The following is a 288,358-nucleotide window of genomic DNA, read 5'->3' as shown; positions in this document are numbered from 1 at the left end:
GATACGGGCCCATCCCCTGGAGAAGGGATCCCCCCTAGGGGATTGTTTCCCTCCTCTCCAGGATGACGTCCTCCAGTCCCGAGACTTCCCACCCGGGCAGCCGAGGAGCTGCACGCCTGAGGTTGGGACGAAGCCTGATCGTCCCCAGAAGTCTCCCCACGGTCCTCCTCTGGCTGCCTGCGCTTCTCCAGGTCGGCCACCAAGGCTTCAAGGGAGCGGACGCGTTCCCTGAGAGCCTGGAGCTCCTTGCACCTAGGACACACCCATGACTTATGCCCCAGAGGCATATAATCATACATGTGGCACTCGATGCAGAACACTGGATAGCCCCCACCCTGCTGCTGGCTGTCTGACTGCATAGCTTTTTTGTTGTTGTTGTCGTTGTTGCTTTATTTAGGGGTCCTTTTAAAAACCGTACACTGGATAGCAGCCCTTTTCTCTAGGGAAGAGGAAGGGCAGTGTATGGGGCCCTGGCCTCCTCGCCCTGCTGCTGAACTCGCCCAGATGCTAAACTCTTGTGCCTTACCTGGCACTTAGTTCCCGAGGCACTGGGTTCCCAGAGGCCACACGCGTCTGCAGAGAGCCTCACGCGATGGCCTGCCTAGCTTTATACTCCTGGCTGGCTCCTCCCCCCTCCTTCCTTCCTGATTGAAAGGGGGCTGGCCTTCCCAGGTGAGTTTACAAAAGCTCAGGAAGACAACAAGGCTGCTGATGGGTGTGACCTACTCTGCAGGCTCCTGAATGGACTATAAAGAAAATAAATCAAGGAGAGATAAATCAGGATCGAAGTTTGCGGCAGTACTGAGCAACGGCTCTGAATTTCCAAGCCTGGCGTTGAAATCCCCACCAATAAGCCAATGGCATGAAGGAAATTCCATGTCTAACTCCTTGACAATTTTAGAGAAGGTGCTCCAATTCTGGGATAATAATTGGCTGTTCAAGCCAGGAGGAAGATAAACCTTTCCAATTATTAATTGGAGATGGTTAAGAATAAGCTTGACTGCATGACATAATTTGCTAGTTGTCTTGGTGACCACCAGTTCTGAATTGAGCTGGGAAGAGACAAAAATTGTCATCCCCGCTTGCAAACGCCCCTTGGAGCTTATTCTATAAGCTGGAATGTTGTAGGAATTAAAACCTTGAAGGTGTAAAGGAATTTGAGACCAGGTTTCCTGCCAAAGGATTATGTGAAAATCACATAAATATCTCTGGAAAGTCTCATGGTTAACCTTGCTACGCCATCCCGCAATATTCCAAGAAAGAAGTTTTGAATATGTCCTTGATGTGAGATCATGTATTGCAGATGTAAGTCAATCTCCCATCAGATTGACTTACATCTGCAATACCTATTCAAAAATCAAATAGCTGCTAATTGACCTGCAAAGAGCTCAGCTTCTGCAGTCTGCAAGGTAGCTGCTAACTCTTTTTTTCTGGGCATTATTGCTTGTAAATAAATAAATATTTTTTTCTAGATCGCCTTTCATTTAAAGTCTGTTAAAGCTAGGTGGGTCCCAATAGAGTGTTGTATTAAGAAGTGGTTCATGGTGCTGAAATGTTTGGGAATCTTCTGGATTTGATTTTGTTTATCATTGTTGTACATTGGACTGTTTATGTTTTACGTTCGGTTGCATGTTCTGAACTTGTAAGCTGCTTTGGACATTTTCTTTCACTAAAAGCCCAAGACCATTTTCCATGGAAAAGTGGAGTATAAATAGTTGAATAAACCAAGCAAGATTTGACGCTCAGAGATGTTGCATTGTTTCAGGTCTTTGGTGCATTCCTGACTCCTGAAGAACTTCCAAGCCGTGGCCTTCCTATCCGGAGCTGCCCAGAACTCCTTTGAGGTGTTTGATATATATTGCTTGCTCCGTCAACTCCTCAAGCAGTTTGGCGGCAAGGTAGTGAAGGTAAGGAACTGCAAAGATATTATTATTATAGAAATTTATACCCCACCTTTCCCATGCTGAAGCAATTACCCAAGAGGACTTAACAAAGCTCCATAATAAAATACAAAGTATCATAACAGGTCAGAAGGAAAAACATCAAACAAAGCATTAAAAACATGTTAACAGTAAGCAGTGAAACACAAAACGAAGAAACAAAGTAAGACCTGACACATATTATTGAGCCACTGGGAGAACAAATAAATCCAGAGAGACAGTCTGGATAGCAAAGAAGGATCTTGGTTTTGAACTGGATCTCTTGGAGTTGTAAATCAATCCCATGCCATTGGGATCCTTGCGCCAGATCCTTAGCATGTTTTGAAGGATATATTTATATAGTTTAAAAGGAATTTTATATGCTAGCCTTTCTGCTTTATCATCCTTGCACTGGTAGAATGAGGTACTGTAGTATTTTTCTGCAAGTGCATTGTCACTAAGCACTGAACATTTGCATTACCTTTGAGCGCCTGCATTTGCATTACAATTTGCATTTGCATTACCATTGCATTTGCATTACCATTGAGCGCAGGCAGAACCCTGGTCAGGGGCAGAAGCACCTGCCAAGGAGGCTCTGCTGCCCTGAGAACGCCTGCAGCTTTGCAGTATTCGCTCCATAAGACGCACACACTCCCCCCCACACTTTGGGGGGGGGGGAGTGCGTCTTATGGAGCGAAAAATACGGTAATAAATTATAAGTAATAGAGTTTTGAATTTAAGAAGTAATATTGTTTTATGATTGTGGCCTAAGTGTTTAAATTAACCACATGAAATCAATACATGAATGTTCATAGCTTTTATTGTGTCATGTCCTACATTTTTCTTGGAATTCCTACATTTGGGGGTGCCTGATCCTCTTTTTGCCGTTATGACATCTGGTCACCCTCCCCCGTCCACCAGTCTGCTACCTGAGGAATTCATCTCACCTGGCCTCATGGATGTTGCCCTGCCTAGGACGGCAACAGCCTCTGAGACATTTTGCTTCTGGGTACCTTAGCAGTGGTCCTTTGCTTTCCTGGCAGGTTGAGACATTGCTGGAACACTTCTTTGAAAAGTGTAAAACGGAAAGGAGGGGTGAAAGCAACATTCCTTTCGTAGGTTTTGGCGTGCTTGCGAGTGAGTACATTGTGAAAGTGGTGCACTTTCTCCTCCAGCATCCTTTCAGGTATCTATTTATTTAAAGCATTTCTCCCTCTCTGTTAGTATTTATAAAAAACAACCCAAAGCAGCTATAGGGGATTTCAGCTTGTACTGCCTTGGATGGCCCATTGGGGATCTATGGGGCTTACAGTAGTGCCTAAGGGCCCAATCCTATCCAACTTTCCAGCACTGGTGTAGCCACAATGCAGCCCCAAGGTAAGGGAACAAATGTTCCCATACCTTGAGGAGGCCTTTGTGACTGCGTCCCCACCACAGCATGCAGCGCATGCCCTGCTTGCACAGCTGCACCAGTACTGGAAAATTGGATAGGATTGGGCCCTAAGTATCATGTCTCTGCACCCAGGACAAACTTAAAGCAGGGTTCCCCACCACCCTCTCTGCCTGCCTACCAGAATGAAGAATACTCTCTGTTCTGGAGCATCTCTACGGGTGTCCGGTCACATCTAGTTCATGGTTTAGCTTCCTAATATTTCAAACTTGATTTGTATTAGGAGCCAGAAATTGTAGCCTTGTATGCACATAGACCAGCGTTTCTCAATGTTCATCCCACACTGTACCACTTTGCATGATCCACCTATTGGAAGTACCAGCAGAAGTGATTGCCAGTTACTTCTGGGTTGAGAGGCCAGATGCCACATGACAAACACCAATCAGGAAGAGGCTCAGCGTGAACAGGAGGGCTTTTTAGAGTAGGTGAAAAGCCTGCTGCTCACTGAGCCAAGCCTCCTACTGAAGTTGGTCACATCAGTTCATTTGTCTTGCTGCCAGAAGCAGATGCCTGGGGGTCCCACAAGTACCATCAGACACAACCTCAAGTATCGCTGGTGGTGCACATACCGTTGGTTGAGAAACACGGACATAGGGCGCAATCCTCACCTCTTATGTCAGTACTTTCCAGCACTAGCATAGCGGTGCCAATGGAACATGTGCTGCAACCTGCAGTTGGGTGTCACTCATGGAGGCCTCCTCAAAGTAAGGGAATGTTTGTTCCCTTACCTCGGAGCTGCATGGCCCTTAGTGCTGGAAAGCACTGACATAAGGGGTTAGGATTGCACCCATAGGCTCATTATGTATGCGCATGCTTCTGTGCCTGGCTGAGATTTAGTGGCAGTTCTGTGGGCACTGGAGACCTGTACAGCCATTTTATTTTATTTTTATTGCTTAAACAGAACCCCCCAAAAATAGCATTACATGGATACATGCTTATGAGTTCCATACTTTAAAAAAAGGGGGGGGGGAGGAAATGTATATTTATACACACACACATATACAAAGTATATGCATATCAACACTTCGTTTAGCTTATGTTTTTATAGCAAGTAATGGCCTCCAGATCCTCAAATACATACAGTGGCGTAGCTAGGTCACTTGACACCTGGGGCCCATAATTTTTTGTCTCCTCATGCAACATAATTATTTAATTATTAATTAATCATATTAATTCATTCACATTTATATACCACCCTTCCTCTAAGCAGCTCAGGATGGTGTGTGTGGTTCCTCCCTTTATTTTGTCCTCACAACAACCCTGTGAGGTAGGTGAGATTGAGAGAAAGTAATAATCATGACATGAAGTGAATAATAATAATGGCCAGAAAATTAATGCAGTGAATATTTCCCCACAAGCAATGGATGAAATTCTGCATCAAATGGTCTCATGATGGTATTATTCCTAACATGATGGCATTATTCCTAAAAGCCACGCTTTCCAGAATTTTGGTCACTAGGGTGTCAACCCCCCCCCCCAGATGTCTTATTGGCCTGTTTTGAATTAAGGCAGTGGTTCTCTCATGTTTAACACTGGGACCCACTTTTTAGAATGACAATGTCCGGGACCCACCGGAAGTGATGTCAGGAAAAATTCCTGGTCCTGATCAGTAAGTTGATGTAAAAATTGCCCTATCAGTCCAGCTACTCCATCAAAAAGATTCCCTATTGTCCCCAAAATGCCCAGCTCACAATATTGAAATACCCACAAGGCCCAAATGCTCTGACTAAAAGCCCCTCTCTGACCCTTGTCCAAGAATGATACCAGCCAGCATCTAATATCCCTCTCAGAAAACAAGCTGGCTGCAGTATGGGCCCCAAGGATGAACAGAAAGCCATAAACAATGGCAAGAAACACATAAGGATGAAAGGGTTAGGGTAAAAGGGATGTTGATAGAGCACCAGATCCTCTGCAATGGATAGGTCTGTAAACAAAGTGTCTATGCGCGTCAAACTGCCCTTCTCAAATCAACATCCTGAACTGATAAGAAATGCCAAATGTTGTTCTTTTGCCTGTTGGTCTGTTAATTTTCCCATAGATGTTCTCCTCTCTTTGTGTGCTCTTGTACCCCTCCCCTATCTAGAATACCCTATAAAACCTGCATCATTGTAGTTTTTTGGGGTCCTCCACCTGTGTGTGTGGGGGTCCCGTTTGCAAACGAGTAAAGGTTTACTTTTGTCAGAAGTCCTCTGAATTCTCCTGTCTGTTGTTTGCCGCTCCAAAAATCCGAACTAACAGTGTGCCCATTTGGCATCACTATTAATCTGTAAAGTTGGATTCACTGTGCAGGCATAACTCATTGACTGCCATATGTTCTGCATCATGTATGGGAAAGACCCTAGCTCAGTGATAGGGCACGCGCTTTGTACATAGAATGACTTGGGTTCAATCCCTGGCATCTGCTGGTAGGGCTAGAAAGTGGGTTTGACCCCCCTCGGAAATGCTGAAGAACCATCGCCAGTCAGAATAGGCAATGCTAAGTGAGATGGTATCGGGCAGTTTGCACTCTCTCTGGGATTCCAGTGTTCATGATTATTACAGTTCTTCTTGTTCAGTTACTGCTCCCTGTGGGTACATCTGACATGTAGGAATGCCAGAAGAACGGAATCCTGGGGCTTGTAGTTTGCCAAAGAGCATGCTACATAGGGCGGCACCAAGGCTGACTCCAGTTTGGAGGGGGCCATCAGTAAGGTAGGCAGATGTTGCCACGCCTGGTCCAAGGGACCTAACTGTCTGTTTTTCAATTCACAGCGCTTGTCAGGAGCATTGGCCTGTGGTGTTTGCCTTTGCAGATACAATCCTGCTCCTTGAAGCCCTGCTGTATGAGATGCGGGGAAAGCCAGAAGAGCAGACAAGTGTGGTAAGAGCTGTGCTGTGGAACTGTGTCACGATTCCCTTCTCCCGGTAGCGTATGAGTATATCTTGCAGTTCCACGCAAGGAGAGAGAAGCCACGGGAGTTGGAACTGAGGGCAAAATCTACATACCAAAATTCACCCTGAAGAATATCAACAATATCAATGAATGTTAATATCAACCACAATCAAGGATATTATTTCAGGGTTTGATCCACAAGTGTGAATGAATGTCCCTCGTGCATGATGTGCTCTCCTTTTGTCAGAAAGGAAGGAGAGAATTGATTTCTGTTGGAGGGACTGAGAGGCTTAGTCAGCTCCTTGTGCTCTTGATCTGGTATACTCTAGCACAGGGATTTTCAACCAGTGTGCCATGGCACATTGGTGTGCTGCCAGTGGTTCAAAGGGGTGCTGCAGGAGTTTGGGAGAGGGTCATTTATCAGTAGGGCCATTGGGGTGTGCAAGCCCCGCACCTGTAGTACAATGTGCCTTGTTAATTGTCCAAAAACTGATGGTGCGCCTTGACAATTTGAGCACCTTGTCAGTGTACCATGAAATGAAAAGGGTTGAAAATCTCTGCTGTTGCTGACTTCTTTGCAATGTAGCTCTCCATCCAATGCTGGGTTGTTGGCAGAGACAAAACCCCAAAAGATGCATTTTGCAGGAAAGCCAAGATAGGCAGCTTTGTATGAGACTTGAGTTCAAGACTCAGACATCAGTTAATTTAAGAAACATGCATGTGAGTTTGAGAGAATCCCATAGCTAGTCTATCTAGCTCCATGGCCTTTTGAGGGGAAGGGGGAGAGAGAGCAGGAAGGAAGTAAAGCCTGAGGATTGTCCTCCAGGTATGCTATACCGGAGGACAGAAAAGATAGAGAGAACACCTTATCCCACTACCATTATCCGCCTAGCCTTATGACCTCCCCGCTGGTACAGCTACAAGAGTACCACTTTGCTGCAAACTCCAATATGGGAGACTTGCCAAGAGACAATATGAAGTGCTCACTGGAAGTGAGAGATTTTTGAACTGTGGCTGAGTGAGAGACAAACCCATCTGACCCCATGGGGATGCCCTTTTCTTCAAGTCCTAGTGAAATGAATGGAGGCTGTGAAAGAAAAAGATGCAGGATCCATTCCTATCACTGGGGACTGTGCAGGAAACCTTCTGCCCAGCTGAGTTCATTAACAGGAAGGGGGTCATTTGCATTTTGCACCCTTGGTTAGGATTGGGCCAACCCTGCCTTAGCTGGAGTTCAGGTTGGTGAGTAAGTAAGGTGAAGGGGTGGAGGACGAGTCCCCAGTCCCCAGTAGGTACCAGGCAGATTGCAGTGGAGGGCTCCCCCTGCCGAGGAGAGAGATGAGCAGGTGCATACACACAGGATCTCACCCTCTGCTGCATGGCATTCTGGTCCAGGACAAAGAAGAAGCTGTAAGAGCACCGGGCATCTCTTTTTCCTTTTCTCCTAGCAACATGCCACCCAAGCCATGAGGAGCTTTCTCTGTGCTGCTGCCAACAAAAGAAGGGTGAGAGAGCAGTTTCCCAAGTTGCTTCTGACATTGCTGGGGCAAATCTCGGTCTCCTTGAAGGACGGCAACAATGTGAGGTAAGTTGTCTCTGCAAGAGATCTTTTGGGTTTTGGTGCTAGCTTTTGGATTGACCATGCCAGGTATTGAATCTGGAACACGGTGCTTGCAAGGCATGGAGGCTACAACTCAGCCATGGCCACTTGCCCAGCGTGTGGCCCTTTTTTCCTCTTGGACCACAGTGGCCAAACTCACTACCGGCACACACAGGAAAAGCAGTTCCTGTTCGGACTACATCTTTCCGTTCCACCCAGGCGCCATGTGTAATCCTCCATGACTGGGGGACGCTCTGGGCAGTCCCATCTGCTGCCTGGCGTCCCAGAAGGCCACGTGACAGGACATTCAGGCACATGTGACTGCCCAGAGCATCTCTGTCTCCTGACCATGGAGGACCACATGCAGCGCCCAGGCTGAACGGTAAGGTCTGCTCACCGGGCGGACAGATTTGTTGAAATCCCGGATTTGGCACCCAGGCCGGGGTTCCCTTGGACATGCGCTCATCTGGGAAATTGACCTTACAATCTCACACTCTCAAAATAAGAAGAATATTACTCCTGAGACAGCAACTTGTTCCATTTCTGACTTAAATGAAACTCTTGGATTCTATAGAAGTGGGACCCTTAGTCACACTCCTGGTGTATCTGTGACAGTGAACCTCCTGGTCATACTTGTTTTATCTTGCTTGCAGAGAGCCCCTGAAAACACTCCAGCTTCTCTGTAACTTCATGAGAACCGTGACAGAGGAAACCGAGTGTTGGGATCAGCTGAGCAGTCCTCAATGTTTTAGTGAGGGATTGTCCAGCTTAGTAAGGTAGGAGGAAGACTGCTGGGTTTCTCAAGGAGTGTCAGATAGCTGAAGTTGTGGGATGTGAATGTGCATCCATTTGTCTTCCAGTGACATCTTTAGTGCCTCTTTTCCTTTTTCTTTCTTATTTTTGCATGGTCCTGTTACCTATTCCAGGATTCTCCTCTCCAGCTCACACTCCTTGGTCCCTGGCATCGTTCAGTTCCTTCTGCTTATCTTTGGGGCTGAAGAGCATGCATGGCTCTATGAAACAGCAGTGATGCTCTACCAGAAGGTGAGGGGTACTGCAGTAGTCGAGAGGCTTCATTAGTGGCGATGCACCCTGCAGCCTTTCCCTGGATAGGATTACGCCAGTGGTTCCCAAACTGTGAGTTGTGGCTTCCCAGGGAGCCATGAAAACCAGCTAGGGAAGCCACAGAATCCTTGTGAAAAACCTGCCTGCATAGGATTGTAGCCCTAATGGAGAGCCACGGCCAATGGCAAAGTAGATCAAGAGAGCCACCAGTCGAAAAAGTTTGGGAACCACTGGATTAGGCCATGTAACTGCTATGGAAACCAATGGTCCTAAAGATTGGTTGGCATGTGAATGGCAAATTATGGGCACCATTACAGGGCATCAAATGATCAGTTAGAGTCTACTTGTGTTTACAGAGGGGTGTGTGAATTTTATACCCTCTGGGCTGGCTTTGCCCTGAATTTCTGACCGCAAGGTCAGGGAAACAAGGCATGTGAATGACTTGGAATTCAATCTTTGAGTCTTTACTTCAGCTTGCAGAAGAGACTGTGATAGATGTTTCTGGGTGTGTCCAGGCAACTCTATGCTATAAACTTCTATCCATTTACTGTTCATTTCAACTGATACAGTTCCTTCCAGCAAATCTTGGGAATTGTGATGGCACTGCCAATGCAAGAGTTTTCTGGCTCCACTCACAGAAATAAAGTTCCCAGGATGCTCTGAGGAGAGGAAATGGCTTTTCACCAAATTTAAACCAGTGATATAGCTGTGCCCTCTGCATCTGTATGTGGTGGATAAAGCCATGAACGCTCATCTGCAAAGAGCTCAACAAAGTGAACCAAAGTGTTCATCCCAATTAATGTGCTTCTGTTGTCCTTCTTGGGCATTCAGTTGCTCCTGAACTGTTTGAAGGAGCTTGGAAACATCATGACAAAAGACTCTCTCCTTCAGTGGCTGGATCATGATAAACTCGGGGTTCGGAAGCTCAGCCTCAGAGGACTTTCTTCCCTGATATTTGAATCTGATTTGGTAAGTCATACTCGAAAGACGGGGATAATAAAAATGTAACTCCTCAGATAGTTGGCCGGCACATGCACAGATTCCATTCTTGCATATCCACAGGGACTTTGACAGAAGATTGCTGGGATGGGTGTACTCCTCTCTGCACCTATCAAGTGGTGGGAACTCTGTAATAAAAGAAGCTGCACCCATGATAGTTCAGTTCAGTTCCTCTTTATATGTGCATTTGGTGATGTTCGAGGGGCAGAATTGCTACCTACTTCTAGTTATCTGACTCTGTTCTCATTACCTGTGAATATCGTGCTGGTGCACTGGGATGGGGAGCAGTGCAGCTAAGAGCAGGCAGGCAGGTGGGGGCAAGAGAGGTTGCATGAGGAGGAGGAGAAGAGACAGTGGCCTCCTCGCGAGCAGAAGGCAGTGTTGGTGCTCTGCAGGGCTGAGAGGAAGAGACAGTATACAGTATATGGCCAACAGTATATGGAAGGAATGGGCGTAATTGCATCCAGTCAGTTTTTTAGAAAGTTGTCTACTTTAGGTCAGTTTTGGATACCAAAGGGACTTTGGGATTGGCCCATGGAGAATGGTTGGGCACACTTGTGTCCACTTCCTGACTTGCCCTGCCATCTTGGGCACCATCTTGGGGACTTGCCACTGAACCTTCAGAATGGCGATGATGAGAGGCCAATGGAAGGGTGCCTGAGGGCTGCTCTGGGGCAAGCCTAGGTAAGGAGCCAAGAGTCAGGTTGAGGACGAGGACAGGTGAAGCTACCCCCTTCCCACTGCTGAACTAGGAGGCTTGTTGTTGGGTCAGCAACCTTGAACTAGTCAAGGGACAGCCAGCACAGAGGCGGAAGCATCAGATGTTGATGAGCCTTCGCTATCACCTAACCCCATAGACATCAGGTTCATAAAGTGCATAGAGTATATGTTGAAGAGGTTTCCCTGGAACCGAACCCCATGTTTCCCACAGGCTCAATGATTCAGTATCTGCTAACACGGTATCCACTCGATTTTCCAGGAACCTACCCTAGAGGATAACAAGAACTGACTGTATATATTTAAATGAGCCACCTCTTTTGTTTTAGATGAAGAGCCCCTGGTGCATACAGCTGGCTCTCTTCAATCAGCTGGGTGTGAGCGAGCCAGAAGCCCTCCCCAAAATTTTGGATGTGTTAGAGAGCACCTTGTCCTCTATCACAGGGGAGGAAGAAACCAGCTACATCAGAATGTTGTCTGCAACCTACTCTGCTCTTGTTGACCATGTGAGTGTTTTAGATTGTCATGTCAGACACTGTACAGGTGACCCATGGAGTTCCTTGGTACTGGGCACGCTATCAAGAGTGTGTGTGCTAAATTCAGGAGAAGAGACATGGGCTCCTCATCCTTGTAGCCACAGACAATGAAGGGCTAAAACCAGAAACAACATCTCTGTTGCACATTGTCACCAGTAATTTAGTGTTGGGAGAATTAGAACAGATATAAGAAAGTATTTATTTATTTATCTACCCACCCACTCAGTAACTGTAATTATTCTTTGTAACTCCTTACCACAGGATGTGGTGATGGCATCTGGCTTAGATACCTTGAAAAAGGGATTGGACAAATGTAAGGAGGAAGAGCCCATCACAGGTTACAAACCATGATTGGTGTGTGCAACCTCCTGCTTTTAGAAGCAGGCTACCTCAGAATGCCAAGGGCAAGGGAGTGGCACCAGCATGCAGTCTTGTGTGCTTCCTGAGGTATCTGGTGGGCCTGTGAAATACAGGAAATTGGACTAGATGGGCCTCTGGCCTGATCCAGCAGGGCTCTTCTTATGCTCTTATGAGAATAGAAACCTGGCAAGTATCAATCTCTGGTGACTCTTCCTATTTGTTTCCTATTTGCAGGAGGAAGCAAGCGTCCGTGCCCTAGTGATAAAGCACTTGTGGTTGCTTCGGAGCCGGAAGGGGAAACAGTGGCTCCCACATACAACAGAAGCAGCCATTTCTGAAATGGTGAACATTCTTGTTCATCTCCAGGATAAGAGTGAGGTGGTGGAGGTGAGTGGCCACCTGCGTGACTTACATTAGCAGGAGAGAGGAATCACCTCCAAGAGCAGGGACCAAGACTCTTGTTGCCGGGGGTGACCTGCCATTGACTGTTCTGGGAAATTCTCCCATGTTGTAGCTCAACTCTTGCTTGCTGTGCCCGTGGGGGAAGGATGATGCTAAGGATAGGCAGGGCAGGCCCAAGACCTCCTAAGGCAGCATGCCAAATATTGTCCCCCTTTAACTGATGATGTGCCAGTCTCTGTTCCTCCCCTTCCCCATGTTCTTGTTCAACTCTCTCCTGCCCTCCAGCTTTCTCTTCCTCTGCTCTTCTCTATCCCTTCTTCCCTTTCCAATGCAGGGAGTGGAAGGAGGAGGAGGAGGAGCAGTGGAGGTAGGCAGGCAGGCAGAGATGGGCAGCCCCACCAATCTGCGTTAGCTGGCCTCATGAATGGGCTGGCCCTGCTCAAGGGTTTCTTGTACATGTTGGCTTCGCAAGACTGACCACCGTCTTCGGCTTCATTCCCCCTGCAGGTCCTGTCTTGACTAATTTGCTTCCCTCTCTGCAGTGGCGTCACCAGGGTTTGTGTCACCCGGTGCGGGACGCCAGCGCATCACCCCTGTGATGGATCTCCTCCCATGCGACGGGGGGGCAATGCTTTGAGTGGCATTGTACCATCACCCCACCCCCGCTGTTTTTTTTATAACTTTTGATGGAAAAGAGCTAGTTTAAGGTTTGTTTCATTGAAGTTACATGAACTTCATACATGAAATTATGCTTTGATTGATAAATAACATGATTGTATTATTTGGAAATACAAAGATTTTAAAAATTTGGGTGAGTAGTGGTATCACTCCCCGTGCACGTCACGCAGTGTGGCCCGCACCCATCTAGCAATGCCATTGCCATTGTTATATCTTGGCTTTCTGACATCAGAAAATATACAGGTCCAGTCTTGTTATACACGGATTTGACTCAGCATGAATGGCCACTGCAAATGAGAAGGAATGTGCTGATCCCTGGAGAAGGGGGAAAATGCATCCCTTTAAAATCAGTTTAAAAATCGGAACAGTTCTTTAACAATAGCCTCCTTAATGAGAGGGGAGGCAGCTGGCTGACAATCCATCAATCCTTCTCTCTCCAGGTGACCCCTCCCTTCCCCCTGAGCACATGAAAGAAAGGTGATCACTTTGCATTGGTGAAGGGAGGGGCGGAGTGAATTGGAGGGCTGATTGATGGATTGTCTTCTTAATGATCTTACATCACAAAGATCAGCAAGGCTGTTTTTAAATCACCTGAGCCAAAAAACTTTTTTTAATTTTTTTTAAAAATTGATTTGCTATAGTACGTTTTTTTGCCATCCACTTAAGTGCTTGGAATGGAACTCACGCGAATAATGAGGCTTCACCTGTAGATCTAGCGCATGTTTTCCAGCTCAAAGCTGACATGAAACAAACCTGTTTCCAGTCCACTCAAAGTACCTGAGAAATAACCAGTTTCCACTGTATTACTCTTTTCTTGCAAGCTAGCTAGCTGAATGCTTGAATATTTTAGTTTTCCTATGTACGTACATTTGTACTCTGACCTTTCTCTAAGGATCACACAATGGTAGACGGAGATCTAGACATTTGCCCAGCATACTTCAGTCCTAAATAGCTCTTTGATTAACCTCTCCAGGCCTTGTGTCTTGCTGGCACATCAGGGAGAAGGTGCCCCAACTCGGGGTGATAGGGTCCTGCTGCAAACGTAGACATAGGGTACCTTACAGCCTGATGCTATGCGGCCGCTGTGCTGATTGCTCAGGGCTGAGTGCGCTTTGTCTGCTGATTCCAATGTGCCATCATGTTGGAGAGGTTAACTGTGTGTGTGGGGGGGGGGGTGAGATGGTTGGCCACCTTCAGTCTCGAAAGACTATGGTATAAGCTTACAGCAGCCGGAATTCCCAGGCGGTCTCCCATCCAAGTACTAACCAGGCCTGAGCCTGCTTAGCTTCCGAGATCAGACAAGATCGGGCATGTGCAGGGTAACAGACCTCTGAAAGACTTACCCGCATGGCATGACTCCTGTGCAGGGCTATACCAGCTATTCCATGGGACACCTATGAGCTACACAAGCTACGTTGCCAGCTTTGGAGCCACTGGGGATTTTGGGATCTAACTTTATCTATCCCACCTTGCTTCCCTCCCCCCTTTTTCAACCTCTCTGCTGGTGAGCTTGTGGCCAGGGACTTTCTTCAACCTGTTGGTGGTGGGGCATGGCTTTCTGGTGTACTGCTGTGCTTGTGTCAGTGCAGCACCTGTCAGGCTTCTGCACTGGTGGGGCTGCCTGTGTGCTGGTGTGTGTGACAGTATGCTGGTGTTTCCCCTGGCTAGGATTGTTTCCTGAGGTTTCCATAAGAAGCCTTCCATAGGAGAAAAATTCTTCTCCAGTGCAAAGGACGCCTTAGGACAGAGTTCTCCAAACTTTTTGGCCAGAGGGCCACATCAAATATCTGGCACGGTATTGAGGGCTGGGAAAAAAATTTAAATGTAACATTTATATAAATAAATCAGAGATGGAACTTAGATGAGTGAATAAATAATGAATGGGCTCATTCATTCAACCTCTCCGGCCCTTCAGACCAGAAGCCACCCTCCAGACGCAACCAGAGCACTGTTCCAGTCATGTTCCGCCAAGTGGGCCAGAGGCTTTCAGGGATCAAGAGGCTGGTCGTGTGCCAGATAGAGGCTCTACATGGGCCACATATGGCCCCCGGGCCAGGGTTTGGAGGCCCCTGCCTTAGGATATGAACTTTTTTGACTCCATGTGCTGCAGGAAGCAATGGCCTATCTCAGAGTGCTGGTCCCAAGAGTGAGGAGGTACGTGAAATCCCAAAGCCACGACCTTCACTTCGTGCTCTACCATGTTGCCAAACATTTGGTAAGTCTTTGTTGCTGCCTTCCCAGGGTACCACTTTAAATCCCACCTGTTCGTCAAGAATAGAGTAGAACTACTTACAAAGCTTTATCTTACTGAGCTTTATCTCAACAAAACTCATACAGGTATAATATCATTAGCTGAGGATATTTCACCTTCAATTTTATTTCAGTGTGATGAGAATGGTCCTTTAAATTAAAGGAAAAACATCCTTTAACAATAGCCTCACTTACCATTGTAATCTCTCTCCAAGGGCTTAGAGAGGCTTCACTCCCAGGCAAGCAACCCCTGCCTTCCCCCTGGAGCACTGAAAAGAATACAAAGGGAAGTGATTATTGCCTCCCTCTTTGCATTCTTTCCCTGTGCTTCAGGTGAAGGGAAGTGTCACTGCCTAGGAGTGAGGCCTTTCTAAGCACCTGGAGAGAGAGAGAGAGAGAGAGAGAGAGAGAGAGAGAGAGAGAGAGAGAGATTGTCTGCTTTCTGCTTCTGCTCTCCCTCACAATGTTAAGTGAAGCTGTTTTTAAACCACTGAGAAAAGGGACATTGTTTTTTAAATGGATTTCATTTAGCATGATTTTTGGCATCCGCAGGGGTTCTCAGAACGGAACCCTCATGGATGCCAAGACTCAACCTGTATAAATTTTCTCATATACCATGGGGAATTTCCACATCACACTATAAGGTAGTATGATGTTCGTTGTCCCATAGTCCTCTAGTGAAATTCATAGATGAGCATGGATTTGAACCCAGGTCTGCTTAGTCTACATCCAACTTCATGGGTTTCACTAGTTTATTTGTGATAGAAGGGTGGTAGGATCAGTACAGAGTGTTCCCTTTGCACAAATATGCCTGATGCCAGTTCTCATTGTTATTTTCTGCAAGACCAAGACCTACAGCCCAGATCTCATTAGGGGTGCTGCTCTGAGCTGTGTGTTCCATCCTTGTGTGAAGGAGGCAGCAATATTCAAGGTGGCAGCTTGCTTTGTGGGTAAGTCAAGGAGCATCCCTCACTTCAGTGCTGAACATCAGCCCCCACCCGTTTCTCTAATCCAATAAGCAGTGTGACTGTTTCAAAGACACCCCCTCTTTTTCACCTGGCAGATCCTCCCAAACTGCAGAGCACCCCTGAAAACCATCCTAATTGTTGGAGACTATTTTTGCTTGTTTGTATTTTGGCAAAAGTGTATTTTGGCTTAAAAAACATTAGGTCAGCATTTGGCTGTGCGAGAACTTGTGATATCTGGGTGACTGAACAGAGAAGTCTCTTTGATTCAACAGGTCTCTTGGTGCAGAAACTAGAACCCAGTGCCAGGAACAGGGGACCACTGGCTTCTCTACAAGAATAGTTTATACAAGTGGTTCCCAAACTGTGGGTCAGGACCCACTGGTTGGTTGTGACCTGAATTTTGGTGGGTTTTATGTAGGAACATAAAACGGGTCATTTCCCCTTAAGGGGCGTGACCTAGTAATGGATGCCCCGGCAGTGCCACAGTAAACCAAAATTCAGTCCAATCTTCAGATCGGAGTGAAATGAAGCTTGGGGGAGACCCGCAGAGCAAGCTGCAGGCCTCTCGGACCCTCTCCAAGGCTGGCAGACCCACTCAGGTACGCAAGCCTCTGGGTGCCGCGGCACCACTACCACTGCGGCGCCACTGAGGCACATCCCCTCTCTCAGTCCCTGCCACTTACAAGCAGTTCTTGGACTCCCAGTGAGTTTGAGAACCGCTGAGCTATTTCCTCAAGCCCTGAGGCTATTCAAAAATCAGATACTGTAGTTACATATTACCCTACAAAGAGCCCAACTGCTGCAGTTTGCAAGCACGTGTAAATATAGGGAGATAAATGTTTCAGGGTCTTTTTCTGGTTATTATCCCTTATAAATAAATAGATTTTTCTTTCTAGACCTCTTTTTTTAAAGTCTGGTAAACCTAAGTGGGTCCTGATAGAGTATCGTTTAAAAAAGTGGGTCCTAATGCTTAAAAGATGCCCCTTGTTTATTGCCTCTCGGTACAGTACATGTGCCCCACAGGGAGAACACTGGTCTCAGCTCACAACCTCCTAAGGCAGTGACTCTCAAACTACTAGCACCAGGACCTCCTTTTTAGAATGAGAATCTATCAGGACCCACCGGAAATGATGTTCTGAAGTGACATCATCAAGCAGGATAATCTTTCTTTCTTTCTTTATTTTAATAAATGCAAATACAAACAAATTAAAAAGAATAAAGATATTACAAGTTGTGTGGCAAGTGTGGAGATCTCAAACTACATTTTTTTGTTCTATTACTACAAATCATACAAAAAAGTTAGTCATCACATCTTAAACAATCTACACTTATTTAAAATGTACATTTTCAAAAGAAAAAGAAAAATGAGAAAAACATAAAAGTTAAATCCCCTATCTACTCATCAAAGCCATAGATTATTTGACCCACTCTCCCTTCAATGCGCAGGAAGTCCATGAATGGTTTCCAATTGTCCATAAAAGTTTTTACTGGCTTATCTTTAAGAAGTATTGTAAGTTTATCCATTTCTGTCAAATTCAATACCTTTAGCCAGTGTTCTTCCACTACAGGTATCTCTGGAACTTTCCAGTATTTGGCATACAATATTCTTGCAGCAGTTGTCATCTATAAAAACATAGTTTCATAGTCTTTCTGAATTGAATCATCCAATATTCCCAACAAAATAGTGTCTTGTTTCATCTGTAAATTTACCTTAAATGTCAACTGCATTTGCTGGTCTATCAAAGTCCAATATATTTTTGCTTTTGTACAAGTCCACCACATATGGTAGAACATTCCTTCTTGTCTTGTACACTTCCAACATCTATTTGGTATATTAATACATTTTTGCCAGTTTACCTGGAGTCAGACACCATCTATACATCATTTTATAAAAGTTCTCTAAGATTTGCATTCAATAAGCAGGAAACGTTTTCACAGTCATAGGCTGCAATCCTACCCGTGCTTATCCAGGAGTAAGTCCCATTTACTGTGTTACATTCTAGCCTGTAAAAAGTACAAGTTTGTCACATTTCCCCAAATGGTAGCATCAAGTCTAATATAGTAAAAACAAAATATTGAAATGATATGGGGAGCCACCTGAAATTGGCTCTCGGTTCACCTAGTGGGTCCTGACCCACAGTTTGAGAAACACTGACCTAGGGAGATCTCTGGCAGTCCTAGGTGCTGTCTTGACAGTCCAAGAATCAACATTCCGTCCATTGTCGATGGCAACACCATGAAGGAAGTCCCAAAAGGCATCCCCTGAGCACTGAAGCTGTCCTTCAAGATGGGTCTCTCCAGAGGTCTCATGGCACTTTACAACCACTTCAGAGCACTCCCTCATAAGCTAATACTGATTCAGGTTGGTTTTCCAAGAGTAACTTCCTATTTATTCCACTGTCTCTCTAGGACACCTGGCTCATATTAATGGGAGCTTCCTAAGAGCAGAAGATTTTCCTGCCTACTTCATGTGTAAGTGAGGAGTGCAGCTTTGCCCTTTCATAAACTCCCTATATTTTTTAAGGATTTTGTGGTCCAAGTTCATCCAGGAGGGAGCAGGTTCATCACTGGTCTCTGATAATCTCATTACATGACTGTTTTAACTTCCAGAAGAAAAGGAACCCACTAGATTTTGGGGCTCTCTGTTCACCAAGGAGGGAGGGTCCCCAAGGTAGCCTCCTTCTGACTCAGCTCCCTAGGTGGCAGAGAAAGCTATCATTTTTTCCCAGTTAATCCCAAACGGACCAATAGGAAGAATAGAGTGGACAGCAAGAGATCAAGGGCCGTCACTAACTGCTAGGCTTTGAGTCCTTTTAACCCTTCTCTTTCATCACAATTTACATTCAAATACACATTTTTTAGGGGGAGGGGAACAAAAACAGTGCACAATTATTGTGTACCTTGGTATCTGTTGATTTTGTTTTGCTTTTCTATTGACCTTATTGGGGGGGGGGGGTTGTTTAAACTTCATGATTTATTTATTGTATTTTGATATATTTTTAAGTTCATTGTAATTTGTTTTTTTCTGGAATTTTAATTTGTGATTGTGACCCACCCTGGACTTCCTGTTGTTCTGGAGAAGGGCAGGATATAAATCTATTGAAAAAATAAATAAAAATTACGTGAAGCTGTCTTTTTCTGCCCACTCATAAGGCACAGTTAGATAGAGAGGTCAAAAAACAGAGAGGGCAGTGGTGGCTTGGGATGGACTGAGGAAGTTGGAAAGAAAAGGGGATTTCCCGTGCATGGAGATAGGCACAAACAAATAAGAGAACAAAACAGACTTTGTAGTTAAAAGAAGAAAAAGGTCCAGCAGGCATCTCTGATTGATTGGCCTTCTCTCTCACCCATTCAGGTCTTGAAAGCAGGGATGTCAATGAGGAAGGCAAAGTGGTTGGTGCTGCCACCAAGGCCATTTTACAGCGGGTCTTCATCAAGCACAGCAAAAAAGGCATCCAGGGCTTTATGTGCCACTGTGCCAGGCTGTGTTTGCCAACTGGAAAGCACCCCCCAGAATACTACAGGGAAGATCTGGTGAGTACAGTATGTGCTTTGAATTCGCAATCAGTCAAATACCTGCAGAATCATGACCATGGCTGATGTGGAAGTATAAACCAGATTTAGGCCCTGGAATTCAGCAGTGTCGGAATGAGTGTTCTGGTGTCACTAGGTGCTTTCTGTCTGTCACAGAAGGGAGCATATCACATATTAGCATAATACTTCATTAGCTCCTAAAGTCTTGACTGGAATTCAGACTCCTGAGAGTCTAAATAAAAAATGCCCATCTAAACACCTGGCAGAGTGCGAAAATTGACATATTAATTAATTAAAAAATACAATTTTCAGTTGAGCCCTGAAGCTAAATACTCTCTTAACAAAAGACAGAAGAAAAGAGGGAAGACCCTTTGATTCAGCAGCACAAGGAAGATTTTGACACAAATGATTTCGTGCAAGGAATGGTTGGCCTTGTTCTCCTCTGCTCACCCTTTTCCTTCTTCTCTTTATTTCTTTGCCTCTCTTTTGCACTGTCTCTCTGTCTGCCTCTGCCAAATTCCCTCCTGTTTCCCTTACTCTTTGCAAGATCATCCGCTCCCTAGTCTGATCATGGAAGAGGGTCACCTTGGGCAGTCATTCTCTGAACACCTTGGGTGCCATCTGTGCTGAGGTGGGGTGGGCTACTTCTGCTGAGAGGATCTCCTTGGCTGTGGTGCCCTACCTGTCAAATGCCCTCCCAATGGAAGCTCATCTGGTTTCTACCTTGTCTGATTGGGTACCAGGCAATAACCATTTTTATTTTGCAAGGTGCTTAACTGGGTTAGAATAGATGGTTTTAGTGCTGCCACTTTATCTGCTGTTTTTATCTTTGTGTTGCCTCACTCTTATGAGGTAATTTGTTTTCTTATTAAATTTACTTTTAAACATTTCTATCCTGCCTTCCTTGCCTCTAAAAAGCAAACCAACAAAGAAAAAAATGAATTAAAAAGCAAAACAATATAGACAGTGTTGGTTGCCATTACTGAGTTAGGTGATCAGTGGCCGTGCACTGAGCAGGGGTTTGAAATAAGAGCCCAATCCTAAACCCTCCGAGCAATGGCACTGGGTGTCACCAACGTACTATAAGGCACATCTACATCACCCAGTGAGGAATGTCCATGAGCCCTGGGCCTCAGCGCCAAGTAGAGATGCCAGGGGTGTTGGCAACCTACAGTCTCGAAAGACTCTGGTATCGCGCTCTGAATGGTGGTTCTGGAACAGCGTCTAGTGTGGCTGAAAAGGCCGATTCGGGAGTGACAATCCCTTCCACACTGGGAGCAAGTGCAGTCTGTCCCTGGTCTGTCTCCCTGGCTGTGGGCCTTCCTTCTTTGCCTCTTTGCCTCAGTCTGTTGGCCAAGTGTCTCTTCAAACTGGGAAAGGCTTTGCTGTACAGCCTGCCTCCAAGCGGGCCGCTCAGAGGCCAGGGTTTCCCACCTGTTGAGGTCCACTCCTAAGGCCTTCAGATCCCTCTTGCAGATGTCCTTGTATCGCAGCTGTGGTCTACCTGTAGGGCGCTTTCCCTGCAGGAGTTCTCCATAGAGGAGATCCTTTGGGATCCGGCCATCATCCATTCTCACGACATGACCGAGCCAATGCAGGCATCTCTCAGGACTGTGTTGTTTGGAACTTTGTCCTGCCAGGTGATGCCGAGGGTGCGCCGGAGTCAGCGCATGTGGAAAGCGTTCAGCTGCCTCTCCTGTTGTGAGCGAAGAGTGCACCCAAAGGTAAGTCACGACCCCAGGTGGTGGTGCAGGTTTTTGGGGAGGGGGAAGGCATTCCGGGGCGGGGTGCAGGAGTGACAGGCCCAGGGAGGGGTGGGACTGGTGAAGATTCTTTCCTCCATGTCAGGCTGCAAAGTGGCGGTTCAGCCAGCGCAGACTTGAGTAGCCCCATTGCGGGGCCTGTGCCCTGGCTTGCCCCTGCTCTTCAAGTTCCCTTCCAACTCTAACAGCATATGCTTCTTCCATTCTTCAAATGAATAAAATCATTCCTCATCTTTTCAGGAGCTCCCTGCTGGATCTCAATTGGATCCCTGCAAATGACACACGGAAGCTGACTCCTGTGCCCAGCGGCAGTCTTCCGTCCGTTCTCTCCCTCCTGTAGTTCACCAGGTGAGCCGGCAGATTTTTCAAAGCACACTTGGAGCTTGATTGGCTCTTCTTGTTTCACAGACTGCTAAGCAGCACTGCTGCCACCTTTTTCTCTGGCTGTGCTCCTGGGCTTGTCTTAGGAGCACAAAGATCTCCCATTTCCTTTCTGATGGTCAGAGCAGAGCCCTTGACGAAGGCTGGGAAGGTCCGTGGATGTTCAGAAGCAAGAGTTGGCTAAACCCCTAAAAGAGACAAAGGGCACAATCCTAACCGTGCCTTGGGCCACAAGTTTATTGCGCCGGCCCGGGAGGGTCGCTAACGTGCCAGAAGCCACAAGGAGATGCGCCAACACATGGAGGCTGAATCCAGCCTCTGTGGCGGCTTCCCTGCTGAGTCTTGCGATGGCCTGGATGGGCCGATGCAAGAGTGAAAGGTAGGCGTGGGGGAGGCAGGGGGCGGCAGGGAGGAGGCAGGACAGAGGCATTCCTGGGTGGGGTGTGGGTGAGCAGTGGGCAGCCCCGGGGGTGGGTGGGGGTGGGCGGGCAGAGAGAGATAGTTGGGCTGGGATCCGGCAGTTATGCCAGATCCCAATCCCTGTTCCCAGGGAGAACGGAGCAGTTTGAAGCCACTGCGCTCTCCTTGGATTTGTGCCACCTCCAGAGGTGGTACAAATTCAAGGAGACCCATACTGGCCAGCAGCTGTTACCCAGGGGTAAAGGGAAAAATTTTCCCTTGCCTCTGGCTAAGCTGCTTCTGGCCAGAATCCTGCACTGGATGCAGCATAAGCCTCCTGGCTTGCCTGTACCAGCGCAGGATAGGATTGCACCCCAAAACTTGGATGAGAGGACCTCCCCCTGCCTCAGGCCATTCACAAAGGTATAGGGAGGAAAGTCTTGGCCCAGACATTCACCGTTGAGCGTCCTTCTCATACACCAGTATAAACACCCCTGGGATGACTGGCAGGGCAGTCGTGAAGCAGGTGCTTCCTCCTTTCCCCAATTCTGCCTTTCTGTCCAAGTCCAAATTGGTGACTCCACAATCACAAGAAGTGGGTTGCAATCAACCTGGGCTCTGTTCCTGCCTCTTGTACAAGAACGTACCTTGGGAATTTTACTCCTGAGAAGTCTGAGAACCCCTGCCATAGAGCGTTGTGCAAAGAAAAGCTTTGAAAATTGCTGCACTACAGAGGAGACTCTCTTCCGTGATTGTGCATACGATTCAATTTTTACTTCTGGGGACAGATACATAATACGACATTTCTTGCCATCGTTCCTCCAAGGAGCTCAGCGAAGTGTACAATGGTCTTGTCTCCCCAGGTGCGGGCACATGTGCTTATATGCCTCTTGGTAGCAAGAAAGCAAATCCATGCGCATAGAAAAGTGGCTTGGTTCTAGCTATGCTAGACCCCTTTGCCCTGACATGCTTATTCTGTATGTGAAATTTATCCTGTCTGGAAGAATTCACGCAAGCCCCTTCCTGCATGTAGCCTGCCTCAGTGCAAATAATTGGGGGAGGATCAATTGGGAATTTCAGGGGTCTGGAGGTGACGCTTCAATGCCCTTGTCTCTCCCCGAGGTGATCAGCAGCAGCCGCCAGATAAACCTTGCCCAAGTCAGCAAATATATTTGCATAAATGAGACCGTGTTTGTGTTTGTTCTTGGTGCGGAATGTGGGTTACCTTCCATTATTATTCATAACTCAACATCTGATCCCCTGGCACCTTGCTGAGTTGCGTCTTAGACAAGTCCTCTGCCCCAAAGAGCTTACAGTGCAAGATGATAGGGAAGGCAAAAAAGAGGGAGAGACAAGGGCAAGAATGGGTTAGTGGAGGCAAATGTAGGGGTAGGAGCTAATACATAGGCCAGGCCTGAGTAGATCTGGGATGGGATGGGCACATTGGTGTGGGTTCCGTCCCCCTTCTTGAGTTTTCAGCCTCTCTGCTCCTCTTTCTTGCAGATCCCCCTGTCGTCATGCTGTCGGTGCAGCCGCAAACGGTCGCCGAGGGTGGCAAAGTGAGCTTTCTCTGCACGGCCACCTCCAACCCGGAGCTGACAGGCGACAGGTAAAAAGGCCAACAGACTCCAACCTCCCAGAGATCACACAGCAATAGTGATGTTGCTGCGATGCCCTCTACTGGCAGCTTTGGGGATTGCAATGAGCCGGGCTCGTCTGATGCCAGTGCATGCCTTCGCAGGTGGGCCAAAGGAGGTGTGCCCATTCCGGAGGCCAATGGGGACAGCTATGAGGCGATAGTCAATCAATCATTTTTCATGGAGCCCGTGTCGTGCGAGGGCTCGAATGCCGTCGGCAGCACACTGGTGGATGTGCATTGTAAGTGAAGGAGGCAGGTTGGGTCTGTGTATCCTGGGATAGGTGGGAACACTTTGGAAGAGGAGGATGGACAAGGAGATGATGAGGGTGACCTTGGTGCCAGATTGGTGCCAGATACTGAGTGTGGGCAGGTCAGATGTGGGGCTCCCCCCGCCAGGATCTTCTCTCCTGTAACCCCACTTGCCGTTCCAGCAGGTAGACCTCAAAGGCCTCCAACCTGCGACCATCATCGTGGTAAAATTAGGCATTTGTGCCATATTTTTGACACATTCACAGCTGGGTTTGCACCCAATTAGAGCGAGGTGACTAATATATCCATTACCTTTGCATCAATTTGCATATGAGTAAAAATAACCATTTCTGAAGCAAGAAAGCATGCTTAATTTGTTTTTTTATATTATGCACATGGATCAAGACCCTTAATTGACTATAAAGCTACCCCCAATTAATTTTATAAGTACTTGTATGAAGCAGCACAGGCAGATGTGTATCTACATACAAAGTTTTTGAAAACAAACTATTTAATACATGCATAAACACACGTTCATTCACACTATTGAAGACAACAGTGTATAAAACTGCAGATTTTAAGAAGAATGTTTAATGAACTGCTTGTCAACCAAAAAGCCATTCACAAAGAAGGCAAGCGCTGTCTTTAAAAGAAAAAAAAAGAAAATCCATTCCAGGGACCTTCTGCATGGAAAGCAGGTCTCTACTACTGAGCGATGGGCCCCCCTAACCCATGTTTTCCTCTTTTTTCCTGCAGTTGGAGCCCGCCTTATCTCCCAGCCCAAGCCCCTGACTGTAGGTGTTGGTTCTGATGCCTCTTTCACCTGTACCTGGGCGGGGAGTCCACCTCTCACCCTAGCCTGGACCAAGAAGGGATCTAGTGTGGTCAGTGACTTAAACCAGGAGTTCAGGTTCCCAAGTTGTGTGTAATTTACCAAACACAAATCTGGGAACACCAACCTCTACCCCCTCCTGTTGTCTCGTAGCACAGTGGGCCAGGTGGAAGACCATGGTGGTAGTAAGAGAGATATAGAACCTTTGCTTTATTCTGACTGTCTGCCAAGGTCAACGGGGGGCACCCCTTTCTGCCTTCCTCCCCACCTGAACTGAGCCTGTGAACACACAGGACACAGTTTTGGTTGTGGCACCAGGAGACCCACCCACTTTGAATCCTCAGAAAAATTGTGAAGCCCTTCTGTCCAAACAGGCCTTCGGTTTAGGATGTTCTGTTCCCTGGTTAGATAACTGAGGCCGGGTATCCTTTTTTGGGCTGGAAAAAGAGCACTGATCCCTTCATTTCAGTAAATAAATCTGAATTCACTTGTACCCACAGGTGTCGAGCAATGGAAACGCGCTACACCTCAAGGCTGTGACGCAGGAAGATGCCGGCATGTACGTCTGCAAAGCCATCGTGCCACGCATTGGAGTGGCTGAGAAGGCAGTAGCTGTGAATGGTGAGGGGTCTTGGAACCAGGTCATGCACAGCAACCTATTGCAGTGAGCCTGGCGGAAATCTGACCAGACCTGATTGCATCCGTCATTTTTGTCTTTTCCTCAGGGCCGCCCATTATCGGCGCGGAACCAAGCCTGCAGACTGCAGTGGGGGCCAAGGCACGGCTGGAGTGTTTGGTGGGGAGCGTCCCACCCCCCGACAGGATTGTAAGTGCTTGACTCGCCTTTGCCCTCCACCCTCATGCCTTAACCAGACCTGAATGTACCAGATGGTCCTCCTTATCCATGGAGTTGTCTCAACATGGATTGCAAGCCCACACTGGAGCAGCAACTGTTGCCCTGCACATGCCTGATCTCATCTGATCTCGGAAGCTAAGCAGGGTCAGGCCTGGTTAGTACTTGGACGGGAGACCGCTTGGGAATACCGGGTGCTGTATGCTTCTACCATAGTCTTTCGAGACTGAAGGTTGCCAACCACTGGAGGACCTCAGAGGACCTCCCAGGCATGACTGGAAGTCGTGTCTGAGTTCAGCCGGAGCCTTTGGAGAGGCACTTCCAGGTTTTCACAAAATGTCTTTCTGAAGACTCTGGCTGACCTTCTGAGGTGCGAGGAGGTAGCCTGCAGTGTTCCTGCACCTCATAAAGCCTCCTGGAGACCTTCTGGAGTCCTGAAGGCACCCCTGGTTTTCAACCAAAGCTGGAAGTGCATTTCAAAGACCTTCTGAGGCCTGGGCAGGCTGTGTACAACCTCCCCTCACCTCAGAAGGCCAGCCCCAGTCTTTGGAAAGGCAGTAGGGTATGTCATATGCAAAAGAAACCAGATATTATTTGTGAAGTTGGATGAAAAGGTGGAATGCATGTGTGCCAAAGTAGTTAGAATGTACAGATATTGAACCCATGATTTTAAACCCACACTGCTTAGTTCAGGGTTCTTAACCCTTTTACTATTACAGACCCCCCACCCCCCATAGATTGCCCAGTGTGTCCCCATACCTTCTTCACTAGTCTGTAGGAATCAGCATCATCACCAGTCCTATTAGGTACCACTATTTTGTCAGCAGCGGGGTTCTACTTTACATATGGATAGCAAGGATCAGAATGCCTCAATCTGCATTGACAGTGGTGATACTTAATAATCTTATCCATATAAATAATGGTAATAGTTAATCACCTAATCTAACAACAATTTTTTTAAATTGTTCAGAGATTGAGAGCACAATTCTAACCAGGTCTACTCAGAAGTAAGTCCTATTTTGTTCACTGGGGCTTACTCTCAGGAAAGTGTGGTTAGCATTGCAGCCATCATCTTCTACCTGTCCAGGCTTCTGATGTGCCCTCCTGTCTCTTTGCAACAGGCCTGGTCGTGGGGTGAATGGGTGCTGGATGCTGGCTCGCTAGATCGGTTCACGGTGGACACCATGGTGACCGACCAAGGGGTGCTCTCTGCTTTGCTGATCGACCCAACGCATGACAGCGACTTCACCTTGGCCTACAACTGTACCGCATGGAATCGCTTTGGCGCACGTTCCGCTACCGTCAGCTTGTGCCGCCAAGGTAAGATTCCCCATCCCCCTCTACTAATTTCACCAGGAACAAGCTTCATGGTGAACTCACTGGGGCCCCGCCAGATCTCCTGTTTTCAAAGCAGAGAGATCCAAGTGCAGAGCCCAGCAGAGCAGTGAAACTCACCTTAGCAAGCCACTGTCTCTCTGTACAGCATACTTTGGCAGGGATTGTTGGGAGAATAAAAGGGGATAATCTCCAGCTTGAGACTGAGGTCCTGGAGGAGGAGGGCAGAATACTGATGTGACACAACATGACCTTGACTTTCATCCCCCCTTGGGCAGTGGTTCCCAAACCTTTCCAACTAGCAGTTCCCTTGACCTACTGGGCCATTGGCCACAGCTCCCCATTAGGGCTACAATCCTATAGTGTATAGGGTGGCAGATTTTCACCAGGATTCTGCATCTCCCCTGGCTGGATTCCATGGCTTCCCAGGGAGCCTCAGTTTGGGAATCACTGCACTTGACGTTCATCACTTTGCTCTTTCAGCTGTGTTCAGCCTGGGCTGATGCAAGCCTCTGGGGTGGGCGGGAAGGAAGGTGGGGAGGGAGGCATTCCTGGGTGGGGGGAGGGCGGGCGGTGGGCAGGTGGGGAGCGGGAGGCGGGGCTGGGATCCAGCGCTTATGCTGGATCCCAACCCCCGTTCCCGGGGAGCTTGGAGCAGCTCCAAGCCACTCCGCTGTCCTTGGACTTGTGCCACCTCAGGAGGTGGCACAAGTCCAAGGAGACCCATAGGGGAAAAGTCACGTTTCCTCTTGCCTCTGGCTGGGCCGCCTTGGGCCCCTGTCCTGTGCTGGATACAACGCAAGCCTCTTGGCTTGCCTGTTCCAGCGCAGGGTAGGATTGCAACCAAAAAAGTTATGTTTTTTTTGCTGGCCAAAATAAATTTTCAAGCTAAGTCTGTGCTTTGACACCCGTCCATTTTTGACTTGCATTCGTGCTCTGGTCCCCAATCAGAAGAAAGCACAAGGTATCATTTAAGATGGCATGAAATCAAATGCCAGTAATTAAAGGCATGAATTCTCCCCGCAGAGGTCTCGTCCGTCCTGATCATGGGGGGCTTAGCTGCCTCCGGGGTTGCTGTTCTCCTGCTCCTGGTGGTTGTCATCTCTTTCTGCTACCGACGGAAGCGCTGTGGGAAAGGTGAGGTGTCATTCTCAGAAGCTAAGCAGGGTCAGGCCTGGCTAATCCTTGGATGGGAGACCGCTTGGGAATACTGGGTGCTGCAGGCTTCTACAATAGTCTTTCGAGACTGAAGGTTGCCAAGCAACCGTTCTCAGCCCTCCCAGGAATTACGTGGGGCCTTGTGCCCCTGAGCTGCAGCCCACGTCACCAATCCTTGAGTGACCTTTGGGGAGAAAGTTGGGGTACAAAATCAAATGATCTGTTTGCTGCCAGCCTATAGTTAAGGCTGCATTGTCAGAATGCTGGATAGAGGCAGGGTTATTCCCTCTTCCTCTGAGCTCCTCTGGTCTGTGGACTTGGTTAGGCCCACTGAATATCCCCACCTGGTCTTCAAAGCCTCTCCCCCTCCTTTTCCATTGGCCTGACATCTCCCTGCTACGGACGGCGGCTCCAGACACAACCATTTGAGCAGTTTTCCTGGGGTCCCGCAGACACTTGCCCCTGCACGGTTTCTTGGGAAAACCAGTGGGTGGAATGGTGGCACCAGTGGAGCTTGCGAACAGCAGATATATGGGCCTGCTCTTCTCCCAGCTAGCTGCCCAAGGGGATAGGGATCCACCCATGCCTCCGTTGAATAATGCTACCCAATCTACATAGGGATAGATTAAAGAAGGGCTTCAGTGCATCTTGCCACTTCCTGGTGTTTTACATGCCCATCCCAGAGCTTTCCAAGATCTGGAATGTGCGCAGATGTCATTGTTTAAATCCCCTGGAGTGAAATCCTGTAGAAGACCAAGTTTTCAGCTCACACCTCTGTCTGTCCATAAATCCTGCAGCCAAGCGGGGGGCGCAGCTCTCCAAAGCAGATATCCTTGTGCAGATCACCACGAGCGATAGCAGCCCAAGCTGGCCGAGTGAGACAGAGGGTGATGGCAAGGAGCCCATGGTGACGGGGAGCCAAGAACTGAAGGTGAGCTCAACTGGGAGTGTGGGAGACTCACAGTAGATCCACCCAAACTGAGGCTCTAAGTCAGTGTGGTCCTGCAAAGATGTGTACAGTAATGTACACTTTGAACCCCCAGAGATGTGTGGCCTTACTGGGTGATGCCAAAAGGTCCTTCTCTTTCCACAAGTGCCAACAAGATGAATCGACATGCTCAAAAGCAGGGTGTGATGGTGACATTTATTCATTGATTTAAGACATGTATACCCTGCCTTCCCAGTGTTTTTAGAACACGAACATCATCCCTGGCATCTTTTCCTCAGCAGGTGGTACCTGCTGGCATCCTGCCTTTGAAACAGAAAAGTTCTGTTCTCCACTAATAGTTAGGATAGCAGATTTGTGGGCAGTGGGTCTAATGCTCTCTTAATGCTGTCTAACCTAGTGCCCACCACACCTGACGGCAAAGAGGCCTACCTGTGAACTTCTCCATAACTGGTCCATTCTTTTCATTCTTTCCTAAAGCAGCTATGGGAGGTGAACCTGGGGTTCCCTTGTTGTAGTCCAATGCTCTAACCATTGCACCACACTGTGAATCGGCCCTCCAAATAATTTGGTGGTACCTTAACCTTGCTTCATTGGCATTTCTGTCTTTGTCCTCCCCAGGATCCCACCAATGGCTACTACAAGGTCCGCGCCCATGAGGAGCAATGTTTAGGAAGCAGCTTCTCTGAGTACACGCCAACCACCCGACCTTTGTTTGGGGCATCTTCTCTCTACCCTTCCGCTGGGCCGGTCCAGCCCAAGTTGTATGAGTATGCCCACCGGTACACCCTGGGTACACCAGGCTCTCGTGCAGCCTATGACCCACACGAGCGACCTTTCCCTCAGGAAAGCATGTACAGCGGGACGGCCTACCTCACAGCCCCCTACAGCCGGGCTTTCACCAGCTACGTCAAGCCCAGCAGCTACGAGAAGGCCGAGAGCGGGTATGAGCAGTCGGACCAGGCCAGTAAGACCTTGGGCTGCTCCAGCTTCTCTTATACCTCCCTGTCCCAGCAGTCCGACTATGGGCGCCCTGCCCGCCAACGCATGCAGACCCACGTATGACTCATGCCTGACCCCTGCCAACCTCCGGTCGTCTTCAGAAGGGAGAGAACAGGGAGCGGACACTTCATGTAGATAATGAACTCCAAAACAGCCAGATAGACTCGGTGCCGAAGACCTGGGCTGGGACATGCCATTCTCATCCTCCGGGGAAGATGGCTGCCAGGCTAGCTTAGCAACGCAGAGTTGCTGTCAAGATGGCCAATAGCCTGCTTGTAACTCATCTTCATCTGTAGCCAGGTCCATCTCTCTTGGGGAGCATGAGAGGAAACTGTTTTTAGCCACCTCCACGTCAGGACGTGAAAGTGGATTTTGGACAGCCAAAGGCACATCTCTGCTGAAACTGGAAACAAGTTTTCATGGCTTATTAAGAAGTCTTGGTCTAGGTCTGACTTCAAAATGGTGGACGTGGCTGCCAGGCCAAGAGTGCTAGTGGAAGCAGCCAGCAGCTCAGCACTTTCAAAATGGTGCTAGGACACGGAGTCGGCAATGGGACTACAGGACTCTCTCGCTCTTTGCTCACTGATAGACTTGCCCAGGAAGGAAAGACTCCAGACTCTGCTCCAGACGCATGATCTTGGGAAATCTCTAAGCATGGGTGCTAGGCTTTCCTGATACCCACAAACCCCTCTCTTCCCCCTCCCCCCTCCATCCCATTTGTCTCACCACTGCTCCCTCTCCAATTTCCTGATATCCACAAACCCCTCTCTTGCCCCTTCCCCCTGCATCCCGTTTGTCTCTCCACTGCTCCCTCTCCAATTTCCTGATACCCACAAACCCTTCTCTTCCCCCTCCCCACTGCATCCCGTTTGTCAAAATTTATTAATCAATCAATCAATCAATCAATCAATCAATCAATCAAACAATCAATCAATCAATCAATCAAATCCTTTATTGCTTAACCATAGGTCATTACATTTGGAAAGAAAAATAAAATATATAAAATGTATATATACTTTAGTATAATAGTGCCATACAGTAAAACTCAGTTATTAACAAATTGAATAAAACACGATCTTATCTTTTTAGCCGCAAGGGCAAAATGTGCCACAGCAAAAGTAACATTTGATTGTAAATCCTCAAGTAGATAATAAACTAATTGTTCAGGGGAATAACCACACAGGGATTTTACTATTGGTTCCAAAAAACGGCTTCTCGGATTCCCATATAAGGGGCAAATCAGTAAATAATGTAACACATCTTCAACTTGCCCACATCCATAAACACAAAGGCGCTTTGCTATAGGAATTTTTTTATATCTACCCTCTAAATATGCTGAAGGCATTTGTTGAAATCTCAGTTCAGTAAAAGCTCTTCTTAACTGTGGGTAAGTCAGAGTCTCAAAATAAATGGACATCATATGCTGGATGTTAATATGGGGATACCAGCTCGAATATCGAGATTCCCATAAAGAAACTTTGTCTTGGTAAGTTTCCCAGTCATAAATCCATTCCCTGAGCTCTTTAGGACTCAGGCACAGAAACTTGTCATACTCCAGGTTAAAATACTTTAACTTAAAAAAAACCTGATTGACCCATCCTCCAATAAGCATCTGTTCGTTCCAGCATTCTTTTGCTAGAGCTGACTCTTCCATAGCATTGATCCTTCTCCAAAATCGGAAGTAAGCAAGGTCCATTCTAATGGCTAAAGATGGCAGTCCTAGCTCTGCTCTAATATGAACCGCAGGAGTGCCTGGAGACAGTCCTAATATTTGTCTCAAAAATTTATTTTGTAAGACTTCTAAGTTTCCCTTAAATGAGTCTCCCCACAACTCTGCCCCATATAACATATGAGGTAAGATCTTTGCTTCATGAACTTTAATCAGTGGGGGAATTAACTGTCCGCCTCTAGCATAAAAATTTTTTTTAACAAACCCATCTGTCTGGCACTGGAGATTAAAATCATCTCACTATGTTGTTTCCAGGTCAGACTCTTTGAAAATTGTATGCCAAGATATTTAAATGAATTTACCTGTTCTATAACATGCCCATCAAGCTTCCATTTATGATTGACAGAGCCCTTCCCAAAAATCATGATCTTACTTTTAGAGTAATTTATTTTTAAATGCTCTTCCTTGCAAAGTTGACCAAATCTATACAACATCCTCTTAAGTCCAATTTGATTCTGAGACATCATAACTAAATCATCTGCATACAGCAGAATAGAAATCTTCCTATCTCCTATAGAAGGAGGAAAAAAAGATAGAGAGGACATTTGTGGGATCAAATTATTTACATAAAAGTTAAATAAAAAAGGAGCTAATATACAGCCCTGTTTAACCCCCCTATTGACCTGGATCTTTTTGGTCAAATAACCTAAATTGCCTAATCGCACTTGAAGTGTATTTTGGCTGTGTAATATCTCAATAAGCCACAATAGGCGTTTATCTATATTGGTCATGGATAATTTGGTCCACAGCCTCTCTCTATCAATTAAATCAAAAGCTGATGTAAAATCCACAAAGGCCAAATAAAGAGATCTTTTAGCATGCTTGGTGTATTTACATATAATATGATGTAATATAAATGCTTGATCAATAGTACTCCTGCCTTTTCTAAATCCAGCCTGTTCATGATGAATAATAGCCTGGGTGTTATCCCACTCTATAAGTTTATTCAATAAAAATCTGGCATATAATTTCGCTGCCACATTGATTAAACTGATAGGCCTATAGTTTGAGGGTTCCTTAGGATCACCCTTTTTATATCTAGGTATCACTATGCTATTTAACCATTCGGAAGGCACTCTACCGGAGTGATTAATCCACGTGAAAAGATTGGCAAAAATTGCGGACCACCAATGCAGGTCCAACTTAAAGATCTCCGCTGGTATCATATCATCACCTGGCGCCTTACCCGTCCTCATAATCTCAATCAATTGTACAATTTCATTACATGAGACCGGAGGCCATTCAGAGCAGTTAGGTATATCTACTGATGGTTAGGGAAAGTCTATCTCACTCCCAAAGATATAACTAAAGTGAGAAATCCAGGTTACAGGTGAGATAGAATTTACAATTCCTCTGGTTTGATGTAAAAAACCTCTATTAATTAAACTCCAGAATTGAATTTGATTTTTTTCTTTCGTTGCAGCTTCCAGGGCCTTCCAGTTTGCTACATAAAAGCCTTTCTTTTTTATTTTGGAGAAGTCGTTTATACGCCTTGCGAGTAGTCAAATAACATTCCATAGCTTCTTTATTGGCAGCGACTTTTGCATATCTCAGTGTTCTAGTTAACTGCTTTTTATGCATAATACATTCTTTATCATACCATGAATCATTGCCCTTCTTCGACTTCTTTTGAAAGGGAGCCGATACTACGGGTCTAAGAGCCATAATAATTTGCTGGTAAGTCCCACCTATTTCAGAGTGGGACTGTATCACCTGCCTTCTTTTCACTAGTAATTGTTCAGAGTACAACAAGGCTCTAGCACTTGTATAAATCTCCAATGACCATTTTAATCTTCTAACTCCTTGTTCCAAACCTTGCAATGTAGTATTCGTCAACACCCTTGTATGAACTGAATTACAGTTAAAGGACATCATAAGTGGAAGATGATCACTGTCCGCTCTATCTCCTATTGCCATACAGTTTATCCATCCAAACAGAACATTTGAACAAAAAATATAGTCTATTACACTTGCCCCTTTCTCCCTAAGGAATATATAGTATCCTTTGGAGCTATCCAGATTGGAAGCATTTAAACAAATGAGCTGGAATTGGAATATTAACTTCATTAGAGAGCGAACATAATTATTGATCATTTTATCACAAGACACTCTAAATGGGCAATGATTCACTTCTGACTCAATACCAAAAGCCAACTCCATTTTGAGACTGTCACCGATTCTGGCGTTGAAATCCCCACAGATCATAAAGGGGATATTAGGATATTCAACAGTTAATGTGTCAAGTAAACCCCCAAAAGGATCCCAAATGACAATTGCTGAGTTCACAATTCTTGGGGGAATATATACATTTATACAAATCCAAGAACTCCTTCTGCATCCCTTAATCAGTATAACTTGCCAATAATTAGAAGACAAACAGGTGAGTTCTGTGCCTTCCAGGCCTGTGGTAGCTGCAATAAAAAGGGCCAAATCTCCACTCCCTCTTCTTTGAAAAGAAACTTTGACCGCAGGCATATGCCATACATTACAACCCTGCAAAAAAGGGCTTTCAGAATCTGTAAGCCATGTTTCTTGGAGACATATAATTTCAAAGGATAACAGATACTGAGTAATATCTGGGTCAATTAACTTATTTTGCCAAGCAGCAATGTTCCAGGATAAAAGATTTATAGACTGAGTATGAGGCCTTCACCATTCAGGTCAATCCCTATCATAAAATGGGGCGCGCTGAACCGTTTGATAGTTATAATAACCCAAGGGTTTAAAATTCTCAGGCAATGGTTCCTCAATTCTGCATGATTTACTTTTGCAGAATAACTTATCCGAGACCTGTTTAAGGGCTATATTATTCGGAAAGGTCACAAAGGAGGGACAAGGCTCCGGTCCCCTAATTCGTCTGATTAAGTCCTTAGCTGTCCCGCTATGTTTTCCAAAGTCATTTCTGGACTTAAACTGGGAAGTTGATTTATTTTTCCCTTGCCGTGAGGCATATTTAGCTACAAACCTTCCCTTTTTTTCCCTTCTAGGGGGCTGAAAATTTATATCAAATTTATCATTCAGACCCCATTTAAAAGATATTTGCATAAACTCAAATTTATAGAGTAGTCCCCAGAAATGGTGTGCATGTTCCAGATTGCTAAAAATTAACAGAATTCTTCCCCATTTTATATCAGGATTATTTGGATATCGACAAATACCAAAAAAAAAACACACAAAAAAAGACTCTTTTGCATTCCAATCCTCACCCAGGATCTTCTTTATGGTCTGTTCAACTTCTCTGGCAGACCTCCATGTATTAGTTGGACGACCCAGGGGCCAATTATTTATAGTAATGTAATAACCATTAGAATTTGGATCAGCCTCCAAGGTAGAGGAATATTCCATTGCTCTACAAGGAAGGATCAAACCTTTAGAATAAAGTTGAGAAGACGGTGCAGGAATCCTATCTGTAGCAGAAGCAATGGGACTAATATTATTTTCTTCATCATGCCAATCATCGATAACTATGAGGTCATTATTAGAAAAGGTCAAATTTGATCTTAATTCTTCTATACTTGAGTCCTGATTATACTTGAGTCCAACCTGACAAGGTTGGAAATCAAAGGAAGGTTGCAAATTATCTTGTGCATCATTCAGCTGACAATCGTGACTACTTGGGATCATAACTTGTTTCTCCATTCGGCTAGATCTTTCATTGACATCTCTAACTCCAATTGTTGTTACATCCACTGTCTGCTGATCTCCAATGGGTTTAAGAGGATCAATAGTTGGAGCTGCTCTTAAAATTCCATCACTTATTAAATTTACATTGAGTTGTAATAAAGCTTTCATTCCCATAATTTCTTGATGCATCATACTTAACTTCTCAAATATTGCCTTAGTCGTTATAGCCATATGGAAACATCGATCACGCATCTGAGAGCAGAAAAAACTAGAGTGTCCATCATTAGCACCAGTAAGATTACGGGAAAAAACTTTGTCCGGAGTATCTTGTATAGTCATTTTGGGGTCTTCTGAAATATTATAAGATCCCACAACAGGCCACGTAAGCTTCTGAAATAAATTAGGATCCAAAGACCAATTTCCAGTATCAAGTGAAATATCAAGTGAAGTATCAAGCCCCTCATTTACTAAGTCCATGTCATAGTTTTCCCTAACACATAGGGTTTGTAAAACAGGCTATTATCTGCAGGGTCACTATGCACATTCCTAATTGGAGAAGTGGCTGTATCGACATTTAGAGTTTCATTTAAAAAAGACTTTTCATGAGTAGAACCTACTTTAGAAGAAACACAAAAACCATCCATTAGCCTTTGAATACACTTGGACTTACTCCCTTGTGTGGGAGAACGAGCACTCTGTGCCCTAGTAACCACCATCTTGAAAGTTGGAATTAAAGCACTTGTGTAAATAAAACGGAAACTGTAAAAACAGAACCGGCTACTCTTGTTTGGAGAGCTGTTTTCCTTTCACTTCAAGTTAATTTTAAACATACAATTCTGCATTCCAGTAAAATCAGTTTTTATATGTAGCAATGTTGTTAAAAGCTACTAGCAACGGCTTTCCCTTCAAGATGGCTGCTGTAGCAAATCTTTATCTTGTTTGACAAATTAGGGCTGATAGTGTCTAATTAAATGCAATTGATGTGCATTCCAAAGAGCCGACTCTCCGCCAAAATATAAAATATCTTTTCTTATCAAATCCTAGGACAGAAGGCACTAAAAACTTGAAAAATAACCTTGTGGAGACGGAGCTCTCCCAAAGGCAGCTACTTCCTCCAGCCACCTGGTCCCCCTACCAACCCGTTTGTCTCACCACTGCTCTCTCTTCAATTTCCTGATAACCACAAACCCCTCTCTTTCTTCTCCACTCTCTTACCCCTCCACTTCCCCTCTCTTCCCCTCTCTTCCCCCTCCACTGGAGAGGATACTCCAACTTCGCCATATGGTGTCGGCACAACACGGGAAGCAGCAGTTACCAGTTATAAGTCTTCCCTTGATTGCCGTAGAGCGTGACGCCAGGGGCTGTTTCCGACGGTGGGAGTGATAATTGCATCTCGCTGGGCAGTCCCCAGCCAGTAAGGTGTTGCCTCGCCACGGTCCGTTAACCTCACGTGGTGCGTGGGGTTTAGGGTGAAAACCGACAAGCGGATCGACAACTCTGCACCATGCAACAGAAAACAGAAAACTCCTGCCCTAAAGCTGGGCACCTGGAATGTAAGGACAATGACACCTGGCTTCTCTGATGACCTGCAAGTAATAGACGATGCATGCAAAACAGCTGTCATCGACATGGAGCTGAGCAGACTGCAGATGGACATCGTCGCCCTTCAAGAGACTAGGCTGCCAGATTCCGAATCTGTCAAGGAGAGAAATTTCTCATTTTTCTGGCAGGGAAAACCACCAAACAAAACCAGGGAACATGGTGTTGGCTTTGCGGTCAGAAATACCCTGCTGAAATCCATCATCCCACCTACTGTGGGAAGTGAAAGAATTTTGTCCCTGCAGCTCCAGTCATCAGCAGGACCTGTCACTCTCACTGACTGTTGTCTCCAGCAGAAGCCAAAGACAAATTCTATGTTGATCTGGCCACCACTATCAAGAAGATCCCCGTAAAAGAGCCATTGTTCATCCTCAGCGATTTCAATGCTAGCGTTGGTGCTGATAACAGTTCGTGGCCCACTTGCTTAGGTCAGTTTGGCACTGGGAAGATGAACAAAAATGGCCAACGCCTGCTAGAGTTTTGCTGTCATCACGGTCTCTGTGTCAGCAACACGTTCTTCAACACGAAGCCCCAACATGGAGTCTCTTGGAGACACCCAAGATCAAAGCACTGGCACCAGCTCGACCTGATTCTCACCAGACGCTCCAGCCTTCCCAGCATCAAGATCACACGCAGCTATCAGGGTGCTGCCTGCAACACCGACCACTCCCTGGTGTGCAGCAGAGTGAAACTGCAAACAAAGTGACTGTACCACATGAAAAAGGAAGGAAGACCTCGCATTGATTCCAGCAAGACCCGGGATCAGAGAAAAGTGGAGGAATTTGCACGAGCGCTTGATGAATCTCTTCCAGGCCCGGTCGATGCAAACGCATCCAACAGATGGGAACATTTCAAGAATGCCATTTACAACAACGCCTTGTCCATATTTGGCAAGAAGACCAACAAGACGGCAGACTGGTTTGAAGCCCACTCTGAGGAGTGGACACCAGTCATTGAGGAAAAGAGGAGAGCTCAAGCAGCATACAAGGCCTGTCCCAGTGAGCACAACCTGCAGGTCCTCCGAGTTGCTCGCAGCAAAGTCCAGCAGATTGCCAGGAGATGTGCTAACGACTACTGGCACCAGCTCTGCTCCCAGATACAGATAGCAGCTGACATGGGCAACATCAAGGGGATGTATGATAGTATCAAGCAGGCCCTGGGTCCAACGCAGAAGAAAATTGCCCCTCTGAAGTCTGCTACAGGCGAGGTCATCCAGGATCGGACGCAGCAGATGGAACGCTGGGTGCAGCACTACTCTGAGCTATATTCCAGAGAAAATGTAGTCACCGAAGAAGCACTGAACAACATTGAGTGCCTGCCTGTGCTGGAGGAGCTTGACAGTGAACCAACCCTAGAAGAACTTCACGTGGCCCTGGACTCCCTTGCCTTTGGCAAGGCACCTGGAAAAGACAGCATCCCTGCTGAAGTCCTCAAGTGCTGCAAAGAGATCATCGTCACTGAGCTGCATGAAATCCTCTGTCTCTGCTGGAGAGAAGGTGGAGTACCTCAAGACATGAGGGATGCAAACATCATCACGCTGTACAAGAACAAAGGCGACAGGGGTGACTGCAACAACTACCGTGGCATCTCTCTCCTTAGCATTGTAGGAAAGCTGTTTGCCCGAGTTGCACTAAAGAGGCTCCAGGTACTTGCAGAGAGCGTCTATCCAGAATCACAGTGCGGATTCCGATCCAACAGGTCCACCACTGATATGGTATTCTCCCTTAGACAACTGCTGGAGAAATGCAGGGAACAATGACAGCCACTCTTTATAGCCTTCAGAGATCTCACGAAGGCCTTCGACCTGGTCAGCAGGGATGGCCGCTTCAAGATTCTCCCCAAGACTGGATGTCCACCCAGGCTCCTCAACATCATCAGATCCTTCCACGAGGAAGTGAAGGGCACTGTTGTCTTCGATGGCTCCTCATCAGACCCCTTTGACATCCGAAGCGGCATGAAGCAGGGCTGTGTTCTTGCACCAACCTTGTTTGGGATTTTCTTCGCTGTTTTGCTGAAGCATGCCTTTGGAACTGCAACAGAAGGCATCTATCTCTGGATCAGATCAGATGGAAAGCTCTTCAACCTCTCCAGGCTAAGAGCAAAGTCCAAAGTCCAGCTGAAATGTCTGTGTGACTTCCTCTTTGCCAGCGATGCAGCTGTCACTACCCACTCTGCCAAAGATCTCCAGCAGCTCATGGATCGTTTTAGCAAGGCCTGCCAAGATTTTGGACTGACAATCAGCCTGAAGAAAACACAGGCCATGGTTCAGGATGTGGACTCACCTCCCTGCATTACAATCTCTGCGCATGAACTGGAGGTTGTCCATGACTTTGTGTACCTTGGCTCAACGATCTCCGACACTCTTTCTCTCGATACCGAGCTAAACAAACGCATCGGTAAAGCAGCTACCACGTTTTCCAGACTCACAAAGAGAGTCTGGTCCAACAAGAAGCTGACGGAACATACCAAGATCCAGGTCTACAGAGCTTGCATCCTGAGTACACTTCTGTACTGCAGCGAGTCATGGACTCTTCGCTCACAACAGGAGAGGAAACTGAACGCTTTCCACATGTGCTGCCTCCAACGCTTTCTCGGCATCACCTGGCAGGACAAAGTTGAAACAACACAGTCCTGGAACGTGCTGGAATCCCTAGCATGTATGCACTGCTGAAACAGAGACGCCTGTGTTGGCTCGGTCATGTCGTGAGAATGGATAATGGCCGGATCCCAAAGGATCTCCTCTATGGAGAACTCGTGCAAGGAAAGCACCCTACAGGTAGACCACAGCTGCGATATAAGGACATCTGCAAGAGGGATCTGAAGGCCTTAGGAGTGGACCTCAGCAAGTGGGAAACCCTGGCCTCTGAGCGGCCCGCTTGGAGGCAGGCTGTGCAGCATGGCTTTTCCCAGTTTGAAGAGACACTTGGCCAACAGTCTGAGGCTAAGAGGCAAAGAAGGAAGGCTCATAGCCAGGGAAACAGACCAGGGACAGACTGCACTTGCTCTCGGTGTGGAAGGGATTGTCACTCCCGAATCGGCCTTTTCAGCCACACTAGACGCTGTTCCAGAACCACCATTCAGAGCATGATACCAGAGTCTTTCGAGACTGAAGGTTGCCAACAGTGGAGAGGCACTTGCACTGAGCCAAGTGGACCAGGAGGTGGCGATAGTGTTCAACATTTTTCTGCCATTGAAGCTCTGAAAGATTTGGGGGATTTAATTTTTGTATACGAAAAATAAGTTATTCCTTGTTGTTACTTTTGCCTTACCAGCCGTGGATGTTTTATTTTTTGTTTGTTTGTTTCAGTTTTCCAGAGTCACTAGGGGAAGGGGGTTGTTTTTATTTTTCATTTTTTTTTAATGAATGGGATTCCACATTGGCATTCTATGATCATGCCTGTTTTCAGTCTGCATTTTTATATACAGAGGGGAGATTGCAAATGTATTGTCTACTGCAGAACTCAAAAATATTTATATTTAATTTAAAAAGTGGGAATGGAGTGACGATCCTTTATTATTTCTGGGATGTGTACTGGAAAACCCAAAGTCTGGAATAGAAGGAGAGAGAAAGGGAAGCACACACTAAGTTTCCTGGGTGACCTTGGGCCAGTCGGTCACTCACTCTCAGTCTCACCTACCTCACAGGGTTGGTGTGAGGACCAAAGATGGGGAGGAAAAATGTTCATCACCCTGAGTTCCTTGGAGGAAGGGCAGTAGAAAAATATGAAATTTGAAAGTGCACAGGTATGCCCAGAAAAGCTCGATCCTCTGTGCCATCTGAATTTTTTTATTTCTCACCTATGCAAACTAGTTTGACTCCGGTTATTAAAAATTCATGGTTCCTATCTGCAGATATATCTACCCACCACTCCGGCATAGCTTCTCTATAGTTTATTGAAGCCAGCTACCCAAGACGTTCATATGTTGGGTAGTATGAATGCCATATTGTAACATAAGCGTCTGCACTCCTAGCAATTGACATTTTGAACATAAGAACATAAGAGCAGCCCCACTGGCTCAGGCCATAGGCCCATCTAGTCCAGCTTCCTGTATCTCACAGCGGCCCACCAAATGCCCCAGGGAGCACACCGGATAACAAGATACCTCATCCTGGTGCCCTCCCTTGCATCTGGCATTCTGACATAACCCATTTCTAAAATCAGGAGGTTGCGCATACACATCATGGCTTGTACCCCGTAATGGATTTTTCCTCCAGAAACTTATCCAATCCCCTTTTAAAGGTGTCTAGGCTAGACCCCAGCACCACATCCTGTGGCAAGGAGTTCCACAGACCGACCACACGCTGAGTAAAGAAATATATTCTTTTGTCTGTCCTAACCCACCCAACACTCAATTTTAGTGGATGTCCCCTGGTTCTGGTGTTATGTGAGAGTGTTAAGAGCATCTCCCTATCCATAATTTTGTATGTCTCAATCATGTCCCCCCTCAGGCATCTCTTTTCTAGGCTAAAGACGCCCAAACACTTGTACTGTGACACTACTGGTAGTTGCTCTGGAATGTGCGCCTGGGAACGAGTCCTGAGTTCACACAGCCCCTTACTGCAGCGGTGATTGTGCAGGTTGACCAACGGATCAGAAAACAGGGGCTTGGGCTTCTCTTGTGCCTTTTATCATCAGGTTAAGGCAGGGGTGTCCAAAGTTTTTGGCAGCAGGGCCACATCGTCTCTCTGACACTGTATCGGGGGCCAGGGAAAAAAAGAATTAATTTACATTTAGAATTTGAATAAATATACATAAGTTTACATAAATGAATATATTAAAGATGAACTTCTATGAATGAATGAAGGTCTTGCAATAGCTCAAGACCCATAAAAGGCCTTGCACAAAGCAAGGCTGGCCTTCCCTTTGCTGCTGCTACTGCTTCACAGACATGAAACAGCAAGCAGTGGAGGAAGCCCTCATTCCACAGCTCACGCAAGAGGTCAAACAGTTGCTCTCATGCTGAGAGCAGTTGCGTCAGGCCAGTGTGGGCTCCAACAAATCTCCGGAGGGCCAGAGGCTCATTGGAGACTGGGGGCTCCCTGAGGGCCGCACTGGGTGGCCTCCAGGGCCGCAAGAGGCCCCAGGGCCAGGGTTTGGGCACCCCTGGGTTAAGGCACAGAAAACAGCAGATAAAAATGTTCACTGCACTGGTAAGCATTGTCACTTGCGGATTGAACACAGAAAGCTGTCTAATACGCACAGGGCCAAATCCAATCTAACATTGCAGCACCACTGCAGCCATGCCAAGGAGATGTGTGCTGCATCTTGGGGTGGGGGGGGCAGTCATTGAGGTCTCCTCAAAGGAAGGGAACATTTGTGCAGTGCTTCATTGTGGCTGCATCAGCACCGGAAAGTTGGAGAGCATCAGTGGCGTCACTAGGGTTTGCGTCACCCCATATGGGAGGCCAGCACGTCACCCCATGATGGACCTCCTCCCATTCAGTGGCCCAGGCAATGCCTTGGGCAGGGGGTATGGTGATGTACCCAGGGCTTCTGAGAGGAATTTTATCAGGGGGTACAAAGTTTCTTTTGGGCCCCTTTGCAAAGGGGGGCGAGTGAAACAGCGCGGTGGAGCGTGGTGATAGGCAAGCAGAATAGGGATAGGGAGGGGAGAAACAGGGTACAAGGAAGGTAGAGACAGCTGGAAAAGTCTTTGACACCCAGGTCTACCAACCCATGTGGCATCAGTAGTGTCCCCAGCAGACAGCAAGTCTGAGTAAATAGGAAAACGTAAGATCCCAGGAAATTTCACCCCCCTCGTCCCGTGCGTGTCACCCTAGCATGCGGGCTGCACCGAGTGACGCGCACAGGGGGATGACACATTCCTGGCCAAAATTTGGGGCCCTAAGGCTGCAATTCTATAACACTTTCCTAGGAGTAAGCCTCATTGAACTTACAATGGGACTTACTAGTAGACATATATCAGATTGTACAGAAAGGGCCCAATGCTAACCAGCTTTCCAGCACCGATGAGGCCACAATACAGCCCCAAAGAAAGGAAGGACATGTTCCTTTACCTCGAGGAGGCCTCCATGACTGGCCCCCCACCGCAGGATGCAGTGCATGCCCCATTGGCATGACTGCATCAGTGCTGGAATGTTGGATAGGAGGGGACTCTAAGTCTGCAAGTTACATGCTGGCTCTGTTCCGGAGGTTCCCTGCTTTTCTACAGAGGTCCCAGGTTCAATCTGTGGTATGTCCATGTATGGTGGGGGAAAAATGCCACCCTGAAACCCTGGGGCAGCTTTCAAAAGACACGGAATTTCTTCTGGGGGAGGAACCAACTGGCACTCTTCAATTTCCTCTCTCTCCATTCCTCTCTGCTCCATTAATGAGGCCTAGATTGTGCGACACCCTTTGGCACAAACGTCACACGGAGAGTGAAATGCAGCATTTATTATCTAGAAAAACCCTCCCCCTCCCCCGAGGGCTTCTTCCACAGCAGCTGGCAGACGGTGACTTCATTCGGCCTACCGAAGCGCATCATGCTACACCAGGGGTCGGCAACCTTAAACACTCAAAGAGCCATTTGGACCCATTTTCCGGAGAAAAAAAACTTCAGGAGCCACAAACCCTTTTGACATCTAAAATGAAAATATGTAGTTCTTTTTTAACCTTTATGCTCTTATAGGTCCCATTTTTATAATGTAGCCCCCTCTTGTAGCTTTTAGTTAGTTTTGTCACACATTCTTGTCCTGTGTTTTCAGACACCTGGTCCCCTATGGTGTTTTGCCTGATTCCAAGGCCATTCTCTGCCTGGAGAATTAGGCCCACTTTAAGCAAATTAGCTCCCCTTCTTTCCCCCAACAAATGACCCTGGTTCTGCCCTGCAGCCCTGCTGGACCCCACCTCCAGGGTAGCTCGCCTGTTCAACCTGCAGAGGTCCTCTCTCCTGCCAACAGCCTCCCACCACTACAGCAGACCCTGTGTCCTCTGCAGGTCTTGGGCACAGCAGCCACACTTCAAACTCCAGTGTCTCCAGCAGTCCATTAGTCACAAAGTCAGTCAGAGCATCCAGGGCAGAGTCCAAAGTCAATAAGCCAAGTCACAGTCCAAGGTCAGATTCCAAAGTGAGTCATTCAAATCAGTCAGAGTATCCAAGTCAGCATCAATAAGCCAAGTCAGTCAGTTTCCCCTCCAACCTGCACTCCTTCTCCAACCCACACCCCCTTCCTGCCGCAGGTGCTCCTTATATCCCTGAGGGCCCTATTGCCTTCAAGTGGCTGCAGCTGTGCAGCACACTCTGCTGGATGCCCAGGGCTTACCCTTAAAGGGGCCACTGCTGACACCACATCTACCTCCTCACCAGATCTACCTTGATTCCAATACATATGGCGGTTATGACATCTGCTTATCTTACATGGATAATAAAGAACTCCCCCCACCTTCCAGAGGCACGCTGCTGGAAGGAAAAAGGACACAGACTCCAGAGGTGGGGAAGAGAAGAAGCCAGAGCTGGGGGGGAGGTGGGGGGGCAGCCACAGGCCAGCTTCTGCCCTGCCTGCCTGTCCTCCCTCACTCAGGCTGCAACTCTCTCCACACTATCCTGGGAGTAAGCCCCATTGACTACAATGGGACTTCTGAGCAGTTGGTTGGAGCTCTCAGGTTGCAGTCCTCTGCACATCTTCCTGGGAGGAAGCCCCACTGACTACAGTGGGGCTTACTTGGGAGTAGACCTGCACAGGAGGGAGCTGAGGCTACAGCCCTCCACACCTTCCTGGGAGTAGCCCAGGGGCTACAGCGGGGCTTGCTCGCGAACAGACCTGGTGGGCGCAGGCTCCCACTCACCCGTCCTTGTGCTTGGCCTTGAGCAGGCTCCAAGGCTGCCATCCCAGGCACCCTTTCCTGGGAGTAAGCTTCATCCGCTGTAATGGGACTTACTACTGAGTAGACACATAGGATGTCTCCTCTGCTGTGGAGGAAAAGCCTCTCCTTGCACTGAGTGGGGACCTGCTCAGGGAAAGGCGGTCTGCAAGGGCTCGCAATGACTGAGGAGGAGGGCGTCCTGCTGGAGAGTTGGGGAAGGGAAAAACAGGGAGCTTAAGCCTGCAGAGCGGGCAAAATTGAAAAGGGAAACCAATGCGGGGCAGGTGGGGGTGAAGGGAGAGGAAGGCAGGGGGCGGAGGGAAGCAGCCTGCCCTCCCAACACAGGTGCCTCCTGTCACCCCCTTTGCCACTTTCACCCAGAGGAGCCGCAGCAGATGGCTGAAAGAGCCACATGCGGCTCCAGAGCCATGGGTTGCCGACCCCTGACCTAACCTCATAGACATCAGGTTCATAAAGTGCATAGAGTATATGTTGAAGGTGTTCCCCTGGAACCGAACCCCATGTGTCCCATAGGCTCAATGATTCAGTATCTGCTAACACGGTATCCACTCGATTTTCCAGGAACCTACCCTAGAGGATATCAAGAACTGACTGTATCAATCAATCAATCAATCAATCAATCAATCAATCAATCAATCAATCAATCAACAGTATTTATATACCGCTTTTCAACTAAAAGTTCACAAAGCGGTTTACAGAGAAAAATCAAGTAACTAAATGGCTCCCTGTCCTCTATCACAGGGGAGGAAGAAACCAGCTACATCAGAATGTTGTCTGCAACCTACTCTGCTCTTGTTGACCATGTGAGTGTTTTAGATGGTCATGTCAGACACTGGAGCCTTCTCTGTGGGCACGCACGTGCGCTGAGCCAGGCAGCCTGGAGGGGGCGCTGAATCCGCTGCCTCCTCTCCCTTCACTCCGTTGCCCCGAGTTTGCTTCCCTCCCTGTCTTTCCCTTCCCTTCCCCAACTCTCCAGCAGGCTCAGCCAATCAGCATCCAGCAGACTCCTGGCTTTTTCGGTAAGAATGGCTCAGGGCCCTTCACTGGCTGCAGACCAGCCAATCCGGAGCTGCTCTCCTCCTCAGCCATTTGAGCCTTTGCAGCCCGCCTTTCCAACTGCCCACTCAGCGCCAGGAGAGGCTTTTCCTCCGCAGCACAGGCGCAGCTGGGAGGGAGCAGCGCAGCCAGAGACAAATCCTGCCTGTCTACTCAGAAGGAAGTCCCATTAGAGTCAGTGGGGCTTGCTCCCAGGAAAGCGTGGCTGGGATTGCAGCCTGAGAGCCCACTCCTCTGCAGGTCTACTCAGAAGGAAGTCCATTGCAGTCAGTGGGGCTACTCCCAAGAATGTGAGGGAAGGATTGCAGCCTGAGGGTGCAGCGCGGACATTCCCGTGGTGGGCTTGGAGAGGAGCTGGGCTGGAGGGGAGCAGAGCTCACCGCCTGGCATCGCTGGAGGGGAGCAGAGCGCTTGGGCTTTGTGGCGCCAGCCCTGCACCTGCTGCTGGCCCTGCCTTATCGCCTTATGGCACATGCTGGAGGCTTATCTGTAAGAATGTCACACAAAACTAATTTTTATATGATCTTAAAGGTAAACCACAGAATTGCTTCTCCAAACCTATTGGAAAAGAAGTGCATGCACAATTTCACATAGCTGTGAGCATGAAATACAGCATGATGCAGCCATCCAACCAGCCCCATTAGAGTTGATGAGACTTACTCCCAGGAAAGAGTGGCTGGGATTGCAGCCTTGGAGCCTGCTCCTGTGCATGCCTACTCAGAAGTAAGCCTCATTAGAGTCAATGAGGCTTACTCCTAGGAAAGGGTGGCTGGGATTGCAGCCTTAGAGCCCACTTCTGTGGGTGGGGCTTTAATTTTTTTTTTCTTGTTTGAGAAAATGAGCATCGGTAAGGTCTTGCAGCCACCTCTTCCCTGCCAATATTTCCTTACCCAGCATGTAATTAGTCTGTGGAACTCTTTGCCACAGGAAGCAGTGATGACAACTTGCCTAGATGCCTTTAAGAAGGGATTGGACAAATTTCTAGAGGAGAAGTTCATTACGGGTTACAAGTAATAGTAGGTAAAAGATGTTAATGTATGAGTTGTTTTTTCTAAACGAAAACCTCAGTATTCAGGTTAAATTGCTGTGTTGGCACTTTGCGATAAATAAGTGGGTTTTGGGTTGCAGTTTGGGCACTCGGTCTCTAAAAGGTTCACCATCATTGCCCTAAGTGACTCACGTATTTCTGGATCTCTGTCAGCAGATCTGAACACTTTTCCAGAGCCTGTGCCCGGATCGGATGGTTTAGGCTGATCATCTGATTCAGGATAGTGGCCAGATCACACGTCAGCCTCTCTTTCTCAAATTTGTCTGGGACTTCAGCACAATCGGGACCCCCGTCAGAATATTCCAGGTTTCTGGGAGAAGGAGACAGATGGAGAAGAAAAAACACACACATGTGGACTAACAATATCCGCGTAACCTCCACGGATTCCCTCAAGGAATAGTGTAGCATGTTGAGGAGCTGAGACTGACAGCAGGTCTGCACTTCAAGTGACACAGACTCAAAATTTGCAAAATTTGTCAGCAGATCTGAACACTTTTCCAGAGCCTGTGACCGGATCAGATTGTTTGGGCTGATCATTTGATTCAGGATAGTGGCCAGATCACACGTCAGCCTCTGTTTCTCAAATTTGTCTGGGACTTCAGCACAATCGGGAGCCCCGTCAGAATATTCCAGGTTTCTGGGAGAAGGAGACAGATGGAGAAGAAAAAACACACACAACAAACTGATGTGGGCTAACAATATCCACGTAACCTCCATGGATTCCCTCAAGGAATAGTGTAGCATGTTGAGGAGCTGAGACTGACAGCAGGTCTGCACTTCAAGTGACACAGACTCAAAATTTGCAAAATTTGTCAGCAGATCTGAACACTTTTCCAGAGCCTGTGACCGGATCAGATTGTTTGGGCTGATCATTTGATTCAGGATAGGTCAGAGTCACAAGCTTTGGGGCTGCCGAAGCAAAGAGCCAGAGGCCAAGTACACACAACAGTGCTTTCCAGATCTCCTGCTGGAACAGGCAGGTTGGTGGCAGGGGCAGTTCAGGGGAGAATCATGGGCAGTTTGGGGCAGGCAGTAGGCTGGGCAGGGGGCTGTTCAGGGGCACTACCTCACCGCCTAATCCTAATCCCCTTTCCCTGCCCTGAACCAATCCAGAAGTCTCCTTGGACTTATGCAAGCAGAATAGCTACTATAGGTTTGATGAAACCCATTGGGGGCCAGGTGGCCTATGGGGAAGTAAGTAGGAAAACATTTTACTTATCTCCTGGGCTGTCTGATACACACACACACACACACACACACACACACACACACACACACACACACCATAGCATGCAACATGTGCTCTGTCTGCAGCACTGTGCACTATGGGCTGGCAGGGTGGATAGGGTTGGGCCGCATGTTTCTGGCTTTGAGCCACTAAAGATGACAGGAAATTCACAATGCTTTACCTTAAAGAATCATCCACCTCTTCTCCCAGGCTAAGGGAGGTGCTGGTGTCACTGCTGAACTCACTAACCTGTGAATGAGAAAGCAAGAAGAACCAGGGAGGTGAGATGTGAGAAGCACACCTGCAGTTGGGTCCTTTCTAGTTGTCCTTCGAGGACCCTGGCGGCTGCGGTTTCTGCTACGTTCCTGACCAAATAAGGAATAAATGGTCCCTCCCAACATCAGTGCTTCCAATCCCTTACTTGCCAGTATCTTGCTGTGGTAGGTGCCCCCACCCTCAGAGAAGCTACCTTTCTAGCTCAATGGAGCACCTCTTGGCTGCATTTTTCTCTCCAGAAACCAGGACTCCTGCAACCCTGCCCAGATGGTAAAGATGTAGGAATAAGACTGGGCTCACTCACAAAAGACCAGGTGCGGTTGTGGGACACTTGGGAATCTCTGCAACACCCTCAAATCATCACTACCCTAAAGTGCTCTCCCTACCTGGGGTTTGGAGCAGACAGTTTCTGGATCTGAATGGTCTTAACTAGACACATTAGATTTTGCCCATGGAATGTGAAATACATCGTCTTTTAATGGCTTTCAGTACAGAAAATCTACCATACAGAAACCCTTCCTCCAGCACAAACCTGCAATGTGGAACAAACAGTATTTATTATTATTATTTTGCTCTTCCTCCAAAGAGTCAGGCTGGCATACATTCGATCCTCTGCCATTTTATCCTAATGACCTTACACCAGGGGTGTCCAAAGTTTTTGGCAGGAGGGCCACATCATCTCTCTGATGTTGTGTCAGGGGCCGGGGGGGGAGGGAGGAGGAATTAATTTACATTTAAAATTTGAATAAATTTGCATAGATTTACATAAATGAATATATTAAAGATGAACTTATATGATTGAATGAAGGTTTTGCAATAGCTCAAGGCCTATAAAAGGCCTTGCACAAAGCAAGGCTGGCCTTTCCTTTGCTGCCGCTACTGCATTACTGACATGGAACAGCAAGCAGTGGAGGGAGCCCTCAATCCACAGCTCACAAAAGAGGTCAAACAGTCGCCCTCACGCTGAGAGCAGTTGCATCTGGCCAGTGTGGGTTCCAACAAATCTCCGGACGGCCAGAGGCTCATTGGAGACTTGGGGCTCCCTGAGGGCTGCATTGAGAGGCCTTGAGGGCCGCAAGTGGCCCCAGGGCCGGGGTTTGGGCACCCCTGCCTTCCACAGTAGGTAAGGCTGAGATATTGTGACTGGCTCAAAGTCACCAAGCAAGCTTCAGGACCAAATGCAGATTTAAACCCAAGCCTCCCTGAGTCTCATCCTACACGCTAATCACTATACCTCTCTCTCTTCTCATTGTGGAGCTACACAAATATTGTTGTGGTACTGTTGTGCCCCTCCTTAGGTTGGACCGAGTTGCAGCCCAGCAACCCCACATTTATTTATTTATTGATTTATACAAGTATTTATATACCACCTTTCTTTTGGTCGTCAGATTTCTCCTCAGACTTTAATCCAAGGCGGTTTACGTAGGCAGGCTGTTCTAAACCCCCATAGGGATTTTTACAATTGAATATTTCTAGTCTTTCCTAGAACTCCTCGTTCCAACTGGATTCCTTCCCGGTCTGGTCTCTTTCTGGCCCTTCGCCTCCCATGCTCCACTTGATGGCAACTCCTCTCTGCCACTGAGGGTCAGCTCATCTGTATATCAGCGTGTGGTCAGTTCTCTGGTACTTCCGGTTGTTTCGAACTGGCAGCCTCAGATCTTCAGGCATACAAGGCGGCAACTCTACCAACTGAACCAGACCTCCACATCTAGAACCACATCTAGAAGGCACCTTGGGAGAATCAAAAATCCACTTACCTCATCGGGTTCTGGAGACGCCATGTTTCAAGCACACAAAGGAGGCTCACCCCAACAAACCTTATGAAAAAACTGATGCAACAAACTAGGGCTACAAAAAAAGAAAGAAAGAAAATGGCCTGGAATGCTACAGCCTAACATATGAGCTTCCAGAGCAATAAACAAACACAACAAAGATGGATGTATCCAGTGTATGATGAATGCAGCAAAAAAAAAAAAAAAGAGAAAAACAGTGTATGCAGCAAAACTAAAGCTATTCAGAAATGTTAATGGCCAAGAGCTTCCACAAAAGAAACTCTATGTACATAGATAACCAGTGCCAAAAAGTCTCCTCCTGCCTAGGAGCCCAAAGCCCCAAGCTCATTGGACTTGATAAGTCAACCACCAGCCCTTTGCGACATCAAGAGACTGCAGTGCCTGGCAGCCATGACCTAGGATCATTCAGCTTGGTGAGTGTCATAATGTTTCTCCAGGAGGTGTGAGAAGTTTGTCTTTGGTTCCCCTTCAAAACATCCCTCCCACACTGGCTACCAAAACCTGCCATTTATGTAGTCATAGTCTGCTTTTCCTTGGTCCTTCCTTTCTTCACCTCCATGATTCCACTATGGTGTTTCCTAAAGTGTGTTCCTAGGCACACTGGTTCTCCCTGTGATCCCTTCATGAGCTCCGAAATCACACCATTAAGTGGCTGCCATTTGCCCCCAGCTGGTTTACTCATCTGCCTTCCTGCCTTCCATTGTAGCTCTCCTTCCTCATTCTCCTCCTGTTCTAGCTCTTCACCAATAGTCAGTGTTGGGCTCTGTACTTTGCCACTCTGTGCATATCCCAGAGCTCTGGGGCTCTCAAAGACTCCACGCATGTGCTGGAAGACCATCTTGAGACACCTTTTGGGAACGCAACGGACTCCGGCGTCACCAAAGTTTCAGAACTTCAAGATGTCAGAGGGGGGGTGAGCATAAACAGAATGCTAGACACAGGGAAGTGGCAGCAAGATGCAATCTTGTGGTCTTGTGTGATCCCCGAGGTATCTGGTGGGCCGCTGTGAGATACAAGAAGCTAGATCGGATTGGCCCTGGGCCTGATCCAGCAGGGCTGTTCCTATGTTCTAATGAGAAGTGCTGCCCCAGTGGCGTACCTATGCCATCTGTCACCCAGGGCAACCTAAACGTTTAGTGCCCCCCCCCACTGTGAGTTGGGACCCATTAGGTGTGTTATTGGCCAATATCAGGTGGGTCTCCATTCATTTAAAAGTGTTAAATTTAAAATTTTAATAAAACACCCACCTCCTTGCAGGACAGTTAGCAGTTACCTTGCAAACTGCGGGACCTTCGCTCTTTGCAGGGCAGTTAGCAGCTACCTTGCAAACTGCGGGACCTTCGCTCTTTGCAGGGCAGTTAGCAGCTACCTTGCAAACTGCGGGACCTTCGCTCTTTGCAGAGCAGTTAGCAGCTACCTTGCAAACTGTGGGACCTTCGCTCTTTGCAGGGCAGTTAGCAGCTTCCTTGCAAAGCTGCAGGAGCTCCACTCTTTGCAGGGCAGTTGGCAGCTACCTTGCAAACTGCAAGAGCTCCGTTCTTTGCAGGGCAGTTGGCAGCTACCTTGCAAACTGCTGGAGCTTTGCTCTTTGCAGGGCAATCCCAAACTACTTTAGACAGCAACTGCATTACTATCACAACAACAGCTATGCGACAAGAAGATAAAAAACAGCAAGACATCTGCCAAGTTGAACTCAAGTTTTGAGAACCAGTGTCTCCCAATGGCTTCTATTCTTTTTCCTCCTATCAAAAAATCTTACAGAGAGCTTTTCTGAGTTAATGAACAAAACACGCTGCAAAAGATTTGCAGTGAGCAGAGTTCAGATGGACACCCCAAATTCTTGGCATGAAGAGCAGAGACCCAAGAGCGCAGGAGAATCCAAAGAGTGGCAAGACCAATCTGTATGGGATATGTGAAACAACAATGACATGTATCCATTCCGTTCCACTCAAAGTATGCTTTTTGAAATGTTCTAACTCACTGCTTGAAGAATGCAAAGCAAAGATGGGATTGAGGAGGTTCTTGAAGGACAGCTGCGTTTCTGTTTGGATCCAGTGACACGGAAGATCTGAAAAGGGTTGTGATAGAGCAACAAAAAGATACACACACAGGTGTTACTGCAAGCATAATCACAATCTAAACAAAAGTTAAACACCTGGGGAAATTTAAACGAGTAGTTACCTAGTGCTGCAAGGTCAACAATGTGGATTCCAGGTGACCTTCCCTGGGAGGAACTGCATCACAGCGTAGATGGCTTCCCAATAGTAGCCTAGCAGCCCAATCCTTTCAAACTCCCTGTGCAGCAATGCAGCTGCACCAATGTGGTGCCTCCTGGGGAGTAAGAGAACACAGATTCCCTTGCCCCAGGCAACAAGCCCGTGCCCTGGCAAGGAGTCTACTCAGACCTGCGCCAGCTCCATAGCTGGCATAAGTCTGCATGAACCTGGGTTGGGGGATCGAGGCTGGGAAGGGGGGTAGGATTTGGCTGACACCTCCACTGTCAGACCTGCCCCCCTTCCTGGTCCCAATCCACCCTCCTTCCTGCCTTGTTGCTGCCTCATTCCACCCACCTGCCACCCATCACTTGAACAAGTGCCCGTAGGTGACTGGTGGAGGCAGTGGCGTAGCTGGAGGGGGATGGTGCAGCCAGTCTGGCGGGGGGCAAGTAGTCGATCCCTTCGGAGCCATTCCCGGCAGGGGGAGCAAAACGGAACCATTTGGGAATGGCTCCGAAGGGAGGGGCCACTTGCCCTCCACGCTGAGGCTCCCTGCCAGCTGAGTGCTCTGCCCCCCCTCCAGCTACGCCACTGGGTGCAGGCAGGTGTGCGGAGCCAGCTGCTTGCAGGGACCAGGGCGTGCCACCTTCTGTGACAGCCAGAAAGCACCTAGTGACACCAGAACACTCATTCCGACACTGCTGAATTCCAGGGCCTAAATCTGGTTTCTACTTCCACATCAGCCATGGTCACGATTCTGCAGGTATTTGACTGATTGCGAGTTCAAAGCACATACTGTACTCACCAGTTCTTCCCCGCAGTATTCCGGTGGGTGCTTTCCTGTTGGCGAACACAGCCTGGCACAGTGGGACATAAGTCCCTGGAAGCCTTTTTTGCTGTGCTCGCTGAAGACCCGGTGTAAGAGGGTCTTGGTGGCACCACCAACCAATTTGCCTTCCTCAGTTCTGCCTTCCTCACTGGTTTCATTTTGAAGCCCTGAATGGGTGAGAGAGAAAGCCAATCAATCAGAGATGCCTGCTGGACCTTTTTCTTCTTTTAACTACAAAGTCTGTTTTGTTCTCTTATTTGTTTGTGCCTATCTCCATGCACGGGAAATTTCCTTTTCTTTCCAACTTCCTCAGTCCATCCCAAGCCACCACTGCCCTCTCTGCTTTTTGTCCTTTCTATCTAACTGTGCCTTATGAGTGGGCAGAAAAAGACAGCTTCACGCAATTTTTATTTATTTTTTCAATAGATTTCTATCCTGCCCTTCTCCAGAACAACAGGAAGTCCAGGGTGGGTCACAATCACAAATTAAAATTCCAGAAAAAAACAAATTACAATGAACTTAAAAATATATCAAAATACAATAAATAAAACATGAAGTTTAAACACCCCCCCCCCCAAGGTAGGGGAACATTTGTTCCCCTACCTTGGGGCTGCATTGTGGCTACACCAGTGCTGGAAAGTTGGATAGGATTGGGCCCTTAGGCACTACTGTAAGCCGCATAGATCCCCAATGGGCCATCCAAGGCAGTACAAGCTGAAATCCCCTATAGCTGCTTTGGGTACTTTTTTTATAAATATTAACAGTGAGGGAGAAATGCTTTAAATAAATAGATACCTGAAAGGATTCTGGAGGAGAAAGTTCACCACTTTGACAACGTTCTCACTCGTGAGCACGCCAAAACCTAAGAACGGCATGTTGCTTTCACCCATCCTTTGCGTTTTACTCTTTTCAAAGAAGTGTTACTTCCACATCAGCCATGGTCATGATGCTGTAGGTATTTGACTGATTGCGAGTTCAAAGCACATACTGTACTCACCAGTTCTTCCCTGCAGTATTCCGGTGGGTACTTTCCTGTTGCCAAACATTTTCTGACACAGTGGGACATAAAGCCCTGGATGCCTTTTTTGCTGTGTTCCCTGAAGAACCGGTGTAAGAGGGTCTTGGTGGCAGCACCAACCAATCTGCCTTCCTCAGTTACATCACGGGTTTCATTTTGAAGCCCTGAATGGGTGAGAGAGAAAGCCAGTCAATCAGAGATGCCTGCTGGACCTTTTTCTTCTTTTAACTACAAAGTCTGTTTTGTTCTCTTATTTGTTTGTGCCTATCTCCATGCACGGGAAATTTCCTTTTCTTTCCAACTTCCTCAGTCCATCCCAAGCCACCACTGCCCTCTCTGCTTTTTGTCCTCTCTATCTAACTGTGCCTTATGAGTGGGCAGAAAAAGACAGCTTCACGCAATTTTTATTTATTTTTTCAATAGATTTATATCCTGCCCTTCTCCAGAACAACAGGAAGTCCAGGGTGGGTCACAATCACAAATTAAAATTCCAGAAAAAACAAATTACAATGAACTTAAAAATATATCAAAATACAATAAATAAAACATGAAGTTTAAACAACCCCCCCAAGAAGGTTCAACAGAAAGGCAAAACAAAATCAACAGGTACCAAGGTACACAGTAATTGTGCACTGTTTTTGTTCCCCTCCTCCTAAAAAAATGTGTATTTAAATGTAAATTTTGATGAAAGAGAAGAGTTAAAAGGACTCAAAGCCTAGCAGTTAGTGATGGCCTTTGATCTCCCTTGAAACTGGTTATTTCTCAGATACTTCACAACATCCTGTGGTAAGGAGTTACAAAGAACATAAGAACATAAGAACAGCCCCACTGGATCAGGCCATAGGCCCATCTAGTCCAGCTTCCTGTATCTCATAGCGGCCCACCAAATGCCCCAGGGAGCACACCAAATAACAAGAGTCCTCATCCTGGTGCCCTCCCTTGCATCTGGCCTTCTGACATAACCCATTTCTAAAATCAGGAGGTTGCGCATACTCATCATGGCTTGTATCCCATAATGGATTTTTCCTCCAGAAACTTGTCCAATCCCCTTTTAAAGGCGTCTAGGCTAGACGCCAGCACCACATCCTGTGGCAAGGAGTTCCACAGACCGACCACGCACTGAGTAAAGAAATATTTTCTTTTGTCTGTCCTAACCCGCCCAACACTCAATTTTAGTGGATGTCCCCTGGTTCTGGTATTATGTGAGAGCGTAAAGAGCATCTCCCTATCCACTCTGTCCATCCCCTGCATAATTTTGTATGTCTCAATCATGCCCCCCTCAAGCGTCTCTTTTCTAGGCTGAAGAGGCCCAAACGCCGTAGCCTTTCCTCATAAGGAAGGTGCCCCAGCCCCGTAATCATCTTAGTCGCTCTCTTTTGCACCTTTTCCATTTCCACTATGTCTTTTTTGAGATGCGGCGACCAGAACTGGACACAATACTCCAGGTGTGGCCTTACCATAGATTTGTACAACGGCATTATAATACTAGCCGTTTTGTTCTCAATACCCTTCCTAATGATCCCAAGCATAGAATTGGCCTTCTTCACTGCCGCCGCACATTGGGTCGACACTTTCATCGACCTGTCCGCCACCACCCCAAGATCTCTCTCCTGATCTGTCACAGACAGCTCAGAACCCATCAGCCTATATCTAAAGTTTTGATTTTTTGCCCCAATGTGCATGACTTTACACTTACTGACATTGAAGCGCATCTGCCATTTTGCTGCCCATTCTGCCAGTCTGGAGAGATCCCAGTGCACCAGCACAATATTCACAGGTAATGAGAACAGAGTCAGATAACTAGAAGTAGGTAGCAATTCTGCCCCTCGAACATAAGCAAATGCACATATAAAGAGGAACTGAGCTGTCATGGGTGCAGCTTCTCGTATTACAGAGTTCCCACCACCTGATAGGTGCAGAGAGGAGTACACTCATCCCAGCAATCTTCTGTCAAAGTCCCTGTGGGTATGCATTAATGGAATCTGTGCATGTGCCGGTCAACTATCTGAGGAGTTACATTTTTATTATCCCTGTCTTTCGAGGATGACTTACCAAATCAGATTCAAAGATCAGGGAAGAAAGTCCTCTGAGGCTGAGCTACCGAACCCCAAGTTTCCCATGATCCAGCCACTGAAGGAGAGAGTCTTTTGACATGATGTTTCCAAGCTCCTTCACACGGTTCAGGAGCAACTGAAAGCCCAAGAAGGACAACAGAAGCAAATTAATTGGGATGAACACTTTGGTTCACTTTGTTGAGCTCTTTGCAGATGAGTGTTCATGGCTTTATCCACCACATACAGATGCAGAGGGCACAGCTATATCACTGGTTTAAATTTGGTGAAAAGCCATTTCCTCTCCTCAGAGCATCCTGGGAACTTTATTTCTGTGAGCGGAGCCAGAAAACTCTTGCATTGGCAGTGCCATCACAATTCCCAAGATTTGCTGGAAGGAACTGCATCAGTTGAACTGAACAGGCAATGGATAGAAGTTTAGAGCATAGAGTTGCCTGGACACACCCAGAAACATCTATCACAGTCTCTTCTGCAAGCTGAAGCAAAGACTCAAAGAGTGAATTCCAAGTCATTCACATGCCTTGTCTCCCTGACCTTGAGGTCATAGATTCAGGGCAAAGCCAGCCCAGAGGGTATAAAATTCACACACTCCTCTGTAAACACAAGTAGACTCTAACTGATCATTTGATGCCCTGTAATGGTGCCCATAATTTGCCATCCACATGCCAACCAATCTTTAGGACCATTGGTTTCCATAGCAGTTACATGGCCTAATCCAGTGGTTCCCAAACTTTTTCGACTGGTGGCTCTCTTGATCTACTGGGCCATTGGCCGTGGCTCTCCATTAGGGCTACAATCCTATGCAGGCAGGTTTTTCACAAGGATTCTGTGGCTCCCCTAGCTGATTTCCATGGCTCTCTGGGAAGCCACAACTCACAGTTTGGGAACCACTGGCGTAATCCTATCCAGGGAAAGGCTGCGGAGTGCATCGCCACTAATGAAGCCTCTCAACTACTGCAGTACCCCTCACCTTCTGGTAGAACATCACTGCTGTTTCATAGAGCCATGCATGCTCTTCAGCCCCAAAGATATCAGGAAGGAACTCAACTATGCCAACCAAGGAGTGTGAGCTGGAGAGGAGAATCCTGGAATAGGTAACAGGACCATGCAAAAAAAAGAAAGAAAAAGGAAAAGAGGCACTAAAGATGTCAGTGGAAGACAAATGGATGCACATTCACATCCCACAACTTCAGCTATCTGACACTCCTTGAGAAACCCAGCAGTCTTCCTCCTACCTTACTAAGCTGGACAATCCCTCACTAAAACATTGAGGACTGCTCAGCTGATCCCAGCACTCGGTTTCCTCTGTCACAGTTCTCATGATCTTACAGAGAAGCTGGAGTGTTTTCAGGGGCTCTCTGAAAGCAAGATAAAAGAAGTAAGAGCAGGAGGGTCACTGCCACAGATACACCAGGAGTGTGACTAAGGGTCCCACTTCTATAGAATCCAAGAGTTTCATTTAAGTCAGAAATGGAACAAGTTGCTGGCTCAGGAGTAATCTTCTTCTTATTTTGAGAGTGTGAGATTGTAAGGTCAATTTCCCAGATGAGCGCATGTCCAAGGGAACCCCGGCCTGGGTGCCAAATCTGGGATTCCAACAAATCTGTGCGCCCGGTGAGCAGACCTTACCGTTCAGCCTGGGCGCTGCATGTGGTCCTCCACGATCAGGAGACAGAGATGCTCTGGGCAGTCGCATGTGCCTGAATGTCCTGTCACGTGGCCTTCTGGGACGCCAGGCAGCAGATGTGACTGCCCAGAGTGCCCCCCAATCATGGAGGATTACACATGGCGCCTGGGTGGAATGGAAAGATGTAGTCCAAACAGGAACTGCTTTTCCTGTGTGTGCCGGTAGTGAGTTTGGCCACTGTGGTCCAAGAGGAAAAAAGGGCCACATGCTGGGCAAGTGGCCATGGCTGAGTTGTATCCTCCATGCCTTGCAAGCACCGTGTTCCAGATTCAATACCTGGCATGGTCAATCCAAAAGCTAGCACCAAAACCCAAAAGATCTCTTGCAGAGACAACTTACCTCACATTGTTGCCGTCCTTCAAGGAGACCGAGATTTGCCCCAGCAATGTCAGAAGCAACTTCGGAAACTGCTCTCTCACCCTTCTTTTGTTGGCAGCAGCACAGAGAAAGCTCCTCATGGCTTGGGTGGCATGTTGCTAGGAGAAAAGGAAAAAGAGATGCCCGGTGCTTTTACCGCTTCTTCTTTGTCCCGGACCAGAATGCCATGCAGCAGAGGGTGAGATCCTGTGTGTATGCACCTGCTCATCTCTCTCATCGGCAGGGGGAGTCCTCCACTACAATCTGCCTGGTACCTGCCGGGGACTGGGCTCGTCCTCCACCCCCTTCCCCTCACTTCCTCACCAACCCGAACTCCAGCTGAGGCAGGGTTGGCCCAATCCTGACCGAGGGTGAAAAATACAAATGACCCCCTTCCTGTTCATGAACTCAGCTGGGCAGAAGGTTTCCTGCACAATCCCCAGTGATAGGAATGGATCCTGCATCTTTTTCTTTCACAGTCTCCACTCATTTCACTAGGACTTGAAGAAAAGGGCATCCCCATGGGGTCAGATGGGTTTGTCTCTCACTCAGCCACAGTTCAAAAATCTCTCACTTCCAGTGAGCACTTCATATTGTCTCTTGGCAGGTCTCCCATATTGGAGTTTGCAACAAAGTGGTACTCTTGTAACTGTACCAGCGGGGAGGTCATAAGGCTAGGCGGATAATGGTAGTGGGATAAGGTGTTCTCTCTATCTTTTCTGTCCTCCGGTAAAGCATACCTAGAGGACAATCCTCAGGCTTTACTTCCTTCCTGCTCCCTCTTCCCCTGAAAAGAAGCCATGGAGCTAGACAGACTAGCTATGGGATTCACTTCCATCCTCTCAAACTCACATGCATGTTCCTTAAATTAACTGATGTCTGAGTCTTGAACTCAAGTCTCATACAAAGCTGCCGATCTCGGCTTTCCTGCAAAATGCATCTTTTGGGATTTGGTCTCTGCCAACAACCCAGCATTGGATGGAGAGCTACATTGCAAAGATGTCAGCAACAGCAGAGATTTTCAACCCTTTTCATTTCATGGTACACTGACAAGGTGCTCAAATTGTCAAGGCGCACCATCAGTTTTGGACAATTAACAAGGCACATTGCACTACAGGTGCGGGGCTTGCACACCCCAACGGCCCTACTGATAAATGACCCTCTCCCAAACTCCTGCAGCACCCCTGTGAACCACTGGCAGCACACCAATGTGCCATGGCACACTGGTTGAAAATCCCTGTGCTAGAGTATACCACATCAAGAGCAGTCCCTCCAACAGAAATCAATTCTCTCCTTCCTTCCTGACAAAAGGAGAGCACATCATGCATGAGGGACAGTCATTCACACTTGTGGTTCAAACCCTGAAATAATATTCTGGATTGTTGTGGATATTAACATTCATTGATATTGAAGAAGTTGATATTCTCCAGGGTGAATTTTGGTGTGTAGATTTTGCCCTCAGTACCAACTCCCGTGGCTTCTCTCTCCTTGCATGGAGCTGCAGGATATACTCATACGCTACCGGGAGAAGGGAATCGTGACACAGTTCCACAGCACAACTCTTACCACACTTGTCTGCTCTTCTGGCTTTCCCCGCATCTCATACAGCAAGGCTTCAAGGAGCAGGGTTGTATCTGCACAGGCAAACACCACCGGCCAGTGCTCCTGACAAGCGCTGTGAATTGAAAAACAGACAGTTAGGTCCCTTGGGCCAGGCGTGGCAACATCTGCCTACCTTACTGATGGCCCCCTCCAACCTGGAGTCAGCCTTGGTGCCGCCATATGTAGCATGCTCTTTGGCAAACTACAAGCCCCAGGATTCCTTACTTTCTTCTGGCATTCCTACATGTCAGATGTACCCACAGGGAGCAGTAACTCAGCAAGAAGAACTGTAATAATCATGAACACTGGAATCCCAGAGAGTGCCAAACTGCCCGATACCATCTCACTTAGCATTGCCTATTCTGACTGGCGATGGTTCTTCAGCATTTCCGAGACGGGTCAATTGCAGTTTCCAGCCCTACCAGCAGATGCCAGGGATTGAACCCAAGTCATTCTATGTACAAAGCGCGTGCCTTATCACTGAGCTAGGGGCTTTCCCATACATGACGCAGAACATACGGCAGTCAATGAGTTATGCCTGCACAGTGAATCCAACTTTAAAGATTAACAGGGAATCTTTTTGATGGAGTAGCTGGACTGATAGGGCAATTTTTACATCAACTTACTGATCAGGACCAGGAATTTTTCCTGACATCACTTCTGGTGGGTCCCAGACATTGTCATTCTAAAAAGTGGGTCACAGTGTTAAACATGAGAGAACCACTGCCTTAATTCAAAACAGGCCAATGAGACATCTGGGGGGGGGGGGTTGACACCCTAGTGACCAAAATTCTGGAAAGCGTGGCTTTTAGGAATAATGCCATCATGTTACGAATAATACCATCATGAGATCATTTGATGCAGAATTTCATCCATTGATTGCGGGGAAATATTCACTGCATTAATTTTCTGGCCATTATTACTACTCACTTCATGTCATGACTATTACTATCTCTCAGTCTCACCTACCTCACAGGGATGTTGTGAGGACAAAATAAAGGGAGGAACCACACACACCATCCTGAGCTGCTTAGAGGAAGGGTGGTATAAAAATGTGAATGAATTAATATGATTAATTAATAATTAAATAATTATGTTGCATGAGGAGACAAAAAATTATGGGCCCCAGGTGTCAAGTGACCTAGCTACTCCACTGTATATATTTGAGGATATCTGGAGGCCATTACTTGCTATAATAACATAAGCTGCATGAAGTGTTGATATGCAGATACTTTGTATATGTATGTTTGTATAAATATACATTCCCCCCCTTTTTTTTTAAGTATGTAACTCATAAGCATGTATCCATGTAATGCTATCTTTGGGGGGGTTCTGTTTAAGCAATAAAAATAAAATAAAATAAAATGTCTGTACAGGTCTCCAGTGCCCACAGAACTGCCACTAAATCTCAGCCAGGCACTGAAGCATGCACATACATAATGAGCCTATGGGTGCAATCCTAACCCCTTATGTCAGTGCTTTCCAGCACTAAGGGCCATGCAGCTCCAAGGTAAGGGAACAAACATTCCCTTACTTTGAGGAGGCCTCCATGAGTGACACCCAACTGCAGGTTGCAGCACATGTTCCATTGGCACCGCTATGCCAGTGCTGGAAAGTACTGACATAAGAGGTGAGGATTGCGCCCTATGTCCGTGTTTCTCAACCAATGCTATGTGTACCACCAGCGATACTTGAGGTTGTGTCTGATGGTACTTGTGGGACCCCCAGGCATCTGCTTCTGGCAGCAAGACAAATGAACTGATGTGACCAACTTCAGTAGTAGGCTTGGCTCAGTGAACAGCAGGCTTTTCACCTACTCTAAAAAGCCCTCCTGTTCACCCTGAGCCTCTTCCTGATTGGTGTTTGTCATGTGGCATCTGGCCTCTCAACCCAGAAGTAACTGGCAATCACTTCTGCTGGTACTTCCAATAGGTGGGTCATGCAAAGTGGTACAGTGTGGGATGAACATTGAGAAACGCTGGTCTATGCATACAAGGCTACAATTTCTGGCTCCTAATACAAATCAAGTTTGAAATATTAGGAAACTAAACCATGAACTAGATGTGACCGGACACCCGTAGAGATGCTCCAGAAGAGAGTATTCTTCATTCTGGTAGGCAGGCAGAGAGGGTGGTGGGGAACCCTGCTTTAAGTTTGTCCTGGGTGCAGAGACATGATACTTAGGGCCCAATCGTATCCAACTTTCCAGTACTGGTGCAGCCATGCAAACAGGGCATGCGCTGCATGCTGTGGTGGGGAGGCAGTCACAAAGGCCTCCTCAAGGTATGGGAACATTTGTTCCCTTACCTTGGGGCTGCATTGTGGCTACACCAGTGCTGGAAAGTTGGATAGGATTGGGCCCTTAGGCACTACTGTAAGCCCCATAGATCCCCAATGGGCCATCCAAGGCAGTACAAGCTGAAATCCCCTATAGCTGCTTTGGGTGGCTTTTTATAAAAACTAACAGAGAGGGAGAAATGCTTTAAATAAATAGATACCCCAAAGGATTCTGGAGGAGAAAGTTCACCACTTTGACAACGTTCTCACCAGCGAGCATGGCAAAAGCTAATAACGCCATGTTGCTTTCACCCCTCCTTTCCGTTTTACACTTTTCAATGAAGTGTTCCAGCAATGTCTCAACCTGTCAGGAAAGCAAAGGGCCACTGCTAAGGTACCCAGAAGAAAAATGTCTCAAAGGCTGATGCCGTCCTAGGCAGGGCAACATCCTTGAGGCCAGGTGAGATGAATTCCTCAGGTAGCCGACTGGTGGACGGGGGAGGGTGACCAGATGTCATAACAGCAAAAAGAGGATCAGGCACCCCCAAATGTAGGAATTCCAAGAAAAATGTAGGACATGACACAATAAAAGCTATGAACATTCATGTATTGATTTCATGTGGTTAATTTAAACACTTAGGGCACAATCATAAAACAATAGTATTGTATTGGCAACCTTCAGTCTCGAAAGACTATGGTATCGCGCTCTGAAAGGTGGTTCTGGCACAGCGTCTAGTGTGGCTGAAAAGGCCAATCCGGGAGTGACAATCCCTTCCACACCGGGAGCAAGTGCAGTCTGTCCCTGGTCTGTCTCCCTGGCTATGGGCCTTCCTTCTTTGCCTCTTAGCCTCAGACTGTTGGCAAAGTGTCTCTTCAAACTGGGAAAGGCCATGCTGCACAGCCTGCCTCCAAGCGGGCCGCTCAGAGGCCAGGGTTTCCCACTTGTTGAGGTCCATCCCTAAGGCCTTCAGATCCCTCTTGCAGATGTCCTTGTATCGCAGCTGTGGTCTACCTGTAGGGCGCTTTCCTTGCACGAGTTCTCCATAGAGGAGATCCTTTGGGATCCGGCCATCATCCATTCTCACGACATGACCAAGCCAACGCAGGCGTCTCTGTTTCAGCAGTGAATACATGCTAGGGATTCCAGCACGTTCCAGGACTGTGTTGTTTGGAACTTTGTCCTGCCAGGTGATGCCGAGGATGCGTCGGAGGCAGCGCATGTGGAAAGCGCTCAGTTTCCTCTCCTGTTGTGAGCGAAGAGTCCATGACTCGCTGCAGTACAGAAGTGTACTCAGGACGCAAGCTCTGTAGACCTGGATCTTGGTATGTTCCGTCAGCTTCTTGTTGGACCAGACTCTCTTTGTGAGTCTGGAAAACGTGGTAGCTGCTTTACCGATGCGCTTGTTTAGCTCGGTATCGAGAGAATGTGTGTCGGAGATCGTTGAGCCAAGGTACACAAAGTCATGGACAACCTCCAGTTCATGTTCAGAGATTGTAATGCATAAAACAATATTACTTCTTAAATTCAACTCTATTACTTTTAATTTATTACATTTAACATTAATTACAAGACAGTTCTGTGCTGCCTGCAGGGGCCCACTCACAGGGAAAAGGAGGACATTAAAGTTCTTTTCCAGGACACGAGGTTAAAAAGAGGATATGTCCTGGAAAAAGAAGATACCTGGTCACCCTGTGGGGGGGACGGGGACCCAACTCCATTTGTTGGTTTCTGCCCACCGATTTGCTGCCCAAGGCAATTGCTAAAAATCCTTTACTAAACCTTTTTTCTCCTCCCACTGCCTGGATTTGAAAACAAAGAAGGAGACGGAGTGAGAAGAGGAACAAGAAGAGCAGTCCTCTCTCCTTCATGCCAAACTCCCTCTCCATCTCTCTCTTCCCTATGAGAGAAGAGTGTGTGACTGCATTTAGGGAAATAAATAATTTAGGAAAATATTTTGGGAAATGATATAGACAATCCATCAATCCTTCTCTCTCCAGGTGACCCTTTCCTTCCCCCTGAGCACATGAAAGTAAGGTGATCACTTTGCATCGGTGAAGGGAGGGGCTGAGTGAATTGGAGGACTGATTGATGGATTGTCTTCTTAATGATCTTACATCACAAAGGTCAGCAAGGCTGTTTTTAAATCACTTGAACAAAAAGTTTTTTTAATTTTTTTAAAAATTGATTTGCTATAGTGCATTTTTTTGCCATCCACTTAAGTGCTTGGAATGGAACCCACGCGAATAATGAGGCTCTACCTGTAGATCTAGGGCATGTTTTCCAGCTCAAAGCTGACATGAAACAAACCTGTTTCCAGTCCACTCAAAGTACCTGAGAAATAACCAGTTTCCACTGTATTACTCTTTTCTTGCAAGCTAGCTAGCTGAATGCTTGAATATTTTAGTATTCCTATGTACGTACATTTGTACTCCGACCTTCCTCTTAGAATCACACAATGGTAGACGGAGATCTAGACATTTGCCCAGCATGCTTCAGTCCTAAATAGCTCTTTGATTAACCTCGCCAGGCCTTGTGTCTTGCTGGCACATCAGGGAGAAGGCGCCCCAACTAGGGGTGATAGGGTCCTGCTGCAAACATAGGCATAGGGTACCTTACAGCCTGATGCTATGCGGCCGCTGTGCTGATTGCCCAGGGCTGAGTGCGCTTTGTCTGCTGATTCCAACGTGCCATCATGTTGGAGAGGTTAACTGTGGGGGGAGGGGGTGAGATGGTTGGCAACCTTCAGTCTCAAAAGACTATGGTATAAGCTTACAGCAGCCGGAATTCCCAGGCGGTCTCCCATCCAAGTACTAACCAGGCCTGAGCCTGCTTAGCTTCCGAGATCAGACAAGATCGGGCATGTGCAGGGTAACAGACCTCTGAAAGACTTACCCGCATGGCATGACTCCTGTGCAGGGCTATACCAGCTATTCCATGGGACTCCTATGAGCTACACAAGCTACGTTGCCAGCTTTGGAGCCACTGGGGGCATGTACAGCTCAGGAAGGGATTTTGGGATCTGGTGTCTCCTGACTTTATCTATCCCACCTTGCTTCCCTCCCCCCTTTTTCAACCTCTCTGCTGGTGAGGTTGTGGCCAGGGACTTTCTTCAACCTGCTGGTGGTGGGGCATGGCTTTCTGGTGTACTGCTGTGCTTGTGTCAGTGCAGCACCTGTCAGGCTTCTGCACTGGTGGGGCTGCCTGTGTGCTGGTGTGTTTGGCAGTATGCTGGTGTTTCCCCTGGCTAGGATTGTTTCCTGAGGTTTCCATAAGAAGCCTTCCATAGGAGAAAGACGTCTCCAGTGCAAAGGACGCCTTAGGACAGGGGTCTCCAAACTTTTTGGCCAGAAGGCCACATCAAATATCTGGCACGGTATTGAGGGCCGGAAAATTTTTTTTTAAATACATCATTTATATAAATAAATCAGAGATGGAATTTAAATGAGTGAATAAATAATGAATGGGCTCATTCATTCAACCTCTCCGGCCCTTCAGACCAGACGCAACCCTCCAGACGCAACCAGAGCACTGTTCCAGTCATGTTCCGCCAAGTGGGCCAGAGGCTTTCAGGGAACAAGAGGCTGGTCACGTGCTGGATAGAGGCTCGCCATGAGTCGGATATGGCCCCCGGGCCAGGGTTTGGAGACCCCTGCCTTAGGATATGATCTTTTTTGACTCCATGTGCTGCATGATGTAATGGCCTATCTCAGAGTGCTGGTCCCAAGAGTGAGGAGGTACGTGAAGCCCCAAAGCCATGACCTTCACTTGGTGCTCTACCATGTTGCCAAACATTTGGTAAGTCTCTGTTGCTGCCTTCCCAGGGTACCACTTTAAATCCCATCTGTTCATCAAGAATAGTGTAGAACTACTTACAAAGCTTTATTTTAATGAGCTTTATCTCAACAGAACTCATACAGGAATTATGTCATTATCTGAGGATATTTCACCTTCAATTTTATCTCAATGTGATGAGAAAGGTCCTTTAAATTAAAGGAAAAACATCCTTTAACAATAGCCTCACTTACCATTATAATCTCTCTCCAAGGGCTTAGAGAGGCTTCACTCCAAGGCAAGCAACCCCTCCCTTCCCCCTGGAGCACTGAAAAGAATGCAAAGGGAAGTGATTATTACCTCCTTCTTTGCATTCTTTCCCTGTGCTTCAGGTGAATGGAAGTGTCACTGCTTAGGAGTGAGGCCTTTCTAAGCACCTGGAGAGAGAGAGAGAGAGAGAGAGAGAGAGAGAGAGATTGTCTGCTTTCTGCTTCTGCTCTCCCTCACAATGTTAAGTGAAGCTGTTTTTAAACCACTGAGAAAAGGGACATTGTTTTTTAAATGGATTTCATTTAGCATGATTTTTGGCATCTGTAGGGGTTCTCAGAACGGAACCCTCATGGATGCCAAGACTCAACCTGTATAAATTTTCTCATATACCGTGGGGAATTTCCACATCACACTATATAGTAGTATGATGTTCGTTGTCCCATAGTCCTCTAGTGAAATTCATAGATGAGCATGGATTTGAACCCAGGTCTGCTTAGTCTACATCCAACTTCGTGGGTTTCACTAGTTTATTTGTGATAGAAGGGTGGTAGGATCAGTACAGAGTGTTCCCTTTGCACAAATATGCCTGATGCCAGTTCTCATTGTTATTTTCTGCAAGACCAAGACCTACAGCCCAGATCTCATTAGGGGTGCTGCCCTGAGCTGTGTGTTCCATCCTTGTGTGAAGGAGGCAGCAATATTCAAGGTGGCAGATCATCCCAAACTGCAGAGCACCCCTGAAAACCATCCTAATTGTTGGAGACTATTTTTGCTTGTTTGTATTTTGGCAAAAGTGTATTTTGGCTTAAAAAACATTAGGTCAGCATTTGACTGTGTGAGAAGTTGTGATATCTGGGTGACTGAACAGAGAAGTCCCTTTGATTCAACAGGTCTCTTGGTGCAGAAACTAGAACCCAGTGCCAGGAACAGGGGACCACTGGCTTCTCTACAAGAATAGTTTATACAAGTGGTTTCCAAACTGTGGGTCACGACCCACTGCTTGGTTGTGACCTGATGTTTGGTGGGTTTTATGTAGGAACATAAAACGGGTCATTTCCCCTTAAGGGGAGTGACCTAGTAATGGATGCCCCGGCAGTGCCACAGTAAACCAAAAGTCACTCCTATCTGAAGATTGGAGTGAAATGAAGCTTGGGGGAGACCCGCAGAGGGAGCTGCAGGCCTCTCGGACCCTCTCCAAGGCTGGCAGACCCCCTCAGGTACGCAAGCCTCTGGGTGCCTGCGGCGCCACTATTACTGCAGCGCCACTGGAGCACATCCCCTCTCTCAGTCCCTGACACTTACAAGCAGTTCTTGGACTCCCAGCGAGTTTGAGAACTGCTGAGCTATTTCCTCAAGCCCTGAGGCTATTCAAAAATCAGATACTGTAGTTACATATTACCCTACAAAGAGCCCAACTGCTGCAGTTTGCAAGCACGTGTAAATATAGGGAGATAAATGTTTCAGGGTCTTTTTCTGGTTATTATCCCTTATAAATAAATAGATTTTTCTTTCTAGACCTCTTTTTTTAAAGTCAGGTAAACCTAAGTGGGTCCTGATAGAGTATCGTTTAAAAAAGTGGGTCCTGATACTTAAAAGATGCCCCTTGTTTATTGCCTCTCGGTACAGTACATGTGCCACACAGGGAGAACTCTGTTCTCAGCTCACAACCTCCTAAGGCAGTGGCTCTCAAACTACTAGCACCAGGACCTCCTTTTTAGAATGAGAATCTGTCAGGACCCACCGGAAATGATGTTATGAAGTGACATCATCAAGCAGGAAAATCTTTCTTTCTTTCTTTGTTTTAATAAATGCAAATACAAAAAAATTAAAAAGAATAAAGATATTACAAGCTGTGTGGCAAGTGTGGAGATCTCAAACTACATTTCTTTGTTCTACTACTACAAATCATACAAAAAAGTTAGTCATCAAATCTTAAACAATCTACACTTATTTAAAAAGTACATTTTCAACACAAAAAGAAAAATGAGAAAAACATAAAAGTTAAATCCCCTATCTACTCATCAAATCCATAGATTATTTGACCCATTCTCCCTTCAATGCGCAGGAAGTCCATGAATGGCTTCCAATTGTCCATAAAAGTTTTTACTGACTTATCTTTAAGAAGGATTGTAAGTTTATCCATTTCTGTCAAATCCAATACCTTTAGCCAGCGTTCTTCCACTACAGGTATCTCTGGAACTTTCCAGTATTTGGCGTACGATATTCTTGCAGCAGTTGTCATCTATAAAAACATAGTTTCATAGTCTTTCTGAATTGAATCATCCAATATTCCCAACAAAAAAGTTGTTTCATTTGTAAATTTACCTTAAATGTCAACTGCATTTGCTGGTGTATCAAAGTCCAATATTTTTTTGCTTTTGTACAAGTCCACCACATATGGTAGAACATTCCTTCTTGTCATTTACACTTCCAACATCTATTTGGTATATTAATACATTTTTGCCAGTTTACCTGGAGTCAGACACCATCTATATATCATTTTATAAAAGTTCTCTAAGATTTGCATTCAATAAGCAGGAAATGTTTTCACAGTCATAGGCTGCACCCCAAAACTTGGATGAGAGGACCTCCCCCTGCCTCAGGCCATTCACAAAGGTATAGGGAGGAAATTCTTGGCCCAGACATTCACCGTTGAGAGCCCTTCTCATACACCAGTATAAACACCCTTGGGATGACTGGCAGGGCAGTCGTGAAGCAGGTGCTTCCTCCTTTCCCCAATTCTGCCTTTCTGTCCAAGTCCAAATTGGTGGACTCCACAATCACCATGAAGACAAATCCAGGCAGAGAGGGGTCATCTTTGGAAGCCTCCAATTTACAAGAAGAAGAACATTCAATAAGCAGGGCATTCAATAAGCAGGAAACGTTTTCACAGTCATAGGCTGCAATCCTACCCGTGCTTATCCAGGAGTAAGTCCCATTTACTGTGTTACATTCTAGCCTGTAAAAAGTACAAGTTTGTCACATTTCCCCAAATGATAGCATCAAGTCTAATATAGTAAAAATAAAATATTGAAATGATATGGGGAGCCACCTGAAATTGGGTCCTAGTGGGTCCTGACCCGCTGTTTGAGAAACACTGACCTAGGGAGATATTTGGCAGTCCTAGGTGCTGTCTTGACAGTCCAAGAATCAACATTCCGTCCATTGTCGATGGCAACACCATGAAAGAAGTCGCAAAAGGCATCCCCTGAGCACTGAAGCTGTCCTTCAAGATGGGTCTCTCCATCTTGCACTCCAGAGGTGGTACAAATTCAAGGAGACCCATAGTGGCCAGCAGCTGTTACCCAGGGGTAAGAGGAAAAGTTTTCCCTTGCCTCTGGCTAAGCTGCTTCTGGCCAGAATCCTTCGCTGCATGCAGCACAAGCCTCCTGGCTTGCCTGTACCAGCGCAGGATAGGATTGCACCCCAAAACTTGGATGAGAGGACCTCCCCCTGCCTCAGGCCATTCACAAAGGTATAGGGAGGAAATTCTTGGCCCAGACATTCACCGTTGAGAGCCCTTCTCATACACCAGTATAAACACCCTTGGGATGACTGGCAGGGCAGTCGTGAAGCAGGTGCTTCCTCCTTTCCCCAATTCTGCCTTTCTGTCCAAGTCCAAATTGGTGGACTCCACAATCACCATGAAGACAAATCCAGGCAGAGAGGGGTCATCTTTGGAAGCCTCCAATTTACAAGAAGAAGAACCCCCAAAACCTAACCAATTGCAAATAGGCAAGCCTCAAAGAGGTCTGAGGCAAGGCTATGGATAATTCCAGAATAAAACAAGAAAGGAAGCTCAATCATTTCATGTCCCTTCCTCCTGAACTGATTGTATATATGAACTATACAGCAGGGATGTGAAAATCCCCAGCGGTTAGACTCGACTTGGGCCCCAAGTCCCCGTCCTCTTTGATTCGACTCGTGCATAATTGTGTCCTGGAGTATTGTGTCCAGTTCTGGTCGCCGCATCGCAAAAAAGACATAGTGGAAATGGAAAAGGTGCAAAAGAGAGCGACTAAGATGATTACGGGGCTGGGGCACCTTCCTTATGAGGAAAGGCTACAGCGTTTAGGCCTCTTCAGCCTAGAAAAGAGACGCCTCAGGGGGGAAATGAATGAGACATACAAAATTATGCAGGGGATGGACAGAGTGGATAGGGAGATGCTCTTAAGACTCTCACATAACACCAGAACCAGGGGACATCCACTAAAATTGAGTGTTGGGCGGGTTAGGACAGACAAAAGAAAATATTTCTTTACTCAGCGTGTGGTCGGTCTGTGGAACTCCTTGCCACAGGATGTGGTGCTGGCGTCTAGCCTAGACGCCTTTAAAAGGGGATTGGACAAGTTTCTGGAGTCCAAAAATCCATTACGGGGTACAAGCCATGATGTGTATGCGCAACCTCCTGATTTTAGAAATGGGTTATGTCAGAATGCCAGATGCAAGGGAGGGCACCAGGATGAGGTCTCTTGTTATCTGGTGTGCTCCCTGGGGCATTTGGTAGGCCGCTGTGAGATACAGGAAGCTGGACTAGATGGGCCTGTGTCCTGATCCAGTGGGGCTGTTCTTATGTTCTTAACTACAATTCCCAGGAGGCCTTGCAGGTCCCTTGTTATCTGGTGTGCTCCCTGGGGCATTTGGTGGGCTGCTGTGAGATACAGGAAGCTGGACTAGATGGGCCTGTGTCCTGATCCAGTGGGGCTGTTCTTATGTTCTTAACTACAATTCCCAGGAGGCCTTGCAGGTCCCTTGTTATCTGGTGTGCTCCCTGGGGCATTTGGTGGGCTGCTGTGAGATACAGGAAGCTGGACTAGATGGGCCTATGGCCTGAGCCAGTGGGGCTGTTCTTATGTTCTTAACTACAATTCCCAGGAGGCCTTGCAGGTCTCTTGTTATCTGGTGTGCTCCCTGGGGCATTTGGTGGGCAGCTGTTTGATGCAGGAAGCTGGACTAGATGGGCCTGTGGCCTGAGCCAGTGGGGCTGTTCTTATGTTCTTAACTACAATTCCCAGGAATGCTTGCAGGTCTCTTGTTATCTGGTGTGCTCCCTGGGGCATTTGGTGGGCTGCTGTGAGATACAGGAAGCTGGACTAGATGGGACTATGGCCTGAGCCAGTGGGGCTGTTCTTCTGTTCTTATAATGCGTGGCCGTGGGGACTGCAGTGTTGGCATCCTTCAGTCTCAGAAGACTATGGTATCGCGCTCTGAATAGTGGTTCTGGAACAGAGTGCCCTCTCCAGTGCGCAAGGTCTGGGTAAAGGAGGTATGGAGGATAGACTGTTACCCATGCAGCAAATCCCCCCTCTCCATGTCGCTGAAATGGTCCAATGGAAAGGCAGAAGCCAATTCGGTTGGTTCCAGCGGCGTTGCAGGAGTTGCCAGAACGTGACTGTGTTCAGCCATGAACTGCCTCAGGGACTCCGGCTCCGGATTTTGCCTCGAGGTTGACTCCTGAAGCCTTTTCCATAACTGGATGTAGCCACAAGGCAGTGGAGGTTTGGGATCAGAGCTTTCCTTCTCTCAGATGAGCTGCCTTCCCAGGCTAACGAGTCCCATCTACCCGGTGGCTGTTTAGTGGCCTCTTATGACAAGTGCAGCCAAACCGAGGGCCTATTCTTATCGCCAGCCCCCAGGGGAGACCGTGGGGACTAGTCCAAAGCATTTTTGGAACTGAGTTTGACTTGAGTCATGTCTTTCCCATACACGTGTCAGCAAGGCTGAAGGGGGATGGGACGGACTGCGTGAGAGTGGAGACAGAAGGGGCAAGTGGGAGGGGGTCAGGTGCACCAGCTGACCCCAGTAGGATTACCAGTAGGATCCAATCCTTTGCGGCTCTACTCAGTAGTCCCATTGTGGCCAGGAATTTAGTGAGCCTGCTGAAGCCATGAGTTTCTCTTCCATTGCTAAAACCACCTCCCACACACCTCCCCCCCCCGCCCCGGCTTCCCAAGTCACTCCCCAGGCAAGAACCCCACCCCCATCCCTTGGGCTCCTCCTTCTACTCATCCTTTGTCCAATTACACAGGCCTACAAAATTGAGGGTCAGAAAAGTTTTTCCCAAACTTTATGGTGATTTGATATGAATTTGGGGTGCCTATTCCAAAAATGGCATCCGTTTTGCCCTATCATGTCTAGTTTTGGAGACTACACCATGGCTTCCTCATGAGGAAGCTGCTTGAACTATTCACTAATGAAGCATATCTCCCAAACTAGACGTGATAGGGCAAAACAGATGCCGTTTTTGGAATCAGCACCCCAAATATACCCAGGAATTGGTGTAACGTTTAAGGAAGCAAAGTGTGTGTTGGCCTGTGTTATCATTGGTTCCTTCAGAGATGGACAAAAGAGCCTGCTGCTGCCTCCCATCCCCCACCTCTTGTTCAATGCAAAGCCAAAACATTAACCCTTCCCTGCCTCCTGGCTGGAATTGCCCTGCTGCTCACCCGGTCTGAATGATGGCCCCACAAGGTCTTTCACGCCATGAAAAAAGTAAGCAAGCACACCCAGACTTATGCACTTAAGTTGTTTACATTCATGACTCTCAGTCAGGGGTCTCAGACTCCATGAAAAAGGTTGAAAATCACTGCCCTAGAGGCTGCTACCTGATTGATGAGTGCCAAGAGATATGGCTATAATGGTGATTGGACAGCAGTGCTCTCCCTCTCCTCCCCCCACAAGACACAGCTTGTTTAACCCTTGATGCACATCGCCTAATCTGCCCCATCAGCTTTATGAACCACCAAAACTTGGGTCACGACCCCCCACGGAGAACCACTGCATTAAATTGATTTGTAGGGCCTCTTTTCCAACGCAAGCATCTCATCTGTATGGTTCGTGATCAAAATTGCAGAGGTGACTCCTAGAAGGGAGGGGGGTGTCCTTAAACCACAGCCTGTAAGCCACGTTCCAACCAACACATTTTGGCCAGGCCACCGAGTCCAACAGAATTATAGGAACTTATGCTCGCTTCCCAGCTAATTATAAATAATCATTCTAAATGAATACACATACTTGCAAATATTTTTCTTCTACTGTGAAAATGGTTACAGTCATGCCTAGCGTTTATATCTCCTTTCCTACCATGAACCAGCATTGGCCCGGCATAGCAGCAAGGCTGAGCTATACTGTCCTGGTAGTTGACAGTTTGGGGAACCCTGGCCAAACCCCACACTCTCTACCCTACCCTATTTTTATTTGGCCTGCCCATGATCCACACCAGTTGAAGTTTAAATTTACATGGTTAGACTCTTGCCAGACACCTGTTGTCTACATACCACTCCCCCCCCCCAATCCTCATAGGGACTGACCACTCTCAGGACAGGGGGAAGGGAGGGCTATGCCTTGAAAAACTAAGGTTGCCGGATACAAAGAGGGACAGAGTTCCTATACCTTTAACCATTGTATAGAAGAGGGAATTTTGGCAGGTGAAGCTCAACAGGGAAAGGTTCAAAAACCCTCTTCTATATCGGGGTATCAAACTGGTTTCATACAGAGGGCGGAAGGGAGGGGGGTGTCCTTAAATTCGTGGTGCCTGCTGAGGGATGGAAGTGACATCATTAAGCAGAAAGTGACATCGTTAAGCAGATGATGGCCAGAAATGAGCAACTGGTTCTCAGAAACTCATGAGCTGCAAATCACAAAAGAGAAAATGTGCAAATCTGGTCCATATTTTCAAGAGAGCCCAATAATCTCACTGGGAGAACCCAATTATAACGTGGGGCGGATCAATTGCTTCCAGGGGCTACATTTGGCCCTCAATGATTAAGGTATAGGCCAGCCATTTTCAACCACTGTGCCATGGCACACTGGTGTGCCACGAGAGGTTCACAGATGTTCCCCAGGAATTTGGGGGAAGGTCATTTATTAGTAGAGCCAATGGGGGATGTGAGCCCCCCACCGGCAGCATGGTGTGCCTTGTTGATTGTCAAAAACCTGATGGTGCGCCTTGACCATTTTAGTTCCTTGTCAGTGTGCCCTGAGCTGAAAAAGGTTGAAAATAGCTGGTATAGGCACTCTGTCCCCATTAGCATCTGGCAACCCTAGGAAAAACAGAATCAGGTATGATTTGGGGAAAGAAAAGAAAGAAACAAAACTTCATCGTCACGAAGCGGAACCCAACTGGATTTCAGAGGAAACAAGTGCACATCCTCAATGCATCCATTTTGACTGGGAGAGCATAAACTTGCCCAGTTCCAGATTCCCAGCCTCATGAATATTCAGCTTCCCCTTTTTGGAACTGGCTTTATTTCCTGGGCTGTGCTCCTCCATCCAGTGGCGTAGCTAAGGGGGTGCAAAGCACTAAGTTTGGCAGGGAGTCTCACCGCTGGGTGCAAGCGGACCCTCTCCTTCGAAGCCATTCTGGGCGGGAGGGGGGCAACACAGAGGGAGGGGGAGAGCCTGCTTGCTTACTGTGTGGCGAGGCTCCCTGCAAAACTTAGCACTTTGCATCCCCCCGTTATGTCATTACCTCCATCTTAGCAGCCCCACGGTTTGCAAAAGCCTTCTGAGGCTGCCACACTTATCTGGGAGCAAGCCCCACTGACTTTAATGGGACTTACTTCTGAGTAGACATGCAGAGGATTGGGCTGACGGAAGACCAGGAAGAAGTCCAGGGGTGGGACAGGGTAATAACAGCGGTGGGTTCCTCCAACCCAAAATTGGGACATCTCTGTCGATCCCCCCAAATCAAAAGAATCGGGGCCAGATCCACCCAGTGGCGCTTACCCTGTGCTTCCTGGCTGAGACAAGGCCATAGAGGCAGCCAAGATTATTCTAAGAGACCAGAATGTATACCTGCTCAGTGAAGACAATGAAATGTCATGATGTTTTGTTCAAATGTATGTTTGAAAAGCAATCCAAATCTATGCCAACCAAATGTTATGTTATGTTAGGGGAAAAAATATGTCTTTATCATGACCAAAGCAATATGTTTGTGCTTAGGACAGTTCAAAAAGCATTTCACAAACAAGACTTCAGCATATATGTTATGTTTAGCAAGCATTTGCTTAGTAGATATAGGGAAAATGTACTATATTTGAGTTGGAATCCATTTTGCCCAGAAGCCTCAGAGAGAAAGACAGCTGTTGTCTGCAAGCTGGGTGTCATCAAAAGGAAATGCAGAGTCTGTTAGTAGAGACATTCCTTGGAAAGGAATCAAAGATACATCCCCAATTGCTCTTTTATAAGAACAAAATGAAAGGAGAGCACCTAATTTATTTATAAGCAATAAGTTTAATAATGTAAATGCAAAAAGTGAATCAGTATAAAACAAATGTTTAATAATGCGAAGAGTAAATAAGTTTGGAAATAGGGAATAAGGTAAGAATCAGATGAACTCTGTGTCACCCCTCTGAGTCCAAAGCTGGGTGAAGGCAGAGGTCATAAGCTAGGATGGCACGGGAGGCCCCAGTAATAAAACCATTTGACATAAGGATTAGATAAGAGGTTTCAAAGAAACTGTCAAGCTAATTAAGTTGATATCTAGAGTCAAGCAACAGCTTCAAAGAGTTAAGAATGTAAACCCCCCTCCAACCTATGGGCTGCTTTTGGACAGAGAAAATAGGATTTAAACAAAAGGAAAACACAGAGAGAGAGGAAGAACAAATATGTTGAATTTTAAGGGAAGCTTACTTTGAGAATTAGATATGAATGAGTGATCATAGTTAGGTCAGTTATTTTTCTTACGCTTAGCAGAGCTTCAGAACAAAAGGGAGCATTTTAAAGTTTCTGAAGCCGCAATAAAAGGGGATAGGGTTACAAGATCCTGCTACCAGCACTAATAAAACTAATAAAATCTAATGAGAATTACCAAAGGTCATAAAATCATTAGCAAGGAGGTAAACAGAAGCTACATGAAGATGGATTCGAGTAGACTAAAACAGAAGCAAGATCATTCTAATCTAAAGGGACACTTCATACCTGCAACTGAATAGAGAGCCAATGGTTTGCATTCAAATACACAGAAAGTCAAAAGGGATTTTTGACTTTCAAGTTTGCTTGTGATAAGTAGAAATACATAGGATGTTTGCAGATATTCTTAATCAATATAAGTCAAGCGTAAAAGTTTAATTGCTAATGTTATTCGAAGCCAGAATATAAAATCCACAAGAAAGAGAAAAGCTAAGTTTACTTAGCCAGCTAATAAGCAGATCTGTCTCAGCCTAAGTTTCCAGAATTTATGGCATGCCACAGATAAAGAGACTCTGTAGGTACAGACTTATAATTAGATCACAGAAGTTAGCAAGTAAATTGAATTCTTCACTGCTCTAATCAATTAGAAAATACAATGAAAGGGTGAATTCTAGTTTTGTTAATATGAGTTAGATTAATAAGAGAAACTAAATTGAAAGGATTTAAGTTTCAAATGTGACTCAAATCAAACGAGTAGAAGAAATCTGGAATGTGTTAAATGGGTAACCCCTCACAGTTGAAATTCTTATCTAGCAAAAATATTATATCATGCCAGCTAACTAATAAGCAACTCAGTTTAAGGAGTGAAACCCAGGCGCCAGAGAAAGTTTTAAGAATAGTTAATCAAACTGGCAGGACCTGATATCTAAGGAATGTTAGAAGGGGCCCAGTTGAAGAGATTCCAGAGAAAAACACAGCTTGTCTTCTGAAATCATCAGAGCAAAGCTGAGATTTTACAGAGAGAAGAAAACCCTTAAAAACTCAGTTTTTAAGCAAAATATGAAATGTTTGAAATCAGAATCAAAAGAGGAATAAATTGAGAATTATAAAAAGTCTAAACACTAGTTTATCAGAGGCATAATTAAAGAAATAAAGAAAATATAAAAGTTAAGCTCTGAATAGGATAGAAGCACAGTGCCCCCTACAGGCTTTTTAGAACAGTGCTAGCATTACAGGAAGGGGAAGAGCTTTCCAAATATGGCACAAGCGGTAACCTGAGATATTCAAATGCACTCTCCTTAGATGGCACAGCCAATCAATGCTAGAGGCCTGTGGCCAATCAAAGGAAAGTTCCATTTCTGATATCATCAACTCTTAATGAATAGCAGTAAGATTTTTAGAACAAAGAACCTAGGGGTACTTAAAATGAAACATGCATTGGAAAGTTGCTTTTTCTCTGGAGACACTGAGAGAACACAGATCTCTGTGTTTCCCATTTTGAACACCAAGAGAAGCCCATTGCTGGCAATGAATAAGTGCTTGGAAATCACCACGATTTAAGTCTGCTGAGTTTGCTTTTGAACCCTGAAGACACCTTGCAACATGGCTACCATCTTCTCCAGCTTCTTGGCTATTCGGATCAGCTCCTCCCCTGGCCCCATGCTTTCTGCTCTCCCAAGTCTAGGGGGTGGGGGGAGCGTCTCCTTGACTTTCATCCGAGGGGGGCTGTTTGGTTTGCTTGTGCGTGGGGGAGGGGAAAATGTTTGTGTGCTTCCTGCACGTTTGACAAGGAAGGTGGGGGCAGGCAGGAGGGAGAGGGAAAGGAAAGCAAAGGGGAAGGTGGGGAGGGAAAAAAGGAGGTGGAGCCATCCAAGCACTTCAGTGCAGAGCAGTCATAGCAGGGGGTGGCCGGGCTAAATAGAGCAGGCCAGGATTAAGCGCTGGAAAGCTTTCCAAGGTGGAGGCAGGCAGGGCAGTGGTTGTGCAGGTGGCTGATCTGTGGCTACTGTGGGGCTAAGGCAAGGTTTCTTAAACTGTGGATCAGGACCCTCTAGCTCAGTGGTTCCCAAACTGTGGATCCGGACCCGATTTGGGTGGGTCCCCTAAGGGGGAGTGGAAAGATCAGATAGCTAATAGCCTCAAGCGCTGAAGCTGTTCAAAAATCAGATCGCTGCTAACTGCCCTGCAAAGAGTGGAGCTCCTGCAGTTTGCAGCTGCTAACTGCCCTGCAAAGAGTGGAGCTCCTTCAGTTTGTAAAGAAGCTGCTAACTGCCCTGCAAAGAGTGGAGCTCCTGCAGCTTTGCAAAGAACCTGCCAACTGCCCTGCAATGAGCGGAGCTCCTGCAGCTTTGCAAGGTATCTGCCAACTGCCCTGCAAAGAGTGGAGCTCCTGCAGCTTTGCAAAGAAGCTGCCAACTGCCCTGCAAAGAGCGGAGCTCCTGCAGCTTTGCAAAGAAGCTGCCAACTGCCCTGCAAAGAGTGGAGCTCCTGCAGCTTTGCAAAGAAGCTGCCAACTGCCCTGCAAAGAGCGGAGCTCCTGCAGCTTTGCAAGGTATCTGCCAACTGCCCTGCAAAGAGCGGAGCTCCTGCAGCTTTGCAAAGAAGCTGCCAACTGCCCTGCAAAGAGCGGAGCTCCTGCAGCTTTGCAAAGAAGCTGCCAACTGCCCTGCAAAGAACGGAGCTCCTGCAGCTTTGCAAAGAAGCTGCCAACTGCCCTGCAAAGAGTGGAGCTCCTGCAGCTTTGCAAGGTATCTGCCAACTGCCCTGCAAAGAGCGGAGCTCCTGCAGCTTTGCAAAGAAGCTGCCAACTGCCCTGCAAAGAGCGGAGCTCCTGCAGCTTTGCAAAGAAGCTGCCAACTGCCCTGCAAAGAGCGGAGCTCCTGCAGCTTTGCGAAGAAGCTGCCAACTGCCCTGCAAAGAGTGGAGCTCCTGCAGCTTTGCAAAGAAGCTGCCCACTGCCCTGCAAAGAGTGGAGCTCCTGCAGCTTTGCAAAGAAGCTGCCAACTGCCCTGCAAAGAGTGGAGCTCCTGCAGCTTTGCAAGGAAGTTGCTAACTGCCCTGCAAAGAGCAGAGCTCCTGCAGTTTGCAAGGTAGCTGCTAACTGCTTTGCAAAGAATGGAGCTCCTGCAGTTTTGCAAGGTAGCTGCTAACTGTCCTGCAAAGAGGTGGGTGTTTTATTAAAAATTTAAATTTAACACATTTAAATGAATGGGGACCCACCTGATATTGGCCAATAACACACCTAATGGGTCCCAACTCACAGTGGAGGGGGCACTAAAATTTTAGGTTGCCCTGGGTGACAGATGCCATAGGTATGCCACTGGGGCAGCACTTCTCATTAGAACATAAGAACAGCCCTGCTGGATCAGGCCCAGGGCCAATCCGATCTAGCTTCTTGTATCTCACAGCGGCCCACCAGATACCTCGGGGATCACACAAGACCACAAGATTGCATCTTGCTGCCACTTCCCTGTGTCTAGCATTCTGTTTATGCTCACCCCCCCCCCCGACATCTTGAAGTTCTCAAGTCTGTTTCGTTCCCAAAAGGTGTCTCAAGATGGTCTTCCAGCACATGCGCGGAATCTTGGAGAGCCCCAGACCTCTGGCATATGCACAGAGTGGCAAAGCACAGAGCCCAACACTGACTATTGGTGAAGAGCTAGAACTGGAGGAGAATGAGGAAGGAGAGCTACAATGGAAGGCAGGAAGGCAGATGAGTAAACCAGCTGGGGGCAGATGGCAGCCACTTAATGGTGTGATTGCGGAGCTCCTGAAGGGATCACAGGGAGAACCAGTGTGCCTAGGAACACACTTTGGGAAACACCACGGTGGAATCATGAAAGTGAAGAAAGGAAGGACCAAGGAAAAGCAGACTATGACTACATAAATGGCAGGTTTTGGTAGCCAGTGTGGGAGGGATGTTTTGAAGGGGAACCAAAGACAAACTTCTCACACCTCCTGGAGAAACATTATGACACTCACCAAGCTGAATGTTGCTAGGTCATGGCTGCCAGGCACTGCAGTCTCTTGATGTCACAAAGGGCTGGTGGTTGACTTATCAAGTACTATGGGCTTTGGGCTTTTGTCTTTGGCCTCCTAGGCAAGAGAAGACTTTGGGCTTTGGGCTCCTAGGCAAGAGACTTTTTGGCACTGGTTATCTATGTTCATAGAGTTTGATTTGTAGAAGCCCTTGGCTACTAACATTTCTGAATAGCTTTAGTTTTGCTGCAATCTTTATTCGTCATACACTGGATACATCCATCTTTGTTGTGTTTGTTTATTGCTCTGGAAGCTCATAAATTAGGCTGTAGCATTAAAGGGCATTTTCTTTATTTCTTTCTTTCTTTTTTTGTAACCCTAGTTTGTTTCATCAGTTTTTTCATAGGGTTTGTTGCGGTGAGCCTCCTTTGTGTGAGTCAAACATGGCGTCTCAACAACCCGATGAGGTAAGTGGATTTTTGATTCTCCCAAGGTACCTTCCAGATGTGGGGTTGATGGGCTGCAACTCGGCCCATCCTATGGCAGGGCACAACAGTACCACAATATTTGTGTAGCTCCACAATGAGAACAGAGAGAGGCAAAAAAAAAAAAAAAAGGTGCAGGAACTCACAACTTGTTAATCTTTTATTTATTTATTTATTTATTTATTTTTCTTTCTCATTCACAGCTTACTGAGTTCACCAGTGACACCAGCACCTCCCTTAGCCAGGTGGATGATCCCTTAAGGTAAAGCATTGTGCGTTTCCTGTCACCTTTAGTGGCTCAAAGCCAGAAACATGGGGCCCAACCCTATCCCCCCTGCCAGCCCATAGTGCACAGTGCTGCAGACAGAGCACATGCTGCATTCTATGGTGTGTGTATGTGTGTGTGTGTACCAGACAGCCCAGGAGATAAGTCAAATGTTTTCCTACTTACTTCCCCATAGGCCACCTGCCCCCCAATGGGTTTCATCCAACCTATAGTAGCTATTCTGCTTGCATAAGTCCAAGGAGACTTCTGGATTGGTTCGGGGCAGGGAAAGGGGATTAGGATTAGGCGGTGAGGTGGTGCCCCTGCCCAGCCCCCTGCCCAGCCTACTGCCTGCCCCAAACTGCCCATGATTCTCCCCTGAACTGCCCCTGCCACCAACCTGCCTGTTCCAGCAGGAGATCTGGAAAGCACTGTTGTGTGTACTTGGCCTCTGGCTCTTTGCTTCGGCAGCCCCAAAGCTTGTGACTCTGATCTTCGCCACCTAAAGAGGTGTTGTAGATCTGAGCAGCCCGGAGCTGCGCTATGCTGCCCAGGAACGGGGTCAGGATCCGGCACAAGTGACGGATCCTGGCCCCACCCCCCACTCTCTTGCCACCTGCCTGCCTGCAGCCTGCTTTCCCTCTGCCCCAAAACTCCTCCTCCCCACACCCCCCAGACCCACACGCCAGCTGAGTTTGGCTGGCATGAACTTACCCATCGTCGGGGCAACAGAAGCTGGATGCAGCCCCTGCGGGCCGGCGCACATTCTTGCGCCAGCCCAGCTGTCTCCACACATGCTTTATGGCACATTTACAACCCTCCTAGGCTGGCGCAAGGGACTTGTGCCGGCCAAGCGCACCATTTGGATTGCGCTCTAATTTGATTTGATTTTTTTGTATGGGGGTGTTAAAAATTTTCCTGCTTGATGATGTCACTTCCAACCATGTCGTCACTTCAAGGTTAATATCTTCACCCAGTGGGTACTGACAGATTGTCATTCTAAAAGTGGGTCCTGATATGAAAGAGTTTGAGAACTACTGATCGAACCCCATGGAATCCAGGCCAAGGAGAGGAACAGCATTCCTCACTTCAGAGCCTTTTTGCAGATCCAACAACTCTCACTATCCGGCAGTCCATTTTTGCTTAAATCTCTACCATCTCTGGTGACAAGGGAAGGCAATCCTGGGGTGCAAATTTTGAATCTGTGTCACTTGAAGTGCAGACCTGCTACACATGCTCAACATGCTACACTGAGCAGGATTCCTTGAGGGAATCCATGGAGGTGACGCAGATATGGTTAGCCCACATCAGTTTGTTACTAATTGTGTGTGTTTTTTCTTCTCCATCTGTCTCCTTCTCCCAGAAACCTGGGATATTCTGACGGGGAGGAAGTGAGGCTGATGTGGGATCTGGCCACTCTCCAGAATCAGATGATCAGCCCAAACCATCTGATCCGGGCACAGGCTCTGGAGAAGTGTGCAGATCTGCTGGGAGAGATCCAGAGATACGTGAGTCACTGAGGGGAGTAGTTTGGACAAACCTTGTTTTGAACACCAAAGGCTGCCCCTTCCAGGATTGCTGTGCAAGCCGGCTACATGCAATCAATATTCATTTCTTAAGCACTTCAGAGTATTCAATCTGCTTCACAGATTATATTACTCATCCTTTCAACAACCCTGCAGGGTAGGCCAGTCGTAGAACTACAACATCCCTGACAAAGGGCCAACCAGCTTCTGCGTAAAGATCTCCAATGATGAAGAGTCTACTACCGTCTGAGACATAGTGTTCTACTGCACAATTCTTTGGACCATTAGGAAGTTTTTCCTAATGTTTAATTGAAATCCCCTTTGTAGTCCAAGCCCACTTGTCCCGGTACCATCCTCCAGAGAAACTGGGAACAAGGCTGCTCCATCTTCCATGCAACAGCCCCTTAGATATTGACAGATAGTTCCCAAATCACCCGGTAAACATCTCTTCTCTCAACTCCTTCATGCGAATCCCTTTCAACCTGTCCACATAGGATGCAGTCTCTGGACTCCTCACCCATCCTAGACTCCCTCCTCTGGACCTGCTCCAGTCTTCCAGTAAGAACCTTGCCATAGGTTTCATCATTATTTCATGGCCCAGGAGAGATTTGAATGGGGTTTTCCCAACCTACAGGCAAAACGAGGGAAAGTAGCTCCAATTCAACCAAAGAAAAAAGTGACAGACCAAGACTGGGGTTCTATTTCATCACCTGATTGATTGATTTAGCGTAAGGCATATAATACATGGACATATATATCAGTTAGTCTAGATCAAATGTCAGTGTCCAGTTCATGCAGCCATTCAAAGACAGAGTGACCTTCAAAGGAAAAGTCAGACCATGGGCCATTATACGCCCTCAGTTTGCAGCCAGACACAATGTGGTACATGGTTTGGTGGGAGAACCCACAATCACACTGAGGGGTAGAGACTAGCCCCCATTTAAACACCTGACAAACACCATGTAGGGTACTGATCACCTGATGCTATAACCACACACAGTGTTCTTTGTTTTTATATTATTACTATTATTGTATTTATTACAGTATTTATATACAAGCATGCCCCCGTATCTGCGGGGGTTCCATTCCAGAACCTCCTACAGTTACCTGAAACTGTGGATGCTGGCAAACACCTGCCCCCCACCCTCTGGAGGTGAGGGAAGCAGACCTCCCCGTCCGTGGCCTCTGCTGGGCTCAGGCTGAGCTTGGCAGCTCAAATAACATAACTTCCGGTTTCACGGAGAAACCAGAAGTGGCTTTTTAAAGCCTTATAAGGCATGAGGAGGTTTGGGGAAGCCCTCTGGGCGAAGTGGAGCTCCCCTCGCCTCCGGAGGGGGCAAGCGCCCAGGGGGTCCTGCGGACTCAATCCACGGATAACTGAATCTGTGGATATGGGATCCGTGCATACCGGGTTCCCCGGGTTCCTATGCCTTTCTCAAAGACTCCTGTTGTTCTCATGATGCATTTTTGTCATTTGCCGCTTGTAATATTGCACTGTTCTGATTGTTTTATTGAATCTTTGGGAATTTCAGCCAGAAGCCATCATAGGTGTTTGATAAATAGTCAGTGTGCCTGGGTTGTGAGATGTAAAGATGCACAATATCCCTGCAATAGGACGTCTCCTTCCTGCCATCAGGGTGAGCTGCTTAACCCAGCATTGGCTAATCCTCATTTCTCTCCAGCCTTCCGTAGAGTTGCCTTTGCTTCCCCGCCTGGTCACGATCCTCGGTCTCTGCTCGTTGGATACAGATGCCAGGTGCGATGAGAATGCGGTAGAGGTTCTCTGGGAGCTGCTGCCCATCCTGCGCCATCGGGCGGGTAAGTCTGGAAGGAGCTTGAGCTGTTGCCTGCAAAGGTCGCTGAACCTTTTGCCAAGTCGAACAGAATACATCCAGGGACAGATAGAGTGTTTGTGTTTGTTGGGCTGGTCACAAGCACTACCTTAACTCCAGAGCCCAGGTCAGCCAGGGGGATAGACTTGGGCTCCTGTTGTGCTTTGACCTCTGTGGCTGAGGTTTGCTGAGCAGGTAGACCTGGGCTCTCCAACCAGACTTGGAGCCCAGGTTTACCGGCCTCACTGGATGAGGTTAGCTGAGTGGATAGACCTGAGCTTCTGCCTGGACTTGGAACCCAAATCTACTGGCTTACATGGATGAGGTTTGTTGAGCAGGTAGACCTGGGCTCCCACCCAGACTTGGAGCCCAGATCTACCTGCTGGGTAGACCTGTGTTCTTGGCTGTGCTTGGGCTGCTTCCCGTGGACAATTTGAGGCTTGCCATGGATCCTTGTTCCCCCCTTGAATCTGCCCCGGAATGCATCACATTTGAAGACTGCCAGTTGAAAGCCTTTTCGTTGTCTGGCCCCTTGGCAAGGCTAATGAAGGCTGGCAGTTTTCTTTTTCAGGCAGCATCTCTCTCTCTTTTCTAGGTGTAGAATCAGTTGCAAGGGGAGCTGGAAGAAACCCAGGGGCCTCCCTCTTGCCCTCCATGCAGTAGCCCTTGCTGCAGCGTTGGAGCATCCAGTGCTCAGTGTGGGTTGCTCCTACTCTGTTGGCTGCCTTGAGCTGAGGGCACTTGGAGTCTAGACAGCATGAGGGTGTCACCCAAAGAGGATGGGGCGAAACAGAGTGAGGGGAGGGTGGCGACGGGAGCAGGCAGAATGGGGGCAGGGAGGGGGTGAAACAGAGTGGGAGGAGAGTGGTAGCAGCCAGAATAGTCTTTGGAGCCTGGGTCTACCAGGCTTCCCCATGTGGAGAAAATGTAGAAAATCATTGCAGAAAGTTAGCAACATTGTCTTTAGGCTCCCAGGAGCATGGGAAATGTCCTGCCTGCAGAAAATGTACTTCTGCAGTAGCTGTAATCGCACCGCTGTGTCCCTGAGCTCTTATACACTCCTTCCTGGAAAGTGGATCCACAAACTAAAGAGCTACTGCAGCAGGCCGGTTGCCTCCTGGATTTGACACCAGGAGTTAAGTGTTAAGGAGTGTCATGTATGCATTCCCTGGCCCGGTGCATATGGCTTGCAGCAGCCAATGCCGCAGCAACCCCAGCATCCCAAGTCCAGGTGAGAAATTTCTGCGGCCCCTCCTTTGGCTGCTGGGCCCCCTTTTTCACTCTGTGCCTGGGTACAAATTACCCCCTCTCATGGGCACTGTTGCCTTGACAGGCACCCGCTAGTCATTGCCACAGGACTGCCTCCTCCTCCCTGCCACCCTCTTGCAGTGGCTGCAGTGGCTGTCCTAACTCTGTCGCTGTTTCACCATGTTCCTCTGAGCTTCACCAAGATCTTTCCAGACTAGAGGACCACATATTTTGGCAGTCAATAGCAAGCAACCTTCAACTGATCTAATGGAGGGTCAAGCAACTGTTCAATACGGGATTCTCTGATCTCATTCCGATGGAGGCCAGGGAGGAGTTGCAATGAAGGGGCATCCGTTGTATGGTGGAATGAGTCGAAGCTGTTTCTTTCCCTTGCAGACATGCTGATAAATTCCTCCTTGAACCAAGACTCTATCAAGAATGCACTCCGCATCCTGAATGCAACTGATGTAGCACTACCAACCATCTTCAGGAACAACAGCTTCATCCTGGTCAGAGTAAGTTAGCATCACAAGGGACAGAGTACTCCTGACCCCATATGAGAGTGAGTGACAGCACAATCCTATCCTTGGGCTGCTCTGCTGGAACTTGTGTTCCAGCAGCACAACCTGACTTATCACACTGCGAAATATAACACTTGAGCACACTGCTGGGTGGCTGCCAGAAACAGTTAGTGGTGCTGACCAGGCATCAGTGAGTTTCCTATATCCCCCAACAACAGGTCAGCGGGGAAGGCAGGTGTGTGCACGGAAGGGGAGGACTGGGGCATTCCGTGGGAGGGACAGAGGCAGGAGGGGGTGGATCCAGCAGCAATGGTGCATGCTGAATCTAATCCCCCCTTTCAGAAACCTCCCTGCCCCTTTTCCCACCTTGGACATACACCACCAACACAGCTGGTGTATGTCCAAAGAGACCCATCGCTAGCCCCAGGGCTTATGTGGGGTTAGTTAAAAAAATGCTTTTTACTTGCCTCCCATAAGAAGATAAGAACAGCCCCACTGAATCAGGCCATAGGCCCATCTAGCGCAGCTCCCTGCAGTGGTGTAGCTAATGAACGTGTAGCCCAGTGCGGAGCTCAAAATGATGCCCTGGAAGTGATTTCACAGCAGGAAGTGATATCAAGCCCAGGCTTTTTTAAAAGTGCAAATTGGGGGGAAACTTGCCTCCTCCCCCAAGGAGCTCATCACCCACTTGATCTGCCATCTCCCCCCAGCCAGTGGCATAGCTAAGGCATCTGTCTGCTACCTGGAATCAAAGATTTTGTGGCCACCCCCATGACAAAATCAAACTTAATTAAGTAAATACATAAAAAGTTTGCCCCTTATTGGTTCAAGACACTGTGCTGGGGTGATGAGGGACGGTTGTTCTTCCCCTGCTAAATAGAAGAGGAGCACCACGTGAAAAAGTGCCTCTTTACCAGTTAGCAGGAGTAGCTGTATTATGATACATGGAAATGAGAGCTGACTCATATTCACATCTTACTGGTTCTCTGCTGTATCATAAGAACATCTCTTTGGCTCTCAGAAAAATCAGTCTCATAAGTCAGCTTTGAGTTAAAGTCGGTTTTTGTTCTTTAAGGCAGTTGTATTTTCGTTTTCTGGTTAATTGGCCATAACTTTTGATAAAATACAGTTATTGTAATGTGGTTTGTTTCATTGAATTCTGCATTAAATAACCTTTCTAATGATATATAACGTGATGGTATTATTTGTATATACCAAGATTTGCTCAATTTTGGCCACTAGTGTCAAGCTCAGCTTGTTGCCCCCCTAAAGCTTGTTGCCCGGTGTGACTGCTACCCCCTGCACTGCTACCCCACTGGCTTCCTGTATGTCACAGTGGCCCACCAAATGTCTCAGGGAGTACACAAGACAACAAGAGACCTGCATCCCGGTGCCATCCCTTGCATATGGTGTTCTAAGGTAACCCACTTCTAAAATCAGGAGGTTGCACATACACTTCATGGCTTGTAACCCGTGATGGACTTTTCCTCCAGAAATTTGTCCAATCTCCTTTTAAAGGCACCTAGGCCAGATGCCATCACCACATCCCATTTGTCTTCAGGTAGTCCCCACCTACCATAGGATGCAGTGTGAGGAGCACCTGCATTGCTGCTGCTGGTGGGTGAAAGGATTGGGGCCTGAGTGTGTGTGTATATGGGGGACATCTAATTCATTCCTAATTCATTCCTCCCTTTGACTCACCATTCATTTTTTTGGCTTTCTGCCCCTTTGTTTCTTGTGTCTGGCTCTATAGTTTCTGTCTATTAACCTTTCCACCCCTCCCTGGCTATGCAACATTTTACTAGTAATAATTTAGACCCGTCTCTTGGCCCAAAGGAAAACATATGAGAAAAGCAAGGAGGAAAGGGTGTGAAGCCTTCCATGGTCTGAGGCCTCACTGTGTCCTAAACTTCAGGGTTCTTCCAACCTGGAAAGGAAGAGGAATGGGGCTGAAAGACTGGGGGAAAATGTAGGTGCTTGGAGGTTAAGCCAGTAGTTCTCAACCATTTTAGCCCCATGACCCACCTTCAGCATGGAGCTCAGCAACCCAGATGTTTTGGCGGTGGCGTAATGATGCCATCACATCGCTGCCCAAACATCTGGGTTGCTGAGCTTTTGCATTTTTTTAAACACAAAAAGCTCACCTGTGGAACATGTTTTTGTCAGCAACAACACAATGCATCTCAGCCCAGAGGGGGCCAAGCATTCTGCTTTCCGGTCTACAGCCCACTCTGGTCCTTGTCGCGTTGTGTTCTTGTTCATGAAAACATGTTCAATGAGAAAAACACACTCCAGAAGGTGTGCTTTACAAGTAATAAAAAAAAAACCCGCAACAGCTCAGCAAGCTCATGCCATGTTATGCAACCTGCCAAAAATCAGTTTGTGACCCACTTGTAGTTGTGACCCACAGTTTGAGAGCCACTGGTTAAGCCTGGCGCAAACACAAGATGTTCAGTTGTGTTCAATACAAGATGTTCAATACAATAATGTGTATTATTGCTAACATGGCAATAATGAAGTGAAGGCAAATAACCTTAACTAACCATTTCGGTGCTTTTTTTGGTGCACATAAGCACCTTCATTGTTGGCTTAAACCAGTAGTGCGCAATCTTTAGGAGCCTGCAGACCACTGAGGCAAAAATTAGAATTGTCGTGGACAATGTGGAACCCCCCCTCGTTCCCACCTCACCCCCTACACACAAAAAATGCACAGCCTATCAGAGAGAATGGACCACCCACAACCACAGCCAACACTTCAGTGCTGGCTGTGGGCGGTCTGATCTCCACCCTCTATGGTGGTCCATGTGGAAATGCTCACTTGGCAACATGGAAGTGATTAAAGGCATGTTGTTGTTTTTTTCCTGAGACTGTGTGGACCACTTCCCAGGGTCTCACGGACCACCTGTGGACCACAGGTTGGGAACCAGAGGTTTAAACTAAAGGTGGTGGTGTTTTATTTTCATCTTAATCATTGTTAAATATTTACAGTCACATGAAAGCGTAAGACCCAGTAGTTGAGAGACAGGTTGGAAATAAGAATAAGGGCCCAATCCTCTCCAACTTTCCAGTGCTGATGGAGGCACAATGCAGCCCTGAGGTATGGGAACAAATGTTCCCTTACCTTGAGGTGGCTTCCTTGACTGCTTCCCCACTGCAGGATGCGGCACACACCCCTTTGGTATGCTGCATCAGCACTGGAAAGTTGGATAGGATTGGGCCCTAAGGCAAATTCATGGCTCCTGACAAATGTGACTCAAATGGAACCTTCTCAGATGATGAAAAGGCTTTTGAACTGATTAACACAGTGGTCCCCAAAATGTGGTTTGGGACCCACTGGTGGGTCATGCCCTGATTTTTGGTGGGTAGCATAAGGATGATGGAAAGATCAGATAACTAATTGCCTCAAGCCCTGAAGCTATTCAAAAATGAATGAGTGAATGAATAAACCTTGATTGGGCATAGATAGAGAAATCATAAAAGCAAACATAATTAGTCCTAATCCCGTTGATCAAAAACGGAGTTAAGATACTAAATTACTAATAAAACATTTACAGTTCAACATAAAATATCAACATTTTTGACAAATTACATTAAGAATGCTTAGAAATCACCATAAGTAAAAATTTAGAAACTCCCTCTAGCACATCTGGTGAGCAGTCATTAGGAGACACTTCAGTTTTGCCTCATCCGAAAGCCCATTCATTTTGCCAAGAAGTGATATAAGTGTGGCGGGATCTAGTGTGCCGAGGACAATAAAAAAGAACGTGTATGATTGAGTCAACATTTCCCAAATTTCAAGGGCAGAGGCGTTCTTTATAGGGTATTTGCCTATATCTGCCTTCTGTGACCTTGGATGGAAACACATTGAATCTTGCCAAGGAGATTGCACGACGTTCAGAAGGGTTGATCAGAATACTCAGATAAGGAGCCATTTGCCCATACTTTAGCGGGATAGAGAAATTAAGAGGGGAGCAAATTCTAGAAGCAAGTTCAAAGAGGTTTTGTGCCTCAATGTCTAGCATTCTTTGCTTCACGCTTTGATAAACTGCAGGGAATGGATAGAAACTTAAAAAATCCAAAGAAAAACCAATGGATTCGATTTTTGATTTAATTGGGCTCTACTCAGATAGCATTCTGGATAGGAGACTGCCTGGTTTCATGTTATAATGGAATTGGAACCAATAGCGTATGGTTAAAAGCCATGCTCTTGATACTAAGAGCGATTGTCTGGTCTCCAAACATAATGCAGAGTATGGTACAGATTTAGGTAAACCCAGGATAGCCCTCAAAAATTTAGCTTGGATACTCTCAAGGGTGTGATTTATAGCACTAATCCAGATAGGGCACCTGTACAGGAGCTGTGCCGCTACTTTGGCATTAAATACCTTGAGAGCAGCTGGTATATAACGATTGCCCTGACTAAAAAAGAATCGATTGGTGCTCTGCAAAGTGACACGGGCCAAGTTGGTAAGCAATTTTCGATGAGTACCCCAGCAAAGATTGTAGTGGAAGTGAATTCCAAGATATTGAAAGCTTTTGACCTGTTCCAGTTTCTCCCCTCCAATAGACCAAGTGCCTGGGCTCCATGATTTTGAAAAAACCATAACTTTGGTTTTCTGAGAGTTCAATTCGAGTTTGTTGCACTTCAGATAGTCAGAAGTTCTATTTAAAAGTCGCTTAAGTCCACTAGGTGTACAGGAAACTAGCACTGCATCATCTGCCTAAAGCAATGCTGGAATATGCATTGAACCTAGTTTGGAAAAATGTCCATCTATCTGAAGCAAAAAGGGGGTAAAATCGTGTAGAAAAAGATGAAAAAGAGTGGGTGCTAAAATGCACCCCTGTTTCACTCCCCTTTTGACCTGAATTTGGGGAGTCAATTTCCCCAGATGTCAATTTAATTTGGCAGGTGGTGCCTGTATAAAGTTTCTGAATAAGAGATAGAAGTCCAGGGTCTATATTGAGTTTAACTAGTTTGTCCCATAGCAGCGATCTATTAACAGAGTCAACATATAAGTTTTGATTTTTTAAGCCTTGTGTACTTGTCAATCAAATGAGCTAAAACAGCACAGTGATCAATTGGTGAAGATCCTTTTCCAAATCCTATCTGATCCCACCCTGGAAGGCCCAGATCTTCCATCCAGGATAGCAGCTTGTTTAAAAGATGTTTTGCATCAAGTTTTGCCCCCACTGCTAAAAGGCTTATAGGTCTAAAATGGGAGGGATCAGGATGGTCGCCTTTTTTGTAAATAGGCACTATAACAGCATTTGTCCATTCAGCTGGTATTATACCTGTTTGGTCCACCACTGTGAATAATGAGGATAGAATAGGGGCCCACCATTCGGGGTCCACTTTCAGGATCTCTGACAATACCAAATCTGGCCCAGGAGCTTTCCCTTGTTTACTTTGAGAGACTAGCTCTATCATTTCTTCAGGGGATACAGGAGGCCATGGGGTGGTTGCTGAAGGATTTAAAGTCAAAGATGCTCAGCCACTTTCACCCTCTTGGCAATAGAAGGTGGAGAACAAGCGGCACCACTCGTGTGGGGAGATGACCATCTGAGAGCGAGGTGCAGTTTTCTGAGCAGAATTGGTGATTTTACCCCAAAATGGCTTAGAATTTTTATGTTCTATGGCGGCTAGTAGTTTATACCACAAGCGGGAAGCATCATTATGTGGCTTTTCTTGGATCAGTTGTTGCAGCTGCTTCTTTAGAATAAAAGATGTATCGGGAATTTGAATATCCCCTGAATAGCGGTACTGCTGGTAAACGGATCTAATCTGATTTTGGAGATCCATACAATCCCTATCAAACCAAGGGGATATTGTTTGGGATCCCTCCCCTGTAGCACCTTTAGCAGAGGGTATACTAGTGTAGGAGACTAAAGTGGATGAAACCCTAGAGATTAATAACTCATATATCTGAATTAGTTCTATCGGATCTGACTCGTTTAAAAGTGGGATTCTATAGCTCTTGTATGGCTCCGTGTAGAGCAGTTTGCTCATTTTCTGATTAATTGTAGTATTCCACATGATTTTAGGCCTAATTTCATATTCATTTTCAAGCTCTACATCAGGGGTAGAGTACTGGAAAGAACCTCAATCTAGCTTGAGTATGAAAGGAAAATGGTCACTCATTGCTAGATCATCAAGCAAAAAATCAATAACATTGACCTTGAGGTGAAGTGGAACCAAGAAATAATCTATAACACTGGAACCAATGGCTGAAGCAGAAGTGAATTCACTTGAATTGGGGAAATCTACAAGGCCATTTAACCATATTGTATTAAAATTGAGACAGAATCTGGCCAAATAGAGGCCAGCTGCATTCGTTTTATTATCTTTGGAAAATCTCTCTAAAGAAAATAAATCAAGGAGAGATGAATCAGGATCTAAGTTTGCGGCAGTACTGAGCAACGGCTCTGAATTTCCAAGCCTGGCGTTGAAATCCTCACCAATAAGCCAATGGCATGAAGGAAATTCCATGTCTAACTCCTTGACAATTTTAGAGAAGGTGCTCCAATTCTGGGATAATAATTGGCTGTTCAAGCCAGGAGGAAGATAAACCTTTCCAATTATTAATTGGAGATGGTTAAGAATAAGCTTGACTGCATGACATAATTTGCTAGTTGTCTTGGTGACCACCAGTTCTGAATTGAGCTGAGAAGAGACAAAAATTGTCATCCCCGCTTGCAAACGTCCCTTGGAGCTTATTCTATAAACTGGAATGTTGTAGGAATTAAAACCTTGAAGGTGTAAAGGAATTTGAGACCAGGTTTCCTGCAAAAGGATTATGTGAAAATCACATAAATATCTCTGGAAAGTCTCATCGTTAACCTTGCTACGCCATCCCGCAATATTCCAAGAAAGAAGTTTTAAATATGTCCTTGATGTGAGATCATGTATTGCAGATGTAAGTCAATCTCCCATCAGATTGACTTACATCTGCAATACCTATTCAAAAATCAAATAGCTGCTAATTGACCTGCAAAGAGCTCAGCTTCTGCAGTCTGCAAGGTAGCTGCTAACTCTTTTTTTCTGGGCATTATTGCTTGTAAATAAATCAATATTTTTTTCTAGATGGCCTTTCATTAAAGTCTGTTAAAGCTAGGTGGGTCCCAATAGAGTGTTGTATTAAGAAGTGGGTCATGGTGCTGAAATGTTTGAGAATCTTCTGGATTTGATTTTGTTTATCATTGTTGTACATTGGACTGTTTATGTTTTACGTTCGGTTGTATGTTCTGAACTTGTAAGCTGCTTTGGACATTTTCTTTCACTAAAAGCCCAAGACCATTTTCCATGGAAAAGTGGAGTATAAATAGTTGAATAAACCAAGCAAGATTTGACGCTCAGAGATGTTGCATTGTTTCAGGTCTTTGGTGCATTCCTGACTCCTGAAGAACTCTTGGAAGCCGTGGCCTTCCTATCCGGAGCTGCCCAGAACTCCTTTGAGGTGTTTGATATATATTGCTTGCTCCGTCAACTCCTCAAGCAGTTTGGCGGCAAGGTAGTGAAGGTAAGGAACTGCAAAGATATTATTAGTATAGAAATTTATACCCCACCTTTCCCATGCTGAAGCAATTACCCAAGAGGACTTACAAAGCTCCATAATAAAATACAAAGTATCATAACAGGTCAGAAGGAAAAACATCCAACAAAGCATTAAAAACATGTTAACAGTAAGCAGTGAAACACAAAACGAAGAAACAAAGTAAGACCTGACACATATTATTGAGCCGTTGGGAGAACAAATAAATCCAGAGAGACAGTCTGGATAGCAAAGAAGGATCTTGGTTTTGAACTGGATCTCTTGGAGTTGTAAATCAATCCCATGCCATTGGGATCCTTGCGCCAGATCCTTAGCATGTTTTGAAGGATATATTTTTGAGCATATCATGCCAGTACTAACCAAAGGACTTTGAAAGACCATATGTCAGGTAAGTGGCCTTAGAGGTGAAAATATAAACCCCCCTCCCCCCCTCAAGTTTAGCTCGGTGTTCCTGAATTCTAAGTTCTGCAATAACCCCAAGTTTCAGCATGGAACAGATGTCAGGTACCAATCCTAATATATCTGTCATCTCCCAAAAGATACGTATGCAAGAGAGGCAAACCATAAGATGCTAAGGGTTTGTGTGAAATCCATGGCTGAAATCAGTGGTTCTCAGACTTTTTTAGAACTGGGATCTGCTTCTTAGAATGGCAATCTGTCAGGGCTCACCAGAATTGATGTCATTGACCAGGAAGTAATGTCATGGCTGGAAGTGAGATCATCAGACAGGACAATTTAACACCCCTCACATGACAAAGTCAAATCAAATGAATTAAGGGTGCAATCCTAAGCCACTTTCCAGCAGTGACATAAGGGCAATGCAGCTGTGAGGTAAGGGAACAAACATTGCCTTACTTTGAGGAGGCCTCAGTGATTGCCACCCAACTGCAGGATGCAGCACTTGACCTGTTGGCAAAGCTATGCCAGTGCTGGACAGTTGGTTAGGATTTGAGCCTAAGTATATTAAAATGTTACAATAAGTATAAGTTTAAAAAGTTATTTGAACTAAAGAAGAACCCTCCTAACTTTCCCAAGCAATTGATGATCTGTTTCAAGAAAATTCCCCAAATATCCCAAAGGCTGCAATTCTGTCTGCGCTTACCCAGGAGTAAGCCCTAATGACTATCAGTGTGAAAAGCATTTACATAGTATCCTGTTGAAAGTACAGATCCATAACATTTCCCTAAATGTTTCCCTAAATGCAGTCACACACTCTTCTCTCATAGGGAAGAGAGAGATGGAGAGGGAGTTTGGCATGAAGGAGAGAGGACTGCTCTTCTTGTTCCTCTTCTCACTCCATCTCCTTCTTTGTTTTCAAATCCAGGCAGTGGGAGGAGAAAAAAGGTTTAGTAAAGGTTTTTTTAGCAATTGCCTTGGGCAGCAAATCGGTGGGCAGAAACCAACAAATGGAGTTGGGTTCCCCCCCCCCCACAGGGTGACCAGGTATCTTCTTTTTCCAGGACATATCCTCTTTTTAACCTCGTGTCCTGGAAAAGAACTTTAATGTCCTCCTTTTCCCTGTGAGTGGGCACCTACAGGCAGCACAGAACTGTCTTGTAATTAATGTTATATATAATAAATTATAAGTATTATAGTTTTGAATTTAAGAAGTAATATTGTTTTATGATTGTGCCCTAAGTGTTTAAATTAACCACATGAAATCAATACATGAATGTTCATAGCTTTTATTGTGTCATGTCCTACATTTTTCTTGGAATTCCTACATTTGGGGGTGCCTGATCCTCTTTTTGCCGTTATGACATCTGGTCACCCTCCCCCGTCCACCAGTCTGCTACCTGAGGAATTCATCTCACCTGGCCTCATGGATGTTGCCCTGCCTAGGACGGCAACAGCCTCTGAGACATTTTGCTTCTGGGTACCTTAGCAGTGGCCCTTTGCTTTCCTGACAGGTTGAGACATTGCTGGAACACTTCTTTGAAAAGTGTAAAACGGAAAGGAGGGGTGAAAGCAACATGCCCTTCTTAGGTTTTGGCGTGCTTGCAAGTGAGAACGTGGTCCAAGTGGTGAACTTTCTCCTCCAGCATCCTTTCAGGTATCTATTTATTTAAAGCATTTCTCCCTCTCTGTTAGTATTTATAAAAAACCACCCATAGCAGCTATAGGGGATTTCAGCTTGTACTGCCTTGGATGGCCCATTGGGGATCTATGGGGCTTACAGTAGTGCCTAAGGGCCCAATCCTATTCAACTTTCCAGCACTGGTGTAGCCACAATGCAGCCCCAAGGTAAGGGAACAAATGTTCCCATACCTTGAGGAGGCCTTTGTGACTGCGTCCCCACCACAGCATGCAGCGCATGCCCTGTTTGCACGGCTGCACCAGTACTGGAAAGTTGGATAGGATTGGGCCCTAAGTATCATGTCTCTGCACCCAGGACAAACTTAAAGCAGGGTTCCCCACCACCCTCTCTGCCTGCCTACCAGAATGAAGAATACTCTGCTCTGGAGCATCTCTACGGGTGTCCGGTCACATCTAGTTCATGGTTTAGCTTCCTAATATTTCAAACTTGATTTGTATTAGGAGCCAGGAATTGTAGCCTTGTATGCACATAGACCAGCGTTTCTCAATGTTCATCCCACACTGTACCACTTTGCATGATCCACCTATTGGAAGTACCAGCAGAAGTGATTGCCAGTTACTTCTGGGTTGAGAGGCCAGATGCCACATGACAAACACCAATCAGGAAGAGGCTCAGGGTGAACAGGAGGGCTTTTTAGAGTAGGTGAAAAGCCTGCTGCTCACAGAGCCAACCTCCTACTGAAGTTGGTCACATCAGTTCATTTGTCTTGCTGCCAGAAGCAGATGCCTGGGGGTCCCACAAGTACCATCAGACACAACCTCAAGTATCGCTGGTGGTACACATAGCATTGGTTGAGAAACACAGACATAGGGCGCAATCCTCACCTCTTATGTCAGTACTTTCCAGCACTGGCATAGCGGTGCCAATGGAACATGTGCTGCAACCTGCAGTTGGGTGTCACTCATGGAGGCCTCCTCAAAGTAAGGGAATGTTTGTTCCCTTACCTTGGAGCTACATGGCCCTTAGTGCTGGAAAGCACTGACATAAGGGGTTAGGATTGCACCCATAGGCTCATTATGTATGTGCATGCTTCTGTGCCTGGCTGAGATTTAGTGGCAGTTCTGTGGGCACTGGAGACCTGTACAGGCATTTTATTTTATTTTATTTTTATTGCTTAAACAGAACCCCCCAAAAATAGCATTACATGGATACATGCTTATGAGTTACATACTTAAAAAAAGGGGGTGCGGAATTTATATTTATACACACACACATATACAAAGTATCTGCATATCAACACTTCATGCAGCTTAGGTTATTATAGCAAGTAATGGCCTCCAGATCCTCAAATATATACAGTGGCGTAGCTAGGTCACTTGACAACTGGGGCCCATAATTTTTTGTCTCCTCATGCAACATAATTATTTAATTATTAATTAATCATATTAATTCTTTCACATTTTTATACCACCCTTCCTCTAAGCAGCTCAGGATGGTGTTTGTGGTTCCTCCCTTTATTTTGTCCTCACAACAACCCTGTGAGGTAGGTGAGACTGAGAGATAGTAATAGTCATGACATGAAGTGAGTAGTAATAATGGCCAGAAAATTAATGCAGTGAATATTTCCCCACAAGCAACAGATGAAATTCTGCATCAAATGGTCTCATGATGGTATTATTCCTAACATGATGGCATTATTCCTAAAAGCCACGCTTTCCAGAATTTTGGTCACTAGGGTGTCAACCCCCCCCCCAGATGTCTCATTGGCCTGTTTTGAATTAAGGCAGTGGTTCTCTCATGTTTAACACTGGGACCCACTTTTTAGAATGACAATGTCTGGGACCCACCGGAAGTGATGTCAGGAAAAATTCCTGGTCCTGATCAGTAAGTTGATGTAAAAATTGCCCTATCAGTCCAGCTACTCCATCAAAAAGATTCCCTATTGTCCCCAAAATGCCCAGCTCACAATATTGAAATACCCACAAGGCCCAAATGCTCTGACTAAAAGCCCCTCTCTGACCCTTGTCCAAGAATGATACCAGCCAGCATCTAATATCCTTCTCAGAAAACAAGCTGGCTGCAGTATGGCCCCAAGGATGAACAGAAAGCCATAAACAATGGCAAGAAACAAATAAGGATGAAAGGGTTAGGGTAAAAGGGATGTTGATAGAGCACCAGATCCTCTGCAATGGATAGGTCTGTAAACAAAGTGTCTATGCGCGTCAAACTGCCCTTCTCAAATCAACATCCTGAACTGATAAGAAATGCCAAATGTTGTTCTTTTGCCTGTTGGTCTGTTAATTTTCCCATGGATGTTCTCCTCTCTTTGTGTGCTCTTGTACCCCTCCCCTATCTAGAATACCCTATAAAACCTGCATCATTGTAGTTTTTTGGGATCCTCCACCTGTGTGTGTGGGGGTCCCGTTTGCAAACGAGTAAAGGTTTACTTTTGTCAGAAGTCCTCTGAATTCTCCTGTCTGTTGTTTGCCGCTCCAAAAATCCGAACTAACAGTGTGCCCATTTGGCATCACTATTAATCTGTAAAGTTGGATTCACTGTGCAGGCATAACTCATTGACTGCCATATGTTCTGCATCATGTATGGGAAAGCCCCTAGCTCAGTGATAGGGCACGCGCTTTGTACATAGAATGACTTGGGTTCAATCCCTGGCATCTGCTGGTAGGGCTGGAAAGTGGATTTGACCCCTCTCGGAAATGCTGAAGAACCATCGCCAGTCAGAATAGGCAATGCTAAGTGAGATGGTATCAGGCAGTTTTGCACTCTCTCTGGGATTCCAGTGTTCATGATTATTACAGTTCTTCTTGCTGAGTTACTGCTCCCTGTGGGTACATCTGACATGTAGGAATGCCAGAAGAAAGTAAGGAATCCTGGGGCTTGTAGTTTGCCAAAGAGCATGCTACATAGGGCGGCAACAAGGCTGACTCCAGGTTGGAGGGGGCCATCAGTAAGGTAGGCAGATGTTGCCACGCCTGGTCCAAGGGACCTGTCTGTTTTTCAATTCACAGCGCTTGTCAGGAGCACTGGCCGGTGGTGTTTGCCTGTGCCGATACAACCCTGCTCCTTGAAGCCCTGCTGTATGAGATGCGGGGAAAGCCAGAAGAGCAGACAAGTGTGGTAAGAGCTGTGCTGTGGAACTGTGTCACGATTCCCTTCTCCCGGTAGCGTATGAGTATATCCTGCAGCTGCATGCAAGGAGAGAGAAGCCACGGGAGTTGGTACTGAGGGCAAAATCTACACACCAAAATTCACCCTGGAGAATATCAACTTCTTCAATATCAATGAATGTTAATATCCACAACAATCCAGAATATTATTTCAGGGTTTGAACCACAAGTGTGAATGACTGTCCCTCGTGCATGATGTGCTCTCCTTTTGTCAGGAAGGAAAGAGAGAACTGATTTCTGTTGGAGGGACTGCTCTTGATGTGGTATACTCTAGCACAGGGATTTTCAACCAGTGTGCCATGGCACATTGGTGTGCTGCCAGTGGTTCACAGGGGTGCTGCAGGAGTTTGGGAGAGGGTCATTTATCAGTAGGGCCGTTGGGGTGTGCAAGCCCCGCACCTGTAGTGCAATGTGCCTTGTTAATTGTCCAAAAACTGATGGTACGCCTTGACAATTTGAGCACCTTGTCAGTGTACCGTGAAATGAAAAGGGTTGAAAATCTCTGCTGTTGCTGACATCTGCAGCTGAGAGAGATGAGCAGGTGCATACACACAGGATCTCACCCTCTGCTGCATGACATTCTGGTCCAGGACAAAGAAGAAGCTGTAAGAGCACCGGGCATCTCTTTTTCCTTTTCTCCTAGCAACATGCCACCCAAGCCATGAGGAGCTTTCTCTATGCTGCTGCCAACAAAAGAAGGGTGAGAGAGCAGTTTCCCAAGTTGCTTCTGACATTGCTGGGGCAAATCTCGGTCTCCTTGAAGGACGGCAGCAATGTGAGGTAAGTTGTCTCTGCAAGAGATCTTTTGGGTTTTGGTGCTAGCTTTTGGATTGACCATGCCAGGTATTGAATCTGGAACACGGTGCTTGCAAGGCATGGAGGCTACAACTCAGCCATGGCCACTTGCCCAGCATGTTGCCCTTTTTTCCGCTTGGACCACAGTGGCCAAACTCACTACTGGCACACACAGGAAAAGCAGTTCCTGTTTGGACTACATCTTTCCATTCCACCCAGGCGCCATGTGTAATCCTCCATGATTGGGGGATGCTCTGGGCAGTCACATCTGCTGCCTGGCGTCCCAGAAGGCCACGTGACAGGACATTCAGGCACATGCGACTGCCCAGAGCATCTCTGTCTCCTGATCGTGGAGGACCACATGCAGCGCCCAGGCTGAATGGTAAGGTCTGCTCACCGGGCGCACAGATTTGTTGGAATCCCGGATTTGGCACCCAGGCCGGGGTTCCCCTGGACATGCGCTCATCTGGGAAATTGACCTTACAATCTCACACTCTCAAAATAAGAAGAATATTACTCCTGAGCCAGCAACTTGTTCCATTTCTGACTTAAATGAAACTCTTGGATTCTATAGAAGTGGGACCCTTAGTCACACTCCTGGTGTATCTGTGGCAGTGACCCTCCTGGTCTTACTTCTTTTATCTTGCTTGCAGAGAGCCGCTGAAAACACTCCAGCTTCTCTGTAACATCGTGAGAATCGTGACAGAGGAAACCGAGTGCTGGGATCAGCTGAGCAGTCCTCAATCTTTTAGTGAGGGATTGTCCAGCTTAGTAAGGTAGGAGGAAGACTGCTGGGTTTCTCAAAGAGTGTCAGATAGCTGAAGTTGTGGGATGTGAATGTGCATCATTTGTCTTCCACTGACATCTTTAGTGCCTCTTTTCCTTTTTCTTTCTTTTTTTTGCATGGTCCTGTTACCTATTCCAGGATTCTCCTCTCCAGCTCACACTCCTTGGTCCCTGGCATCATTCAGTTCCTTCTGCTTATCTTTGGGGCTGAAGAGCATGCATGGCTCTATGAAACAGCAGTGATGCTCTACCACAAGGTGAGGGGTACTGCAGTAGTTGAGAGGCTTCATTAGTGGCGATGCACTCCGCAGCCTTTCCCTGGATAGGATTACGCCAGTGGTTCCCAAACTGTGAGTTGTGGCTTCCCAGGGAGCCATGAAAACCAGCTAGGGAAGCCACAGAATCTTTGTGAAAAACCTGCCTCTATAGAATTGTAGCCTTAATGGAGAGCCACGGCCAATGGCCCAGTAGATCAAGAGAGCCATCAGTCAAAAAAGTTTGGGAACCACTGGATTAGGCCATGTAACTGCTATGGAAACCAATGGTCCTAAAGATTGGTTGGCATGTGGATGACAAATTATGGGCACCATTACAGGGCATCAAATGATCAGTTAGAGTCTACTTGTGTTTACAGAGGGGTGTGTGAATTTTATACCCTCTGGGCTGGCTTTGCCCTGAATCTCTGACCTCAAGGTCAGGGAAACAAGGCATGTGAATGACTTGGAATTCACTCTTTGAGTCTTTGCTTCAGCTTGCAGAAGAGACTGTGATAGATGTTTCTGGGTGTGTCCAGGCAACTCTATGCTCTAAACTTCTATCCATTTCCTGTTCAGTTCAACTGATGCAGTTCCTTCCAGCAAATCTTGAGAATTGTGATGGCACTGCCAATGCAAGAGTTTTCTGGCTCCGCTCACAGAAATAAAGTTCCCAGGATGCTCTGAGGAGAGGAAATGGCTTTTCACCAAATTTAAACCAGTGATATAGCTGTGCCCTCTGCATCTGTATGTGGTGGATAAAGCCATGATCACTCATCTGCAAAGAGCTCAACAAGGTGAACCAAAGTGTTCACCCCAATTAATTTGCTTCTGTTGTCCTTCTTGGGCTTTCAGTTGCTCCTGAACCGTGTGAAGGAGCTTGGAAACATCGTGACGAAAGACTCTCTCCTTCAGTGGCTGGATCATGGGAAACTTGGCGTTCGGAAGCTGAGCCTCAGAGGACTTTCTTCCCTGATCTTTGAATCTGATTTGGTAAGTCATCCTCGAAAGACAGGGATAATAAAAATGTAACTCCTCAGATAGTTGGCCGGCACATGCACAGATTCCATTACTGCATATCCACAGGGACTTTGACAGAAGATTGCTGGGATGGGTGTACTCCTCTCTGCACCTATCAGGTGGTGGGAGCTTTGTAATAAAAGAAGCTGCACCCATGATAGTTCAGTTCCTCTTTATATGTGCATTTGCTAATGTTCGAGGGGCAGAATTGCTACCTACTTCTAGTTATCTGACTCTGTTCTCATTACCTGTGAATATCGTGCTGGTGCACTGGGATGGGGAGCAGTGCAGCTAAGAGCAGGCAGGCAGGTGGGGGCAAGAGAGGTTGCATGAGAAGGAGGAGAAGAGACAGTGGCCTCCTCGTGAGCAGAAGGCAGTGTTGGTGCTCTTCAGGGGTGAGAGGAAGAGACAGTATACAGTATATGGCCAACAGTATATGGAAGGAATGGGCGTAATTGCATCCAGTCAGTTTTTTAGAAAGTTGTCTACTTTAGGTCAGTTTTGGATACCAAAGGGACTTTGGGATTGGCCCATGGAGAATGGTTGGGCACACTTGTGTCCACTTCCTGACTTGCCCTGCCATCTTGGGCACCATCTTGGGGACTTGCCGCTGAACCTTCAGAATGGCGATGATGAGAGGCCAATGGAAGGGTACCTGAGGGCTGCTCTGGGGCAAGCCTAGGTAAGGAGCCAAGAGTCAGGTTGAGGACGAGGACAGGTGAAGCTACCCCCTTCCCACTGCTGAACTATGAGGCTTGTTGGGTCAGCAACCTTGAACTAGTCAAGGGACAGCCAGCACAGAGGCGGAAGCATCAGATGTTGATGAGCCTTCGCTATCACCTAACCCTATAGACATCAGGTTCATAAAGTGCATAGAGTATATGTTGAAGAGGTTTCCCTGGAACCGAACCCCATGTTTCCCACAGGCTCAATGATTCAGTATCTGCTAACACAGTATCCACTCGATTTTCCAGGAACCTACCCTAGAGGATAACAAGAACTGACTGTATATATTTAAATGAGCCACCTCTTTTGTTTTAGATGAAGAGCCCCTGGTGCATACAGCTGGCTCTCTTCAATCAGCTGGGTGTGAGCGAGCCAGAAGCCCTCCCCAAAATTTTGGATGTGTTAGAGAGCACCTTGTCCTCTATCACAGGGGAGGAAGAAACCAGCTACATCAGAATGTTGTCTGCAACCTACTCTGCTCTTGTTGACCATGTGAGTGTTTTAGATTGTCATGTCAGACACTGTACAGGTGACCCATGGAGTTCCTTGGTACTGGGCACGCTATCAAGAGTGTGTGTGCTAAATTCAGGAGAAGAGACATGGGCTCCTCATCCTTGTAGCCACAGACAATGAAGGGCTAAAACCAGAAACAACATCTCTGTTGCACATTGTCACCAGTAATTTAGTGTTGGGAGAATTAGAACAGATATAAGAAAGTATTTATTTATTTATCTACCCACCCACTCAGTAACTGTAATTATTCTTTGTAACTCCTTACCACAGGATGTGGTGATGGCATCTGGCTTAGATACCTTGAAAAAGGGATTGGACAAATGTAAGGAGGAAGAGTCCATCACAGGTTACAAACCATGATTGGTGTGTGCAACCTCCTGCTTTTAGAAGCAGGCTACCTCAGAATGCCAAGTGCAAGGGAGTGGCACCAGCATGCAGTCTTGTGTGCTTCCTGAGGTATCTGGTGGGCCTGTGAAATACAGGAAATTGGACTAGATGGGCCTTTGGCCTGATCCAGCAGGGCTCTTCTTATGCTCTTATGAGAATAGAAACCTGGCAAGTATCAATCTCTGGTGACTCTTCCTATTTGTTTCCTATTTGCAGGAGGAAGCAAGCGTCCGTGCCCTAGTGATAAAGCACTTGTGGTTGCTTCGGAGCCGGAAGGGGAAACAGTGGCTCCCACATACAACAGAAGCAGCCATTTCTGAAATGGTGAACATTCTTGTTCATCTCCAGGATAAGAGTGAGGTGGTGGAGGTGAGTGGCCACCTGCGTGACTTACATTAGCAGGAGAGAGGAATCACCTCCAAGAGCAGGGACCAAGACTCTTGTTGCCGGGGGTGACCTGCCATTGACTGTTCTGGGAAATTCTCCCATGTTGTAGCTCAACTCTTGCTTGCTGTGCCCGTGGGGGAAGGATGATGCTAAGGATAGGCAGGGCAGGCCCAAGACCTCCTAAGGCAGCATGCCAAATATTGTCCCCCTTTAACTGATGATGTGCCAGTCTCTGTTCCTCCCCTTCCCCATGTTCTTGTTCAACTCTCTCCTGCCCTCCAGCTTTCTCTTCCTCTGCTCTTCTCTATCCCTTCTTCCCTTTCCAATGCAGGGAGTGGGAGGAGGAGGAGGAGGAGCAGTGGAGGTAGGCAGGCAGGCAGAGATGGGCAGCCCCACCAATCTGCGTTAGCTGGCCTCATGAATGGGCTGGCCCTGCTCAAGGGTTTCTTGTACATGTTGGCTTCGCAAGACTGACCACCGTCTTCGGCTTCATTCCCCCTGCAGGTCCTGTCTTGACTAATTTGCTTCCCTCTCTGCAGTGGCGTCACCAGGGTTTGTGTCACCCGGTGCGGGACGCCAGCGCATCACCCCTGTGATGGATCTCCTCCCATGCGACGGGGGGGGGGGCAATGCTTTGAGTGGCATTGTACCATCACCCCACCCCCGCTGTTTTTTTTATAACTTTTGATGGAAAAGAGCTAGTTTAAGGTTTGTTTCATTGAAGTTACATGAACTTCATACATGAAATTATGCTTTGATTGATATATAACATGATTGTATTATTTGGAAATACAAGGATTTTAAAAATTTGGGTGAGTAGTGGTATCACTCCCCGTGCACGTCACGCAGTGTGGCCCGCACCCATCTAGCAATGCCATTGCCATTGTTATATCTTGGCTTTCTGACATCAGAAAATATACAGGTCCAGTCTTGTTATACACGGATTTGACTCAGCATGAATGGCCACTGCAAATGAGAAGGAATGTGCTGATCCCTGGAGAAGGGGGAAAATGCATGCCTTTAAAATCAGTTTAAAAATCTGAACAGTTCTTTAACAATAGCCTCCTTAATGAGAGGGGAGGCAGCTGGCTGACAATCCATCAATCCTTCTCTCTCCAGGTGACCCCTCCCTTCCCCCTGAGCACATGAAAGAAAGGTGATCACTTTGCATTGGTGAAGGGAGTGGCGGAGTGAATTGGAGGACTGATTGATTGATTGTCTTCTTAATGATCTTACATCACAAAGATCAGCAAGGCTGTGTTTAAATCACCTGAGCCAAAAAACTTTTTTTAATTTTTTTTAAAAATTGATTTGCTATAGTACGTTTTTTTGCCATCCACTTAAGTGCTTGGAATGGAACTCACGCGAATAATGAGGCTTCACCTGTAGATCTAGCGCATGTTTTCCAGCTCAAAGCGGACATGAAACAAACCTGTTTCCAGTCCACTCGAAGTACCTGAGAAATAACCAGTTTCCACTGTATTACTCTTTTCTTGCAAGCTAGCTAGCTGAATGCTTGAATAGTTTAGTTTTCCTATGTACGTACATTTGTACTCCGACCTTTCTCTAAGGATCACACAATGGTAGACGGAGATCTAGACATTTGCCCAGCATGCTTCAGTCCTAAATAGCTCTTTGATTAACCTCTCCAGGCCTTGTGTCTTGCTGGCACATCAGGGAGAAGGCGCCCCAACTCGGGGTGATAGGGTCCTGCTGCAAACGTAGACATAGGGTACCTTACAGCCTGATGCTATGCGGCCGCTGTGCTGATTGCCCAGGGCTGAGTGCGCTTTGTCTGCTGATTCCAATGTGCCATCATGTTGGAGAGGTTAACTGTGTGTGTGTGGGGGGGGTGAGATGGTTGGCCACCTTCAGTCTCGAAAGACTATGGTATAAGCTTACAGCAGGCGGTATTCCCAGGCGGTCTCCCATCCAAGTACTAACCAGGCCTGAGCCTGCTTAGCTTCCGAGATCAGACAAGATCGGGCATGTGCAGGGTAACAGACCTCTGAAAGACTTACCCGCATGGCATGACTCCTGTGCAGGGCTATACCAGCTACTTCATGGGACTCCTATGAGCTACACAAGCTACGTTGCCAGCTTTGGAGCCACTGGGGGCATGTACAGCTCAGAAAGGGATTTTGGGATCTAACTTTATCTATCCCACCTTGCTTCCCTCCCCCCTTTTTCAACCTCTCTGCTGGTGAGCTTGTGGCCAGGGACTTTCTTCAACCTGTTGGTGGTGGGGCATGGCTTTCTGGTGTACTGCTGTGCTTGTGTCAGTGCAGCACCTGTCAGGCTTCTGCACTGGTGGGGCTGCCTGTGTGCTGGTGCGTGTGACAGTATGCTGGTGTTTCCCCTGGCTAGGATTGTTTCCTGAGGTTTCCATAAGAAGCCTTCCATAGGAGAAAAATTCTTCTCCAGTGCAAAGGACGCCTTAGGACAGAGTTCTCCAAACTTTTTGGCCAGAGGGCCACATCAAATATCTGGCACGGTATTGAGGGCCGGGAAAAAAAATTAAATATAACATTTATATAAATAAATCAGAGATGGAACTTAGATGAGTGAATAAATAATGAATGGGCTCATTCATTCAACCTCTCCGGCCCTTCAGACCAGAAGCAACCCTCCAGACGCAACCAGAGCACTGCTCCAGTCATGTTCCGCCAAGTGGGCCAGAGGCTTTCAGGGAACAAGAGGCTGGTCGTGTGCCAGATAGAGGCTCTCCATGGGCCACATATGGCACCCGGGCCAGGGTTTGGAGGCCCCTGCCTTAGGATATGAACTTTTTTGACTCCATGTGCTGCAGGAAGCAATGGCCTATCTCAGGGTGCTGGTCCCAAGAGTGAGGAGGTACGTGAAATCCCAAAGCCACGACCTTCACTTCGTGCTCTACCATGTTGCCAAACATTTGGTAAGTCTTTGTTGCTGCCTTCCCAGGGTACCACTTTAAATCCCACCTGTTCGTCAAGAATAGAGTAGAACTACTTACAAAGCTTTATCTTACTGAGCTTTATCTCAACAAAACTCTTACAGGTATAATATCATTAGCTGAGGATTTTTCACCTTCAATTTTATTTCAGTGTGATGAGAATGGTCCTTTAAATTAAAGGAAAAACATCCTTTAACAATAGCCTCACTTACCATTGTAATCTCTCTCCAAGGGCTTAGAGAGGCTTCACTCCCAGGCAAGCAACCCCTGCCTTCCCCCTGGAGCACTGAAAAGAATACAAAGGGAAGTGATTATTGCCTCCCTCTTTGCATTCTTTCCCTGTGCTTCAGGTGAAGGGAAGTGTCACTGCCTAGGAGTGAGGCCTTTCTAAGCACCTGGAGAGAGAGAGAGAGAGAGAGAGAGAGAGAGAGAGAGAGAGAGAGAGAGAGAGAGATTGTCTGCTTTCTGCTTCTGCTCTCCCTCACAATGTTAAGTGAAGCTGTTTTTAAACCACTGAGAAAAGGGACATTGTTTTTTAAATGGATTTCATTTAGCATGATTTTTGGCATCCGCAGGGGTTCTCAGAACGGAACCCTCATGGATGCCAAGACTCAACCTGTATAAATTTTCTCATATACCATGGGGAATTTCCACATCACACTATAAGGTAGTATGATGTTCGTTGTCCCATAGTCCTCTAGTGAAATTCATAGATGAGCATGGATTTGAACCCAGGTCTGCTTAGTCTACATCCAACTTCATGGGTTTCACTACTTTATTTGTGATAGAAGGGTGGTAGGATCAGTACAGAGTGTTCCCTTTGCACAAACATGCCTGATGCCAGTTCTCATTGTTATTTTCTGCAAGACCAAGACCTACAGCCCAGATCTCATTAGGGGTGCTGCCCTGAGCTGTGTGTTCCATCCTTGTGTGAAGGAGGCAGCAATATTCAAGGTGGCAGCTTGCTTTGTGGGTAAGTCAAGGAGCATCCCTCACTTCAATGCTGAACATCAGCCCCCACCCGTTTCTCTAATCCAATAAACAGTGTGACTGTTTCAAAGACACCCCCTCTTTTTTACCTGGCAGATCCTCCCAAACTGCAGAGCACCCCTGAAAATCATCCTAATTGTTGGAGACTATTTTTGCTTGTTTGTATTTTGGCAAAAGTGTATTTTGGCTTAAAAAACATTAGGTCAGCATTTGGCTGTGCGAGAACTTGTGATATCTGGGTGACTGAACAGAGAAGTCCCTTTGATTCAACAGGTCTCTTGGTGCAGAAACTAGAACCCAGTGCCAGGAACAGGGGACCACTGGCTTCTCTACAAGAATAGTTTCTACAAGTGGTTCCCAAACTGTGGGTCAGGACCCACTGCTTGGTTGTGACCTGATGTTTGGTGGGTTTTATGTAGGAACATAAAACGGGTCTTTTCCCCTTAAGGGGAGTGACCTAGTAATGGATGCCCCGGCAGTGCCACAGTAAACCAAAAGTCACTCCAATCTTCAGATTGGAGTGAAATGAAGCTTGGGGGAGACCCGCAGAGGGAGCTGCAGGCCTCTCGGACCCTCTCCAAGGCTGGCAGACCCCCTCAGGTACGCAAGCCTCTGGGTGCCTGCGGCACCACTACCACTGCGGCGCCACTGGGGCACATCCCCTCTCTCAGTCCCTGCCACTTACAAGCAGTTCTTGGACTCCCAGTGAGTTTGAGAACCGCTGAGCTATTTTCTCAAGCCCTGAGGCTATTCAAAAATCAGATACTGTAGTTACATATTACCCTACAAAGAGCCCAACTGCTGCAGTTTGCAAGCACGTGTAAATATAGGGAGATAAATGTTTCAGGGTCTTTTTCTGGTTATTATCCCTTATAAATAAATAGATTTTTCTTTCTAGACCTCTTTTTTTAAAGTCTGGTAAACCTAAGTGGGTCCTGATAGAGTATCGTTTAAAAAAGTGGGTCCTAATGCTTAAAAGATGCCCCTTGTTTATTGCCTCTCGGTACAGTACATGTGCCCCACAGGGAGAACACTGGTCTCAGCTCACAACCTCCTAAGGCAGTGACTCTCAAACTACTAGCACCAGGACCTCCTTTTTAGAATGAGAATCTATCAGGACCCACCGGAAATGATGTTCTGAAGTGACATCATCAAGCAGGAAAATCTTTCTTTCTTTCTTTATTTTAATAAATGCAAATACAAACAAATTAAAAAGAATAAAGATATTACAAGTTGTGTGGCAAGTGTGGAGATCTCAAACTACATATTTTTGTTCTATTACTACAAATCATACAAAAAAGTTAGTCATCACATCTTAAACAATCTACACTTATTTAAAATGTACATTTTCAAAAGAAAAAGAAAAATGAGAAAAACATAAAAGTTAAATCCCCTATCTACTCATCAAAGCCATAGATTATTTGACCCACTCTCCCTTCAATGCGCAGGAAGTCCATGAATGGTTTCCAATTGTCCATAAAAGTTTTTACTGGCTTATCTTTAAGAAGTATTGTAAGTTTATCCATTTCTGTCAAATTCAATACCTTTAGCCAGTGTTCTTCCACTACAGGTATCTCTGGAACTTTCCAGTATTTGGCATACAATATTCTTGCAGCAGTTGTCATCTATAAAAACATAGTTTCATAGTCTTTCTGAATTGAATCATCCAATATTCCCAACAAAATAGTGTCTTGTTTCATCTGTAAATTTACCTTAAATGTCAACTGCATTTGCTGGTCTATCAAAGTCCAATATATTTTTGCTTTTGTACAAGTCCACCACATATGGTAGAACATTCCTTCTTGTCTTGTACACTTCCAACATCTATTTGGTATATTAATACATTTTTGCCAGTTTACCTGGAGTCAGACACCATCTATACATCATTTTATAAAAGTTCTCTAAGATTTGCATTCAATAAGCAGGAAACGTTTTCACAGTCATAGGCTGCAGTCCTACCCGTGCTTATCCAGGAGTAAGTCCCATTTACTGTGTTACATTCTAGCCTGTAAAAAGTACAAGTTTGTCACATTTCCCCAAATGGTAGCATCAAGTCTAATATAGTAAAAATAAAATATTGAAATGATATGGGGAGCCATCTGAAATTGGCTCTCGGTTCACCTAGTGGGTCCTGACCCACAGTTTGAGAAACACTGACCTAGGGAGATCTCTGGCAGTCCTAGGTGCTGTCTTGACAGTCCAAGAATCAACATTCCGTCCATTGTCGATGGCAACACCATGAAGGAAGTCCCAAAAGGCATCCCCTGAGCACTGAAGCTGTCCTTCAAGATGGGTCTCTCCAGAGGTCTCATGGCAATTTACAACCACTTCAGAGCACTCCCTCATAAGCTAATACTGATTCAGGTTGGTTTTCCAAGAGTAACTTCCTATTTATTCCACTGTCTCTCTAGGACACCTGGCTCATATTAATGGGAGCTTCCTAAGAGGAGAAGATTTGCCTGCCTACATCATGTGTAAGTGAGGAGTGCAGCTTTGCCCTTTCATAAACTCCCTATATTTTTTAAGGATTTTGTGGTCTAAGTTCATCCAGGAGGGAGCAGGTTCATCACTGGTCTCTGATAATCTCATTACATGACTGTTTTAACTTCCAGAAGAAAAGGAACCCACTAGATTTTGGGGCTCTCTGTTCACCAAGGAGGGAGGGTCCCCAAGGTAGCCTCCTTCTGACTCAGCTCCCTAGGTGGCAGAGAAAGCTATCATTTTTTCCCAGTTAATCCCAAACGGACCAATAGGAAGAATAGAGTGGACAGCAAGAGATCAAGGGCCGTCACTAACTGCTAGGCTTTGAGTCCTTTTAACCCTTCTCTTTCATCACAATTTACATTCAAATACACATTTTTTAGGGGGAGGGGAACAAAAACAGTGCACAATTATTGTGTACCTTGGTATCTGTTGATTTTGTTTTGCTTTTCTATTGACCTTTTCTTTGGGGGGGGGGGGTTGTTTAAACTTCATGATTTATTTATTGTATTTTGATATATTTTTAAGTTCATTGTAATTTGTTTTTTTCTGGAATTTTAATTTGTGATTGTGACCCACCCTGGACTTCCTGTTGCTCTGGAGAAGGGCAGGATATAAATCTATTGAAAAAATAAATAAAAATTACGTGAAGCTGTCTTTTTCTGCCCACTCATAAGGCACAGTTAGATAGAGAGGTCAAAAAGCAGAGAGGGCAGTGGTGGCTTGGGATGGACTGAGGAAGTTGGAAAGAAAAGGGGATTTCCCGTGCATGGAGATAGGCACAAACAAATAAGAGAACAAAACAGACTTTGTAGTTAAAAGAAGAAAAAGGTCCAGCAGGCATCTCTGATTGATTGGCCTTCTCTCTCACCCATTCAGGTCTTGAAAGCAGGGATGTCAATGAGGAAGGCAAAGTGGTTGGTGCTGCCACCAAGGCCATTTTACAGCGGGTCTTCATCAAGCACAGCAAAAAAGGCATCCAGGGCTTTATGTGCCACTGTGCCAGGCTGTGTTTGCCAACTGGAAAGCACCCACCAGAATACTACAGGGAAGATCTGGTGAGTACAGTATGTGCTTTGAATTCGCAATCAGTCAAATACCTGCAGAATCATGACCATGGCTGATGTGGAAGTATAAACCAGATTTAGGCCCTGGAATTCAGCAGTGTCGGAATGAGTGTTCTGGTGTCACTAGGTGCTTTCTGTCTGTCACAGAAGGGAGCATATCACATATTAGCATAATACTTCATTAGCTCCTAAAGTCTTGACTGGAATTCAGACTCCTGAGACTCTAAATAAAAAATGCCCATCTAAACACCTGGCAGAGTGCGAAAATTGACATATTAATTAATTAAAAAATACAATTTTCAGTTGAGCCCTGAAGCTAAATACTCTCTTAACAAAAGACAGAAGAAAAGAGGGAAGACCCTTTGATTCAGCAGCACAAGGAAGATTTTGACACAAATGATTTCGTGCAAGGAATTGTTGGCCTTGGTCTCCTCTGCTCACCCTTTTCCTTCTTCTCTTTATTTCTTTGCCTCTCTTTTGCACTGTCTCTCTGTCTGCCTCTGCCAAATTCCCTCCTGTTTCCCTTATTCTTTGCAAGATCATCCGCTCCCTAGTCTGATCATGGAAGAGGGTCACCTTGGGCAGTCATTCTCTGAACACCTTGGGTGCCATCTGTGCTGAGGTGGGGTGGGCTACTTCTGCTGAGAGGATCTCTTTGGCTGTGGTGCCCTACCTGTCAAATGCTCTCCCAATGGAAGCTCATCTGGTTTCTACCTTGTCTGATTGGGTACCAGGCAATAACCATTTTTATTTTGCAAGGTGCTTAACTGGGTTAGAATAGATGGTTTTAGTGCTGCCACTTTATCTGCTGTTTTTATCTTTGTGTTGCCTCACTCTTATGAGGTAATTTGTTTTCTTATTAAATTTACTTTTAAACATTTCTATCCTGCCTTCCTTGCCTCTAAAAAGCAAACCAACAAAGAAAAAAATGAATTAAAAAGCAAAACAATATAGACAGTGTCGGTTGCCATTACTGAGTTAGGTGATCAGTGGCCGTGCACTGAGCAGGGGTTTGAAATAAGAGCCCAATCCTAAACCCTCCGAGCAATGGCACTGGGTGTCACCAATGTACTATAAGGCACATCTACATCACCCAGTGAAGAATGTCCATGAGCCCTGGGCCTCAGCGCCAAGTAGAGATGCCAGGGGTGTTGGCAACCTACAGTCTCGAAAGGCTATGGTATCGCGCACTGAATGGTGGTTCTGGAACACCGTCTAGTGTGGCTGAAAAGGACGATTCGGGAGTGACAATCCCTTCCACACTGGGAGCAAGTGCAGTCTGTCCCTGGTCTGTCTCCCTGGCTGTGGGCCTTCCTTCTTTGCCTCTTTGCCTCAGTCTGTTGGCCAAGTGTCTCTTCAAACTGGGAAAGGCCATGCTGCACAGCCTGCCTCCAAGCGGGCTGCTCAGAGGCCAGGGTTTCCCACCTGTTGAGGTCCACTCCTAAGGCCTTCAGATCCCTCTTGCAGATGTCCTTGTATCGCAGCTGTGGTCTACCTGTAGGGCGCTTTCCCTGCAGGAGTTCTCCATAGAGGAGATCCTTTGGGATCCGGCCATCATCCATTCTCACGACATGACCGAGCCAATGCAGGCATCTCTCAGGACTGTGTTGTTTGGAACTTTGTCCTGCCAGGTGATGCCGAGGGTGCGCCGGAGTCAGCGCATGTGGAAAGCGTTCAGCTGCCTCTCCTGTTGTGAGCGAAGAGTGCACCCAAAGGTAAGTCACGACCCCAGGTGGTGGTGCAGGTTTTTGGGGAGGGGGAAGGCATTCCGGGGCGGGGTGCAGGAGTGACAGGCCCAGGGAGGGGTGGGACTGGTGAAGATTCTTTCCTCCATGTCAGGCTGCAAAGTGGCGGTTCAGCCAGCGCAGACTTGAGTAGCCCCATTGCGGGGCCTGTGCCCTGGCTTGCCCCTGCTCTTCAAGTTCCCTTCCAACTCTAACAGCATATGCTTCTTCCATTCTTCAAATGAATAAAATCATTCCTCATCTTTCCAGGAGCTCCCTGCTGGATCTCAATTGGATCCCTGCAAATGACACACGGAAGCTGACACCTGTGCCCAGCGGCAGTCTTCCGTCCCTTCTCTCCCTCCTGTAGTTCACCAGGTGAGCCGGTAGATTTTTCAAAGCACGCTTGGAGCTTGATTGGCTCTTCTTGTTTCACAGACTGCTAAGCAGCACTGCTGCCACCTTTTTCTCTGGCTGTGCTCCTGGGCTTGTCTTAGGAGCACAAAGATCTCCCATTTCCTTTCTGATGGTCAGAGCAGAGCCCTTGACGAAGGCTGGGAAGGTCCGTGGATGTTCAGAAGCAAGAGTTGGCTAAACCCCTAAAAGAGACAAAGGGCACAATCCTAACCGTGCCTTGGGCCACAAGTTTATTGCGCCGGCCCGGGAGGGTCGCTAACGTGCCAGAAGCCACAAGGAGATGTGCCAACACATGGAGGCTGAATCCAGCCTCTGTGGCGGCTTCCCTGCTGAGTCTTGCGATGGCCTGGGTGGGCTGATGCAAGAGTGAAAGGTAGGCGTGGGGGAGGCAGTGGGCGTCAGGGAGGAGGCAGGACAGAGGCATTCCTGGGTGGGGTGTGGGTGAGCAGTGGACAGCCCCGGGGGTGGGTGGGGGTTGGCGGGCAGAGAGAGATAGTTGGGCTGGGATCCGGCAGTTATGCCAGATCCCAACCCCTGTTCCCAGGGAGAACGGAGCAGTTTGAAGCCACTGCGCTCTCCTTGGATTTGTGCCACCTCCAGAGGTGGTACAAATTCAAGGAGACCCATACTGGCCAGCAGCTGTTACCCAGGGGTAAAGCGAGAGACAAGGGCAAGGATGGGAGAGTGGAGGCAAATGTAGGGGTAGGAGCTAATAAATAGGCCAGGCCTGAGTAGATCTGGGATGGGATGGGATGGGCACATTGGTGTGGGTTCTGTCCCCCTTCTTGAGTTTTCAGCCTCTCTGCTCCTCTTTCTTGCAGATCCCCCTGTCGTCATGCTGTCGGTGCGGCCGCAAACGGTCGCCGAGGGTGGCAAAGTGAGCTTTCTCTGCACGGCCACCTCCAACCCGGAGCTGACAGGCGACAGGTAAAAAGGCCAACAGACTCCAACCTCCCAGAGATCACACAGCAATAGTGATGTTGCTGCGATGCCCTCTACTGGCAGCTTTGGGGATTACAATGAGCCGGGCTCGTCTGATGCCAGTGCATGCCTTCGCAGGTGGGCCAAAGGAGGTGTGCCCATTCCGGAGGCCAACGGGGACAGCGATGAGGCGATAGTCAATCAATCGTTTTTCATGGAGCCCGTGTCGTGCGAGGGCTCGAATGCCGTCGGCAGCACACTGGTGGATGTGCATTGTAAGTGAAGGAGGCAGGTTGGGTCTGTGTATCCTGGGATAGGTGGGAACACTTTGGAAGAGGAGGATGGACAAGGAGATGACGAGGGTGACCTTGGTGCCAGATTGGTGCCAGATACTGAGTGTGGGCAGGTCAGATGTGGGGCTCCCCCCGCCAGGATCTTCTCTCCTGTAACCCCACTTGCCATTCCAGCAGGTAGACCTCAAAGGCCTCCCACCTGCGACCATCATCGTGGTAAAAATTAGGCATTTGTGCCATATTTTTGACACATTCACAGCTGAGTTTGCACCCAATTAGAGCGAGGTGACTAATATATCCATTACCTTTGCATCAATTTGCATATGAGTAAAAATAACCATTTCTGAAGCAAGAAAGCATGCTTAATTTGTTTTTTTATATTATGCACACGGATCAAGACCCTTAATTGACTATAAAGCTCCCCCAATTAATTTTATAAGTACTTGTATGAAGCAGCACAGGCAGATGTGTATCTACATACAAATTTTTTGAAAACAAACTATTTAATACATGCATAAACACACGTTCATTCACACTATTGAAGACAACAGTGTATAAAACTGCAGATTTTAAGAAGAATGTTTAATGAACTGCTTGTCAACCAAAAAGCCATTCACAAAGAAGGCAAGCGCTGTCTTTAAAAGAAAAAAAAGAAAATCCACTCCTGGGACCTTCTGCATGGAAAGCAGGTCTCTACTACTGAGCGATGGGCCCCCCTAACCCCTGTTTTCCTCTTTTTTCCTGCAGTTGGAGCCCGCCTTATCTCCCAGCCCAAGCCCCTGACTGTAGGTGTTGGTTCTGATGCCTCTTTCACCTGTACCTGGGCGGGGAGTCCACCTCTCACCCTAGCCTGGACCAAGAAGGAGTTCAGGTTCCCAAGTTGTGTGTAATTTACCAAACACAAATCTGGGAACACCAACCTCTACCCCCTCCTGTTGTCTCGTAGCACAGTGGGCCAGGTGGAAGACCATGGTGGTAGTAAGAGAGATATAGAACCTTTGCTTTATTCTGACTGTCTGCCAAGGTCAACGGGGGGCACCCCTTTCTGCCTTCCTCCCCACCTGAACTGAGCCTGTGAACACACAGGACACAGTTTTGGTTGTGGCACCAGGAGACCCACCCACTTTGAATCCTCAGAAAAATTGTGAAGCCCTTCTGTCCAAACAGGCCTTCAGTTTAGGATGTTCTGTTCCCTGGTTAGATAACTGAGGCCGGGTATCCTTTTTTGGGCTGGAAAAAGAGCACTGATCCCTTCATTTCAGTAAATAAATCTGAATTCACTTGTACCCACAGGTGTCGAGCAATGGAAACGCGCTACACCTCAAGGCTGTGACGCAGGAAGATGCCGGCATGTACGTCTGCAAAGCCATCGTGCCACGCATTGGAGTGGCTGAGAAGGCACTAGCTGTGAATGGTGAGGGGTCTTGGAACCAGGTCATGCACAGCAACCTATTGCAGTGAGCCTGGCGGAAATCTGACCAGACCTGATTGCATCCGTCATTTTTGTCTTTTCCTCAGGGCCGCCCATTATCGGCGCGGAACCAAGCCTGCAGACTGCAGTGGGGGCCAAGGCACGGCTGGAGTGTTTGGTGGGGAGCGTCCCACCCCCTGACAGGATTGTAAGTGCTTGACTCGCCTTTGCCCTCCACCCTCATGCCTTAACCAGGCCTGAATGTACCAGATGGTCCTCCTTATCCATGGAGTTGTGATCCATGGAGTTGACTCAACATGGATTGCAAGCCCACACTGGAGCAGCAACTGTTGCCCTGCACATGCCTGATCTCATCTGATCTCGGAAGCTAAGCAGGGTCAGGCCTGGTTAGTACTTGGACGGGAGACCGCTTGGGAATACCGGGTGCTGTAGGCTTCTACCATAGTCTTTCGAGACTGAAGGTTGCCAACCACTGGAGGACCTCAGAGGACCTCCCAGGCATGACTGGAAGTCGTGTCTAGGAGGTCTTCTGAGTTCAGCCAGAGCCTTTGGAGAGGCACTTCCAGGTTTTCACAAAATGTCTTTCTGAAGACTCTGGCTGACCTTCTGAGGTGCGAGGAGGTAGCCTGCAGTGTCCCTGCACCTCATAAAGCCTCCTGGAGACCTTCTGGAGTCCTGAAGGCACCCCTGGTTTTCAACCAAAGCTGGAAGTGCTTTTCAAAGACCTTCTGAGGCCTGGGCAGGCTGTGTACAACCTCCCCTCACCTCAGAAGGCCAGCCCCAGTCTTTGGAAAGGCAGTAGGGTATGTCATATGCCAAAGAAACCAGATATTATTTGTGAAGTTGGATGAAAAGGTGGAATGCATGTGTGCCAAAGTAGTTAGAATGTAGAGTTATTGAACCCATGATTTTAAACCCACACTGCTTAGTTCAGGGTTCTTAACCCTTTTACTATTACAGACCCCCCACCCCCCATAGATTGCCCAGTGTGTCCCCATACCTTCTTCACTAGTCTGTAGGAATCAGCATCATCACCAGTCCTATTAGGTACCACTATTTTGTCAGCAGCGGGGTTCTACTTTACATATGGATAGCAAGGATCAGAATGCCTCAATCTGCATTGACAGTGGTGATACTTAATAATCTGATCCATATAAATAATGGTAATAGTTAATCACCTAATCTAACAACAATTTTTTTAAATTGTTCAGAGATTGAGAGCACAATCCTAACCAGGTCTACTCAGAAGTAAGTCCTATTTTGTTCAATGGGGCTTACTCTCAGGAAAGTGTGGTTAGGATTGCAGCCTGAGTCCCATTCCTCCCTCATTGGGTTCTGGTACCTCCAAAGGGTATGGATAACCCTGGTTAAGAATCCCTAGTTTAGATTTTCCCACAAAACCTTGGAAGGTTCTGAATGGCCAATCGTCCCCGTAGCGTCTTGAGTCGATCCTTGGGCTTGGTACCCATCGGGCACGAGGCTAACCAGGTGTACTCAGAAGTAAGTCCTATTTTGTTCACTGGGGCTTACTCTCAGGAAAGTGTGGTTAGCATTGCAGCCATCATCTTCTACCTGTCCAGGCTTCTGATTTGCCCCCCTGTCTCTTTGCAACAGGCCTGGTCGTGGGGTGAATGGGTGCTGGATGCTGGCTCGCTAGATCGGTTCACGGTGGACACCATGGTGACCGACCAAGGGGTGCTGTCTGCTTTGCTGATCGACCCAACGCATGACAGCGACTTCACCTTGGCCTACAACTGTACCGCATGGAATCGCTTTGGCGCACGTTCCGCTACCGTCAGCTTATGCCGCCAAGGTAAGATTCCCCATCCCCCTCTACTAATTTCACCAGGAACAAGCTTCATGGTGAACTCACTGGGGCCCCGCCAGATCTCCTGTTTTCAAAGCAGAGAGATCCAAGTGCAGAGCCCAGCAGAGCAGTGAAACTCACCTTAGCAAGCCACTGTCTCTCTGTACAGCATACTTTGGCAGGGATTGTTGGGAGAATAAAAGGGGATAATCTCCAGCTTGAGACTGAGGTCCTGGAGGGGGAGGGCAGAATACTGATGTGACACAACATGACCTTGACTTTCATCCCCCCTTGGGCAGTGGTTCCCAAACCTTTCCAACTAGCAGTTCCCTTGACCTACTGGGCCATTGGCCACAGCTCCCCATTAGGGCTACAATCCTATAGTGTATAGGGTGGCAGATTTTCACCAGGATTCTGCATCTCCCCTGGCTGGATTCCATGGCTTCCCAGGGAGCCTCAGTTTGGGAATCACTGCACTTGACGTTCATCACTTTGCTCTTCCAGCTGTGTTCAGCCTGGGCTGATGCAAGCCTCTGGGGTGGGCGGGAAGGAAGGTGGGGAGGGAGGCATTCCTGGGTGGGAGGAGGGCAGGCGGTGGGCAGGTGGGGAGCGGGAGGCGGGGCTGGGATCCAGCGCTTATGCTGGATCCCAACCCCCGTTCCCGGGGAGCTTGGAGCAGCTCCAAGCCACTCCGCTGTCCTTGGACTTGTGCCACCTCAGGAGGTGGCACAAGTCCAAGGAGACCCATAGGGGAAAAGTCACCTTAACCGGAGGTAAGGGGAAAAGTTTCCTCTTGCCTCTGGCTGGGCCGCCTTGGGCCCCTGTCCTGTGCTGGATACAACACAAGCCTCTTGGCTTGCCTGTTCCAGCGCAGGGTAGGATTGCAACCAAAAAAGTTATGTTTTTTTGCTGGCCAAAATAAATTTTCAAGCTAAGTCTGCTTTGACACCCGTCCATTTTTGACTTGCATTCGTGCTCTGGTCCCCAACCAGAAGAAAGCACAAGGTATCATTTAAGATGGCATGAAATCAAATGCCAGTAATTAAAGGCATGAATTCTCCCCGCAGAGGTCTTGTCCGTCCTGATCATGGGGGGCTTAGCTGCCTCCGGGGTTGCTGTTCTCCTGCTCCTGGTGGTTGTCATCTCTTTCTGCTACCGACGGAAGCGCTGTGGGAAAGGTGAGGTGTCATTCTCAGAAGCTAAGCAGGGTCAGGCCTGGCTAATCCTTGGATGGGAGACCGCTTGGGAATACTGGGTGCTGCAGGCTTCTACCATAGTCTTTTGAGACTGAAGGTTGCCAACCAACGGTTCTCAGCCCTCCCAGGAATTACGTGGGGCCTTGTGCCCCTGAGCTGCAGCCCACGTCACCAATCCTTGAGTCACCAATCCTTGGGGAGAAAGTTGGGGTACAAAATCAAATGATCTGTTTGCTGCCAGCCTATAGTTAAGGCTGCATTGTCAGAATGCTGGATAGAGGCAGGGTTATTCCCTCTTCCTCTGAGCTCCTCTGGTCTGTGGACTTGGTTAGGCCCACTGAATATCCCCACCTGGTCTTCAAAGCCTCTCCCCCTCCTTTTCCATTGGCCTGACATCTCCCTGCTACGGACTGCGGCTCCAGACGCAACCATTTGAGCAGTTTTCCTGGGGTCCCGCAGACACTTGCCCCTGCACGGTTTCTTGGGAAAACCAGTGGGTGGAATGGTGGCACCAGTGGAGCTTGCGAACAGCAGATATATGGGCCTGCTCTTCTCCCAGCTAGCTGCCCAAGGGGATATGGATCCACCCATGCCTCCATTGAATAATGCTACCCAATCTACATAGGGATAGATCAGAGAAGGGCTTCAGTGCATCTTGCCACTTCCTGGTGTTTTCTCATGCCCATCCCAGAGCTCTCCAAGATCTGGAATGTGCGCAGATGTCATTGTTTAAATCCCCTGGAGTGAAATCCTGTAGAAGACCAAGTTTTCAGCTCACACCTCTGTCTGTCCATAAATCCTGCAGCCAAGCGGGGCGCGCAGCTCTCCAAAGCAGATATCCTTGTGCAGATCACCACGAGCGATAGCAGCCCAAGCCGGCCGAGTGAGACAGAGGGTGATGGCAAGGAGCCCATGGTGACGGGGAGCCAAGAACTGAAGGTGAGCTCAACTGGGAGTGTGGGAGACTCACAGTAGATCCACCCAAACTGAGGCTCTAAGTCAGTGTGGTCCAGCAAAGATGTGTACAGTAATGTACACTTTGAACCCCCAGAGATGTGTGGCCTTACTGGGTGATGCCAAAAGGTCCTTCTCTTTCCACAAGTGCCAACCAGATGAATCGACATGCTCAAAAGCAGGGTGTGATGGTGACATTTATTCATTGATTTAAGACATGTATACCCTGCCTTCCCAGTGTTTTTAGAACACGAACATCATCCCTGGCATCTTTTCCTCAGCAGGTGGTACCTGCTGGCATCCTGCCTTTGAAACAGAAAAGTTCTGTTCTCCACTAATAGTTAGGATAGCAGATTTGTGGGCAGTGGGTCTAATGCTCTCTTAATGCTGTCTAACCTAGTGCCCACCACACCTGACGGCAAAGAGGCCTACCTGTGAACTTCTCCATAACTGGTCCATTCTTTTCATTCTTTCCTAAAGCAGCTATGGGAGGTGAACCTGGGGTTCCCTTGTTGTAGTCCAATGCTCTAACCATTGCACCACACTGTGAATCGGCCCTCCAAATAATTTGGTGGTACCTTAACCTTGCTTCATTGGCATTTCTGTCTTTGTCCTCCCCAGGATCCCACCAATGGCTACTACAAGGTCCGCGCCCTTGAGGAGCAATGTTTAGGAAGCAGCTTCTCTGAGTACACGCCAACCACCCGACCTTTGTTTGGGGCATCTTCTCTCTACCCTTCCGCTGGGCCGGTCCAGCCCAAGTTGTATGAGTATGCCCACCGGTACACCCTGGGTACACCAGGCTCTCGTGCAGCCTATGACCCACACGAGCGACCTTTCCCTCAGGAAAGCATGTACAGCGGGACGGCCTACCTCACAGCCCCCTACAGCCGGGCTTTCACCAGCTACGTCAAGCCCAGCAGCTACGAGAAGGCCGAGAGCGGGTATGAGCAGTCGGACCAGGCCAGTAAGACCTTGGGCTGCTCCCGCTTCTCTTATACCTCCCTGTCCCAGCAGTCCGACTATGGGCGCCCTGCCCACCAACGCATGCAGACCCACGTATGACTCGTGCCTGACCCCTGCCAACCTCCGGTCGTCTTCAGAAGGGAGAGAACAGGGAGCGGACACTTCATGTGGCTAATGGACTCCAAAACAGCCAGATAGACTCGGTGCCGAAGACCTGGGCTGAGACATGCCATTCTCATCCTCCGGGGAAGATGGCTGCCAGGCTAGCTTAGCAACGCAGAGTTGCTGTCAAGATGGCCAATAGCCTGCTTGTAAGTCATCTTCATCTGTAGCCAGGTCCATCTCTCTTGGGGAGCGTGAGAGGAAACTGTTTTTAGCCACCTCCACGTCAGGACGTGAAAGTGGATTTTGGACAGCCAAAGGCACATCTCTGCTGAAACTGGAAACAAGTTTTCATGGCTTATTAAGAAGTCTTGGTCTAGGTCTGACTTCAAAATGGTGGACGTGGCTGGCTGCCAGGCCAAGAGCGCTAGTGGAAGCAGCCAGCAGCTCAGCACTTTCAAAATGGTGCTAGGACACGGAGTCGGCAATGGGACTACAGGACTCTCTCGCTCTTTGCTCACTGATAGACTTGCCCAGGAAGGAAAGACTCCAGACTCTGCTCCAGACGCATGATCTTGGGAAATCTCTAAGCATGGGTGCTAGGCTTTCCTGATACCCACAAAACCCTCTCTTCCCCCTCCCCCCTCCATCCCATTTGTCTCACCACTGCTCCCTCTCCAATTTCCTGATACCCACAAACCCCTCTCTTCCCCCTCCCCACTGCATCCCGTTTGTCAAAATTTATCAATCAATCAATCAATCAATCAATCAATCAATCAATCAATCAATCAATCAATCAATCAAATCCTTCATTGCTTAACCATAGGTCATTACATTTGGAAAGAAAAATAAAATATATAAAATGTATATATACTTTAGTATAATAGTGCCATACAGTAAAACTCAGTTATTAACAAATTGAATAAAACACGATCTTATCTTTTTAGCCGCAAGGGCAAAATGTGCCACAGCAAAAGTAACATTTGATTGTAAATCCTCAAGTAGATAATAAACTAATTGTTCAGGGGAATAACCACACAGGGATTTTACTATTGGTTCCAAAAAACGGCTTCTCGGATTCCCATATAAGGGGCAAATCAGTAAATAATGTAACACATCTTCAACCTGCCCACATCCATAAACACAAAGGCGCTTTGCTATAGAAATTTTTTTATATCTACCCTCTAAATATGCTGAAGGCATTTGTTGAAATCTCAGTTCAGTAAAAGCTCTTCTTAACTGTGGGTAAGTCAGAGTCTCAAAATAAATGGACATCATATGCTGGATGTTAATATGGGGATACCAGCTCGAATATCGAGATTCCCATAAAGAAACTTTGTCTTGGTAAGTTTCCCAGTCATAAATCCATTCCCTGAGCTCTTTAGGACTCAGGCACAGAAACTTGTCATACTCCAGGTTAAAATACTTTAACTTAAAAAAATCCTGATTGACCCATCCTCCAATAAGCATCTGTTCGTTCTAGCATTCTTTTGCTGGAGCTGACTCTTCCATAGCATTGATCCTTCTCCAAAATCGGAAGTAAGCAAGGTCCATTCTAATGGCTAAAGATGGCAGTCCTAGCTCTGCTCTAATATGAACCGCAGGAGTGCCTGGAGACAGTCCTAATATTTGTCTCAAAAATTTATTTTGTAAGACTTCTAAGTTTCCCTTAAATGAGTCTCCCCACAACTCTGCCCCATATAACATATGAGGTAAGATCTTTGCTTCATGAAATTTAATCAGTGGGGGAATTAACTGTCTGCCTCTAGCATAAAAAATTTTTTTTAACAAACCCATCTGTCTGGCACTGGAGATTAAAATCATCTCACTATGTTGTTTCCAGGTCAGACTCTTTGAAAATTGTATGCCAAGATATTTAAATGAATTTACCTGTTCTATAACATGCCCATCAAGCTTCCATTTATGATTGACAGAGCCCTTCCCAAAAATCATGATCTTAGTTTTACAGTAATTTATTTTTAAATGCTCTTCCTTGCAAAGTTCACCAAATCTATACAACATCCTCTTAAGTCCAATTTGATTCTGAGACATCATAACTAAATCATCTGCATACAGCAGAATAGAAATCTTCCTATCTCCTATAGAAGGAGGAAAAAAAGATAGAGAGGACATTTGTGGGATCAAATTATTTACATAAAAGTTAAATAAAAAAGGAGCTAATATACAGCCCTGTTTAACCCCCCTATTGACCTGGATCTTTTTGGTCAAATAACCTAAATTGCCTAATCGCACTTGAAGTGTATTTTGGCTGTGTAATATCTCAATAAGCCACAATAGGCGTTTATCTATATTGGTCATGGATAATTTGGTCCACAGCCTCTCTCTATCAATTAAATCAAAAGCTGATGTAAAATCCACAAAGGCCAAATAAAGAGATCTTTTAGCATGCTTGGTGTATTTACATATATAATGATGTAATATAAATGCTTGATCAATAGTACTCCTGCCTTTTCTAAATCCAGCCTGTTCATCATGAATAATAGCCTGGCTGTTATCCCACTCTATAAGTTTATTCAATAAAAATCTGGCATATAATTTTGCTGCCACATTGATTAAACTGATAGGCCTATAGTTTGAGGGTTCCTTAGGATCACCCTTTTTATATCTAGGTATCACTATGCTATTTAACCATTCGGAAGGCACTCTACCGGAGTGATTAATCCACGTGAAAAGATTGGCAAAAATAGGGGACCACCAATGCAGGTCCAACTTAAAGATCTCCGCTGGTATCATATCATCACCTGGCGCCTTACCTGTCCTCATAATCTCAATCAATTGTACAGTTTCATTACATGAGACCGGAGGCCATTCAGAGCAGTTAGGTATATCTACTGATGGTAAGGGAAAGTCTATCTCACTCCCAAAGATATAACTAAAGTGAGAAATCCAGGTTACAGGTGAGATAGAATTTACAATTCCTCTGGTTTGATGTAAGAAACCTCTATTAATTAAACTTCAGAATTGAATTTGATTTTTTTCTTTCGTTGCAGCTTCCAGGGCCTTCCAATTTGCTACATAAAAGCCTTTCTTTTTTATTTTGGAGAAGTCGTTTATACGCCTTGCGAGTAGTCAAATAACATTCCATAGCTTCTTTATTGGCAGCGACTTTTGCATATCTCAGTGTTCTAGTTAACTGCTTTTTATGCATAATACATTCTTTATCATACCATGAATCATTGCCCTTCTTCGACTTCTTTTGAAAGGGAGCCGATACTACGGGTCTAAGAGCCATAATAATTTGCTGGTAAGTCCCACCTATATCAGAGTGGGACTGTATCACCTGCCTTCTTTTCTCTAGTAATTGTTCAGAGTACAACAAGGCTCTAGCACTTGTATCAATCTCCAATGACCATTTTAATCTTCTAACTCCTTGTTCCAAACCTTGCAATGTAGTATTCGTCAACACCCTTGTATGAATTGAATTACAGTTAAAGGACATCATAAGTGGAAGATGATCACTGTCCGCTCTATCTCCTATTGCCATACAGTTTATCCATCCAAACAGAACATTTGAACAAAAAATATAGTCTATTACACTTGCCCCTTTATCCCTAAGGAATGTATAGTATCCTCTGGAGCTATCCAGATTGGAACCATTTAAACAAATGAGCTGGAATTGGAATATTAACTTCATTAGAGAGCGACCATAATTATTGATCATTTTATCACAAGACACTCTAAATGGACAATGACTCACTTCTGACTCAATACCAAAAGCCAACTCCATTTTGAGACTGTCACCGATTCTGGCGTTGAAATCCCCACAGATCATAAAGGGGATATTAGGATATTCAACAGTTAATGTGTCAAGTAAACCCCCAAAAGGATCCCAAATGACAATTGCTGAGTTCACAATTCTCGGGGGAATATATACATTTATACAAATCCAAGAACTCCTTCTGCATCCCTTAATCAGTATAACTTGCCAATAATTAGAAGACAAACAGGTGAGTTCTGTGCCTTCCAGGCCTGTGGTAGCTGCAATAAAAAGGGCCAAACCTCCACTCCCTCTTCTTTGAAAAGAAACTTTGACCGCAGACATATGCCATACATTACAACCCTGCAAAAAAGGGCTTTCAGAATCTGTAAGCCATGTTTCTTGGAGACATATAATTTCAAAGGATAACAGATACTGAGTAATATCTGGGTCAATTAACTTATTTTGCCAGCCAGCAATGTTCCAGGATAAAAGATTTATAGACTGAGTATGAGGCCTTCACCATTCTGGTCAATCCCTATCATAAAATGGGGCTCGCTGAACCGTTTGATAGTTATAATAACCCAAGGGTTTAAAATTCTCAGGCAATGGTTCCTCAATTCTGCATGATTTACTTTTGCAGAATAACTTATCTGAGACCTGTTTAAGGGCTATATTATTCGGAAAGGTCACAAAGGAGGGACAAGGCTCCGGTCCCCTAATTCGTCTGATTAAGTCCTTAGCTGTCCCGCTATGTTTTCCAAAGTCATTTCTGGACTTAAACTGGGAAGTTGATTTATTTTTCCCTTGCCATGAGGCATATTTAGCTACAAACCTTCCCTTTTTTTCCCTTCTAGGGGGCTGAAAATTTTTATCAAATTTATCATTCAGACCCCATTTAAAAGATATTTGCATAAACTCAAATTTATAGTCCCCAGAAATGGTGTGCATGTTCCAGATTGCTAAAAATTAACAGAATTCTTCCCCATTTTATATCAGGATTATTTGGATATCGACAAATACCAAAAAAAAAAAAAAAAAAAAAAAGACTCTTTTGCATTCCAATCCTCACCCAGGATCTTCTTTATGGTCTGTTCAACTTCTCTGGCAGACCTCCATGTATTAGTTGGACGACCCAGGGGCCAATTATTTATAGTAATGTAATAACCATTAGAATTTGGATCAGCCTCCAAGGTAGAGGAATATTCCATTGCTCTACAAGGAAGGATCAAACCTTTAGAATAAAGTTGAGAAGACGGTGCAGGAATCCTATCTGTAGCAGAAGCAATGGGACTAATATTATTTTCTTCATCATGCCAATCATCGATAACTATGAGGTCATTATTAAAAAAGGTCAAATTTGATCTTAATTCTTCTATACTTGAGTCCTGATTATACTTGAGTCCAACCTGACAAGGTTGGAAATCAAAGGAAGGTTGCAAATTATCTTGTGCATCATTCAGCTGACAATCGTGACTTCTTGGGATCATAACTTGTTTCTCCATTCGGCTAGATCTTTCATTGACATCTCTAACTCCAATTGTTGTTACATCCACTGTCTGCTGATCTCCAATGGGTTTAAGAGGATCAATAGTTGGAGCTGCTCTTAAAATTCCATCACTTATTAAATTTACATTGAGTTGTAATAAAGCTTTCATTCCCATAATTTCTTGATGCATCATACTTAACTTCTCAAATATTGCCTTAGTCGATATAGCCATATGGAAACATCGATCACGCATCTGAGAGCAGAAAAAGCTAGAGTGTCCATCATTAGCACCAGTAAGATTACGGGAAAAAACTTCGTCCGGAGTATCTTGTATAGTCATTTTGGGGTCTTCTGAAATATTATAAGATCCCACAACAGGCCACGTAAGCTTCTGAAATAAATTAGGATCCAAAGACCAATTTCCAGTATCAAGTGAAATATCAAGTGAAGTATCAAGCCCCTCATTTACTAAGTCCATGTCATAGTTTTCCCTAACACATAGGGTTTGTAAAACAGGCTATTATCTGCAGGGTCACTATGCACATTCCTAATTGGAGAAGCGGCTGTATCGACATTTAGAGTTTCATTTAAAAAAGACTTTTCATGAGTAGAACCTACTTTAGAAGAAACACAAAAATCATCCGTTAGCCTTTGAATACACTTGGACTTATTCCCTTGTGTGGGAGAACGAGCACTCTGTGCCCTAGTAACCACCATCTTGAAAGTTGGAATTAAAGCACTTGTGTAAATAAAACTGAAACTGTAAAAACAGAACCGGCTACTCTTGTTTGGAGAGCTGTTTTCCTTTCACTTCAAGTTAATTTTAAACATACAATTCTGCATTCCAGCAAAATCAGTTTTTATACATAGCAATGTTGTTAAAAGCTACTAGCAACGGCTTTCCCTTCAAGATGGCTGCTGTAGCAAATCTTTATCTTGTTTGACAAATTAGGGCTGATAGTGTCTAATTAAATGCAATTGATGTGCATTCCAAAGAGCCGACTCTCCGCCAAAATATAAAATATCTTTTCTTATCAAATCCTAGGACAGAAGGCACTAAAAACTTGAAAAATAACCTTGTGGAGACGGAGCTCTCCCAAAGGCAGCTACTTCCTCCAGCCACCTGGTCCCCCTACCAACCCGTTTGTCTCACCACTGCTCCCTCTTCAATTTCCTGATAACCACAAACCCCTCTCTTTCTTCTCCACTCTCTTCCCCCTCCACTGGAGAGGATACTCCAACTTCGCCATATGGTGTCAGCACAACACGGGAAGCAGCAGTTACCAGTTATAAGTTTTCCCTTGATTGCCGTAGAGCGTGACGCCAGGGGCTGTTTCCGACGGTGGGAGAGATAATTGCATCTCGCTGGGCAGTCCCCAGCCAGTAAGGTGTTGCCTCGCCACGGTCCGTTAACCTCACGGGGTGCGTGGGGTTTAGGGTGAAAACCGACAAGCGGATCGACAACTCTGCACCATGCAACAGAAAACAGAAAACTCCTGCCCTAAAGCTGGGCACCTGGAATGTAAGGACAATGACACCTGGCTTCTCTGATGACCTGCAAGTAATAGACGATGCATGCAAAACAGCTGTCATCGACATGGAGCTGAGCAGACTGCAGATGGACATCGTCGCCCTTCAAGAGACTAGGCTGCCAGATTCCGAATCTGTCAAGGAGAGAAATTTCTCATTTTTCTGGCAGGGAAAACCACCAAACAAAACCAGGGAACATGGTGTTGGCTTTGCGGTCAGAAATACCCTGCTGAAATCCATCATCCCACCTACTGTGGGAAGTGAAAGAATTTTGTCCCTGCAGCTCCAGTTATCAGCAGGACCTGTCACTCTCACCGACTGTTGTCTCCAGCAGAAGCCAAAGACAAATTCTATGTTGATCTGGCCACCACTATCAAGAAGATCCCCGTAAAAGAGCCATTGTTCATCCTCGGCGATTTCAATGCTAGCGTTGGTGCTGATAACAGTTCGTGGCCCACTTGCTTAGGTCAGTTCGGCACTGGGAAGATGAACAAAAATGGCCAACGCCTGCTAGAGTTTTGCTGTCATCACGGTCTCTGTGTCAGCAACACGTTCTTCAACACGAAGCCCCAACATGGAGTCTCTTGGAGACACCCTAGATCAAAGCACTGGCACCAGCTCGACCTGATTCTCACCAGACGCTCCAGCCTTCCCAGCATCAAGATCACACGCAGCTATCAGGGTGCTGCCTGCGACACCGACCACTCCCTGGTGTGCAGCAGAGTGAAACTGCAAACAAAGTGACTGTACCACACGAAAAAGGAAGGAAGACCTCGCATTGATTCCAGCAAGACCCGGGATCAGAGAAAAGTGGAGGAATTTGTACGAGCGCTTGAGGAATCTCTTCCAGGCCCGGTCGATGCAATCGCATCCAACAGATGGGAACATTTCAAGAATGCCGTTTACAACAATGCCTTGTGCATATTTGGCAAGAAGACCAACAAGACGGCAGACTGGTTTGAAGCCCACTCTGAGGAGTGGACACCAGTCATTGAGGAAAAGAGGAGAGCTCAAGCAGCATACAAGGCCTGTCCCAGTGAGCACAACCTGCAGGTCCTCCGAGTTGCTCGCAGCAAAGACCAGCAGATTGCCAGGAGATGTGCTAACGACTACTGGCTCCAGCTCTGCTCCCAGATACAGATAGCAGCTGACACGGGCAACATCAAGGGGATGTATGACAGTATCAAGAAGGCCCTGGGTCCAACGCAGAAGAAAATTGCCCCTCTGAAGTCTGCTACAGGCGAGGTCATCCAGGATCGGACGCAGCAGATGGAACGCTGGGTGCAGCACTACTCTGAGCTATATTCCAGAGAAAATGTAGTCACCGAAGAAGCACTGAACAACATTGAGTGCCTGCCTGTGCTGGAGGAGCTTGACAGTGAACCAACCCTAGAAGAACTTCACGTGGCCCTGGACTCCCTTGCCTTTGGCAAGGCACCTGGAAAAGACAGCATCCCTGCTGAAGTCCTCAAGTGCTGCAAAGAGATCATCGTCACTGAGCTGCATGAAATCCTCTGTCTCTGCTGGAGAGAAGGTGGAGTACCTCAAGACATGAGGGATGCAAACATCATCACGCTGTACAAGAACAAAGGCGACAGGGGTGACTGCAACAACTACCGTGGCATCTCTCTCCTTAGCATTGTAGGAAAGCTGTTTGCCCGAGTTGCACTAAAGAGGCTCCAGGTACTTGCAGAGAGCGTCTATCCAGAATCACAGTGCGGATTCCGATCCAACAGGTCCATCACTGATATGGTATTCTCCCTTAGACAACTGCTGGAGAAATGCAGGGAACAATGACAGCCACTCTTTATAGCCTTCAGAGATCTCACGAAGGCCTTCGACCTGGTCAGCAGGGATGGCCGCTTCAAGATTCTCCCCAAGATTGGATGTCCACCCAGGCTCCTCAGCATCATCAGATCCTTCCACAAGGAAGTGAAGGGCACTGTTGTCTTCGATGGCTCCTCATCAGACCCCTTTGACATCCGAAGCGGCGTGAAGCAGGGCTGTGTTCTTGCACCAACCTTGTTTGGGATTTTCTTCGCTGTTTTGCTGAAGCATGCCTTTGGAACTGCAACAGAAGGCATCTATCTCTGGATCAGATCAGATGGAAAGCTCTTCAACCTCTCCAGGCTAAGAGCAAAGTCCAAAGTCCAGCTGAAATGTCTGTGTGACTTCCTCTTTGCCAACGATGCAGCTGTCACTACCCACTCTGCCAAAGATCTCCAGCAGCTCATGGATCGTTTTAGCAAGGCCTGCCAAGATTTTGGACTGACAATCAGCCTGAAGAAAACACAGGCCATGGTTCAGGATGTGGACTCACCTCCCTGCATTACAATCTCTGCGCATGAACTGGAGGTTGTCCATGACTTTGTGTACCTTGGCTCAACGATCTCCGACACTCTTACTCTTGATACCGAGCTAAACAAACGCATCGGTAAAGCAGCTACCACGTTTTCCAGACTCACAAAGAGAGTCTGGTCCAACAAGAAGCTGACGGAACATACCAAGATCCAGGTCTACAGAGCTTGCATCCTGAGTACACTTCTGTACTGCAGCAAGTCATGGACTCTTCGCTCACAACAGGAGAGGAAACTGAACGCTTTCCACATGTGCTGCCTCCAACGCTTTCTCGGCATCACCTGGCAGGACAAAGTTGAAACAACACAGTCCTGGAACGTGCTGGAATCCCTAGCATGTATGCACTGCTGAAACAGAGACGCCTGCGTTGGCTCGGTCATGTCGTGAGAATGGATAATGGCCGGATCCCAAAGGATCTCCTCTATGGAGAACTCGTGCAAGGAAAGCACCCTACAGGTAGACCACAGCTGCGATATAAGGACATCTGCAAGAGGGATCTGAAGGCCTTAGGAGTGGACCTCAACAAGTGGGAAACCCTGGCCTCTGAGCGGCCCGCTTGGAGGCAGGCTGTGCAGCATGGCTTTTCCCAGTTTGAAGAGACACTTGGCCAACAGTCTGAGGATAAGAGGCAAAGAAGGAAGGCTCATAGCCAGGGAAACAGACCAGGGACAGACTGCACTTGCTCTCGGTGTGGAAGGGATTGTCACTCCCGAATCGGCCTTTTCAGCCACACTAGACGCTGTTCCAGAACCACCATTCAGAGCACCATACCAGAGTCTTTCAAGACTTAGGTTGCCAACAGTGGAGAGGCACTTGCACTGAGCCAAGTCGACCAGGAGGTGGCGATAGTGTTCAACATTTTTCTGCCATTGAAGCTCTGAAAGATTTGGGGGATTTAATTTTTGTATACGAAAAATAAGTTATTCCTTGTTGTTACTTTTGCCTTACCAGCCGTGGATGTTTTATTTTTTGTTTGTTTGTTTCAGTTTTCCAGAGTCACTAGGGGAAGGGGGTTGTTTTTATTTTTCATTTTTTTTAAATGAATGGGATTCCACATTGGCATTCTATGATCATGCCTGTTTTGAGTCTGCATTTTTATATACAGAGGGGAGATTGCAAATGTATTGTCTACTGCAGAACTCAAAAATATTTATATTTAATTTAAAAAGTGGGAATGGAGTGACGATCCTTTATTATTTCTGGGATGTGTACTGGAAAACCCAAAGTCTGGAATAGAAGGAGAGAGAAAGGGAAGCACACACTAAGTTTCCTGGGTGACCTTGGGCCAGTCGGTCACTCACTCTCAGTCTCACCTACCTCACAGGGTTGGTGTGAGGACCAAAGATGGGGAGGAAACATGTTCATCACCCTGAGTTCCTTGGAGGAAGGGCAGTAGAAAAATATGAAATTTGAAAGTGCACAGGTATGCCCAGAAAAGCTCGATCCTCTGTGCCATCTGAATTTTTTTATTTCTCACCTATGCAAACTAGTTTGACTCCAGTTATTAAAAATTCATGGTTCCTATCTGCAGATATATCTACCCACCACTCCGGCATAGCTTCTCTATAGTTTATTGAAGCCAGCTACCCAAGACGTTCATATGTTGGGTAGTATGAATGCCATATTGTAACATAAGCGTCTGCACTCCTAGCAATTGACATTTTGAACATAAGAACATAAGAACAGCCCCACTGGATCAGGCCATAGGCCCATCTAGTCCAGCTTCCTGTATCTAACAGCGGCCCACCAAATGCCCCAGGGAGCACACCAGATAACAAGATACCTCATCCTGGTGCCCTCCCTTGCATCTGGCATTCTGACATAACCCATTTCTAAAATCAGGAGGTTGCGCATACACATCAAGGCTTGTACCCCGTAATGGATTTTTCCTCCAGAAACTTATCCAATCCCCTTTTAAAGGTGTCTAGGCTAGACCCCAGCACCACATCCTGTGGCAAGGAGTTCCACAGACCGACCACACGCTGAGTAAAGAAATATATTCTTTTGTCTGTCCTAACCCACCCAACACTCAATTTTAGTGGATGTCCCCTGGTTCTGGTGTTATGTGAGAGTGTTAAGAGCATCTCCCTATCCATAATTTTGTATGTCTCAATCATGTCCCCCCTCAGGCGTCTCTTTTCTAGGCTAAAGACGCCCAAACGCCGTAGCCTTTCCTCATAAGGAAGGTGCCCCAGCCCCGTAATCATCTTAGTCGCTCTCTTTTGCACCTTTTTCATTTCCACTATGTCTTTTTTGAGATGCGGTGACCAGAACTGGACACAATACTCCAGGTGTGGCCTTACCATAGATTTGTACAACGGCATTATAATATTAGCCGTTTTGTTCTCAATACCCTTCCTAATGATCCCAAGCATAGAATTGGCCTTCTTCACTGCCGCCGCACATTGGGTCGACACTTTCATCGACCTGTCCACCACCACCCCAAATTATGCAAGTTCTCATTTTTCTCCCAAATTTATTCTGAAATTTCTATTGCAGTAACCAAATTTGCCATTGAGAAACGAGCTCAAGCTGAAGCTCCACCCCACGTACTGGCAATCTTCAGCCACACCTCTGACTTTGACAAGCCACATCCCTAGCTTTGGCAGGGATTTCCCATGTGCTTTTGACTATGGAACTATAAGGGCTAGCACATCACATCACCTTTGAAAACTGACCACTTTACAGACTAAGGCCTTGCTAGGCTAGGAAGTTGCCTTTTTGCTATTCCCATTACTGAAAGCCTTTCATTGCAGCCATAAGGACTAGAACCCTGTTTATTTTTTTTTTTTTAATTGAAAGCTGAGATGCGCAGGAATTTGACTGTGGCTCCTTGCCTTATTATGTATGCCTGTGGCATATAGACATGAACACGGCCCTGGTGGTATAGATCAGAAGACGACAGCTCCCAGTTAAATTCTGGGTTCGCCTCTAATGTTAGAAGCACGTGACCCCTTTCCTCCTTTTGGACCCTCCCTGGCCACAGGATATAGCTGTGTGAAAACCACCAGCCCACCCACATATCCCTGTTGTAGCCTAGGCTCCAGATTCCCCATGAGAAGCATTTCACAGCTTTTTCCCAAAGTGTCTTCTGAAAACAGATGGGTTGGTGTCACGCCGCCTTTGCAAAAAGAGACTTGGAAATCTCAGGATACGCCTGCTTCTCTTTAGTGTGGGCAGCCCCTCCCCCTTGATAACATTGAAGTGATTTCGCTCCCACCCATTCTTTTTTCCCCCACATGCCCAAAATATTCAGTGTCATCACTGTGACAAGTAACATTTCAGGCCTAGTGCCTGAAATGTCTGCATTGGAAGTCAAAAACTGATGCCTGCCACGCTATGACTTTCCTGCAACACAAAATCAAAAGGAGAACGTATATGTGGGTTCGGCTGTGCCCGTCAACCTGGAACATTTATACATAAGAAATGTGTTTTTCCAGCTGTAGGAGTCACTTGAGGTGCCCTGAGTGTGACACCTGGGGCGGCCTGTACTCCCCTTCCCCCCCCCCACACAAACACTTGTACTGTGACACTACTGGTAGTTGCTCTGGAATGTGCGCCTGGGAACGAGTCCTGAGTTCACACAGCCCCTTACTGCAGCGGTGATTGTGCAGGTTGACCAACGGATCAGAAAACAGGGGCTTGGGCTTCTCTTGTGCCTTTTATCATCAGGTTAAGGCAGGGGTGTCCAAAGTTTTTGGCAGCAGGGCCACATCGTCTCTCTGACACTGTATCGGGGGCCAGGGAAAAAAAGAATTAATTTACATTTAGAATTTGAATAAATGTACATAAGTTTACATAAATGAATATATTAAAGATGAACTTCTATGAATGAATGAAGGTCTTGCAATAGCTCAAGACCCATAAAAGGCCTTGCACAAAGCAAGGCTGGCCTTCCCTTTGCTGCTGCTACTGCATCACAGACATGAAACAGCAAGCAGTGGAGGAAGCCCTCATTCCACAGCTCACGCAAGAGGTCAAACAGTTGCTCTCATGCTGAGAGCAGTTGCGTCAGGCCAGTGTGGGCTCCAACAAATCTCCGGAGGGCCAGAGGCTCATTGGAGACTGGGGGCTCCCTGAGGGCCGCACTGGGTGGCCTCCAGGGCCGCAAGAGGCCCCAGGGCCAGGGTTTGGGCACCCCTGGGTTAAGGCACAGAAAACAGCAGATAAAAATGTTCACTGCACTGGTAAGCATTGTCACTTGCGGATTGAACACAGAAAGCTGTCTAATACACACAGGGCCCAATCCAATCTAACATTGCAGCACCACTGCAGCCATGCCAAGGAGATGTGCGCTGCATCCTGGGGTGGGGGGGCAGTCATTGAGGTCTCCTCAAAGGAAGGGAACATTTGTTCAGTGCTTCATTGTGGCTGCATCAGCACCGGAAAGTTGGAGAGCATCAGTGGCGTCACTAGGGTTTGCGTCACCCCATATGGGAGGCCAGCACGTCACCCCATGATGGACCTCCTCCCATTCAGTGGCCCAGGCAATGCCTTGGGCAGGGGGTGTGGTGATGTACCCAGGGCTTCTGAGAGGAATTTTATCAGGGGGTACAAAGTTTCTTTTGGGCCCCTTTGCAAAGGGGGGCGAGTGAAACAGCGCGGTGGAGGGTGGTGATAGGCAAGCAGAATAGGGATAGGGAGGGGAGAAACAGGGTACAAGGAAGGTAGAGACAGCTGGAAAAGTCTTTGACGCCCAGGTCTACCAACCCATGTGGCATCAGTAGTGTCCCCAGCAGACAGCAAGTCTGAGTAAATAGGAAAACGTAAGATCCCAGGCAATTTCACCCCCCTCCTCCCGTGCGTGTCACCCTAGCATGCGGGCTGCACCGAGTGACGCGCACAGGGGGATGACACATTCCTGGCCAAAATTTGGGGCCCTAAGGCTGCAATCCTATAACACTTTCCTAGGAGTAAGCCTCATTGAACTTACAATGGGACTTACTAGTAGACATATATCAGATTGTACAGAAAGGGCCCAATGCTAACCAGCTTTCCAGCACCGATGAGGCCACAATACAGCCCCAAAGAAAGGGAGGACATGTTCCTTTACCTCGAGGAGGCCTCCATGACTGGTCCCCCACCGCAGGATGCAGTGCATGCCCCATTGGCATGACTGCATCAGTGCTGGAATGTTGGATAGGATGGGACTCTAAGTCTGCAAGTTACATGCTGGCTCTGTTCCGGAGGTTCCCTGCTTTTCTACAGAGGTCCCAGGTTCAATCTGTGGTATGTCCATGTATGGTGGGGAAAAAATGCCACCCTGAAACCCTGGGGCAGCTTTCAAAAGACACGGAATTTCTTCTGGGGGAGGAACCAACTGGCACTCTTCAATTTCCTCCCTCTCCGTTCCTCTCTGCTCCATTAATGAGGCCTAGATTGTGTGACACCCTTTGGCACAAACGTAACATGGAGAGTGACATGCAGCATTATCTGGAAAAACCCTCCCCCTCCCCCGAGGGCTTCTTCCACAGCAGCTGGCAGACGGTGACTTCATTCAGCCTACCGAAGCGCATCATGCTACACTGTCAGCACCAGTAGTAGCAGATCAAGCGACTGGTCCCTCCTTGGAAGGCCTTCAGCCACCTCTGAATGAGGGCAGTGGTTCTCATTGGCTCTCGGCAGTCCTATCCCATTTAGGGTGCAATCCTATTCACACTTACCTGGGAATAAGCCCTATTGACTATAATGGGACTTACTTCTGAGTAATACATAGGGTTGGGCTCTCAAAAGTCTTTGTGGAGAGGCAGTGGTGTAATTAAGGTATTTGGCATCTGGAGGCACAAAAATATGAACAGCCCCCCATAGTAGTGGAGCTAAGGGGAGTAAGGGGGTACATTAGTCCAGGTACCACACCTCGACGGGGTGTCTTAGAGCAGTGGTTCTCAATCGTCTTTGCACCCACTTTTTAGAATGATAATCTGTCAGGGTCCACCAGAAGTGATGTCATTAATCTGGAAGTGATGTCATGGCCAAAAGTGACATCATCCAGGAGGAAAATTTATGACACCTCCATATGACAAAATCAAATCAATTAAGGAAATTAAAAGCTTACAGTAAGTATAAGCTTAAAAATTTATTTAAAATAAAGAAGAACCCTCCAAACTCTCCCAAGCAGTTGCTGATCTGTTTTTTGTTTTTTTTTTAAAGTCCCCAAACATCCCAAAGGATGCAATTCTATCCACACTTAACCTGGGAGTTAAGCCCCACTGACTACCATTGTTAAAAATATATACATAGCAGCCCATGAAAAGTACAGATCTGTAACATTTCCCCAAATGCAGTCACATACCATGGCAGCAACAAGTCTAATATATTACATTGAAATGAATGGGAACCCACCTGAAATTGACTTGTAACCCACCTAGTGGGTCCCAGTCCACAGTTTGAGAAACACTGTAGAGCACTTCTGGTTTTCACCAAAAAATCATAAGTGGTTTTTGGAGGCCTATAACACACATCCTCGAGGCATGGAACCCAGGGCAATAGACCCACCTGCCCCCTCTTACCTATGCCACTGTGGGGATGGGAGATGTGTGTGATCACCCAGCACAAAACTAGTGTGAGACACCATGTCTCATACGCATTTTATTGTACTGTGATCTCATATGAGGGATACAGTCAGCCAGTCTTGTGGAATCAATGGAAAAAGCACATGGCGATCTCACTCGGTGATCCTCCTCAGTGATCTCACACGCCACCTGGGGCTGCAGGTTTGGGAAGCAGGGAAGCAATTGGTAACTTTGCCAGCAACAAAAAAAAAGTTAGGGGTGCCAAGATTTGGAGCCTGCCTTGTCAGCCACCTGCAGTTTGAGCTGTAGGGAGGACATCGGAGATGACAAGTTGGCAAGACAAGACGGAGTAGGAAAGGATAGGATGGAAGAGTCACCAGCCTAAAACCGCAAATCGAACTCCACAAATACACACTCCCCACTGGCAAGCTGTATAGTATCCTACAATCAGGTGAACACCAAGTCAGAGGCGGGGGGAGGGCAACATTTCAAAGGTACCCACAATGAAGTCCAAAGTGACTGTAGGCATAACCCCAAGCAGAACTGAGAGCCAGGGTGATGTCGTGGTTCGGGCTGAGACTTGGAAGATCCAGGTTCAAATCCCCGTTTGGCCATGAAGCTTCCCGGGTGACCTTGGGCTGATCACGCTCTCTCTCAGCCTCACCTACTCACAGGGTTGCTGTGAGGACAAAAGGAAGAGAGGGACTATATAACTCACCCTGAGCTTCTTGGAGAAGAATAGAATGGGAAAAGTAAATAAATGCCCTTCTGCCGGGGTCAGGAGAGATGACTGCAGGTGTAGGAGGCCATCAGCAAATTGCCCACCATGGCCCCCCTCTCTGAGAGAGTTTGGAGATCACTCACTAGTCTTTGCTGTAGGCCCCCGACTACTGCCCAGTGACGATGCCCTCTTAGCTCCAGCCTCAGTGAGAAGAATAGACCATTCCATCTTCACAGCCATGCTCGGCGGGGAAGCAACCACACTTCTCATCATTGAGGCTCTGTACTTTTCCCACATCCAGGTTGACGGCAGGGCCTGCAGTACGAAATGCTACTCGGGGTCGGTCCAACCCTGAGGTCGACTGAAGAGGTTGCCTCAGGCTGCAGGTGGGGGACACTCCTGTAGCCTGTGTGCCCATTGCTGTTGTCGATCCCCACTCCTTGGATTCATAAAGATGGGTACAGAGCAGAAGAGGAAGTATGGACACTCTAGCCCAACACTCTCTCTCCTCCGCACTTCCTCTTCCTGTCTGAGAGTGAAGGGATAGGCATAAAGGCAGCATCTGGTACACCAGCGCTTCTTGGGCTAGCCTTGATATCAGTCCCCTCCCTGGTACTCTCTTGTACCCAATCTGCACATCTGCCAGCAATGCTCAAATTACAAGGAGGCCAGAGGGGGCCTGACCTCTGAGCTGCAGTTTTTAGAAGGCTTCTGGGATTATTTGGCTAAAATTGACAGGAAGGCACTAAGAAGACTTGTGGATATTGCTGGCACTCGTCTCTCACCCCCCCTTCCAGCCCCGTCCTGGAAACTCAATACCTATTTGCACATTATGCTCTACAGACATGCGCATGGGTTTTCTTGTTATTTTGCGCCATCACCTGTGCATGTGTGATGAGCTCACTTTAAAAGTGAACTAGGATATTGGAGCCCTTGAACATAGGGTACAGACTGCCCGTGAATGGGCATCCTGGATCACTTTGGGTGCCACATTTCCGAGTGGTCCTGCTTTTAAAGATGTGCACCAAGTCGTGGGGGGGGGTGGTACTGGTGGAGCAGACTGGTTCCTCCACCCATCCTGCTCAATGGGAGTGATAAGGGCTTGCTAACGAGGCACCTTTTTAAGCAGGGGAGAGCAACTATACCTCTGCACCCCAGCATGGCATCTTTTCCGGTGGCTTTTCTTGGTGTCTCTTCTGTATTTTTTTTTATTTTTTTTAAGATTGTAAGCCCTTTGCGGCAGGGACCAAAGATTGATTGATTTCACTATGTAAACCGCTTTGAGAACTGTTCCTGTTGAAAAGCGGTATATAAATACCGTACTGACAACAACAAAGAAGAAGAAGAAACTGCTCACTTCATAAAATCCCCACTTCATAAAGTCCCAAGAGGCACCTGAGAGGGAACACGACTGAGATGTACAAAATTACGCAGGGGATGGACAGAATGGATAGAGAGACGCTCCTTTCCCTCACACACAACATCAGAACCAGGGGACATTCACTAAAGCTGAATGTTGGGAGAGTTAGGACAGACAAAAGTAAATACTTCTGTTCCCAGCATGAAATTCGTCTGTGGAACTCCTTGCCACTGGACGCGGTGATGGCATCTGACCTCAATGTCTTCGAGAGGGGATTGGACAGATTTCTGGAGGAAAACTCCATCAGTTTACAAGCCAGGATGGGTATGTGCAACCTCCTGGTTTTATAGGTAGGCCGCCTCAGAATGCCAGGTGCAAGAGAGTGGCACCAGGATGCAAGTCTCTTGTTGTCTGGTGTGCTCCCCGAGGCATATTTTGGGCCTCCATGAGATCCAGGAATACTAGATGGGCCTTTGGCCTGATCCAGCAGGGCTCTTCTTATAAGAGGGTGTGTGAGGAGTGCCTCTGAGCATGGTCAGAAAAGAGGGTGTGTGAAGAGTACCTCTGAGCATGGACAGAAAAGAGGGTGTGTGTGAAGAGTGCCTCTGAACATGGACAGAAAAGGGGGTGTGAAGAGTGCCTCTGAGCATGGACAGAGAGACGGACCCCGAAGCCTTCCCAAGTGGATGGGAAGAGGGGCTGGAGGGGCAGCCGGCGAAGGTGCTGGGGCGCCCCCCACCCGCCGCACCAGCCTCCGCCCTCCCCGCCGCTCCGGCCGGGCTCCTCCCTGTTGTGGCTGCGGGCAGAGCGGAGGGCGGAGCGAGGCGGGCGGAGGAGGGGCCGGCGGGCGGGCGGGCCGGCGGGCTGGTGGCGGCGGGCAGCGGCTCCCGTCAAAGCGCTCGCTCGGAGCCGGTGCCGCAGCCGCGTCCCTCCGACGGTGCGATCGCGCCCGCGGCCCCTTCCTCCCCCACCCCCGCGGCCAGCAGCGGAGCGGAGCGGGCGAGCCGTGGCCATGGCGCGAGGCTGCCTCTCTTGCTCCTCGGGCGCCCGGACCCAGGCGAGCCTTCCCTTCGCGGAGGAGGGGGTCGCCTGCAACAGCCTCTGCGGAGCCCGGCTGGGGAGGGGCTGCCAGGGGGACCTGCTTCTCACCCTCCGCCCACCCCTAGTATGGAGAAGGGGAGGGGGCGTCCTGCAGCCCCGCCAGGCAAGGTGGAGAGAGCGAGCCCACCTCCCCACCCGCCCACCTCCTCGGGCAGCCATCTATTATTATTATTATTATTAACAGTATTTATATACCGCTTTTCAACTAAAAGTTCACAAAGCGGTTTACAGAGAAAAATCAAAGAACTAAATGGCTCCCTGTCCCAAAAGGGCTCACCGTCTAAAAGATGCAAAGGAATCCCAGCAGACAGCCACTAGAACAGGCACTGCTGGGGGGAGGTGGGCCAGTTACTCTCCTCCTGCTAAAAAAGGAGCACCCACTTGAAAAGTGCCTCTTACCCAATTAGCAGGATCTTCAGCATCCTCCCATCCTGCAGCCAAGTCTGGACAGTAGCAGGCATCTTTTTTTTTTTTTGCAGCGCTGTAAGGCTGCCATCCTAGCCACACTTTCCTGGGAGTAAGCCCATTGACTCTAATGGGACTGACTTCTGAGTAGACATGCCTAGGATTGGGCTGTAAGGCTGGCAGAGGCAGGCACGGATCTGCTCTGCTGGGCGGTGGGGCAGCTCCAAGGTGATGCGAGAGGGGGGGTCTCCTCTGGACCCCAGACGTTGCCAGCTGTAGTTCTGCAGGGGCCAAGATGCCCCATGCTCTCTGAGCAGACTGGCCTGTGTCCATGCATCAGCTCACTTCTAGTCCCAAGGGAGTCTGGTACTTATTGCATCTGTAGAGTGGTGAGGGCCTCCAGGGCAGATGTCTTTGGAAAAACAAATTTAGATTGCTTCAGATAGGCCTTTGGATGAGCATTCGTCATGAGAAGCTTGATGGAGCCTCCCTGTTTAGAGGCAGTGTACCTCAGTGGCAGAAGCCAGGCACAAACAACAGAGCATGTCAATTACATCATGCGCTCCGAAGCACAGCTGGCTATGGTCAGAAAGAGAGAGAGAGAGAGAGAATGCTGCACTAGAGGGCCCCTTGGTCTGATCCAGCAAAACCCATGCTCTGTTCTTATTAGAGGGGAAGGAAACCAGATGGGTCTCTTGCCTTTCCCCCCCTATCCTGGGAGAATCAGGGGAGATTAACAGGCAGGATCAGCAGGGGCTTTGCCTAACCCCATAGACATCAGGTTCATAAAGTGCATAGAGTATATGCTGAAGAGGTTCCCCTGGAACCGAACCCCATATTTCCCATAGGCTCAATGATTCAGTATCTGCTAAAACGGTATCCACTCGATTTTCCAGGAACCTACCCTAGAGGATAACAAGAACTGACTGTATATATTTAAATGAGCCACCTCTTTTGTTTTAGATGAGGAGCCCCTGGTGCCTACAGCTGGCTCTCTTCAATCAGCCGGGCATGAGAAAGCCAGAAGCCCTCCCCAAAATTTTGGATGTGTTAGAAAGCAGCTTGTCCTCTATCACAGGGGAGGAAGAAACCGCCTACATCCAAGTGTTGTCTGCAACCTACTCTGCTCTTGTTGACCATGTGAGTGTTTTAGATGGTCATGTCAGACACTGGAGCCTTCTCTGTGGGCACGCGCGTGCGCTGAGCCAGGCAGCCTGGAGGGGGCGCTGAAGCCGCTGCCTCCTCTCCCTTCACTCCATTGCCCCCAGTTTGCTTCCCTCCCTGTCTTTCCCTTCCCTTCCCCAACTCTCCAGCAGGCTCAGCCAATCAGCATCCAGCAGACTCCTGGCTTTTTCGGTTAGAATGGCTCAGGGCCCTTCACTGGCTGCAGACCAGCCAATCCGGAGCTGCTCTCCTCCTCAGCCATTTGAGCCTTTGCAGCCCGCCTTTCCAACTGCCCACTCAGCGCCAGGAGAGGCTTTTCCTCCGCAGCACAGGCGCAGCTGGGGGGAGCAGCGCAGCCAGAGACAAATCCTGCCTGTCTACTCAGAAGGAAGTCCCATTAGAGTCAGTGGGGCTTGCTCCCAGGAAAGCGTGGCTGGGATTGCAGCCTGAGAGCCCACTCCTCTGCAGGTCTACTCAGAAGGAAGTCCATTGCAGTCAGTGGGGCTACTCCCAAGAATGTGAGGGAAGGATTGCAGCCTGAGGGTGCAGCGCGGACATTCCCGTGGTGGGCTTGGAGAGGAGCTGGGCTGGAGGGGAGCAGAGCTCACAGCCTGGCATCGCTGGAGGGGAGCAGAGCGCTTGGGCTTTGTGGCGCCAGCCCTGCACCTGCTGCTGGCCCTGCCTTATCGCCTTATGGCACATGCTGGAGGCTTATCTGTAAGAATGTCACACAAAACTAATTTTTATATGATCTTAAAGGTAAACCACAGAATTGCTTCTCCAAACCTATTGGAAAAGAAGTGCATGCACAATTTCACATAGCTGTGAGCATGAAATACAGCATGATGCAGCCATCCAACCAGCCCCATTAGAGTTGATGAGACTTACTCCCAGGAAAGAGTGGCTGGGATTGCAGCCTTGGAGCCTGCTCCTGTGCATGCCTACTCAGAAGTAAGCCTCATTAGAGTCAATGACGCTTACTCCTAGGAAAGAGTGGCTGGGATTGCAGCCTTAGAGCCCACTTCTGTGGGTGGGGCTTTAATTTTTTTTTTCTTGTTTGAGAAAATGAGCAGCGGTAAGGTCTTGCAGCCACCCCTTCCCTGCCAATATTTCCTTACCCAGCATGTAATTAGTCTGTGGAACTCTTTGCCACAGGAAGCAGTGATGACAACTTGCCTAGATGCCTTTAAGAAGGGATTGGACAAATTTCTAGAGGAAAAGTTCATTACGGGTTACAAGTAATAGTAGGTAAAAGATGTTAATGTATGAGTTGTTTTTTCTAAACGAAAACCTCAGTATTCAGGTTAAATTGCTGTGTTGGCACTTTGCGATCAATAAGTGGGTTTTGGGTTGCAGTTTGGGCACTCGGTCTCTAAAAGGTTCACCATCATTGCCCTAAGTGACTCACGTATTTCTGGATCTCTGTCAGCAGATCTGAACACTTTTCCAGAGCCTGTGCCCGGATCGGATGGTTTAGGCTGATCATCTGATTCAGGATAGTGGCCAGATCACACGTCAGCCTCTCTTTCTCAAATTTGTCTGGGACTTCAGCACAATCGGGAACCCCGTCAGAATATTCCAGGTTTCTGGGAGAGGAGACAGATGGAGAAGAAAAAACACACACAACAAACTGATGTGGACTAACAATATCCGCGTAACCTCCATGGATTCCCTCAAGGAATAGTGTAGCATGTTGAGGAGCTGAGACTGACAGCAGGTCTGCACTTCAAGTGACACAGACTCAAAATTTGCAAAATTTGTCAGCAGATCTGAACACTTTTCCAGAGCCTGTGACCGGATCAGATTGTTTGGGCTTGTCATTTGATTCAGGATAGGTCAGAGTCACAAGCTTTGGGGCTGCTGAAGCAAAGAGCCAGAGGCCAAGTACACACAACAGTGCTTTCCAGATCTCCTGCTGGAACAGGCAGGTTGGTGGCAGGGGCAGTTCAGGGGAGAAACATGGGCAGTTTGGGGCAGGCAGTAGGCTGGGCAGGGGGCTGTTCAGGGGCACTACCTCACCGCCTAATCCTAATCCCCTTTCCCTGCCCTGAACCAATCCAGAAGTCTCCTTGGACTTATGCAAGCAGAATAGCTACTATAGGTTTGATGAAACCCATTGGGGGCCAGGTGGCCTATGGGGAAGTAAGTAGGAAAACATTTTACTTATCTCCTGGGCTGTCTGATACACACACACACACACACACACACCCATAGCATGCAACATGTGCTCTGTCTGCAGCACTGTGCACTGTGGGCTGGCAGGGGGGATAGGGTTGGGCCCCATGTTTCTGGCTTTGAGCCACTAAAGATGACAGGAAATTCACAATGCTTTACCTTAAAGAATCATCCACCTCTTCTCCCAGGCTAAGGGAGGTGCTGGTGTCACTGCTGAACTCACTAACCTGTGAATGAGAAAGCAAGAAGAACCAGGGAGGTGAGATGTGAGAAGCACATCTGCAGTTGGGTCCTTTCTAGTTGTCCTTCGAGGACCCTGGCGGCTGCGGTTTCTGCTACGTTCCTGACCAAATAAGGAGTAAATGGTCCCTCCCAACATCAGTGCTTCCAATCCCTTACTTGCCAGTATCTTGCTGTGGTAGGTGCCCCCACCCTCAGAGAAGCTACCGTTCTAGCTCAATGAATTCTTTGAAAAGGTCAACAGGCATGTGGATGCGGGAGAACCCGTGGACATTATATATCTGGACTTTCAGAAGGCATTTGACATGGTCCCTCACCAAAGGCTACTGAAAAAACTCCACAGTCAGGGAATTAGAGGACAGGTCCTCTCGTGGATTGAGAACTGGTTGGAGGCCAGGAAGCAGAGAGTGGGTGTCAATGGGCAATTTTCACAATGGAGAGAGGTGAAAAGCGGTGTGCCCCAAGGATCTGTCCTGGGACCGGTGCTTTTCAACCTCTTCATAAATGACCTGGAGACAGGGTTGAGCAGTGAAGTGGCTAAGTTTGCAGACGACACCAAACTTTTCCGAGTGGTAAAGACCAGAAGTGATTGTGAGGAGCTCCAGAAGGATCTCTCCAGACTGGCAGAATGGGCAGCAAAATGGCAGATGCGCTTCAATGTCAGTAAGTGTAAAGTCATGCACATTGGGGCAAAAAATCAAAACTTTAGATATAGGCTGATGGGTTCTGAGCTGTCTGTGACAGATCAGGAGAGAGATCTTGGGGTGGTGGTGGACAGGTCGATGAAAGTGTCGACCCAATGTGCGGCGGCAGTGAAGAAGGCCAATTCTATGCTTGGGATCATTAGGAAGGGTATTGAGAACAAAACGGCTAGTATTATAATGCCGTTGTACAAATCTATGGTAAGGCCACACCTGGAGTATTGTGTCCAGTTCTGGTCGCCGCATCTCAAAAAAGACATAGTGGAAATGGAAAAGGTGCAAAAGAGAGCGACTAAGCTGATTACGGGGCTGGGGCACCTTCCTTATGAGGAAAGGCTACGGCGTTTGGGCCTCTTCAGCCTAGAAAAGAGACGCTTGAGGGGGGACATGATTGAGACATACAAAATTATGCAGGGGATGGACAGAGTGGATAGGGAGATGCTCTTTACACTCTCACATAATACCAGAACCAGGGGACATCCACTAAAATTGAGTGTTGGGCGGGTTAGGACAGACAAAAGAAAATATTTCTTTACTCAGCGCGTGGTCAGTCTGTGGAACTCCTTGCCACAGGATGTGGTGCTGGCGTCTAGCCTAGACGCCTTTAAAAGGGGATTGGACGAGTTTCTGGAGGAAAAATCCATTATGGGGTACAAGCCATGATGTGTATGCGCAACCTCCTGATTTTAGGAATGGGTTAAGTCAGAATGCCAGATGTAGGGGAGAGCACCAGGACGAGGTCTCTTGTTATCTGGTGTGCTCCCTGGGGCATTTGGTGGGCCGCTGTGAGATACAGGAAGCTGGACTAGATGGGCCTATGGCCTGATCCAGTGGGGCTGTTCTTATGTTCTTATGTTCTTATGTTAATGGAGCACCTCTTTGCTGCATTTTTCTCTCCAGAAACCAGGACTCCTGCAACCCTGCCCAGATGGTAAAGATGTAGGAATAAGACTGGACTCACTCACAAAAGACCAGGTGCGGTTGTGGGACACTTGGGAATCTCTGCAACACCCTCAAATCATCACTACCCTAAAGTGCTCTCCCTACCTTGGGTTTGGAGCAGACAGTTTCTGGATCTGAATGGTCTTAACTAGACACATTAGATTTTGCCCATGGAATGTGAAATACATCGTCTTTTAATGGCTTTCACTACAGAAAATCTATCATACAGAAACCCTTCCTCCAGCACAAACCTGCAATGTGGAACAAACAGTATTTATTATTATTATTTTGCTCTTCCTCCAAAGAGTCAGGCTGGCATACATTCGATCCTCTGCCATTTTATCCTAATGACCTTACACCAGGGGTGTCCAAAGTTTTTGGCAGGAGGGCCACATCATCTCTCTGATGTTGTGTCAGGGGCCGGGGGGGGGAGGAGGAATTAATTTACATTTAAAATTTGAATAAATTTGCATAGATTTACATAAATGAATATATTAAAGATGAACTTATATGATTGAATGAAGGTCTTGCAATAGCTCAAGGCCTATAAAAGGCCTTGCACAAAGCAAGGCTGGCCTTTCCTTTGCTGCCGCTACTGCATTACTGACATGGAACAGCAAGCAGTGGAGGGAGCCCTCAATCCACAGCTCACAAAAGAGGTCAAACAGTCGCCCTCACGCTGAGAGCAGTTGCATCTGGCCAGTGTGGGTTCCAACAAATCTCCGGACGGCCAGAGGCTCATTGGAGACTTGGGGCTCCCTGAGGGCTGCATTGAGAGGCCTTGAGGGCCGCAAGTGGCCCCAGGGCCGGGGTTTGGGCACCCCTGCCTTACACAGTAGGTAAGGCTGAGATATTGTGACTGGCTCAAAGTCACCAAGCAAGCTTCAGGACCAAATGCAGATTTAAACCCAAGCCTCCCTGAGACTCATCCTACACGCTAATCACTATACCTCTCTCTCTTCTCATTGTGGAGCTACACAAATATTGTTGTGGTACTGTTGTGCCCCTCCTTAGGTTGGACCGAGTTGCAGCCCAGCAACCCCACATTTATTTATTTATTGATTGATACAAGTATTTATATACCGCCTTTCTTTTGGTCGTCAGATTTCTCCTCAGACTTTAATCCAAGGCGGTTTACGTAGGCAGGCTGTTCTAAACCCCCATAGGGATTTTTACAATTGAATATTTCTAGTCTTTCCTAGAACTCCTCGTTCCAACTGGATTCCTTCCCGGTCTGGTCTCTCTCTGGCCCTTCGCCTCCCACGCTCCACTTGATGGCAACTCCTCTCTGCCACTGAGGGTCAGCTCATCTGTATATCAGCGTGTGGTCAGTTCTCTGGTACTTCCGGTTGTTTCGAACTGGCAGCCTCAGATCTTCAGGCATACAAGGCGGCAACTCTACCAACTGAACCAGACCTCCACATCTAGAACCACATCTAGAAGGCACCTTGGGAGAATCAAAAATCCACTTACCTCATCGGGTTCTGGAGACGCCATGTTTCAAGCACACAAAGGAGGCTCACCCCAACAAACCCTATGAAAAAACTGATGCAACAAACTAGGGCTACAAAAAAAGAAAGAAAGAAAATGCCCTGGAATGCTACAGCCTAACACAAGAGCTTCCAGAGCAATAAACAAACACAACAAAGATGGATGTATCCAGTGTATGATGAATGCAGCAAAAAAAAACAAAAAAAAACAAAAACAGTGTATGCAGCAAAACTAAAGCTATTCAGAAATGTTAATGGCCAAGAGCTTCCACAAAAGAAACTCTATGTACATAGATAACCAGTGCCAAAATGTCTCCTCCTGCCTAGGAGCCCAAAGCCCCAAGCTCATAGGACTTGATAAGTCAACCACCAGCCCTTTGCGACATCAAGAGACTGCAGTGCCTGGCAGCCATGACCTAGGACCATTCAGCTTGGTGAGTGTCATAATGTTTCTCCAGGAGGTGTGAGAAGTTTGTCTTTGGTTCCCCTTCAAAACATCCCTCCCACACTGGCTACCAAAACCTGCCATTTATGTAGTCATAGTCTGCTTTTCCTTGGTCCTTCCTTTCTTCACCTCCATGATTCCACTATGGTGTTTCCTAAAGTGTGTTCCTAGGCACACTGGTTCTCCCTGTGATCCCTTCGTGAGCTCCGTAATCACACCATTAAGTGGCTGCCATCTGCCCCCAGCTGGTTTACTCATCTGCCTTCCTGCCTTCCATTGTAGCTCTCCTTCCTCATTCTCCTCCTGTTCTAGCTCTTCACCAATAGTCAGTGTTGGGCTCTGTACTTTGCCACTCTGTGCATATCCCAGAGCTCTGGGGCTCTCAAAGACTCCACGCATGTGCTGGAAGACCATCTTGAGACACCTTTTGGGAACGCAACGGACTCCGGCGTCACCAAAGTTTCAGAACTTCAAGATGTCAGAGGGGGGGTGAGCATAAACAGAATGCTAGACACAGGGAAGTGGCAGCAAGATGCAATCTTGTGGTCTTGTGTGATCCCCGAGGTATCTGGTGGGCCGCTGTGAGATACAAGAAGCTAGATCGGATTGGCCCTGGGCCTGATCCAGCAGCGCTGTTCCTATGTTCTAATGAGAAGTGCTGCCCCAGTGGCGTACCTATGCCATCTGTCACCCAGGGCATCCTAAACGTTTAGTGCCCCCCCCCCACTGTGAGTTGGGACCCATTAGGTTTGTTATTGGCCAATATCAGGTGGGTCTCCATTCATTTAAAAGTGTTAAATTTAAATTTTTAATAAAACACCCACCTCCTTGCAGGACAGTTAGCAGTTACTTTGCAAACTGCGGGACCTTCGCTCTTTGCAGGGCAGTTAGCAGCTACCTTGCAAACTGCGGGACCTTCGCTCTTTGCAGGGCAGTTAGCAGCTACCTTGCAAACTGCGGGACCTTCGCTCTTTGCAGGGCAGTTAGCAGCTTCCTTGCAAAGCTGCAGGAGCTCCACTCTTTGCAGGGCAGTTGGCAGCTACCTTGCAAACTGCAAGAGCTCCGTTCTTTGCAGGGCAGTTGGCAGCTACCTTGCAAACTGCTGGAGCTTTGCTCTTTGCAGGGCAATCCCAAACTGTTTTAGACAGCAACTGCATTACTATCACAACAACAGCTATGCGACAAGAAGATAAAAAACAGCAAGACATCTTTGCCACGTTGAACTCAAGTTTTGAGAACCAGTGTCTCCCAATGGCTTCTATTCTTTTTCCTCCTATCAGAAAAATCTTACAGAGAGCTTTTCTGAGTTAATGAACAAAACACGCTGCAAAAGATTTGCAGTGAGCAGAGTTCAGATGGACACCCCAAATTCTTGGCATGATGAGCAGAGACCCAAGAGCGCAGGAGAATCCAAAGAGTGGCAAGACCAATCTGTATGGGATATGTGAAACAACAATGACATGTATCCATTCCGTTCCACTCAAAGTATGCTTTTTGAAATGTTCTAACTCACTGCTTGAAGAATGCAAAGCAAAGATGGGACTGAGGAGTTTCTTGAAGGACAGCTGCGTTTCTGTTTGGATCCAGTGACAGGGAAGATCTGAAAAGAGTTGTAATAGAGCAACAAAAAGATACACACACAGGTGTTACTGCAAGCATAATCACAATCTAAACAAAAGTTAAACACCTGAGGAAATTTAAACAAGAGTAGTTACCTAGTCACTGCAAGGTCAACAATGTGGATTCCAGGTGACCTTCCCTGGGAGGAACTGCATCACAGCGTAGATGGCTTCCCAATAGTAGCCTAGCAGCCCAATCCTTTCAAACCCCCTGTGCAGCAATGCAGCTGCCCCAATGTGGTGCCTCCTGGGGAGTAAGAGAACACAGATTCCCTTGCCCCAGGCAACAAGCCCGTGCCCTGGCAAGGAGTCTACTCAGACCTGCGCCAGCTCCATAGCTGGCATAAGTCTGCATGAACCTGGGTTGGGGGATCGAGGCTGGGAAGGGGGGTAGGATTCGGCAGAAACCTCCACTGCCAAACCTGCCCACCTTCCTGGTCCCAATCCACCCTCCTTCCTGCCTTGTTGCTGCCTCATTCCACCCACCTGCCACCCACCACTTGAACAAATGCCCGTGGGTGACTGGGGGAGGCAGTGGCGTAGCTGGAGGGGGATGGCGCAGCCAGTCTGGCGGGGGGCAAGTGGTCCCTCCCTTTGGAGCCATTCCCGGTAGGGGGAGCAAAACGGAACCATATGGGAATGGCTCCGAAGGGAGGGGCCACTTGCCCTCCACGCTGAGGCTCCCTGCCAGCTGAGTGCTCTGCCCCCCCTCCAGCTACGCCACTGGGTGCAGGCAGGTGTGCGGAGCCAGCTGCTTGCAGGGACCAGGGCGTGCCACCTTCTGTGACAGACAGAAAGCACCTAGTGACACCAGAACACTCATTCCGACACTGCTGAATTCCAGGGCCTAAATCTGGTTTCTACTTCCACATCAGCCATGGTCATGATTCTGCAGGTATTTGACTGATTGCAAGTTCAAAGCACATACTGTACTCACCAGTTCTTCCCTGCAGTATTCCGGTGGGTGCTTTCCTGTTGGCGAACACAGCCTGGCACAGTGGGACATAAGTCCCTGGAAGCCTTTTTTGCTGTGCTCGCTGAAGACCCGGTGTAAGAGGGTCTTGGTGGCACCACCAACCAATTTGCCTTCCTCAGTTCTGCCTTCCTCACCGGTTTCATTTTGAAGCCCTGAATGGGTGAGAGAGAAAGCCAATCAATCAGAGATGCCTGCTGGACCTTTTTCTTCTTTTAACTACAAAGTCTGTTTTGTTCTCTTATTTGTTTGTGCCTATCTCCATGCACGGGAAATCCCCTTTTCTTTCCAACTTCCTCAGTCCATCCCAAGCCACCACTGCCCTCTCTGCTTTTTGACCTCTTTATCTAACTGTGCCTTATGAGTGGGCAGAAAAAGACAGCTTCACGCAATTTTTATTTATTTTTTCAATAGATTTCTATCCTGCCCTTCTCCAGAACAACAGGAAGTCCAGGGTGGGTCACAATCACAAATTAAAATTCCAGAAAAAAACAAATTACAATGAACTTAAAAATATATCAAAATACAATAAATAAAACATGAAGTTTAAACACACACACCCCCCCCCCCTCCAAGGTAGGGGAACATTTGTTCCCCTACCTTGGGGCTGCATTGTGGCTACACCAGTGCTGGAAAGTTGGATAGGATTGGGCCCTTAGGCACTACTGTAAGCCCCATAGATCCCCAATGGGCCATCCAAGGCAGTACAAGCTGAAATCCCCTATAGCTGCTTTGGGTACTTTTTTTATAAATATTAACAGTGAGGGAGAAATGCTTTAAATAAATAGATACCTGAAAGGATTCTGGAGGAGAAAGTTCACCACTTTGACAACGTTCTCACTCGCGAGCACGCCAAAACCTAAGAACGGCATGTTGCTTTCACCCATCCTTTGCGTTTTACTCTTTTCAAAGAAGTGTTACTTCCACATCAGCCATGGTCATGATGCTGTAGGTATTTGACTGATTGCGAGTTCAAAGCACATACTGTACTCACCAGTTCTTCCCTGCAGTATTCCGGTGGGTACTTTCCTGTTGCCAAACATTTCCTGACACAGTGGGACATAAAGCCCTGGATGCCTTTTTTGCTGTGCTCCCTGAAGACCCGGTGTAAGAGGGTCTTGGTGGCAGCACCAACCAATCTGCCTTCCTCAGTTACATCACGGGTTTCATTTTGAAGCCGTGAATGGGTGAGAGAGAAAGCCAGTCAATCAGAGATGCCTGCTGGACCTTTTTCTTCTTTTAACTACAAAGTCTGTTTTGTTCTCTTATTTGTTTGTGCCTATCTCCATGCACGGGAAATCCGCTTTTCTTTCCAACTTCCTCAGTCCATCCCAAGCTACCACTGCCCTCTCTGCTTTTTGTCCTCTCTATCTAACTGTGCCTTATGAGTGGGCAGAAAAAGACAGCTTCACGCAATTTTTATTTATTTTTTCAATAGATTTATATCCTGCCCTTCTCCAGAACAACAGGAAGTCCAGGGTGGGTCACAATCACAAATTAAAATTCCAGAAAAAACAAATTACAATGAACTTAAAAATATATCAAAATACAATAAATAAAACATGAAGTTTAAACAACCCCCCCAAGAAGGTTCAACAGAAAGGCAAAACAAAATCAACAGGTACCAAGGTACACAGTAATTGTGCACTGTTTTTGTTCCCCTCCTCCTAAAAAAATGTGTATTTAAATGTAAATTTTGATGAAAGAGAAGAGTTAAAAGGACTCAAAGCCTAGCAGTTAGTGATGGCCTTTGATCTCCCTTGAAACTGGTTATTTCTCAGATACTTCACAACATCCTGTGGTAAGGAGTTACAAAGAACATAAGAACAGCCCCACTGGATCAGGCCATAGGCCCATCTAGTCCAGCTTCCTGTATCTCACAGCGGCCCACCAAATGCCCCAGGGAGCACACCAAATAACAAGAGTCCTCATCCTGGTGCCCTCCCTTGCATCTGGCCTTCTGACATAACCCATTTCTAAAATCAGGAGGTTGCGCATACTCATCATGGCTTGTATACCATAATGGATTTTTCCTCCAGAAACTTGTCCAATCCCCTTTTAAAGGCGTCTAGGCTAGATGCCAGCACCACATCCTGTGGCAAGGAGTTCCACAGACCGACCACACACTGAGTAAAGAAATATTTTCTTTTGTCTGTCCTAACCCGCCCAACACTCAATTTTAGTGGATGTCCCCTGGTTCTGGTATTATGTGAGAGCGTAAAGAGCATCTCCCTATCCACTCTGTCCATCCCCTGCATAATTTTGTATGTCTCAATCATGCCCCCCTCAAGCATCTCTTTTCTAGGCTGAAGAGGCCCAAACGCCGTAGCCTTTCCTCATAAGGAAGGTGCCCCAGCCCCGTAATCTTCTTAGTCGCTCTCTTTTGCACCTTTTCCATTTCCACTATGTCTTTTTTGAGATGCGGCGACCAGAACTGGACACAATACTCCAGGTGTGGCCTTACCATAGATTTGTACAACGGCATTATAATACTAGCCGTTTTGTACTCAATACCCTTCCTAATGATCCCAAGCATAGAATTGGCCTTCTTCACTGCCGCCGCACATTGGGTCGACACTTTCATCGACCTGTCCGCCACCACCCCAAGATCTCTCTCCTGATCTGTCACAGACAGCTCAGAACCCATCAGCCTATATCTAAAGTTTTGATTTTTTGCCCCAATGTGCATGACTTTACACTTACTGACATTGAAGCGCATCTGCCATTTTGCTGCCCATTCTGCCAGCATGGAGAGATCTCAGTGCACCAGCACAATATTCACAGGTAATGAGAACAGAGTCAGATAACTAGAAGTAGGTAGCAATTCTGCCCCTCGAACATAAGCAAATGCACATATAAAGAGAAACTGAGCTGTCATGGGTGCAGCTTCTCGTATTACAGAGTTCCCACCACCTCATAGGTGCAGAGAGGAGTACACCCATCGCAGCAATCTTCTGTCAAAGTCCCTGTGGGTATGCATTAATGGAATCTGTGCATGTGCCGGTCAACTATCTGAGGAGTTACATTTTTATTATCCCTGTCATTCGAGGATGACTTACCAAATCAGATTCAAATATCAGGGAAGAAAGTCCTCTGAGGCTGAGCTTCCGAACCCCAAGTTTCCCATGATCCAGCCACTGAAGGAGAGAGTCTTTTGACATGATGTTTCCAAGCTCCTTCACACGGTTCAGGAGCAACTGAAAGCCCAAGAAGGACAACAGAAACAAATTAATTGGGATGAACACTTTGGTTCACTTTGTTGAGCTCTTTGCAGATGAGTGTTCATGACTTTATCTACCACATACAGATGCAGAGGGCACAGCTATATCACTGGTTTAAATTTGGTGAAAAGCCATTTCCTCTCCTCAGAGCATCCTGTGAACTTTATTTCTGTGAGCAGAGCCAGAAAACTCTTGCATTGGCAGTGCCATCACAATTCCCAAGATTTGCTGGAAGGAACTGCATCAGTTGAACTGAACAGGCAATGGATAGAAGTTTAGAGCATAGAGTTGCCTGGACACACCCAGAAACATCTATCACAGTCTCTTCTGCAAGCTGAAGCAAAGACTCAAAGATTGAATTCCAAGTCATTCACATGCCTTGTCTCCCTGACCTTGAGGTCATAGATTCAGGGCAAAGCCAGCCCAGAGGGTATAAAATTCACACACTCCTCTGTAAACACAAGTAGACTCTAACTGATCATTTGATGCCCTGTAATGGTGCCCATAATTTGCCATTCACATGCCAACCAATCTTTAGGACAATTGGTTTCCATAGCAGTTACATGGCCTAATCCAGTGGTTCCCAAACTTTTTCGACTGGTGGCTCTCTTGATCTACTGGTGGCTCTCCATTAGGGCTACAATCCTATGCAGGCAGGTTTTTCACAAGGATTCTGTGGCTCCCCTAGCTGATTTCCATGGCTCTCTGGGAAGCCACAACTCACAGTTTGGGAACCACTGGCGTAATCCTATCCAGGGAAAGGCTGCGGAGTGCATCGCCACTAATGAAGCCTCTCAACTACTGCAGTACCCCTCACCTTCTGGTAGAACATCACTGCTGTTTCATAGAGCCATGCATGCTCTTCAGCCCCAAAGATATCCAGAAGGAACTCAACTATGCCAACCAAGGAGTGTGAGCTGGAGAGGAGAATCCTGGAATAGGTAACAGGACCATGCAAAAAAAAGAAAGAAAAAGGAAAAGAGGCACTAAAGATGTCAGTGGAAGACAAATGATGCACATTCACATCCCACAACTTCAGCTATCTGACACTCCTTGAGAAACCCAGCAGTCTTCCTCCTACCTTACTAAGCTGGACAATCCCTCACTAAAACATTGAGGACTGCTCAGCTGATCCCAGCACTCGGTTTCCTCTGTCACGGTTCTCATGATCTTACAGAGAAGCTGGAGTGTTTTCAGGGGCTCTCTGCAAGCAAGATAAAAGAAGTAAGACCAGGAGGGTCACCGCCACAGATACACCTGGAGTGTGACTAAGGGTCCCACTTCTATAGAATCCAAGAGTTTCATTTAAGTCAGAAATGGAACAAGTTGCTGGCTCAGGAGTAATCTTCTTTTTATTTTGAGAGTGTGAGATTGTAAGGTCAATATCCCAGATGAGCGCATGTCCAAGGGAACCCTGGCCTGGGTGCCAAATCTGGGATTCCAACAAATCAGTGCGCCCGGTGAGCAGATCTTACCGTTCAGCCTGGGCGCTGCATGTGGTCCTCCACGATCAGGAGACAGAGATGCTCTGGGCAGTCGCATGTGCCTGAATGTCCTGTCACGTGGCCTTCTGGGACGCCAGGCAGCAGATGTGACTGCCCAGAGCGTCCCCCAATCATGGAGGATTACACATGGCGCCTGGGTGGAACGGAATGATGTAGTCCAAACAGGAACTGCTTTTCCTGTGTGTGGTGGTAGTGAGTTTGGCCACTGTGGTCCAAGAGGAAAAAAGGGCCACAGCCTGGCCAAGTGGCCATGGCTGAGTTGTATCCTCCATGCCTTGCAAGCACCGTGTTCCAGATTCAGTACCTGGCATGGTCAATCCAAAAGCTAGCACCAAAACCCAAAAAATCTCTTGCAGAGACAACTTACCTCACATTGTTGCCGTCCTTCAAGGAGACCGAGATTTGCCCCAGCAAAGTCATAAGCAACTTCGGAAACTGCTCTCTCACCCTTTTTTTGTTGGCAGCAGCACAGAGAAAGCTCCTCATGGCTTGGGTGGCATGTTGCTAGGAGACAAGGAAAAAGAGATGCCCGGTGCTTTTACCACTTCTTCTTTGTCCCGGACCAGAATGCCATGCAGCAGAGGGTGAGATCCTGTGTGTATGCACCTGCTCATCTCTCTCAGCTGCAGGGGGAGTCCTCCACTGCAATCTGCCTGGTACCTGCCGGGGACTGGGCTCGTCCTCCACCCCCTTCCCCTCACTTCCTCACCAACCCGAACTCCAGCTGAGGCAGGGTTGGCCCAATCCTGACCGAGGGTGAAAAATACAAATGACCCCCTTCCTGTTCATGAACTCAGCTGGGCAGAAGGTTTCCTGCACAATCCCCAGTGATAGGAATGGATCCTGCATCTTTTTCTTTCACAGTCTCCACTCATTTCACTAGGACTTGAAGAAAAGGGCATCCCCATGGGGTCAGATGGGTTTGTCTCTCACTCAGCCACAGTTCAAAAATCTCTCACCTGCAGTGAGCACTTCATATTGTCTCTTGGCAGGTCTCCCATATTGGAGTTTGCAACAAAGTGGTACTCTTGTAACTGTACCAGCGGGGAGGTCATAAGGCTAGGCGGATAATGGTAGTGGGATAAGGTGTTCTCTCTATCTTTTCTATCCTCCGGTAAAGCATACCTAGAGGACAATCCTCAGGCTTTACTTCCTTCCTGCTCCCTCTTCCCCTGAAAAGAAGCCATGGAGCTAGACAGACTAGCTATGGGATTCACTTCCATCCTCTCAAACTCACATGCATGTTCCTTAAATTAACTGATGTCTGAGTCTTGAACTCAAGTCTCATACAAAGCTGCCGATCTCGGCTTTCCTGCAAAATGCATCTTTTGGGGTTTGGTCTCTGCCAACAACCCAGCATTGGATGGAGAGCTACATTGCAAAGATGTCAGCAACAGCAGAGATTTTCAACCCTTTTCATTTCATGGTACACTGACAAGGTGCTCAAATTGTCAAGGCGCACCATCAGTTTTGGACAATTAACAAGGCACATTGCACTACAAGTGCGGGGCTTGCACACCCCAACGGCCCTACTGATAAATGACCCTCTCCCAAACTCCTGCAGCACCCCTGTGAACCACTGGCAGCACACCAATGTGCCATGGCGCACTGGTTGAAAATCCCTGTGCTAGAGTATACCACATCAAGAGCAGTCCCTCCAACAGAAATCAGTTCTCTCCTTCCTTCCTGACAAAAGGAGAGCACATCATGCACGAGGGACAGTCATTCACACTTGTGGTTCAAACCCTGAAATCATATTCTGGATTGTTGTGGATATTAACATTCATTGATATTGAAGAAGTTGATATTCTCCAGGGTAAATTTTGGTGTGTAGATTTTGCCCTCAGTACCAACTCCCGTGGCTTCTCTCTCCTTGCATGCAGCTGCAGGATATACTCATACACTACTGGGAGAAGGGAATCGTGACACAGTTCCACAGCACAACTCTTACCACACTTGTCTGCTCTTCTGGCTTTCCCCGCATCTCATACAGCAAGGCTTCAAGGAGCAGGGTTGTATCTGCACAGGCAAACACCACCGGCCAGTGCTCCTGACAAGCGCTGTGAATTGAAAAACAGACAGTTAGGTCCCTTGGGCCAGGCGTGGCAACATCTGCCTACCTTACTGATGGCCCCCTCCAACCTGGAGTCAGCCTTGGTGCCGCCCTATGTAGCATGCTCTTTGGCAAACTACAAGCCCCAGGATTCCTTACTTTCTTCTGGCATTCCTACATGTCAGATGTACCCACAGGGAGCAGTAACTGAGCAAGAAGAACTGTAAGAATCATGAACACTGGAATCCCAGAGAGAGTGCAAAACTGTCCGATACCATCTCACTTAGCATTGCCTATTCTGACTGGCGATGGTTCTTCAGCATTTCCGAGAGGGGTCAAATCCACTGTTAATTCAAAACAGGCCAATGAGACATCTGGGGGGGGGGGTTGACACCCTAGTGACCAAAATTCTGGAAAGCATGGCTTTTAGGAATAATGCCATCATGTTACGAATAATACCATCATGAGATCATTTGATGCAGAATTTCATCCATTGATTGCGGGGAAATATTCACTGCATTTATTTTCTGGCCATTATTATTATTCACTTCATGTCATGACTATTACTATCTCTCAGTCTCACCTACCTCACAGGGATGTTGTGAGGACAAAATAAAGGGAGGAACCACACACACCATCCTGAGCTGCTTAGAGGAAGGGTGGTATAAAAATGTGAATGAATTAATATGATTAATTAATAATTAAATAATTATGTTGCATGAGGAGACAAAAAATTATGGGCCCCAGTTGTCAAGTGACCTAGCTACGCCACTGTATATATTTCAGGATATCTGGAGGCCATTATTTGCTATAATAACCTAAGCTGCATGAAGTGTTGATTTGCAGATACTTTGTATATGTGTGTCTGTTTAAATATACATTCCCCCCCCCTTTTTTTAAGTATGTAACTCATAAGCATGTATCCATGTAATGCTATTTTTGGGGGGTTTCTGTTTAAGCAATAAAATTAAAATAAAATGTCTGTACAGGTCTCCAGTGCCCACAGAACTGCCACTACATCTCAGCCAGGCACAGAAGCATGCACATACATAATGAGCCTATGGGTGCAATCCTAACCCCTTATGTCAGTGCCTTCCAGCACTAAGGGCCATGCAGCTCCGAGGTAAGGGAACAAACATTCCCTTACTTTGAGGAGGCCTCCATGAGTGACACCCAACTGCAGGTTGCAGCACATGTTCCATTGGCACCGCTATGCCAGTGCTGGAAAGTACTGACATAAGAGGTGAGGATTGCGCCCTATGTCCGTGTTTCTCAACCAATGCTATGTGCACCACCAGCGATACTTGAGGTTGTGTCTGATGGTACTTGTGGGACCCCCAGGCATCTGCTTCTGGCAGCAAGACAAATGAACTGATGTGACCAACTTCAGTAGGAGGCTTGGCTCAGTGAGCAGCAGGCTTTTCACCTACTCTAAAAAGCCCTCCTGTTCACCCTGAGCCTCTTCCTGATTGGTGTTTGTCATGTGGCATCTGGCCTCTCAACCCAGAAGTAACTGGCAATCACTTCTGCTGGTACTTCCAATAGGTGGATCATGCAAAGTGGTACAGTGTGGGATGAACATTGAGGAACGCTGGTCTATGTGCATACAAGGCTACAATTTCTGGCTCCTAATACAAATCAAGTTTGAAATATTAGGAAACTAAACCATGAACTAGATGTGACCGGACACCCGTAGAGATGCTCCAGAACAGAGAGTATTCTTCATTCTGGTAGGCAGGCAGAGAGGGTAGTGGGGAACCCTGCTTTAAGTTTGTCCTGGGTGCAGAGACATGATACTTAGGGTCCAATCCTATCCAACTTTCCAGTACTGGTGCCGCCATGCAAACAGGGCATGCGCTGCATGCTGTGGTGGGGAGGCAGTCACAAAGGCCTCCTCAAGGTATGGGAACATTTGTTCCCTTACCTTGGGGCTGCATTGTGGCTACACCAGTGCTGGAAAGTTGGATAGGATTGGGCCCTTAGGCACTACTGTAAGCCCCATAGATCCCCAATGGGCCATCCAAGGCAGTACAAGCTGAAATCCCCTATAGCTGCTTTGGGTGGTTTTTTATAAATACTAACAGTGAGGGAGAAATGCTTTAAATAAATAGATACCACAAAGGATTCTGGAGGAGAAAGTTTACCACTTTGACAACGTTCTCACCAGCGAGCACAGCAAAAGCTAATAACGCCATGTTGCTTTCACCCTTCCTTTGTGTTTTACTCTTTTCAATGAAGTGTTCCAGCAATGTCTCAACCTGTCAGGAAAGCAAAGGGCCACTGCTAAGGTACCCAGAAGCAAAATGTCTCAGAGGCTGATGCCGTCCTAGGCAGGGCAACATCCATGAGGCCAGGTGAGATGAATTCCTCAGGTAGCAGACTGGTGGACGGGGGAGGGTGACCAGATGTCATAACGGCAAAAAGAGGATCAGGCACCCCCAAATGTAGGAATTCCAAGAAAAATGTAGGACATGACACAATAAAAGCTATGAATCATATATTGATTTCATGTGGTTAATTTAAACACTTAGGGCACAATCATAAAAGAATATTACTTCTTAAATTCAAAACTCTATTACTTATAATTTATTACATTTAACATTAATTACAAGACAGTTCTGTGCTGCCTGCAGGGGCCCACTCACAGGGAAAAGGAGGACATTAAAGTTCTTTTCCAGGACACGAGGTTAAAAAGAGGATATGTCCTGGAAAAAGAAGATACCTGGTCACCCTGTGGGGGGGACGGGGACCCAACTCCATTTGTTGGTTTCTGCCCACCGATTTGCTGCCCAAGGCAATTGCTAAAAAACCTTTACTAAACCTTTTTCTCCTCCCACTGCCTGGATTTGAAAACAAAGAAGGAGATGGAGTGAGAAGAGGAACAAGAAGAGCAGTTCTCTCTCCTTCACGCCAAACTCCCTCTCCATCTCTCCCTTCCCTATGAGAGAAGAGTGTATGACTGCATTTAGGAAAATAAATAATTTAGGAAAATATTTAGGGAAATGATATAGACAATCCATCAATCCTTCTCTCTCCAAGTGACCCCTCCCTTCCCCCTGAGCACATGAAAGAAAGGTGATCACTTTGCATCGGTGAAGGGAGGGGCTGAGTGAATTGGAGGACTGATTGATGGATTGTCTTCTTAATGATCTTACATCACAAAGGTCAACAAGGCTGTTTTTAAATCACCTGAACAAAAAGTTTTTTTAATTTTTTTAAAAATTGATTTGCTATAGTGCGTTTTTTTGCCATCCACTTAAGTGCTTGGAATGGAACCCACACGAATAATGAGGCTCTACCTGTAGATCTAGCGCATGTTTTCCAGCTGAAAGCTGACATGAAACAAACCTGTTTCCAGTCCACTCAAAGTACCTGAGAAATAACTAGTTTCCACTGTATTACTCTTTTCTTGCAAGCTAGCTAGCTGAATGCTTGAATATTTTAGTATTCCTATGTACGTACATTTGTACTCTGACCTTCCTCTAAGGATCACACAATGGTAGACGGAGATCTAGACATTTGCCCAGCATGCTTCAGTCCTAAATATCTCTTTGATTAACCTCACCAGGCCTTGTGTCTTGCTGGCACATCAGGGAGAAGGCGCCCCAACTCGGGGTGATAGGGTCCTGCTGCAAACGTAGACATAGGGTACCTTACAGCCTGATGCTATGCGGCCGCTGTGCTGATTGCCCAGGGCTGAGTGCGCTTTGTCTGCTGATTCCAATGTGCCATCATGTTGGAGAGGTTAACTGTGGGGGGAGGGGGTGAAATGGTTGGCAACCTTCAGTCTCAAAAGACTATGGTATAAGCTTACAGCAGCCGGAATTCCCAGGCGGTCTCCCATCCAAGTACTAACCAGGCCTGAGCCTGCTTAGCTTCCGAGATCAGACAAGATCGGGCATGTGCAGGGTAACAGACCTCTGAAAGACTTACCCGCATGGCATGACTCCTGTGCAGGGCTATACCAGCTATTCCATGGGACTCCTATGAGCTACACAAGCTACGTTGCCAGCTTTGGAGCCACTGGGGGCATGTACAGCTCAGGAAGGGATTTTGGGATCTAACTTTATCTTTCCCACCTTGCTTCCCTCCCCCCTTTTTCAACCTCTCTGCTGGTGAGCTTGTGGCCAGGGACTTTCTTCAACCTGCTGGTGGTGGGGCATGGCTTTCTGGTGTACTGCTGTGCTTGTGTGAGTGCAGCACCTGTCAGGCTTCTGCACTGGTGGGGCTGCCTGTGTGCTGGTGTGTGTGGCAGTATGCTGGTGTTTCCCCTGGCTAGGATTGTTTCCTGAGGTTTCCATAAGAAGCCTTCCATAGGAGAAAAACGTCTCCAGTGCAAAGGACGCCTTAGGACAGGGGTCTCCAAACTTTTTGGCCAGAAGGCTGCATCAAATATCTGGCACGGTATTGAGGGCCGGAAATTTTTTTTTAAAATACATCATTTATATAAATAAATCAGAGATGGAATTTAAATGAGTGAATAAATAATGAATGGGCTCGTTCATTCAACCTCTCCGGCCCTTCAGACCAGACGCAACCCTCCAGACGCAACCAGAGCACTGTTCCAGTCATGTTCCGCCAAGTGGTCCAGAGGCTTTCAGGGAACAAGAGGCTGGTCGCGTGCTGGATAGAGGCTCGCCATGGGCTGGATATGGCCCCCGGGCCAGGGTTTGGAGACCCCTGCCTTAGGATATGATCTTTTTTGACTCCATGTGCTGCAGGAAGCAATGGCCTATCTCAGAGTGCTGGTCCCAAGAGTGAGGAGTTACGTGAAGCCCCACAGCCATGACCTTCACTTGGTGCTCTACCATGTTGCCAAACATTTGGTAAGTCTTTGTTGCTGCCTTCCCAGGGTACCACTTTAAATCGCACCTGTTCGTCAAGAATAGAGTAGAACTACTTACAAAGCTTTATTTTACTGAGCTTTATCTCTACAGAACTCATACAGGAATAATGTCATTATCTGAGGATATTTCACCTTCAATTTTATCTCAATGTGATGAGAAAGGTCCTTTAAATTAAAGGAAAAACATCCTTTAACAATAGCCTCACTTACCATTTTAATCTCTCTCCAAGGGCTTAGAGAGGCTTCACTCCCAGGCAAGCAACCCCTCCCTTCCCCCTGGAGCACTGAAAAGAATGCAAAGGGAAGTGATTATTGCCTCCCTCTTTGCATTCTTTCCCTGTGCTTCAGGTGAAGGGAAGTGTCACTGCCTAGGAGTGAGTCCTTTCTAACCACCTGGAGAGAGAGAGAGAGATTGTCTGCTTTCTGCTTCTGCTCTCCCTCACAATGTTAAGTGAAGCTGTTTTTAAACCACTGAGAAAAGGGACATTGTTTTTTAAATGGATTTCATTTAGCATGATTTTTGGCAACTGCAGGGGTTCTTGGAACGGATCCCTCATGGATGCCAGGACTCAACCTGTATAAATTTTCTCATGGGGAATTTCCACATCACACTATAAGGTAGTATGACGTTAGTTGTCCCATAGTCCTCTAGTGAAATTCATAGATGAGCATGGATTTGAACCCAGGTCTGCTTAGTCTACATCCAACTTCATGGGTTTCACTAGTTTATTTGTGATAGAAGGGTGGTAGGATCAGTACAGAGTGTTCCCTTTGCACAAACATGCCTGATGCCAGTTCTCATTGTTATTTTCTGCAAGACCAAGACCTACAGCCCAGATCTCATTAGGGGTGCTGCCCTGAGCTGTGTGTTCCATCCTTGTGTGAAGGAGGCAGCAATATTCAAGGTGGCAGCTTGCTTTGTGGGTAAGTCAAGGAGCATCCCTCACTTCAGTGATGAACATCAGCCCCCACCCGTTTCTCTAATCCAATAAGCAGTGTGACTGTTTCAAAGACACCCCCTCTTTTTTACCTGGCAGATCCTCCCAAACTGCAGAGCACCCCTGAAAACCATCCTAATTGTTGGAGACGATTTTTGCTTGTTTGTATTTTGGCAAAAGTGTATTTTGGCTTAAAAAACATTAGGTCAGCATTTGGCTGTGCGAGAAGTTGTGATATCTGGGTGACTGAACAGAGAAGTCCCTTTGATTCAACAGGTCTCTTGGTGCAGAAACTAGAACCCAGTGCCAGGAACAGGGGACCACTGGCTTCTCTACAAGAATAGTTTATACAAGTGGTTCCCAAACTGTGGGTCAGGACCCACTGCTTGGTTGTGACCTGATTTTTGGTGGGTTTTATGTAGGAACACTCTCCCTTAAGGGGAGTGACCTAGTAATGGATGCCCCGGCAGTGCCACAGTAAACCAAAAGTCACTCCAGTCTTCAGATCGGAGTGAAATGAAGCTTGGGGGAGACCCGCAGAGGGAGCTGCAGGCCTCTCGGACCCTCTCCAAGGCTGGCAGACCCCCCTCAGGTAGGCAGGACTCTGGGTGCCTGCGGCGCCACTATCACGGTGGTGCCACTGGGGCACATCCCCTCTCTCAGTCCCTGCCACTTACAAGCAGTTCTTGGACTCCCAGCGAGTTTGAGAACTGCTGAGCTATTCCCTCAAGCCCTGAGGCTATTCAAAAATCAGATACTGTAGTTACATATTACCCTACAAAGAGCCCAACTGCTGCAGTTTGCAAGCACGTGTAAATATAGGGAGATAAATGTTTCAGGGTCTTTTTCTGGTTATTATCCCTTATAAATAAATAGATTTTTCTTTCTAGACCTCTTTTTTTAAAGTCAGGTAAACCTAAGTGGGTCCTGATAGAGTATCGTTTAAAAAAGTGGGTCCTGATGCAGCAAATCCCCCCTCTCCATGTTGCTGAAATGGTCCAATGGAAAGGCAGAAGCCAATTCGGTTGGTTCCAGCGGCGTCGCAGGAGTTGCCAGAACGTGACTGTGTTCAACCATGAACTGCCTCAGGGACTCCAGCTCCGGATTTTGCCTCGAGGTTGACTCCTGAAGCCTTTTCCATAACTGGATGTAGCCACAAGGCAGTGGAGGTTTGGGATCAGAGCTTTCCTTCTCTCAGATGAGCTGCCTTCCCAGGCTAACGAGTCCCATCTAGCCGGTGGCTGTTTAGTGGCCTCTTATGACAAGTGCAGCCAAACTGAGGGCCTATTCTTATCGCCAGCCCCCAGGGGAGACCGTGGGGACTAGTCCAAAGCATTTTTGGAACTGAGTTTGACTTGAGTCATGTCTTTCCCATACACGTGTCAGCAAGGCTGGAGGGGGGTGGGACGGACTGCGTGAGAGTGGAGACAGAAGGGGCAAGTGGGAGGGGGGTCAGGTGCACCAGCTGGGCGGCTTACCAGTAGGATCCAATCCTTTGCGGCTCTACTCAGTGGTCCCATTGTGGCCAGGAATTTAGTGAGCCTGCTGAAGCCATGAGTTTCTCTTCCATTGCTAAAACCACCTCCCACACACCTCCCCCCCCGCCCCGGCTTCCCAAGTCACTCCCCAGGCAAGAACCCTCCCCCCATCCCTTGGGCTCCTCCTTCTACTCATCCTTTGTCCAATTACACAGGCCTACAAAATTGAGGGTCAGAAAAGTTTTTCCCAAACTTTATGGTGAGTTGATATGAATTTGGGGTGCCTATTCCAAAAATGGCATCCGTTTTGCCCTATCATGTCTAGTTTTGGAGACTACACCATGGCTTCCTCATGAGGAAGCTGCTTGAACTATTCACTAATGAAGCATATCTCCCAAACTAGAGGTGATAGGACAAAAGAGATGCTGTTTTTGGAGTCAGCACCCCAAATATACCCAGGAATTGGTGTAACGTTTAAGGAAGCAAAGTGTGTGTTGGCCTGTGTTATCATTGGTTCCTTCAAAGATGGACAAAAGAGCCTGCTGCTGCCTCCCATCCCCCACCTCTTGTTCAATGCAAAGCCAAAACATTAACCCTTCCCTGCCTCCTGGCTGGAATTTCCCTGCTGCTCACCCGGTCTGAATGATGGCCCCACAAGGTCTTTCACGCCATGAAAAAAGTAAGCAAGCACACCCAGACTTATGCACTTAAGTTGTTTACATTCATGACTCTCAGTCAGGGGTCTCAGACTCCATGAAAAAGGTTGAAAATCACTGCCCTAGAGGCTGCTACCTGATTGATGAGTGCCAAGAGATATGGCTATAATGGTGATTGGACAGCAGTGCTCTCCCTCTCCTCCCCCCACAAGACACAGCTTGTTTAACCCTTGATGCACATCGCCTAATCTGCCCCATCAGCTTTATGAACCACCAAAACTTGAGTCACGACCCCCCACGGAGAACCACTGCATTAAATTGATTTGTAGGGCCTCTTTTCCAACGCAAGCATCTCATCTGTATGGTTCGTGATCAAAATTGCAGAGGTGACTCCTAGAAGGGAGGGGGGTGTCCTTAAACCACAGCCTGTAAGCCACGTTCCAACCAACACATTTTGGCCAGGCCACTGAGTCCAACAGAATTATAGGAACTTATGCTCCCTTCCCAGCTAATTATAAATAATCATTCTAAATGAATACACATACTTGCAAATATTTTTCTTCTACTGTGAAAATGGTTACAGTCATGCCTAGCGTTTATATCTCCTTTCCTACCATGAACCAGCATTGGCCCGGCATAGCAGCAAGGCTGAGCTATACTGTCCTGGTAGTTGACAGTTTGGGGAACCCTGGCCAAACCCCACACTCTCTACCCTACCCTATTTTTATTTGGCCTCCCCATGATCCACACCAGTTGAAGTTTAAATTTACATGGTTAGACTCTTGCCAGACACCTGTTGTCTACATACCACTCCCCCCCCCCCCAATCCTCATAGGGACTGACCACTCTCAGGACAGGGGGAAGGGAGGGCTATGCTTTGAAAAACTAAGGTTGCCGGATACAAAGAGGGACAGAGTTCCTATACCTTTAACCATTGTATAGAAGAGGGAATTTTGGCAGGTGACGCTCAACAGGGAAAGGTTCAAAAACCCTCTTCTATATCGGGGTATCAAACTGGTTTCATGCAGAGGGCGGAAGGGAGGGGGGTGTCCTTAAATTCGTGGTGCCTGCTGAGGGATGGAAGTGACATCATTAAGCAGAAAGTGACATAGTTAAGCAGATGATGGCCATAAATGAGCAACTGGTTCTCAGAAACTCATGAGCTGCAAATGACAAAAGAGAAAATGTGCAAATCTGGTCCATATTTTCAAGAGAGCCCAATAATCTCGCTGGGAGAACCCAATGATAACGTGGGGCGGATCAATTGCTTCCAGGGGCTACATTTGGCCCTCAATGATTAAGGTATAGGCCAGCCATTTTCAACCACTGTGCCATGGCACACTGGTGTGCCGCGAGAGGTTCACAGATGCTCCCCAGGAATTTGGGGGAAGGTCATTTATTAGTAGAGCCAATGGGGGATGTGAGCCCCCCACCGGCAGCATGGTGTGCCTTGTTGATTGTCAAAAACCTGATGGTGCGCCTTGACCATTTTAGTTCCTTGTCAGTGTGCCGTGAAATGAAAAAGGTTGAAAATAGCTGGTATAGGCACTCTGTCCCCGTTAGCATCTGGCAACCCTAGGAAAAACAGAATCAGGTATGATTTGGGGAAAGAAAAGAAAGAAACCAAACTTCATCGTCACCAAGCGGAACCCAACTGGATTTCAGAGGAAACAAGTGCACATCCTCAATGCATCCATTTTGACTGGGAGAGCATAAACTTGCCCTGTTCCAGATTCCCAGCCTCAGGAATATTCAGCTTCCCCTTTTTGGAACTGGCTTTATTTCCTGGGCTGTGCTCCTCCATCCAGTGGCGTAGCTAGGGGGGTGCAAAGCACTAAGTTTGGCAAGGAGTCTCACCGCTGGGTGCAAGCGGACCCTCTCCTTCGAAGCCATTCTGGGTGGGAGGGGGGCAACACAGAGGGAGGGGGAGAGCCTGCTTGCTTACTGTGTGGCGAGGCTCCCTGCAAAACTTAGCACTTTGCATTCCCCCGTTATGTCATTACCTCCATCTAGCAGCCCCACGGTTTGCAAAAGCCTTCTGAGGCTGCCACACTTACCTGGGAGCAAGCCCCACTGACTTTAATGGGACTTACTTCTGAGTAGACATGCAGAGGATTGGGCTGACGGAAGACCAGGAAGAAGTCCAGGGGTGGGACAGGGTAATAACAGCGGTGGGTTCCTCCAACCCAAAATTGGGACATCTCTGTCGATCCCCCCAAATCAAAAGAATCGGGGCCAGATCCACCCAGTGGCGCTTACCCTGTGCTTCCTGGCTGAGACAAGGCCATAGAGGCAGCCAAGATTATTCTAAGAGACCAGAATGTATACCTGCTCAGTGAAGACAATGAAATGTCATGATGTTTTGTTCAAATGTATGTTTGAAAAGCAATCCAAACCTATGCCAACCAAATGTTATGTTATGTTAGGGGAAAAAATATGTCTTTATCATGACCAAAGCAATATGTTTGTGCTTAGGACAGTTCAAAAAGCATTTCACAAACAAGACTTCAGCATATATGCTATGTTTAGCAAGCATTTGCTTAGTAGATATAGGGAAAATGTACTATATTTGAGTTGGAATCCATTTTGCCCAGAAGCCTCAGAGAGAAAGACAGCTGTTGTCTGCAAGCTGGGTGTCATCAAAAGGAAATGCATAGTCTGTTAGTAGAGACATTCCTTGGAAAGGAATCAAAGATACATCCCCAATTGCTCTTTTATAAGAACAAAATTAAAGGAGAGCACCTAATTTATTTATAAGCAATAAGTTTAATAATGTAAATGCAAAAAGTGAATCAGTATAAAACAAATGTTTAATAATGCAAAGAGTAAATAAGTTTGGAAATAGGGAATAAGGTAAGAACCAGATGAACTCTGTGTCACCCCTCTGAGTCCAAAGCTGGGTGAAGGCAGAGGTCATAAGCTAGGATGGCACGGGAGGCCCCAGTAATAAAACCATTTGACATAACGATTAGATAAGAGGCTTCAAAGAAACTGTCAAGCTAATTAAGTTGATATCTAGAGTCAAGCAACAGCTTCAAAGAGTTAAGAATGTAAACCCCCCTCCAACCTATGGGCTGCTTTTGGACAGAGAAAATAGGATTTAAACAAAAGGAAAACACAGAGAGAGAGGAAGAACAAATATGTTGAATTTTAAGGGAAGGTTACTTTGAGAATTAGATATGAATGAGTGATCATAGTTAGGTCAGTTATTTTTCTTACGCTTAGCAGAGCTTCAGAACAAAAGGGAGCATTTTAAAGTTTCTGAAGCCGCAATAAAAGGGGATAGGGTTACAAGATCCTGCTACCAGCACTAATAAAACTAATAAAATCTAATGAGAATTACCAAAGGTCATAAAATCATTAGCAAGGAGGTAAACAGAAGCTACATGAAGATGGATTCGAGTAGACTAAAACAGAAGCAAGATCATTCTAATCTAAAGGGACACTTCATACCTGCAACTGAATAGAGAGCCAGTGGTTTGCATTCAAATACACAGAAAGTCAAAAGGGATTTTTGACTTTCAAGTTTGCCTGTGATAAGTAGAAATACATAGGATGTTTGCAGATATTCTTAATCAATATAAGTCAAGAGTAAAAGTTTAATTGCTAATGTTATTCGAAGCCAGAATATAAAATCCACAAGAAAGGAGAAAAGCTAAGTTTACTTAGCCAGCTAATAAGCAGATCTGTCTCAGCCTAAGTTTCCAGAATTTATGGCATGCCACAGATAAAGAGACTCTGTAGGTACAGACTTATAATTAGATCATAGAAGTTAGCAAGTAAATTGAATTCTTCACTGCTCGAATCAGTTAGAAAATACAATGAAAGGGTGAATTCTAGTTTTGTTAATATGAGTTAGATTAATAAGAGAAACTAAATTGAAAGGATTTAAGTTTCAAATGTGACTCAAATCAAACAAGTAGAACAAATCTGGAATGTGTTAAATGGGTAACTCCTCACAGTTGAAATTCTTATCTAGCAAAAATATTATATCATGTCAGCTAACTAATAAGCAACTCAGTTTAAGGAGTGAAACCCAGGCGCCAGAGAAAGTTTTAAGTATAAGAATAGTTAATCAAACTGGCAGGACCCGATATCTAAGGAATGTTAGAAGGGGCCCAGTTGAAGAGATTCCAGAGAAAAACACAGCTTGTCTTCTGAAATCATCAGAGCAAAGCTGAGATTTTACAGAGAGAAGAAAACCCTTAAAAACTCAGTTTTTAAGCAAAATATGAAATGTTTGAAATCAGAATCAAAAGAGGAATAAATTGAGAATTATAAAAAGTCTAAACACTAGTTTATCAGAGGCATAATTAAAGAAATAAAGAAAATATAAAAGTTAAGCTCTGAATAGGATAGAAGCACAGTGCCCCCTACAGGCTTTTTAGAACAGTGCTAGCATTACAGGAAGGGGAGGAGCTTTCCAAATATGGCACAAGCGGTAACCTGAGAGATTCCAATGCACTCTCCTTAGATGGCACAGCCAATCAATGCTAGAGGCCTGTGGCCAATCAAAGGAAAGTTCCATTTCTGATATCATCAGCTCTTAATGAATAGCAGTAAGATTTTTAGGACAAAGAACCTAGGGGTACTTAAAATGAAGCATGCATTGGAAAGTTGCTTTTTCTCTGGAGACACTGAGAGAACACAGATCTCTGTGTTTCCCATTTTGAACACCAAGAGAAGCCCATTGCTGGCAATGAATAAGTGCTTGGAAATCACCACGATTTAAGTCTGCTGAGTTTGCTTTTGAACCCTGAAGACACCGTCCAACATGGCTACCATCTTCTCCAGCTTCTTGGCTATTCGGATCAGCTCCTCCGCTGGCCCCATGCTTTCTGCTCTCCCAAGTCTAGGGGGTGGGGGGAGCGTCTCCTTGACTGTCATCCGAGGGGGGCTGTTTGGTTTGCTTGTGTGTGGGGGAGGGGAAAAAGTTTGTGCGCTTCCTGCACGTTTGACAAGGAAGGTGGGGGCAGGCAGGAGGGAGAGGGAAAGGAAAGCAAAGGGGAAGGTGGGGAGGGAAAAAAGGAGGTGGAGCCATCCAAGCACTTCAGTGCAGAGCAGTCATAGCAGGGGGTGGCTGGGCTAAATAGAGCAGGCCAGGATTAAGCGCTGGAAAGCTTTCCAAGGTGGAAGCAGGCAGGGCAGTGGTTGTGCAGGTGGCTGATCTGTGGCTACTGTGGGGCTAAGGCGAGGTTTCTTAAACTGTGGATCAGGACCTTCTAGCTCAGTGGTTCCCAAACTGTGGATCCGGACCCGATTTGGGTGGGTCCCCTAAGGGGGAGTGGAAAGATCGGATAGCTAATAGCCTCAAGCGCTGAAGCTGTTCAAAAATCAGATCGCTGCTAACTGCCCTGCAAAGAGTGGAGCTCCTGCAGCTTTGCAAGGTATCTGCCAACTGCCCTGCAAAGAGCGGAGCTCCTGCAGTTTGCAAAGAAGCTGGTAACTGCCCTGCAAAGAGTGGAGCTCCTGCAGCTTTGCAAAGAAGCTGCCAACTGCCCTGAAAAGAGCGGAGCTCCTGCAGCTTTGCAAAGAAGCTGCCAACTGCCCTGCAAAGAGCGGAGCTCCTGCAGCTTTGCAAAGAAGCTGCCAACTGCCCTGCAAAGAGTGGAGCTCCTGCAGCTTTGCAAGGACGTTGCCAACTGCCCTGCAAAGAGTGGAGCTCCTGCAGATTTGCAAAGAGGCTGCCAACTGCCCTGCAAAGAGTGGAGCTCCTGCAGCTTTGCAAGGACGTTGCCAACTGCCCTGCAAAGAGTGGAGCTCCTGCAGCTTTGCAAAGAAGCTGGTAACTGCCCTGCAAAGAGTGGAGCTCCTGCAGCTTTGCAAGGTATCTGCCAACTGCCCTGCAAAGAGCGGAGCTCCTGCAGCTTTGCAAAGAAGCTGCCAACTGCCCTGCAAAGAGCGGAGCTCCTGCAGCTTTGCAAAGAAGCTGCCAACTGCCCTGCAAAGAGCGGAGCTCCTGCAGCTTTGCAAAGAAGCTGTCAACTGCCCTGCAAAGAGCGAAGCTCCTGCAGCTTTGCAAAGAAGCTGCCAACTGCCCTGCAAAGAGCGGAGCTCCTGCAGCTTTGCAAAGAAGCTGCCAACTGCCCTGCAAAGAGCGGAGCTCCTGCAGCTTTGCGAAGAAGCTGCCAACTGCCCTGCAAAGAGCGGAGCTCCTGCAGCTTTGCAAAGAAGCTGCCAACTGCCCTGCAAAGAGCGGAGCTCCTGCAGCTTTGCAAGGTATCTGCCAACTGCCCTGCAAAGAGCGGAGCTCCTGCAGCTTTGCAAGGTATCTGCCAACTGCCCTGCAAAGAACGGAGCTCCTGCAGCTTTGCAAAGAAGCTGCCAACTGCCCTGCAAAGAGCGGAGCTCCTGCAGCTTTGCAAAGAAGCTGCCAACTGCCCTGCAAAGAGCGGAGCTCCTGCAGCTTTGCAAAGAAGCTGCCAACTGCCCTGCAAAGAGCGGAGCTCCTGCAGCTTTGCAAAGAAGCTGCCAACTGCCCTGCAAAGAGCGGAGCTCCTGCAGCTTTGCAAAGAAGCTGTCAACTGCCCTGCAAAGAACGAAGCTCCTGCAGCTTTGCAAAGAAGCTGCCAACTGCCCTGCAAAGAGCGGAGCTCCTGCAGCTTTGCAAAGAAGCTGCCAACTGCCCTGCAAAGAGCGGAGCTCCTGCAGCTTTGCAAAGAAGCTGCCAACTGCCCTGCAAAGAGCGGAGCTCCTGCAGCTTTGCGAAGAAGCTGCCAACTGCCCTGCAAAGAGCGGAGCTCCTGCAGCTTTGCAAAGAAGCTGTCAACTGCCCTGCAAAGAGCGAAGCTCCTGCAGCTTTGCAAACAAGCTGCCAACTGCCCTGCAAAGAGCGGAGCTCCTGCAGCTTTGCAAAGAAGCTGCCAACTGCCCTGCAAAGAGCGGAGCTCCTGCAGCTTTGCAAAGAAGCTGCCAACTGCCCTGCAAAGAGCGGAGCTCCTGCAGCTTTGCAAAGAAGCTGCCAACTGCCCTGCAAAGAGCGGAGCTCCTGCAGCTTTGCAAGGTATCTGCCAACTGCCCTGCAAAGAGCGGAGCTCCTGCAGCTTTGCAAGGTATCTGCCAACTGCCCTGCAAAGAACGGAGCTCCTGCAGCTTTGCAAAGAAGCTGCCAACTGCCCTGCAAAGAGCGGAGCTCCTGCAGCTTTGCAAAGAAGCTGCCAACTGCCCTGCAAAGAGCGGAGCTCCTGCAGCTTTGCAAAGAAGCTGCCAACTGCCCTGCAAAGAGCGGAGCTCCTGCAGCTTTGCAAAGAAGCTGTCAACTGCCCTGCAAAGAGCGAAGCTCCTGCAGCTTTGCAAAGAAGCTGCCAACTGCCCTGCAAAGAGCGGAGCTCCTGCAGCTTTGCAAAGAAACTGCCAACTGCCCTGCAAAGAGCGGAGCTCCTGCAGCTTTGCAAAGAAGCTGCCAACTGCCCTGCAAAGAGCGGAGCTCCTGCAGCTTTGCAAAGAAGCTGCCAACTGCCCTGCAAAGAGCGGAGCTCCTGCAGCTTTGCAAGGTATCTGCCAACTGCTCTGCAAAGAGCGGAGCTCCTGCAGCTTTGCAAGGTATCTGCCAACTGCCCTGCAAAGAACGGAGCTCCTGCAGCTTTGCAAAGAAGCTGCCAACTGCCCTGCAAAGAGCGGAGCTCCTGCAGCTTTGCAAAGAAGCTGCCAACTGCCCTGCAAAGAGCGGAGCTCCTGCAGCTTTGCAAAGAAGCTGCCAACTGCCCTGCAAAGAGTGGAGCTCCTGCAGCTTTGCAAGGAAGTTGCTAACTGCCCTGCAAAGAGCGGAGCTCCTGCAGTTTGCAAGGTCGCTGCGAACTGCCCTGCAAAGAATGGAGCTCCCGCAGTTTGCATGGTAGCTGCTAACTGCTCTGCAAAGTGGTGGGTGTTTTATTAAAAATTTAAATTTAACACATTTAAATGAATGGGGACCCACCTGATATTGGCAATAACACACCTAATGGGTCCCAACCCACAGTGGAGGGGGCACTAAAATTTTAGGTTACCCTGGGTGACAGATGCCATAGGTATGCCACTGGGGCAGCACTTCTCATTAGAACATAAGAACAGCCCTGCTGGATCAGGCCCAGGGCCAATCCAATCTAGCTTCTTGTATCTCACAGCGGCCCACCAGATACCTTGGGGATCACACAAGGCCACAAGATTGCATCTTGCTGCCACTTCCCTGTGTCTAGCATTCTGTTTATGCTCACCCCCCCCCCCCGACATCTTGAAGTTCTCAAGTCTGTTTCGTTCCCAAAAGGTGTCTCAAGATGGTCTTCCAGCACATGCGCGGAATCTTGGAGAGCCCCAGACCTCTGGCATAAGCACAGAGTGGCAAAGCACAGAGCCCAACACTGACTATTGGTGAAGAGCTAGAACTGGAGGAGAATGAGGAAGGAGAGCTACAATGGAAGGCAGGAAGGCAGATGAGTAAACCAGCTGGGGGCAGATGGCAGCCACTTAATGGTGTGATTGCGGAGCTCCTGAAGGGATCACAGGGAGAACCAGTGTGCCTAGGAACACACTTTGGGAAACACCATAGTGGAATCATGAAAGTGAAGAAAGGAAGGACCAAGGAAAAGCAGACTATGACTACATAAATGGCAGGTTTTGGTAGCCAGTGTGGGAGGGATGTTTTGAAGGGGAACCAAAGACAAACTTCTCACACCTCCTGGAGAAACATTATGACACTCACCAAGCTGAATGTTCCTAGGTCATGGCTGCCAGGCACTGCAGTCTCTTGATGTCACAAAGGGCTGGTGGTTGACTTATCAAGTACTGTGGGCTTTGGGCTTTTGTCTTTGGCCTCCTAGGCAAGAGAAGACTTTGGACTTTGGGCTCCTAGGCAAGAGACTTTTTGGCACTGGTTATCTATGTTCATAGAGTTTGATTTGTAGAAGCTCTTGGCCACTAACATTTCTGAATAGCTTTAGTTTTGCTGCAATCTTTATTCGTCATACACTGGATACATCCATCTTTGTTGTGTTTGTTTATTGCTCTGGAAGCTCATAAATTAGGCTGTAGCATTAAAGGGCATTTTCTTTCTTTCTTTCTTTCTTTCTTTCTTTCTTTCTTTCTTTCTTTCTTTCTTTCTTTCTTTCTTTCTTTCTTTCTTTCTTTCTTTCTTTCTTTCTTTCTTTCTTTCTTTCTTTCTTTCTTTCTTTCTTTCTTTCTTTCTTTCTTTCTTTCTTTCTTTCTTTCTTTCTTTCTTTCTTTCTTTCTTTCTTTCTTTCTTTCTTTCTTTGTAACCCTAGTTTGTTTCATCAGTTTTTTCATAGGGTTTGTTGCGGTGAGCCTCCTTTGTGTGAGTCAAACATGGCGTCTCAACAACCCGATGAGGTAAGTGGATTTTTGATTCTCCCAAGGTACCTTCCAGATGTGGGGTTGATGGGCTGCAACTTGGCCCAACCTATGGCAGGGCACAACAGTACCACACTATTTGTGTAGCTCCACAATGAGAACAGAGAGAGGCATAGTCAGTGCTTTTTCTGTAAAAAAAAAAAAAAAAAAAAAAAAAGGTGCAGGAGCTCACAACTTGTTAATCTTTTATTTATTTATTTATTTATTTATTTATTTATTTATTTTTCTTTCTCATTCACAGCTTACTGAGTTCACCAGTGACACCAGCACCTCCCTTAGCCAAGTGGATGATCCCTTAAGGTAAAGCATTGTGCGTTTCCTGTCACCTTTAGTGGCTCAAAGCCAGAAACATGGGGCCCAACCCTATCCCCCCTGCCAGCCCATAGTGCACAGTGCTGCAGACAGAGCACATGCTGCATTCTATGGTGTGTGTATGTGTGTGTGTGTACCAGACAGCCCAGGAGATAAGTCAAATGTTTTCCTACTTACTTCCCCATAGGCCACCTGCCCCCCAATGGGTTTCATCAAACCTATAGTAGCTATTCTGCTTGCATAAGTCCAAGGAGACTTCTGGATTGGTTCAGGGCAGGGAAAGGGGATTAGGATTAGGCGGTGAGGTGGTGCCCCTGCCCAGCCCCCTGCCCAGCCTACTGCCTGCCCCAAACTGCCCATGATTCTCCCCTGAACTGCCCCTGCCACCAACCTGCCTGTTCCAGCAGGAGATCTGGAAAGCACTGTTGTGTGTACTTGGCCTCTGGCTCTTTGCTTCGGCAGCCCCAAAGCTTGTGACTCTGATCTTCGCCACCTAAAGAGGTGTTGTAGATCTGAGCAGCCCGGAGCTGCGCTATGCTGCCCAGGAACGGGGTCAGGATCCGGCACAAGTGACGGATCCTGGCCCCACCCCCCACTCTCTTGCCACCTGCCTGCCTGCAGCCTGCCTTCCCTCTGCCCCAAAACCCCTCCTCCCCACACCCCCCAGACCCACACGCCAGCTGAGTTTGGCTGTCATGAACTTACCCATCGTCAGGGCAACAGAAGCTGGATGCAGCCCCTGCGGGCCAGCGCACATTCTTGCGCCAGCCCAGCTGTCTCCACACATGCTTTATGGCACATTTACAACCCTCCTAGGCTGGCGCAAGGGACTTGTGCCGGCCAAGCGCACCATTTGGATTGCGCTCTAATTTGATTTGATTTTTTTGTATGGGGGTGTTAAAAATTTTCCTGCTTGATGATGTCACTTCCAACCATGTCGTCACTTCCAGGTTAATATCTTCACCCAGTGGGTACTGACAGATTGTCATTCTAAAAGTGGGTCCTGATATGAAAGAGTTTGAGAACTACTGATCGAACCCCATGGAATCCAGGCCAAGGAGAGGAACAGCATTCCTCACTTCAGAGCCTTTTTGCAGGTCCAACAACTCTCACTATCCGGCAGTCCATTTTTGCTGAAATCTCTACCATCTCTGGTGACAAGGGAAGGCAACCCTGGGGTGCAAATTTTGAATCTGTGTCACTTGAAGTGCAGACCTGCTACACATGCTCAACATGCTACACTGAGCAGGATTCCTTGAGGGAATCCATGGAGGTGACGCAGATATGGTTAGCCCACATCAGTTTGTTACTAATTGTGTGTGTTTTTTCTTCTCTATCTGTCTCCTTCTCCCAGAAACCTGGGATATTCTGACGGGGAGGAAGTGAGGCTGATGTGGGATCTGGCCACTCTCCAGAATCAGATGATCAGCCCAAACCATCTGATCCGGGCACAGGCTCTGGAGAAGTGTGCAGATCTGCTGGGAGAGATCCAGAGATACGTGAGTCACTGAGGGGAGTAGTTTGGACAAACCTTATTTTGAACACCAAAGGCTGCCCCTTCCAGGATTGCTGTGCAAGCCGGCTACATGCAATCAATATTCATTTCTGAAGCACTTCAGAGTATTCAATCTGCTTCACAGATTATATTACTCATCCTTTCAACAACCCTGCAGGGTAGGCTAGTCATAGAACTACAACATCCCTGACAAAGGGCCAACCAGCTTCTGCGTAAAGATCTCCAATGATGAAGAGTCTACTACCTTCTGAGACACAGTGTTCTACTGCACAATTCTTTGGACCATTAGGAAGTTCTTCCTAATGTTTAATCGAAATCCCCTTTGTAGTCCAAGCCCACTTGTCCCGGTACCATCCTCCAGAGAAACTGGGAACAAGGCTGCTCCATCTTCCATGCAACAGCCCCTTAGATATTGACAGATAGTTCCCAAATCACCCGGTCAACATCTCTTCTCTCAACTCCTTCATGCGAATCCCTTTCAACCTGTCCACATAGGATGCAGTCTCTGGACTCCTCACCCATCCTAGACTCCCTCCTCTGGACCTGCTCCAGTCTTCCAGTAAGAACCTTGCCATAGGTTTCATCATGATTTCATGGCCCAGGAGAGATTGGAATGGGGTTTTCCCAACCTACAGGCAAAACGAGGGAAAGTAGCTCCAATTCAACCAAAGAAAAAAGTGACAGACCAAGACTGGGGTTCTATTTCATCACCTGATTGATTGATTTAGCGTAAGGCATATAATACATGGACTTCTATATCAGTTAGACTAGATCAAATGTCAGTGTCCAGTTCATGCAGCCATTCAAAGACAGAGTGACCTTCAAAGGAAAAGTCAGACCATGGGCAATTATACGCCCTCAGTTTGCAGCCAGACACAATGTGGTACATGGTTTGGTGGGAGAACCCGCAATCACACTGAGGGGTAGAGACTAGCCCCCATTTAAACACCTGACAAACACCATGTAGGGTACGGATCACCTGATGCTTTAACCACACACAGAGTTCTTTGTTTTTATATTATTACTATTATTGTATTTATTACAGTATTTATATACAAGCATGCCCCTGTATCTGCGGGGGTTCCATTCCAGAACCTCCTACAGTTACCTGAAACTGTGGATGCTGGCAAACAGCTGCCCCCCACCCTCTGGAGGTGAGGGAAGCAGACCTCCCCGTCCTTGGCTTCTGCCGGGCTCAGGCTGAGCTTGGCAGCTCAAATAACATAACTTCCGGTTTCACGGAGAAACCAGAAGTGGCTTTTTAAAGCCTTATAAGGCATGAGGAGGTTTGGGGAAGCCCTCTGGGCGAAGCAGAGCTCCCCTCGCCTCCGGAGGGAGCAAGCGCCCAGGGGGTCCTGCGGACTCAATCCACGGATAACTGAATCTGTGGATATGGGATCCGTGCATACCGGGTTCCCCGGGTTCCTATGCCTTTCTCATAGACTCCTGTTGTTCTCATGATGCATTTTTGTCATTTGCCGCTTGTAATATTGCACTGTTCTGATTGTTTTATTGAATCTTTGGGAATTTCAGCCAGAAGCCATCATAGGTGTTTGGTAAATAGTCAGTGTGCCTGGGTTGTGAGATGTAAAGATGCACAATATCCCTGCAATAGGACGTCTCCTTCCTGCCATCAGGGTGAGCTGCTTAACCCAGTATTGGCTAATCCTCATTTCTCTCCAGCCTTCCGTAGGGTTGCCTTTGCTTCCCCGCCTGGTCACGATCCTCGGTCTCTGCTCGTTGGATACAGATGCCAGGTGCGATGAGAATGCGGTAGAGGTTCTCTGGGAGCTGCTGCCCATCCTGCGCCATCGGGCGGGTAAGTCTGGAAGGAGCTTGAGCTGTTGCCTGCAAAGGTCGCTGAACCTTTTGCCAAGTCGAACAGAATACATCCAGGGACAGATAGAGTGTTTGTGTTTGTTGGGCGGGTCATAAGCACCACCTTAACTCCAGAGCCCAGGTCAGCCAGGGGGATAGACTTGGGCTCCTGTTGTGCTTTGCCCTCTGTGGCTGAGGTTTGCTGAGTAGGTAGACCTGGGCTCCCCACCCAGACTTGGAGCCCAGGTCTACCGGCCTCCCTGGATGAGGTTAGCTGAGTGGATAGACCTGAGCTTCTGCCTGGACTTGGAACCCAAATCTACTGGCCTACATGGATGAGGTTTGCTGAGCAGGTAGACCTGGGCTCCCACCCAGACTTGGAGCCCAGATCTACCTGCTAGGTAGACCTGTGTTCTTGGCTGTGCTTGGGCTGCTTCCCGTGGACAATTTGAGGCTTGCCATGGATCCTTGTTCCCCCCTTGAATCTGCCCCGGAATGCATCACATTTGAAGACTGCCAGTTGAAAGCCTTTTCGTTGTCTGGCCCCTTGGCAAGGCTAATGAAGGCTGGCAGCTTTCTTTTTCAGGCAGCATCTCTCTCTCTTTTCTAGGTGTAGAATCAGTTGCAAGGGGAGCTGGAAGAAACCCAGGGGCCTCCCTCTTGCCCTCCATGCAGTAGCCCTTGCTGCAGCGTTGGAGCATCCAGTGCTCAGTGTGGGTTGCTCCTACTCTGTTGGCTGCCTTGAGCTGAGGGCACTTGGAGTCTAGACAGCATGAGGGTGTTCAAATGGCGCATGGAGGAATTTTCCCAGGGATGACTAAGTTTCTTTTGGGCCCCTTCCCAAAGAGGATGGGCGAAACAGAGTGAGGGGAGGGTGGCGACGGGAGCAGGCAGAATGGGGGCAGGGAGGGGGTGAAACAGGGTGGGAGGAGAGTGGTAGCAGCCAGAATAGTCTTTGGAGCCTGGGTCTACCAGGCTTCCCCATGTGGAGAAAATGTAGAAAATCATTGCAGAAAGTTAGCAACATTGTCTTTAGGCTCCCAGGAGCATGGGAAATGTCCTGCCTGCACAAAATGTACTTCTGCAGTAGCTGTAATCGCACCGCTGTGTCCCTGAGCTCTTACACACTCCTTCCTGGAAAGTGGATCCACAAACTAAAGAGCTACTGCAGCAGGCCGGTTGCCTCCTGGATTTGACACCAGGAGTTAAGTGTTAAGGAGTGTCATGTATGCATTCCCTGGCCCGGTGCATATGGCTTGCAGCAGCCAATGCCGCAGCAACCTCAGCATCCCAAGTCCAGGTGAGAAATTTCTGCGGCCCCTCCTTTGGCTGCTGGGCCCCCTTTTTCACTCTGTGCCTGGGTACCAATTACCCCCTCTCATGGGCACTGTTGCCTTGACAGGCACCCGCTAGTCATCGCCACAGGACTGCCTCCTCCTCCCTGCCACCCTCTTGCAGTGGATGCAGTGGCTGTCCTAACTCTGTCGCTGTTTCACCATGTTGCTCTGAGCTTCACCAAGATCTTTCCAGACTAGAGGACCACATATTTTGGCAGTCAATAGCAAGCAACCTTCAGCTGATCTAATGGAGGGTCAAGCAACTGTTCAATACGGGATTCTCTGATCTCATTCCGATGGAGGCCAGGGAGGAGTTGCAATGAAGGGGCATCCGTTGTATGATGGAATGAGTCAAAGCTGTTTCTTTCCCTTGCAGACATGCTGATAAATTCCTCCTTGAACCAAGACTCTATCAAGAATGCACTCCGCATCCTGAATGCAACTGATGTAGCACTACCAACCATCTTCAGGAACAACAGCTTCATCCTGGTCAGAGTAAGTTAGCATCACAAGGGACAGAGTACTCCTGACCCCATATGAGAGTGAGTGACAGCATAATCCTATCCTTGGGCTGCTCTGCTGGAACTTGTGTTCCAGCAGCACAACCTGACTTATCACACTGCGAAATATAACACTTGAGCACACTGCTGGGTGGCTGCCAGAAACAGTTAGTGGTGCTGACCAGGCAGCAGTGGGTTTCCTATATCCCCCAACAACAGGTCAGCGGGGAGGGCAGGTGTGTGCACGGAAGGGGAGGACTGGGGCATTCCATGGGAGGGACTGGGGCAGGAGGGGGTGGATCCAGCAGCAATGGTGCATGCTGAATCTAATCCCCCCTTTCAGAAACCTCCCTGCCCCTTTTCCCACCTTGGACATACACCACCAACACAGGTGGTGTATGTCCAAAGAGACCCATTGCTAGACCTAGGGCTTATGTGGGGTTAGTTAAAAAAATAAGTAAATGCTTTTTACTTGCCTCCCATAAGAAGATAAGAACAGCCCCACTGAATCAGGCCATAGGCCCATCTAGCGCAGCTTCCTGCAGTGGTGTAGCTAATGAACGTGTAGCCCAGTGCGGAGCTCAAAATGATGCCCTGGAAGTGATTTCACAGCAGGAAGTGATATCAAGCCCAGGCTTTTTTAAAAGTGCAAATTGGGGGGAAACTTGCCTCCTCCCCAAGGAGCTCATCACCCACTTGATCTGCCATCTCCCCCCAGCCAGTGGCATAGCTAAGGCATCTATCTGCTACCTGGAATCAAAGATTTTGTGGCCACCCCCATGACAAAATCAAACTTAATTAAGTAAATACATAAAAAGTTTTCCCCTTATTGGTTCAAGACACTGTGCTGGGGTGATGAGGGACGGTTGTTCTCCCCCTGCTAAATAGAAGAGGAGCACCACGTGAAAAAGTGCCTCTTTACCAGTTAGCAGGAGTAGCTGTATTATGATACATGGAAATGAGAGCTGACTCATATTCACATCTTACTGGTTCTCTGCTGTATCATAAGAACATCTCATTGTCTCTCAGAAAAATCAGTCTCGTAAGTCAGCTTTGAGTTAAAGTCGGTTTTTGTTCTTTAAGGCAGTTGTATTTTCATTTTCTGGTTAATTGGCCATAACTTTTGATAAAATACAGTTATTCTAATGTGGTTTGTTTCATTGAATTCTGCATTAAATAACCTTTCTAATGATATATAACGTGATGGTATTATTTGTATATACCAAGATTTGCTCAATTTTGGCCACTAGTGTCAAGCTCAGCTTGTTGCCCCCCTAAAGCTTGTTGCCCGGTGTGACTGCTACCCCCTGCACTGCTACCCCACTGGCTTCCTGTATGTCACAGTGGCCCACCAAATGTCTCAGGGAGCACACAAGACAACAAGAGACCTGCATCCCGGTGCCATCCCTTGCATATGGTGTTCTAAGGTAACCCACTTCTAAAATCAGGAGGTTGCACATACACTTCATGGCTTGTAACCCGTGATGGACTTTTCCTCCAGAAATTTGTCCAATCTCCTTTTAAAGGCACCTAGGCCAGATGCCATCACCACATCCCATTTGTCTTCAGGTAGTCCCCACCTACCATAGGATGCAGTGTGAGGAGCACCTGCATTGCTGCTGCTGGTGGGTGAAAGGATTGGGGCCTGAGTGTGTGTGTATATGGGGGATATCTAATTCATTCCTAATTCATTCCTCCCTTTGACTCACCATTCATTTTTTTGGCTTTCTGCCCCTTTGTTTCTTGTGTCTGGCTCTATAGTTTCTGTCTATTAACCTTTCCACCCCTCCCTGGCTATGCAACATTTTACTAGTAATAATTTAGACCCGTCTCTTGGTCCAAAGGAAAACATATGAGAAAAGCAAGGAGGAAAGGGTGTGAAGCCTTCCATGGTCTGAGGCCTCACTGCGTCCTAAACTTCAGGGTTCTTCCAACCTGGAAAGGAAGAGGAATGGGGCTGAAAGACTGGGGGAAAATGTAGGTGCTTGGAGGTTAAGCCAGTAGTTCTCAACCATTTTAGCCCCATGACCCACCTTCAGCATGGAGCTCAGCAACCCAGATGTTTTGGCGTTGGCGTAATGATGCCATCACATCGCTGCCCAAACATCTGGGTTGCTGAGCTTTTGCATTTTTTTAAACACAAAAAGCTCACCTGTGGAACATGTTTTTGTCAGCAACAACACAATGCATCTCAGCCCAGAGGGGGCCAAGCATTCTGCTTTCTGGTCTACAGCCCACTCTGGTCCTTGTCGCGTTGTGTTCTTGTTCATGAAAACATGTTCAATGAGAAAAACACACTCCAGAAGGTGTGCTTTACAAGTAATTAAAAAAAAAACCCGCAACAGCTCAGCAAGCTCATGCCATGTTATGCAACCTGCCAAAAATCAGTTTGTGACCCACTTGTAGTTGTGACCCACAGTTTGAGAGCCACTGGTTAAGCCTGGCGCAAACACAAGATGTTCAGTTGTGTTCAATACAAGATGTTCAATACTATAATGTGTATTATTGCTAACATGGCAATAATGAAGTGAAGGCAAATAACCTTAACTAACCATTTCGGTGCTTTTTTTGGTGCACATAAGCACCTTCATTGTTGGCTTAAACCAGTAGTGCGCAATCTTTAGGAGCCTGCAGACCACTGAGGCAAAAATTAGAATTGTCGTGGACAATGTGGAACCCCCCCTCGTTCCCACCTCACCCCCTACACACAAAAAATGCACAGCCTATCAGAGAGAATGGACCAACCACAACCACAGCCAACACTTCAGTGCTGGCTGTGGGCGGTCTGATCTCCACCCTCTATGGTGGTCCATGTGGAAATGCTCACTTGGCAACATGGAAGTGATTAAAGGCATGTTGTTGTTTTTTTCCTGAGACTGTGTGGACCACTTCTCAGGGTCTCACGGACCACCTGTGGACCACAGGTTGGGAACCAGATGTTTAAACTAAAGGTGGTGGTGTTTTATTTTCATCTTAATCATTGTTAAATATTTACAGTCACATGAAAGCGTCAGACCCAGTAGTTGAGAGACAGGTTGGAAATAAGAATAAGGGCCCAATCCTCTCCAACTTTCCAGTGCTGATGGAGGCACAATGCAGCCCTGAGGTATGGGAACAAATGTTCCCTTACCTTGAGGTGGCTTCCTTGACTGCTTCCCCACTGCAGGATGCGGCACACACCCCTTTGGTATGCTGCATCAGCACTGGAAAGTTGGAGAGGATTGCGCCCTAAGGCAAATTCATGGCTCCTGACAAATGTGACTCAAATGGAACCTTCTCAGATGATGAAAAGGCTTTTGAACTGATTAACACAGTGGTCCCCAAAATGTGGTTTGGGACCCACTGGTGGGTCACGCCCTGATTTTTGGTGGGTAGCATAAGGATGATGGAAAGATCAGATAACTAATTGCCTCAAGCCCTGAAGCTATTCAAAAATGAATGAGTGAATGAATAAACCTTGATTGGGCATAGATAGAGAAATCATAAAAGCAAACATAATTAGTCCTAATCCCGTTGATCAAAAACGGAGTTAAGATACTAAATTACTAATAAAACATTTACAGTTCAACATAAAATATCAACATTTTTGACAAATTACATTAAGAAAGCTTAGAAATCACCATAAGTAAAAATTTAGAAACTCCCTCTAGCACATCTGGTGAGCAGTCATTAGGAGACACTTCAGTTTTGCCTCATCCGAAAGCCCATTCATTTTGCCAAGAAGTGATATAAGTGTGGCGGGATCTAGTGTGCCGAGGACAATAAAAAAGAATGTGTATGATTGAGTCAACATTTCCCAAATTTCAAGGGCAGAGGCGTTCTTTATAGGGTATTTGCGTATATCTGCCTTCTGTGACCTTGGATGAAAACACATTGAATCTTGCCAAGGAGATTGCACGACGTTCAGAAGGGTTGATCAGAATACTCAGATAAGGAGCCATTTGCCCATACTTTAGCGGGATAGAGAAATTAAGAGGGGAGTAAATTCTAGAAGCAAGTTCAAAGAGGTTTTGTGCCTCAATGTCTAGCATTCTTTGCTTCACGCTTTGATAAACTTCAGGGAATGGATAGAAACTTAAAAAATCCAAAGAAAAACCAATGGATTCGATTTTTGATTTAATTGGGCTCTACTCAGATAGCATTCTGGATAGGAGACTGCCTGGTTTCATGTTATAATGGAATTGGAACCAATAGCGTATGGTTAAAAGCCATGCTCTTGATACTAAGAGCGATTGTCTGGTCTCCAAACATAATGCAGAGTATGGTACAGATTTAGGTAAACCCAGGATAGCCCTCAAAAATTTAGCTTGGATACTCTCAAGGGTGTGATTTATAGCACTAATCCAGATAGGGCACCTGTACAGGAGCTGTGCCGCTACTTTGGCATTAAATACCTTGAGAGCAGCTGGTATATAACGATTGCCCTGTTTAAAAAAGAATCGATTGGTGCTCTGCAAAGTGACACGGGCCAAGTTGGTAAGCAATTTTCGATGAGTACCCCAGCAAAGATTGTAGTGGAAGTGAATTCCAAGATATTGAAAGCTTTTGACCTGTTCCAGTTTCTCCCCTCCAATAGACCAAGTGCCTGGGCTCCATGATTTTGAAAAAACCATAACTTTGGTTTTCTGAGAGTTCAATTCAAGTTTGTTGCACTTCAGATAGTCAGAAGTTCTATTTAAAAGTCGCTTAAGTCCACTAGGTGTACAGGAAACTAGCACTGCATCATCTGCCTAAAGCAATGCTGGAATATGCATTGAACCTAGTTTGGAAAAATGTCCATCTATCTGAAGCAAAAAGGGGGTAAAATTGTGTAGAAAAAGATGAAAAAGAGTGGGTGCTAAAATGCACCCCTGTTTCACTCCCCTTTTGACCTGAATTTGGGGAGTCAATTTCCCCAGATGTCAATTTAATTTGGCAGGTGGTGCCTGTATAAAGTTTCTGAATAAGAGATAGAAGTCCAGGGTCTATATTGAGTTGAACTAGTTTGTCCCATAGCAGCGATCTATTAACAGAGTCAACATATAAGTTTTGATTTTTTAAGCCTTGTGTACTTGTCAATCAAATGAGCTAAAACAGCACAGTGATCAATTGGTGAAGATCCTTTTCCAAATCCTATCTGATCCCACCCTGGAAGGCCCAGATCTTCCATCCAGGATAGCAGCTTGTTTAAAAGATGTTTTGCATCAAGTTTTGCCCCCACTGCTAAAAGGCTTATAGGTCTAAAATGGGAGGGATCAGGATGGTCGCCTTTTTTGTAAATAGGCACTATAATAGCATTTGTCCATTCAGCTGGTATTATACCTGTTTGGTCCACCACTGTGAATAATGAGGATAGAATAGGGGCCCACCATTCGGGGTCCACTTTCAGGATCTCTGACAATACCAAATCTGGCCCAGGAGCTTTCCCTTGTTTACTTTGAGAGACTAGCTCTCTCATTTCTTCAGGGGATACAGGAGGCCATGGGGTGGTTGCTGAAGGATTTAAAGTCAAAGATGCTAAGCCACTTTCACCCTCTTGGCAATAGAAGGTGGGGAACAAGCGGCACCACTCGTGTGGGGAGATGACCATCTGAGAGCGAGGTGCAGTTTTCTGAGCAGAATTGGTGATTATACCCCAAAATGGCTTAGAATTTTTATGTTCTATGGCGGCTAGTAGTTTATACCACAAGCGGGAAGCATCATTATGTGGCTTTTCTTGGATCAGTTGTTGCAGCTGCTTCTGTAGAATAAAAGATGTATCGGGAATTTGAATATCCCCTGAATAGCGGTACTGCTGGTAAACGGATCTAATCTGATTTTGGAGATCCATACAATCCCTATCAAACCAAGGGGATATTGTTTGGGTTCCCTCCCCTGTAGCACCTTTAGCAGAGGGTATACTAGTGTAGGAGACTAAAGTGGATGAAACCCTAGAGATTAATAACTCATCTATCTGAATTAGTTCTATCGGATCTGACTCGTTTAAAAGTGGGATTCTATAGCTCTTGTATGGCTCCGTGTAGAGCAGTTTGCTCATTTTCTGATTAATTGTAGTATTCCACATGATTTTAGGCCTAATTTCATATTCATTTTCAAGCTCTACATCAGGGGTAGAGTACTGGAAAGAACCTCAATCTAGCTTGAGTATGAAAGGAAAATGGTCACTCATTGCTAGATCATCAAGCAAAAAATCAATAACATTGACCTTGAGGTGAAGTGGAACCAAGAAATAATCTATAACACTGGAACCAATGGCTGAAGCAGAAGTGAATTCACTTGAATTGGGGAAATCTACAAGGCCATTTAACCATATTGTATTAAAATTGAGACAGAATCTGGCCAAATAGAGGCCAGCTGCATTCGTTTTATTATCTTTGGAAAATCTCTCTAAAGAAAATAAATCAAGGAGAGATGAATCAGGATCGAAGTTTGCGGCAGTACTGAGCAACGGCTCTGAATTTCCAAGCCTGGCGTTGAAATCCCCACCAATAAGCCAATGGCATGAAGGAAATTCCATGTCTAACTCCTTGACAATTTTAGAGAAGGTGCTCCAATTCTGGGATAATAATTGGCTGTTCAAGCCAGGAGGAAGATAAACCTTTCCAATTATTAATTGGAGATGGTTAAGAATAAGCTTGACTGCATGACATAATTTGCTAGTTGTCTTGGTGACCACCAGTTCTGAATTGAGCTGGGAAGAGACAAAAATTGTCATCCCCGCTTGCAAACGTCCCTTGGAGCTTATTCTATAAACTGGAATGTTGTAGGAATTAAAACCTTGAAGGTGTAAAGGAATTTGAGACCAGGTTTCCTGCAAAAGGATTATGTGAAAATCACATAAATATCTCTGGAAAGTCTCATCGTTAACCTTGCTACGCCATCCCGCAATATTCCAAGAAAGAAGTTTTAAATATGTCCTTGATGTGAGATCATGTATTGCAGATGTGAGTCAATCTCCCATCAGATTGACTTACATCTGCAATACCTATTCAAAAATCAAATAGCTGCTAATTGACCTGCAAAGAGCTCAGCTTCTGCAGTCTGCAAGGTAGCTGCTAGCTCTTTTTTTCTGGGCATTATTGCTTGTAAATAAATCAATATTTTTTTCTAGATGGCCTTTCATTTAAAGTCTGTTAAAGCTAGGTGGGTCCCAATAGAGTGTTGTATTAAGAAGTGGGTCATGGTGCTGAAATGTTTGGGAATCTTCTGGATTTGATCATTGTTGTACATTGGACTGTTTATGTTTTACGTTCGGTTGTATGTTCTGAACTTGTAAGCTGCTTTGGACATTTTCTTTCACTAAAAGCCCAAGACCATTTTCCATGGAAAAGTGGAGTATAAATAGTTGAATAAACCAAGCAAGATTTGACGCTCAGAGATGTTGCATTGTTTCAGGTCTTTGGTGCATTCCTGACTCCTGAAGAACTCTTGGAAGCCGTGGCCTTCCTATCCGGAGCTGCCCAGAACTCCTTTGAGGTGTTTGATATATATTGCTTGCTCCGTCAACTCCTCAAGCAGTTTGGCGGCAAGGTAGTGAAGGTAAGGAACTGCAAAGATATTATTATTATAGAAATGTATACCCCACCTTTCCCATGCTGAAGCAATTACCCAAGAGGACTTACAAAGCTCCATAATAAAATACAAAGTATCATAACAGGTCAGAAGGAAAAACATCCAACAAAGCATTAAAAACATGTTAACAGTAAGCAGTGAAACACAAAACGAAGAAACAAAGTAAGACCTGACACATATGATTGAGCCGTTGGGAGAACAAATAAATCCAGAGAGACAGTCTGGATAGCAAAGAAGGATCTTGGTTTTGAACTGGATCTCTTGGAGTTGTAAATCAATCCCATGCCATTGGGATCCTTGCGCCAGATCCTTAGCATGTTTTGAAGGATATATTTTTGAGCATATCATGCCAGTACTAACCAAAGGACTTTGAAAGACCATATGTCAGGTGAGTGGCCTTAGAGGTGAAAATATAAAACCCCCTCCCCCCCTCAAGTTTAGCTCGGTGTTCCTGAATTCTAAGTTCTGCAATAACCCCAAGTTTCAGCATGGAACAGATGTCAGGTACCAATCCTAATATATCTGTCATCTCCCAAAAGATACGTATGCAAGAGAGGCAAACCATAAGATGCTAAGGGTTTGTGTGAAATCCATGGCTGAAATCAGTGGTTCTCAGACTTTTTTAGAACTGGGATCTGCTTTTTAGAATGGCAATCTGTCAGGGCTCATCAGAATTGATGTCATTGACCAGGAAGTAATGTCATGGCTGGAAGTGAGATCATCAGACAGGACAATTTAACACCCCTCACATGACAAAGTCATATCAAATTAATTAAGGGTGCAATCCTAAGCCACTTTCCAGCAGTGACATAAGGGCAATGCAGCTGCGAGGTAAGGGAACAAACATTGCCTTACTTTGAGGAGGCCTCAGTGATTGCCACCCAACTGCAGGATGCAGCACTTGACCTGTTGGCAAAGCTATGCCAGTGCTGGACAGTTGGTTAGGATTTGAGCCTAAGTATATTAAAATGTTACAATAAGTATAAGTTTAAAAAGTTATTTAAACTAAAGAAGAACCCTCCTAACTTTCCCAAGCAATTGATGATCTGTTTCAAGAAAATTCCCCAAATATCCCAAAGGCTGCAATTCTGTCTGCGCTTACCCAGGAGTAAGCCCTATTGACTATCAGTGTGAAAAGCATTTACATAGTATCCTGTTGAAAGTACAGATCCATAACATTTCCCTAAATGTTTCCCTAAATGCAGTCACACACTCTTCTCTCATAGGGAAGAGAGAGATGGAGAGGGAGTTTGGCATGAAGGAGAGAGGACTGTTCTTCTTGTTCCTCTTCTCACTCCATCTCCTTCTTTGTTTTCAAATCCAGGCAGTGGGAGGAGAAAAAAGGTTTAGTAAAGGTTTTTTTAGCAATTGCCTTGGGCAGCAAATCGGTGGGCAGAAACCAACAAATGGAGTTGGGTCCCCGTCCCCCCCACAGGGTGACCAGGTATCTTCTTTTTCCAGGACATATCCTCTTTTTAACCTCGTGTCCTGGAAAAGAACTTTAATGTCCTCCTTTTCCCTGTGAGTGGGCCCCTGCAGGCAGCACAGAACTGTCTTGTAATTAATGTTAAATGTAATAAATTATAAGTAATAGAGTTTTGAATTTAAGAAGTAATATTCTTTTATGATTGTGCCCTAAGTGTTTAAATTAACCACATGAAATCAATATATGATTCATAGCTTTTATTGTGTCATGTCCTACATTTTTCTTGGAATTCCTACATTTGGGGGTGCCTGATCCTCTTTTTGCCGTTATGACATCTGGTCACCCTCCCCCGTCCACCAGTCTGCTACCTGAGGAATTCATCTCACCTGGCCTCATGGATGTTGCCCTGCCTAGGACGGCAACAGCCTCTGAGACATTTTGCTTCTGGGTACCTTAGCAGTGGCCCTTTGCTTTCCTGACAGGTTGAGACATTGCTGGAACACTTCTTTGAAAAGTGTAAAACGGAAAGGAGGGGTGAAAGCAACATGCCCTTCTTAGGTTTTGGCGTGCTTGCAAGTGAGAACGTGGTCCAAGTGGTGAACTTTCTCCTCCAGCATCCTTTCAGGTATCTATTTATTTAAAGCATTTCTCCCTCTCTGTTAGTATTTATAAAAAACCACCCATAGCAGCTATAGGAGATTTCAGCTTGTACTGCCTTGGATGGCCCATTGGGGATCTATGGGGCTTACAGTAGTGCCTAAGGGCCCAATCCTATTCAACTTTCCAGCACTGGTGTAGCCACAATGCAGCCCCAAGGTAAGGGAACAAATGTTCCCATACCTTGAGGAGGCCTTTGTGACTGCCTCCCCACCACAGTATGCAGCGCATGCCCTGGTTGCACGGCTGCACCAGTACTGGAAAGTTGGATAGGATTGGGCCCTAAGTATCATGTCTCTGCACCCAGGACAAACTTAAAGCAGGGTTCCCCACCACCCTCTCTGCCTGCCTACCAGAATGAAGAATACTCTGCTCTGGAGCATCTCTACGGGTGTCCGGTCACATCTAGTTCATGGTTTAGTTTCCTAATATTTCAAACTTGATTTGTATTAGGAGCCAGGAATTGTAGCCTTGTATGCACATAGACCAGCGTTTCTCAATGTTCATCCCACACTGTACCACTTTGCATGATCCACCTATTGGAAGTACCAGCAGAAGTGATTGCCAGTTACTTCTGGGTTGAGAGGCCAGATGCCACATGACAAACACCAATCAGGAAGAGGTGAACAGGAGGGCTTTTTAGAGTAGGTGAAAAGCCTGCTGCTCACTGAGCCAAGCCTCCTACTGAAGTTGGTCACATCAGTTCATTTGTCTTGCTGCCAGAAGCAGATGCCTGGGGGTCCCACAAGTACCATCAGACACAACCTCAAGTATTGCTGGTGGTACACATAGCATTGGTTGAGAAACACGGACATAGGGCGCAATCCTCACCTCTTATGTCAGTACTTTCCAGCACTGGCATAGCGGTGCCAGTGGAACATGTGCTGCAACCTGCAGTTGGGTGTCACTCATGGAGGCCTCCTCAAAGTAAGGGAATGTTTGTTCCCTTACCTTGGAGCTACATGGCCCTTAGTGCTGGAAAGCACTGACATAAGGGGTTAGGATTGCACCCATAGGCTCATTATGTATGTGCATGCTTCTGTGCCTGGCTGAGATGTAGTGGCAGTTCTGTGGGCACTGGAGACCTGTACAGGCATTTCATTTTATTTTATTTTTATTGCTTAAACAGAACCCCCCAAAAATAGCATTACATGGATACATGCTTATGAGTTACATACTTAAAAAAAGGGGGTGCGGAATTTATATTTATACACACACACATATACAAAGTATCTGCATATCAACACTTCATGCAGCTTAGGTTATTATAGCAAGTAATGGCCTCCAGATCCTCAAATATATACAGTGGCGTAGCTAGGTCACTTGACAACTGGGGCCCATAAATTTTTGTCTCCTCATGCAACATAATTATTTAATTATTAATTAATCATATTAATTCTTTCACATTTTTATACCACCCTTCCTCTAAGCAGCTCAGGATGGTGTGTGTGGTTCCTCCCTTTATTTTGTCCTCACAACAACCCTGTGAGGTAGGTGAGACTGAGAGATAGTAATAGTCATGACATGAAGTGAGTAGTAATAATGGCCAGAAAATTAATGCAGTGAATATTTCCCCACAAGCAAGAGATGAAATTCTGCATCAAATGGTCTCATGATGGTATTATTCCTAACATGATGGCATTATTCCTAAAAGCCACGCTTTCCAGAATTTTGGTCACTAGGGTGTCAACCCCCCCCCCCCAGATGTCTCATTGGCCTGTTTTGAATTAAGGCAGTGGTTCTCTCATGTTTACACTGGGACCCACTTTTTAGAATGACAATGTCTGGGACCCACCGGAAGTGATGTCAGGAAAAATTCCTGGTCCTGATCAGTAAGTTGATGTAAAAATTGCCCTATCAGTCCAGCTACTCCATCAAAAAGATTCCCTATTGTCCCCAAAATGCCCAGCTCACAATATTGAAATACCCACAAGGCCCAAATGCTCTGACTAAAAGCCCCTGTCTGACCCTTGTCCAAGAATGATACCAGCCAGCATCTAATATCCTTAGAAAACAAGCTGGCTGCAGTATGGGCCCCAAGGATGAACAGAAAGCCATAAACAATGGCAAGAAACAAATCAGGATGAAAGGGTTAGGGTAAAAGGGATGTTGATAGAGCACCAGATCCTCTGCAATGGATAGGTCTGTAAACAAAGTGTCTATGCGCGTCAAACTGCCCTTCTCAAATCAACATCCTGAACTGATAACAAATGCCAAATGTTGTTCTTTTGCCTGTTGGTCTGTTAATTTTCCCATGGATGTTCTCCTCTCTTTGTGTGCTCTTGTACCCCTCCCCTATCTAGAATACCCTATAAAACCTGCATCATTGTAGTTTTTTGGGATCCTCCACCTGTGTGTGTGGGGGTCCCGTTTGCAAACGAGTAAAGGTTTACTTTTGTCAGAAGTCCTCTGAATTCTCCTGTCTGTTGTTTGCCGCTCCAAAAATCCGAACTAACAGTGTGCCCATTTGGCATCACTATTAATCTGTAAAGTTGGATTCACTGTGCAGGCATAACTCATTGACTGCCATATGTTCTGCATCATGTATGGGAAAGCCCCTAGCTCAGTGATAGGGCACGCGCTTTGTACATAGAATGACTTGGGTTCAATCCCTGGCATCTGCTGGTAGGGCTGGAAAGTGGATTTGACCCCTCTCGGAAATGCTGAAGAACCATCGCCAGTCAGAATAGGCAATGCTAAGTGAGATGGTATCAGGCAGTTTTGCACTCTCTCTGGGATTCCAGTGTTCATGATTATTACAGTTCTTCTTGCTGAGTTACTGCTCCCTGTGGGTACATCTGACATGTAGGAATGCCAGAAGAAAGTAAGGAATCCTGGGGCTTGTAGTTTGCCAAAGAGCATGCTACATAGGGCGGCACCAAGGCTGACTCCAGGTTGGAGGGGGCCATCAGTAAGGTAGGCAGATGTTGCCACGCCTGGTCCAAGGGACCTAACTGTCTGTTTTTCAATTCACAGCGCTTGTCAGGAGCACTGGCCGGTGGTGTTTGCCTGTGCCGATACAACCCTGCTCCTTGAAGCCCTGCTGTATGAGATGCGGGGAAAGCCAGAAGAGCAGACAAGTGTGGTAAGAGTTGTGCTGTGGAACTGTGACACTATTCCCTTCTCCCGGTAGCGTATGAGTATATCCTGCAGCTGCATGCAAGGAGAGAGAAGCCACGGGAGTTGGTACTGAGGGCAAAATCTACACACCAAAATTTACCCTGGAGAATATCAACTTCTTCAATATCAATGAATGTTAATATCCACAACAATCCAGAATATGATTTCAGGGTTTGAACCACAAGTGTGAATGACTGTCCCTCGTGCATGATGTGCTCTCCTTTTGTCAGGAAGGAAAGAGAGAACTGATTTCTGTTGGAGGGACTGCTCTTGATGTGGTATACTCTAGCACAGGGATTTTCAACCAGTGTGCCATGGCACATTGGTGTGCTGCCAGTGGTTCACAGGGGTGCTGCAGGTGTTTGGGAGAGGGTCATTTATCAGTAGGGCCGTTGGGGTGTGCAAGCCCCGCACCTGTAGTGCAATCTGCCTTGTTAATTGTCCAAAAACTGATGGTACGCCTTGACAATTTGAGCACCTTGTCAGTGTACCGTGAAATGAAAAGGGTTGAAAATCTCTGCTGTTGCTGACATCTTTGCAATGTAGCTCTCCATCCAATGCTGGGTTGTTGGCAGAGACAAAACCCTAAAAGATGCATTTTGCAGGAAAGCCGAGATCGGCAGCTTTGTATGAGACTTGAGTTCAAGACTCAGACATCAGTTAATTTAAGAAACATGCATGTGAGTTTGAGAGAATCCCATAGCTAGTCTGTCTAGCTCCATGGCCTTTTGAGGGGAAGGGGGAGAGAGAGCAGGAAGTAAAGCCTGAGGATTGTCCTCTAGGTATGCTTTACCAGAAGATAGAAAAGATAGAGAGAACACCTTATCCCACTACCATTATCTGCCTAGCCTTATGACCTCCCCGCTGGTACAGCTACAAGAGTACCACTTTGTTGTAAACTCCAATATGGGAGACCTGCCAAGAGACAATATGAAGTGCTCACTGCAGGTGAGAGATTTTTGAACTGTGGCTGAGTGAGAGACAAACCCATCTGACCCCATGGGGATGCCCTTTTCTTCAAGTCCTAGTGAAATGAGTGGAGGCTGTGAAAGAAAAAGAGGCAGGATCCATTCCTATCACTGGGGATTGTGCAGGAAACCTTCTGCCCAGCTTTCATGAACAGGAAGGTGTATTTTTCTCCCTCGGTCAGGTTTGGGCCAACCCTGCCTCAGCTGGAGTTTGGGTTGGTGAGGAAGTGAGGGGAAGGGGGTGGAGGACGAGCCCAGTCCCCGGCAGGTACCAGGCAGATTGCAGTGGAGGACTCCCCCTGCAGCTGAGAGAGATGAGCAGGTGCATACACACAGGATCTCACCCTCTGCTGCATGACATTCTGGTCCAGGACAAAGAAGAAGCTGTAAGAGCACCGGGCATCTCTTTTTCCTTTTCTCCTAGCAACATGCCACCCAAGCCATGAGGAGCTTTCTCTGTGCTGCTGCCAACAAAAGAAGGGTGAGAGAGCAGTTTCCCAAGTTGCTTCTGACATTGCTGGGGCAAATCTCGGTCTCCTTGAAGGACGGCAGCAATGTGAGGTAAGTTGTCTCTGCAAGAGATCTTTTGGGTTTTGGTGCTAGCTTTGGGATTGACCATGCCAGGTATTGAATCTGGAACACGGTGCTTGCAAGGCATGGAGGCTACAACTCAGCCATGGCCACTTGCCCAGCATGTGGCCCTTTTTTCCTCTTGGACCGCAGTGGCCAAACTCACTACCGCCACACACAGGAAAAGCAGTTCCTGTTTGGACTACATCTTTCCATTCCACCCAGGCGCCATGTGTAATCCTCCATGATTGGGGGACGCTCTGGGCAGTCACATCTGCTGCCTGGCGTCCCAGAAGGCCACGTGACAGGACATTCAGGCACATGCGACTGCCCAGAGCATCTCTGTCTCCTAATCGTGGAGGACCACATGCAGCGCCCAGGCTGAACGGTAAGGTCTGCTCACCGGGCGCACAGATTTGTTGGAATCCCGGATTTGGCACCCAGGCCGGGGTTCCCTTGGACATTCGCTCATCTGAGAAATTGACCTTACAATCTCACACTCTCAAAATAAGAAGAAGATTACTCCTGAGCCAGCAACTTGTTCCATTTCTGACTTAAATGAAACTCTTGGATTCTATAGAAGTGGGACCCTTAGTCACACTCCTGGTGTATCTGTGGCAGTGACCCTCCTGGTCTTACTTCTTTTATCTTGCTTGCAGAGAGCCGCTGAAAACACTCCAGCTTCTCTGTAACATCGTGAGAATCGTGACAGAGGAAACCGAGTGCTGGGATCAGCTGAGCAGTCCTCAATCTTTTAGTGAGGGATTGTCCAGCTTAGTAAGGTAGGAGGAAGACTGCTGGGTTTCTCAAAGAGTGTCAGATAGCTGAAGTTGTGGGATGTGAATGTGCATCATTTGTCTTCCACTGACATCTTTAGTGCCTCTTTTTCTTTTCCTTTCTTTTTTTTGCATGGTCCTGTTACCTATTCCAGGATTCTCCTCTCCAGCTCACACTCCTTGGTCCCTGGCATCATTCAGTTCCTTCTGCTTATCTTTGGGGCTGAAGAGCATGCATGGCTCTATGAAACAGCAGTGATGCTCTACCACAAGGTGAGGGGTACTGCAGTAGTTGAGAGGCTTCATTAGTGGCGATGCACCCTGCAGCCTTTCCCTGGATAGGATTACGCCAGTGGTTCCCAAACTGTGAGTTGTGGCTTCCCAGGGAGCCATGAAAACCAGCTAGGGAAGCCACAGAATCTTTGTGAAAAACCTGCCTCTATAGAATTGTAGCCTTAATGGAGAGCCACGGCCAATGGCCCAGTAGATCAAGAGAGCCATCAGTCAAAAAAGTTTGGGAACCACTGGATTAGGCCATGTAACTGCTATGGAAACCAATGGTCCTAAAGATTGGTTGGCATGTGGATGGCAAATTATGGGCACCATTACAGGGCATCAAATGATCAGTTAGAGTCTACTTGTGTTTACAGAGTGGTGTGTGAATTTTATACCCTCTGGGCTGGCTTTGCCCTGAATCTCTGACCTCAAGGTCAGGGAGACAAGGCATGTGAATGACTTGGAATTCACTCTTTGAGTCTTTGCTTCAGCTTGCAGAAGAGACTGTGATAGATGTTTCTGGGTGTGTCCAGGCAACTCTATGCTCTAAACTTCTATCCATTTCCTGTTCAGTTCAACTGATGCAGTTCCTTCCAGCAAATCTTGAGAATTGTGATGGCACTGCCAATGCAAGAGTTTTCTGGCTCCGCTCACAGAAATAAAGTTCCCAGGATGCTCTGAGGAGAGGAAATGGCTTTTCACCAAATTTAAACCAGTGATATAGCTGTGCCCTCTGCATCTGTATGTGGTGGATAAAGCCATGAACACTCATCTGCAAATAGCTCAACAAGGTGAACCAAAGTGTTCACCCCAATTAATTTGCTTCTGTTGTCCTTCTTGGGTTTTCAGTTGCTCCTGAACCGTGTGAAGGAGCTTGGAAACATCATGTCAAAAGACTCTCTCCTTCAGTGGCTGGATCATGGGAAACTTGGGGTTCGGAAGCTGAGCCTCAGAGGACTTTCTTCCCTGATCTTTGAATCTGATTTGGTAAGTCATCCTCGAAAGACAGGGATAATAAAAATGTAACTCCTCAGATAGTTGGCCGGCACATGCACAGATTCCATTCTTGCATATCCACAGGGACTTTGACAGAAGATTGCTGGGATGGGTATACTCCTCTCTGCACCTATCAGGTGGTGGGAACTCTGTAATAAAAGAAGCTGCACCCATGATAGTTCAGTTCAGTTCCTCTTTATATGTGCATTTGCTTATGTTCGAGGGGCAGAATTGCTACCTACTTCTAGTTATCTGACTCTGTTCTCATTACCTGTGAATATAGTGCTGGTGCACTGGGATGGGGAGCAGTGCAGCTAAGAGCAGGCAGGCAGGTGGGGGCAAGAGAGGTTGCATGAGGAGGAGGAGAAGAGACAGTGGCCTCCTCGTGAGCAGAAGGCAGTGTTGGTGCTCTGCAGGGCTGAGAGGAAGAGACAGTATACAGTATATGGCCAACAGTATATGGAAGGAATGGGCGTAATTGCATCCAGTCAGTTTTTTAGAAAGTTGTCTACTTTAGGTCAGTTTTGGATACCAAAGGGACTTTGGGATTGGCCCATGGAGAATGGTTGGGCACACTTGTGTCCACTTCCTGACTTGCCCTGCCATCTTGGGCACCATCTTGGGGACTTGCCGCTGAACCTTCAGAATGGCGATGATGAGAGGCCAATGGAAGGGTACCTGAGGGCTGCTCTGGGGCAAGCCTAGGTAAGGAGCCAAGAGTCAGGTTGAGGACGAGGACAGGTGAAGCTACCCCCTTCCCACTGCTGAACTATGAGGCTTGTTGTTGGGTCAGCAACCTTGAACTAGTCAAGGGACAGCCAGCACAGAGGCGGAAGCATCAGATGTTGATGAGCCTTCGCTATCACCTAACCCTATAGACATCAGGTTCATAAAGTGCATAGAGTATATGTTGAAGAGGTTTCCCTGGAACCGAACCCCATGTTTCCCATAGGCTCAATGATTCAGTATCTGCTAGCACGGTATCCACTCGATTTTCCAGGAACCTACCCTAGAGGATAACAAGAACTGACTGTATATATTTAAATGAGCCACCTCTTTTGTTTTAGATGAAGAGCCCCTGGTGCATACAGCTGGCTCTCTTCAATCAGCTGGGTGTGAGCGAGCCAGAAGCCCTCCCCAAAATTTTGGATGTGTTAGAGAGCACCTTGTCCTCTATCACAGGGGAGGAAGAAACCAGCTACATCAGAATGTTGTCTGCAACCTACTCTGCTCTTGTTGACCATGTGAGTGTTTTAGATTGTCATGTCAGACACTGTACAGGTGACCCATGGAGTTCCTTGGTACTGGGCACGCTATCAAGAGTGCGTGTGCTAAATTCAGGAGAAGAGACATGGGCTCCTCATCCTTGTAGCCACAGACAATGAAGGGCTAAAACCAGAAACAACATCTCTGTTGCACATTGTCACCAGTAATTTAGTGTTGGGAGAATTAGAACAGATATAAGAAAGTATTTATTTATTTATCTACCCACCCACTCAGTAACTGTAATTATTCTTTGTAACTCCTTACCACAGGATGTGGTGATGGCATCTGGCTTAGATACCTTGAAAAAGGGATTGGACAAATGTAAGGAGGAAGAGTCCATCACAGGTTACAAACCATGATTGGTGTGTGCAACCTCCTGCTTTTAGAAGCAGGCTACCTCACAATGCCAAGTGCAAGGGAGTGGCACCAGCATGCAGTCTTGTGTGCTTCCTGAGTTATCTGGTGGGCCTGTGAAATACAGGAAATTGGACTAGATGGGCCTTTGGCCTGATCCAGCAGGGCTCTTCTTATGCTCTTATGAGATTAGAAACCTGGCAAGTATCAATCTCTGGTGACTCTTCCTATTTGTTTCCTATTTGCAGGAGGAAGCAAGCGTCCGTGCCCTAGTGATAAAGCACTTGTGGTTGCTTCGGAGCCGGAAGGGGAAACAGTGGCTCCCACATACAACAGAAGCAGCCATTTCTGAAATGGTGAACATTCTTGTTCATCTCCAGGATAAGAGTGAGGTGGTGGAGGTGAGTGGCCACCTGCGTGACTTACATTAGCAGGAGAGAGGAATCACCTCCAAGAGCAGGGACCAAGACTCTTGTTGCCGGGGGTGACCTGCCATTGACTGTTCTGGGAAATTCTCCCATGTTGTAGCTCAACTCTTGCTTGCTGTGCCCGTGGGGGAAGGATGATGCTAAGGATAGGCAGGGCAGGCCCAAGACCTCCTAAGGCAGCATGCCAAATATTGTCCCCCTTTAACTGATGACGTGCCAGTCTCTGTTCCTCCCCTTCCCCATGTTCTTGTTCAGCTCTCTCCTGCCCTCCAGCTTTCTCTTCCTCTGCTCTTCTCTATCCCTTCTTCCCTTTCCAATGCAGGGAGTGGAAGGAGGAGGAGGAGGAGCAGTGGAGGTAGGCAGGCAGGCAGAGATGGGCAGCCCCACCAATCTGCGTTAGCTGGCCTCATGAATGGGCTGGCCCTGCTCAAGGGTTTCTTGTACATGTTGGCTTCGCAAGACTGACCACCGTCTTCGGCTTCATTCCCCCTGCAGGTCCTGTCTTGACTAATTTGCTTCCCTCTCTGCAGTGGCGTCACCAGGGTTTGTGTCACCCGGTGCGGGACGCCAGCGCATCACCCCTGTGATGGATCTCCTCCCATGCGACGGGGGGGGGGGCAATGCATTGAGTGGCATTGTACCATCACCCCACCCCCGCTGTTTTTTTTATAACTTTTGATGGAAAAGAGCTAGTTTAAGGTTTGTTTCATTGAAGTTACATGAACTTCATACATGAAATTATGCTTTGATTGATATATAACATGATTGTATTATTTGGAAATACAAGGATTTTAAAAATTTGGGTGAGTAGTGGTATCACTCCCCGTGCACGTCACGCAGTGTGGCCCGCACCCATCTAGCAATGCCATTGCCATTGTTATATCTTGGCTTTCTGACATCAGAAAATATACAGGTCCAGTCTTGTTATACACGGATTTGACTCAGCATGAATGGCCACTGCAAATGAGAAGGAATGTGCTGATCCCTGGAGAAGGGGGAAAATGCATGCCTTTAAAATCAGTTTAAAAATCTGAACAGTTCTTTAACAATAGCCTCCTTAATGAGAGGGGAGGCAGCTGGCTGACAATCCATCCATCCTTCTCTCTCCAGGTGACCCCTCCCTTCCCCCTGAGCACATGAAAGAAAGGTGATCACTTTGCATTGGTGAAGGGAGTGGCGGAGTGAATTGGAGGACTGATTGATGGATTGTCTTCTTAATGATCTTACATCACAATGATCAGCAAGGCTGTTTTTAAATCACCTGAGCCAAAAAACCTTTTTTAATTTTTTGTAAAAATTGATTTGCTATAGTACGTTTTTTTGCCATCCACTTAAGTGCTTGGAATGGAACTCACGCGAATAATGAGGCTTCACCTGTAGATCTAGCGCATGTTTTCCAGCTCAAAGCTGACATGAAACAAACCTGTTTCCAGTCCACTCAAAGTACCTGAGAAATAACCAGTTTCCACTGTATTACTCTTTTCTTGCAAGCTAGCTAGCTGAATGCTTGAATATTTTAGTATTCCTATGTACGTACATTTGTACTCCGACCTTTCTCTAAGGATCACACAATGGTAGACGGAGATCTAGACATTTGCCCAGCATGCTTCAGTCCTAAATAGCTCTTTGATTAACCTCTCCAGGCCTTGTGTCTTGCTGGCACATCAGGGAGAAGGCGCCCCAACTCGGGGTGATAGGGTCCTGCTGCAAACGTAGACATAGGGTACCTTACAGCCTGATGCTATGCGGCCGCTGTGCTGATTGCTCAGGGCTGAGTGCGCTTTGTCTGCTGATTCCAATGTGCCATCATGTTGGAGAGGTTAACTGTGTGTGTGTGTGGGGGGTGAGATGGTTGGCCACCTTCAGTCTCGAAAGACTATGGTATAAGCTTACAGCAGGCGGTATTCCCAGGCGGTCTCCCATCCAAGTACTAACCAGGCCTGAGCCTGCTTAGCTTCCGAGATCAGACAAGATCGGGCATGTGCAGGGTAACAGACCTCTGAAAGACTTACCCGCATGGCATGACTCCTGTGCAGGGCTATACCAGCTACTTCATGGGACTCCTATGAGCTACACAAGCTACGTTGCCAGCTTTGGAGCCACTGGGGGCATGTACAGCTCAGAAAGGGATTTTGGGATCTAACTTTATCTATCCCACCTTGCTTCCCTCCCCCCTTTTTCAACCTCTCTGCTGGTGAGCTTGTGGCCAGGGACTTTCTTCAACCTGTTGGTGGTGGGGCATGGCTTTCTGGTGTACTGCTGTGCTTGTGTGAGTGCAGCACCTGTCAGGCTTCTGCACTGGTGGGGCTGCCTGTGTGCTGGTGTGTGTGGCAGTATGCTGGTGTTTCCCCTGGCTAGGATTGTTTCCTGAGGTTTCCATAAGAAGCCTTCCATAGGAGAAAAATTCTTCTCCAGTGCAAAGGACGCCTTAGGACAGAGTTCTCCAAACTTTTTGGCCACAGGGCCACATCAAATATCTGGCTCGGTATTGGGGAAAAAATTTAAATATAACATTTATATAAATAAATCAGAGATGGAACTTAGATGAGTGAATAAATAATGAATGGGCTCATTCATTCAACCTCTCCGGCCCTTCAGACCAGAAGCCACCCTCCAGACGCAACCAGAGCACTGTTCCAGTCATGTTCCGCCAAGTGGGCCAGAGGCTTTCAGGGAACAAGAGGCTGGTCGTGTGCCAGATAGAGGCTCTCCATGGGCCACATATGGCCCCCGGGCCAGGGTTTGGAGGCCCCTGCCTTAGGATATGAACTTTTTTGACTCCATGCGCTGCAGGAAGCAATTGCCTATCTCAGAGTGCTGGTCCCAAGAGTGAGGAGGTACGTGAAATCCCAAAGCCACGACCTTCACTTCGTGCTCTACCATGTTGCCAAACATTTGGTAAGTCTCTGTTGCTGCCTTCCCAGGGTATCACTTTAAATCCCACCTGTTCGTCAAGAATAGAGTAGAACTACTTACAAAGCTTTATCTTACTGAGCTTTATCTCAACAAAACTCATACAGGTATAATATCATTAGCTGAGGATTTTTCACCTTCAATTTTATCTCAATGTGATGAGAAAGGTCCTTTAAATTAAAGGAAAAACATCCTTTAACAATAGCCTCACTTACCATTGTAATCTCTCTCCAAGGGCTTAGAGAGGCTTCACTCCCAGGCAAGCAACCCCTGCCTTCCCCCTGGAGCACTGAAAAGAATACAAAGGGAAGTGATTATTGCCTCCCTCTTTGCATTCTTTCCCTGTGCTTCAGGTGAAGGGAAGTGTCACTGCCTAGGAGTGAGGCCTTTCTAAGCACCTGGAGAGAGAGAGAGAGAGAGAGAGAGAGAGAGAGATTGTCTGCTTTCTGCTTCTGCTCTCCCTCACAATGTTAAGTGAAGCTGTTTTTAAACCACTGAGAAAAGGGACATTGTTTTTTAAATGGATTTCATTTAGCATGATTTTTGGCATCCGCAGGGGTTCTCAGAACGGAACCCTCATGGATGCCAAGACTCAACCTGTATAAATTTTCTCATATACCATGGGGAATTTCCACATCACACTATAAGGTAGTATGATGTTCGTTGTCCTATAGTCCTCTAGTGAAATTCATAGATGAGCATGGATTTGAACCCAGGTCTGCTTAGTCTACATCCAACTTCATGGGTTTCACTACTTTATTTGTGATCCAAGGGTGGTAGGATCAGTACAGAGTGTTCCCTTTGCACAAATATGCCTGATGCCAGTTCTCATTGTTATTTTCTGCAAGACCAAGACCTACAGCCCAGATCTCATTAGGGGTGCTGCCCTGAGCTGTGTGTTCCATCCTTGTGTGAAGGAGGCAGCAATATTCAAGGTGGCAGCTTGCTTTGTGGGTAAGTCAAGGAGCATCCCTCACTTCAGTGCTGAACATCAGCCCCCACCCGTTTCTCTAATCCAATAAGCAGTGTGACTGTTTCAAAGACACCCCCTCTTTTTCACCTGGCAGATCCTCCCAAACTGCAGAGCACCCCTGAAAACCATCCTAATTGTTGGAGACTATTTTTGCTTGTTTGTATTTTGGCAAAAGTGTATTTTGGCTTAAAAAACATTAGGTCAGCATTTGGCTGTGCGAGAACTTGTGATATCTGGGTGACTGAACAGAGAAGTCCCTTTGATTCAACAGGTCTCTTGGTGCAGAAACTAGAACCCAGTGCCAGGAACAGGGGACCACTGGCTTCTCTACAAGAATAGTTTCTACAAGTGGTTCCCAAACTGTGGGTCAGGACCCACTGCTTGGTTGTGACCTGATGTTTGGTGGGTTTTATTTAGGAACATAAAACAGGTCATTTCCCCTTAAGGGGAGTGACCTAGTAATGGATGCCCCGGCAGTGCCACAGTAAACCAAAAGTCACTCCAATCTTCAGATCGGAGTGAAATGAAGCTTGGGGGAGACCCGCAGAGCGAGCTGCAGGCCTCTCGGACCCTCTCCAAGGCTGGCAGACCCCCTCAGGTACGCAAGCCTCTGGGTGCCTGCGGCACCACTACCACTGCGGCGCCACTGGGGCACATCCCCTCTCTCAGTCCCTGCCACTTACAAGCAGTTTTTGGACTCCCAGCGAGTTTGAGAACCGCTGAGCTATTTCCTCAAGCCCTGAGGCTATTCAAAAATCAGATACTGTAGTTACATATTACCCTACAAAGAGCCCAACTGCTGCAGTTTGCAAGCACGTGTAAATATAGGGAGATAAATGTTTCAGGGTCTTTTTCTGGTTATTATCCCTTATAAATAAATAGATTTTTCTTTCTAGACCTCTTTTTTTAAAGTCTGGTAAACCTAAGTGGGTCCTGATAGAGTATCGTTTAAAAAAGTGGGTCCTAATGCTTAAAAGATGCCCCTTGTTTATTGCCTCTCGGTACAGTACATGTGCCCCACAGGGAGAATACTGGTCTCAGCTCACAACCTACTAAGGAAGTGACTCTCAAACTACTCGCACCAGGACCTCCTTTTTAGAATGAGAATCTATCAGGACCCACCGGAAATGATGTTCTGAAGTGACATCATCAAGTAGGAAAATCTTTCTTTCTTTCTTTATTTTAATAAATGCAAATACAAACAAATTAAAAAGAATAAAGATATTACAAGTTGTGTGGCAAGTGTGGAGATCTCAAACTACATTTTTTTGTTCTATTACTACAAATCATACAAAAAAGTTAGTCATCACATCTTAAACAATCTACACTTATTTAAAATGTACATTTTCAAAAGAAAAAGAAAAATGAGAAAAACATAAAAGTTAAATCCCCTATCTACTCATCAAAGCCATAGATTATTTGACCCATTCTCCCTTCAATGCGCAGGAAGTCCATGAATGGTTTCCAATTGTCCATAAAAGTTTTTACTGGCTTATCTTTAAGAAGTATTGTAAGTTTATTCATTTCTGTCAAATTCAATACCTTTAGCCAGCGTTCTTCCACTACAGGTATCTCTGGAACTTTCCAGTATTTGGCATACGATATTCTTGCAGCAGTTGTCATCTATAAAAACATAGTTTCATAGTCTTTCTGAATTGAATCATCCAATATTCCCAACAAAATAGTGTCTTGTTTCATCTGTAAATTTACCTTAAATGTCAACTGCATTTGCTGGTGTATCAAAGTCCAATATATTTTTGCTTTTGTACAAGTCCACTACATATGGTAGAACATTCCTTCTTGTCTTGTACACTTCCAACATCTATTTGGTATATTAATACATTTTTGCCAGTTTACCTGGAGTCAGACACCATCTATACATCATTTTATAAAAGTTCTCTAAGATTTGCATTCAATAAGCAGGAAACGTTTTCACAGTCATAGGCTGCAATCCTACCCGTGCTTATCCAGGAGTAAGTCCCATTTACTGTGTTACATTCTAGCCTGTAAAAAGTACAAGTTTGTCACATTTCCCCAAATGGTAGCATCAAGTCTAATATAGTAAAAACAAAATATTGAAATGATATGGGGAGCCACCTGAAATTGGCTCTCGGTTCACCTAGTGGGTCCTGACCCACAGTTTGAGAAACACTGACCTAGGGAGATCTCTGGCAGTCCTAGGTGCTGTCTTGACAGTCCAAGAATCAACATTCCGTCCATTGTCGATGGCAACACCATGAAGGAAGTCCCAAAAGGCATCCCCTGGGCACTGAAGCTGTCCTTCAAGATGGGTCTCTCCAGAGGTCTCATGGCAATTTACAACCACTTCAGAGCACTCCTTCATAAGCTAATACTGATTCAGGTTGGTTTTCCAAGAGTAACTTCCTATTTATTCCACTGTCTCTCTAGGACACCTGGCTCATATTAATGGGAGCTTCCTAAGAGGAGAAGATTTTCCTGCCTACATCATGTGTAAGTGAGGAGTGCAGCTTTGCCCTTTCATAAACTCCCTATATTTTTTAAGGATTTTGTGGTCCAAGTTCATCCAGGAAGGAGCAGGTTCATCACTGGTCTCTGATAATCTCATTACATGACTGTTTTAACTTCCAGAAGAAAAGGAACCCACTAGATTTTGGGGCTCTCTGTTCACCAAGGAGGGAGGGTCCCCAAGGTAGCCTCCTTCTGACTCAGCTCCCTAGGTGGCAGAGAAAGCTATCATTTTTTCCCAGTTAATCCCAAACGGACCAATAGGAAGAATAGAGTGGACAGCAAGAGATCAAGGGCCGTCACTAACTGCTAGGCTTTGAGTCCTTTTAACCCTTCTCTTTCATCACAATTTACATTCAAATACACATTTTTTAGGGGGAGGGGAACAAAAACAGTGCACAATTATTGTGTACCTTGGTATCTGTTGATTTTGTTTTGCTTTTCTATTGACCTTATTGGGGGGGGGGGGTTGTTTAAACTTCATGATTTATTTATTGTATTTTGATATATTTTTAAGTTCATTGTAATTTGTTTTTTTCTGGAATTTTAATTTGTGATTGTGACCCACCCTGGACTTCCTGTTGTTCTGGAGAAGGGCAGGATAGAAATCTATTGAAAAAATAAATAAAAATTACGTGAAGCTGTCTTTTTCTGCCCACTCATAAGGCACAGTTAGATAGAGAGGACAAAAAGCAGAGAGGGCAGTGGTGGCTTGGGATGGACTGAGGAAGTTGGAAAGAAAAGGGGATTTCCCGTGCATGGAGATAGGCACAAACAAATAAGAGAACAAAACAGACTTTGTATTTAAAAGAAGAAAAAGGTCCAGCAGGCATCTCTGATTGATTGGCCTTCTCTCTCACCCATTCAGGTCTTGAAAGCAGGGATGTCAATGAGGAAGGCAAAGTGGTTGGTGCTGCCACCAAGGCCATTTTACAGCGGGTCTTCATCAAGCACAGCAAAAAAGGCATCCAGGGCTTTATGTGCCACTGTGCCAGGCTGTGTTTGCCAACAGGAAAGCACCCACCAGAATACTACAAGGAAGATCTGGTGAGTACAATATGTGCTTTGAATTCGCAATCAGTCAAATACCTGCAGAATCATGACCATGGCTGATGTGGAAGTATAAACCAGATTTAGGCCCTGGAATTCAGCAGTGTCGGAATGAGTGTTCTGGTGTCACTAGGTGCTTTCTGTCTGTCACAGAAGGGAGCATATCACATATTAGCATAATACTTCATTAGCTCCTAAAGTCTTGACTGGAATTCAGACTCCTGAGACTCTAAATAAAAAATGCCCATCTAAACACCTGGCAGAGTGTGAAAATTGACATATTAATTAATTAAAAAATACAATTTTCAGATGAGCCCTGAAGCTAAATACTCTCTTAACAAAAGACAGAAGAAAAGAGGGAAGACCCTTTGATTCAGCAGCACAAGGAAGATTTTGACACAAATGATTTCGTGCAAGGAATTGTTGGCCTTGGTCTCCTCTGCTCACCCTTTTCCTTCTTCTCTTTATTTCTTTGCCTCTCTTTTGCACTGTCTCTCTGTCTGCCTCTGCCAAATTCCCTCCTGTTTCCCTTATTCTTTGCAAGATCATCCGCTCCCTAGTCTGATCATGTAAGAGGGTCACCTTGGGCAGTCATTCTCTGAACACCTTGGGTGCCATCTGTGCTGAGGTGGGGTGAGCTACTTCTGCTGAGAGGATCTCCTTGGCTGTGGTGCCCTACCTGTCAAATGCTCTCCCAATGGAAGCTCATCTGGTTTCTACCTTGTCTGATTGGGTACCAGGCAATAACCATTTTTATTTTCCAAGGTGCTTAACTGGGTTAGAATAGATGGTTTTAGTGCTGCCACTTTATCTGCTGTTTTTATCTTTGTGTTGCCTCACTGTTATGAGGTAATTTGTTTTCTTATTAAATTTACTTTTAAACATTTCTATCCTGCCTTCCTTGCCTCTAAAAAGCAAACCAACAAAGAAAAAAATAAATTAAAAAGCAAAACAATATAGACAGTGTCGGTTGCCATTACTGAGTTAGGTGATCAGTGGCCGTGCACTGAGCAGGGGTTTGAAATAAGAGCCCAATCCTAAACCCTCCGAGCAATGGCACTGGGTGTCACAAACGTACTATAAGGCACATCTACATCACCCAGTGAGGAATGTCCATGAGCCCTGGGCCTCAGCGCCAAGTAGAGATGCCAGGGGTGTTGGCAACCTACAGTCTCGAAAGGCTATGGTATCGCGCTCTGAATGGTGGTTCTGGAACAGCGTCTAGTGTGGCTGAAAAGGCCGATTCGGGAGTGACAATCCCTTCCACACCGGGAGCAAGTGCAGTCTGTCCCTGGTCTGTCTCCCTGGCTGTGGGCCTTCCTTCTTTGCCTCTTTGCCTCAGTCTGTTGGCCAAGTGTCTCTTCAAACTGGGAAAGGCCATGCTGCACAGCCTGCCTCCAAGCGGGCCGCTCAGAGGCCAGGGTTTCCCACCTGTTGAGGTCCACTCCTAAGGCCTTCAGATCCCTCTTGCAGATGTCCTTGTATCGCAGCTGTGGTCTACCTGTAGGGCGCTTTCCCTGCACGAGTTCTCCATAGAGGAGATCCTTTGGGATCCGGCCATCATCCATTCTCACGACATGACCGAGCCAATGCAGGCATCTCTCAGGACTGTGTTGTTTGGAACTTTGTCCTGCCAGGTGATGCCGAGGGTGCGCCGGAGTCAGCGCATGTGGAAAGCGTTCAGCTGCCTCTCCTGTTGTGAGCCAAGAGTGCACCCAAAGGTAAGTCACGACCCCAGGTGGTGGTGCAGGTTTTTGGGGAGGGGGAAGGCATTCCGGGGCGGGGTGCAGGAGTGACAGGCCCAGGGAGGGGTGGGACTGGTGAAGATTCTTTCCTCCATGTCAGGCTGCAAAGTGGCGGTTCAGCCAGCGCAGACTTGAGTAGCCCGATTGCGGGGCCTGTGCCCTGGCTTGCCCTTGCTCTTCAAGTTCCCTTCCAACTCTAACAGCATATGCTTCTTCCATTCTTCAAATGAATAAAATCATTCCTCATCTTTCCAGGAGCTCCCTGCTGGATCTGAATTGGATCCCTGCAAATGACACACGGAAGCTGACACCTGTGCCCAGCGGCAGTCTTCCGTCCCTTCTCTCCCTCCTGTAGTTCACCAGGTGAGCCGGCAGATTTTTCAAAGCACACTTGGAGCTTGATTGGCTCTTCTTGTTTCACAGACTGCTAAGCAGCACTGCTGCCACCTTTTTCTCTGGCTGTGCTCCTGGGCTTGTCTTAGGAGCACAAAGATCTCCCATTTCCTTTCTGATGGTCAGAGCAGAGCCCTTGACGAAGGCTGGGAAGGTCCGTGGATGTTCAGAAGCAAGAGTTGGCTAAACCCCTAAAAGAGACAAAGGGCACAATCCTAACCGTGCCTTGGGCCACAAGTTTATTGCGCCGGCCCGGGAGGGTCGCTAACGTGCCAGAAGCCACAAGGAGATGCGCCAACACATGGAGGCTGAATCCAGCCTCTGTGGCGGCTTCCCTGCTGAGTCTTGCGATGGCCTGGGTGGGCCGATGCAAGAGTGAAAGGTAGGCGTGGGGGAGGCAGTGGGCGTCAGGGAGGAGGCAGGACAGAGGCATTCCTGGGTGGGGTGTGGGTGAGCAGTGGACAGCCCCGGGGGTGGGTGGGGGTGGGCGGGCAGAGAGAGATAGTTGGGCTGGGATCCGGCAGTTATGCCAGATCCCAACCCCTGTTCCCAGGGAGAACGGAGCAGTTTGAAGCCACTGCGCTCTCCTTGGATTTGTGCCACCTCCAGAGGTGGTACAAATTCAAGGAGACCCATACTGGCCAGCAGCTGTTACCCAGGGGTAAAGCGTGAGGCAAGGGCAAGGATGGGAGAGTGGAGGCAAATGTAGGGGTAGGAGCTAATACATAGGCCAGGCCTGAGTAGATCTGGGATGGGATGGGCACATTGGTGTGGGTTCCGTCCCCCTTCTTGAGTTTTCAGCCTCTCTGCTCCTCTTTCTTGCAGATCCCCCTGTCGTCATGCTGTCGGTGCAGCCGCAAACGGTCGCCGAGGGTGGCAAAGTGAGCTTTCTCTGCACGGCCACCTCCAACCCGGAGCTGACAGGCGACAGGTAAAAAGGCCAACAGACTCCAACCTCCCAGAGATCACACAGCAATAGTGATGTTGCTGCGATGCCCTCTACTGGCAGCTTTGGGGATTGCAATGAGCCGGGCTCGTCTGATGCCAGTGCATGCCTTCGCAGGTGGGCCAAAGGAGGTGTGCCCATTCCGGAGGCCAACGGGGACAGCGATGAGGCGATAGTCAATCAATCGTTTTTCATGGAGCCCGTGTCGTGCGAGGGCTCGAATGCCATCGGCAGCACACTGGTGGATGTGCATTGTAAGTGAAGGAGGCAGGTTGGGTCTGTGTATCCTGGGATAGGTGGGAACACTTTGGAAGAGGAGGATGGACAAGGAGATGACGAGGATGACCTTGGTGCCAGATTGGTGCCAGATACTGAGTGTGGGCAGGTCAGATGTGGGGCTCCCCCCACCAGGATCTTCTCTCCTGTAACCCCACTTGCCGTTCCAGCAGGTAGACCTCAAAGGCCTCCCACCTGCGACCATCATCGTGGTAAAACTTAGGCATTTGTGCCATATTTTTGACACATTCACAGCTGGGTTTGCACCCAATTAGAGCGAGGTGACTAATATATCCATTACCTTTGCATCAATTTGCATATGAGTAAAAATAACCATTTCTGATGCAAGAAAGCATGCTTAATTTGTTTTTTTTATATTATGCACACGGATCAAGACCCTTAATTGACTATAAAGCTCCCCCCAATTAATTTTATAAGTACTTGTATGAAGCAGCACAGGCAGATGTGTATCTACATACAAATTTTTTGAAAACAATCTATTTAATACATGCATAAACACACGTTCATTCACACTATTGAAGACAACAGTGTATAAAACTGCAGATTTTAAGAAGAATGTTTAATGAACTGCTTGTCAACCAAAAAGCCATTCACAAAGAAGGCAAGCGCTGTCTTTAAAAGAAAAAAAAGAAAATCCACTCCTGGGACCTTCTGCATGGAAAGCAGGTCTCTACTACTGAGCGATGGGCCCCCCTAACCCCTGTTTTCCTCTTTTTTCCTGCAGTTGGAGCCCGCCTTATCTCCCAGCCCAAGCCCCTGACTGTAGGTGTTGGTTCTGATGCCTCTTTCACCTGTACCTGGGCAGGGAGTCCACCTCTCACCCTAGCCTGGACCAAGAAGGAGTTCAGGTTCCCAAGTTGTGTGTAATTTACCAAACACAAATCTGGGAACACCAACCTCTACCCCCTCCTGTTGTCTTGTAGCACAGTGGCCCAGGTGGAAGACCATGGTGGTAGTAAGAGAGATATAGAACCTTTGCTTTATTCTGACTGTCTGCCAAGGACAACGGGGGGCACCCCTTTCTGCCTTCCTCCCCACCTGAACTGAGCCTGTGAACACACAGGACACAGTTTTGGTTGTGGCACCAGGAGACCCACCCACTTTGAATCCTCAGAAAAATTGTGAAGCCCTTCTGTCCAAACAGGCCTTCATTTTAGGATGTTCTGTTCCCTGGTTAGATAACTGAGGCCGGGTATCCTTTTTTGGGCTGGAAAAAGAGCACTGATCCCTTAATTTCAGTAAATAAATCTGAATTCACTTGTACCCACAGGTGTTGAGCAATGGAAACGCGCTACACCTCAAGGCTGTGACGCAGGAAGATGCCGGCATGTACGTCTGCAAAACCATCGTGCCACGCACTGGAGTGGCTGAGAAGGCAGTAGCTGTGAATGGTGAGGGGTCTTGGAACCAGGTCATGCACAGCAACCTATTGCAGTGAGCCTGGCGGAAATCTGACCAGACCTGATTGCATCCGTCATTTTTGTCTTTTCCTCAGGGCCGCCCATTATCGGCGCGGAACCAAGCCTGCAGACTGCAGTGGGGGCCAAGGCACGGCTGGAGTGTTTGGTGGGGAGCGTCCCACCCCCCGACAGGATTGTAAGTGCTTGACTCGCCTTTGCCCTCCACCCTCATGCCTTAACCAGACCTGAATGTACCAGATGGTCCTCCTTATCCATGGAGTTGTCTCAACATGGACTGCAAGCACACACTGGAGCAGCAACTGTTGCCCTGCACATGCCTGATCTCATCTGGTCTCGGAAGCTAAGCAGGGTCAGGCCTGGTTAGTACTTGGACGGGAGACCGCTTGGGAATACCGGGTGCTGTAGGCTTCTACCATAGTCTTTCGAGACTGAAGGTTGCCAACCACTGGAGGACCTCAGAGGACCTCCCAGGCATGACTGGAAGTCGTGTCTAGGAGGTCTTCTGAGTTCAGCCAGAGCCTTTGGAGAGGCACTTCCAGGTTTTCACAAAATGTCTTTCTGAAGACTCTGGCTGACCTTCTGAGGTGCGAGGAGGTAGCCTGCAGTGTCCCTGCACCTCATAAAGCCTCCTGGAGACCTTCTGGAGTCCTGAAGGCACCCCTGGTTTTCAACCAAAGCTGGAAGTGCTTTTCAAAGACCTTCTGAGGCCTGGGCAGGCTGTGTACAACCTCCCCTCACCTCAGAAGGCCAGCCCCAGTCTTTGGAAAGGCAGTAGGGTATGTCATATGCCAAAGAAACCAGATATTATTTGTGAAGTTGGATGAAAAGGTGGAATGCATGTGTGCCAAAGTAGTTAGAATGTAGAGTTATTGAACCCATGATTTTAAACCCACACTGCTTAGTTCAGGGTTCTTAACCCTTTTACTATTACAGACCCCCCACCCCCCATAGATTGCCCAGTGTGTCCCCATACCTTCTTCACTAGTCTGTAGGAATCAGCATCATCACCAGTCCTATTAGGTACTACTATTTTGTCAGCAGCGGGGTTCTACTTTACATATGGATAGCAAGGATCAGAATGCCTCAATCTGCATTGACAGTGGTGATACTTAATAATCTTATCCATATAAATAATGGTAATAGTTAATCACCTAATCTAACAACAATTTTTTTAAATTGTTCAGAGATTGAGAGCACAATCCTAACCAGGTCTACTCAGAAGTAAGTCCTATTTTGTTCAATGGGGCTTACTCTCAGGAAAGTGTGGTTAGGATTGCAGCCTGAGTCCCATACCTCCCTCATTGTGTTCTGGTAACTCCAAAGGGTATGGATAACCCTGGTTAAGAATCCCTAGTTTAGATTTTCCCACAAAACCTTGGAAGGTTCTGAATGGCCAATCGTCCCCGTAGCGTCTAGAGTCGATCCTTGGGCTTGGTACCCATCGGGCACGAGGCTAACCAGGTGTACTCAGAAGTAAGTCCTATTTTGTTCACTGGGGCTTACTCTCAGGAAAGTGTGGTTAGCATTGCAGCCATCATCTTCTACCTGTCCAGGCTTCTGATTTGCCCTCCTGTCTCTTTGCAACAGGCCTGGTCGTGGGGTGAATGGGTGCTGGATGCTGGCTCGCTAGATCGGTTCACGGTGGACACCATGGTGACCGACCAAGGGGTGCTCTCTGCTTTGCTGATCGACCCAACGCATGACAGCGACTTCACCTTGGCCTACAACTGTACCGCATGGAATCGCTTTGGCGCACGTTCCGCTACCGTCAGCTTGTGCCGCCAAGGTAAGATTCCCCATCCCCCTCTACTAATTTCACCAGGAACAAGCTTCATGGTGAACTCACTGGGGCCCCGCCAGATCTCCTGTTTTCAAAGCAGAGAGATCCAAGTGCAGAGCCCAGCAGAGCAGTGAAACTCACCTTAGCAAGCCAATGTCTCTCTGTACAGCATACTTTGGCAGGGATTGTTGGGAGAAGAAAAGGGGATAATCTCCAGCTTGAGACTGAGGTCCTGGAGGGGGAGGGCAGAATACTGATGTGACACAACATGACCTTGACTTTCATCCCCCCTTGGGCAGCGGTTCCCAAACCTTTCCAACTAGCAGTTCCCTTGTCCTACTGGGCCATTGGCCACAGCTCCCCATTAGGGCTACAATCCTAGAGTGTATAGGGTGGCAGATTTTCACCAGGATTCTGCATCTCCCCTGGCTGGATTCCATGGCTTCCCAGGGAGCCTCAGTTTGGGAATCACTGCACTTGACGTTCATCACTTTGCTCTTTCAGCTGTGTTCAGCCTGGGCTGATGCAAGCCTCTGGGGTGGGCGGGAAGGAAGGTGGGGAGGGAGGCATTCCTGGGTGGGGGGAGGGCGGGCGGTGGGCAGGTGGGGAGCGGGAGGCGGGGCTGGGAAGTTTCCTCTTGCCTCTGGCTGGGCCGCCTTGGGCCCCTGTCCTGTGCTGGATACAACGCAAGCCTCTTGGCTTGCCTGTTCCAGCGCAGGGTAGGATTGCAACCAAAAAAGTTATGTTTTTTTGCTGGCCAAAATAAATTTTCAAGCTAAGTCTGTGCTTTGACACCCGTCCATTTTTGACTTGCATTCGTGCTCTGGTCCCCAATCAGAAGAAAGCACAAGGTATCATTTAAGATGGCATGAAATCAAATGCCAGTAATTAAAGGCATGAATTCTCCCCGCAGAGGTCTTGTCCGTCCTGATCATGGGGGGCTTAGCTGCCTCCGGGGTTGGTGTTCTCCTGCTCCTGGTGGTTGTCATCTCTTTCTGCTACCGACGGAAGCGCTGTGGGAAAGGTGAGGTGTCATTCTCAGAAGCTAAGCAGGGTCAGGCCTGGTTAATCCTTGGATGGGAGACCGCTTGGGAATACTGGGTGCTGCAGGCTTCTACCATAGTCTTTCGAGACTGAAGGTTGCCAACCAACCGTTCTCAGCCCTCCCAGGAATTACGTGGGGCCTTGTGCCCCTGAGCTGCAGCCCCCGTCACCAATCCTTGAGTGACCTTTGGGGAGAAAGTTGGGGTACAAAATCAAATGATCTGTTTGCTGCCAGCCTATAGTTAAGGCTGCATTGTCAGAATGCTGGATAGAGGCAGGGTTATTCCCTCTTCCTCTGAGCTCCTCTGGTCTGTGGACTTGGTTAGGCCCACTGAATATCCCCACCTGGTCTTCAAAGCCTCTCCCCCTACTTTTCCATTGGCCTGACATCTCCCTGCTACTGACGGTGGCTCCAGACGCAACCATTTGAGCTGTTTTCCTGGGGTCCCGCAGACACCTGCCCCTGCACAGTTTCTTGGGAAAACCAGTGGGTGGAATGGTGCCACCAGTGGAGCTTGCGAACAGCAGATATATGGGCCTGCTCTTCTCCCAGCTAGCTGCCCAAGGGGATAGGGATCCACCCATGCCTCCGTTGAATAATGCTACCCAATCTACATAGGGATAGATCAGAGAAGGGCTTCAGTGCATCTTGCCACTTCCTGGTGTTTTCACATGCCCATCCCAGAGCTCTCCAAGATCTGGAATGTGCGCAGATGTCATTGTTTAAATCCCCTGGAGTGAAATCCTGTAGAAGACCAAGTTTTCAGCTCACACCTCTGTCTGTCCATAAATCCTGCAGCCAAGCGGGGGGCGCAGCTCTCCAAAGCAGATATCCTTGTGCAGATCACCACGAGCGAGAGCAGCCCAAGCCGGCCGAGTGAGACAGAGGGTGATGGCAAGGAGCCCATGGTGACAGGGAGCCAAGAACTGAAGGTGAGCTCAACTGGGAGACTCACAGTAGATCCACCCAAACTGAGGCTCTAAGTCAGTGTGGTCCAGCAAAGATGTGTACAGTAATGTACACTTTGAACCCCCAGAGATGTGTGGCCTTACTGGGTGATGCCAAAAGGTCCTTCTCTTTCCACAAGTGCCAACCAGATGAATCGACATGCTCAAAAGCAGGGTGTGATGGTGACATTTATTCATTGATTTAAGACATGTATACCCTGCCTTCCCAGTGTTTTTAGAACACGAACATCATCCCTGGCATCTTTTCCTCAGCAGGTGGTACCTGCTGGCATCCTGCCTTTGAAACAGAAAAGTTCTGTTCTCCACTAATAGTTAGGATAGCAGATTTGTGGGCAGTGGGTCTAATGCTCTCTTAATGCTGTCTAACCTAGTGCCCACCACACCTGACGGCAAAGAGGCCTACCTGTGAACTTCTCCATAATTGGTCCATTCTTTTCATTCTTTCCTAAAGCAGCTATGGGAGGTGAACCTGGGGTTCCCTTGTTGTAGTCCAATGCTCTAACCATTGCACCACACTGTGAATCGGCCCTCCAAATAATTTGGTGGTACCTTAACCTTGCTTCATTGGCATTTCTGTCTTTGTCCTCCCCAGGATCCCACCAATGGCTACTACAAGGTCCGCGCCCTTGAGGAGCAATGTTTAGGAAGCAGCTTCTCTGAGTACACGCCAACCACCCGACCTTTGTTTGGGGCATCTTCTCTCTACCCTTCCGCTGGGCCGGTCCAGCCCAAGTTGAATGAGTATGCCCACCGGTACACCCTGGGTACACCAGGCTCTCGTGCAGCCTATGACCCACACGAGCGACCTTTCCCTCAGGAAAGCATGTACAGCGGGACGGCCTACCTCACAGCTCCCTACAGCCGGGCTTTCACCAGCTACGTCAAGCCCAGCAGCTACGAGAAGGCCGAGAGCGGGTATGAGCAGTCGGACCAGGCCAGTAAGACCTTGGGCTGCTCCCGCTTCTCTTATACCTCCCTGTCCCAGCAGTCCGACTATGGGCGCCCTGCCCACCAACGCATGCAGACCCACGTATGACTCGTGCCTGACCCCTGCCAACCTCCGGTCGTCTTCAGAAGGGAGAGAACAGGGAGCGGACACTTCATGTAGCTAATGAACTCCAAAACAGCCAGATAGACTCGGTGCCGAAGACCTGGGCTGAGACATGCCATTCTCATCCTCCGGGGAAGATGGCTGCCAGGCTAGCTTAGCAATGCAGAGTTGCTGTCAAGATGGCCAATAGCCTGCTTGTAAGTCATCTTCATCTGTAGCCAGGTCCATCTCTCTTGGGGAGCGTAAGAGGAAACTGTTTTTAGCCACCTCCACGTCAGGACGTGAAAGTGGATTTTGGACAGCCAAAGGCACATCTCTGCTGAAACTGGAAACAAGTTTTCATGGCTTATTAAGAAGTCTTGGTCTAGGTCTGACTTCAAAATGGTGGACGTGGCTGGCTGCCAGACCAAGCGTGCTAGTGGAAGCAGCCAGCAGCTCAGCACTTTCAAAATGGTGCTAGGACACGGAGTCGGCAATGGGACTACAGGACTCTCTAGCTCTTTGCTCACTGATAGACTTGCCCAGGAAGGAAAGACTCCAGACTCTGCTCCAGACGCATGATCTAGGGAAATCTCTAAGCATGGGTGCTAGGCTTTCCTGATACCCACAAAACCCTCTCTTCCCCCTCCCCCCTCCATCCCATTTGTCTCACCACTGCTCCCTCTCCAATTTCCTGATACCCACAAACCCCTCTCTTGCCCCTTCCCCCTGCATCCCGTTTGTCTCTCCACTGCTCCCTCTCCAATTTCCTGATACCCACAAACCCCTCTCTTCCCCCTCCCCACTGCATCCCGTTTGTCAAAATTTATCACTCACTCACTCACTCACTCACTCACTCACTCACTCACTCAATCAATCAATCAATCAATCAATCAAATCCTTTATTGCTTAACCATAGGTCATTACATTTGGAAAGAAAAATAAAATATATAAAATGTATATATACTTTAGTATAATAGTGCCATACAGTAAAACTCAGTTATTAACAAATTGAATAAAACACGATCTTATCTTTTTAGCCGCAAGGGCAAAATGTGCCACAGCAAAAGTAACATTTGATTGTAAATCCTCAAGTAGATAATAAACTAATTGTTCAGGGGAATAACCACACAGGGATTTTACTATTGGTTCCAAAAAACGGCTTCTCGGATTCCCATATAAGGGGCAAATCAGTAAATAATGTAACACATCTTCAACTTGCCCACATCCATAAACACAAAGGCGCTTTGCTATAGGAATTTTTTTATATCTACCCTCTAAATATGCTGAAGGCATTTGTTGAAATCTCAGTTCAGTAAAAGCTCTTCTTAACTGTGGGTAAGTCAGAGTCTCAAAATAAATGGACATCATATGCTGGATGTTAATATGGGGATACCAGCTCGAATATCGAGATTCCCATAAAGAAACTTTGTCTTGGTAAGTTTCCCAGTCATAAATCCATTCCCTGAGCTCTTTAGGACTCAGGCACAGAAACTTGTCATACTCCAGGTTAAAATACTTTAACTTAAAAAAAACCTGATTGGCCCATCCTCCAATAAGCATCTGTTCGTTCCAGCATTCTTTTGCTAGAGCTGACTCTTCTATAGCATTGATCCTTCTCCAAAATCGGAAGTAAGCAAAGTCAATTCTAATGGCTAAAGATGGCAGTCCTAGCTCTGCTCTAATATGAACCGCAAGAGTGCCTGGAGACAGTCCTAATATTTGTCTCAAAAATTTATTTTGTAAGACTTCTAAGTTTCCCTTAAATGAGTCTCCCCACAACTCTGCCCCATATAACATATGAGGTAAGATCTTTGCTTCATGAACTTTAATCAGTGGGGGAATTAACTGTCCGCCTCTAGCATAAAAAATTTTTTTTAACAAACCCATCTGTCTGGCACTGGAGATTAAAATCATCTCACTATGTTGTTTCCAGGTCAGACTCTTTGAAAATTGTATGCCAAGATATTTAAATGAATTTACCTGTTCTATAACATGCCCATCAAGCTTCCATTTATGATTGACACAGCCCTTCCCAAAAATCATGATCTTACTTTTAGAGTAATTTATTTTTAAATGCTCTTCCTTGCAAAGTTGACCAAATCTATACAACATCCTCTTAAGTCCAATTTGATTCTGAGACATCATAACTAAATCATCTGCATACAGCAGAATAGAAATCTTCCTATCTCCTATAGAAGGAGGAAAAAAAGATAGAGAGGACATTTGTGGGATCAAATTATTTACATAAAAGTTAAATAAAAAAGGAGCTAATATACAGCCCTGTTTAACCCCCCTATTGACCTGGATCTTTTTGGTCAAATAACCTAAATTGCCTAATCGCACTTGAAGTGTATTTTGGCTGTGTAATATCTCAATAAGCCACAATAGGCGTTTATCTATATTGGTCATGGATAATTTGGTCCACAGCCTCTCTCTATCAATTAAATCAAAAGCTGATGTAAAATTCACAAAGGCCAAATAAAGAGATCTTTTAGCATGCTTGGTGTATTTACATATAATATGATGTAATATAAATGCTTGATCAATAGTACTCCTGCCTTTTCTAAATCCAGCCTGTTCATGATGAATAATAGCCTGGGTGTTATCCCACTCTATAAATTTATTCAATAAAAATCTGGCATATAATTTCGCTGCCACATTGATTAAACTGATAGGCCTCTAGTTTGAGGGTTCCTTAGGATCACCCTTTTTATATCTAGGTATCACTATGCTATTTAACCATTCGGAAGGCACTCTACCGGAGTGATTAATCCACGTGAAAAGATTGGCAAAAATAGGGGACCACCAATGCAGGTCCATCTTAAAGATCTCCGCTGGTATCATATCATCACCTGGCGCCTTACCTGTCCTCATAATCTCAATCAATTGTACAATTTCATTACATGAGACCGGAGGCCATTCAGAGCAGTTAGGTATATCTACTGATGGTAAGGGAAAGTCTATCTCACTCCCAAAGATATAACTAAAGTGAGAAATCCAGGTTACAGGTGAGATAGAATTTACAATTCCTCTGGTTTGATGTAAGAAACCTCTATTAATTAAACTCCAGAATTGAATTTGATTTTTTTCTTTCGTTGCAGCTTCCAGGGCCTTCCAATTTGCTACATAAAAGCCTTTCTTTTTTATTTTGGAGAAGTCGTTTATACGCCTTGCGAGTAGTCAAATAACATTCCATAGCTTCTTTATTGGCAGCGACTTTTGCATATCTCAGTGTTCTAGTTAACTGCTTTTTATGCATAATACATTCTTTATCATACCATGAATCATTGCCCTTCTTCGAGTTCTTTTGAAAGGGAGCCGATACTACGGGTCTAAGAGCCATAATAATTTGCTGGTAAGTCCCACCTATATCAGAGTGGGACTGTATCACCTGCCTTCTTTTCACTAGTAATTGTTCAGAGTACAACAAGGCTCTAGCACTTGTATCAATCTCCAATGACCATTTTAATCTTCTAACTCCTTGTTCCAAACCTTGCAATGTAGTATTCGTCAATACCCTTGTATGAATTGAATTACAGTTAAAGGACATCATAAGTGGAAGATGATCACTGTCCGCTCTATCTCCTATTGCCATACAGTTTATCCATCCAAACAGAACATTTGAACAAAAAATATAGTCTATTACACTTGCCCCTTTCTCCCTAAGGAATGTATAGTATCCTCTGGAGCTATCCAGATTGGAACCATTTAAACAAATGAGCTGGAATTGGAATATTAACTTCATTAGAGAGCGACCATAATTATTGATCATTTTATCACAAGACACTCTAAATGGACAATGACTCACTTCTGACTCAATACCAAAAGCCAACTCTATTTTGAGACTGTCACCGATTCTGGTGTTGAAATCCCCACAGATCATAAAGGGGATATTAGGATATTCAACAGTTAATGTGTCAAGTAAACCCCCAAAAAGATCCCAAATGACAATTGCTGAGTTCACAATTCTCATTGTGGGGAATATATACATTTATACAAATCCAAGAACTCCTTCTGCATCCCTTAATCAGTATAACTTGCCAATAATTAGAAGACAAACAGGTGAGTTCTGTGCCTTCCAGGCCTGTGGTAGCTGCAATAAAAAGGGCCAAACCTCCACTCCCTCTTCTTTGAAAAGAAACTTTGACCGCAGGCATATGCCATACATTACAACCCTGCAAAAAAGGGCTTTCAGAATCTGTAAGCCATGTTTCTTGGAGACATATAATTTCAAAGGATAACAGATACTGAGTAATATCTGGGTCAATTAACTTATTTTGCCAAGCAGCAATGTTCCAGGATAAAAGATTTATAGACTGAGTATGAGGCCTTCACCATTCTGGTCAATCCCTATCATAAAATGGGGCGCGCTGAACCGTTTGATAGTTATAATAACCCAAGGGTTTAAAATTCTCAGGCAATGGTTCCTCAATTCTGCATGATTTACTTTTGCAGAATAACTTATCCGAGACCTGTTTAAGGGCTATATTATTCGGAAAGGTCACAAAGGAGGGACAAGGCTCCGGTCCCCTAATTCGTCTGATTAAGTCCTTAGCTGTCCCGCTATGTTTTCCAAAGTCATTTCTGGACTTAAACTGGGAAGTTGATTTATTTTTCCCTTGCCATGAGGCATATTTAGCTACAAACCTTCCCTTTTTTTCCCTTCTAGGGGCTGAAAATTTCTATGAAATTTATCATTCAGACCCCATTTAAAAGATATTTGCATAAACTCAAATTTATAGAGTAGTCCCCAGAAATGGTGTGCATGTTCCAGATTGCTAAAAATTAACAGAATTCTTCCCCATTTTATATCAGGATTATTTGGATATCGACAAATACAAAAAAAAAAAAGACTCTTTTGCATTCCAATCCTCACCCAGGATCTTCTTTATGGTCTGTTCAACTTCTCTGGCAGACCTCCATGTATTAGTTGGACGACCCAGGGGCCAATTATTTATAGTAATGTAATAACCATTAGAATTTGGATCAGCCTCCAAGGTAGAGGAATATTCCATTGCTCTACAAGGAAGGATCAAACCTTTAGAATAAAGTTGAGAAGACGGTGCAGGAATCCTATCTGTAGCAGAAGCAATGGGACTAATATTATTTTCTTCATCATGCCAATCATCGATAACTATGAGGTCATTATTAGAAAAGGTCAAATTTGATCTTAATTCTTCTATACTTGAGTCCTGATTATACTTGAGTCCAACCTGACAAGGTTGGAAATCAAAGGAAGGTTGCAAATTATCTTGTGCATCATTCAGCTGACAATCATGACTTCTTGGGATCATAACTTGTTTCTCCATTCGGCTAGATCTTTCATTGACATCTCTAACTCCAATTGTTGTTACATCCACTGTCTGCTGATCTCCAATGGGTTTAAGAGGATCAATAGTTGGAGCTGCTCTTAAAATTCCATCACTTATTAAATTTACATTGAGTTGTAATAAAGCTTTCATTCCCATAATTTCTTGATGCATCATACTTAGCTTCTCAAATATTGCCTTAGTCATTATAGCCATATGGAAACATCGATCACGCATCTGAGAGCAGAAAAAACTAGAGTGTCCATCATTAGCACCAGTAAGATTATGGGAAAAAACTTTGTCCGGAATATCTTGTATAGTCATTTTGGGGTCTTCTGAAATATTATAAGATCCCACAACAGGCCACGTAAGCTTCTGAAATAAATTAGGATCCAAAGACCAATTTCCAATATCAAGTGAAATATCAAGTGAAGTATCAAGCCCCTCATTTACTAAGTCCATGTCATAGTTTTCCCTACCACATAGGGTTTGTACAAACAGGCTATTATCTGCAGGGTCACTATGCACATTCCTAATTGGAGAAGCGGCTGTATCGACATTTAGAGTTTCATTTAAAAAAGACTTTTCATGAGTAGAACTTACTTTAGAAGAAACACAAAAATCATCCATTAGCCTTTGAATACACTTGGACTTATTCCCTTGTGTGGGAGAACGAGCACTCTGTGCCCTAGTAACCACCATCTTGAAAGTTGGAATTAAAGCACTTGTGTAAATAAAACGGAAACTGTAAAAACAGAACCGGCTACTCTTGTTTGGAGAGCTGTTTTCCTTTCACTTCAAGTTAATTTTAAGCATACAATTCTGCATTCCAGCAAAATCAGTTTTTATACGTAGCAATGTTGTTAAAAGCTACTAGCAACGGCTTTCCCTTCAAGATGGCTGCTGTAGCAAATCTTTATCTTGTTTGACAAATTAGGGCTGATAGTGTCTAATTAAATGCAATTGAGGTGCATTCCAAAGAGCCGACTCTCCGCCAAAATATAAAATATCTTTTCTTATCAAATCCTAGGACAGAAGGCACTAAAAACTTGAAAAATAACCTTGTGGAGACGGAGCTCTCCCAAAGGCAGCTACTTCCTCCAGCCACCTGGTCCCCCTACCAACCCGTTTGTCTCACCACTGCTCCCTCTTCAATTTCCTGATAACCACAAACCGCTCTCTTTCCTCTCCACTCTCTTCCCCCTCCACTTCCCCTCTCTTCCCCTCTCTTCCCCCTCCACTGGAGAGGACACTCCAACTTCGCCATATGGTGTCGGCACAACACGGGAAGCAGCAGTTACCAGTTATAAGTCTTCCCATGATTGCCGTAGAGCGTGACGACAGGGGCTGTTTCCGACAGTGGGAGAGATAATTGCATCTCGCTGGGCAGTCCCCAGCCAGTAAGGTGTTGCCTCGCCACGGTCCGTTAACCTCACGGGGTGCGTGGGGTTTAGGGTGAAAACCGACAAGCGGATGGACAACTCTGCACCATGCAACAGAAAACTCCTGCCCTAAAGCTGGGCACCTGGAATGTAAGGACAATGACACCTGGCTTCTCTGATGACCTGCAAGTAATAGACGATGCACGCAAAACAGCTGTCATCGACATGGAGCTGAGCAGACTGCAGATGGACATCGTCGCCCTTCAAGAGACGAGGCTGCCAGATTCCGGATCTGTCAAGGAGAGAAGTTTCTCATTTTTCTGGCAGGGAAAACCACCAAATGAAACCAGGGAACATGGGGTTGGCTTTGCGGTCAGAAATACCCTGCTGAAATCCATCATCCCACCTACTGTGGGAAGTGAAAGAATTTTGTCCCTGCAGCTCCAGTTATCAGCAGGACCTGTCACTCTCACTGACTGTTGTCTCCAGCAGAAGCCAAAGACAAATTCTATGATGATCTGGCCACCACTATCAAGAAGATCCCTGTAAAAGATCCATTGTTCATCCTCGGCGATTTCAATGCTAGCGTTGGTGCTGATAACAGTTCGTGGCCCACTTGCTTAGGTCAGTTCGGCACTGGGAAGATGAACAAAAATGGCCAACGCCTGCTAGAGTTTTGCTGTCATCACGGTCTCTGTGTCAGCAACACGTTCTTCAACACGGAGCCCCAAAATAGAGTCTCTTGGAGACACCCAAGATCAAAGCACTGGCACCAGCTCGACCTGATTCTCACCAGACGCTCCAGCCTTCCCAGCATCATGATCACACGCAGCTCTCAGGGTGCTGCTTGCGACACCGACCACTCCCTGGTGTGCAGCAGAGTGAAACTGCAAACAAAGTGACTGTACCACACGAAAAAGGAAAGAAGACCTCGCATTGATACCAGCAAGACTCGGGATCAGAGAAAAGTGGAGGAATTTGCACGAGCGCTTGAGGAATCTCTTCCAGGCCCGGTCGATGCAAACGCATCCAACAGATGGGAACATTTCAAGAATGCCGTTTACAACAACGCCTTGTCCATATTTGGCAAGAAGACCAACAAGACGGCAGACTGGTTCGAAGCCCACTCTGAGGAGTGGACACCAGTCATTGAGGAAAAGAGGAGAGCTCAAGCAGCATACAAGGCCTGTCCCAGTGAGCACAACCTGCAGGTCCTCCGAGCTGCTCGCAGCAAAGTCCAGCAGATTGCCAGGAGATGTGCTAACGACTACTGGTGCCAGCTCTGCTCCCAGATACAGATAGCAGCTGACACGGGCAACATCAAGGGGATGTATGATGGTATCAAGCAGGCCCTGGGTCCAACGCAGAAGAAAATTGCCCCTCTGAAGTCTGCCACAGGCGAGGTCATCCAGGATCGGACACAGCAGATGGGACGCTGGGTGCAGCACTACTCTGAGCTATATTCCAGAGAAAATGTAGTCACCGAAGAAGCGCTGAACAACATTGAGTGCCTGCCTGTGCTGGAGGAGCTTGACAGTGAACCAACCCTAGAAGAACTTCACGTGGCCCTGGACTCCCTTGCCTTTGGCAAGGCACCTGGAAAAGACAGCATCCCTGCTGAAGTCCTCAAGTGCTGCAAAGAGATCATCGTCACTAAGCTGAATGAAATCCTCTGTCTCTGCTGGAGAGAAGGTGGAGTACCTCAAGACATGAGGGATGCAAACATCATCACGCTGTACAAGAACAAAGGCGACAGGGGTGACTGCAACAACTACCGTGGCATCTCTCTCCTTAGCATTGTAGGAAAGCTGTTTGCCCGAGTTGCACTAAAGAGGCTCCAGGTACTTGCAGAGAGCGTCTATCCAGAATCACAGTGCGGATTCCGAGCCAACAGGTCCACCACTGTTATGGTATTCTCCCTTAGACAACTGCTGGAGAAATGCAGGGAACAATGACAGCCACTCTTTATAGCCTTCTGAGATCTCACGAAGGCCTTCGACTTGGTCAGCAGGGATGGCCTCTTCAAGATTCTCCCCAAGATTGGATGTCCACCCAGGCTCCTCAGCATCATCAGATCCTTCCATATGAAGGGCACTGTTGTCTTTGATGGCTCCACATCAGACCCCTTTGACATCCGAAGCGGCGTGAAGCAGGGCTGTGTTCTTGCACCAACCTTGTTTGGGATTTTCTTCGCTGTTCTGCTGAAGCATGCCTTTGGAACTGCAACAGAAGGCATCTATCTCCGGACCAGATCAGATGGAAAGCTCTTCAACCTCTCCAGACTGAGAGCAAAGTCCAAAGTCCAGCTGAAATGTCTGCGTGACTTCCTCTTTGCCGACGATGCAGCTGTCACTACCCACTCTGCCAAAGATCTCCAGCAGCTCATGGATCGTTTTAGCAAGGCCTGCCAAGATTTTGGACTGACAATCAGCCTGAAGAAAACACAGGCCATGGTTCAGGATGTGGACTCACCTCCCTGCATTACAATCTCTGCGCATGAACTGGAGGTTGTCCATGACTTTGTGTACCTTGGCTCAACGATCTCCGACACTCTTTCTCTCGATACCGAGCTAAACAAAGGCATCGGTAAAGCAGCTACCACGTTTTCCAGACTCAACAAAGAGAGTTTGGTCCAACAAGGAGCTGACGGAACATACCAAGATCCAGGTCTACAGAGCTTGCATCCTGAGTACACTTCTGTACTGCAGCGATTCATGGACTATTCGCTCACAACAGGAGAGGAAACTGAACACTTTCCACATGTGCTGCCTCCAACGCATTCTCAGCATCACCTGGCAGGACAAAGTTCCAAACAACACAGTCCTGGAACGTGCTGGAATCCCTAGCATGTATGCACTGCTGAAACACAGATTCGTGTGTTGGCTTGGTCATGTCGTGAGAATGGATAATGGCCGGATCCCAGAGGATCTCCTCTATGGAGAACTCATGCAAGGAAAGCGCTCTACAGGTAGACCACAGCTGCGATACAAGGACATCTGCAAGAGGGATCTGAATGCCTTAGGAGTGCACCTCAACAAGTGGGAAACCCTGGCCTCTGCGCGGCCCGCTTGGAGGCAGGCTGTGCAGCACGGCCTTTCCCAGTTTGAAGAGACACTTGGCCAACAGTCTGAGGCTAAGAGGCAAAGAAGGAACGCTCATAGCCAGGGAAACAGACCAGGGACAGACTGCACTTGCTCCCGGTGTGGAAGGGATTGTCACTCCCGAATCGGCCTTTTCAGCCACACTAGATGCTGTTCCAGAACCACCATTCAGAGCACGATACCAGAGTCTTTCGAGACTGAAGGTTGCCAACAGTGGAGAGGCACTTGCACTGAGCCAAGTGGACCAGGAGGTGGCGATAGTGTTCAACATTTTTCTGCCATTGAAGCTGTGAAAGATTTGGGGGATTTAATTTTTGTATACGAAAAATAAGTTATTCCTTGTTGTTACTTTTGCCTTACCAGCCGTGGATGTTTTATTTTTTGTTTGTTTGTTTCAGTTTTCCAGAGTCACTAGGGGAAGGGGGTGTTTTTATTTTTCATTTTTTTTTAATGAATGGGATTCCACATTGGCATTCTATGATCATGCCTGTTTTGAGTCTGCATTTTTATATACAGAGGGGAGATTGCAAATGTATTGTCTACTGCAGAACTCAAAAATATTTATATTAAATTTAAAAAGTGGGAATGGAGTGACGATCCTTTATTATTTCTGGGATGTGTACTGGAAAACCCAGAGTCTGGAATAGAAGGAGAGAGAAAGGGAAGCACACACTAAGTTTCCTGGGTGACCTTGGGCCAGTCGGTCACTCACTCTCAGCCTCACCTACCTCACAGGGTTGGTGTGAGGACCAAAGCTGGGGAGGAAACATGTTCATCACCCTGAGTTCCTTGGAGGAAGGGCAGTAGAAAAATGTGAAATTTGAAAGCGCACAGGTATGCCCAGAAAAGCTCGATCCTCTGTACCATCTGAATTTTTTTATTTCTCACCTATGCAAACTAGTTTGACTCCAGTTATTAAAAATGCAGGGTTCCTATCTGCAGATATATCTACCCACCACTCCAGCATAGCTTCTCTATAGCTTATTGAAGGCAGCTACCCAAGACGTTCATATGTTGGGTAGTATGAATGCTATATTGTAACATAAGCGTCTGCACTCCTAGCAATTGACATTTTGAACATAAGAACATAAGAACATAAGAACAGCCCCATTGGATAAGGCCATAGGCCCATCTAGTCCAGCTTCCTGTATCTCAAAGCCACCCACCAAATGCCCCAGGGAGCACACCAGATAACAAGAGACCTCATCCTGGTGCCCTCCCTTGCATCTGGCATTCTGACATAACCCATTTCTAAAATCAGGAGGTTGCACATACACATCATGGCTTGTACCCCGTAATGGATTTTTCCTCCAGAAACTTATCCAATCCCCTTTTAAAGGCGTCTAGGCTAGACGCCAGCACCACATCCTGTGGCCAGGAGTTCCACAGACCGACTACACGCTGAGTAAAGAAATATTTTCTTTTGTCTGTCCTAACCCTCCCAACATTCAATTTTAGTGGATGTCCCCTGGTTCTGGTGTTATGTGAGAGTGTTAAGAGCATCTCCCTATCCACTCTGTCCATCCCCTGCATAATTTTGTATGTCTCAATCATGTCCCCCCTCAGGCATCTCTTTTCTAGGCTGAAGAGGCCCAAACGCTCTAGCCTTTCCTCATAAGGAAGGTGCCCCAGCTCCGTAATCATCTTAGTCACTCTCTTTTGCACCTTTTCCATTTCCACTATGTCTTTTTTGAGATGCGGCGACCAGAACTGGACACAATACTCCAGGTGTGGCCTTATCATAGATTTGTACAACGGCATTATAATATAAGCCGTTTTGTTCTCAATACTCTTCCTAATGATCCCAAGCATAGAATTGGCCTTCTTCACTGCCGCCGCACATTGGGTCGACACTTTCATCGACCTGTCCACCACCACCCCAAATTATGCAAGTTCTCATTTTTCTCCCAAATTTATTCTGAAATTTCTATGGCAGTAACAAAATTTACCATTGAGAAACGAGCTCAAGCTGAAGCTCCACCCCACGTACCGGCAATCTTCAGCCACACCTCTGACTTTGACAAGCCACATCCCTAGCTTTGGCAGGGATTTCCCATGTGCTTTCGACTATGGAACTGTAAGGGCTAGCACATCACATCACCTTTGAAAACTGACCACTTTACAGACTAAGGCCTTGCTAGGCTAGGAAGTTGCCTTTTTGCTATTCCCGTTACTGAAAGCCTTTCATTGCAGCCATAAGGACTAGAACCCTGTTTATTTTCTTTTTTTGAACTGAAAGCTGAGATGCGCAGGAATTTGAATGTGGCTCCATGCCTTATTTTGCCTGCCTGTGGCATATAGGCATGAACACGGCCCTGGTGGTATAGATCAGAAGACAGAGCTCCCAGTGAAATTCTGGGTTCGCCTCTAATGTTAGAAGCACGTGACCCTTTCCTCCTTTTGGACCCTCTCTGGCCACAGGATATAGCTGTGTGCAAACCACCATCCCACCCACATATCCCTGTTGTAGCCTAGGCTCCAGATTCCCCATGAGAAGCATTCCACAGCTTTTTCCCAAAGTGTCTTCTGAAAACAGATGGGTTGGTGTCACGCCGCCTTTGCAAAAAGAGACTTGGAAATCTCAGGATACGCCTGCTTCTCTTTAGTGTGGGCAGCCCCTCCCCCTTGATAACATTGAAATGATTTCGCTCCCACCCATTCTTTTTCTCCCCACATGCCCAAAATATTCAGTGTCATCACTGTGACAAGTAACATTTCAGGCCTAGTGCCTGAAATGTCTGCATTGGAAGTCAAAAACTGATGCCTGCCACGCTATGGCTTTCCTGCAACACAAAATCAAAAGGAGAACGTATATGTGGGTTCGGCTGTGCCCGTCAACCTGGAACATTTATACATAAGAAATGTGTTTTTCCAGCTGTAGGAGTCACTTGAGGTGCCCTGAGTGTGACACCTGGGGCGGCCTGTACTCCCCTTCCCCCCCCACACACAAACACTTGTACTGTGACACTACTGGTGGTTGCTCTGGAATGTGCGCCTGGGAACGAGTCCTGAGTTCACACAGCCCCTTACTGCAGCGGTGATTGTGCAGGTTGACCAACGGATCAGAAAACAGGGGCTTGGGCTTCTCTTGTGCCTTTTATCATCAGGTTAAGGCAGGGGTGTCCAAAGTTTTTGGCAGGAGGCCCACATCATCTCTCTGACACTGTATCGGGGGCCAGGGGAAAAAAGAATTCATTTACATTTAAAATTTGAATAAATTTACATAAGTTTACATAAATGAATATATTAAAGATGAATTTATATGAATGAATGAAGGTCTTGCAATAGCTCAAGACCCATAAAAGGCCTTGCACAAAGCAAGGCTGGCCTTCCCTTTGCTGCTGCTACTGCATCACAGACATGAAACAGCAAGCAGTGGAGGAAGCCCTCATTCCACAGCTCACGCAAGAGGTCAAACAGTTGCTCTCATGCTCAGAGCAGTTGCGTCGGGCCAGTGTGGGCTCCAACAAATCTCCGAGGGCCAGAGGCTCATTGGAGACTGGGGGCTCCCTGAGGGCCGCACTGGGAGGCCTCGAGGGCCACAAGTGGCCCCAGGGCCAGGGTTTGGGCACCCCTGGGTTAAGGCACAGAAAACAGCAGATAAAAATGTTCAGCGCACCGGTAAGCATAGTCACTTGCAGATTGAACACAGAAAGCTGTCTAATACACACAGGGCCCAATCCAATCTAACATTGCAGCACCACTGCAGCCATGCCAAGGAGATGTGAGCTGCATCGTAGTGTGGGGGGGCAGTCATTGAGGTCTCCTCAAGGGAAGGGAACATTTGTGCACTGCTTCATTGTGGCTGCATTGGCACCAGAAAGTTGGAGAGCATCAGTGGCGTCACTAGGGTTTGCGTCACCCCATATGGGAGGCCAGCACGTCACCCCATGATGGACCTCCTCCCATTCAGTGGCCCAGGCAATGCCTTGGGCAGGAGGTGTGGTGATGTACCCAGGGCCTCTGAGGGGAATTTTATCAGGGGGTACAAAGTTTCTTTTGGGCCACTTTGCAAAGGGGGGCGAGTGAAACAGCGTGTCACCCTAGCGTGCAGGCTGCACTGAGTGACGCACAGGGGGATGACACATTACTGGCCAAAATTTGGGGCCCTAAGGCTGCAATCCTATAACACTTTCCTAGGAGTAAGCCTCATTGAACTTACAATGGGACTTACTAGTAGACATACATCAGATGGTACAGAAAGGGCCCAATCCTAACCAGCTTTCCAGCACCGATGAGGCCACAATACAGCCCCAAAGAAAGGGAAGACATGTTCCTTTACCTCGAGGAGGCCTCCGTGACTGCCCCCCCACCGCAGGATGCAGTGCATGCCCCATTGGCATGACTGCATCAGTGCTGGAATGTTGGATAGGATGGGACTCTAAGTCTGCAAGTTACATGCTGGCTCTGTTCTGGAGGTTCCCTGCTTTTCTACAGAGGTCCCAGGTTCAATCTGTGGTATGTCCATGTATGGTGGGGAAAAAATGCCACCCTGAAACCCTGGGGCAGCTTTCAAAAGACACAGAATTTCTTCTGGGGGAGGAACCAACTGGCACTCTTCAATTTCCTCTCTCTCCATTCCTCTCTGCTCCATTAATGAGGCCTAGATTGTGTGACACCCTTTGGCACAAACGTAACACAGAGAGTGAAATACAGCATTTATTATCTGGAAAAACCCTCCCCCTCCCCCGAGGGCTTCTTCCACAGCAGCTGGCAGACGGTGACTTCATTCGGCCTACCGAAGCGCATCATGCTACACCAGGGGTCAGCAACCTTAAACACTCAACCTTAAACACTCATTTTCCGGAGGAAAAAAAACCCCGGGAGCCACAAAACCCTTTTGACATCTAAAATGAAAATATGTAGTTCTTTTTTAACCTTTATGCTCTTATAGGTCCCATTTTTATAATGTAGCCTCCTCTTGTAGCTTTTAGTTAGTTTTTTCACACATTCCTGTCCTGTGTTTTCAGACACCTGGTCCCCTATGGTGTTTTGCCTGATTCCAAGGCCATTCTCTGCCTGGAGAATTAGGCCCACTTTAAGCAAATTAGCTCCCCTTCTTTCCCCCAACAAATGACCCTGGTTCTGCCCTGCAGCCCTGCTGGACCCCACCTCCAGGGTAGCTCGCCTGTTCAACCTGCAGAGGTCCTCTCTCCTGCCAGCAGCCTCCCACCACTACAGCAGACCCTGGGTCCTCAGCAGGTCTTGGGCACAGCAGCCACACTTCAAACTCCAGTGTCTCCAGCAGTCCCTTAGTCACAAAGTCAGTCAGAGCATCCAGGGCAGAGTCCAAAGTCAATAAGCCAAGTCACAGTCCAAGGTCAGATTCCAAAGTGAGTCATTCAAATCAGTCAGAGTATCCAAGTCAGCGTCAATAAGCCAAGTCAGTCAGTTTCCTCTCCAACCTGCACTCCTTCTACAACCCACACTCCCTTCCTGCCGCAGGTGCTCCTTATATCCCTGAGGGCCCTATTGCCTTCAAGTGGCTGCAGCTGTGCAGCACACTCTGCTGGATGCCCAGGGCTTACCCTTAAAGGGGCCACTGCTGACACCACATCTACCTCCTCACCAGATCTTCCTTGATTCCAATACATATGGCGGTTATGACATCTGCTTATCTTACATGGATAATAAAGAACTCCCCCCACCTTCCAGAGGCACGCTGTTGGAAGGAAAAAAGGACACAGACTCCAGAGGTGGGGAATAGAAGAAGCCAGAGCTGGGGGGAAGTTGGGGGGGCAGCCACAGGCCAGCTTCTGCCCTGCCTGCCTGTCCTCCCTCACTCAGGCTGCAACTCTCTCCACACTATCTTTGGAGTAAGCCCCATTGACTACAATGGGACTTCTGAGCAGAGAAGTTGGTTGGAGCTCTCAGGTTGCAGTTCTCAGGTTGCAGGTGGGGGACACTCCTGTAGCCTGTGTGCCCATTGCTGTTGTCGAGCCCCACTCCTTAGATTCATAAAGATGGGTACAGAGCAGAAGAGGAAGTATGGACACTCTAGCCCAACACTCTCTCTCCTCCGCACTTCCTCTTCCTGTCTGAGAGTGAAGGGATAGGCATAAAGGCAGCATCTGGTACACCAGAGCTTCTTGGGCTAGCCTTGATATCAGTCCCCTCCCTGCTACTCTCTTGTACCCAATCTGCACATCTGCCAGCAATGCTCAAATTACAAGGAGGCCAGAGGGGGCCTGACCTCTGAGCTGCAGTTTTTAGAAGGCTTCTGGGATTATTTGGCTAAAATTGACAGGAAGGAACTAAGAGGACTTGTGGATATTGCTGGCACTCGTCTCTCACCCCCCCCTTCCAGCCCCGTCCTGGAAACTCAATACCTATTTGCACATTATGCTCTACAGACATGCGCATGGGTTTTCTTGTTATTTTGCGCCATCACCTGTGCATGTGTGATGAGCTCACTTTAAAAGTGAACTAGGATATCGGAGCCCTTGAACATAGGGTACAGACTGCCCGTGAATGGGCATCCTGGATCACTTTGGGTGCCACATTTCCGAGTGGTCCTGCTTTTAAAGATGTGCACCAAGTCGTGGGGGGGGGGGTGGTACTGGTGGAGCAGACTGGTTCCTCCACCCATCCTGCTCAATGGGAGTGATAAGGGCTTGCTAACGAGGCACCTTTTCAAGCAGGGGAGAGCAACTATACCTCTGCACCCCAGCATGGCATCTTTTCCGGTGGCTTTTCTTGGTGTCTCTTCTGTATTTTTTTTATTTTTTTTAAGATTGTAAGCCCTTTGCGGCAGGGACCAAAGATTGATTGATTTCACTATGTAAACCGCTTTGAGAACTGTTCCTGTTGAAAAGCGGTATATAAATACCGTACTGACAACAACAAAGAAGAAGAAGAAACTGCTCACTTCATAAAATCCCCACTTCATAAAGTCCCAAGAGGCACCTGAGAGGGAACACGATGGAGATGTACAAAATTACGCAGGGGATGGACAGAATGGATAGAGAGACGCTCCTTTCCCTCACACACAGCATCAGAACCAGGGGACATTCACTAAAGCTGAGTGTTGGGAGAGTTAGGACAGACAAAAGAAATACTTCTGTTCCCAGCATGAGAACTCCTTGCCACTGGATGCGGTGATGGCATCTGACCTCAATGTCATCGAAAGGGGATTGGACACATTTCTGGAGGAAAACTCCATCACAGTTTACAAGCCAGGATGGGTATGTGCAACCTCCTGGTTTTATAGGTAGGCCGCCTCAGAATGCCAGGTGCAAGAGAGTGGCACCAGGATGCAGGTCTCTTGTTGTCTTGTGTGCTCCCCGAGGCATCTTTTGGGCCTCCATGAGATCCAGGAGGACTAGATGGGCCTTTGGCCTGATCCAGCAGTGTTCTTCTTATAAGAGGGTGTGTGAAGAGTGTCTGAGCATGGACAGAAAAGAGGGTGTGTGAGGAGTGCCTCTGAGCATGGTCAGAAAAGAGGGTGTGTGAAGTGAGCATGGACAGAAAAGAGGAGGTGTGAAGAGTGCCTCTGAGCATGAACAGAAAAGAAGGTGTGTGTGAAGAGTGCCTCTGAACATGGACAGAAAAGGGGGTGTGAACTGCTCTCAGCATGGACAGAAAGGGGTGTGTGAAGAGTGCCTCTGAAAATGGACAGAAAAGGGGGTGTGAACTGCTCTCAGCATGGACAGAAAGGGGTGTGGGAAGAGTGCCTCTGAGCATGGACAGAAAAGGGTGTGTGAAGAGTGCCTCTGAGCATGGACAGAAAAGAGGGTGTGTGAAGTGAGCATGGGCAGAAAAGAGGGTGTGTGTGAAGAGTGCCTCTGAACATGGACAGAAAAGGGCGTGTGAAGAGTGCCTCTGAGCATGGACAGAAAAGGGTGTGTGAAGAGTGCCTCTGAGCATGGATAGAGAGACGGACCCCCAAGTGGATGGGAAGAGGGGCTGGAGGGACAGCCGGCGAAGCTGCTGGGGCGCCCCCCAACCGCCGCACCAGCCTCCGCCCGCCCGCCCCCTCCCCGCCGCTCCAGCCGGGCTCCTCCCTGCGGGGCGCCGCGTCGCCGCTGTGGTGGCTGCGGGCAGAGCGGAGGGCGGAGCGAGGCGGGCGGAGGAGGGGCCAGCGGGTGGGCGGGCAGAGCGGAGGGCGGAGCGAGGCGGGCGGAGGAGGGGCCAGCGGGTGGGCGGGCAGAGCGGAGGGCGGAGCGAGGCGGGCGGAGGAGGGGCCGGCGGGCGGGCTGGTGGCGGCGGGCAGCGGCTCCCGTCAAAGCGCTTGCTCGGAGCCGGTGCCGCAGCCGCGTCCCTCCGACGGTGCGATCGCGCCCGCGGCCCCTTCCTCCACCACCCCCGCGGCCAGCAGCGGAGCGGAGCGGGCGAGCCGTGGCCATGGCGCGAGGCTGCCTCTCTTGCTCCTCTGGCGCCCGGACCCAGGCGAGCCTTCCCTTCGCGGAGGAGGGGGTCGCCTGCAACAGCCTCTGCGGAGCCCGGCTGGGGAGGGGCTGCCAGGGGGACCTGCTTCTCACCCTCCGCCCACCCCTAGTGTGGAGAAGGGGAGGGGGCGTCCTGCAGCCCCGCCAGGCAAGGTGGAGAGAGCGAGCCCACCTCCCCACCCGCCCACCTCCTCGGGCAGCCATCTTCAGCATCCTCCCATCCTGCAGCCAAGTCTGGAGAGTAGCAGGCATCATTTTTTTTTTTTTTGCAGCGCTGTAAGGCTGCCATCCTAGCCACACTTTCCTGGAAGTAAGCCCATTGACTCTAATGGGACTGACTTCTGAGTAGACATGCCTAGGATTGGGCTGTAAGGCTGGCAGAGGCAGGCACGGATCTGCTCTGCTGGGCGGTGGGGCAGCCCCAAGGTGATGCGAGAGGGGGGGGGTCTCCTCTGGACCCCAGACGTTGCCAGCTGTAGTTCTGCAGGGGCCAAGATGCCCCATGCTCTCTGAGCAGACTGGCCTGTGTCCATGCATCAGCTCACCTCTAGTCCCAAGGGAGTCTGGTACTTATTGCATCTGTAGAGTGGTGAGGGCCTCCAGGGCAGATGTCTTTGGAAAAACAAATTTAGATTGCTTCAGATAGGCCTTTGGATGAGCATTCGTCATGAGAAGCTTGATGGAGCCTCCCTGTTTAGAGGCAGTGTACCTCAGTGGCAGAAGCCAGGCACAAACAACAGAGCATGTCAATTACATCATGCGCTCCGAAGCACAGCTGGCTATGGTCAGAGAGAGAGAGAGAATGCTGCACTAGAGGGCCCCTTGGAGCATCCAGCAAAACCCATGCTCTGTTCTTATTAGAGGGGAAGGAAACCAGATGGGCCTCTTGCCTTTTTTTCCCTATCCTGGGAGAATCAGGGGAGATTAACAGGCAGGATCAGCAGGGGCTTTGCCTAGAGCAGGGGCTGGCAACCTTAAACACTCAAAGAGCCATTTGGACCCATTTTCCAGAGGAAAAAAACCTCGGGAGCCACAAAACCCTTTTGAGATCTAAAATGAAGATAAAATTGCATATGTAGTTTTTTTTTTTTTACCTTTATGCTCTTATAGGTCCCATTTGTATAATGTAGCCCCCTCTTGTAGCTTTTAGTTAGTTTTGTCATACATTCTTGTCCTGTATCCCCTGGGGGCTGGGGATAAGAATAGGCCCTCAGTTTGGCTGTACTTGTTATAAGAGGCAACTAAACAGCCACCGGGTAGATGGGACTTGTTAGCCTGGGAAGGCAGTTCATCTGAGAGAAGGAAAACTCTGATTCCAAACCTCCACTGCCTTGTGGCTACATCCAGTTAAGGAAAAGGCTTCAGGAGTCAACCTCAAGGCAAAATCCAGAGCCGGAGTCCCTGAGGCAGTTCATGGCTGAACACAGTCACGTTCTGGCAACTCCTGCGACGCCGCTGGAACCAACCGTATTGGCCTTTCCATTGGACCATTTCAGCGACTTGGAGAGGGGGGATAGGCTGCATGGATAACAGCCTATCCTCCATACCTACTTTCCCCAGGCTTCACACACTGGAGAGGACACTCTGTTCCAGAACACTATTCAGAGCGCGATACCATAGTTTTCCGAGACTGAAGGATGCCAACTTGTCCTGTGTTTTCAGACACCTGGTCCTCTATGCTGTTTTGCCTGATTCCAAGGTTGTCCGTGTACCTTGGCTCAACGATCTCCAACACTCTTTCTCTTGATACCGAGCTAAACAAACGCATCGGTAAAGCAGCTACCACGTTTTCCAGACTCACAAAGAGAGTCTGGTCCAACAAGAAGCTGACGGAACATACCAAGATCCAGGTCTACAGAGCTTGCGTCCTGAGTACACTTCTGTACTGCAGCGAGTCATGGACTCTTCGCTCACAACAGGAGAGGAAACTGAATGCTTTCCACATGTGCTGCCTCCAACGCTTTCTCGGCATCACCTGGCAGGACAAAGTTGAAACAACACAGTCCTGGAACGTGCTGGAATCCCTAGCATGTATGCACTGCTGAAACAGAGACGCCTGCGTTGGCTCAGTCATGTCGTGAGAATGGATAATGGCCGGATCCCAAAGGATTTCCTCTATGGAGAACTCGTGCAAGGAAAGCGCCCTACAGGTAGACCACAGCTGCGATATAAGGACATCTGCAAGAGGGATCTGAAGGCCTTAGGAGTGGACCTCAACAAGTGGGAAACCCTGGCCTCTGAGCGGCCCGCTTGGAGGCAGGCTGTGCAGCATGGCCTTTCCCAGTTTGAAGAGACACTTGGCCAACAGTCTGAGGCTAAGAGGCAAAGAAGGAAGGCCCATAGCCAGGGAGACAGACCAGGGACAGGCTGCACTTGCTCCCAGTGTGGAAGGGATTGTCACTCCCAAATTGGCCTTTTCAGCCACACTAGACGCTGTTCCAGAAGCACCTTTCAGAGCGCGATACCATAGTCTTTCAAGACTGAAGGTTGCCAACAACAACTCTCTGCCTGGAGAATTATGCCTACTTTAAACAAATTAGCTCTCCTTCTTTCCCCCAACAAATGACCCTGGTTCTGCCCTGCACTCCTGCTGGACCCCACCTCCAGGGTAGCTCGCCTGTTCAACCTGCAGAGGTCCTCTCTCCTGCCAGCAGCCTCCCACCAATACAGCAGACCCTGGGTCATCAGCAGGTCTTGGGCACAGCAGCCACACTTCAAACTCCAGTGTCTCCAGCAGTCCCTTAGTCACAAAGTCAGTCAAAGTATCCAGGGCAGAGTCCAAAGTCAATAAGCCAAGTCACAGTCCAAGGTCAGATTCCAAAGTGAGTCAGTCAAATCAGTCAGACTATCTAAGTCAAAGTCAATAAACCAAGTCAGTCAGTTTCCTCTCCAACCTGCACTCCTTCTACAACCCACACCCCCTTCCTGCCTCAGGTTCTCCTTATATCCCTGAGGGTATATCCCTGAGGGCCCTATTACCTTCAAGTGGCTGCAGCTGTGCAGCACACTCTGCTGGATGCCCAGGGCTTACCCTTAAAGGGGCCACTGCTGACACCACATCTACCTCCTCACCAGATCTTCCTTGATTCCAATACATATGACGGTTATGACATCTGCTTATCTTACATGGATACTAAAGAACTCCCCCCACCTTCCAGAGGCACGCTGCTGGAAGGAAAAAAGGACACAGACTCCAGTGGTGGGGAATAGAAGAAGCCAGAGCTGGGGGGGAGGTGGGGGGGCAGCCACAGGCCATCTTCTGCCCTGCCTGCCTGTCCTCCCTCACTCAGGCTGCAACCCTCTCCACACTATCCTGGGAGTAAGCCCCATTGACTACAATGGGACTTCTGAGCAGAGAAGTTGGTTGGAGCTCTCAGGTTGCAGTCCTCTCCACACCTTCCTGAGAGGAAGCCTCACTTGACTGCTTGTGAGTAGACCTGCATAGGAGGGGGCTGAGGCTGCAGCCCTCCACACCTTCCTGGGAGGAAGCCGCACTGACTACAGTGGGGCTTACTTGTGAGTAGACCTGCACAGGAGGGGGCTGAGGCTACAGCCCTCCACAACTTCCTGGGAGTAGCCCAGGGACTACAGCGGGGCTTGCTCGCGAACAGACCTGCCGGGTGCAGGCTCCCACTCACCCGTCCTTGGCCTTGAGCAGGCTCCAAGGCTGCCATCCCAGGCACCCTTTCCTGGGAGTAAGCTTCTTCCGCTGTAATGGGGCTTACTACTGAGTAGACACACATAGCAGCAGGCTCCAAGGCTGCCATCCCAGGCACCCTTTCCTGGGAGTAAGCTTCATCCGCTGTAATGGGGCTTACTACTGAGTAGACACACAGGATGTCTCCTCTGCTGTGGAGGAAAAGCCTCTCCTTGCACTGAGTGGGGACCTGCTCAGGGAAAGGTGGTCTGCAAGGGCTCGCAATGACTGAGGAGGAGGGCGTCCTGCTGGAGAGTTGGGGAAGGGAAAAACAGGGAGCTTAAGCCTGCAGAGCGGGCAAAATTGAAAAGGGAAACCAATGCGGGGCAGGTGGGGGTGAAGGGAGAGGAAGGCAGGGGGCGGAGGGAAGCAGCCTGCCCTCCCAACACAGGTGCCTCCTGTCACCCCCTTTGCCACGTTCACCCAGAGGAGCCGCAGCAGACGGCTGAAAGAGCCACATGCGGCTCATGCGGTGCCGCCAGGGTCCGGCCCTTGCTTTCTGTGGTTTGGGGTCTAATCTTGTTTTCAGGGGAGGGGGGCAGGGAATTGTCTGCAGCTTAGACTAAGTGGCTCAGTTAAAAAGAAAACACACATGCCACCACCCTGTCCTTATTATTTTAGACTCAAGTTTGTTACCATTTTTCTTGCATAGTTTGGGGGATTTAGAACACAAGCCATTTTGAATATCCCTCCCCATACACAGAACAAGCTCCACCAGGGCTACAGGATTCATCTGTCTACAGCAGTGGTATTGGAGCTTTTTGTGTGTGTGAGATGACCCCCATCAATAAATAAATAAAGCGTGAGAAGCGGGGCCCACTGCAGCTCCTGCCCCCTCCTGGGGCCCGATCCACCCACCCCAACCCCCGCCTGCCCCACTTCCCCTTCCCTCTTGTGTCTTCACAACGACCCTATGAGGTGGCAACCTAAGCAGGGTCCACCTTAGGAGCTGTGGGGCAAGACAGCGAGAAGAGGCTGTGCAGGATTAGATCTTTGAGAAGGCACTGCCATTATTGGATCGGATCCAAGTCCTCTCAGACAGGCTTTGAAAGGCTGCCATGACCTCCCCAAATGAGGCTTTGCCACCCCATTGGGGTTACGACCCACAAGTTGGTCTGTAGGATTCACCGCTTTCTGGACACTGCTGGGGTTACGGCAATATGATCAGAGAAAGCTGAACTTCTCCCTCCCGCTGAACAGGCCTTGCCGGGGCCGAAGCAAACATGCCATATGGATGCTTCCACACACCCCCCCCCCCCAGGAGGGGCTGTAACTTAGTGGTACAGTCCTTGCTTTGGCATCTTCAGGTAGGGTTCTGAAATCCTGGCTGCCAGGCTGCATGGATCCAAGTCACTCTCTATAGTCTGTTTTAGTGGAAAGCAAAGCATGACCGGTGTGTGATTCTCCAGAAACGTGGGGTGTTTCCCATCATCTCCAATTCCTTCAGCTGCCAGAAGTAAAGGATGGCAATGCTGCCCCCTCCCTGCCCTGCCCCGCCACGCACACTTCTGGGTTTGGCGACAAGCCCAGCCTTCCTCCATCTCAGCACAGCCAGCTGGTGCTGTGATGCACTCAGCAGCCTGAATCATCTGGAGAGGACAGAGGGATGAGATTCAGAGGGGGAAAAAAGAGAGACAAACCTTTTCCCTTGTCTTCCTCTCTGTGCCTCCATCCCAGGGCCTGTGCCATCATTAGGCCAACTAGGCGGCCGCCTAAGGTGCAGACCCCAAAGAGGCGCAGTGGTGACTTTTGAGGGGCACCGTTGAATGCAGATTAGTATTTTTAACCCATGTAAAAACTGTTACCCTGCACATGCCTGATCTCATCTGATCTTGGAAGCTAAGCAGGGTCAGGCCTGGTTAGTACTTGGATGGGAGACCGCCTGGGAATACCGGTTGCTGTCGGCTTATACCATAGTCTTTCGAGACTGAAGGTGGCCAACCAAAAAACCAAAAAAATGCAACTGACAATTTATATTTTTTAAAATTTCATTTTTATTTTTTCCATGAGACGTCTGTTTATGAAAATTGAAATTGGCAATATTTGGGAGGGGAGGGGTGCAAGAAGGTAGCTTTGCCTAGGGGGCAAAATAGCCTGGCACCCGCCCTGCTACACCCCCAGCCCCCCAACATCTCTGCTCCTTTGCTTCTCCAGGGTTACATTCCTCCCTTGCTTTCCTGGCAGTCTCCTTCTGCAAGAGGCTGGCTTGGGGTAGCCACGATCCCCTGTCCACCCTTCCTTCCACCTTGCCTTGTTTTATTCCTGCAGCATTTCCCATTTATGAGATTCTGTGGTGTGTGTGTGTGTGTGTGTGTGTGTGTGGCGGGGGGGGGTCAAACAGGTGGAGGCTTCCTCTCCCCTCCATCTAATCTCGCTAAGTGCTGTGCAGGGGGGAGCAGGAGTGGGGATTAGTTCCGCTGCCAATTAACCACTTCCCTGCCACTCCAGTTTCCATTTCCCAGCTCCCCCTTTGCCATCATTCCTCCCCTCCCCTCCCATGTAGAAGATTCTGGGGCAGGTAGCAGTTGGGGAGGCTGCTCAACCCTCTTTGTTCCCCCCCTTTTATCAGGATGTCTGACCGCGCTCCACCCTGGCCTGGAGGGAGGTCAACCTGCAGCCAAACTCCAACAGCTGTTTAATGGCAGAGCAGCGGCTTAGCCAGAGGCTCCAACTTAATCCGGGCCTGGTTTCTCCATTGTCCTCCCCCCTTACTCTGATGCACCCCCGCCCATGCCATTTTTCCCAGTCCAATGGGAAAGTGCGGCCCCCCCACGGGCATTGCACATGCCCCCCCCTGCTCTTGTTCTCTGTCCCCTCTTCTCCCACCTTGTGTTTTCAGGCTGGATAAGGGATTCCTCATTTCCAGCCATTTTTGCCCCCTGGCACTAGCAGGATTCTGACAGCCTTAGTTCAATCCCAGAAGAACCAAGACTGCAGGGGAAGTGGGAGTGGCATGAACCCTGGCAATTCTGCCAGCCTGATCCACAGCCGTCCTGGGCCTCTCCTGTCTCCCTCCCCGCCTCCCGCCATTGGGTGCCGCTACTGCAGCCACCACCCTCTCAACTCATTCTCCAACCACCTTGTCTCTTCTCAGCCCCTGCTCTGGCTGGCTCTCATCTTTGGCCTTGAGCCACCCCTGGCGCTGCCACTGCTGGTTTCTCAAGCTCTGGACTCCCATCAGTGCCCTTGCCTTCAAATGCTCTGCCTAGCACCAGCGGGAGTTCCTTTCTGCATTCTGGGTGCTTCCTGGTCTGTGGCCCTTGGAGCAGCAGCATCGCCAAAAGGGGCAGGGGGCTGCACTATCCTGGGTACCACGCCTTGAGTCAGAGGCCTCCGAAAGCCACTCCCAGTTTTCAGTAAAAAAAGACACCCCCTCAAGGCGTGGTACCTTCCTGCCCCCGTAGGTGCACCACTGATATAGGGGATGCTAAAATTTGGAAGGGGCATGGGTTGCAATGGGGGCATGGCGGTATGAAGACTTTTTGTGCCCCTGGGTGCCTTAGCTACACCACCGGCATCGAGAGTTCTTTTGGCCAGGCTGGATGAAGTCATGAAAACCATTTTGATTCCAGAGCTGGGCAGTGGCATTGCAGGGGCCACAGACCGGGACCCCTTGGCAGGGTGGGAATCAGGAGTCTGGGACAGTACCTGCTTCTCAGCCCTGATGCTGGCAGGTTGAGCTGCTCACTGCCAGATGTGGAGGCCCCATCTGGACTTGCCCTGAGGGTGACGTCCTGAGAAGAGGCAGAGATGCGCTGAGACACTGGGACTCATTAAGATGGGAGGGACAGATCCAAGATGAGAGGGGTGCTGGGAAAGGAACAGAGGGGAAGGCCGGAGAGGGGAGGGAGAGGAAGTAGAAGGTGAAGCAGGGTGGGGGGGGAGAAAAGGAGGTACCCAGCTAGTGGGAGTGGGCCCAAGCCGAGCAATGGCTAAGGGAGGGGCTGGTGATGCAGTGTTCATTTCCATCTGGGAGCTGGTCTCCATGGCAACAGAGAAGATCTGGCAACTCCGTGGGGAGTGGTTACCACAGCAACAACATCCCTGCCCACCAAGTGATGGCGGTGCAGACAAAGGGAGGGGGAAGGTAGAGGTGGAGATTTGGGTTGGCAGGGGAGCAACAGCAGGAGAGGCCTTTTCATCCTTGCTCTTGCCAGGCATCGGACTCTCCTGGCACTGCAAACACACCCACGTGTGCCAGGGAGCGCAACAGGAGGGATGAGCGGTTTTTGAAAGGTGCTGGTCTCTTTCCCCTCCCTTTGTGTGTTGCAGGGGACGGGAGCGGCACTCAGGCCAGCGCTCGGGGACCCCCAGGTGGCCCTGTTCTGTGGGAAGCTGGTCTTGCATCTCAGTGTCCAGATGGGGCACTGGCAGCCCCACGCCTTTGGGACCCACACTTGTTTCTGCACCAGGGAGGAGATCCGCAGCTGCTGCCAAGAGGTACATCAGCACCGCACACCCAGCTGGACTCCCAGAGCTCACTCAGACCCTCTTCCCCTCGTCCCTTTTCAAATCCTGCTCCCCGAACCTTTGCCTCCACCTGCACACCTGGCCTTGTCTCCTCTTGCTGCTGCTATTAGGATGATGATGACGACGATGATGATGATGAATACTGCTTTTCAACAGTTAGTAGCAAAATAAATCAAGAAATGGTTTCCTGTCACCAAAGGGCTCACCGTCTTAAAAAAATACAGAAGAGGCACCAGCAATAGCCACTGGAGAAGATGCCATGCTGGGGTGAAGAGGGACAGTTGCTCTCCCCCGGCTAAATAGAAGAGGACACCCCTTTGAAAGCTGCCTCTCTGCCCAGTTAGCAGGGGTTAACTGTTCTGACTTGGCCCTAAGGTTCCACCAGCACGGAAGCCCCACTTTGTCCCTCTCGTCCCAACAAGGGCTATTTCTCTCTCTTCTTCCCATGTGTGCCATTGGATCTGTTCAATCTCTGTGGGTTCAAAACAAGGCTCTGATGGTACTGATATAGCTGAATATAGGTGCCCCCCTGAAGCTTAGCAGGTGGGGTAACCTGGGTGAGGGACCAACTGGAAACCCCACATCCACTGGGCTGAGCACCTTGAAGGAAAGACAAGCTGCAACGGACCCAGTTGTAAAATAAAGAAGCACAGTTGATCTGTGGCATGGTTCTTGTTTTGCAAGCCTGTTGGAATGCCACAGTGGTCCACATTATGAGATTGGGACAACTGGGCTATACAAGACTTGCTGGCATACAAAGCTTGGGTCAGGTGTTCCCTCGTTCGGGGTGCGCACTTCCAGTCTCACATGCATTGATATGAACCCCCTCCAAGCATGCAAACATCTCCAGCTGTTGCCACCTGGTTTCACACACACACACACACACAGAGTAGTGATGCTTTGGTGTACTATTCCTGCACAATGGAAAACCACTCCCCCTTTATTCACAACCCACGTGTTACACCCTTCTCACAGCCCGTGCTCATTCCCTTGAGTGTCAGGCCAGCACATAAGCACCGCCCCATATGAGCATTACTGGCAGTGCCACCCCTTCTTGGGGCACATACTCTCTGCAAGGCACATCAGAGCCTGCTCATCAGCTGTTTGTCCTAAGGCAGGGTCCTCTGTCTGGGTGGCCTTGATCCTTTTTCTCCTACTCCTGTTGATCGCACCCATTTAGCTGCACTCTCTGAGGTGTCTCGCTGTCTTTGCACAGTTCAGTGCTCTCCTTGAGCATGCAACTCTCTTACCCCACAAATGCCTATGTATGATATGCGCATGCTGAGTGCTTCCTTTAGGAATCCCGTTCATGGATACCCCTAATATTTCACTTTAATCCCACCCTCCCACCAAGTAGCTCCCTAAATAACTCCAAGTAGCAATACGTAGCTTCACAGCAATCATGTGAAGTGGGGTATGACTTAAAGTAGCCTGAGGTCACCCAGTGAGTTTCATCACTGTGCAGGGATTGGAATCCAGATCTCCCCTGGTCCTGGTTTGACACCACACCAGTAAGTTGCTTCTCATTCTGGAAGTCCAGTCGACCTCATTCGATAGTGCTGAGCCCGATGTGTAGCCTGCAGGAGCCAGAGTTACTTCCGTCTCTGAAACGGAGCAGGTCTGGACTTGTCCAGTTTCTGACTAGTAAACTATTTAGGGCAGTGGTTTTCAACCTTTTTCATCGAATGGCACACAAACATGTGCTAACATTTCAAGGCGCACCATTGATTTTTGGACAATTGACAAGGCACACCATGCTGTTGGATGGAGGCTCACATCACCCTGTGGCCATACCAATAAATGCCCCTTCCCCAAGTATACCTGCAAGAACATTCGTAGCACACCAGTGTTGAAAATCCAGCATGAAAATCACTGATTTAGGTGATCTGGGTATGCGGCTCTGAGTCTCTTTGGAGCAAGGAAGGTCAGCGTACAAATGTAACCTTGTTCCTTGTCACGCGCAGTGGAAAGGGACAAGAGAGGGTTAAGGGACAGGGAGCCATTAGTTATTTGGTTTTTTTTTTCTGTAAACTGCTTTGTGAACTTTTTGTTGAAAAGTGGTATATAAATACTGTTAATAATAATAATAATAATTAAGGGGTACCCATTTGACCCCTCCCCATTCCTCAGTTTCCTGCTGTGATGATTATCCTCTTTTCCATCAGGTGTATGCTGAGTTGCAAATCACTAAAGCCGTGGAGGGGACCCAGCCAGTCACAGTTGACAACTGGGGCAAGAAGGGGAGGCCCAACTGCAAGGGTCATCAGCACATTGTAGTGCCCTGTCGATGCCTGGGTAGGTGCCTCTGATGCAGAATGGACCCCTTGTGTTCCAGGGGACAGTGAAATCTGGATTCTTATTCCCTGCCCACTCTGTGGGATCCTTAGTCTCTCAGTTTGTAAAATGGACATGAAGATGAACTTTGGTGCTATGCAGATAAAGGTAGTTACTTTCAGGGTGCTGCAAGTGTTTGTGCCTTATGGGGCAATTCTACACATCCCTTATGGGGCAATTCTGCATATTTTTGACTCTGAAGGAAGTCCTGCTGAGTTCAGTGAGGTTCACTTCTAAGTATGGAGGCATAGAGTTGCAGCCTGAAAGTGCAAGACTGCCCATATTAACTCAGAAGTGAGCCCTACTTTGCCCAGGGGGGTTTGCTCTGGTTGCATGTGTGTAGGAGTGCAGATTGAGGCTGCAATAGTAACCACACTTTCCTGAGAGTAAGTCCCATTGAACAAAATAGAACTTACTTCTGAGTAGACCCGGTTAGGATTGTGCCCTAAGTCCCTTTAATGTGGACAGCTGTGAAATCACTTCTGGGGAGTATTTCTGATGTCTAGGGCTTCTCTTGCAAAAATGGTTGTATATTACCTGTTGACAAATTGGTACTGATGGATGTGTGCCATCTTACATTATATTCTGGATGGTGCAATTTCTTATGGGGCAATTTTACACGTGCCTTACGGATCAATTCTACACATCTTTCTAAGGCCTGGGCAGAGACACTCTAGTCTACCACTCTCTTATCTTCCACACTTCTGCTCTGTTCCCCATTTCCTTTTTGAATCTCGAGAGCGGACAAAGACGTTGCAGAGTTGGGTTGATGTGCACCTTGCCCCCCCTTACCAATCCACAACCTGAAGCATCCATCTCAGCTGGCCTCGTGGATGAGCCAGCCCTGTCCTCTGTCACAGGGCCTTGAAGGAGACAACAGCTCTATCTCCTGCTTTCTCTCTTCCCCAGTGGGCGAATTTGTGAGCGAAGCCCTCCTTGTGCCCTTCCTGCACCAGGAGAAGACGGACTCCTGCGAGAGCTCCTTGTATTGGCACAGTGTGGCCAAAGAGGTGAGTTGTCTTGATTTTCTTTGTGAAGGATGGTGGGTGTCTACCCATCAAGCAAACTCTGCTGGGGGCGGGGTGTGTGTGTGTGTGAAGAGCCTCCAAGTCTGTTAAAAGATGCTGAGAGCACAACACAGATGGCCCTGCCGGCATGGAAGTGATTTCAGCTGACTGAACTCACAGCTTCCTTTAAGTCGGGTGCCAGAAACAGTGGTTTGCTTCCTGTGAAAAATCCCTGAAAGGTGCCACAATGCTCCATGTGTGCGTGCCTGCCTGACATCAGGAAAGCAACAGAATGTGGTATTAGTGGTGCAATTCCAATTAAGAACATCAGTTTTGATTATTTTTTTTTAAGCAAGTTTAACGAAGGCTAAGATACCATTGGAACAATGCCTGGAACCTCGAGAGGGAGGGCAGCGCATCAGTGGCACTGGTCAGAAGGGTGGAGGGTCTGTATAGCTCCTTGCCCTTCCCCACTAGTGGCAGAATTCTGCCAGCGAGTTAAAATGTCAAATATAACATGCGCAGATGACACTTTGGGGGCTTGAACCTGGGGCTTTTTGTGTGTAGAGCACACACTAAGTGTACGGTCTTTTTTTCTTGTAGTGCTCAAAGAGATCAAGCATGTGTAAACTATGCAGGTGGAACAATTCAGCACAGTTTGTGTTATGTTGATGCACAGTTGCTTTTTAAATGTGATTTGATTTGTCTTTTGAGCATAGAGTGTGCGCCACCCAGGTGGCCAAAAAGTGTTGCTCTGCGAGGGTTCTGATGTTGTCCTCCAGTTCCTAGGCCTGCAGCAGAGAGCAGCTGGAGCTTCACAGCTATGGGATGCCACTGCCCTGCGGGGCTGACCACTTCCGAGGGGTGGAATATGTCTGCTGCCCCGCTCGTCCTTCGCCGGTCAGAGTGGAGCAATCCACCGAGGCCGGCCCCCCGGAGCCTTGCTCACCTGAGGGAAGAGGCCTTGCACAGGTAAGCATCTGTCTCACTGTTGGGACAGCCCCTTGCAGGAGTTGGCCAGGTATAGGCTACTTCCTGATTTGGAGCTGGGGAGAAGCTTTGCACTTGCTAGGAGAAACACAACCACATTTGCTTGTGTGTAAAAATTTTGCGCTTTGCTCCTCCCGCAGGGAATGGCTCCGAAGGGAGGGGCCACTTGCCCGCTGCACTGAGGCTCCCTGCCAGCTGAGTGCTCTGCCCCCCCTCCAGCTACGCCACTGGGTGCAGGCAGGTGTGCGGAGCCAGCTGCTTGCAGGGACCAGGGCGTGCCACCTTCTGTGACAGACAGAAAGCACCTAGTGACACCAGAACACTCATTCCGACACTGCTGAATTCCAGGGCCTAAATCTGGTTTCTACTTCCACATCAGCCATGGTCATGATTCTGCAGGTATTTGACTGATTGCGAGTTCAAAGCACATACTATACTCACCAGTTCTTCCCTGCAGTATTCCGGTGGGTGCTTTCCTGTTGGCGAACACAGCCTGGCACAGTGGGACATAAGTCCCTGGAAGCCTTTTTTGCTGTGCTCCCTGAAGACCCGGTGTAAGATGGTCTTGGTGGCAGCACCAACCAATCAGCCTTCCTCATTTACATCACTGGTTTGAAGCCCTGAATGGGTGAGAGAGAAGGCCAATCAATCAGAGATGCCTGCTGGACCTTTTTCTTCTTTTAACTACAAAGTCTGTTTTGTTTTCTTATTTGTTTGTGCCTATCTCCATGCACTGAAATCCCCTTTTCTGTCCAACTTTCTCAGTCCATCCCAAGCCACCACTACCCTCTTCTGCAGTAGCTGTAATCGCACCGCTGTGTCCCTGAGCACTTATACACTCCTTCCTGGAAAGTGGATCCACAAACTAAAGAGCTACTGCAGCAGGCCGGTTGCCTCCTGGATTTGACACCAGGAGTTAAGTGTTAAGGAGTGTCATGTATGCATTCCCTGGCCCGGTGCATATGGCTTGCAGCAGCCAATGCCGCAGCAACCCCAGCATCCCAAGTCCAGGTGAGAAATTTCTGTGGCCCCTCCTTTGGCTGCTGGGCCCCCTTTTTCACTCTGCCTGGGTACAAATTTCCCCCTCTCATGGGCACTGTTGCCTTGACAGGCACCCGCTAGTCATCGCCACGGGACTGCTTCCTCCTCCCTGCCACCCTCTTGCAGTGGATGCAGTGGCTGTCCTAACTCTGTCGCTGTTTCACCATGTTCCTCCGAGCTTCACCGAGATCTTTCCAGACTAGAGGACCACATATTTTGGCAGTCAATAGCAAGCAACCTTCAACTGATCTAATGGAGGGTCAAGCAACTGTTCAATACGGGATTCTCTGATCTCATTCCAATGGAGGCCAGGGAGGAGTTGCAATGAAGGGGCATCCGTCGTATGGTGGGATGAGTCGAAGCTGTTTCTTTCCCTTGCAGACATGCTGATAAATTCCTCCTTGAACCAAGACTCTATCAAGAATGCACTCCGCATCCTGAATGCAACTGATGTAGCGCTACCAACCATCTTCAGGAACAACAGCTGCATCCTGGTCAGAGTAAGTTAGCCACACAAGGGACAGAGTACTCCTGACCCCATATGAGAGTGAGTGACAGCACAATCCTATCCTTGGGCTGCTCTGGTGGAACTTGTGTTCCAGCAGCACAACCTGACTTATCACATTGCGAAATACAACACTTGAGCACACTGCTGGGTGGCTGCCAGAAACAGTTAGTGGTGCTGACCAGGCAGCAGTGGGTTTCCTATATCCCCCAACAACAGGTCAGCGGGGAGGGCAGGTGTGTGCACGGAAGGGGAGGACTGGGGCATTCCGTGGGAGGGACTGGGGCAGGAGGGGGTGGATCCAGCAGCAATGGTGCATGCTGAATCTAATCCCCCCTTTCAGAAACCTCCCTGCCCCTTTTCCCACCTTGGACATACACCACCAACACAGGTGGTGTATGTCCAAAGAGACCCATCGCTAGCCCCAGGGCTTATGTGGGGTTATTTAAAAAAATAAGTAAATGCTTTTTACTTGCCTCCCATAAGAAGATAAGAACAGCCCCACTGAATCAGGCCATAGGCCCATCTAGCGCAGCTTCCTGCAGTGGCGTAGCTAATGAATGTGTAGCCCAGTGCGGAGCTCAAAATGATGCCCTGGAAGTGATTTCACAGCAGGAAGTGATATCAAGCCCAGGCTTTTTTAAAAGTGCAAATTGGGGGGAAACTTGCCTCCTCCCCAAGGAGCTCATCACCCACTTGATCTGCCATCTCCCCCCAGCCAGTGGCATAGCTAAGGCATCTATCTGCTACCTGGAATCAAAGATTTTGTGGCCACCCCATGACAAAATCAAACTTAATTAAGTAAATACATAAAAGGTTTGCCCCTTATTGGTTCAAGACACTGTGCTGGGGTGATGAGGGACGGTTGTTCTCCCCCTGCTAAATAGAAGAGGAGCACCACGTGAAAAAGTGCCTCTTTACCAGTTAGCAGGAGTAGCTGTATTATGATACATGGAAAAGAGAGCTGACTCATATTCACACCTTACAGGTTCCCTTCTGTATCATAAGAACATCTCTTTGGCTCTCAGAAAAATCAGTCTCATAAGTCAGCTTTGAGTTAAAGTCGGTTTTTGTTCTTTAAGGCAGTTGTATTTTCGTTTTCTGGTTAATTGGCCATAACTTTTGATAAAATACAGTTATTCTAATGTGGTTTGTTTAACTGAATTCTGCATTAAATAACCTTTCTAATGATATATAACATGATGGTATTATTCGTATATACAAGATTTGCACAATTTTGGCCACTAGTGTCAAGCTCAGCTTGTTGCCCCCCTAAAGCTTGTTGCCCGGTGTGACTGCTACCCCCTGCACTGCTACCCCACTGGCTTCCTGTATGTCACAGTGGCCCACCAAATGTCTCAGGGAGCACACAAGACAACAAGAGACCTGCATCCCGGTGCCATCCCTTGCATATGGTGTTCTAAGGTAACCCACTTCTAAAATCAGGAGGTTGCACATACACTTCATGGCTTGTAACCCGTGATGGACTTTTCCTCCAGAAATTTGTCCAATCTCCTTTTAAAGGCACCTAGACCAGATGCCATCACCACATCCCATTTGTCTTCAGGTAGTCCCCACCTACCATAGGATGCAGTGTGCTCCTTTGAGGTGCACCTGCATTGCTGCTGATGGTGGGTGAAAGGATTGGGGCCTGAGTGTGTGTGTATATGGGGGACATCTAATTCATTCCTAATTCATTCCTCCCTTTGACTCACCATTCATTTTTTTGGCTTTCTACCCCTTTGTTTCTTGTGTCTGGCTCTATAGTTTCTGTCTATTAACCTTTCCACCCCTCCCTGGCTATGCAACATTTTACTAGTAATAATTTAGACCCGTCTCTTGGTCCAAAGGAAAACATGAGAAAAGCAAGGAGGTAAGGGTGTGAAGCCTTCCATGGTCTGAGGCCTCACTGCGTCCTAAACTTCAGGGTTCTTCCAACCTGGAAAGGAAGAGGAATGGGGCTGAAAGACTGGGGGAAAATGTAGGTGCTTGGAGGTTAAGCCAGTAGTTCTCAACCATTTTAGCCCCATGATCCACCTTCAGCATGGAGCTCAGCAACCCAGATGTTTTGGCGGTGGCGTAATGATGCCATCACATCGCTGCCCAATCATCTGGGTTGCTGAGCTTTTGCATTTTTTTTAAACACAAAAAGCTCACCTGTGGAACATGTTTTTGTCAGCAAGAACACAATGCATCTCAGCCCAGAGGTGGCTAAGCATTCTGCTTTCCGTTCTACAGCCCACTCTGGTCCTTGTCGCGTTGTGTTCTTGCTCATGAAAACATGTTCAATGAGAAAAACACACTCCAGAAGGTGTGCTTTACAAGTAATAAAAAAAAAAAACCCGCAACAGCTCAGCAAGCTCATGCCATGTTATGCAACCTGCCAAAAATCAGTTTGTGACCCACTTGTTGTTGTGACCCACAGTTTGAGAGCCACTGGTTAAGCCAGGCGCAAACACAAGATGTTCAGTTGTGTTCAATACAAGATGTTCAATACAATAATGTGTATTATTGCTAACATGGCAATAATGAAGTGAAGGCAAATAACCTTAACTAACCATTTCCATGCTTTTTTTGGTGCACATAAGCACCTTCATTGTTGGCTTAAACCAGTAGTGCGCAATCTTTAGGAGCCTGCAGACCACTGAGGCAAAAATTAGAATTGTCGTGGACAATGTGGAACCCCCCCCTCGTTCCCACCTCACCCCTTATACACAAAAAATGCACAATCAGAGAGAATGGACCGCCCACAACCACAGCTAATATTTCAGTGCTGGCTGTGGGCGGTCTGATCTCCACGCTCTATGGTGGTCCATGTGGAAATGCTCACTTGGCAACATGGAAGTGATTAAAGGCATGTTGTTTTTTTTCCTGAGACTGTGTGGACCACTTCTCAGGGTCTCACGGACCACCTGTGGACCACAGCTTGGGAACCAAAGGTTTAAACCAAAGGTGGTGGTGTTTTATTTTCATCTTAATCATTGTTAAATATTTACAGTCACATGAAAGCGTAAGACCCAGTAGTTGAGAGACAGGTTGGAAATAAGAATAAGGCCCAATCCTCTCCAACTTTCCAGTGCTGATGGAGGCACAATGCAGCCCTGAGGTATGGGAACAAATGTTCCCTTACCTTGAGGTGGCTTCCTTGACTGCTTCCCCACTGCAGGATGCGGCACACACCCCTTTGGTATGCTGCATCAGCACTGGAAAGTTGGATAGGATTGGGCCCTAAGGCAAATTCATGGCTCCTGACAAATGTGACTCAAATGGAACCTTCTCAGTTGATGAAAAGGCTTTTGAACTGATTAACACAGTGGTCCCCAAAATGTGGTTTGGGACCCACTGGTGGGTCATGCCCTGATTTGTGGTGGGTAGCATAAGGATGATGGAAAGATCAGATAACTAATTGCCTCAAGCCCTGAAGCTATTCAAAAATGAATGAGTGAATGAATAAACCTTGATTGGGCATAGACAGAGAAATCATAAAAGCAAACATAATTAGTCCTAATCCCGTTGATCAAAAACGGAGTTAAGATACTAAATTACTAATAAAACATTTACAGTTCAACATAAAATATCAACATTTTTGACAAATTATATTAAGAAGGCTTAGAAATCACCAAAAGTAAAAAATTTAGAAATTCCCTCTAGCGCATCTGGTGAGCAGTCATTTAGGAGACACTTCGGTTTTGCCTCATCCGACAGCCCATTCATTTTGCCGATTAGTGGAGTCATGTAAGTGTGGCGGGATCTAGTGTGCCAAGGACAATAAAAAAGAATGTGTATGATTGATTCAACATTTCCCAAATTACAAGGGCAGAGGCGTTCTTTATATGGTATTTGCCTATATCTGCCTTCTGTGACCTTGGATGGAAACACATTGAATCTTGCCCAAGGAGATTGCACGACGTTCAGAAGGGTTGATCAGAATACTTAGATAAGGAGCCATTTGCCCATACTTTAGCGGGATAGAGAAATTAAGAGGGGAGCAAATTCTAGAAGCAAGTTCAAAGAGGTTTTGTGCCTTAATGTCTAGTATTCTTTGCTTTACCCTTTGATAAACTCCAGGGAATGGATAGAAACTTAAAAAATTCAATGAAAAACCAATGGATTCGATTTTTGATTTAATTCGGCTATACCATTTAGAAGAACCAGACTCAGATAGCATTCTGAATAGGAGACTGCCTGGTTTCACGTTATAATGGAATTGGAGCCAATAGCGTATGGTTAAAAGCCATGCTCTTGATACTAAGAGCGATTGTCCGGTCTCCAAACATAATGCAGTGTATGGTACAGATTTAGGTAAACCCAGGATAGCCCTCAAAAATTTAGCTTGGATACTCTCAAGGTTGTGATTTATAGCACTAATCCAGATAGGGCACCCATACAGGAGCTGTGCCGATAACTTGGCATTAAATACTTTGAGAGCAGCTGGTATATAACGATTGCCCTGACTAAAAAGGAATCGATTGGTGCTCTGCAAAGTGACACGGGCCAAGTTGGTAAGCAATTTTTGATGAGTACCCCAGCAAAGATTGTAGTGGAAGTGAATTCCAAGTTATTTAAAGCTTTTGACCTGTTCCAGTTTCTCCCCTCCAATAGACCAAGTGCCTGGGCTCCATGATTTTGAAAAGACCATAACTTTGGTTTTCTGAGAGTTCAATTCGAGTGTGTTGCACTTCAGATAGTCAGAAGTTCTATTTAAAAGTCGCTTAAGTCCACTAGGTGTACAGGAAACTAGCACTGCATCATCTGCATAAAGCAATGCTGGAATATGCATTGAACCTAGTTTGGAAAAATGTCCATCTATCCGAAGCAAAAAGGGGGTAAAATCGTGTAGAAAAAGATGAAAAAGAGTGGGTGCTAAAATGCACCCCTGTTTCACTCCCCTTTTGACCTGAATTGGGGGGGTCAGTTTCCCCAGATGTCAATTTAATTTGGCAGGTGGTGACTGTATAAAGTTTCCGAATAAGAGATAGAAGTCCAGGGTCTAAATTGAGTTTAACTAGATTGTCCCATAGCAGCGATCTATTAACAGAGTCAAAGGCTCCTTTAAGATCCAGTAAAGCAACATATAATTTTTGATTTTTTAGCCTTGTGTACTTGTCAGTCAAATGAGCTAAAACAGCACAGTGATCAATTGGTGAAGATCCTTTTCCAAATCCTATCTGATCCCACCCTGGAAGGCCCAGATCTTCCATCCAGGATAGCAGCTTGTTTAAAAGATGTTTTGTATAAAGTTTTGCCCCCACTGATAAAAGGCTTATAGGTCTAAAATGGGAAGGATCAGGATGGTCGCCTTTTTTTGTAAATAGGCACTATAGTAGCATTTGTCCATTCAGCTGGTATTATATCTGTTTGGTCCACCACTGTGAATAATGAGGATAGAATAGGGGCCCACCATTCGGGATCCACTTTCAGGATCTCTGACAATACCAAATCTGGCCCAGGAGCTTTCCCTTGTTTACTTTGAGAGACTAGCTCTCTCATTTCTTCAGGGGATACAGGAGGCCATGGGGTGGTTGCTGAAGGATTTAAAGTCAAAGATGCTAAGCCACTTTCACCCTCTTGGCAATAGAAGGTGGAGAAAAAGCGGCACCACTCGTGTGGGGAGATGACCATCTGAGAGCGAGGTGCAGTTTTCTGAGCAGAATTGGTGATTATACCCCAAAATGGCTTAGAATTTTTATGTTCTATGGCAGCTAGTAGTTTATACCACAAGCGGGAAGCATCATTATGTGGCTTTTCTTGGATCAGTTGTTGCAGCTGCTTCTTTAGAATAAAAGATGTATCGGGAATTTGAATATCCCCTGAATAGCGGTACTGCTGGTAAACGGATCTAATCTGATTTTGGAGATCCATACAATCCCTATGAAACCAAGGGGATATTGTTTGGGATCCCTCCCCTGTAGCACCTTTAGCAGAGGGTATACTAGTGTAGGAGACTAAAGTGGATGAAACCCTAGAGATTAATAACTCATCTATCTGAATTAGTTCTATCGGATCTGACTCGTTTAAAAGTGGGATTCTATAGCTCTTGTACGGCTCCGTGTAGAGCAGTTTGCTCATTTTCTGATTAATTGTAGTATTCCACATGATTTTAGGCCTAATTTCATATTCATTTTCAAGCTCTACATCAGGGGTAGAGTACTGGAAAGAACCTCAATCTAGCTTGAGTATGAAAGGAAAATGGTCACTCATTCCTAGATCATCAAGCAAAAAATCAATAACATTGACCTTGAGGTGAAGTGTGGAACCAAGAAATAATCTATAACACTTGAACCAATGGCTGAATCAGAAGTGAATTCACTTGAATTGGGGAAATCTACAAGGCCATTTAACCATATTGTATTAAAATTGAGACAGAATCTGGCCAAATAGAGGCCAGCTGCATTTGTTTTATTATCTTTGGAAAATCTCTCTAAAGAAAATAAATCAAGGAGAGATGAATCAGGATCTAAGCTTGTGGCAGTATTGAGCAACGGCTCTGAATTTCCAAGCCTGGCGTTGAAATCCCCACCAATAAGCCAATGGCATGAAGGAAATTCCATGTCTAACTCCTTGACAATTTGAGAGAAGGTGCTCCAATTCTGGGATAATAATTGGCTGTTCAAGCCAGGAGGAAGATAAACCTTTCCAATTATTAATTGGAGATGGTTAAGAATAAGCTTGACTGCATGACATAGTTTGCTAGTTGTCTTGGTGACCACCAGTTCTGAATTGAGCTGGGAAGAGACAAAAATTGTCATCCCCGCTTGCAAACGCCCCTTGGAGCTTATTCTATAAGCTGGAATGTTGTTGGAATTAAAACCTTGAAGGTGTAAAGGAATTTGAGACCAGGTTTCCTGCAAAAGGATTACGTGAAAATCACATAAATATCTCTGGAAAGTCTCATCGTTAACCTTGCTACGCCATCCCGCAATATTCCAAGAGTTTTAAATATGTCCTTGATGTGAGATCATGTATTGCAGATGTAAGTCAATCTCCCATCAGATTGACTTACATCTGCAATACCTATTCAAAAATCAAATAGCTGCTAATTGACCTGCAAAGAGCTCAGCTTCTGCAGTCTGCAAGGTAGCTGCTAACTCTTTTTTTCTGGGCATTATTGCTTGTAAATAAATACATATTTTTTTCTAGATGGCCTTTCATTTAAAGTCTGTTAAAGCTAGGTGGGTCCCAATAGAGTGTTGTATTAAGAAGTGGGTCATGGTGCTGAAATGTTTGGGAATCTTCTGGATTTGATCATTGTTGTACATTGGACTGTTTATGTTTTACGTTTGGTTGTATGTTCTGAACTTGTAAGCTGCTTTGGACATTTTCTTTCACTAAAAGCCCAAGACCATTTTCCATGGAAAAGTGGAGTATAAATAGTTGAATAAACCAAGCAAGATTTGACGCTCAGAGATGTTGCATTGTTTCAGGTCTTTGGTGCATTCCTGATTCCTGAAGAACTCTTGGAAGCCGTGGCCTTCCTATCCGGAGCTGCCCAGAACTCCTTTGAGGTGTTTGATATATATTGCTTGCTCCGTCAACTCCTCAAGCAGTTTGGCGGCAAGGTAGTGAAGGTAAGGAACTGCAAAGATATTATTATTATAGAAATTTATACCCCACCTTTCCCATGCTGAAGCAATTACCCAAGAGGACTTACAAAGCTCCATAATAAAATACAAAGTATCATAACAGGTCAGAAGGAAAAACATCCAACAAAGCATTAAAAACATGTTAACAGTAAGCAGTGAAACACAAAACGAAGAAACAAAGTAAGACCTGACACATATGATTGAGCCGTTGGGAGAACAAATAAATCCAGAGAGACAGTCTGGATAGCAAAGAAGGATCTTGGTTTTGAACTGGATCTCTTGGAGTTGTAAATCAATCCCATGCCATTGGGATCCTTGCGCCAGATCCTTAGCATGTTTTGAAGGATATATTTATATAGTTTAAAAGGAATTTTATATGCTAGCCTTTCTGCTTTATCATCCTTGCACTGGTAGAATGAGGTACTGTAGTATTTTTCTGCAAGTGCATTGTCACTAAGCACTGAACATTAGCATTACCTTTGAGCGCCTGCATTTGCATTACAATTTGCATTTGCATTACCATTGCATTTGCATTACCATTGAGCACAGGCAGGACCCTGGTCAGGGGCAGAAGCACCTGCCAAGGAGGCTCTGCTGCCCTGAGAACGCCTGCAGCTTTGCAGTATTCGCTCCATAAGACACACACACTCCCCCCCACACTTTGGGGGGGGGGAAGTGCGTCTTATGGAGCGAAAAATACGGTAATAAATTATAAGTAATAGAGTTTTGAATTTAAGAAGTAATATTGTTTTATGATTGTGCCCTAAGTGTTTAAATTAACCACATGAAATCAATATATGATTCATAGCTTTTATTGTGTCATGTCCTACATTTTTCTTGGAATTCCTACATTTTGGGGTGCCTGATCCTCTTTTTGCCGTTATGACATCTGGTCACCCTCCCCCGTCCACCAGTCTGCTACCTGAGGAATTCATCTCACCTGGCCTCATGGATGTTGCCCTGCCTAGGACGGCAACAGCCTCTGAGACATTTTGCTTCTGGGTACCTTAGCAGTGGCCCTTTGCTTTCCTGACAGGTTGAGACATTGCTGGAACACTTCTTTGAAAAGTGTAAAACGGAAAGGAGGGGTGAAAGCAACATGCCCTTCTTAGGTTTTGGCGTGCTTGCGAGTGAGTACATTGTGAAAGTGGTGCACTTTCTCCTCCAGAATCCTTTCAGGTATCTATTTATTTAAAGCATTTCTCCCTCACTGTTAGTATTTATAAAAAACAACCCAAAGCAGCTATAGGGGTGTCACCTGGATCCAGCCCAGGTGGCTGGGAACTTCCCAGGAGTGGGGGTCTCCTCTGGGGTAGAGACCTCCTCGCGAGTAAAACCAGAGTGCGCGCAGGACTGGGGTCCAGCACCGAGCACCTACCCAGGAGAGGGAATGAGGGCCCACTGGGAACACCTGGCAGGCACGTGGGCTGGAAGGGTGGGGCCAGCCCAAGAGGGAAAAGGCCTCATAAGGAGCCTGGAAGGGAAGGAGAGAGGTGGCTCCTCTCCAGAGGAGAGCAAGGCCCATGGACAACTAGAGGGCAAACAGCCTCCCAGTCTAGGGGCAAGGCTGGAGACCCCCAGAGGCAGGGGACGGGGGTCCACCCTGACCAGAGGAAGTTGGAGGGAAAGCCTCCCTGGCCCAGGGCCCGCTTGGACCCCGCGAGCGACCTCTGGAGAAACAGGACCGTGGAAAGGGGGGGTTGAAGCGGACCACAATCAGTGGGGAACAGGGGGCTGGGGAACCAGCCCAGAGCCAGCAGGGGCCCTCCCAAGGTCAGACAACCTGACCCAGGCCAGCAGGGGGGTATTCCCCAAGAGCCCAGACCTAGGCCCACAGGAACCAGAACTGAAGGATTGTACGGAGAACCTCCAGGGACGGAAGGGGCCTGTTCCAGGGACCATTCAGCGCCGACGGCACCAGTCGGCATAATGCATGTAAGGCTGTGAAGGAACAGCCCTGATGAATGTAAAGCGACTGACCCTATTAAACCGGCTGTACCAAACATCTGCACCTGCCTCCCGTCTGTTAGCGCGCCGCCGACTGTCGTCCAAGGACCGGGTAAGCCCCTCGCAATCACCTACCTCCCCAGGGAAGGGTCCACCGCCCGCCATGGACGTGACAATGGTGGAGAATGCGGGCAGCGCCCCTGCAGGCCCTGGGGAGCCCGACGGGGCGGGACCACCGGAGTGGATGCGTTGGTGGATGGTGCAACAGCAGAACCTGGCAGAGGGACAGCAGCGGCTGCTGGCCGCTCTAGCTGACCAACAACAGGCCCTGCTGCAAAGACTGGCAACCCTGGCGATGCCGACCGTCTCCGCTGGAGGGCCTGAACGTACCCCTCCCATCCGCCTAATGAAGATGGGGCCTGAGGATGACCCCGAGGCCTATTTAAATACGTTTGAGTGGATCGCGGCAGCGGCATCCTGGCCCCCCTCGCAATGGGCGGCCATCTTGACTCCTTGCCTTACAGGGGTCGCCCAGGAGGCCGTGGATACCCTCACTCCCGAGGAGGCCTCCACCTATGCCACCGTCAAAGCCACTATCCTCGGGACCCTGAACATCTCCGAGGAGACGTATCGACGACGGCTACGCGAAGTCGACCTGCCTCGAGGGGGCAGTGTCCGTTTGGCGGGAAATCGCATCCGGAGCAACGGCTTGCGATGGCTCAAGCCAGCTGTACGGTCGGCACAAGAGGTAGCGGAGCTCGTGATGATCGAGCATTTCCTATCGATCCTACCGCAAGCCGCCCGGAACTGGGTACTTTGCAACCAGCCCGCCACCTTAGAAAAAGCCATCACGTTGATGGAAACTTACGACGCTGCGACCAGTACCAGCTTCTCCAGCGGAGTACAAGGCTTACAGCCCAGAACTAGCCCAAGGCCCTGCAGCGGGAGAGCAACCGTCTCAGCTTCTGTGGTCCGAGGCGGACACCGCGACGAGCAACGGACACGCCATCTCGGGGTGCCGCCACCCCTTCCACCCGCACGAGTTCTGCATGCTGGGCCTCGACCGGAACGAGGGTCCGAAGGCGCAGCGCCCCGTGCACACCCCCAGGCCAGCCCAGTCATCTGTTTTACCTGCGGACAGCCGGGTCACATAAGGCGGGACTGCCCAGTGATGGACTGCTCGCACGCCGACACCTGGGCCGCTGCCCAGGTAAGGGGGACCTGAGAGGACTCACGCCCACTGGTGAAGGCATGGGTGGACGGGCAACCCGTGTGGGCTTTGGTAGACTCGGGTTGCACCCGAACCCTAGTCCAGCAAGCCCAGGGCCCCCCCTTGGGGGACACCCTGATGGTCCGGTGCATACACGGAGATGTCCGACCCTATAGCCTGAGGTGGGCGGAGATCAGGGTCGGGGGAAAGTGCCAGTCCCTGCCAGTCGGGGTCGTGCCTCAGCTCAATTATGGGGCAGTAATAGGATGCGACTGGCCTCGCTACCAGTCGTTGTTACCACAAGGCGAAGACCAGGAAGGGGCACTAGGGGAGGAAGTACGGGACGGCGCGGCCGGGACCATGGAGGACCCTTTGCACCCCAGCAGGGACTTACGGGAACTACAAAGGGAGGACCCCACGCTAGGGCCGGCACTAGCCCAGGCAGCTAACCCTCCCCCGGGAGAGGGGGGCATCAAATTCGTTTTCAAAGGGGATATTCTTTATAGGGTGGGTCGTGACCCCCAGTCCAACCGGGAGGTGGACCAATTGGTAGTGCCACAGTCCCTGCGGGCCTATGCCCTCCGAATAGCGCATAGCATCCCCACCGCAGGTCATCTGGCAGCAGGAAACACTCTGCAACGGTTGACACAGCGGTTCTACTGGCCGGGCATCCACGGTCAGGTACAAAGGTACTGTGCTAGTTGTCCGGAATGTCAGCGCGTACAACCACGTGGACCACCCGGGGGGGGTTTGATCCCCTTGCCCGTGGTAGGGGTCCCCTTTGAGCGGGTAGGGATCGACCTGGTGGGACCACTCCCAGCTGCCAAGGGCGGCTTTACCCACATTCTCGTTATCGTAGACTATGCCACCCGGTATCCGGAAGCCGTTCCATTACGGAAGACGGGGGCTCCAACCGTGGCCCGAGAGCTCTTACGAGTCTTCTCGCGGGTGGGGTTCCCAGAGGAAGTGATAACAGACCAGGGTACCAATTTTATGAGCAGGGTATTCAAGGAACTCTGGGACCTCCTCCGAGTAAGGCCCTTGAGGACCTCAGTGTACCACCCCCAGACGAACGGGCTGGTGGAGCGGTTTAACAGCACCTTAAAGGGGATGCTACGCAGGTTCGTCCATGAGCAGCCTGGCAGTTGGGCACAGTTGTTAGACCCCTTGTTATTCGCGGTCCGGGAGGTACCACAGGCTTCCACCGGGTTCTCCCCGTTCGAATTATTGTTTGGGCGCAAGCCCAAAGGCGTGCTGGACTTAGTCCGAGAGGACTGGGAGCAACCCCGAGGTCAACCCAAGTCCTACATACAGTATGTGGCAGAGCTGAGGGAACGGCTGGCCCGTCTGGCTGACTGGGCAGGGCTGCATATGAGAGAGGCCCAGCTAGTCCAAAAGGGCCAATACGACCGCCGGGTCAGGCCCCGGGTCTTTCATCCTGGGGATCGGGTGCTGCTACTGTTGCCCACCACAGACTCCAAACTGTTGGCTCAGTGGCAAGGACCATATGAAGTGGTACGCCAGGTGGGCCCGGTTGATTACGAACTGCGTCGGCCAGATCACCACCCAGATTTACAGGTCTATCATGTAAACTTATTGAAGGCCTGGCGGGAGCAGGATTGCCTCCTCGGCGAGGGGGAAGAGTTTGGACCCTCTGGAGCAGAGGCCGGAAGCGTCCACCCCGTGAAGCTGGGAGGAGATCTGACCACCAGCCAAATCAACCAGGTAAGGGACATCGAGACCCGATTTCGGGACGTGTTCTCGACCACCCCGGGGCATACCCACCTGGCATCCCATCACATCGCTACTGAGGAAGGGCGGGTGGTCAGGGCACCCTCCCGGCGGTGGCCTAAACATCTGGAGGAGACCCTCCGCCATGAAGTAGAGGCGATGAGGCTCCTGGGGGTGATAGAACCCTCACGGAGCCCCTGGCGCAGCCACCCGGTCATGGTGCCCAAGCCAGACGGTTCGACTCGGGTCTGTATTGACTTCAGGCAGGTTAACGAGGTGTCGAGGTTTGACGCCTACCCCATGCCCGCCGTCCCAGGGATGTTAGAGCGATTAGGGGGTGCCCGGTATCTTTCCACACTAGACCTGACCAAGGGATACTGGCAAATTCCCCTGACTCCGTCCTCTCGGGAAAAGACGGCATTTGCCGCCCCCCAAGGGCTGTTTCAGTTTACACGCATGCCCTTTGGGCTGCATGGGGCAGCGGCCACGTTCCAGCGGCTGATGGACCAGGTGCTGCGGGAACACCATGCCTACGCGGCAGCGTACATTGATGACATCATCATCTTCAGCCCAAGCTGGGAACAGCACCTGCGAGACCTTGAAGCCGTATTGGAAGCGCTAAGACAAGCGGGGCTGACGGCGAACCCCGCTAAATGCGCCATCGGACTGAACCAGACCCAATACTTGGGACATGTGGTAGGGGGGGGCCAAGTACGGCCCGTGATGGACAAAGTGTATGCGCTGCGGGGCCAGGCAAGGCCCCGAAATCGCCGGGAAGTCCAGCGATTCCTCGGGTTATCGGGGTATTACCGGACTTTCATCCCCCATTACGCCTCGAAGGCTGCCCCCCTCACGGACCTGTTGAGAGGGAAGCCCGGAAGGCGGATAGAATGGACTGAGTCCTGCGAAAAGGCCTTCCAGGACATCAAGGCGGCATTATGTTCCGAACCGGTGCTGCAGGCACCTGACTTCGGCCGCCCCTTCATAGTGCAAACGGACGCCTCAGGCGTTGGGCTGGGGGCTGTGCTGGCCCAAGGGGATCCCCCTTACGATCGTCCAGTAATGTACCTAAGCCGAAAACTCACTCCCGCTGAACGCTGCTACTCAGTCATTGAGAGAGAGGCCCTGGCCATCAAGTGGGCCCTCCAGTCCCTCCGGTATTACCTTTTGGGTGCCCCCTTCACCCTGGTCACAGACCATGCCCCGCTGGTCTGGCTGCACAGGATGAAGGACACAAACCCCTGTTTGACACGGTGGTACATGTCCCTGCAACCATACGCCTTCGAAGTGCAGTATCGAAAGGGAAGGGCGCACGCTAACGCTGACTTTCTCTCCCGACAGGACACCCGGAACCCGTGGCCAGTTGACTCTGTGGCCCCGGTCTTGGCGGGGGGGGTGTGTCACCTGGATCCAGCCCAGGTGGCTGGGAACTTCCCAGGAGTGGGGGTCTCCTCTGGGGTAGAGACCTCCTCGCGAGTAAAACCAGAGTGCGCGCAGGACTGGGGTCCAGCACCGAGCACCTACCCAGGAGAGGGAATGAGGGCCCACTGGGAACACCTGGCAGGCACGTGGGCTGGAAGGGTGGGGCCAGCCCAAGAGGGAAAAGGCCTCATAAGGAGCCTGGAAGGGAAGGAGAGAGGTGGCTCCTCTCCAGAGGAGAGCAAGGCCCATGGACAACTAGAGGGCAAACAGCCTCCCAGTCTAGGGGCAAGGCTGGAGACCCCCAGAGGCAGGGGACGGGGGTCCACCCTGACCAGAGGAAGTTGGAGGGAAAGCCTCCCTGGCCCAGGGCCCGCTTGGACCCCGCGAGCGACCTCTGGAGAAACAGGACCGTGGAAAGGGGGGGTTGAAGCGGACCACAATCAGTGGGGAACAGGGGGCTGGGGAACCAGCCCAGAGCCAGCAGGGGCCCTCCCAAGGTCAGACAACCTGACCCAGGCCAGCAGGGGGGTATTCCCCAAGAGCCCAGACCTAGGCCCACAGGAACCAGAACTGAAGGATTGTACGGAGAACCTCCAGGGACGGAAGGGGCCTGTTCCAGGGACCATTCAGCGCCGACGGCACCAGTCGGCATAATGCATGTAAGGCTGTGAAGGAACAGCCCTGATGAATGTAAAGCGACTGACCCTATTAAACCGGCTGTACCAAACATCTGCACCTGCCTCCCGTCTGTTAGCGCGCCGCCGACTGTCGTCCAAGGACCGGGTAAGCCCCTCGCAATCACCTACCTCCCCAGGGAAGGGTCCACCGCCCGCCATGGACGTGACAAGGGGATTTCAGCTTGTACTGCCTTGGATGGCCCATTGGGGATCTATGGGGCTTACAGTAGTGCCTAAGGGCCCAATCCTATCCAACTTTCCAGCACTGGTGTAGCCACAATGCAGCCCGAAGATAAGGGAACAAATGTTCCCATACCTTGAGGAGGCCTTTGTGACTGCCTCCCCACCACAGCATGCAGCGCATGCCCTGTTTGCACAGCTGCACCAGTACTGGAAAATTGGATAGGATTGGGCCTTAAGTATCATGTCTCTGCACCCAGGACAAACGTAAAGCAGGGTTCCCCACCACCCTCTCTGCCTGCCTACCAGAATGAAGAATACTCTCTGTTCTGGAGCATCTCTACGGGTGTCCGTTCACATCTAGTTCATGGTTTAGCTTCCTAATATTTCAAACTTGATTTGTATTAGGAGCCAGAAATTGTAGCCTTGTATGCACATAGACCAGCGTTTCTCAATGTTCATCCCACACTGTACCACTTTGCATGATCCACCTATTGGAAGTACCAGCAGAAGTGATTGCCAGTTACTTCTGGGTTGAGAGGCCAGATGCCACATGACAAAAACCAATCCTGAAGAGGCTCAGGGTGAACAGGGGGGCTTTTTAGAGTAGGTGAAAAGCCTGCTGCTCACTGAGCCAAGCCTCCTACTGAAGTTGGTCACATCAGTTCATTTGTCTTGCTGCCAGAAGCAGATGCCTGGGGGTCCCACAAGTACCATCAGACACAACCTCAAGTATCGCTGGTGGTACACATACCATTGGTTGAGAAACACGGACATAGGGCGCAATCCTCACCTATTATGTCAGTACTTTCCAGCACTGGCATAGCGGTGCCAATGGAACATGTGATGCAACCTGCAGTTGGGTGTCACTCATGGAGGCCTCCTCAAAGTAAGGGAATGTTTGTTCCCTTACCTCGGAGCTGCATGACCCTTAGTGCTGGAAAGCACTGACATAAGGGGTTAGGATTGCACCCATAGGCTCATTATGTATGCGCATGCTTCTGTGCCTGGCTGAGATTTAGTGGCAGTTCTGTGGGCACTGGAGACCTGTACAGGCATTTTACTTTATTTTTATTGCTTAAACAGAACCCCCCAAAAATAGCATTACATGGATACATGCTTATGAGTTACATACTTAAAAAAAGGGGGTGCGGAATTTATATTTATACACACACACATATACAAAGTATCTGCATATCAACACTTCATGCAGCTTAGGTTATTATAGCAAGTAATGGCCTCCAGATCCTCAAATATATACAGTGGCGTAGCTAGGTCACTTGACAACTGGGGCCCATAAATTTTTGTCTCCTCATGCAACATAATTATTTAAATATTAATTAATTATATTAATTCTTTCACATTTTTATACCACCCTTCCTCTAAGCAGCTCAGGATGGTGTGTGTGGTTCCTCCCTTTATTTTGTCCTCACAACAACCCTGTGAGGTAGGTGAGACTGAGAGATAGTAATAGTCATGACATGAAGTGAGTAGTAATAATGGCCAGAAAATTAATGCAGTGAATATTTCCCCACAAGCAATAGATGAAATTCTGCATCAAATGGTCTCATGATGGTATTATTCCTAACATGATGGCATTATTCCTAAAAGCCACGCTTTCCAGAATTTTGGTCACTAGGGTGTCAACCCCCCCCCCCCAGATGTCTCATTGGCCTGTTTTGAATTAAGGCAGTGGTTCTCTCATGTTTAACACTGGGACCCACTTTTTAGAATGACAATGTCCGGGACCCACCGGAAGTGATGTCAGGAAAAATTCCTGGTCCTGATCAGTAAGTTGATGTAAAAATTGCCCTATCAGTCCAGCTACTCCATCAAAAAGATACCCTATTGTCCCCAAAATGCCCAGCTCACAATATTGAAATACCCACAAGGCCCAAATGCTCTGACTAAAAGCCCCTCTCTGACCCTTGTCCAAGAATGATACCAGCCAGCATCTAATATCCTTCTCAGAAAACAAGCTGGCTGCAGTATGGGCCCCAAGGATGAACAGAAAGCCATAAACAATGGCAAGAAACAAATCAGGATGAAAGGGTTAGGGTAAAAGGGATGTTGATAGAGCACCAGATCCTCTGCAATGGATAGGTCTGTAAACAAAGTGTCTCTGCGCGTCAAACTGCCCTTCTCAAATCAACATCCTGAACTGATAACAAATGCCAAATGTTGTTCTTTTGCCTGTTGGTCTGTTAATTTTCCCATGGATGTTCTCCTCTCTTTGTGTGCTCTTGTACCCCTCCCCTATCTAGAATACCCTATAAAACCTGCATCATTGTAGTTTTTTGGGATCCTCCACCTGTGTGTGTGGGGGTCCCGTTTGCAAACGAGTAAAGGTTTACTTTTGTCAGAAGTCCTCTGAATTCTCCTGTCTGTTGTTTGCTGCTCCAAAAATCCGAACTAACAGTGTGCCCATTTGGCATCACTATTAATCTGTAAAGTTGGATTCACTGTGCAGGCATAACTCATTGACTGCCATATGTTCTGCATCATGTATGGGAAAGCCCCTAGCTCAGTGATAGGGCACGCGCTTTGTACATAGAATGACTTGGGTTCAATCCCTGGCATCTGCTGGTAGGGCTGGAAAGTGGATTTGACCCCTCTCGGAAATGCTGAAGAACCATCGCCAGTCAGAATAGGCAATGCTAAGTGAGATGTTATCAGGCAGTTTTGCACTCTCTCTGGGATTCCAGTGTTCATGATTATTACAGTTCTTCTTGCTGAGTTACTGCTCCCTGTGGGTACATCTGACATGTAGGAATGCCAGAAGAAAGTAAGGAATCCTGGGGCTTGTAGTTTGCCAAAGAGCATGCTACATAGGGCGGCACCAAGGCTGACTCCAGGTTGGAGGGGGCCATCAGTAAGGTAGGCAGATGTTGCCACGCCTGGTCCAAGGGACCTGTCTGTTTTTCAATTCACAGCGCTTGTCAGGAGCACTGGGCGGTGGTGTTTGCCTGTGCCGATACAACCCTGCTCCTTGAAGCCCTGTTGTATGAGATGCGGGGAAAGCCAGAAGAGCAGACAAGTGTGGTAAGAGTTGTGCTGTGGAACTGTGTCACGATTCCCTTCTCCCGGTAGCGTATGAGTATATCCTGCAGCTGCATGCAAGGAGAGAGAAGCCACGGGAGTTGGTACTGAGGGCAAAATCTACACACCAAAATTTACCCTGGAGAATATCAACTTCTTCAATATCAATGAATGTTAATATCCACAACAATCCAGAATATGATTTCAGGGTTTGAACCACAAGTGTGAATGACTGTCCCTCGTGCATGATGTGCTCTCCTTTTGTCAGGAAGGAAAGAGAGAACTGATTTCTGTTGGAGGGACTGCTCTTGATCTGGTATACTCTAGCACAGGGATTTTCAACCAGTGTGCCATGGCACATTGGTGTGCTGCCAGTGGTTCACAGGGGTGCTGCAGGAGTTTGGGAGAGGGTCATTTATCAGTAGGGCCGTTGGGGTGTGCAAGCCCCGCACCTGTAGTGCAATGTGCCTTGTTAATTGTCCAAAAACTGATGGTACGCCTTGACAATTTGAGCACCTTGTCAGTGTACCGTGGAATGAAAAGGGTTGAAAATCTCTGCTGTTGCTGACATCTTTGCAATGTAGCTCTCCAACCAATGCTGGGTTGTTGGCAGAGACCAAATCCCAAAAGATGCATTTTGCAGGAAAGCCGAGATCGGCAGCTTTGTTTGAGACTTGAGTTCAAGACTCAGACATCAGTTAATTTAAAAAACATGCATGTGATTTTGAGAGAATCCCATAGCTAGTCTGTCTAGCTCCATGGCCTTTTGAGGGGAAGGGGGAGAGAGAGCAGGAAGGAAGTAAAGCCTGAGGATTGTCCTCTAGGTATGCTTTACCAGAAGATAGAAAAGATAGAGAGAACACCTTATCCCACTACCATTATCTGCCTAGCCTTATGACCTCCCCGCTGGTACAGCTACAAGAGTACCACTTTGTTGCAAACTCCAATATGGGAGACCTGCCAAGAGACAATATGAAGTGCTCACTGCAGGTGAGAGATTTTTGAACTGTGGCTGAGTGAGAGACAAACCCATCTGACCCCATGGGGATGCCCTTTTCTTCAAGTCCTAGTGAAATGAGTGGAGACTGTGAAAGAAAAAGAGGCAGGATCCATTCCTATCACTGGGGATTGTGCAGGAAACCTTCTGCCCAGCTGAGTTCATGAACAGGAAGGTGTATTTTTCTCCCTCGGTCAGGATTGGGCCAACCCTGCCTCAGCTGGAGTTTGGGTTGGTGAGGAAGTGAGGGGAAGGGGGTGGAGGACGAGCCCAGTCCCCGGTAGGTACCAGGCAGATTGCAGTGGAGGACTCCCCCTGCAGCTGAGAGAGATGAGCAGGTGCAAACACACAGGATCTCACCCTCTGCTGCATGACATTCTGGTCCAGGACAAAGAAGAAGCTGTAAGAGCACCGGGCATCTCTTTTTCCTTTTCTCCTAGCAACATGCCACCCAAGCCATGAGGAGCTTTCTCTGTGCTGCTGCCAACAAAAGAAGGGTGAGAGAGCAGTTTCCCAAGTTGCTTCTGACATTGCTGGGGCAAATCTCGGTCTCCTTGAAGGACGGCAACAATGTGAGGTAAGTTGTCTCTGCAAGAGATCTTTTGGGTTTTGGTGCTAGCTTTGGGATTGACCATGCCAGGTATTGAATCTGGAACACGGTGCTTGCAAGGCATGGAGGCTACAACTCAGCCATGGCCACTTGCCCAGCATGTGGCCTTTTTTTCCGCTTGGACCACAGTGGCCAAACTCACTACCGCCACACACAGGAAAAGCAGTTCCTGTTTGGACTACATCTTTCCGTTCCACCCAGGCACCATGTGTAATCCTCCATGACTGGGGGACGCTCTGGGCAGTCACATCTGCTGCCTGGCGTCCCAGAAGTCCACGTGACAGGACATTCAGGCACATGTGACTGCCCAGAGCATCTCTGTCTCCTGATCGTGGAGGACCACATGCAGCGCCCAGGCTGAACGGTAAGGTCTGCTCACCGGGCGCACAGATTTGTTGGAATCCTGGATTTGGCACCCATGCCGGGGTTCCCTTGGACATGCGCTCATCTGGGAAATTGACCTTACAATCTCACACACTCAAAATAAGAAGAAGATTACCCCTGAGCCAGCAACTTGTTCCATTTCTGACTTAAATGAAACTCTTGGATTCTATAGAAGTGGGACCCTTAGTCACACTCCTGGTGTATCTGTGGCAGTGACCCTTCTGGTCTTACTTCTTTTATCTTGCTTGCAGAGAGCCGCTGAAAACACTCCAGCTTCTCTGTAACATCATGAGAACTGTGACAGAGGAAACCGAGTGCTGGGATCAGCTGAGCAGTCCTCAATGTTTTAGTGAGGGATTGTCCAGCTTAGTAAGGTAGGAGGAAGACTGCTGGGTTTCTCAAGGAGTGTCAGATAGCTGAAGTTGTGGGATGTAAATGTGCATCATTTGTCTTCCACTGACATCTTTCGTGCCTCTTTTCTTTTTTCTTTTCTTTTTTTTTTGCATGGTCCTGTTACCTATTCCAGGATTCTCCTCTCCAGCTCACACTCCTTGGTCCCTGGCATCATTGAGTTCCTTCTGGACATCTTTGGGGCTGGAGAGCATGCATGGCTCTATGAAACAGCAGTGATGCTCTACCAGAAGGTGAGGGGTACTGCAGTAGTTGAGAGGCTTCATTAGTGGCGATGCACCCTGCAGCCTTTCCCTGGATAGGATTACGCCAGTGGTTCCCAAACTGTGAGTTGTGGCTTCCCAGAGAGCCATGGAAATCAGCTAGGGGAGCCACAGAATCCTTGTGAAAAACCTGCCTGCATAGGATTGTAGCCCTAATGGAGAGCCACGGCCAATGGCAAAGTAGATCAAGAGAGCCACCAGTCGAAAAAGTTTGGGAACCACTGGATTAGGCCATGTAACTGCTATGGAAACCAATGGTCCTAAAGATTGGTTGGCATGTGGATGGCAAATTATGGGCACCATTGCAGGGCATCAAATGATCAGTTAGAGTCTACTTGTGTTTACAGAGTGGTGTGTGAATTTTATACCCTCTGGGCTGGCTTTGCCCTGAATCTATGACCTCAAGGTCAGGGAGACAAGGCATGTGAATGACTTGGAATTCAATCTTTGAGTCTTTGCTTCAGCTTGCAGAAGAGACTGTGATAGATGTTTCTGGGTGTGTCCAGGCAACTCTATGCTCTAAACTTCTATCCATTTCCTGTTCAGTTCAACTGATGCAGTTCCTTCCAGCAAATCTTGGGAATTGTGATGGCACTGCCAATGCAAGAGTTTTCTGGCTCCGCTCACAGAAATAAAGTTCCCAGGATGTTCTGAGGAGAGGAAATGGCTTTTCACCAAATTTAAACCAGTGATATAGCTGTGCCCTCTGCATCTGTATGTGGTAGATAAAGCCATGAACACTCATCTGCAAAGAGCTCAACAAGGTGAACCAAAGTGTTCAACCCAATTAATGTGCTTCTGTTGTCCTTCTTGGGCTTTCAGTTGCTCCTGAACCGTGTGAAGGAGCTTGGAAACATCATGTCAAAAGACTCTCTCCTTCAGTGGCTGGATCATGGGAAACTCGGGGTTCGGAAGCTGAGCATCAGAGGACTTTCTTCCCTGATCTTTGAATCTGATTTGGTAAGTCATCCTCGAAAGACAGGGATAATAAAAATGTAACTCCTCAGATAGTTGGCCGGCACATGCACAGATTCCATTCTTGCATATCCACAGGGACTTTGACAGAAGATTGCTGGGATGGGTGTACTCCTCTCTGCACCTATCAAGTGGTGGGAACTCTGTAATAAAAGAAGCTGCACCCATGATAGTTCAGTTCAGTTCCTCTTTATATGTGCATTTGCTTATGTTCGAGGGGCAGAATTGCTACCTACTTCTAGTTATCTGACTCTGTTCTCATTACCTGTGAATATCGTGCTGGTGCACTGGGATGGGGAGCAGTGCAGCTAAGAGCAGGCAGGCAGGTGGGGGCAAGAGAGGTTGCATGAGGAGGAGGAGAAGAGACAGTGGCCTCCTCGTGAGCAGAAGGCAGTGTTGGTGCTCTGCAGGGCTGAGAGGAAGAGACAGTATACAGTATATGGCCAACAGTATATGGAAGGAATGGGCGTAATTGCATCCAGTCAGTTTTTTAGAAAGTTGTCTACTTTAGGTCAGTTTTGGATACCAAAGGGACTTTGGGATTGGCCCATGGAGAATGGTTGGGCACACTTGTGTCCACTTCCTGACTTGCCCTACCATCTTGGGCACCATCTTGGGGACTTGCCGCTGAACCTTCAGAATGGCGATGATGAGAGGCCAATGGAAGGGTACCTGAGGGCTGCTCTGAGGCAAGCCTAGGTAAGGAGCCAAGAGTCAGGTTGAGGACGAGGACAGGTGAAGCTACCCCCTTCCCACTGCTGAACTATGAGGCTTGTTGTTGGGTCAGCAACCTTGAACTAGTCAAGGGACAGCCAGCACAGAGGCGGAAGCATCAGATGTTGATGAGCCTTCGCTATCACCTAACCCTATAGACATCAGGTTCATAAAGTGCATAGAGTATATGTTGAAGAGGTTTCCCTGGAACCGAACCCCATGTTTCCCATAGGCTCAATGATTCAGTATCTGCTAACACGGTATCCACTCGATTTTCCAGGAACCTACCCTAGAGGATAACAAGAACTGACTGTATATATTTAAATGAGCCACCTCTTTTGTTTTAGATGAAGAGCCCCTGGTGCATACAGCTGGCTCTCTTCAATCAGCTGGGTGTGAGCGAGCCAGAAGCCCTCCCCAAAATTTTGGATGTGTTAGAGAGCACCTTGTCCTCTATCACAGGGGAGGAAGAAACCAGCTACATCAGAATGTTGTCTGCAACCTACTCTGCTCTGGTTGACCATGTGAGTGTTTTAGATTGTCATGTCAGACACTGTACAGGTGACCCATGGAGTTCCTTGGTACTGGGCACGCTATCAAGAGTGCGTGTGCTAAATTCAGGAGAAGAGACATGGGCTCCTCATCCTTGTAGCCACAGACAATGAAGGGCTAAAACCAGAAACAACATCTCTGTTGCACATTGTCACCAGTAATTTAGTGTTGGGAGAATTAGAACAGATATAAGAAAGTATTTATTTATTTATCTACCCACCCACTCAGTAACTGTAATTATTCTTTGCAACTCCTTACCACAGGATGTGGTGATGGCATCTGGCTTAGATACCTTGAAAAAGGGATTGGACAAATGTAAGGAGGAAGAGTCCATCACAGGTTACAAACCATGATTGGTGTGTGCAACCTCCTGCTTTTAGAAGCAGGCTACCTCACAATGCCAAGTGCAAGGGAGTGGCACCAGCATGCAGTCTTGTGTGCTTCCTGAGTTATCTGGTGGGCCTGTGAAATACAGGAAATTGGACTAGATGGGCCTTTGGCCTGATCCAGCAGGGCTCTTCTTATGCTCTTATGAGATTAGAAACCTGGCAAGTATCAATCTCTGGTGACTCTTCCTATTTGTTTCCTATTTGCAGGAGGAAGCAAGCGTCCGTGCCCTAGTGATAAAGCACTTGTGGTTGCTTCGGAGCCGGAAGGGGAAACAGTGGCTCCCACATACAACAGAAGCAGCCATTTCTGAAATGGTGAACATTCTTGTTCATCTCCAGGATAAGAGTGAGGTGGTGGAGGTGAGTGGCCACCTGCGTGACTTACATTAGCAGGAGAGAGGAATCACCTCCAAGAGCAGGGACCAAGACTCTTGTTGCCGGGGGTGACCTGCCATTGACTGTTCTGGGAAATTCTCCCATGTTGTAGCTCAACTCTTGCTTGCTGTGCCCGTGGGGGAAGGATGATGCTAAGGATAGGCAGGGCAGGCCCAAGACCTCCTAAGGCAGCATGCCAAATATTGTCCCCCTTTAACTGATGATGTGCCAGTCTCTGTTCCTCCCCTTCCCCATGTTCTTGTTCAACTCTCTCCTGCCCTCCAGCTTTCTCTTCCTCTGCTCTTCTCTATCCCTTCTTCCCTTTCCAATGCAGGGAGTGGGAGGAGGAGGAGGAGGAGCAGTGGAGGTAGGCAGGCAGGCAGAGATGGGCAGCCCCACCAATCTGCGTTAGCTGGCCTCATGAATGGGCTGGCCCTGCTCAAGGGTTTCTTGTACATGTTGGCTTCGCAAGACTGACCACCGTCTTCGGCTTCATTCCCCCTGCAGGTCCTGTCTTGACTAATTTGCTTCCCTCTCTGCAGTGGCGTCACCAGGGTTTGTGTCACCCGGTGCGGGACGCCAGCGCATCACCCCTGTGATGGATCTCCTCCCATGCGACGGGGGGGGGCAATGCTTTGAGTGGCATTGTACCATCACCCCACCCCCGCTGTTTTTTTTATAACTTTTGATGGAAAAGAGCTAGTTTAAGGTTTGTTTCATTGAAGTTACATGAACTTCATACATGAAATTATGCTTTGATTGATATATAACATGATTGTATTATTTGGAAATACAAAGATTTTAAAAATTTGGGTGAGTAGTGGTATCACTCCCCGTGCACGTCACGCAGTGTGGCCCGCACCCATCTAGCAATGCCATTGCCATTGTTATATCTTGGCTTTCTGACATCAGAAAATATACAGGTCCAGTCTTGTTATACACAGATTTGACTCAACATGAATGGCCACTGCAAATGAGAAGGAATGTGCTGATCCCTGGAGAAGGGGGAAAATGCATGCCTTTAAAATCAGTTTAAAAATCGGAACAGTTCTTTAACAATAGCCTCCTTAATGAGAGGGGAGGCAGCTGGCTGACAATCCATCAATCCTTCTCTCTCCAGGTGACCCCTCCCTTCCCCCTGAGCACATGAAAGAAAGGTGATCACTTTGCATTGGTGAAGGGAGGGGTGGAGTGAATTGGAGGACTGATTGATGGATTGTCTTCTTAATGATCTTACATCACAAAGATCAGCAAGGCTGTTTTTAAATCACCTGAGCCAAAAAACTTTTTTTAATTTTTTTAAAAAATTGATTTGCTATAGTACGTTTTTTTGCCATCCACTTAAGTGCTTGGAATGGAACTCACGCGAATAATGAGGCTTCACCTGTAGATCTAGCGCATGTTTTCCAGCTCAAAGCTGACATGAAACAAACCTGTTTCCAGTCCACTCAAAGTACCTGAGAAATAACCAGTTTCTACTGTATTACTCTTTTCTTGCAAGCTAGTTAGCTGAATGCTTGAATAGTTTAGTTTTCCTATGTGTGTACATTTGTACTCCGACCTTTCTCTAAGGATCACACAATGGTAGACGGAGATCTAGACATTTGCCCAGCATGCTTCAGTCCTAAATAGCTCTTTGATTAACCTCTCCAGGCCTTGTGTCTTGCTGGCACATCAGGGAGAAGGCACCCCAACTCAGGGTGTTAGGGTCCTGCTGCAAACTTAGAAATAGGGTACCTTACAGCCTGATGCTATGCGGCCGCTGTGCTGATTGCTCAGGGCTGAGTGCGCTTTGTCTGCTGATTCCAATGTGCCATCATGTTGGAGAGGTTAACAGTGTGTGTGTGTGGGGGGTGAGATGGTTGGCCACCTTCAGTCTCAAAAGACTATGGTATAAGCTTACAGCAGGCGGTATTCCCAGGCGGTCTCCCATCCAAGTACTAACCAGGCCTGAGCCTGCTTAGCTTCCGAGATCAGACAAGATCGGGCATGTGCAGGGTAACAGACCTCTGAAAGACTTACCCGCATGGCATGACTCCTGTGCAGGGCTATACCAGCTACTTCATGGGACTCCTATGAGCTACACAAGCTACGTTGCCAGCTTTGGAGCCACTGGGGGCATGTACAGCTCAGAAAGGGATTTTGGGATCTAACTTTATCTATCCCACCTTGCTTCCCTCCCCCCTTTTTCAACCTCTCTGCTGGTGAGCTTGTGGCCAGGGACTTTCTTCAACCTGTTGGTGGTGGGGCATGGCTTTCTGGTGTACTGCTGTGCTTGTGTCAGTGCAGCACCTGTCAGGCTTCTGCACTGGTGGGGCTGCCTGTGTGCTGGTGTGTGTGACAGTATGCTGGTGTTTCCCCTGGCTAGGATTGTTTCCTGAGGTTTCCATAAGAAGCCTTCCATAGGAGAAAAATTCTTCTCCAGTGCAAAGGACGCCTTAGGACAGAGTTCTCCAAACTTTTTGGCCAGAGGGCCACATCAAATATCTGGCACGGTATTGAGGGCCGGGAAAAAAATTTAAATGTAACATTTATATAAATAAATCAGAGATGGAACTTAGATGAGTGAATAAATAATGAATGGGCTGATTCATTCAACCTCTCTGGCCCTTCAGACCAGAAGCCACCCTCCAGACGCAACCAGAGCACTGTTCCAGTCATGTTCCGCCAAGTGGGCCAGAGGCTTTCAGGGAACAAGAGGCTGGTCGTGTGCCAGATAGAGGCTCTCCATGGGCCACATATGGCCCCCGGGCCAGGGTTTGGAGGCCCCTGCCTTAGGATATGAACTTTTTTGACTCCATGTGCTGCAGGAAGCAATGGCCTATCTCAGAGTGCTGGTCCCAAGAGTGAGGAGGTACGTGAAATCCCAAAGCCACGACCTTCACTTCGTGCTCTACCATGTTGCCAAACATTTGGTAAGTCTTTGTTGCTGCCTTCCCAGGGTACCACTTTAAATCCCACCTGTTCGTCAAGAATAGAGTAGAACTACTTACAAAGCTTTATCTTACTGAGCTTTATCTCAACAAAACTCATACAGGTATAATATCATTAGCTGAGGATTTTTCACCTTCAATTTTATTTCAGTGTGATGAGAATGGTCCTTTAAATTAAAGGAAAAACATCCTTTAACAATAGCCTCACTTACCATTGTAATCTCTCTCCAAGGGCTTAGAGAGGCTTCACTCCCAGGCAAGCAACCCCTGCCTTCCCCCTGGAGCACTGAAAAGAATACAAAGGGAAGTGATTATTGCCTCCCTCTTTGCATTCTTTCCCTGTGCTTCAGGTGAAGGGAAGTGTCACTGCCTAGGAGTGAGGCCTTTCTAAGCACCTGGGGGGGGGGGGGAGAGAGAGAGAGAGAGAGAGAGAGAGAGAGAGAGAGAGAGAGAGATTGTCTACTTTCTGCTTCTGCTCTCCCTCACAATGTTAAGTGAAGCTGTTTTTAAACCACTGAGAAAAGGGACATTGTTTTTTAAATTGATTTCATTTAGCATGATTTTTGGCATCCGCAGGGATTCTCAGAACGGAACCCTCATGGATGCCAAGACTCAACCTGTATAAATTTTCTCATATACCATGGGGAATTTCCACATCACACTATAAGGTAGTATGATGTTCGTTGTCCCATAGTCCTCTAGTGAAATTCATAGATGAGCATGGATTTGAACCCAGGTCTGCTTAGTCTACATCCAACTTCATGGGTTTCACTAGTTTATTTGTGATAGAAGGGTGGTAGGATCAGTACAGAGTGTTCCCTTTGCACAAATATGCCTGATGCCAGTTCTCATTGTTATTTTCTGCAAGACCAAGACCTACAGCCCAGATCTCATTAGGGGTGCTGCTCTGAGCTGTGTGTTCCATCCTTGTGTGAAGGAGGCAGCAATATTCAAGGTGGCAGCTTGCTTTGTGGGTAAGTCAAGGAGCATCCCTCACTTCAGTGCTGAACATCAGCCCCCACCCGTTTCTCTAATCCAATAAACAGTGTGACTGTTTCAAAGACACCCCCTCTTTTTCACCTGGCAGATCCTCCCAAACTGCAGAGCACCCCTGAAAACCATCCTAATTGTTGGAGACGATTTTTGCTTGTTTGTATTTTGGCAAAAGTGTATTTTGGCTTAAAAAACATTAGGTCAGCATTTGGCTGTGCGAGAACTTGTGATATCTGGGTGACTGAACAGAGAAGTCCCTTTGATTCAACAGGTCTCTTGGTGCAGAAACTAGAACCCAGTGCCAGGAACAGGGGACCACTGGCTTCTCTACAAGAATAGTTTATACAAGTGGTTCCCAAACTGTGGGTCAGGACCCACTGCTTGGTTGTGACCTGATGTTTGGTGGGTTTTATGTAGGAACATAAAACGGGTCATTTCCCCTTAAGGGGAGTGACCTAGTAATGGATGCCCCGGCAGTGCCACAGTAAACCAAAAGTCACTCCAATCTTCAGATCGGAGTGAAATGAAGCTTGGGGGAGACCCGCAGAGCGAGCTGCAGGCCTCTCGGACCCTCTCCAAGGCTGGCAGACCCCCTCAGGTACGCAAGCCTCTGGGTGCCTGCGGCACCACTACCACTGCGGCGCCACTGGGGCACATGCCCTCTCTCAGTCCCTGCCACTTACAAGCAGTTCTTGGACTCCCAGCGAGTTTGAGAACCGCTGAGCTATTTCCTCAAGCCCTGAGTCTATTCAAAAATCAGATACTGTAGTTACATATTACCCTACAAAGAGCCCAACTGCTGCAGTTTGCAAGCACGTGTAAATATAGGGAGATAAATGTTTCAGGGTCTTTTTCTGGTTATTATCCCTTATAAATAAATAGATTTTTCTTTCTAGACCTCTTTTTTTAAAGTCTGGTAAACCTAAGTGGGTCCTGATAGAGTATCGTTTAAAAAAGTGGGTCCTAATGCTTAAAAGATGCCCCTTGTTTATTGCCTCTCGGTACAGTACATGTGCCCCACAGGGAGAACACTGGTCTCAGCTCACAACCTCCTAAGGAAGTGACTCTCAAACTACTCACACCAGGACCTCCTTTTTAGAATGAGAATCTATCAGGACCCACCGGAAATGATGTTCTGAAGTGACATCATCAAGCAGGAAAATCTTTCTTTCTTTCTTTCTTTATTTTAATAAATGCAAATACAAACAAATTAAAAAGAATAAAGATATTACAAGTTGTGTGGCAAGTGTGGAGATCTCAAACTACATTTTTTTGTTCTACTACTACAAATCATACAAAAAAGTTAGTCATCACATCTTAAACAATCTACACTTATTTAAAATGTACATTTTCAAAAGAAAAAGAAAAATGAGAAAACCATAAAAGTTAAATCCCCTATCTACTCATCAAATCCATAGATTATTTGACCCATTCTCCCTTCAATGCGCAGGAAGTCCATGAATGGTTTCCAATTGTCCATAAAAGTTTTTACTGGCTTATCTTTAAGAAGTATTGTAAGTTTATCCATTTCTGTCAAATTCAATACCTTTAGCCAGTGTTCTTCCACTACAGGTATCTCTGGAACTTTCCAGTATTTGGCATACGATATTCTTGCAGCAGTTGTCATCTATAAAAACATAGTTTCATAGTCTTTCTGAATTGAATCATCCAATATTCCCAACAAAATAGTGTCTTGTTTCATCTGTAAATTTACCTTAAATGTCAACTGCATTTGCTGGTGTATCAAAGTCCAATATATTTTTGCTTTTGTACAAGTCCACCACATATGGTAGAACATTCCTTCTTGTCTTGTACACTTCCAACATCTATTTGGTATATTAATACATTTTTGCCAGTTTACCTGGAGTCAGACACCATCTATACATCATTTTATAAAAGTTCTCTAAGATTTGCATTCAATAAGCAGGAAACGTTTTCACAGTCATAGGCTGCAATCCTACCCGTGCTTATCCAGGAGTAAGTCCCATTTACTGTGTTACATTCTAGCCTGTAAAAAGTACAAGTTTGTCACATTTCCCCAAATGGTAGCATCAAGTCTAATATAGTAAAAACAAAATATTGAAATGATATGGGGAGCCACCTGAAATTGGCTCTCGGTTCACCTAGTGGGTCCTGACCCACAGTTTGAGAAACACTGACCTAGGGAGATCTCTGGCAGTCCTAAGTGCTGTCTTGACAGCCCAAGAATCAACATTCCGTCCATTGTCGATGGCAACACCATGAAGGAAGTCCCAAAAGGCATCCCCTGGGCACTGAAGCTGTCCTTCAAGATGGGTCTCTCCAGAGGTCTCATGGCAATTTACAACCACTTCAGAGCACTCCTTCATAAGCTAATACTGATTCAGGTTGGTTTTCCAAGAGTAACTTCCTATTTATTCCACTGTCTCTCTAGGACACCTGGCTCATATTAATGGGAGCTTCCTAAGAGGAGAAGATTTGCCTGCCTACTTCATGTGTAAGTGAGGAGTGCAGCTTTGCCCTTTCATAAACTCCCTATATTTTTTAAGGATTTTGTGGTCTAAGTTCATCCAGGAGGGAGGAGGTTCATCACTGGTCTCTGATAATCTCATTACATGACTGTTTTAACTTCCAGAAGACAAGGAACCCACTAGATTTTGGGGCTCTCTGTTCACCAAGGAGGGAGGGTCCCCAAGGTAGCCTCCTTCTGACTCAGCTCCCTAGGTGGCAGAGAAAGCTATCATTTTTTCCCAGTTAATCCCAAACGGACCAATAGGAAGAATAGAGTGGACAGCAAGAGATCAAGGGCCGTCACTAACTGCTAGGCTTTGAGTCCTTTTAACCCTTCTCTTTCATCACAATTTACATTCAAATACACATTTTTTAGGGGGAGGGGAACAAAAACAGTGCACAATTATTGTGTACCTTGGTATCTGTTGATTTTGTTTTGCTTTTCTATTGACCTTATTGGGGGGGGGGGGTTGTTTAAACTTCATGATTTATTTATTGTATTTTGATATATTTTTAAGTTCATTGTAATTTGTTTTTTTCTGGAATTTTAATTTGTGATTGTGACCCACCCTGGACTTTCTGTTGTTCTGGAGAAGGGCAGGATATAAATCTATTGAAAAAATAAATAAAAATTACGTGAAGCTGTCTTTTTCTGCCCACTCATAAGGCACAGTTAGATAGAGAGGTCAAAAAGCAGAGAGAGCAGTGGTGGCTTGGGATGGACTGTGGAAGTTGGAAAGAAAAGGGGATTTCCCGTGCATGGAGATAGGCACAAACAAATAAGAGAACAAAACAGACTTTGTAGTTAAAAGAAGAAAAAGGTCCAGCAGGCATCTCTGATTGATTGGCCTTCTCTCTCACCCATTCAGGTCTTGAAAGCAGGGATGTCAATGAGGAAGGCAAAGTGGTTGGTGCTGCCACCAAGGCCATTTTACAGCGGGTCTTCATCAAGCACAGCAAAAAAGGCATCCAGGGCTTTATGTGCCACTGTGCAAGGCTGTGTTTGCCAACAGGAAAGCACCCACCAGAATACTACAAGGAAGATCTGGTGAGTACAATATGTGCTTTGAATTCGCAATCAGTCAAATACCTGCAGAATCATGACCATGGCTGATGTGGAAGTATAAACCAGATTTAGGCCCTGGAATTCAGCAGTGTCGGAATGAGTGTTCTGGTGTCACTAGGTGCTTTCTGTCTGTCACAGAAGGGAGCATATCACATATTAGCATAATACTTCATTAGCTCCTTTAGCATTACCCTGGGGGCTGGGGGCTAAGAATAGGCCCTCAGTTTGGCTGTACTTGTCGTAAGAGGCGACTAAATAGCCACCGGGTAGATGGGACTCGTCAGCCTAGGAAGGCAGCTCATCTAAGAGAAGAAAACTCTGACCTCAAACCTCCACTGCCTTGTGGCTACATCCAGTTCTGGAAAAGGCTTCAGGAGTCAACCTCGAGGCAAAATCAGGAGCCGGAGTCCCTTAGGCAGTTCATGGCTGAACACAGTCACGTTCTGGCAACTCCTGCGACGCCGCTGGAACCAACCGTATTGGCTTCTGCCTTTCCATTGGACCATTCCAGCGACGTGGAGAGGGGGGATTTGCTGCATGGGTAACAGCCTATCCCCCATACCTTCTTTACCCAGGCTTCGCGCACTGGAGAGGACCCTCCAACTTCGCCATACGGCGTCGGCACAACACGGGAAGCAGCAGTTTACCGGTTATAAGTCTTTGCTCGATTGGCGTAGAGCATGACGCCAGGGGCTGCTTCCGACGGTGGGAGAGATCATTGCATCTCATTGGGCAGCTACCGCCCGCCTTAAGCTGGGCAGTCCCCAGCCAGTAAGGTGTTGCCTCGCCACGGTCCGTTAACCTCATGGGGTGCGTGGGGTTTAGGGTGAAAACCGACAAGCGGATCGACAACTCTGCACCATGCAACAGAAAACAGAAAACTACTGCCCTAAAGCTGGGCACCTGGAACGTTAGGACAATGACACCTGGCTTCTCTGATGACCTGCAAGAAATAGACGACGCACGCAAAACAGCTGTCATCGACATGGAGCTGAGCAGACTGCAGATGGACATCGTCGCCCTTCAAGAGACTAAGGCCCATAGCCAGGGAGACAGACCAGGGACAGACTGCACTTGCTCCCGGTGTGGAAGGGATTGTCACTCCCGGATTGGCCTTTTCAGCCACACTAGACGCTGTTCCAGAACCACCTTTCAGAGCGCGATACCATAGTCTTTCGAGACTGAAGGTTGCCAGTACAAAGTACTTCATTAGCTCCTAAAGTCTTGACTGGAATTCAGACTCCTGAGACTCTAAATAAAAAATGCCCATCTAAACACCTGGCAGAGTGTGAAAATTGACATATTAATTAATTAAAAAATACAATTTTCAGATGAGCCCTGAAGCTAAATACTCTCTTAACAAAAGACAGAAGAAAAGAGGGAAGACCCTTTGATTCAGCAGCACAAGGAAGATTTTGACACAAATGATTTCGTGCAAGGAATTGTTGGCCTTGGTCTCCTCTGCTCACCCTTTTCCTTCTTCTCTTTATTTCTTTGCCTCTCTTTTGCACTGTCTCTCTGTCTGCCTCTGCCAAATTCCCTCCTGTTTCCCTTATTCTTTGCAAGATCATCCGCTCCCTAGTCTGATCATGGAAGAGGGTCACCTTGGGCAGTCATTCTCTGAACACCTTGGGTGCCATCTGTGCTGAGGTGGGGTGGGCTACTTCTGCTGAGAGGATCTCTTTGGCTGTGGTGCCCTACCTGTCAAATGCTCTCCCAATGGAAGCTCATCTGGTTTCTACCTTGTCTGATTGGGTACCAGGCAATAACCATTTTTATTTTGCAAGGTGCTTAACTGGGTTAGAATAGATGGTTTTAGTGCTGCCACTTTATCTGCTGTTTTTATCTTTGTGTTGCCTCACTGTTAGGAGGTAATTTGTTTTCTTATTAAATTTACTTTTAAACATTTCTATCCTGCCTTCCTTGCCTCTAAAAAGCAAACCAACAAAGAAAAAAATGAATTAAAAAGCAAAACAATATAGACAGTGTCGGTTGCCATTACTGAGTTAGGTGATCAGTGGCCGTGCACTGAGCAGGGGTTTGAAATAAGAGCCCAATCCTAAACCCTCCGAGCAATGGCACTGGGTGTCACCAATGTACTATAAGGCACATCTACATCACCCAGTGAAGAATGTCCATGAGCCCTGGACCTCAGCGCCAAGTAGAGATGCCTGGGGTGTTGGCAACCTACAGTCTCGAAAGGCTGTGGTATCGCGCTCTGAATGGTGGTTCTGGAACAGCGTCTAATGTGGCTGAAAAGGACGATTCGGGAGTGACAATCCCTTCCACACCGGGAGCAAGTGCAGTCTGTCCCTGGTCTGTCTCCCTGGCTGTGGGCCTTCCTTCTTTGCCTCTTTGCCTCAGTCTGTTGGCCAAGCGTCTCTTCAAACTGGGAAAGGCCATGCTGCACAGCCTGCCTCCAAGCGGGCCGCTCAGAGGCCAGGGTTTCCCACCTGTTGAGGTCCACTCCTAAGGCCTTCAGATCCCTCTTGCAGATGTCCTTGTATCACAGCTGTGGTCTACCTGTAGGGCGCTTTCCCTGCAGGAGTTCTCCATAGAGGAGATCCTTTGGGATCCGGCCATCATCCATTCTCACGACATGACCGAGCCAATGCAGGCATCTCTCAGGACTGTGTTGTTTGGAACTTTGTCCTGCCAGGTGATGCCGAGAGTGCGCCGGAGTCAGCGCATGTGGAAAGCGTTCAGCTGCCTCTCCTGTTGTGAGCGAAGAGTGCACCCAAAGGTAAGTCACGACCCCAGGTGGTGGTGCAGGTTTTTGGGGAGGGGGAAGGCATTCCGGGGCGGGGTGCAGGAGTGACAGGCCCAGGGAGGGGTGGGACTGGTGAAGATTCTTTCCTCCATGTCAGGCTGCAAAGTGGCGGTTCAGCCAGCGCAGACTTGAGTAGCCCCATTGCGGGGCCTGTGCCCTGGCTTGCCCCTGCTCTTCAAGTTCCCTTCCAACTCTAACAGCATATGCTTCTTCCATTCTTCAAATGAATAAAATCATTCCTCATCTTTCCAGGAGCTCCCTGCTGGATCTCAATTGGATCCCTGCAAATGACACACGGAAGCTGACACCTGTGCCCAGCGGCAGTCTTCCGTCCCTTCTCTCCCTCCTGTAGTTCACCAGGTGAGCCGGCAGATTTTTCAAAGCACACTTGGAGCTTGATTGGCTCTTCTTGTTTCACAGACTGCTAAGCAGCACTGCTGCCACCTTTTTCTCTGGCTGTGCTCCTGGGCTTGTCTTAGGAGCACAAAGATCTCCCATTTCCTTTCTGATGGTCAGAGCAGAGCCCTTGACGAAGGCTGGGAAGGTCCGTGGATGTTCAGAAGCAAGAGTTGGCTAAACCCCTAAAAGAGACAAAGGGCACAATCCTAACCGTGCCTTGGGCCACAAGTTTATTGCGCCGGCCCGGGAGGGTCGCTAACGTGCCAGAAGCCACAAGGAGATGCGCCAACACATGGAGGCTGAATCCAGCCTCTGTGGCGGCTTCCCTGCTGAGTCTTGCGATGGCCTGGGTGGGCAAGAGTGAAAGGTAGGCGTGGGGGAGGCAGTGGGCGTCAGGGAGGAGGCAGGACAGAGGCATTCCTGGGTGGGGTGTGGGTGAGCAGTGGGCAGCCCCGGGGGTGGGTGGGGGTGGGCGGGCAGAGAGAGATAGTTGGGCTGTTCCCCTGTTCCCTGTTCCCAGGGAGAACGGAGCAGTTTGAAGCCACTGCGCTCTCCTTGGATTTGTGCCACCTCCAGAGGTGGTACAAATTCAAGGAGACCCATAGTGGCCAGCAGCTGTTACCCAGGGGTAAAGCGAGAGACAAGGGCAAGGATGGGAGAGTGGAGGCAAATGTAGGGGTAGGAGCTAATACATAGGCCAGGCCTGAGTAGATCTGGGATGGGATGGGCACATTGGTGTGGGTTCTGTCCCCCTTCTTGAGTTTTCAGCCTCTCTGCTCCTCTTTCTTGCAGATCCCCCTGTCGTCATGCTGTCGGTGCGGCCGCAAACAGTCGCCGAGGGTGGCAAAGTGAGCTTTCTCTGCACGGCCACCTCCAACCCGGAGCTGACAGGCGACAGGTAAAAAGGCCAACAGACTCCAACCTCCCAGAGATCACACAGCAATAGTGATGTTGCTGCGATGCCCTCTACTGGCAGCTTTGGGGATTACAATGAGCCGGGCTCGTCTGATGCCAGTGCATGCCTTCGCAGGTGGGCCAAAGGAGGTGTGCCCATTCCGGAGGCCAACGGGGACAGCGATGAGGCGATAGTCAATCAATCGTTTTTCATGGAGCCCGTGTCGTGCGAGGGCTCGAATGCCGTCGGCAGCACACTGGTAGATGTGCATTGTAAGTGAAGGAGGCAGGTTGGGTCTGTGTATCCTGGGATAGGTGGGAACACTTTGGAAGAGGAGGATGGACAAGGAGATGACGAGGGTGACCTTGGTGCCAGATTGGTGCCAGATACTGAGTGTGGGCAGGTCAGATGTGGGGCTCCCCCCACCAGGATCTTCTCTCCTGTAACCCCACTTGCCGTTCCAGCAGGTAGACCTCAAAGGCCTCCCACCTGCGACCATCATCGTGGTAAAAATTAGGCATTTGTGCCATATTTTTGACACATTCACAGCTGAGTTTGCACCCAATTAGAGCGAGGTGACTAATATATCCATTACCTTTGCATCAATTTACATATGAGTAAAAATAACCATTTCTGAAGCAAGAAAGCATGCTTAATTTGTTTTTTTATATTATGCACATGGATCAAGACCCTTAATTGACTATAAAGCTCCCCCCAATTAATTTTATAAGTACTTGTATGAAGCAGCACAGGCAGATGTGTATCTATATACAAATTTTTTGAAAACAAACTATTTAATACATGCATAAACACACGTTCATTCACACTATTGAAGACAACAGTGTATAAAACTGCAGATTTTAAGAAGAATGTTTAATGAACTGCTTGTCAACCAAAAAGCCATTCACAAAGAAGGCAAGCGCTGTCTTTAAAAGAAAAAAAAGAAAATCCACTCCTGGGACCTTCTGCATGGAAAGCAGGTCTCTACTACTGAGCGGTGGGCCCCCCTAACCCCTGTTTTCCTCTTTTTTCCTGCAGTTGGAGCCCGCCTTATCTCCCAGCCCAAGCCCCTGACTGTAGGTGTTGGTTCTGATGCCTCTTTCACCTGTACCTGGGCGGGGAGTCCACCTCTCACCCTAGCCTGGACCAAGAAGGGATCTAGTGTGGTCAGTGACTTAAACCAGGAGTTCAGGTTCCCAAGTTGTGTGTAATTTACCAAACACAAATCTGGGAACACCAACCTCTACCCCCTCCTGTTGTCTCGTAGCACAGTGGGCCAGGTGGAAGACCATGGTGGTAGTAAGAGAGATATAGAACCTTTGCTTTATTCTGACTGTCTGCCAAGGTCAACGGGGGGCACCCCTTTCTGCCTTCCTCCCCACCTGAACTGAGCCTGTGAACACACAGGACACAGTTTTGGTTGTGGCACCAGGAGACCCACCCACTTTGAATCCTCAGAAAAATTGTGAAGCCCTTCTGTCCAAACAGGCCTTCAGTTTAGGATGTTCTGTTCCCTGGTTAGATAACTGAGGCCGGGTATCCTTTTTTGGGCTGGAAAAAGAGCACTGATCCCTTAATTTCAGTAAATAAATCTGAATTCACTTGTACCCACAGGTGTTGAGCAATGGAAACGCGCTACACCTCAAGGCTGTGACGCAGGAAGATGCCGGCATGTCCGTCTGCAAAACCATCGTGCCACGCATTGGAGTGGCTGAGAAGGCACTAGCCGTGAATGGTGAGGGGTCTTGGAACCAGGTCATGCACAGCAACCTATTGCAGTGAGCCTGGCGGAAATCTGACCAGACCTGATTGCATCCGTCATTTTTGTCTTTTCCTCAGGGCCGCCCATTATCGGCGCGGAACCAAGCCTGCAGACTGCAGTGGGGGCCAAGGCACGGCTGGAGTGTTTGGTGGGGAGCGTCCCACCCCCCGACAGGATTGTAAGTGCTTGACTCGCCTTTGCCCTCCACCCTCATGCCTTAACCAGGCCTGAATGTACCAGATGGTCCTCCTTATCCATGGAGTTGTGATCCATGGAGTTGACTCAACATGGATTGCAAGCCCACACTGGAGCAGCAACTGTTGCCCTGCACATGCCTGATCTCATCTGATCTCGGAAGCTAAGCAGGGTCAGGCCTGGTTAGTACTTGGACGGGAGACCGCTTGGGAATACCGGGTGCTGTAGGCTTCTACCATAGTCTTTCGAGACTGAAGGTTGCCAACCACTGGAGGACCTCAGAGGACCTCCCAGGCATGACTGGAAGTCATGTCTAGAGGTCTTCTGAGTACAGCCAGAGCCTTTGGAGAGGCACTTCCAGGTTTTCACAAAATGTCTTTCTGAAGACTCTTGCTGACCTTCTGAGGTGCGAGGAGGTAGCCTGCAGTGTCCCTGCACCTCATAAAGCCTCCTGGAGACCTTCTGGAGTCCTGAAGGCACCCCTGGTTTTCAACCAAAGCTGGAAGTGCATTTCAAAGACCTTCTGAGGCCTGGGCAGGCTGTGTACAACCTCCCCTCACCTCAGAAGGCCAGCCCCAGTCTTTGGAAAGGCAGTAGGGTATGTCATATGCAAAAGAAACCAGATATTATTTGTGAAGTTGGATGAAAAGGTGGAATGCATGTGTGCCAAAGTAGTTAGAATGTACAGATATTGAACCCATGATTTTAAACCCACACTGCTTAGTTCAGGGTTCTTAACCCTTTTACTATTACAGACCCCCCACCCCCCATAGATTGCCCAGTGTGTCCCCATACCTTCTTCACTAGTCTGTAGGAATCAGCATCATCACCAGTCCTATTAGGTACCACTATTTTGTCAGTAGCGGGGTTCTACTTTACATATGGATAGGAAGGATCAGAATGCCTCAATCTGCATTGACAGTGGTGATACTTAATAATCTTATCCATATAAATAATGGTAATAGTTAATCACCTAATCTAACAACAATTTTTTTAAATTGTTCAGAGATTGAGAGCACAATCCTAACCAGGTCTACTCAGAAGTAAGTCCTATTTTGTTCAATGGGGCTTACTCTCAGGAAAGTGTGGTTAGGATTGCAACCTGAGTCCCATACCTCCCTCATTGGGTTCTGGTACCTCCAAAGGGTATGGATAACCCTGGTTAAGAATCCCTAGTTTAGATTTTCCCACAAAACCTTGGAAGGTTCTGAATGGCCAATCGTCCCCGTAGCGTCTAGAGTCGATCCTTGGGCTTGGTACCCATCGGGCACGAGGCTAACCAGGTGTACTCAGAAGTAAGTCCTATTTTGTTCACTGGGGCTTACTCTCAGGAAAGTGTGGTTAGCATTGCAGCCATCATCTTCTACCTGTCCAGGCTTCTGATTTGCCCTCCTGTCTCTTTGCAACAGGCCTGGTCGTGGGGTGAATGGGTGCTGGATGCTGGCTCGCTAGATCGGTTCACGGTGGACACCATGGTGACCGACCAAGGGGTGCTCTCTGCTTTGCTGATCGACCCAACGCATGACAGCGACTTCACCTTGGCCTACAACTGTACCGCATGGAATCGCTTTGGCGCACATTCCGCTACCGTCAGCTTATGCCGCCAAGGTAAGATTCCCCATCCCCCTCTACTAATTTCACCAGGAACAAGCTTCATGGTGAACTCACTGGGGCCCCGCCAGATCTCCTGTTTTCAAAGCAGAGAGATCCAAGTGCAGAGCCCAGCAGAGCAGTGAAACTCACCTTAGCAAGCCACTGTCTCTCTGTACAGCATACTTTGGCAGGGATTGTTGGGAGAAGAAAAGGGAATAATCTCCAGCTTGAGACTGAGGTCCTGGAGGGGGAGGGCAGAATACTGATGTGACACAACATGACCTTGACTTTCATCCCCCCTTGGGCAGCGGTTCCCAAACCTTTCCAACTAGCAGTTCCCTTGTCCTACTGGGCCATTGGCCACAGCTCCCCATTAGGGCTACAATCCTAGAGTGTATAGGGTGGCAGATTTTCACCAGGATTCTGCATCTCCCCTGGCTGGATTCCATGGCTTCCCAGGGAGCCTCAGTTTGGGAATCACTGCACTTGACGTTCATCACTTTGCTCTTCCAGCTGTGTTCAGCCTGGGCTGATGCAAGCCTCTGGGGTGGGCGGGAAGGAAGGTGGGGAGGGAGGCATTCCTGGGTGGGGGGAGGGCGGGCGGTGGGCAGGTGGGGAGCGGGAGGCGGGGCTGGGAAGTTTCCTCTTGCCTCTGGCTGGGCCGCCTTGGGCCCCTGTCCTGGGCTGGATACAACGCAAGCCTCTTGGCTTGCCTGTTCCAGCGCAGGGTAGGATTGCAACCAAAAAAGTTATGTTTTTTTGCTGGCCAAAATAAATTTTCAAGCTAAGTCTGTGCTTTGACACCCGTCCATTTTTGACTTGCATTCGTGCTCTGGTCCCCAACCAGAAGAAAGCACAAGGTATCATTTAAGATGGCATGAAATCAAATGCCAGTAATTAAAGGCATGAATTCTCCCCGCAGAGGTCTTGTCCGTCCTGATCATGGGGGGCTTAGCTGCCTCCGGGGTTGCTGTTCTCCTGCTCCTGGTGGTTGTCATCTCTTTCTGCTACCGACGGAAGCGCTGTGGGGAAGGTGAGGTGTCATTCTCAGAAGCTAAGCAGGGTCAGGCCTGGTTAATCCTTGGATGGGAGACCGCTTGGGCATACTGGGTGCTGCAGGCTTCTACCATAGTCTTTCGAGACTGAAGGTTGCCAACTAACCGTTCTCAGCCCTCCCAGGAATTACATGGGGCCTTGTGCCCCTGAGCTGCAGCCCACGTCACCAATCCTTGAATGACCTTTGGGGAGAAAGTTGGGGTACAAAATCAAATGATCTGTTTGCTGCCAGCCTATAGTTAAGGCTGCATTGTCAGAATGCTGGATAGAGGCAGGGTTATTCCCTCTTCCTCTGAGCTCCTCTGGTCTGTGGACTTGGTTAGGCCCACTGAATATCCCCACCTGGTCTTCAAAGCCTCTCCCCCTCCTTTTCCATTGGCCTGACATCTCCCTGCTACGGACGGCGGCTCCAGACGCAACCATTTGAGCTGTTTTCCTGGGGCCCGCAGACACTTGCCCCTGCACAGTTTCTTGGGAAAACCAGTGGGTGGAATGGTGGGACCAGTGGACCTCCCGAACAGCAGGTATATGGGCTTGCTCTTCTCCCAGCTAGCTGCCCAAGGGGATATGGATCCACCCATGCCTCCGTTGAATAATGCTACCCAATCTACGTAGGGATGGATCAGAGAAGGGCTTCAGTGCATCTTGCCACTTCCTGGTGTTTTCACATGCCCATCCCAGAGCTCTCCAAGATCTGGAATGTGCGCAGATGTCATTGTTTAAATCCCCTGGAGTGAAATCCTGTAGAAGACCAAGTTTTCAGCTCACACCTCTGTCTGTCCATAAATCCTGCAGCCAAGCGGGGGGCGCAGCTCTCCAAAGCAGATATCCTTGTGCAGATCACCACGAGCAAGAACATCCCAAGCTGGCCGAGTGAGACAGAGGGTGATGGCAAGGAGCCCATGGTGATGGGGAGCCAAGAACTGAAGGTGAGCTCAACTGGGAGACTCACAGTAGATCCAGCCAAACTGAGGCTCTAAGTCAGTGTGGTCCAGCAAAGATGTGTACAGTAATGTACACTTTGAACGCCCAGAGATGTGTGGCCTTACTGGGTGATGCCAAAAGGTCCTTCTCTTTCCACAAGTGCCAACCAGATGAATCGACATGCTCAAAAGCAGGGTGTGATGGTGACATTTATTCATTGATTTAAGACATGTATACCCTGCCTTCCCAGTGTTTTTAGAACACGAACATCATCCCTGGCATCTTTTCCTCAGCAGGTGGTACCTGCTGGCATCCTGCCTTTGAAACAGAAAAGTTCTGTTCTCCACTAATAGTTAGGATAGCAGATTTGTGGGCAGTGGGTCTAATGCTCTCTTAATGCTGTCTAACCTAGTGCCCACCACACCTGACGGCAAAGAGGCCTACCTGTGAATTTCTCCATAATTGGTCCATTCTTTTCATTCTTTCCTAAAGCAGCTATGGGAGGTGAACCTAGGGTTCCCTTGTTGTAGTCCAATGCTCTAACCATTGCACCACACTGTGAATCGGCCCTCCAAATAATTTGGTGGTACCTTAACCTTGCTTCATTGGCATTTCTGTCTTTGGCTGCCAGGCCAAGAGCGCTAGTGGAAGCAGCCAGCAGCTCAGCACTTTCAAAATGGTGCTAGGACACGGAGTCGGCAATGGGACTACAGGACTCTCTCGCTCTTTGCTCACTGATAGACTTGCCCAGGAAGGAAAGACTCCAGACTCTGCTCCAGACGCATGATCTTGGGAAATCTCTAAGCATGGGTGCTAGGCTTTCCTGATACCCACAAAACCCTCTCTTCCCCCTCCCCCCTCCATCCCATTTGTCTCACCACTGCTCCCTCTCCAATTTCCTGATACCCACAAACCCCTCTCTTGCCCCTTCCCCCTGCATCCCGTTTGTCTCTCCACTGCTCCCTCTCCAATTTCCTGATACCCACAAACCCCTCTCTTCTCCCTCTCCACTGCATCCCGTTTGTCAAAATTTATCAATCAATCAATCAATCAATCAAATCCTTTATTGCTTAACCATAGGTCATTACATTTGGAA

At 47.5% G+C, this 288,358-nt stretch overlaps 3 protein-coding genes and 3 pseudogenes across 3 annotated transcripts; all 6 read left to right on the top strand.

The window, feature by feature from the left end:
- Positions 1–23,404: 23,404 nt before the first annotated feature.
- Positions 23,405–29,970, top strand: LOC136661502 (kin of IRRE-like protein 1; the record flags this gene model as incomplete). Its single annotated transcript, XM_066638782.1, has 8 exons — positions 23,405–23,502; positions 23,635–23,771; positions 24,538–24,665; positions 25,114–25,234; positions 25,339–25,439; positions 26,588–26,770; positions 28,757–28,866; positions 29,811–29,970. Coding segments are annotated over 8 exons (1,038 nt in total), but the record flags the coding sequence as incomplete, so codon positions are not given.
- LOC136661915 (5S ribosomal RNA) lies at positions 25,553–25,672 on the top strand (annotated as a pseudogene).
- An 83,788-nt stretch (positions 29,971–113,758) lies between the features above and the next one.
- Positions 113,759–117,372, top strand: LOC136661176 (kin of IRRE-like protein 1; the record flags this gene model as incomplete). The annotated part of the gene is made up of 6 exons (XM_066638215.1): positions 113,759–113,856; positions 113,989–114,125; positions 114,891–115,027; positions 115,437–115,557; positions 115,662–115,762; positions 117,190–117,372. Coding segments are annotated over 6 exons (777 nt in total), but the record flags the coding sequence as incomplete, so codon positions are not given.
- On the top strand, positions 115,894–116,010 carry LOC136661974 (5S ribosomal RNA; annotated as a pseudogene).
- Positions 117,373–138,936: 21,564 nt separating the features above from the next.
- LOC136661501 (kin of IRRE-like protein 1) lies at positions 138,937–211,448 on the top strand (the record flags this gene model as incomplete). The annotated part of the gene is made up of 8 exons (XM_066638781.1): positions 138,937–139,497; positions 140,758–140,934; positions 207,848–207,945; positions 208,078–208,214; positions 208,982–209,118; positions 209,528–209,648; positions 209,753–209,853; positions 211,266–211,448. Coding segments are annotated over exons 1-8 (1,515 nt in total), but the record flags the coding sequence as incomplete, so codon positions are not given.
- A 72,355-nt stretch (positions 211,449–283,803) lies between these two features.
- LOC136661973 (5S ribosomal RNA) lies at positions 283,804–283,920 on the top strand (annotated as a pseudogene).
- Positions 283,921–288,358: the final 4,438 nt, after the last annotated feature.

The sequence above is a fragment of the Tiliqua scincoides genome, chromosome 10, assembly GCF_035046505.1.
Source record: "Tiliqua scincoides isolate rTilSci1 chromosome 10, rTilSci1.hap2, whole genome shotgun sequence".
Classification (NCBI taxonomy): Eukaryota; Metazoa; Chordata; class Lepidosauria; order Squamata; family Scincidae; genus Tiliqua; species Tiliqua scincoides.
Note: the sequence above shows the minus strand (reverse complement) of the source record. Positions and strands in the feature narration are given on the sequence as shown.